The 287072-nt window shown below is 43.1% G+C and overlaps 8 protein-coding genes and 1 pseudogene across 11 annotated transcripts; 3 read left to right on the forward strand and 6 right to left on the reverse strand.

The window, feature by feature from the left end:
* Positions 1 to 12749: 12749 nt before the first annotated feature.
* On the reverse strand, positions 12750 to 128178 carry EDEM2 (ER degradation enhancing alpha-mannosidase like protein 2). 3 transcript variants are annotated; one of them, XM_090286303.1, is made up of 11 exons: positions 128090 to 128178; positions 78416 to 78545; positions 37092 to 37131; positions 33953 to 34058; positions 31839 to 31964; positions 25584 to 25795; positions 23246 to 23387; positions 21841 to 21965; positions 18497 to 18641; positions 15643 to 15764; positions 12750 to 13312 (listed from the first exon to the last, which is right to left on the reverse strand). In XM_090286303.1, exons 2-11 carry the CDS (start codon positions 78442 to 78444, stop codon positions 12815 to 12817), a joined length of 1545 nt encoding a protein of 514 aa, XP_090142429.1. In that variant the 5' UTR covers positions 78445 to 78545; positions 128090 to 128178; the 3' UTR covers positions 12750 to 12814. The 3 variants fall into 3 exon arrangements, with proteins under 3 accessions (XP_090142429.1, XP_090142427.1, XP_090142428.1); XM_090286301.1 differs by lacking the exons at positions 78416 to 78545; positions 128090 to 128178 and adding exons at positions 38987 to 39097; positions 39331 to 39531; XM_090286302.1 differs by lacking the exons at positions 31839 to 31964; positions 78416 to 78545; positions 128090 to 128178 and adding exons at positions 38987 to 39097; positions 39331 to 39531.
* PROCR (protein C receptor) lies at positions 56444 to 62335 on the forward strand. The gene is made up of 4 exons (XM_090285275.1): positions 56444 to 56674; positions 59076 to 59327; positions 59670 to 59960; positions 60199 to 62335. The coding sequence occupies exons 1-4, from the start codon at positions 56596 to 56598 to the stop codon at positions 60312 to 60314; spliced, it is 738 nt and encodes a 245-aa protein (XP_090141401.1). The 5' UTR covers positions 56444 to 56595; the 3' UTR covers positions 60315 to 62335.
* MMP24 (matrix metallopeptidase 24) lies at positions 109923 to 132539 on the forward strand. The gene is made up of 8 exons (XM_090286304.1): positions 109923 to 110101; positions 114208 to 114324; positions 116007 to 116311; positions 123293 to 123454; positions 125586 to 125800; positions 126162 to 126300; positions 127679 to 127945; positions 129823 to 132539. Exons 1-8 carry the CDS (start codon positions 109923 to 109925, stop codon positions 130158 to 130160), a joined length of 1722 nt encoding a protein of 573 aa, XP_090142430.1. The 3' UTR covers positions 130161 to 132539.
* Positions 131864 to 133538, reverse strand: MMP24OS (MMP24 opposite strand). The gene is made up of 2 exons (XM_090286305.1): positions 133450 to 133538; positions 131864 to 133369 (listed from the first exon to the last, which is right to left on the reverse strand). The coding sequence occupies exon 2, from the start codon at positions 133364 to 133366 to the stop codon at positions 133205 to 133207; it is 162 nt and encodes a 53-aa protein (XP_090142431.1). The 5' UTR covers positions 133367 to 133369; positions 133450 to 133538; the 3' UTR covers positions 131864 to 133204.
* Positions 133539 to 133993: 455 nt separating this feature from the next.
* Positions 133994 to 140380, reverse strand: EIF6 (eukaryotic translation initiation factor 6). Of its 2 annotated transcripts, none has more exons than XM_090286307.1 (7): positions 140317 to 140380; positions 139980 to 140091; positions 139770 to 139855; positions 138078 to 138253; positions 137437 to 137613; positions 137084 to 137265; positions 133994 to 134279 (listed from the first exon to the last, which is right to left on the reverse strand). In XM_090286307.1, exons 2-7 carry the CDS (start codon positions 140084 to 140086, stop codon positions 134270 to 134272), a joined length of 738 nt encoding a protein of 245 aa, XP_090142433.1. In that variant the 5' UTR covers positions 140087 to 140091; positions 140317 to 140380; the 3' UTR covers positions 133994 to 134269. The 2 variants fall into 2 exon arrangements, with proteins under 2 accessions (XP_090142433.1, XP_090142434.1); XM_090286308.1 differs by having other exon boundaries at positions 140288 to 140366.
* Positions 140381 to 141716: 1336 nt separating this feature from the next.
* Positions 141717 to 147855, reverse strand: SACK1C (scaffolding CK1 anchoring protein C). Its single transcript, XM_090286306.1, has 4 exons — positions 147295 to 147855; positions 145179 to 145346; positions 144837 to 144961; positions 141717 to 144322 (listed from the first exon to the last, which is right to left on the reverse strand). Exons 1-4 carry the CDS (start codon positions 147790 to 147792, stop codon positions 142891 to 142893), a joined length of 2223 nt encoding a protein of 740 aa, XP_090142432.1. The 5' UTR covers positions 147793 to 147855; the 3' UTR covers positions 141717 to 142890.
* Positions 147856 to 159452: 11597 nt separating this feature from the next.
* UQCC1 (ubiquinol-cytochrome c reductase complex assembly factor 1) lies at positions 159453 to 254767 on the reverse strand. The gene is made up of 10 exons (XM_090286309.1): positions 254684 to 254767; positions 243540 to 243644; positions 234270 to 234365; positions 233279 to 233386; positions 227459 to 227531; positions 221511 to 221568; positions 205032 to 205140; positions 169610 to 169687; positions 162833 to 162946; positions 159453 to 160047 (listed from the first exon to the last, which is right to left on the reverse strand). The coding sequence occupies exons 1-10, from the start codon at positions 254705 to 254707 to the stop codon at positions 159913 to 159915; spliced, it is 900 nt and encodes a 299-aa protein (XP_090142435.1). The 5' UTR covers positions 254708 to 254767; the 3' UTR covers positions 159453 to 159912.
* Positions 254768 to 265632: 10865 nt separating this feature from the next.
* Positions 265633 to 269823, reverse strand: GDF5 (growth differentiation factor 5). Its single transcript, XM_090285276.1, has 2 exons — positions 269067 to 269823; positions 265633 to 266964 (listed from the first exon to the last, which is right to left on the reverse strand). Exons 1-2 carry the CDS (start codon positions 269689 to 269691, stop codon positions 266090 to 266092), a joined length of 1500 nt encoding a protein of 499 aa, XP_090141402.1. The 5' UTR covers positions 269692 to 269823; the 3' UTR covers positions 265633 to 266089.
* An 8779-nt stretch (positions 269824 to 278602) lies between these two features.
* On the forward strand, positions 278603 to 278917 carry LOC150003482 (large ribosomal subunit protein eL36 pseudogene; annotated as a pseudogene).
* Positions 278918 to 287072: the final 8155 nt, after the last annotated feature.

Genomic DNA, 287072 nt, shown 5'->3' on the forward strand with positions numbered 1-287072 from the left:
CTTTTGATTTGGAGGTAGAAAAGTTCCTTTCAGTCATAAAATTCAGAAGTCACGAACAGGAAAAGATTGACAAGTTTGACCTCAACAACAACAAAACCTTCTGTATAAGACACTATAAACAACCATAAAAAAACAAGTGCTATTCTGGGAAAGAGTTAACAGGCAGAATTTTTGAAGAACTTATTGTGCCCTCTGCTTGAAGTTCTCATCCCCAGGAAGTTCTCTAAATGGCTTGCTTCCTTGTGTACTCCAGGGTTCTATTCAAGGAGAGACCTTCCCTGACCATCCATATAAAACAGCATCCCTTACACTCTCCAGCATATTACCTGCTTTGTTTGTTTTTACAGCACTGCTTCCACCAGACATATGGTTGTGTACTTTCTTGCCCTGAATGGAGTATAATTTTTGTCTGTTTTGTTCATTGATGAATTTATCTCCAGCAACTAGGATAATACTTGGCACATGATAGGTGATCAAATATGTGTTAACTGACTTGATGAATTAATAAACTGATGCGTAAACTCCTACAAAACTACAAGGAAAAGCCAAACAACTCAACAGAAAAACAAGTAGAAAGAAACAGGCAATTCACAGAAGAAAAATAAATGACCAGTAAAAATGTAGAAAGATACCCATCCTCAGTTTTACCAATAGTAGAATACTGATGGTAAGAACATAAATTGATATACCTTTCTGGAAAGTAACTTTTCAATTAATATGAATTAAGTCATAAAGAAATCCAAACTTTTTGACTCAGTAATTACTCCTTTAGAAATCTATCCTAATGATATTACTTGATATGATGATGATTTACATGCAAAAATGTTTATTGTATTATTTGTGGTAGCAAAACAAACAATGTAACCATAAAATAGGATCATTTTAAATAAATTCTAGTATTTCAATACTTGAGCCATCAAATATCATTATTTACAAAATAAAGTAATAATATTTCAAATAAAATTAAACACGCGTATCCTTCGATGTGCTTCTAGGAATTTATGTTTTAGCAATAGCTAAACAAGTATATCAAGACGTATTACTAAAATATTCAGTGATGTATTTATATATCAATATACTGAAAACAATCTAAATATCCATCAATAAGTGACTGGTTAAATGAACCATGGTTCCTCTATCTATACAGTAGAATACTATACAGTCACTAAAAGGAATAGGATACACACACACTCTGATATGGGAAGATATTCATGACACAATTAAGTGCAAAAAACTTATAGAAGACACCAAGATGTATCATATAATCTAATTTGTATAAAAACTATCTACTTATATAAGTTTATATTTACATTACAAAATCTAGAAGATTATGCACAAAATAGTTAAAAGCAATTACAATTTAAGAATGGAATTAGGAGGTGGGAGTAAAATGTTCATTTTCCTAACCCTTTTTAAAAATTGGTTTTAGAGAGAAGAGAAAGGGGGGCTGGCGAGATACAGACAGACAGATAGACATCTATTTGTTGTTCCACTTATTTATGCATTCATTGCTTGATTTTTGTATGTGCTCTGACAGGATCAAACCCACAACCTTGGCGTATGGGGACGACACTTAGCTACTTGGCCAGGGCCATTTTCCTAACTTTTACACTTTTACATATTTGCATTTTATTATGAGCATATGTAACTTTAACACTTTAAGTGTTTTAAAATTTAAATTATACAGTAGTCCCTCTCTATATCGCAGTTCACTTATCGTGGCCTCAGTGTATCGCGGGATTTTTAAAAATATTATATCTAATTATTTATCGCGGGTTTTTCGCTATATCACAGGATTTTTTTTATTATATTATTTTATTTTATTTATTTTTTATTTTGGTTTTTCAATTTCAGTTGTCCCCTTTTCCCCTAATTTCTCTCCCCCACCCAGCCCACCCCCTCTCCCGCAATCATATCCCTCCCCGTTGTCCATGTCCATGAGTCTTTTATACAATTTATTTGACTAAACCCTTCCCTTACTTATCTCCCTTCTTTCCCTCCCTCTCCCCTCCCCCCTATTGACTGCTATTCTGCTCTTTGTTCTATTTAGTTCCTTTGTTTGTGCTGTTCTTTAGTTTCTATATCACAGGATTTTGAGGTACTGTATACGTATGTTGTTAAAGTTACGTAGGTTTAAGAGTGTAGAATGTGTTTAAGAACATAAGTAGTGTTTTTAAAAGTGTGGAAAAGGTTAATAAGGGAGTGGGAATGGTTAATAAGGGACTGGGAACGGTTTATAAGTGTATGGGAAGGGTTTATAAAGCCTTAAAATATATATAAATACTAAAATAAATGTAAGGTTCCTACTTCGTGGATTTTCACCTATTGCAGGGGGTCTAGAACATAATACCTGCAATAAGTGAGGGAATACTGTATATCTATACCTGGACAGGAAAATGCTCACTATACATTTTTTGAAAAAAAAAAGTAAAGCAATTTATAAAGGAATAGTATATTATGATCCCATTAATGTATAATTAGACATTCTTACCCTGTGTGGTTATATGCACAGAATTACCTAAAAGAAAAGTCATCTAAAAATGTCAACTGTGGTTAACACAATGTAGATAGATTTCAGATGATTTTAACTTCATTAATATTTTTCATGGTTTTTTACACAGGCTCTGTATCATATTTAAACTCAGGAAAAAAAGTCTTTTCATGTTAGAATTTAAGAAAAAAGAAAAGGATACAAAACTGACCATTGGTGAGCTGTCTGGCCAGAAACCTGCCTTCTCTGGGCAATCACAGCCCCGGAATTCCAATCAGAGCTCACCTGAGGCTCTCATTCCTGTCACAGCGAAGAAAACAGATCCTCACAAATTTTATAGTTCATATGGCCCTCCACATTTTCTGTGACTCTCATGTTGGGACGTCTTCCCACCTCAGCTTTGACCCAACTAGAGAGATCGCTTTCCATTCCTAAATTAGTAAATTCCTCAGTCCAGCCTGACCCAGGTATTCCCTAAAGCTGACTATTCACTGAGTTAAAAATTATTACATCAAATGCAGTTATTAATGTCACTGTGTGACTAGCAAGTAAGGAGATATTTCCAGAAACCTTTAGGTAAAGGCACTCTTTCCACTTCATCTCCGTCCTGCTGACCTTTTGCATAGAAAGCAGATGAGTGTCTCTCACCACCAGAGGGCATAGTACCCCTCCCATAGAGGCCAGCTGATGTCAATGAGGGTCAGCAATAGGAAAAATGTAGCTCCTACACAGACTAATTTTTTTTCTCACAGTAATCCCAAATGACTTAATCAAACATAATGACATTAGAGTATATTACTTCTTACGAATGAGCTACTAAACTCATCTCAGTTGGGCAGATGGATTACCTGGTACAATTTTTTAAATCTTTTTTTTTTTTCTATCATAGAGAAACCATTTTAATCAAAGCTACTGGCACAGTTATATTCAGACCATAGAAACAACTGTCTCATGTAACCATGTATCATCTTGTGGTGTTATTTTCTAAATTACATTTTTCACATTACATTTCTAATGTACAACCTCTCCATGATTTGTTTCATGAATGTTTATTGAGCTTCATCTTATGTGGCAGGCACTGTTGCAGGTATTAAAGATATAGTGCTAAATAAAAGAAGCAAAAGTCTCTGCCCCCATGGAGCTTAAACTCCTGTTTAAGACCCAACTTCACTGAGCACTTAACATTGGCCAAACACTCTATTTGCCTGATCTTATTTTCTCTCAGCTTTTATGGAGAAAGTTTTCAAATCCACAGAAAGGCTGACTCTCACAACTTTACTCTGGCTCACAAACCTCTTTGGTATTGTTTTGTAACTAATTCTAGAAGTTTCTTTCCTTCCTAGGTAGATTGCATCTGATAGAAGGATAAAGCAGTTCAGAATTTCCCGTTAACGCAGATCTCGTTCAAAACATATTCAAAGTCTCATTTCCTTAAATTGTATGAAGTTGCAAAGGCTTGACCCTTTTTGGAATTCCTCTTTGGAAACAATCCACAAAGTGTCTTTTAAAAAGAAATAAAAATTGAAGTCACTGCCTCAGAGTCTACTAAAATTCTTTGGAACCTCCTCATAAGTGATAAATTTAAATTCTCCGGTAAACTCAAGTCCACAAATAACCCAAAGTCCTTCTAAGTAGAGCTTGATAAATAAGTGGATAATTAATAACAATTTTCTATTTTTTTTCTTTTTTACTTTTTATTTGAAATAATTTTAGATTTACAGAAGAGTTAAAAGGATAGTACAGACAGTTCCCTTATGCCCTTCACTCAACTTCCCCAAATATTAACATCTTATATAGCCATCATTTTTCTGTTTGTTTTTAAGCTGCAGTACAAAGAAAAGAAATCCCAGATTTCTTGTTGGGCTTCATTACTAGAAAGCAATCAATCAAATTAGACTCTATGAAAAAAGATAATAGACTTCAACCAGGAATTAAGGTCAAAAATCAAAAAGGGGAACATCATTTCAAGGAATTCTTAAGCATTAAGAAGACCCACAAGAGGATATAATGAGCAATTTTGTGCCTATACATTTGAAAACTTATATGGAATGAACATATTTCTAGGGGAATAAACCCACATCTAAACAGACATAAGAAGTTATAGAAAATTGGAATAATCCTGTATCTATTTAAAAAATAGAATCTGGGTGTTCTGTGAAGTAGCCCTCTGTCTCACTGGTTCACTAATAAACTCTATTTTACTTTAAACTCTAAAAATAAAAAAAAAAACTGAAACTGTAATTTAAAAACCTTCCCACAAAGAAAATTCCAGTCCTATATGGCTGTGAAATCTGCCTAACTTTTAAGGAAGTAATAATACCAACCATACACAATTTCTTCCAAAGACCAGAACAAGAGGTAACATTCCAGACTGACGTTACAAGGCCAGCATAACACTAATACCAACACAGGAAATTAGGTGCAACCAAAGTCTAATTTTACTCCACCACACACACACACACACACACACACACACACACACACACACACACACAGATGCAATATTGCCATGCGCAACAACAGGGATGGATCTTGAGAGTATTATGCTAAGTGAAATAAGTCAGATGGAAAAGGACAAGAACCATGATTTCACTTATATGTGGGATATAAAACAAAAAGCAACAAATGAACAAACAAACTCATGGCACAGACAACATAATAATGGTTACCAAAGGAAAAGGAAAGTAGAGGGAGGGTAAAGTGGGTAAAGGTGGGTCAAATATATGGTAACAGAAGGAGACTAGACTTCGGGTGATGAGCACACAATGAAACATACAGATAATGTATTATACAATTATACACCTGAAACTTATATAGTGTTATTAACCAATGTTATCACAAAAAAATTTTTTAAACTACTTTAATTTAATTTACGGTAATTTAAACTGCTTTCATTAAGAAGTTCTCATCACTCTGACTGGTGTGGCTCAGTTGGTTGGGTGTCATCCCACAAAGCGAAAAGTTGCTGGTTCAATTCCCAGTCACTTCCCAGTCATGGCACATGCCTGGGTTGCAGGTTTGGTCCCCAGTTGGGGGAGTGTGAGAGAGGCAACTGATTGATATTTCTCACTCCCTCCCCGTCTCTCTAAAAATAAATAAATGAAATCTTTTTTTTTTTTTAAGGGTCTCATAATTTAATGGAACCATGTTGGAAATATCTAGTACCCTTGTTCACAAACTCGAGCTCGTATCAGAATCACCAAGAAGCCCTGTTAAAACACATATTGCCGCCCCCACTCCCAGAGGTTCTAATTCAGAAGGCCTGGGGTGGGACCCAAGAGTTTGCATTTGTAACAAGTTCTGTGGAGATGCTGATGCTGCTGGTCCAGGGACCACACTTGAAAACCAGGAATCCAGTGGCATATATGGTATTTTGAGACCTTGTTTGCAGTAGCAGTAGTGTCATTTGGAATGCTTGGGCAGGCCTGAGATGTTGGAACATTTTCCCAAGAACTTTCTACTAATTCTCTAAGGCCGTTAAAAAAAGGTATCAGTTAAACATGTCAACATTGTTATTCAGAAAACAACTTTAAAAATATTTTCCAAATTAGATTGCTTTTCAGCTAGAAAATTACAATTTTCATTCTTGTATTCTCAAAACCTACTTTGGATGTTTCTTTAAAACTGTCAACTGATTTTGATATGAGAAACTGAGTGGTGTGGTCAGCTCTAATCTATGAAAAAGTTTTTTTCCGAAGGAACTGGCTATTTTGTTGGTCAAATTTCACTGTCTTTTTTTCCCAAAATATACATGAATTTCAGCAGATTCTCTTTGTTTTCCAAAGACTTACAGCATATAAGAGTGTGCCAAATAACATTGTTTTTAGATACTTCTGACATTTTTAAAATACCTTTGTTATATTTTCTTTTTTTAGGTTAATTTACATTGGTCAGAATTGCACCTGTCAATTCTGCAAATATTTTTTAAACTTTCGTTTATTTTTTAGAGACAGAGGAAGAGAGGAGAAAGAGGAAAGAAACATCAATCAGTTGCCTCTCTCATGCTCCCGACAGGTGACCCGGCCAGCAACCCAGGCATGTGCTCTGACCAGGAATCAAACTGGTGACCTTTAAGTTTGCCAGCCGGCGCTCAACCCACTGAGCCACACCAACCAGGGCAATTGTGCAAATATTTTAAATTCAGTTTTATGTGAGGAGGTTAACCAAACACATAAGAAGACCCTTCTTAAAATGGCCATATCAGACATAAAAGTTTACTTTTAACTTCTTTCTCTCAAGTTGGATCATAAAACCTATACCAGATTATAACAACATACTAAGCATTGCTTCTAAAGTGCTACAACAGATTCAAAGAGAACTCATAGACTCATGGACATGGACAACGGGGAGGGATATGATTGTGGGAGAGGGGGTGGGTTGGGTGGGGGAGAGAAATTGGGGGAAAAGGGGACAACTGTAATTGAAAAACCAAAATAAAAAAATTTAAAAAAAAAAAGAGAACTCATATTATTGCTAAAACACACTTATAGCAATTGATTCACCATGAAAAATTGTACATACCGAAATCAAGCCAGAAGAATAATTTTTTCTCAAGAGCCATGTGAGCAATTTTCTCTTTTGGCACACAATATGAAACACAACACAACAATAATAAGGCATTCTCATCGACAGCTCTATCATGTCTCAGATAATTTGCCTATCGCATTATATATATTTTTCTTTTCTGGAAAATATTCAAGGGACTGACTAACTCAGCATGTTATGTTTCCCATAACATGATCGGTTTTAAGCTTTCATTTGCAAACATATTATAAATAATACATTAGTATATGTCATTTTGCTGGTTTTGCACATTTGATAAAACCACATTTTAAAAAAGCTTCTTCTTACACTTCCCATTCTTTATAATGAGGCACAAATAAAGTCACTGCTGATTAATATCGATACTTTCCCCAATATCACTATTCACTCATCCCATATTTTTCACCTTCTCATTCTTGTTTTTTGTGGCATTAAAATAATCCATCTAAGGGCAATTTGAACTAATTCAATTAAAGAGCTACATCTGTCGTGCATTCAAAGTTCTCTTGATTATGCACTTTCTGAAAAATCACACTGCAAATTCCTGAGCAACTCAGTAGAAAATCACAACAATTGTGCCAATGATGAATAAAATTCTTCCACACTTTAGTTCACAACTAACTTCACATTGTGTTGATACAAAAGTAAACAATATGCAACTGAAAAAAATTAAACAATACTCGATTCTCCCATTATAGGATGGTCATATTGACGATCATATACCAAAAAGTTAAATTTGATGCCAGCATGCTAAATAAAACAATCTGCTTTTAGCCAATGTGTATGTTTTTCACACCCCCTCTGTTTCTTTCCTACAACATGATGCAATAAGCCTTGGTACTGTGCCAATGTCCTACACTCTTAATACTTTCTAATCCATTTTATTATTTAAAAAGTTAGTTGTGACACATTAAATTTATTTCTTGATCCACTACAGAGTCATAGCTAAATCTCAAAAACACTGCTCCAAAGCGCTAAACTGTTAATACAACCAGAAAGTTGGTTTTAAAATATATGTAAAGAGAACAGCTTACCTCTCCGCATGCAGAGTGTTTCCTCTGGTAAATTTATTTTCCAAGTATGGATTTAGACCACACTGTGCCCGCACACTGCTGCTGGTTCTTTTTCTTTTTTTCTTTTTTTGGCCTGTATTTTTTATTAAGATAAAATTCACATGCCATAAAATTCACCCTATTTAAGCATACAGTTCAGTGGTTTTTAGTATAGTCACGAAGTCGTGTAACCATCATCACTATGTGATTCTAGAACAGTTTCATCACACACCAAAAAAACCCAAAACATCAACTCCCCATTCTCCCGCCCCCTGGTCCCTGGCAACTACCAATTTACTTTCTGTCTCTATGAATTGGTCTATGCAGATGAGTTATATAAAAGGAATAATAAAATATGTGGTCTTCTGTGTCTTATTTCTTCCACTTAGCATGTATTTTCAAGGTTTATGTATGTTGTAGTATTTATCAGTATTTCATTGTTTCTTGTGGCTGAATAATATTTCATGATATGGATACACCACACTTTGTTACCTATTTGTCAGTTGATGGACATTTGGGAATTTTCCACCTGTGGCTATTATGAATAATGCTGCCATGAACATCAGTGCACAAGTTTTCATTTGCATATGTTTTTCTCATACACACACACACACACACCCCTAGGAGTGGAATTGGTGGGTCATATGATTATTCTATGTTTAACTTTTTGAGGAACTTCCAAAACTGTTTCCCAAGCCGGTTGCCTCGTTTTACATTCTCACCACCGATGAGTGAGGGTTCCAAATTCTTCACATCCTCAATAACAATTGTTTATCCATCTTTATGCAATGGACTGAAGGTTATTTTCTCTCCAAATTCATATACTGAAATACGCTAAGGTGATGGTATTAGGAAGTGGTTAGGTCATGAGGGCTCACCCTCATCAATGGGATTAGTGCCCTTACAAGAGGCCCAAAGCACGCACTTCCTCATCCCTTCTGACATGTGAGGTTACAGTGAAGTCTAGGAAACAGGTTCTCACCAGACACAGAACCTGCTGGCACCTTGATCTTGGACTTACCAGCCTCCAGAATTATAAGAAGTAAGATTCTGTTGTTTATAATACACTCAGTTTATGGTATTTTGTTATAGTAGCCCAAGCAGACTAAGACAACATCCTATTTGCACTTCCCTAATGACTAATAATATTGAACATTTTCCCATGTGCTTATTGGTCATCTGTATACTTCTTTGGAGAAAAGTCTATTTATCTCCTTTGCCCATGTTTTGATTGGGTTGTCGTTTTATTATTGAGTTGTAAGAGTTCTTTATATATTCTGGATGCATTGTCATGATGAAGCTGCCAATCACCAGTTGCCCATAGCTGTGGCTTTTGATTTGTAAATATTTTCTCCCATTCTGTAGGTTGTCTTTTCACTTTATGGAGGCACAGAAGTTTTTAATTTTGAGGAAGTCCAATCTGTCTGTTTTCCTTCATTTGCATGTGCTTTAGCTGTCATAGAAAAAGACATTGCCTAACCCAAGGTTACAAAGATTTATGCCTATGTTTTTATGATTTTAGTTCCTATTTAGATATTTGATTTATTGATTTCAATTTTTAATATGGTGTGAAATCAGGGTCCAAATCTTTCTTTTGCAGGCAGGCAGTTACCCAGCTGTCCAAGCGACATTTGTTTAAAATGTTCCCTATTAGATTGCCTTAGCAGCTTTTCCAAAAATCAGCTGACCATAAACATAACGGTTTATTTCTGGATTCTCAATTCAATTCCATTACTTTTTATGTCTAGTCTTATGCCAGTAGTGGAGTCTTGATTTTTGTAGCTCTGTAGTCAGTTTTGAAATCAGAACATGTGAATCCTCTAACTTTGTACTTTTTCAAGACTGTTTTGGTTTCTGGGTCCCTTGAATTTCCATATAAATTTTAGAATCAGCTTGTCAGTTTCTCTGAAAAAGGAAATTGGAATTTTGATAGAGATTCCATTGATTCTGTAGATCAATTTCAGTAGTAATGTCATCTTAACAATATTATGTCTTCTAATCCAAACAATATTTTATAGTTCTCAATGTACAAATCTTCTTAAACTTCTTTTGTTAAATTTACCGCTGAGCAAATTATTCTTTTTTTATGCTATTGCAAATGGAATTATTTTCTTAATTTCATTTCTGGATTGTTAATTGCAAATGTATAGAAAAAACTGATTTTTGTGTATTGATCTTATATCCTGCAGCCTTGCTGATCCAATGTTTTTCTCTTATTTTGGAGAAATACAAAGATAATGATTAAATTTTGAACTTCAAGTTAAGGATGTGTATGAGTCACAGTGGTCTGCAGGTATATAGTCAGGTACCCGACAGGAAACAGATGGCTCACTTAAATTAGGAAAATTAGAGGAGGGTTTAATAAAAAGACTAATTATAAAAGTGTGGGCAGAGTGCAGGAGAACCACAAAAGAGAAGTCAGTAACATGGAGCTAGTAATAACAGCACAGCCATTATCATCCCTGGAAAGGCTACCATTACCTGAAAAGAAAGCTTTTTGTAGAGAAAGCCACCCTAAAAGAAACAGTGATCTTCAATTGAGAGACTAACCAGCCTGAAGCAACCTTGCTGGAAAGGAGCCAGGGAAATAAATATGACCTCACTGTACTCCTTCTCTCCAATCTTCTTCTTGGATGCCTCATTGGCTGGACCCAGTTGGTAGCCAGAGAGCAAGTGAGCCCACTGATGCGGGAGTTCATACAGGACTATATAGCAAGCAGCAACAATTCACCCATTCGGAGCAAAGGGTGTAGACAGTACATCCAGGGGGCATATGGAAGGTATCCTACATACTAGGTTGTGCCGAAGTAACAAGCAAACTCCATCTGAATCACTCAAAGTACAAGTAAGGAAATAATAAAATAAAACCAAAAATGAGGAACAGAGAAAATAAACATAATCAACAGTATTAAGTCAAAGTTTGTTCATGCATGCACATTCCAGTCCACTCTCCCTGGCCACCAGGTTACATCGATGCCCTGCAAACAATGGCTGGACTTTTTCCGGACAGACCTGTTATATATATATAAATTCCTACTAAACAACACCAGGGAAACAAAATTATTAAATCACATAACATGGGAAACTCTAAAATACAACCCACTTTCTTCAACTAACAAATTGCAATGAAAGAGAGAATTCAAGAGAAAGAAAACGCAACTCACAATCTGGGAGAAAATATTTGCAAGGCATGGATAATAAAGGACTTTTATCCAAAATATATTTTTAAAAAAGCACTTAAAACTCAACAATAAAAAACAATTAAAAAACGGGCCAAAGACCTTACCAGACACCTAACTAAAGATACACAGAAGGCAAATAAGCACGTGAATAGTTTCCACATCATGTGTCACCAGGGAAATGCAAATTAAAACAAGATACCACCACAGCCTATTAAAATGGCCAAAATCCAAGTCAGTGACTACACTGAATGCTGACAAGACTACAGAGCAACAGACCTCCCCCCCCACCCCATTCACTGCTGGGAATACAAATCGGTGCAGCCGCTTTGGAAGACAGTGTGGTAGCTTCTTACAAAACTTAACATACTCTCATCATACTATCAAGCAGCCACACTCCTTGCTATTTACCCACAGGAGTTGAAAACCTGCACATAGATATTCTTAGCAGCTTTATTCAAATTGCCAGAACTTGGAAGCAACGAGGATGTCCTTCAGTAGGTGACTGGTTCAATAAACTGGTACATCCGGGCAATGTACTAAAAAGAAATGAGTTGGCAATCCATGAAGACACAGAGGAACTTCACGTGCATATTGCTAACTGAAAAGCCAGTCTGACAGGCTACATATTGTATGATGCTCTGGGAAAGGCAAAACTATAGAGACAGGAAGATCAGTGATTGCCAGGGATTGGGAGAAGGAAGGAATAAATAGGTAAAGCACAGAGAATTTTTAGGGCAGTGAAACTATTTTACATCTTTTTTATTTGAAACACATGAGATTTCCTTCTAAATGACCTAGTGTGGATATAAATAAGGTTGGCCATGAGCTGACTGCCTTTGAAGCTGGATTTGTTGAAGTTGGGTGATGAGTAGATAGGGGTTATTATCCTATTATCTCTACTTTTGTTTATTGTATATTTTCTATAATTAAAGATTTCATAACTTATTTCTACAGAGGCCTTCCCTAACCTCCCTACCTAAGGTAGATCACCTCTCTCCATGATTTTCTAGCACAGCATCATATTTTCTTCATAGCACTTAACAAATGGTATTTTATACATTTACTAATTTATTTCTCTCCACTAGAATTTAGTTTCTACGAGAATAAAAACTCTGCCTTGCTCACCACTGAACTGCAGGGCTGGGGCTGGCCCACAAAGGTGTTAGTAAATCTCTGCATCATGGAAGGATAGATGGATAAATGGGAGAACTAAAGGACAGAAGCACAGGCCAGGGCAAGAACTAATGAAGAAATACATTTATAACCACACCCTCCTCCCCAAGATACAAGAATAAGGGAACCTTGAAAGGATGGGAGATTCAATTATCAACCCCTGGAATCTTTGGAGCCAGCAGACTTCAGGTTTAGTTGTTTCTCCAACTGTATAAGAAAAATAAAACTACATTCACAATAGTTTTTAGCCATAAACCCTTTCTTTGTATGAAATCTCTGGAAACAAACCAATATGTTAAACGGAAAAGCTTGACCGTCCAAAGCAGATTTATTGTTACAGTCTAGTTTCAGAAACAACAAACGTCATCTGGTGGTTATGAGGAGTCTAGGAAAACCTGTCCCAGTAGTGCCAGCTTAGAGGTAAAGGGCTGACTAGGGCAGCTGAGAAGTGGGGTCTTCTGCTTGGCAGGCTTCTTCTCCCTCACCCCGGCCTGGTTTTCATGGGAGGAGAACGTTCCTGGCCCTGCTGGGGGCTCCCATGGCCCTGAGCTCATCGTTTTCTTAACTCTTGGCCTATTCCGTTTGAGAGAGAAGAATTCCCTCATCAAGTCCTCCACTTCCCACTGCTCGTCCTTCAGCCTCCGGCAACAGTGCAGGGCAGCAGGGTCGATGGGGTGCGCTTCTGTGTTGAAGATGTAGCCCCCAGCCCCCAGAATGCACTCCCCATAAGGAGTGATCACTGTGTCGAAGGTGGAGCCGTTGTTGTGAATGAAGTTGTTTGGGTCAAACAGAAGGTAGAGGTATTTCACAGTCTCAGCCAGGAAGAAAGACTCCATGCGGTTGTCGAGCTTGTGGTCTCGCAGATCTTTGATCTGCCACGGGGGAGAGGAGAGCAAGTCAGAAGAGCATCCCAGCGCAGCAGAAACGGTCAAGGGACCCCATTAGGAATTCCTGGTCTGCCACTTAGCTGCTGAGGGCCTCTGAGCAAATTATTACCACAACTTCCAACTGGGCTTCCTACTTCCGTTCTTACCCTCAAGGATATTTATATCAGAAGTCTTACCTGTCACTCTTCCACTGAAAACCCCCAGCTGACAACTCATTTCACGTAGATGAAAAATCTAACAGGTCCTTGGTAATCTGGCCCCACCCTCCCTAATCTTACCTCTTACTACACTGTCCCTTGCTCTTGCAGGTCCAGCCACAAGGACTGTCTGTTCTGCGAGCCAGCAAGCACATTCCTACCCCGGCTTCTTTCAGCCTGGGGTGCTCCTCCTTCAGACATCCTCATAGCTTGCTCTCTTACTTCCTTCTGGTCTCTGCTTAAATGCTGCCTCTTCAGAAAGGTCTTCCCTGGCCCTGGCTGGCCTGCGAACCAAAGGCTTGCCCGTTCGACTCCCAGTCAGAGCACATGCTTGGGTTGCAGGCCAGGTCCCCAGCTGGGGGCGTGCAAGAGGAAACCACAATTGATATCTCTCTCCTTCTCTTTCTCCTTCCCTTACCCTCCTTCTAAAAATAAATAAATAAAACCTTAAAAAAAAAAAAAAAAAAGAAAGAGAGAAAGAAAGATCTTCCGTGATCTCCCTACCTGACCTGACAATTCCTATCCCTTCTATTCTAACTTTCTGGGATTATAAACACAGATCTAATCATCCCCTTTAATGACATTGTAAAAATGTGGTATCACTTACTTAGCTAATCCTCCCTTGACGGACATTAGGGTGGCCACCAAGATTTTGCTATTGCAAACAACTAATTAGGAGCCTTATGAAGAAAAATTCATACTGAGTTTATGGTCACAGATGAATATTAGTTTTCTTGCTACAAACATTTAGTGTAGCTTCCCAGAATTAGCAATACATTTTTAAGCAAAACTAATTCTCAGTGGACATCTATTTCACACAAAAAAAAGTGACTAAAATACGAACTTAATGTACCAAGAATTATAATTCTCTTGACCTGTTTGACAAAGGCCAAGGAATCAGATGCCTGTTCGCATCCTTCACTTTGGATGACCTCCAAAGGCCTTCATTTCCATGAAAATAAATTGAGCATTCCTAAGAAGGCCCCAGTGGATTTACCCACTTTGGCTTTTTACACAAGACAACAGATTGGAAATGAAAACACCATTGCTTTATTTTTCCCCTACATATATATGCCTTTTCTTTAACTATATGTACTATGTTCTACTTATGGGATAATAATTATGTAAAATTATGAAAATGAAGGTTTGTTTGTTTTTAATCCTTTGCCCTAAATAAAAACTTCTGTAGGCTGTTTGGTGAGTTTTCTTCCAGATTATTTTCTTACACGTCTGGTTTTTAAATGTCTGTAAAGGCTATTACATCTTGCCTGCTTGGTTCTCTAAGGCTGTGGCATGGCTCTCTTGACCCTTTCCATCCATTCTCCACAGAGCAGCCACGGTGACCTTTTTAAAATAAAATCAGATTATGTCACTGCTGTGCTGCAAATCCTACCAAGGCTTCCCAATCCAAGGAGAACAAAGGCCAAGCTCTTCCACATGGCTTATACAAAGTCCTACGCCATCCAGGCCCTGCCTACCCCTGGGACTTTCCTCCCACTTTCCTCCTTGCTCACTCCACTCCAGCCTGGGGGCCTTCTGTCTCCTAGACATTCGTTCATGGGTTTTCCTACTAAAAGGTTAGCTCAGGGCTTGGTCTTTCTTCATCACAACAACCCTCAGCCTAGCACAGTGCCTGGCCATGAAAGACATTCAATAAATATCTGTGAGACTAGTAAGGCTGTTTCATTAAGGATCCCCAGGTTTGAACAGAAGGCTATGGACCTCTGAATTTCCCTTCTAGAACCCACTTTATAGGAATTTTCACAAAACTCACCCTTACATCACTGTGTGGTTGCCTCTCACTTGCGCCCCCCGAAACTCACCCTTACAAAGTAGCCCATTCCAACAGCTAAAGGATCTCTGAAGCAGGGAGAATGCCAAGAGCATGGAGCCAAGACCCTGGGAACTAATACTGGCTCCACTTCTACTACGTAACCTTTAGCAAGGCTCTTAGCTTCTGTTCTTCAGTCTCCCTTCTATAAAATAAAAGCATTATGTACATCTCTAAGGTCCTTTTTCAGTGCTAATATTCCAGAACTCCCAATGTTCTACCCTTAAAGAGGCCCTTCAGTAGCAGGGGAAACATTGCACAATTCTTGGAACTATGGAAACACTTACTGTTGCAAATCCACACTCTACTTTGCTGATTTTTTCAATGGACTCCACAGCATCTCTTCCAAGTTCTAAGAGGGTGGGATCCCCCGTGGCACGGTAAAGGTACATGGCACTCTCAATGAGTTCTGCAAAATCCAAAGCACACCCTTCTCACCCAGTGGCTGATCAGCGAAGGTCCAGGCCCACTTAGGTCAGTGAGAGACTCCTCCCCTTCATACCTTGTCTACAGGGCCCCCACTAGGAAGAAGGAACATGGGACAACTCACTCAATGCCGAGTTTCCAGAGCCAATAGACCCAAAGCTTAGTGGAGACCAGCATTAAAACTGACCATGGACTCCCACTCCAAGGAAGAAACAGGCAGCCAAACTCTGGGACAGGGGATGTGGCAGAAGTAGCTGCCTCTTTCCCCATACCTGTTCCTTCCTGCTTGCTTAGTAACAGAATCCCTAACTTTCACTGAGTACATGGCTGCCAACCATTCTCAGCAGCCAGGCAAGGGATGAGGGTCCCCAGCACCATAGAAAGCCATGTAAGACCAGAACATGAGAGAGAAATATTTCTATCTTAACCAAGATACTACTTTTTTTTTCTGCCACTCACAGCACAACCTACCTAAAACGTAAAAAGAAGAGTATGAGTGTGTCATTATAAGGCCCTTTCTCAGATGCGATGAAACAAAACATGAAGGCCAACGTATTCAAGAGCGAACCTTCAGTCTAGCGAAGATGCAGCCGTCAGTTCACCGCACCCAGGGCCAGGCAACGGTCTTGCCCTAGTCTACACCACCCTGGGAATCTGATGTTCAGACATGGGCCCCATCTGAAGATAAATATTGGTCAACAGGAGTTGGTCTAGATGAGAATATTTTGGAGAGAAGAAAACTGAGGAAAATGTGCTTATTGTTTTCAAATATCTGAAGAGCTATCATGGAAATGAAGGATTTGACTTCTAGGGTGGCCTCAGTGGGTGGAAGGTATCTACCACTCAACAGACTGTTCTATTTCTTCGCCTGTTGTTTCTCAGAGAGGAAAGAACTCTCCCCTCCTCGTACCAACCTCTCCTCCTGACTATTGCCCTTCCCTGTTTCCTCCGTGATCAGCACTTTTCTCTCTTTTGATTTATTACTGCCAACTCTATTTCTTGTTTCTGGAGAAAAGATGTCTGCCTTCTCTCCAGTTTTCTCCTCCCCTCCTTACCCCAAAGGCCTCTAGACAATTGCTGATCTTATCGTTCATATTCTGGGACACGTCCACTGGTAGGTGAATACGTTGTGTATGTTTAAGGAAAGAAAAGATAGTGCTGTTCTGAGAAGCCTCCCCTCTACCTCTAGCAGCCAGCTGGATCAGTGTACCCAGGGCCAGTCATGCATCTTCTCTTCCTCACACACAGGCCTACGTTTGCCAGTAACTGCTTTAATTTCCTGTATACTCATCTGGCCAACTCTCTAGAAGACTGTGACAGCCCAAAGTTGAGATTTGGACTTGGGGTGGAGGTGGGGGGTTAAGAGCCCTCAAAGGCCTTGCTAGGCTGTGTGTGTCAACACTGCTGACCAGATACATGTACCAGAGCATAAGGCACCAGCTAATCTAATTATAGAGTGGTACCTTATTTCCCATTCACTATTGTTTTGGGGTAGGAAGGGTGACTGGACTAAGGCATTGCTGAATTCCTGGATGTGGTATCTTACTTTCCACTAGTGCCTTCCTGATAGCCTATCCCGCAAAGGTAACGGGGTGCCTCTGTAAGTAGTGAGCTCCCTGCCACTGGTGGTAACCACACAAAGACTAGATAACCACTTGACACGGCCATTACAAGGGGATTCCAATTAAAAGACCTCTCAGGTTCCTTCTAACCCTGAAAACACACAAGCCTAAGTCTCACATTTAGTCCCAAACTCTGTCTTCATTTTATCTATTGGTAACACTGGAAATGATACCTTCTGAGTTTCCTCTTAAAAAAAGAAAAGAAAGAAGCCATGAGAATAAATGCATGAGAAATACCAGGAACAACAGCTTCTAAGAAGTCAAAAGTGACTGGTTTGCTCTTTCCAGTGCCTATTTTGCTTCCTCTTCTGTTCCTTCTCCACAACCCCTACAACAATCACTTGCATTGGAGAAGGAAGGAAATGGGGTAGGGGAGGGCAGAAGCCACTAGAAGGCCTGTCCCATAGCTAAAAGGCATCCAGGCGGGAAGGTGTGAAAAGTCTAAGACAATGGTAAGGTAACCTACTCGGGTCAGGGAGACCCTGTGTGCTGACTAAGCTTCCTTCCTCTGTTCCTCTTTCCCTTCCCCACCTCACAATGTTTCACTTTCCTGCAGTGAATCAGAGGATCAGGGCTGGAAAGGAACTTAAGACTTTTATCTAGTATGTAGTCCCTTCCTTCTCTGCATCTTGATTTCTGACCTGCAAGTAAGAAGGTGGATGTGACCAGATGATTCATTCCTAAAGCCCATTCCAAAGTTCTAACATTTCTTACTATAGAAGCATAATTTATCTGACCCGCTGACAGGAAATTTGCCTAAACTTCTGAAATCTTGATGGCAGGAACTCAAAAGGAGTCAACCTGGCTTCTTCCATCTCATTCACTTGCTCAGGTTGGAAACAGCATATTTATTTAGGGGACCTGAGTTCCAGTCCTACCTCCTTGGGCAAGCCGTTTCAACCTACTAGGCGTCAGTTTCCTTATGTGAAAAGATGAGGGTAAATAATCCCTAGCAGGAAAACCACCCAGAGCCACTGGAAGAATCAGACAGGAAAAGAAAAGGACTTGTGAACACTTGTGAAGCATGAAAACCTCTAAAGACGAGGATTTGGGGGCCAGAGAACCAAACCTGATGGCCGGAGATGCTGCTTACCTGGGCGAAGTGGGTAGCCCTCTCGCTTCTCCACTGTGTATCCCTGAGGAATGTTGTAGAATTCTGGGAGCCCCCCAAACTGCTTCCACACAGTGTAGTAGTTAAGGAAGGTCTTCATGGCATTGTCAATGTCCCCAATGAGGCTCTGCAGGAGAGAAATGGTTGTCAGGCAGGCAGCCACCAGGCATAAAATCCCATAACCTCAGGGAAAAGAAAAACAAAAGCTTTAGAGCCAAGAAGGCCTGCAATCAAACCCCAAGTGGCCATTTACTCACTGTGAGGCCTCAAACCAGATACTTACCTTCTCTGAGCATCATCTATAAGATGCGAAATGTACTTCATATATTGTTGTGAGGGACAGGGGTTGGATACAAAGTACCTGGCTGCCAGGATGTGCTCAGTTGATGCTGGCCACTAACAGTTTTTAAATAGGTAAACCAGCTGTCTGGTTCAAAATCTTAAGAACAGAAAAAAGGTCAACTCTACTAAGTCTCACTCCCTCCCTGCACCCCAGCATATAAACATTTTGTATTAGTTTGTAAACATAAGCAAATATGTATGGGTATATATTATTTCCCCCACACTAAATAGAACTGATTAAATATACTGTTCTGTGGTTCCCTTTATTCATTTAACAATATAGCTTGATTTTTTTCCATGTAAGTACATAAAGAGAGCTCCCTCCTCCGATTGCATAGCATTCCACTGTTTGCACCATAATTTAATTAGGTCCTTATGAATAGCTAGTTGGCTTAGTTCTAATCTTTTGCTATTTGCTTTATCAATGTTGCAATAAATAACCTTGTAATATGTCACCTCAAACATATGCAAAGTGTATCTGTAAGAAAAATATCCAGAATTAGGGTTGTTAGATGAGAGGATATATATATTTGTAATTTTACTAGCTGTTGTTAAGTAGCTATTAATACTAACATAAGCTCGCAGGAAAACAGTTGACCTTGACCTCTCCATTGGATGTCTCAGGAACAGAACCAACCTGACTTTTCCCAAGCAAAATTCCTGGCTCCCTCACTTCCCCACAGTTGTCTCCCTACTCTCATCTCTCTTCCCTCTAGTAAATGGCATTGGCACCTGCTGAATTACTCCGGCCAGAATCCTCGTGGCTGTCCTCGACTCCTCCCTTGTGCCCCACCCCATAGCTACCCCATCAGCACTTCCTGTCAAGTCCATCTCCAAAACATCAAGATTTTTCTCTCTTTACCTCTAGAGCCGCCACGTGGTCTGGTCGCCAGCACCTCACACTGGGATGAGCTCAAAGGCCTCCTCCCTTACCCCACCACCTGCCCTCTTGCCCCCTCCAGCCCCCTGTCCCCAAGGCAGCCAGAGTAACCATCTTACTACACACATCAGACCTCAGGGCTTCCCACAGGCTTAGTGTAGAGTCCAGACAACTCACCATGGCTCTTAAGCCCTGCACAATCTGGCTACTGCTGACTTTCCATCCATTGATCTTTTCCTTCCCTGGACTGCAGCCGCTCGCTTTTCTTTGTTTCCAATAAACATACAACTCTTTCCTGACTCAGGACCTTCACGAGCAATATTTCCTCTGAAAGTCATCCTCCACCCCCAATTCTTCAAGTATCATCTTTAATATCGTCACATCTGAGAGGTCTTCTTGTCTTAAGTCTGTCCCTATCCAATATTCTATTTTAGCCTCTAATTTGTTTCCTTCATCGCAATTTATTATTTTATGTATTTATCTGTTTAAGTTTTTTTTTGTGACTTTCCCCCTATAACTTCACGAGGGCAGCAGGGACTGGAACACAGAAGACATTTAAATATCTGTTGAGTAAGTGAATAAACAAATTTAACATCTCTAAGCCTCTTTTCTTCATTTATGAAACAACAGTTACCTCAACAGTATGTTGCAATGATTCCAAGTAAAGTGCCTGGCACATAAATCATTTCTTCATAAATATTTAATTTATCACGAACTACTTAAAAATAAGAAAGCCCAAAAATCTCATTAAGAAATATATTTCCAATAAAATTGCTTTTAGGTTTTATAATAATGTATCAAAAAATTGTAAGCTGTTAATGTTGTTTTAATCATTTATATATTAATAATAACTAAATCTGGAAGAAGACAGGTTGAATACTCAGAGCCTATGGTCACAGGAAATTTTATATTTTTAACTTCTATATACTCTATCCAGTTTGTTACAGAGATATATGATACGGTATTGGTAAATTTTTTTCAGCATAAAATATAATAATTAGGATAAAATTCTGTTGGGGGAGTAGAATGGAAATATGAGTTCAAGGAGTAAAGAGTATGTATGATATGCAACTATTCAGACACATAAGACTAAAAATATGCAAGGGGTGCTTTAGTGTTTAAGAATTCTTCTAGGGGGCATCAAAGCAATAAAATTTGAAGATCTTAGTTGAGCTGGACCAATATTTAATATTATTAATAAGTTCTCTCTGAGCCTGTTTCCCTATCTGTATAATAAAAAGGTTGGCTAAGAGTCCATAACGGGGGTCTAGTTAAATAGATTACAGTGTATCTATTCAATGGAATATATGCAGCTGTTAAAAAAAGGTAAAATTATATTGTATCAATAAAGAATAATTTCTAAGGTATAATCAGTGATAAAAGAATATGTATATGTTCCTATATATATAAAGAAAAAAGAGGGATATAAATATTCATATATTTATGCATACAGAGTTCTGGGAAGATATATAGAAAACTGATAATAGGGGCTGGACTGGGGAGAGGGTCTGAGGGTGGGGGCTCAAGACTGACTTTTCATGATATTCCCTTTTGTGCTTTTTAAATTTACCTCCACCTCCATGTTATTACCATTTCTTAAAGTTAAAAAAATACTAGTTTATAAAAATATTTCGGTACACCTAGGGGGTTGACTAATGGGCTCTAAGATCCCTCCCAGCTGCAAGTCTCAGGCCATGTAATGGAAAAACATAATGACAGCAGACAGAGCAGCCCCAGCTGCTTTCACGCCCTTTCTCGGGCCCACTCTCAAGAATGAGGAGATTTGACAGAAATGTCCAGCAGAGAAACAGCTGTTGCCAATGTCTGTTACTGCCCAGCCTGGAAAGACACTCTCCGCCTTATATTAACAGCCTTCCATAGCAAACTGGAAGCTAGGTTCCTGACACCTGCCAGCGCCTCTTGGAAAATTCAGTGAGGCAGAATCTTAAATCTGTCCAATTCACTCTGTCTCTCTTCCCTCCCCAAACCATCCCTCCAAAAAAAGTACTGAAGCACCTAAACTACCTGCTTTGACTTTTATTTCAGAATGAGCTTGCTTTGCCAGTCCCATAGGAAAATGACCACCCTCTCTGATCATTCCTACCTGAAGACCAGGCCAGTAGGCTTCCAAGGACTGGAAGACCGGCATGGACACAGTCCCCTTGTACATCTGCACCCACAGGTACCAATCATCGAAGCGGGTATAATTCCGGATGGCTTTGTTATATTCTGCAGTGGAGATGGGATAATGGACAGGTCGGTGATTAGGGAGACAACAGGCAGCCCTTGGCAACCGAAGCATGGACTTAAACTTTTGAGGAGCATACGATGGTCTAGCTTCAAAACAGACTAGGATACAATGAAGCAGAGAGGAAGGAGCATGGGGTCTGGAGTCAAACTTCCAGGCTCCAATTCTAGCTGCAGATTCACCACTTGCTAGCTGTGACCTTGGGTAAGTTTTTGCCTCTTAAAGCCTCAGGCTCACTATCTATATTGTAGGGAGAGCAATGTTATGTACCTCATAGGGTTGTTCAGTCATTATTCACCCAACAATAGTCACTGTGCACCTACTACAATGCCAGACACCCAGGGGTGGCAAACAAGACTAAGAAGGCTTACATTCTAGTGGGAACTTGAACTTATACCTCCCCTACACTAAATTCATGAGGGCCAGGACTTTGTTTTGTTGGTTGTAGAATCCCCAACACTAAGATAGTACATAATAAATATGCACAAGATTTATTGATTTATTGATATATATATTTATTCATTTATTGAATAAATGAAGCATCAAATACACATGCAAATAAATAAGACAATCTCACATAGTGTTGTGAGGAATAAAACAGTCTATGTTCAGTGCTTGGCACAGCACTAAACCTATCAATGGTACTCAATAAATATTTGCTGAACAAATGACTGATAGCTATAATAATAAGTTATTAGGTGTTCCACAATTTCTCAATATCATTATTACTAGTGTCTAAGGGCCTGGAGGGTAAAATGTTTTTATTCAATAGGCATTAATATGATGTACCTCATGCAAAACATTGTGGGAAATACAAAGATGAAGAAGGCATGGATGCTGTAACTGTGGATGAGAGCTGACAGCAAGAGAGAGGCTGAAGGCCCAAATTCTGAGAAAGGATTAAGCTACTTCTTGGGCAAGGTGGCATTTAAGCTGAGCCTTGAAGGTTAACTAGAATTTGGGCACATGAAGACAGGAAAATACAGTATTCCAGGTAAAGGAAACACATGTGCAATGGCCAGGAAATAAGAAATCCAGGGTTACACACAGAGAATGCAGCATGGTTCATTTGGTTCTTGTAAGTAGGCAACAAGAGGTGTAATGGGCATCAAGTGGGCAGTGTACGTCCATGGTGACTTTGAATGCAGACTCAGGTATTCAGAACTGATTCTCTAGGCACTTATGAGCAACTGAAAGTTTATAAGCAAGCCGCATGGCAACAGGAAAAATCATGGGGAAAGCCCCCATAGCCTGCCTTTACCTAGGAACATGGCCATGAGCTTCTTATCCTGAAGTAGGATGGCTCCTTTCACCAGGTACTCGAAGTAGGAGTCCACACCAGCCCCGATGCCCGCGTCCTGGGCCACCCACTTGCCAGTGAGCACGTCAATGTGGTTGCCGACCTAAGCGAGAGACAGGTAGTCCCAGCAGAAGGCTCAAAATGAAACAAGGATCTCCCTGCACCCCTTACTGCCTAGTGAGAGGCAAGGCAGGCACCCCAGTGCTTCTTGGGAGACATGCAGGCTATCGGGGTACAGGGTTGGGGGCCCAAGGCTGCATCATGGCCAGTCCTCCTGAATATCTGTACAGTGGAGATGCACATCATGCACATGGATGAGGACTTAATATCCACACTGTGCAAAAATGAAAAAACAAACAAACAATGATTTGGCGTATTTATCCCATCTAGAGTGAGTGTGACCCGGGAGATGAGAACTTGCTGTTCCCACAATCTGTCCCAGATTTCTCAGAACTCTGCATGTGATTCCAGTGTCTAAAGACACGAGACATACTTTACATATTTCCCTAAATCAACTCAGGGAGTACAACCAAGAAACTGATGGAGGGGTTGCTTGTAAGGAGAGGAACTGGGTAGCTGTGGACAGGAGTCAGAGGACCTTCACAGATGTCACTGGGTGCTTTTTTTGTATCCTTTGACTTGTGAACCATGTGACTCATAAAACCATTTTAAAATAAAATCTAAAACATTTAAATGAAGAGATATGTTGTCCATATAACTTAGATCCTGACAGAAGTTGATAACTTCATCTGTTACTCAAAGAAACTGCTAACTGTTCTGTGTTAGTCGGGGTTCTCCCAGGAGCAGATCCTCAGCAGGGAAGAGTGCAAGTCATTGATTTTGAAGACGAGTTCCTGGAAATACCAGCAGAGGAAGAAGAAAGAGAGGCAGGAAAGGGAAGCAGCCCAAAAGAGGTTTGCCATCAGACAAGTTACCAATATGGGAACTGGAGCGCAATTCCAAGGGGCAGCTCTTGGAGTCAATATAGAGCTCAGCCCCTGCACTATTTCACCCGAGGGACAGAGAACTGGGGAGATTATCCACAAATTCCTAGCTGTATCAGTCACTGATTGAGAATTGCTCCAGGGTTAGCATTAAGTCCTGGTACTTACAGTCGAAGGAAGAGAGCAGGATCTAGACACAAGAAAAAGCTGGGCTGGCAGGCAGAGAGACACAGATGATAGTGGTCAGAAGACAAGCCAGCATGCACGAAAATGGTAAGGGCTGAGAGGGTGTGGGCAGGGCAAGCACAGAGTCCGCTATGACTCCAGGGCTAGAGAAGAAATCACTAGTGCTGGACTTAATAACAGAGTTACTATAGGTCTCCAGAGGGGCACCTTCTTAAGGGATTTTCAAGGATTGCTCATAGGAGTTTCGCTTTTCAAGCTGACTTAGAACTAGACTTTGCATAAAATGTGCCTCCACCTGAATCACTTTCAACTAACAGTCTTTATAAGTCAATGACTCAGTCAAGGAGGTATTAATACATCATTACTGCTGAAGCAACTGAGCATCAGAGAGGTTGAATGACTTGCTCAGGGTCACAGTTTCGATGTAGCAAGGCCTCCTGGGCTCATACCAAGGTCTGACTAAATCCAATGCTATTTCCTGGATTATGGTTTTACTGGATTATCCAGTTTAGGAGTGAAACTGACCTTAGATATCAATTGGCCCAGATGTGTTAAGCTTCCATGGGTTAATAGGTATTAGAGAGGAAAGGAAGCTCTGGGGTCAAATAAGTTTGGGAAATGTTGAGTTAAGCAAAGTTGAATAAACTTATTTGTCATAGGATTTAACACCTTTAATCTGCTCATGTTCATTATGACTCAACCCCTCTGCCTCAAAAAGATACGATATATATAGTATTCCCTCAACTTAATTGACTGGGAATCATTTTTTCATGGAATAGCCATTCATCATCTCCTAGAGCTAGTGTTCTAAGAAACACAGATTTACAAACAAAAATAGACAGTGAAAATGAGGGCCAGGTGGGCTGACGATCTAAGGTCACCAAATGAGTCAGAGTCATGAAGCATATGACCTACGCCCTACCAGAGAAATTCAAGCAGTCAAAGCTTAACACAGTCCCTTTTCCCCACCAAAGGATGTTCTCTCGTGCTCTCTTCACCTCTGTGCCAAAACATGAAGTGGATGCGTGGTCTATTTTCAGTGTCATGAGCCTAAGTCCTGGACCACTCCCAAGGTCACTTTCAGTTGCCTTTGGCTCAGAGCCCTGAGCCTCATATCAGGAACCAAGGTGGCTGACTTGACTCAGACAGGAAGGGTGCAGCCAACTTACCAGCCCAATATCTGACCGGCTCTCCCAGAGATGCATCAGGGCCACTCTGGCCACGTCTTCGAACACAGGGTCACCAGTGAGGCTGCTCAGGGTGGAAAATTCCACAATGAAGGTCCCGATCCCTGCCGTACAGGTGACAGGGGTCTCTCCCGGGTTTACGCCATGAAGCAGATTCACCGTTCCATATGGCATGCCAGTGGGGGTCTGAAAGGCTGAACAACCACAAAATTATGACCTTATACAGGAGCAGGGAGGTAGAGATGGCTGGATACAGGCCCAAAGCCTGCTGCCTTGGGCAGCACTTCCCTCTTTATCTCCTGGGCGATCTCCTAGAGACTGCGCAAGAGAAGGAAATATGTCACTGGAGGGCCCTTAGTGGCCATGGAAGCCAGGTGCTGTCAAACACTGTTTCACAGGACCCTCGGGCTCTTGCCCATGATGAGGAGGAAAGCAGAGGGCTGCACTCTAGGTTGTCACATGCCACACATGCTCACTTTAGATACAGCAGCTCTACTTTTACCTCCTTTACACTTTGCCTTCAGAGGCCAGGCAGGCAATGTAGTGCAAAGCGGGCAGGGTTTAGCCCATGGGGAGTGATGGGGCTTATGGCAGCCTGAAGAGCAAGCCCCCTTAGAAGCCCTTCATATACTTTTTAATTTTTCTTTCAGTTTTATTGAGATATAATTGACATACAGCATTGTATAATTTTAAGGTATACAGCATAATAACTTGACTTATGTATATTGTGGAATAACTACCACAATACGTTTTGTTAACCTCCATCACCTCATAGAGATACAAAAAGAAAAAAAGGTTTTTTCTTTGTAATGAGAACTTTTAGGATCTACTCTCTTAGCAACTCACAAATACATCACAGCAGTGTTAACTACTGTCATCGTGTTATATCATATATTACATCCCCCATTCTTACTTATCTTATAACTGGAAGTTTGTGTCTTCTGAGTCCTCTCCTATACTTCTTTAAACACCATTTTGACCAAATGAAACATATCTGCAGATCTAAACCCAGGAGTCAGTTTGAGACCCCATCTTTAAGTAAAGAGTTTAGGAGTCAAGTTATTCTTATTTTTTTTAATGGACATAAACCACTAAACCGCTGAGGTGGTCCAACCCTCAATTTACAGAAAGGAAAAGTCATGCTTGTGAAGAAGTGACTCAAAGGTCACACGGAGAGAACCAAACAGAGCTGTAATGGGAATGCCTGCCATATACCCACCCCCTCTCCCTCTCCCTCTCCTCACAAGCCCAATGCTATGCCCACCCCACCCTAGTACTTTCTGATTCAAGGCAAGGAATGAGACAGGCAGCCAGAGGCACAGATTTCCTCTCCAGGCCAAAAGGTCAAACTACCCAGAGCAGCCTGTGCGTCACCAAACTGTGAGCAAAGTCATCAAAATGTCCAAGAACTATAAGGTTCAGCAGCTTTGCTGTAGACGAGGAACTTGCTATCTGGCAGGCATGAGTGACAAATGAGGAGGATGCAACTCACAACCAAGAAGGGCTCAAAGGAATATTTCAGAAAAGTCAGGCAGTGTTAAAAAGAGAGGGAATGAAAGAATTCTATTTCTCGACCTAAATGGTAGATACACTGGGGCTGGCTCCAATATGCCCTTTTCAATGTGGACATTTCTCAAGACAAAAAAAAAGAAGGAAGCAGCCAGGCAGAGTTTCCTCTAGGGATGAATTGCACTGGACATGATGTTTGTAAGGAGACACGTGGGCCGGGAGCCATGAGTGAGACCTGAGCCCAGCTCGCTCACTCTCTTCAGCTCTTCCCCAAGGTTGACAGGTGAGTACTGTGTGAAAAGGAGAAGTGAGAAGGCCAAGAGGCTGGTGGGGAGCACATCGTGATGTGTTTGGGTGTGAACAGCCCTCAGCTCCGCCACACCCTGAAGAGAACACAGTGTGCAGCTGATGCTGCCAAGGTCAGCTACTGCCCCACCAGACAAACACACTGAGGCTTGGCCTGCAGCCCTGCACACAGCTTAGCTAAAAACAAGCAGCTCTCATTTCAATGATATTTGAGGTTCTCTAAGCACTTTCTCCTTTCTGACCTAGTTTCATGCCTCCCCAAAACCCAATGTTACTAATGAATGGGTTAACAATGAGATTAAGGAAGAAATCAAAAGAGACCTTGAAATAATGAAAATGAGAACTCAACAACCCAAAATCTATGTAACACAGCAAAAGCAGTCTCAAGAGGGAAATTTATAGCATTACAGGCCTATCTCAAAAACCAAGAAAAATCTCAAATAAGTAATCTAACTTTATACTTAAAGGAACTTGAAAAAGAACAACAAACAAAGCCGGGAGTGAGGTAAAGAAAGGACATAAATGAAATAGAGTAAATAAAACAATACAGAAGATCAATGAAACCAAGAGCTGGTTCTTTAAAAAGATAAACAAGATTGACAAACCTTTAGTGAGACTCATCAAGAAAAAAAGAGACAGGGCCCAAATAAAATCAGAAACGAAAGAGCAGTAACAACTGACACCAAAGAAATATGAAGGACTGTAAGAAAATATTACCAACAACTATATGCCAAATTGAACAAGCTGGACAAAATGAATAAATTCCTAGAAATGTACAATCTTTCAAAACTGAATCAGGAAGAATCAGAGAATCTGAATAGACAGATTACAACTAATGAAATTGAAGCATTAATCAAAAACCTCCCAACAAATGAAAGTCCTGGACCAGATGGCTTCACAAGTAAATTTTATCAAACATTCAAAAAAGAACTAACACCTCTCCTTCTCAATCTATTCCAAAAAATTCAAGCGGAAGGAGGACTCCCAAGCTCATTTTACAAGGCCAGCATTATCCTAGTTCCAAAACCAGATAAAGACATTACAAAGAAAGAAAATTACAGGCCATAATCCCTGATGAACATAGATGTTAAAATCCTCAACAAAATATTAGCAAACTAGATCCAGCAATATATTAAAAAGATCATACATGATGATCAAGTGGGATTTATTCTGGGGATGCAAGGCTGGTACAATATCCACATATCAATAAGCATGATATAACACATAAACAAAATGAAGGATAAAAAACACATAATAAATATCGATAAATGTAGAAAAAGTATTTGATAAAATCCAGCACCGATTTATGATAAAAACTCTCAGCAAAGTGGGAACAGAGGGACCATACCCCAATGTAATAAAGGCCAAATATGACAAACTTACAACCAACATCATAATCAATGGACAAAAACTAAAAGTGTTTCACTTAAGATCAGAGAACAAGATAGGGATGTCTGCTTTCATCACTCTTATTCAACATAGTATTGGAAGTCCTAGTCACAGCAATCAGACAAGAAGAAATAAAAGGCATCAAAACTGGAAGGGAAAAAGTATTATTTGCAGGTGACTTGGTACTGTATAGAGAGAACCCTAAAGATTCCACCAAAAACTACTAGGACCGATAAATGACTTCAGTAAAGTAGCAGATACAAAATAAATATCCAGAAATCAGTTGCATTTTCATATACCAACAATGAACTATCAGAAAAGGAAACTAAAAAAAAATCTCATTTACAATTGCATCAAAAAAATACCTAGGAATAAATTTTAAAAGGCCTGTACTCAGAAAATTATAAAACACAGAAGAAAGAAACTGAAGAAGATACAAATAAGTGGAAGCATATACCATGTTCATGGATGGAAGAATTAACATCATTAAAATGTCCATACTACCCAAAGCAATCTATATATTCAATGCAATTCCTATCAAGATACCAATGGTGTATTTCACAGAACTAGAACAAATATTCCAAAAATTTATATGGAACCACAAAAGACCCTGAATAGCCACAGCAATCTTGAGAAAGAAGAACAAAGTTGGAGGAATCATGCTACCTGATATCAAATTATATACAAGGCTCAGTAATCAAAACAGCAATGGTACTGGCATAAAAACAGACATATAGATCAATGCAACAGAACAGAGAGCCCAGAAATCAACCCACACCTTTTTGGTCTATTAATATTTGACAAAGGAGGCAAGAACATACAATGGGCTAAAGACAGTCTATTCAATAAATGGTGTTGGAAAATGGACAGATCCATGCAGAAAAATGAAACTAGACCACCTTCTTACACCATATACAAGATTAACTCAAAATGGATTAAAGACTTCGACTTCCGGCCAAGATGGAGGCTTAGACGGACACGCTAGGTCTCCCTCTACAACTAGAGAGGAATACAACTACTTCAAAACAAAGGATAACTAGAAATTCCAGAAAATAAAACTACACGGAAGCCCAACATATGAAGTTATAAACCAGCGGTGCCATTTGGGCAGGTAAGAGTTAAAGAGGGCAGCGCTGTTTGCGGTGCACCTGGAGCAGCGGGGCTGCGAGGAATCCCGGCTGCGGTCAAGCCCCTGGCGGTGCGCGACCCCGGCGCTGGGGAGAGCGGCCGCCGCATCGCCTTGAACAGTGAGGCCCAGGGGGGCGGGAGGACAGATCCCAGTCTCCTAGCTGAATAACTGTGTGAATCCATCTTGGACCCCCGCCCCCAAAGAAAGCACCACAGGGCTGCGAAATAGGTCGCAGACAGGCGCCAGTCGCTGACTTGTGACGCGTACACAGGCACTGCCCCTTACAGCCGGCCCAAGAAAACAAAACGCATCTGTCAAAATGAGGCAGACAACTATAGAAATCCCGGTAGCACAGCTCACCAGGCAACAGATAGAGAACCTGACAGATGAACAGATAAGAAACCTGTCAGAGGCTCAGTTCTGGGCCATTGTTATCAGGTGGCTTACAGAATTCACAAAAGAGCAGGAAAAAGATAAGAAAGAAGCGAAAAACATTCATAACGAAAGGAACAAAACCACATACGAGACAGATGGTGAGGAAAAAAAATCCAGAGTTCATTTCAACAAACTGGAATATGGAGAAGGAACAAGTAGTCAACCAATGCAGAGAGAGGAAATGGGAAGCAACAATGAGAGGATCAGAAACCTCTGGGACAGCTATAAAAGGCCCAACATAAGAATCATTGGTTTGCCAGAGAGTGAGGAAGATGAACTAGAACTTGAAAAATTGAGTGAAAATATAATAAAGGAGAACTTCCCAGACTTGGGGAAGGGAATAGACTTGCAGGTCCAGGAAGCAAGGAGAGTTCCCAAGAGACTGGACCCAGGGAGAACCACTCCAAGACACATTATAATCAAAATGTCAAAAATCAAAGATAAAGAGAGAATCTTAAAAGCAGCAAGAGAGAAGAAAAGAATTATGTACAAAGGGGTCCCAATTAGACTATCAGCTGACTTCTCAAGAGAGACCCTACAGGCAAGAAGGGACTGGCAAGAAATATTCAAAGTAATGAAAATCCAAAACCTACAACCACGAATACTCTATCCAGCGAAATTGTCATTCAGAATAGAAGGACAGAGAAAGTGTTTCCAGGACAAAATAAAACTGAAAGAGTTCATTAGATCCAAACCACTGTTATATGAGATGTTAAAGGGACTGGTTTAAAAAACAGAAGCTAGGGAGATGAAACAAAGGCAAACTAAACAGGCAACGAGAGTGGAAAAGGAACTGTGGGTACGGGAAGCATATTGGGGGGAGGTCAACAGGGAGGGGGAGTGGGGAGAGGGAGGGAGATGATATAGGAATTGGGGATCATGGTAGGAGGGAATGGAATAGACGGAGAGAGGTTGGGAGGAACTGTATGCACAACTAATGGACATAATCTAAAAGGGGGGGACAACTGGAGGGAGGGGGGCCACCGGGTGGAGGGGAGCAGAGGGAAGGGAAATTGGCACAAATGTAATATTTTAATCAATAAAACACATTAAATCTGAAAAAAAAAAAAAGAAAGAGTGCTAGTTACAAATAAAAACATTTTTGTAAAACTGAAAAAAAAAATGGATTAAAGACTTAAATATTAAACTCAAAACCATAAAAATCCTAGAAGAAAACATACGCAGTAAAATCTCAGACATTTCTCGTAGAATTATTTTTTCTGATATATTTCTTTGGGCGAGGGAAACAAAAGAGAAACATAAGCTGGTCGGACTACATCAAACTAAAAAGTTTTTGCACAGCAAAGAAAACCATCAACAAAATGAAAAGACAACTCACTGAATGGGAGAAATGGTCACCAATGATACATCTGAGAAGGTTTTAATACCCAGCATCGCTACTCTCATCTCCAGCAAGGGACGTAGGACCTACCAGACTTCATCTCCCCCCGTGTCAGTGTAGGTGTTACCTGGGAGGAGTTTTCGCGCTGCCTCTTCGGCCAACCTCAGGAGAGGTCCAGAGCAGGGCCATCCGGCCTCCACTTCCACCCCAGCCTTCTTCGATAGCAGGTGAGCAGACAGCAGTCCTCCTACCACTACAGATGGCACAAAAAGCAAGTGTCAGAATCCCGAGGACCAGTCTTTCCCTTGCGCAAACTAAAACTAAACTAAAGAGGGGGCTGCCAAGATAAATAAAACAGATTATCTACAAAACATAATAATTAGATTGGCAGATTACTTGACAATGACAATGAAACCAGAAGACAATAGAAAAATTTCTTCAATGTGCTAACAGAAAATAACTATCAACCTAGAACCATATGCCCTACAAAAATATGACCCCCTAAAGGTCAAGCACAGTGAGACAGACATTTTTACACAAACAAAAGCTGAGAAAGTTTCCAAGAGCACACCTGCACTAAAGGGCATTCTAAAAGAAGTACTTCAAATAGAAGGAAAGGAGTAGCAGATGTAAGGTCTGAGACATAACAGAAAAGATGGTCAAAAAAGTGGTAAACGTATATGTAAATATAAACTTCAACTGTATAGAACAACAGTAATGCATGGAGGGCTTTGAACAAAGAACTAAAATACACAATTACAGCCTACAGGATATCCTCAGAGCCAGGTTTTGTACTATTCAGGAGGAGAATAAAGATTTTCATTAACTTTAGACTTTGTTATGTCTGTTAACTTTTCTAGGAAAACTACTTAAAAACTTAGATATTGTGCATAATATTTAAATTAGTAAAAGGAAAATAAAATGAGGAGGGAAATCAATCTAAAGAAGGCACAAAAAAGAAGACAGAGAACATAGATGATGGGGCAAATAGCACAAAATAATACCACAGAAATGAATGTAAATATATCAGTAATTATTGTAAATGTAAATGGATTAAATACTTCAGTTAAGAGATGATCAGAATGGATAAACAAAATATAATATGTAATTTTCAAAAGACATAGCTAATTGTAAAAAGACAGAAAGATTGAAAGTAAAAGGGTACAACAGATACAGGGCAAATGCCAAGCAAAAGAAAGCTGGTATAATTATATTCATATCCAAAACAAAGGTATAAGAACCTTATTTTCAGATGACAAATTGGGCTCAGAAGTTGTGTGATATAGCAGTGAGCATGGCCTCACACTCATGTCTGAGTCCTAAATCAGGATTTTATACCATGCTGTCCCCCTGCAACATCATCTTTTAAAAGATTTTATTTGTCACATTTCTGTAATATGTTTCATTGCAAAAAAAAAACATACAAAATAAAGATGAGCAAAATAAGGGGGAATAACATAACTCTGCCATCCAGAGGTGACAGCTGTTGAGCTACTGATGGTCCAGAGGTTCACTGAAAATGAGGGCTGTGTTAGCTTCAAAAAAAGTCACTCAAAACCTGCTAAAAGTACTGATTCTAGGACCCAACCCAGAGATCACAATTCATTGGTTTAAAGTGGAGTCAAAACAGTTGAACTTTTTAAAAGGTCTCAAGTGGTTCTGATGGACCATCAAGTTTGGGAACTTAGTACTCAAGACTTGCACTGTGTCATACAGCCATCATTAACTACATGTCACTATTGAAATTTAAATTCATTAAAATTAAATGAAATTACAGATTCAGTTCTTCAGCTGCAATAGACACATTTCAAATATCCAATAGCCACATGTGGCTTGGGGCTACTACACTGGACAATACAGCTATAAAACATTTCCTTCATTGCAGAAAGTTCTAATGGGTAGTGCTTCCTATACAATAAACTCCAAGAAGGCAAGGATTGTCTCTTTCTTATTCTTGGCTGTATGCCTAGCACCAAATATACGTCAAATATGTGAGTAATTCTGGCTTGTTCATTTCCAGTCTTTTCTCTGTCCCTTGCTCACGTCTGAAACTGATGAGGGATCCCGAGACTTTCCCACCCAACCCTTCAGGAGGGAAGAAGAGCTGTCAGTCACTGGTTTGGGCCAAGTGCCTTGGCAGGGTCAGCCCTTAAGATCCAATTTACCACCTCCTGGTTTACACAGAGGCAAAAACTCCACACTCTTTTCTTCCAAAGGCCATAGAAGGCAACTCTTACTTACCTCGGATGTTGGTTTCAAACACAGAGGCATTCACATCAATATCAAAGTCCAAGTTGTCCTGGAGCACTTCAACTACTCTTTGGAATTCTGAGACATTCCCCAAAATCTGGGAGGAAAGAGAGACATGGCAATGAGGCTGTCTCAGGCTTGAAGGCACTGAAAATGTTGGATTCAATCCTGTGCTGCTGCGGCCCTCACTTACTACACTTAAGGTCTGCAGTTTCTGTTCTAGGACTGGTGACAGGTGAAGGAAACACCGACAGCTAAAATTCCTAAAGATCTAATACCAAGGGACTGGTTAGGTAAATTCTTAGGGACCAATTCAAGAGTATTCATATACATGATATAAAACTATATAAAAACAATACAGACTGCAGACCACATTAAGGGATTCTTAGTTTGCTATTTGCAATAAATGTCTGTTGTTTTTAACAGACATTGTTGGCCCAACACTGATTCCCAGTCTTCTTTATCCTTGTAGCTTCCTACCATAGAGGCTGGAAATCCAGACATGTGCTGTCTTAGCCTTCTTTGCTGCTAGAGGTGATTGATTGTGCTACCCAGTCAATTCTGAGCCTTGAGAAGTCTACTGGGGGCACTTCTAGGAAAGCTTCTGTTTTCCTTAGAAAAAGGGACAGACACAGCTGGCATGGTTTTTACTATTCCTCTGTCTTTCTGCCTTGAAAACAGACTAGATTTCTGGAGCTGCGGCAGCCATCTTAGACCACAAAGTACTAAGCATGAGAATGAAAGCCAAAACACTAATGACAGAACAGAAAGACACAAAGAGCCTGGTCTCTGATGGTTGGCCCAATGTTAGAAATTACCTCCAAACTGTTATTAGGAAAAATGAAACCTTCTTTGTTTAAACCATCAGCCAAATGCAATCCTGATACCTTTTATTCTGATAAGACCACCCCAATTTTCCCTTAAGGAATCACCTTTCTTCCACAGTTACTCTTTATAGTTTGGGAAAGGCTGCCTCAATCCCCTCAGCTGCAAGAATAGGCACTTGACCCGAACCAGACAGTGTACTGTATCTTGGCCAAGTGATTGGTTCAAAGATAAACATGTGACCCAAGCGAGATCAATGGAACTTAGTTCCTGGAATCAATGCAAAAGGGCTGATTCTTTCCACACACAGGTTACTAAATGAGTGCAATGTAAATCTGGAGCTATACTGTTGGCTATCCCGCCAACATAAGGAGAGCCTGAGAACACAGCCAGTGAAGAAGGCAGAGATAAAGAGATGCAGAGATCCCTGAAGACACTGTTTTTATGTCTAGACCCATCTGCATCTGAGGCCAGCCTTTACCTGGACTTTTTAGATATCTGACTAAGTAAATTTCCTTCTGGTCTAAATCAGTTCGAATTGCTTCTCTGTCACTTGCAACCCACAGAATCCTTACTATCCCAGCATTCAAGGCCCTCTAGGACTTGAACCAATCTACCTTTCTGGCCATGTCTCTCACGGCTCATCTTCATCTAACCCATCTTCATCCATCAGTAACATGACCCGATGCCCCAGTTTCTTGCCGTCAGACATGCTGCTCCCTCTGCCAGAAATCACTCCCACCTGTGTCTTCCTAGTTCCAAATACAACCTATCCTTGGTTGTCTAAATATCACCTTCAGCAGGAAGCCTTTGATTTTTCCTGCTAAAATTAGCCTCTTCTTCCTTCAAAAGACTGCAGTAACTGCATACACACAATTCTTAGGGGATTGATGTCTTTCCACAATAAGAGAATCTTCGACTGGACAGAAGCCTCACTCATTCCTGCATTCCCCCAGAGTGCTGCACACATGGCTCATGAAGAAATTTTACTCAGGAAGTGTCTGTTGAATCATTACACGAGTCTTTCTCCATATTGAAGCTAGTGATCTGCTTAAAACAGAAATTTCATCATTTCCTGCCTTCTACTTAAGAAATTTCAGTGGCTTTCCATTTTTTCAAATTAAAGATCAAAATCCTTAACATGGTGAGCATCATCTGTTCCCCATGATCTCTCCAGCCCCATTTGCTTCTCCCTTTTCCTTCCCCACATCCCATTCATACTGGATTTCCTTTATTCACTCCACTTACCATACTCTCTCTTGCCATAAGGCCTTGCACATGCTGTTCCCTCTGCCTGAAACACTCTTTCCTCCCCCACTTCCCTAGTCAACACTTGCTTCCCCTTCAGATACCAACTTAAGTATCAGTTTGTTACCTTAGGGAAGTCCTCTGTGACCTCCTCAGTCTAGGTTAACTTCTTTTAGTTTTAACTACGGAAAGACCCATGTTCCTTTCCTACAGTGCACTTGCCTCAACTTATAATTACACACTCTTTGTCTCTCTCACTAAAATCATAAACTCCAAGAAATCAGGGACTGTGTCTATTTAAACTCACTACTGTAACGCCAGAGTGTAGCACTATGCTTGACATACAGTTTGCCTTCAATAAATATTTGACGAATGGATAAGTACTATAAATTAACATTAAGGATAAAAAAGCTAAATTATATCTATAAGGTGATCTCAATCATGTAAATACTATTAATATATAAAAATGAGAAGGGTTGACAGAGAACCAGAAATAGTGAAATAGGGGGAAGTGGTTATATCCTCTCTTGTGGCATCTTCAAGGATGACAGTTAAGGCCTGGAATCATACAGAGTTGAGTTCAGGTCTTAGCTGTGCCATTTCGTAGCTATGTACACTGGCCAAGTCATTTTACCTTTCTAAGCATCAGATGTCTCAATGGTTAAGACAGGATTGTTGGAAGGATTAAACAATGCCTGTAAAGTGCTTAGCACATACATGGCACACTAACTAACTACTGCTATTGTTTTTATCACTGAACTTGCCCATCAGAATGTAAGCCTCTGAAAATAAGGAGGCATCAGAGTCACTGGATCCCTCACTCAATGTAATTCTACAGACCTATCACAGTTCTGTTTTCGTAACATGTCCTCTACACACATTTGCTAAATAAATGAACCTGAATGAGTTTGGGATTCCTTGTTTTCCTCTATCTAGCTGGGCAACCAGACCCTGATGGTTCGGAATCATGAGATGAAAATAAAAGACCTAGGTGAAGAATTCATTTTTCACCAACAGTCAAGCTGCCAAGAGGAAAAGGAATAGATGAGACACTTACCAGCAAGGTGTCCAGAGCATCAATTAGAGTCAGAGAAAAACTGTAAAAGGATAGAAATCTCAGCTGCTTAGTAAGAAAATCAAACACCACACATTAAGACTGCCCCAGATCAGTACCCAAAAAACTAATACGTGAGGCACAGCGATACCTCTTCCTATCCCACTTCCAGTCACAACAAAGAAGCCATAGTGAAAATTGCCAGGAACTTCTGACCCATTTAATGCACCTGGAATAGTGGACTGATTAAGTTCAACTGTAGTTAAACACATCACCTGTATTCTCCTGCATTGTCCTCTGCCATAGGGAGGCAGTATGAGATTGCAACTAAGAGCACAGACTTTTCCCACATCTAGAAACTTATCTCAGAGTGCACAGAACTGTATGCTTGAGAATGCTCGTGGTAGTATTATTTAGAACAGTTAAGAAGCTAGAAATAACTCAGATATACACCAGTTGAGAAGTGATTAACTAAAATTGTAGTACATTCAAAGAACACAAAATTATGAGGTTTGTCAGACTTTCATCTTTTTTTTTAAAAAAAAAAAGTTCTATTGGCTAATGTTAAGATACTCAAACTATATCATTAAATGAAAAAGACAAGGTACAGAATAGGCAGTGTAGTATGTTTCTATTTGCATTTGCAAAAAGAGACATATAGACTGAAAGCAGATTAGCAGTTGTTTGGGGTGAGTGGTGGTGGAGGGATTAACTATAAAGGGGCACAAGCACACTTTTTAGAGTGTTCTGTATCTTCTTAACTGTGATATCAGGATATCAGACATGTTCTATATGTTGACTGTGATAATGGTTACTATACACTTAAAATGGGTGTATTTTATTATATGTAAGTAATGCTTTTAAAAAATTAATTTTAAAAGATATCTACATGATGGTATAAACTGAAACTATTTCTAGGAGACACAAGAAAGTTAACAGTAGTTCAAGTACTAGGGTACGGAAGATATTTGCTTCATTTATATGATCTTGTACTGCTTGAATTTGCCATTTGCTTGTATTACTTTTTTCAACTAAAACAAAAAACAAACAAAAACCAGCGCAAATTTTGTTGAATTTACTTGTCCAGTCCTTAGCATACTCATTTGTAAAACAGGGATAACAGCATTTAACTCCTAGGAGTGTTAAGAGAATTAAATGAGGCGATACAGGTAAAATGCTTAGCACAGTGTTTAATGGATGTCAGCTTCAATTAAATGCAATGATTTCTTCACTCAGCAAGGAACAAGACAGGGAATTTCATTTTTCATAGATTTTTATTCTAGTGTTAGAAAGACAAACTAGCAGAGAAATGAAAATGATAGTATCAGAGAGGCAGAAGTCCAAAGAAGAAAAAAACGAGTGATTTGTGAGACCTGCCTGAAAGGGGTGGGTAGTTAGGGAAGCTGATGCAGAGGTGACATTTTGGGCTGAGATCTCCAGAAAGTCAGTGATGTGAGAATAACGGGGGAAGTGGGTTTCAGTTTCACTAACAACATAGGCTCTGAAATTTCACGTTTAGGAGAATTCTATCCCCTCCTGGGCTTGTTTGTCCACTTACAAAATGAAGGGGTTGGGTCTTCTGACTTCCTGGGCCTTTCCATGATATCCTACAATTTCAGAGATCTGCCCAAGTCCCCACAGCTGTGCCTGTTACTCTCATGGCTGGAGTCTAAAGGTTCAGTCCACTGCTTGGGATCCAAATATCCAGGAGCCTGTGTGGATCCGGGTGGTGCTGGCCTGATCTGGTGGCGGGGGGCGGGGGTGCGCAGCCTCGCCCTGGCAAGGAGCTTTTCCCAATCCGGTAACTCACCCATGAAGCCATCAGCCCCAGAAGTCCCACCCGCCTAGGAGCGGACTGCCGGAACCCGGCCTGCCCCTTGCTCCTCCTCTCGCACTACCTGCCCCAGGTGTCGTGCCCGTCACAGGTGAGAGGTCGCAGCTCGTCGTAGGGAAATGCATTCTCCAGGTAGCTGTCGTAGGCGTGGTAGAACATGGCCTTGACTCGCTCCCTGGTGCGGGGTACGAGAAATAAGGCGGGGCGGGGGGCGGAAAATGAAATCAGGCAGGGGGAAGAACAAGAAGTGGGCGGAAGGTGGATATCACCCTCTGATTCTGTCAGGAACCCAGTGGCGGAGTCCGAGGAAGTGAGGGTAGGGGTCCTGGGGTGGAGGGAAAGGGAAAGGACAGGGTCTGCGCTTTCCATTCCCCAAATATGTAAGGACGGGAAGCCAGACCCCTTCACCTGTAGTGGGCAGGTTCGGGCGCGGTGCCTTCGGGGCCCGGCGCACCATGGTGCAGGGGCAGCAGCAAACACAGGAGGCCGAGCGCGACCAGCAGCCTGAAAGGCATAGAGCTCGTGTCCTGTCAGCACTGCCGCCGCTGCAGCAGCCACCACCAGCGGTTCATCCTGAAAGCCTCTTGGGCTCTTCCGGGAATCCGCGTCACTACGCCTGCGCGCTGATGAATCAGCCATTCACTTCCGAACTACAAGAACCAGAATGCAACTGGTGGCGAAACCCAAGCTAAGAGCGTCTTGGGATACATAGTCTAGAGTGGAGGTTCACGTGTCTTAAAGGCAGTGACTGTTAAAGCTGCTATAAGTAACTAATGTTTTACTAACAGCATTTATTGAGCACTTACTGTGTATTAAGACTGTATGGAGCACTTAAATACATTATCATTTTAAAAAACTACCTTAAGCATGAAGGCAGGGACCGGCAGGGACTCAGTATTCAGAGCTTCCCCATCACAATCCCCTGGACCATCTCAATGGCTGTAGTCCTGTAGAGTATCCTACCTGAGAATGAAGACCCTGGGGCACTAGAGCTTTGAGAAGGTTTGGAACACAGTTTTCCATTTTCCTTCTTGCAAGTTCCCAGAGTTCGGTCAGCATTTTAGACCACAGCAACATCCATGACTTTGGGCAGTGTGATGTACAATAAAATCAACCCTGGATTTGAAGTGAGAACTGGACTTCAATTTCCAACTTCAAATCCACTTAAAGCTTCTAAATATGACCCCGGAAATTGCCTCTTCTCCAAACTCAGCTTCCTCATCTATAAAATTGATGGGGGACTCAAATGAAGGGAAAAATTTAGTTTCAGGTAATAGCTAATAAACTTAATAATCAATGTATGTAAAAAGCTTTGTTTCAGGAACTGAAGATGGGACCCACCCTGACTTCAGGAGACCATAAGCAGTTCCACCTTTGTGCCTTACTTAGGAGGATTGCAAGCAATTAAGATGGCATCTGAGATATTGTACTCCAGGGTGAGAGGACCACTGGCCAGGACACAGATGGAAGAATGCTGCAGCTTTTATCTGATTAACTTTTTCCCTAAATTCCAAACCCCTTACCTACACTTTTCTTCTATAAAAAGGGTCTGTTCATAATGGAATGTAAGATGGTTTGTTAGGGTACAAACCCACTGTCTTCTCAGATCACTGACCATCTGAATAAAGTCGTCGTTGGCAGCCATCCGTCTCGAGAGACGATGGTGTAGCTTCTTAAGAGTCTATCTGCACCGCCGAGAATGGCTGTGCAGTCCGACTCGGGAGTGACACGGTATCTGTCTCCTCCTGTGTTGAATCGACATCTTGCGATGACGCTGGAGTGTCCTCTCCAGTGAAGCTGAAGCTACAGAGCCTGGGCAGGGTGATATGGAGGGTCTGCTGTTGCCCATGCAGCAGACCCCCCCTCTCTTCGCAGCTGAAGGGTCCAAGGGAAAGACGGAGTCAATACAGCTTGGCTTCAGGTGCGCCGCAGGAGCCGCAGGAGTTGCGGGTGTTGACTACAACGTCAAACCGCCTTAGGGACTCCGGCTCCGGATTTTCTGTCGGGGTTTACTCCCGTAGCCTTTCCCCTGAAGAGGTATGCCGCAAGGCAGCGGAGGTTTTTTGGAGTCAGAGTTTTCCTTCTCTGATGTGCCCTGACTAGAAGATCGAACCAGCGACACTTAGCTCGCAGGCCAACGCTCAATCCACTGAGCCAAACCAGCCAGGGCCATCTGAATAAAGTACCCATAAAAATTCAATCCCTTTCTCTGCTTAATGGGTCTGGTAGATGACAGATAGCATGAACAGCGGCTCTTCCAGTTTCAAAATGAGGGGGTTGAACAAATAGCCCTCTGAGATCCTTTAACTCTAGCTTTTCTATGATGCTGGTGAAGTAAGCAGTTAGGCAAGAGCAGAGTGGGAGCAGATAAGCCAGATGTAAAGGGTCACCAGGGCAGAGAGCCCTGGGTGCCTAACCACCGAAAAACTACAAGCCCTTGCATGACCACTCCCTTAAGCATTAACCCCTGGAAGAGACATCTAAGCCTCAGGTGAGTTTCTGCTCCTGGCCCAGAAAAGCAGCAAAACCAGAGGGAGGGACACTATGGCAGACATCCAGAACAGTTGCAGTGACCCCCTGGTGCCCACCAGTTACTGGAGACCATGGCCCTGAGGGACACAACAGGGAAAGCTGATGAATAGTCTATTGATACCCTCCCCTGAGACCTCCAGATAAAACCCCTCAGGCACAGGACCCTGTTTAGCTCTCTCTATGGAGCATTCTCTGCTTTTCCCCACCCCCTCCTTTTCCCAGGGCCCATTCTCATTCTCTCCCCCAGCCCCTTCTTCCCTTAAGGTGCATTTTCTTTGTTCTTTGTCTCTCTCTTTTAAGCTCCAAGGGCCTGTCTTTCACCTCTGTAACTTGTTACCTGAGCCCATTCCTTCTACAGCTCACTTCTACCTCTGTGTGACTTTCTAAATAAACTTTCTCATACAGTTTGAGTCTTGGCTCTGAATTCTTTCTTAGCCAGAACTCAAGTACCGAGGTTGCTGAACTGAGATTGCTAAACTAAGGTCTGACACCTGGTGCAATTTTGGGAATGCAGACAAATATGGTCTCCTTTGGTCAAGCATCCTTGAAAATATCCCTCAGACAAATATCCCGAAATGCCATCAGTTGATATGAGAATGAAAACCCTGAGTTAGCCCAGAGAGCATGAGGTAGTACAATGTAGAGGTTAAAAGTGTGGGTTTAGATTTGAGCAGACCTGAGTTGGAATACTAGCTCCATCACCCATTAGGAGTGTGGCCCCACCAGTTTTTCTTTTGAGCCTTATTTTACTCATCTGTAACATAGAAATAATACTATTGCCTACCTAATGGTATTATAAGGATTCAATGAGCTATTACATGTAAAGTGTTTGTCACAGTGCCTGGGAGAGGAGACACTCAAACAATATTAGGGTGTTTTGGAAATTCTTGTTGGAGGTGCCAGATGGATGGGAAACAGAGGCTTGGATAATAACACAGGGCCACTGTGCTACTGTAACAACTTACCACAAACTTGGTGGCTTAAAGCAACAGAAATTTATTCTCTCACAGTTTTGGAGGCCAAATCAGTCTAAAAATCAGTTTTTCTAGGCCAAATTCGAGATGTTGGCGGGGCCACACTCCCTGTGGAAGCTCTAGGGGAGAATCTGCTCCCTGCCTCTCCAGCACTCCTGGAGAAAGAATGTTGCTCTCATTCCTTGGCCTATGGCTGCATCATTCCAATCGCTGCCTCTGTCTTCACATCACCTCCTTCTCTGTGGGTGTGTCACACCTCCCTCTGCCCCTCTCTTAGGAGGACGCTTGTGATTGCATTTAGGGCCCACCTGGGTAATACAGAATAATTTCCCCTTTCAAGATTCTTAACTTACCACATCTGGAAAGACCCCTCTTCCCAACAGGATAACATTTACAGATGATAGAGATTACAACCTAGTTATCTTTAGGGGGCCATTTTTCAGCCTAGCATGGTTTCAGGTCTGGGTCTTTCCCTGCTGTGAAACTCGCCCAGGCCTAATGGTTCTCCCTCTAAGTCCTATAGCTCATCTTTCTATCTTTTTATTCAAAATCCTAGCATGGATAAGATGTTTGCAGAGAGACTGGTGCCAGGTTGCTTGATAATGAATGACGGTTCTCTTTTATGCACAAGATTGACATACTCATAATTTTTCTTTGTGTTCTTTTTCCAGCTTGATGAAAACATGCACTTTCCAAACTGTCACAGAACAAATACAACCACGACTTATATTTTCACAAGTTATGTGGTTCATTTCATAGTTACCTCATGAGAAAAAAGAATTGTTTTACCCTTTGGAAAATATTAACACTCTTTCTTCCTGACTTCACCTCTCACACTGTGTTTATGTTGGATTCCAGAAGGTTGCTGCCCACCAGAGAAGTGTCAAACTTGAGCATTTTTTTGTGAAGACACTCAACGTACATTGCTCAATGTCTCTGAACCATAATTTCCTGATTTGAGATGTGGAAATTGACAACAACATAAATTATTTCTGTGGATTAAATGGTACAGTAGTCAAAATTCTCAACACTGTGAATGGGACATATTAAGTTATTAATAAATATTCTCTTCCCTGCCCTTTTATTCCTCTTTTTTTAATGGGGGGGGGTGAATTTACTACTTCTATTTACTGAGCATCTGCCTCTAGTTATCCAAGGAGTTATAGGCAATAATTCTTGCCCTTAAGGGTTTGAAGCCATAGTGCTGAGCACACACATGACAAAGATTCCAAAGTAGTCAAGCCACAGTCCTTTCCTTTAAGTGCTTGGAATTTTGATAGGAAAGACATCTGTTGGTGAATACTTGGACTTACAGAGTGTTCAAGTATTCATGTGGGTCAATAGGGTTTGGAGGATGCACAGATCGTATCAATACCAAAGTCAGTATTTTTGGACTCTGTACCGAGTGGAACAAGCCTTGGATTAGTGGTCAGAAGCCCTGGGTGCTATTATTGGTCTAGCCACTGTCTCTGTGTGATTCTAGGCAAGTCACTTTCCTTTTGGAGATTCAGTTTCCATATCTGGAAAATAAGAACATGAGACTCTCTCTGCACAAGGAAAATATTAACAGATTCATACAGAGTTATTGCAAAAAGAAATTAAAAAACAGAATTCAACACACATGCACTGCAGAAAATTTCTCCCAGAAAATTATGAATACAGTGCTAGGACAACAACTTGAAATAAAATTTGACTATTTGTGAATTTAATAATAATATCAGTAATGTTAATAAGAAAAATGGCTAAAATGTACCAATATAGCAAGCATTTATATATAGCATTTACTATGTCCCAGGCACTATTCTTTTTTTTTTTAAGTATATTTTATTGATTATGTTGTTACAGTTGTCCCAACGTTTTTCCCTTTGCTTCCTTCCATGCAGTACCCCCCTTCCCTCCAGCAATCCTACCCCCTTAGTTCATGTTCATGGGTCATGCATATAAGTTCTTTGGCTTTATCCTTTCCTATATTATTCTTAACTTCCCCCTGTCTATTTTGTACCTACCAATTATGCTTCTTAATCCCTGAACCATTTCTCCATTTCTCTTCCTTCCCCCTCCCAGCTAATAACCCTCCAAATGATCCCCATACCTATGATTCTGTTCCTAGTCTGGCTGTTCGCTTACTTTGTTTTTGATTTTATTTTTTTAGGCTCTATTGTTGATAGTTGTGAGTTTGTTGTCACTTAATGTTCATAGTTTTGGTCCTCTTTTTCTTAAATAAGTCCCTTTAACACTTCATATAATAAGGGCTTGGTGATGATGAACTCCTTTAGCTTTATCTTGTTGGGAAGCACTTTATCTGCCCTTCCATTCTAAATGATAGCTTTGCTGGATAGAGTAATCTTGGTTGTAGGTCCTTGCTTTTCATCACTTTGAATACTTCTTGCCAGTCCCTTCTTGCCTGCAAAGTTTCTTTTGAGAAATCAGCTGATAGTCTTATAGGAGCCCCTTTGTAGGTAACTCTCTGCTTTTCTCTTGCTGCTTTTAAGATTCTCTCTTTATCTTTAACCTTTGGTATTTTAATTATGATGTGTCTTGGTGTGATCCTCTTTGATTCTAGCTTGTTTGGGACTCTCTGTGCTTCCTGAACTTGTACGTCTAGTTCCTTTATCAGATTTGGGAAGTTTTTCTTCATTATTTTTTCACATAAGTTTTCAATTTCTTGCTCTTCCTCTTCTCCTTCTGGTGCCCCTATGATTCAAATGTTGGCACATTTAAAGTTGTCCCAGAGATTCCTAAGCCTCTTCTCATTTTTTTCAATTCTTGTTTCCTCATTCTGTACTGGTTGACTGTTTTTTTCTTCCTTATTTTTTAAATCATTGATTTGAACCCCAGTTTCCTTCCCTTCACCATTGGTTTTGTGTGGATTTTCCTTCGTTTCATTTAGCATAGCCTTCACTTTTCCCTTATGTATTTGCTGTACTTAAGCATATCTGTCTAGTCTGTGAGCATCTTTATGACCAGTGTTTTGAACTCTGTGTCTATGAGGTTGTTTATCTCATTGTCGCTTAGTTCTCCCACTGGAACCTTGACCTTTTCCCTCTTTTGGGCCATACTTCTCTGTCTTCTCAACTTGACAGGCTCTTGTGTTTGCTTCTAAGTCTTAGGTAGAGCTGTCATACCTGTTACATTGTAAGGGATGAAGCCTTAAGTATTTATCATATGGGGTGACCAGGCATTGTTCTTAGTACTTTACATGCATCAACACCATTATCCTTATCACAAGCCTCTGAGACAGTATTATTATTATCACCATTTTACAGATTAAAAAAGTGAAGCACGGGTTTTAAAAACTGAAGATAGCTTTACTAACAACAAGCATCTCACACTAAATAAGTGGTAGAGGCAAGATTGGGACTCAGATGATCTATACTGCATTAATGATATTAATGACAAGTGCATAAATAAAAGGTGAGTACAGAAGAAAAAAGTGAAAAATTTGACTTCTGCAGTGTCCTCTAGCTTTAGCTTCATGGGTTTCTACATTCAACATCCCCTTCCTTTTTGCTGGAAAGTCAGAATAAAAAGTTGAATTCCCCAAAGATGGAAGCCAAGGCACTTTAATTTCCCTTTGACCGAGTATTCTTAACTACTTAAAAGAGGGAAGTATCTGGGAATTTCCTTTCTAGCATCTGGGGGTCATGTGGTTCATGTGGATTCTCCCAACTGCCAGAGCAGAGCTTGCATGCTACATACTTTGGGAATGCCAAGAAATAACTAGTTTATCCCTGGGAAACTTCCCATCTGTTGCTTTGTAGAAATGCTTGAGTTTCCCCTGACCACAGCAGATGTAAACATTTAGAGCAATGAAGGACTCCTTGTTCAGAGCCCAAGAACATGTATTATAAAGTAGACCTGTGGCTTCATCTGCCTAGAGAAACCTAGTCATCCTGGGTGTATTTAGGCAAAAGTATAGACTCAAGAAGTGACCACAGATGGCCTCACAGTCTGATCAGTTCCAGGCCCTGGGCCAGATAATACTCTTTGAGATCTCAAGCCCTGAAATGGGGCTCATCCCTTATGAGCAATTCAAAACAAAACAAAAAACCTATACTATATAATGGATGGAAGCACTGGCTAAAAGCTGGAAGCAATGCAAATGTTCATAAAAGACAGATGGATAAACAAAATATGATATAAATATTTAGCTTTGTAAAGAAAGAAAATCCTGAAATGTGCTACAAAATGGATAAACTTTGAGGACATTATGCTAATAAAATAGGTCAGTCACAAAAGAACAAATATTTTATGATACCACTTATATGAGGTACCTAGAGTAGTCAAATTCATAGAGATAGAAAGTAGAAGGCCAGTTGCTAGGGGCTAGGGATGGGGGGAATGGGTTATTGTTTAACAGGTACAGAGTTTCAGCTGTACAAGAGGAAAAGAGTTCTGGAAATTAGATGGTGGTCACGGTTTCACAATAAAGTAACCACTTAACAACACTAAACTGTATGCTCCAAATGGTTAAAATGGTAAATTTTATGTTATATGTATTTTACCATATTTTTTTAAATTATAAAATGGAAAAATAATAAATGGATAGTGGCCCAACAAATTTCTGATTTTTTCCATGGTGTCTACTTCACTGCTTTTTGGGGAAACATCCAGTTCTTCCAAAGAAAATATGTTTTTATAATGGGGAGAGGGTGCCTGCTTTGCTGATGCCCAGAGCAGGTACTTTCTCTGCCTATTTGATGACACAGAATTAGCCTGACACCACCCCAGGCTGAGGGAGGGCAGAGCACAGGGGACTTCTGCCTTGGCCTTCTGGCCTTGTAGGCCCCAAACTCTGCTGCTAGAGAGAAACAAAAAGCCTACTATAGTGAAGATCCTTTCAGCAAACATTTATGGAGAGCCTTATAATAATGATATTCAGAATCTATTAAATTAAACTTACTAATGTTCGTGAAAACATGTTACTAAAGTAAAAAGATGATTGTGTGACTTTTGGTTTCATGATAAAGCATTGAGCAAGAGTCATCTGACTCTGAAAAGAAATTTAACATTATTTACACAATTGATTAGGGCTCAGACATTTTACAATTCTGTAAAGTAATAAAGTATGACAACTTCCCTTGCTGCCTGATAGAGAAGATAATCCTAAAGGTTATGTTTTATTACCCTGTAGGACATTAATCCATTTATATATAATTTAGCAATCTCACTTCAATGTTTTTCTTTTCAGTTTTAATATCTTATTTTGAACTGCCTTTGTTATCCTGCTAGTCCCTTATTAATGTGTTAAATGAAACATTGATCCATGCTCCTGCCTATTTGTATGGGAATTATGTTTTCAACATGCTGATAATTATCCTTCACACTAAGTGTTAGACCCTGGGTTATGCAATACACATACCAAATATACTCCTTTGAGATAGTTTCCATTGTATCCCCATTCTCCAGATAAGAAAGCTGGAAAGATTAAATAATTTTCTATGGGCCAATTATGTGCCAGGCATTTTGCTAGTCAAAGTTTTTTCTCCTTCCATGGGCATATGTTTATTTGTTTATCCTTCCACTAAATGTTTATTGAGCACCTATGGTGTGCCAGGTACTCTGCTAGGCTGGTGATACAGAAATGTTAAGAAACATTCCCTTACTTATTACAAATTTTGTGTGGAGGACAGATACTTAAATAGACAATTATCATGAAAAGAAGTATGGGCTGAGATGAGGGGAAAGAGTAGACTGTATTGGAACAGAGGGGATAGCCAACCCAAATTTGTGAACATGAAATTGTGGAAGGCTTCCTGGAGTAGGTGATGCCTACATTAATAATTTTAGGTGGGCCAGAAAAGAGGTGAGAATCACCTCAAGATAAAGGTTCAGTTCCTTAGTGTAGCATGACGGCTTTTCAATGAATTCCTGCTTATCTCTTTACACAACTTTTCCTTCCCACCACTTATTCTATTTTGGCCATAGTTAAGTACTGTCAATTTCTCAAGCATGTTATATCTTTTCTCCTCTCATATATCCTTTTGCACCTTCTTCTCTCTCTGTCTGAAATAACTTTCCGCACATGTTCTGTCTTAACCCCATTTCTACCCTTCACTTGTCCTGCAGGACCAGCTTAGGCATTGTCTCCTCTGAGAAGTCTTCTCACCCCCAGGCTACGATATGTAATCATACTGTATTATCATTGTCGTTTACAAGTCTCTCCCCAATGCTTGATTGCCTGCTTCCTGAGAAGGGATCTTATCTGCTTCAGGTCCTAGGACACAGTCGGCAGCCATCTGTCTCGAGAGACGATGGTGTAGCTTCTTAAGAGTCTATCTGCACCGCCGAGAATGGCTGTGCAGTCCGACTCGGGAGTGACATGGTTTCTGTCTCCTCCCGTGTTGAATCGACATCTTGCGATGACGCTGAAGCTACAGAGCCTGGGCACAGTAAGTGCTCAATAAATACCCATTGAATGAAAGAATAAAGCAGCATGTGAGCAGCTTTAAAGGAAATAAAGGAAGAAGAAAGGATGGCTCTCAGAAGCTTTTAGATATAACCTGTGAGCAGTTCAGAATAACAGAAGCATAGAGTGTAGTGGCAATTGCTACGGACTGAGCTAAGAAAAAGAATATGTGCCCAGACAGAGCTGTACTAAGTGATTCACTTATATTACCTCGTTTCATTCTCAAAACAGCTCTGTGAGGCAGGGACCATTATTCTTTCTATTTTACTGATGGGCTCAGAGAGGCCAAGTGGCATGTCCTAGGTCCACAGCTGGCAAGTGGCAGAGCTGAAATGGGAACCCAAGCAGCTTTACCCTAGAGCCTATGGCCTTGGTCTATCCCACCTCTGCTCTGGGGCCTGGGAGGAGGGAGTGGGCTGAGAAGACAGCACAGGATGCCCTGAAGGAGTTTATTGTACAGAAGAGCAGACAAGGGGACAAACTGCGGCAATGGAGCTACAATGGAAGACAAAATTTTATTGGGTTGGTGAGGAGAGTGAGAAGTCACCTCTAGTTGGGGGTAACCTGAAAGGCTTTCAGAAGGAGGTGGTATCCAAGCAGGGCTTTAAAAGAGTAGGAAGGATTTGGAGACATCTAGAAAAAAACAGCAGAAGAATAAAACAACAGAAATAATAACTCATAACAAATGCATTTGGCACATTAACAAATTAAATATGGAAAATCATATAATTTTATTAGATAATGATAAAGGGTTTGAAAAACTCAAAACATTTGCTACAAAAGCAAACTACAGAAAATATAGTCAATAATATTTTAGTAACTATGCACGGTGTCATATGGGTACTAGACTTATTGGGATAATCACTTCATAAGGTATATAAATATCTAATCACTGTGTTGTACACCTGAAGCTAATATAATATTGTATGGCATCTGTAATTAGAAAATAAGTTATTTTTTAACTCAGCAAATAAGAATAAAAGTAATCTTCAGTAAAGTATATCCATTAAAAACAGAGAAAACATCATATTTAATGGTAAAAAATTGGCAGCTTTCATTTTTAAACCAGCAAAATGACAAGAATACTCTCTTATATTTTCTATCATATCTATTCAACATTGTACTAGAGGCTGTAGCCAGAACAATCAGTTAAAAAGAAACTGTATAAAAATTAGAAAGGAAGAAATAAAACTGTCACTATCTATTAGCAATATGACCATGCATATAGAAAATTCAAAAGAATCTATAAATATTTACTAGTATAAATAAGTTTATTAAGGCTTCTAGATAAAAAATAAAAGCAGAAATATTATCAGCATTTTCATATAGCAGCAGTAAGCAGTTAGCACATGAAATATATTTTAAATAATATTTTAAAATATGAAGGACTTAGGGAAAATCTAACAAAGGTTAGGCAAGATTTCTAAAGAGAAAGTTATAAAACTCTGACAGACACTAAAGAAGATGTAAATAAATGAAGAGCTATTGTCTATAATAAATTAGATGATTCAATATTGTGAAGATATCAGTTCTCCCCAAAGCATTAACACATTAAATGCAATACCAGCCAAAATCCCATCAACCTGATAAAATTATTCTAAAGTTTATGTGTAAAAGTTCAATATACAAAAATAGCCAAGATGCTCTTGAAGAACAAAGTTAAAAGACTTGATCTGCAAAATATGAAGATATATTATAAATCTATATTAATTGCAGTAACGTGGCATTGATTTAGGGAGGTAAAAACAAACAAACAAAATAGGCCATTGAAACAGAATTAACACATTTACTATAAATCAGAGATGTCACTGCAGATCACCAGGAAGGGCAGATTTTCCCTAGGTGGTACCGGGACAACTGGATAACTACATCAAAGAAAGTAATCATGACCTCTACTTCACACCATACACTTAAAGGTTAAAGACAAAACTATAACGCTTTTGACCATAAACAGGAGAATATCTTCATGATCCCAGGGTAGAGAAAGATTTCTTAAAGCTCAAAAGCATGAACTAGTGGAAAAGATTGATAAAACTGGGGACTTTTGTGTGGCTAAACACAAGATAAAGAAAGTGAAAAGATAGTATTTGTGTGCACTTTGTTCAGGAAACCAAGAGGAACAGATTTGGCTGAGAGTGGAATGCATAGCGAGATAAGGCTGGAAAGATCGGGAGAAACCAAGCTGGGAACACCAGGCTCCCCCCAACTTGCTGGGCAGGCAAGAGCTGAAATCATCATGACTTTATGAGGCTTCTTGTCATGTTTCCTAAGTTGGGGTGTATTGGTGTCTATAGGGGAAAATCTTGAGTGAGATCTGTATCTATTCCTTTGTCTCCCCTTCAGGAAATCATACTTATTCTCTACCCTCCATTCTTCCTGCTGCAGGGTCAGTTCTGTTTGCTGCCCCAAAGCCAAGCTCCTTCCTTATCTTTCCTGCACACCGAATACATACTGTGTTCTGGCACTTTGTATGAGTCACCTCATTTATCCTCATAGAATGGTCTAAGAGTTAAGAAGGCATATTTTGGAGTCCGACTCAGCTGGGTTTGAGGCCCAGCTCTGTCTTTCACTAGTTGGGTATCTTCCAGCAGGTCGGTTCACTGTTCTGTGCCTCTGTGTCCTCATCTATAACATGGGAATAATGGCTATTTTTTCATACTTCTCATAGAGCACTAGTAAGAATAAAACACATGTATTCTGATTACTTAATACAGTGCCTTGCACATTACAAGTTCTCAAATATGAGTTATTGTTATTCCACATCCTACTATGTTGTTATCTGAGTTGGGCCTGCTGGGTCAAACCACACATCCTCAGTAGCTAGCAGGGGAGGGAGAGAGGGCTGCTCTCTAAAGCCGGGCTGGGCTCAATGCCAGTCCCTGGCTCTGCCTGTCTCTTGGCAGGGCCTCTCCTCACTGGTGCTGAGCGGCACTGGCCCCACTCCGCTTCCTGTCTCCCTTATCCTCCTCCAGCATGTGCTCTCTGGAGTGGGAAATGCCAGCACTTGCTTCCTTCACTTCCTTGTGCTCAGTAAGACCCTCATTTATTAGCTCTCAGTCAAATCTCAGCTGCTGGCCCTGCGTCCACCCTGCTCTGTGGTTATCTGCCCGTCGGCCACCTGGGCCAGATGCAGCACAGGCTCTGGCTCCAACTACAGCATTTCTCTTTTCTTACCTACCCTGGGTGTAGAAGGAAAAAGGGGCACCCTTCAAACTGCCCCCTTGTGAGCTTTCCTACCCCTAATACTGTCTTCACTCTCCTTGTACCCATTCCCATACCCCTATCATTTACTTATTAGAGAGAGAAATAAAAACATCAATTTGTTGTTCCACTTATTATGCATTCATTGATTGGTTCTTGTATGTCCCCTTACTGGGGATCAAAACCACAACCTTGGGGTATCAAGTCAACATTCTCATCAATAGAGAAACCTGGCCTCTTTGAGTAAAATCCCTGTCCTGCACTTCCCTTGGGCAAGTTACTTAAGCTTGCTGGACTTTAATGATCTCATCTGTAACATGGAGAAAATGAGCCTTGTGCTGTCTGCCTCAGAGGAATTAATAAAGGTTTAGCATGAATTCTGGACATATTTTATATTATACATAACATAAATATTCAAGCACTTCAAATATATGTATTTTTAAAATGTATTAATGGATTGTGATTTCCCCCAAATTTTTGAGATACTATGTGGTGGTTAAAATTACAAACTTTGGTCTCAGACACACATGGGTTCAAATTATAGCATTTGCTGTGTAACCTTAGGTAAGTCGCTTACCTTCTCAGACCCTCAGTGTGTTTATTAGTAAAATGAAAATGTTAATGAAACCTATGTCTCAGGGCTGGCAAATGCATAAAATCAGATTATTTATGTAAAGAGCTTAACACTGTCCTGGCCCATGATAAACATTAGCTATAATAATAATTGTTGTCTTTGCTATTTGATTTTCAAGGTTCTGGGATGTGAGGCACCTTGGAATAACAGCTCAGATAATGACAAAGTGTGGTCCCTTCAGAGATCGCCTTCCCCTTAGGACATGGAATAACAATAACTCATACTGAGAACTTGCAATGTGCAAGGTTGCTGTTGCTACCTCTGTCCATGACAGATCTTGGCTAGTGGGAAAGACCCCTCTGTAACTAGCTCTGTGGATGGTGGTGTGGCCCCTCTTAACCCCAGTGACCCAAGCCCTACCTGCATAGATGGAAGACTCACAGTACTTAATTCCAAATTGGTTCAGCCATATACTTACTCACCCTCTGTCCCTAAGTACCCTTCAAGCACTCAGGGAAGAAAAAAGCTAAGGCAAAAAGATGCACAGACTCACTAGGAATCAGATAAAGCAAAGCAAAACCAAAATGAAGTGCCATTTTACACCCAACCATCTGAAAATGACAAGAACTGGCAAGGATCTGGAGCAAGAGAATGCTCATGCACTGCTGGGAATGTAAATTGGCCCAAACGTTTTGTAAAACAGTTTGAAATTAAAGATGCAGACACACCATGACTCAGCTATTCCACTCCCAAGTTTGCAACTACAAAGATTCTGCCACAAATGCACATGAAGACATGTACAAGAATGCTCATACTGGCACTGTCTGTAATAATGAAAAATGGGGGAGGGAAAAGCCTTTAATGTCTAACAACAGGAGAATGGATAAGTCATGGCATAGTTATAAAATGGCACATTATAAAGCAACGGAGATTAATGTATCTACACATAACGCCAGTATACATAGGATTATGTATACTTTGGTACCATTTAGAGAAGGCTCCAAATATGCAAAATACCATATATTGTTTAGAGAGACATATATTGTATATAAGTATATACAGTAGTCCTTATCTATATCACAGTTCATTTATTGCAGCCTTACTGTATCAGGGGATTTTAAAAAATATTATATTTAATTATTTATCGTGGATTTTTCACCATATCGTGGGATTTTGCAGTACCATATACATATGTTGTTAAAGTTACGTAGGTTTAAGAGTGTAGAATGTGTTTAAGAACATAAGTAGTGTTTATAAAAGTGTGGAAAAGGTTAATAAGGAAGTGGGAAAGGTTAATAGGGGACTGGGAATGGTTTATAAGTGTGGGGGAAGGATTTATAAAGCCTTAATATATATATATATATATAAATACTAAAATAAGTGTAAGGTTCCTACTTCTCAGATTTTCACCTATCGCAGGGAGTTCTAGAATGTAATACCTGTGATAAGTGAGGGAATACTGTACATGAAAAATAGAAAATTATGATTGGTGGCTACTTTGGTGGTAGGTGGCAGAGAGATGCAGCTGGCGAGGAGTAAACTGGGGGCTTCAGTATACTGATAACGTTTTATTTCTTATGCTGGGTCTGAGGACATAGATGTTTGTAATAAAATTCTTCAGGCATGAAATAATTCTTCAAATATGAAATATTCCATAATATTTTTTTAAAAGGCAAGGCTATAATTGGTACTGATTTAAGTCCTTCCACTTTTCATAAGTCCCAGTTCAGGAAAACAAGGCTCCCATTCTTCTAAGTAGACCATTTTGGTGAGCTGGAAACAGACTTTGATGTTGTTTCTAAGCTAGTTTGCAAAAACTAAGAGGTAAGCGTGGACACTCTTCCATGTATTCAGTTCAGAGAATGGGAGCCTGGTATGTGTCCAGGGTTTGCCCCAATTCCACTATGACATCAACTCTCCTTCCGAGAAACTGTATAAAATAAAGAGTTAAAATTCCCCCCAAGCCCTTTCTCTTATCTCATTCCCCAGAAGTAATTTCTGTTGACAGTATCCTTCCAGGTATTTTTCCTATGCATATACAAATACACCAGAGACTGTTATTTTTTAAATATGAAAATGGAATTATTGCCCTGGCTGGTGTGGCTCAGTGGATCGAGCACTGGTCTGTGAAGCAGTTTGATCTGCAGTCAGGGCAAAGGCCTAGGTTGCAGGCCAGGTTCCCAATTGGGGGCACATGAGAGGCAACCATACATTGATGTTTCTCTCCCCCTCTTTCTCCCTCCCTCCCATTTCTCTAAAAATAAATGAATAAAATCTTTTTTAAAAAAAGAAAAAAAGGAAGATGGAATTATACTATGTGTATTGTTCCACACTACCTTCATTCACTTATCATATCAATACATCAGCTCATAATGATCTTGCTACTCTCTTCTGCTATAGTTTATTTTACTTAAACTTTTATTTTTAATCCTACAAGAGATATGTGATCACATTCTAGATGCAGTTTTCAAACAATACAGATAGAGTGATAAAGCCCTTCACAAAATAGAGTGAAAAAGCTTTTCACAAGATTGCCATGCCTAACACATGTGCATGTGTACACACACACTTGCACACTCTTAGTCTCAGGCCCCTCCCTGGAGGTAAACCACTGCTATATTTGCTGTACATCCTTCCAGATTCATTTACTCCCATAAAGAAACAGGTTGTTTTAGTTTGTGTATGTGGCTGACACATATATTTCTAAACTGAACAAAATGTCCTGCAACTTACTCTTGGAAATTTATGCACACCATAACTATTTCAGTCATCCATTAGCTGAAATTTATTAAAATATTACCCACTATGTGCACTATCCTAGACACTATAACAAACAAGATGGGCAGCCTCTATACTCAGATAATTTACATTTTGGTAGGACATTCAGTCAAGAAACATGTAAATAAATAAGTAATATAATTTCAGGTAGTGCTAAGTAAGATGATGAAAATGGAGTGGGGATTGGGCAGGGGAGGTGTTATTTTAACTACTGCATGGTATTCCATAGTATGGATTATAATACTTTGGGTGAATAAGTTTCTGATTTTTCTACTTGCTTCCGGTAATAAAAAATACATTTCACATGCTATCCAAACCATCATAGAAACATACACACACAAAGCCGAAACACACATATACAACCGAACAAATAGTTCATGAAATAATGCTTAACTTTACCAAGGGTGATACACTAAAATTTTTACTCTGTTCTATTTCATTTTAATTGTTCTCATTGTCCACTAATAAGATTGTGACCTCAGTTTGAAAACTGCTTTAAGTAACCAATCCTTTACTGAGATTTAGATTGGTCATAATTCTCTTTTATTATAAATAAATGATACTGCAGTGAGATGCTCTATACTCATTTTGGGACTCTTTCTGAGCGCAAAATTCCGTGATTGTGTCATTACTATTCCCTTCAAACTCTTACAAAATGTAGCCAGCATGCAGGAAAACTGAATTCTAATCCCCGATCTGTGACCACTGTGACGCATAAGCTTTGGTCAAGTCCATGAACCTCTCTGGGCCTCGGTTTCCCCATTAGTAACCTGTTGGTCCCTATACCTGAGAGTCTGCTCTAGGTTGAAAACAGATGCCCTACCCCCTGACTCATGGAGGGCAGGAATTCTCTTGAAGCCCCTGCTCCCCCTTTTCCGCCGCTCCCAGTTCCTCTGAAGCGTCTCCGGGAAAAGGGAAAAGGGAAAAGGCAGGTCTGGGCAGGAGGCTGCGATGCAGGGCGGGGCGGGGGCGGGCAAGAGGGAGGCCGGCCCCCTAGTAGGAAATGAGACAGGGTAGGAATAACACTTTATAAGCCTCACGCCCTCTTCCTCCTCCCATCCCCTGGCCATCTTCCAGCCTCCTCTGCTTAGCCTCCTCCCTTCCCAGGCAGTCCTCACTTCTTGTCTCCCCAGGCGGCAGTCAGTGGAAGACCCCTGCCTGCCAGAGCCAGGAGCCCAGGTGGGGTCAAGAACCTCAGCCCCAGGATGTTGACAACATTGCCGCCACTGCTGCTTCTACTGCTCCTGCCTGACCGGGCCCTTTGTAGCCAGGAAGCCTCAGACGGTGAGCGGGGGGCACATCTCCTGCCCTGGGATGATGGTTCTAGAGACTTCAGCCTGGCTGGGTATGTGGGCAAGACCAGAGAGCTTATCCCATGGTGCCTGTGTCTGCAGCTGGCTGGATCTCTCTATAGGGCAGGCAGGGTCTAAAGCCAGGTGAGGAAGTACAGTTCAGCACATGGGAAGGGGGAGATGGAGGAGGTGGGGATGGGGGCAATGGTGGTGGACAGGACTGGAAAGATGGGAAAGGGACGGATATCAGTGGTGAGGAAGTTAGCCTCAGGGAGAGGGAGAGTGGAGGGTGTGACAAGGGGTGGGGTGAGTCTAGGGAAGAAGGGAAGATACCCAGAGATGAGATGAGAGGTGGAAGGAATGAGAAGACATGGAGAACTGAGGGAAAACTTGGGAAAAGACTGGGACTGAGATATGTGAAGCAGAAAAGGAGACTAGAGAAGGTGGAGGAAGACCAGGGGCAGTGAGTGAGGAGAAGCTGGGGGCAGGAGAAGCTGTGGTCAGTGGGAGAAGTCATAAGAGATCGGGCTGCCTGAAGTGGCTCCATTTAAGCACAGAAGGGGAGTTACTGCCCTTCTTTGTAATTGCACAGTGGCCCCCTTTCCCTTCTCCCATAATCTCTATAGCTTCAGTCTCCCCATCTGAAAGGGAGTGAATAATAACCAGTATTCAGTGAATGCTCCCTAAGGTTAATGCATGTATTGACTCATTTAACCCCCACAAAATCTCTACAAGGTATGCAATATTATTATCTCCATTTCACAGAGGAGGAGACTGGGGCACACAGCAGTTAAGAACCTGTCTAGGATTACCCTCACAGATGTACTCATTCACACCCGCAGACACAGAGCACTTCCCAAATGCAAATGTGGTCACGACGCGCACACGCACAGGTTTGCAAGCAAGCCCAGACTTATTCCCTCCTCACACATTCTCTAGGCACCAACTCTGTGCCAGGCTGTAGGCAGCAGAGATAACCAGAATGAGTCTACAGTCCAGAGGAGTCCACTGTAGACTGTGTTTGCAGACAGTTATGTGGAATTTGAGATCATTAAAAGAGGTCCACTGTGTCTGGGAGGGTAAAGAGGAGAGGTATCATGAAAACTCCAGGAGAAAACAACAAAACTGGGTCTTGGAGCATGAAGAGAAGTTTTCCAGGAGGCAGAGCAACCCTGACATGCTATTTACATATCAGTCAAAAGGCAGCCTGAGGGCCCTGGCTGGTGTGGCTCAGTGGATTGAGTGCTGGCCTGTGAAGTAAAAGGTCTCCGGTTCAATTCACAATTAGAGCATATGCCTGGGTTGTGGCAGGGTCCCCAGTTGGGAGCATGAGAAAGGCAACTGATTAATGTATCTCTTGCACATCAATGTTCCCCTCCCTCTCCATCTCCCTTCCTTCCCTTCTCTCTAAAATTAAATAAATAAAATATATATTTTTTAATAGTTAAAAAAAAAAGGCAGCATGAGGAACTCCAAGGAGTTAGATATATATAAGTACTGGCAAGAGTCTGAAGAAGGCAGCAGGGGCCTTGTCCCCAGTAGCCTCTAATGCTGTGCTAAAGACTGTGTACTTGATTCTGTGAACAGATACCGTATGGGGAGTCAGTCCAGCTGGGTGGCTAAGAGTCCTAGACTCCAACCACTTGCATTCAAACCTTGGCTCTGCTATACCATTTTAGCCTGTTTCCCATATGGACTGGGGTTAATAATAGTAGCTACTGCATTAAGTTAATGGGACGAAGGCAGAAATTACATAAAAATGTGTGTAAAGTACAGTGCCGAGGTAAGAAGCCCAATAATAATAATTATTATTATAATGATTAATTATTGATAGGGGAGTGTTTCACTGGAGGATTTTAAGCAGAAGAACACAATCTTATTTCTGGGTCAGGTGGAGGTGAGATTCAAAGGGGTGAAACTGAAAAATGAAGGCAGGGGCGTGAGGAAAGAAGGGACTACCCCAGCCCAGATGAGACAGCTGAGGCCTGAAGTAGGGCAGTGGCAGAGGAATCAGAATTGGGGTTTTTACTGTAGGTCAGGAATTGGAGGCCAACTGGAAATGGGGGGAGGAAGGGGTGAGAGAGAGAAAGCAGACTAGAGTGGCTCTTCCACAGATGGTCTGGATTCCCCTTGGAGCGAGTGGCTTCTCCTCTTCTGGCCTGTGTTCTCATTTGTCAAATGAAGACAACAATCTCTGTCCTACCCTCCTGGCAGGGTTACTGTGAGCATTAAATGAGAGGAAGGGTGGGAGGACACTTTATGCAGGGCTGAGAAGGAGGGCAGCAGGCCTCCAGGTGGGTGGATTATTATCTCCTGCTATGCGCTGACCCATCCCACTCCAGCCCATCCCACCCAGGCCAGCCAAGGCCCAACGGGCTGACTCCCACCCCCAGGCCCTCCGAATCTCCACATGCTCCAGATCTCCTACTTCCCAAAGCCCAGTCAAGTGGTGCACCAAGGCAACGCGTCACTGGGGGGGCTGCTGACACACGTGCTAGAAAGCCAGAACTCCAGCATCACGATCCGCCAGCTGCAACCCTTGCAGGAGCCCAAGAGCTGGACGCTCACAGAGAAAAGCGTGCGGGTCTACCTGCAAGAGTTCCAGAACCTGGTGCAGGTGGTGCACCTGGAGCGGACCTTGGATTGTGAGTGGCCCGCGCACGGGGGTGGGGCCTGGGTGGAGCGGGGCCTGTGGGAGGCTTGTGGGTGGGCGTGACACCATGGGCATGGTCTTGTGTGGGCTGGCAGCTCTCAGGAGCCCAGTGGTGCTCAGACACCAGCATTTGCTTATTGCTGAGTAGGAGCTGGAGGCTAGAGAGGAGTTGGTTTCCTAGCCTATACGTTTTCCATCAGGCCCTCTACCTGTTCTCGTGGCCTCCAGGTAGACCCACCATAAACCCTAAAAAGTTCACTTCCCCCTGGTGGACATCCCCCACACCTGGCACCCTCTCCACACAGCCCCTTGACTCTGAATCTCCTGTCCACAGTTCCTCTGACCATTCGCTGCTTCCTGGGCTGTGAGCTGCCTCCTGAGGGTTCTAGAGCCCATGCCTTCTTTGAAGTGGCTGTGAATGGGAGTTCTTTTGTGAGTTTCCAGCCAGAGAAGGCCATATGGGAGGCAGGGCCCCAGGCCAGGCCCAAGCCCAGCTCCCAGGTGGTCTCCTACACCCTGAAGCAGCTCAATGCCTACAATCGCACTCGGTACGAACTGCAGGATTTCCTGCAGAACACCTGTGTGCAGTATGTGAAGGAACACATCAACACGAAAACGTTGAAAGGTATGACGGGATTGGCAATGGGCCTGTGTGTTGGGTGGGTTCCAGTCAAATGGGTAGACCTGGATACCTTGAGAAACAGGAGGCCCAAGGCTTGGGGTTTGGGACTGAGTACATGCAGCTTAAGTTACTTGGTGAATTAGCCCCCTTCCTTTGGGAGCAGAAATCCCTTGGGTTTTGATTGAAACCATGGATTCCTTGGGGGTATGTTCTTCACACTAACTCTCTGCATCTTCTCCAGGGAGCCAAACAGGCCGCTCCTACACGTCGCTGGTCCTGGGTATCCTGGTGGGCAGTTTCATCATCATTGGTGTGTCTGTGGGCGTCTTCCTGTGCACAGGTGGACGGCGGTGTTAATTACTCTCCGGTCCCCTCTGGAAAAGGGCTGGACTGATGGGAGAAGATCTCAGCTCACTGAAAAACCAAACAGATTCCCCATCTGGGGCATTGTTTCCCAGAAGGTTTGGAGTGGCAGCTTTCTTCTCCCAGATCTGCCTACCAAAAGTTTGGGGGAGAAAAGGGGAGAAAGCTAGGTAGACAGAGTACTTGGTTTATCAAGTACTGAACTGGTCTGAGAAGTGAATGCTTCTATATCTTGTGGAAAACAAGTGATGGAGGTGTGGTAGTGGTGGTGGGTCTATGGCCCATCCTCCAAAGACAGACAGAGTCACATAAAGAAATAAAGCAAGTCATCCACAACCAAAATAAATAACATTCAATGCTTCCAGATGTGTCAGACATGGGAAGGGACAATGGCATGAAGGAGGTAGAAAGAAATAACCAGAGAAATGGCAGAAGTGAAAACTATAAGTAATACAGGAGCAAGGAGTTACCAGTTAATTAATAATAATAATAAATTCCTTTCTTATTTATAAGGCATTATTATTTCCTCTACTTTACAAAACTTTTAGAGAAGTAGCCTGTACCCTTTGCTTCTACTTCCTTATCTCCCAAGCACTTCAACCACTGCGGTCTCACACCTCCATAAACTGCTCTGATATCATCGGTGACCTCTAATGGTGAAAACTTCATCCTCCATGATATCTGCACATTTCACTTTGGGGGATAGAACTCTTATTACCCCAACTTCTGAGATATCATACTTCTAATTTTTAGAAACTGTTCAGTCCCTTTGCTGTGTCATTTTACTCCATTCATCTTGGAAGCTTTAGCTTCCTTAAAATTCCATTTTTGGGCCCCTTTTGTTCTCCTTTAAACTATACCTTTCTGGGTGACCTACTAACTTGCATGGCTTCAACTACCATCTATCTATGGTGATTGCCATGGGGAAGCAATATAATCTTGCCTTTGAGAGTATGTGTTTGGTCATGAAACAGACTGGAGTTTTACTTCTTTGAGCCAAGCGTTTTAACTTCTTCAAGTCTCAGTTTCTTCATAAACAAAAGGTATGATAAAATACACAAAAAGGATATTATACCTCTATGAGGCATTATGCATGTTAAGTAAGAACATATGTAATATATGTATACTTAATAAATACAGGATGGGGCAAAAGTAGGTGTATGGTTGTGAGTATGTGAAACACAGAGTTTGTTCTTGTATTATTATTTATTAATTATTATATTATTTTCCGTATGAACAACTGTAAACTTACTTTTGCCCCACCCTGTATAGCACTTGCTGTTGACCTCCAGGCACACCATATGCATTGATTCTTGAAAATAATCTCTATTTTAATATTTTTCAGACATTTTAGTCAACATGTTCAAAATAAACACCATATTTTTCTCCCCAAATCTGTTCTTTCTTTCTGTTGTTTCCTCTCAGTTAAACAGAATTACCATCAAATCATATCAATGTAAAGACCTCAGTGTTTACTTACTCCCTCCTCACCCCCCATCCACAAAATACAATATATGTAGACTCTACTCGGTCCTTGCCACTCCATTGCTTTTGTTCCAGATATCATAATTCATCTGTTTCTTTGCGGTAGGCATGGAGGTGTGCCACCAGTTCTCCCTTCAAGGAGAGACTTGCTGTTCAGCTACAGGGAGTAGAGCCTCTTGCTGCTTCAGTTCCTTCCGTGTCTGCCTCGCCTACAGAGAACAGTCCTGAACAAGGTTATGCTCCTCCTGGAGCCGTCAGCATCTGACGACTGAGTAAAGCAGAGTGTAAAAAGGTTCAGCCTTTCTGGCCTACTGCAGAACAATTCTGATCAGCAGTAGTCGCTCTGGAGCTCCTTGCCGGGTTGGTTGGCTGGGTCTATGTCAGAGCTACATTGCAGTTTGACTTTTCCCTCTATTCAATCCTGCTTCCTCCCCCTAGTTAATATCTTGTACCTCAGACTCTGTCTCAGCATCTGCTTCCCCCAAAAAACCCAATCTGTGACTGACAACTTTCCTCTGTCTTCAGATTGAGGAAATTTTTCAGTCTTTTGTTTGGATCATGGCAACAGCCTCCTCCTAAGTGTTTTCCTGGTCTTTAATTTCTCCAAGATCTGTTTTATCATCCACAGAAAAAATTTAAAAAATTTTTATGTTTCCCATACTTACTGAGCTAAATTCAGAATCTTCAAAATGTCATTTGAGAATTTGTACAATCTGGCTCCATCCTTATTTTCAAATTTTATTTCTTACCATTTCTTTTTGCCCAACTGTGCTTTACATGATCAATTTTAAAAGCATATTTTTAAACGACAGAAGTAATACCACAACAGCAGCAATAGAGACGTTTACAAAGAGAAAAGTGAAAGACCCCTGCTTTCTCCTTCGCCCTAAACCCTTACCTCAAAGTTATGCCAAGGTTCTTAGTTGCAAGCAACAGAAACCAGCTCTGCCAACGGAGGGGGGAATAAATATATTCAAAAGTTATCGAGTAATCCTCATAGTTGATGTAAAGGCCAGCTAATAAAAGCTCAGAAAATAGAGCCAGGGATCACAGCCAAAGTTACAACACAGGAATGGTCGAGGTAAGGATACTAGAGCTGGGGCCACTTCCTCCCTCACCACTAGGCTGCCCTCTTAAATGAATTCTACTCTGTCCCAGTGTCTTCACACTCTTTGTTCAAGATTCAAAGTCCTGGTGGGAGCATTCAAATGACCAAGCCTATGTCATGTTGCCTTTGCCTTTGCTGCAAGGGGGTGAGGTGGGGGAAACTTTAGGTACAATATCTTTGGCTTCTCTTATGGGATGTGGGACCCTGTCTGCCATTAAGATTCACACAGAGGAAGAGGTTTCAGATGTTGGAAAATGAAAAGCAAACCCTAAATGTTCCCTATGTCCCTTACCATCAGTTTGCTTACTCATTCAGTATATGCTTATCAGCCACTTTCATATATAAAGTTGTATACTGTGTACTTTGGAAGATACAGAATGATTAAGACATGATTTTTCTTGAGGAGATAATTGTTTGCTTGGGATGATAAAACTACACAAATAAGAATAATATAGGGCAGGATATCCTAATAACTGGAAGAGACATATAAATAAAAATGCTATTTTGTAATTTACTGTTGTATCTATCGTTTACATATTGTGTTACAGTTTTGAATCCTTTAACTTGCATTTATCATTCAGTACTTACTGAGATGTTGTAAGATAGGTATTCTCTGTACTTTAAATTAGGGAACATGCTTAGTGAGGATAGTAAACAAAGTTAAGTAAGTAAATAAAGTAAATGGCAGAGCCAGTATTCAAACCTGTGCCTTCGTGTTTTAGCACTTATGCTTTTTCTCATCTAGTAAAACTGAAGGAATCAGAGAAATTGGTGGTGGAGGGGGCGGAGGGGGGCAGGGATGATGTGGGATGTGTGGATGGGTAAGATATGAACAGGCAGAGATAGGAAACATAGACAGAACAGCTTAAATAATGGCATAGAGTTCAGAAAAGGAAGAATAACTCTTAGGAAGGATAACCAGCCCAGTGTGATTGAAGAATAGAAGAGTGGTGGAAAATGAGACTGGAAAAGTAGATTGGGTTTCATTGTATTGCATCTCTAAAACCCGGTAAAGGAACATGTTCTTTAGGTGGGAAAAAATGGCAATTATTGAAGGTTGGTGGACAGAAAACTGCAGAATTATTCTTTCCTGTTTCGTCAATGTGGCCATCATAGTAGTTCAGGCCCTCACCAATTCCAGCCTAGACTGCTAAAACCAGATGCTACTTGCTTTCATTCCCTCAAAAAGTTGCCATCAGAATGTTGTTTCTAAAACATTCCAGTCTTCTGCCCAGAATTCTTTAGTTCTTCCATTATTCACAGGATAAAATCTAATCTCCTCCTTAATAAGGAGTTAAGACCCTCCCCAACCCAGCACCAACCTCTATTTTCTCTAGCTTCCTCTTCAACCTCTCTTAGTCCATTTGGGTTGCTATAACAAAAATATCATAGAGTGGGTAGCTTAAACAACAAACATGTATTTCCTAGTTCTGGAGACTGGGAAGTTCAAGATCGAGGTACTGGCATATATGGTATATGCCTGCTTTTTAGTTCATAGGTATCCATCTCCTCAGTGTCCTCACCTGTTGGAGGCAGGGAGAGAGCTCTCTGGAGTCTCTTTTATGAGGGCAGGAATCCCATTCATGACTGTTCTATTTTCATGACCTAATCACCTTCCAATGTCCTCACTTCCAAATACCATCACATTGGAGATTAGCTTTCAACATGTGAATTTAGGTCGGTTTAGGGGCCCACAAACACTCAGTCTACAGTAATCTCCTCCTTTCTCAACCTACCTTCTAGAATGCCCAAATCATTCATTCTTGTTTTCCCAAATATACTCCATCCTTTCTGCTCATGCCATTTCATATTGCATTCTTTTCTCTCCCTGGTAAACTCCTATTCATCTTCTGAAACTGAGCTCAAATGTCATCTCTGCTATGAAGCCGTTCATGATGATCCTACACATAGCATTTGATAAAATTTAATACTTTGTCATGATAAACACTCAGCAAACTAGGAATAGCAGAGAACTTAGCCAACCTGATGAAGGTTATATATATTTTTTAAACCCACAACTAACAACTACTTTATGACAAAAGAATAAAACTTTCTCCCTAAAGTAAAAAACAAGAAAAAATTTTTTATTTTTCCTACTTCTATTCAACACTGTATTTGAGGTTCTAGCCTGAGCCATTAGGCAAGAAAAAGAAATAAAATGCGCCTGGATTCGAAAGGAAGACGTAGGAGTAGATCTATTCAGAAATGACATGATCTTATATCTTTAAAAAATTCTAAAGAATCCACAGAAAAAGACCAATCAACAAGTTTAGCAAGCCCAAGTCACTATCAATGAACAATTCAATAATGAAATTGAGAAGATAATTCCATTTACAACAGCATGTATACTGAAAACCATAAATCCCTATTAAAAGAAATTAAAGAAAGCCTAAATAAATGGGAAAACATCCAGTGTTCACTGATCTGAGATTATCTGTTAAGACAGCAATACTCCCCAAACTAATCTACAGATTCAATGAAATCTCTACGAAAATCCGATCTTTTTATTTTTTTGCAGAAATTGACATTGTAATCATAAACTTCATAGGAAGTGCAAGAGACCCAGAATAGCTCCCTTCAAAGAATTTGAATAAAAAATTTGAGGACTCACACTTGATTTCCAACCTACAGATCAATGGAATAGGACTGAGACTCCGGAAATAAAACCTTACATTTGTGGTCAATTGATTTTCTACAAGATATTAAGACAATTCAATGGAGAAGAAATAATCTTTTCAACAAATGGTGCTGGGACAACTGGATATCAGCATGCAAAGAATGAAATTTGAATCCCAACCTCACACTACCTACACAAATTAACTCAAAATGGATCAAAGTCTGAAATATAAGGTCTAAAGCCATAAAACTTTTAGAAGAAAACATAAGGGTAAATATTAGACTTCTATTAGTCAATGGTTCCTTAGCTATGATACAAAAAGCACAAGCAACAAAAGAAAAAAATAGATACAACAGAATTCACCAAAACAAAATACTTCTGTGCTTTGCAGGACATTATCAATAAAGTGAAAAGACACTCCACAGAATACAAGAAAATATTTGTGAAACGTATGTCTGATAAGAATCTAGGATCCAAAACATATAAAGAACTCTTACAACACAACAATGAAAAGACAAATAACCCAATTTTAAAATAGGTATTTTTCAAAAAAAGATATACCAGTAATCAATAAGCACATGAAAATATGTTCAACATTATTAGACATTAAGGAAGTGCAAATCAGAACTATAATGAGATGCCATTTCACACCATCAAGAAAGGCTATAATAAAAAAGGCAAACAAGAATAATTGTTCGCAAGGATGTGGAGAAAGTGTAACCTTCATATATTGCTGTTGGGCATGTAAAATGGTAAAGCCACTTTGTAAAATGTTTGATAGTTCCCCAAAAGTTAAACACAGCATTACCATATGACTCAGCAATTCTACTCCTGGTATATACTCAAGAGAATTAAAAATGTATATCTATACAAATACTTGTATATGAATGAATGTTCATCGCAGCATTATTCATAACAGCCAAAAGGTGAAAACAATCCAAATGTCTATCAATTGATGAATGGATGAGCAAAATATGGTATATTTGTACAACAGAATACTATATAGCCATAAAAATAAATGAAGTAGTGGTACATGCTACAACATGGATGAACCTTGAAAACATTATGATAAATGAAAGAAGCCAGTCACAAAAGAACCACATTTTGTATGATAGCATTTATATGACATGTTCAGAATAGGCAATTCACAAACAGAGAAAGTAGATTAATGGTGTCTAGTGCTGGGGAGCCGAGGATAGGGTGGTGACAGAGAGTGACTGAGAAAGGATATGGGGTTTCTTTAGGGGTGATGTAAATATTCTAAACAAATAGTGATGAATGCACAATTCTAAATATAGTTAAAAACACTAAATTGCATACTTTGGGTGAATTTTATGGTGTATGAATTAGATCTCAATAAAGATATTACAAAGTGGTGACAATAAAATTATCTTACATACGAAGAAAAGGAAGCAGCAGAGTTAGAGACTTCCAGCCAAGATGGAGGCCTAGGCAGACATGCTGCATCTCCCTCCACAACTAAAAAGGAATGCAACTACCTCAAAAGTAGAGACAACCAGACGTTCCAGAAAATCAAGCTGCATGGAAGTCCAACAAACAAAGATATAAAGAAGAAATACTCATCCAGACAGGTAGGAGGGGTGGAGCTGGGTTGGAGAGGACATGGTGTGGTGGTGGTGGCAGTTGCAGCAGCAGCTGGCCAGCAGAAAGCACAGTCCCATGTTTTTAAAAGTCGGGAGGGAACCTGGGGAGTGCTCCCAGCACCCGACCAGACCGCACAGCTCATGGTCCCAGTGCCAGGGAAAATAAAGCTTCATTGCTTCTGACTGTGCAAACCAGAGGGGGTTGGGGCGGAGGAAGAGACTGTCGGTCTCTCAGTAGAGTCTGCTTGTTTAAAGGGCGCCCACAGTCCTAGAACATCCATAGACCCACCCACTCTGGGAACTACGGCCAGGGCAACAGCTAGAGAGGTGCTAGTCCCATATGAAAGTGAAAGAAGTGCCTGGAAAAGGGGTGAGTGCTTAGCTAGCAGCATTGTTCCCTCTCAGACCCCTCCTTCACATACAGTGCTACAATGTGGTGAAATGGGTCCCCTGTACTGATGAATACCTAAGGCTCCGCCCCCTATAACATAACAGGTGTGACAGCTCTACCTAAGAGGCAAACTAACACAGGAGCCTGTCAAGATGAGGAGACAAAGAGGTATGGCCCAAAAGAGGGAACAGAACAAAGTTCCAGTGGGAGAACTAAGTGACAAGGAAATAGCCAACCTAACAGACATAGAGTTCAGAACACTGGTGATAAAGATGCTCACAAACTTGACAGATATGCTTAAGTACAGCAAACACATAAGGGAAGAAGTGAAGGCTATGCTAAATGAAATGAAGGAAAATCCACACAAAACCAATGGTGAAGGAAAGGAAACCACGGTTCAAATCAATGATTTGGAACATAAGGAAGAAAAAAAACAGTCAACCAGTACAGAATGAGGAAACAAGAATTGAAAAAAATGAGGAGAGGCTTAGAAACCTCTGGGGCAAATTTAAACATGTCCACATCCGAATCACAGGGGTGCCAGAAGGAGGAGAGGAAGAGAAAGAAAGTGAAAACTTGTGTGAAAAAATAATGAAGGAAACAGACATACAAGTCTAGGAAGCACAGAGAGTCCCAAACAAGCTAGAACCAAAGAGGACCACACCAAGACATGTCATAATTAAAATGCCAAAGGTTAAAGATAAAGAATCTTAAAAGCAGCAAGAGAAAAGCAGAGAGTTACCTACAAACGGGTTCCTATAAGACAATCAGCTGATTTCTCAAAAGAAACTTCACAGGCAAGAAGGGACTGGCGAGAAGTATTTGAAGTGATGAAAAGCAAGGACCTACAACCAAGACTACTCTATCCAGCAAAGCTATCATTTAGAATGGAAGAGCAGATAAAGTGCTTCCCACACAAGATAAAGCTAAAGGACTTCATCATCACCAAGCCCTTATTATATGAAATGTCAAAGGGACTTACTTTAAAAAAAGCTCAAAATTATGACATTAAAATGACAACAAACTCACAACTATCAACAACTGAATCTAAAAAATAAAAACAAAATCCAGAATAAAAGCAAACCAGAATAGGAACAGAATCATAGGTATGGGGATCATTTGGAGGGTTATCACCTGGGAGGGGGGAGGGGGAGAAATGGGGAAATGGTACAGGGATTAAGAAGCATAATTGGTAGGTACAAAATAGACAGGGGGAAGTTAAGAATAATATAGGAAAGGGTGAAGCCAAAGAACTTATATGCATGACCGTGGACATGAACTAAGGGGGGGGGGGGCGGGATTGCTGGAGGAAAGGGGCAGAGGGGAGCAAAGGGGAAAAAAATGGGACTACTGTAATAATATAATCAATAAAATGTACTTAAACAAAAAGAAAAAAGGAAACAATAGCTGCTGAAATCAATGGCCAGCAAAAAAAAATATTAACAATTATTTTTAAATAAAAAAAGCCTCTAGAGTTAGATTAGGGGAGATTAATTCTCTCTGTGCTCTCTCAATCTACAACCTGCCCGATATTTCTCTGAGTCCACAGGGAGAATAAGGAGGTAGAATTATAATAAAATGTTAGACCTGACCACTCTTGTACTGAAAGGGAAACTGAAGCTGGGAAAGACTTAAGTGGCTTGTCCCAGGTTCCACAGTTAGCTGGCACAAGAACTGAAACTAGAACTTGGTACTTCTGATTTTTGACCCTGAGCTCTTGCTGCGAGAGGGGGCAGGAGTCACAGGATGTAGAGGTAATGGGATTACTTGTAGTGATCCTCTGAAAGTTCATGTCCACATCCAAAAGGAGAGATAAAGAGACAAGAAAACAATGGGATGAGGAACTGACCTTTTAGGGAGGATGTGTGATTCTCATTTCCAGGAGGTTCTAACAGAATAACAAGTGAATAGAAGGTTCATCTGCCTATGCTTACACATGTGAATATTTGGTCATAGCTGTGTGACCTTGGATTAGTTGGTAGCCCTCTCTGAAAGGGAGTTTTTAATTTCTAAAAGATACTTTCCAGCTCTGATAACTAGGATTCTGAGTTCCAAAGTCCAGAGAGCTGGCATTTGGGCAACTGTAAGGGTCCCAGAAGTCCTACCCTTCTCTTGAAACTACTTCAGAATGTGGCTTCGGCCTGACCCCTGACAGCCAGACTACTGGAGGTCCAGTTGGAGTTTACACAAGGAATAAACAAATCTGGAATAAAATTAAACAAGTGACTCTCAGCATATTCTAAACACCTCCTTCTGGGCATCTTGGCTTACAGTAATCCCCTGCCGTGTAATTCAGTTTAACATTTATGTCTTGATTTTATGCCTCCTGCCAGGTGGTCTCAGGTTTAGGTTACTGTATCCCATTCTTCCAATTCAATCATGTGTTGCTGGGCCCTATTTGATGCAAAACACTGTGCTAACTGCTTTCAGGGATGCAGAAATGGATAAAACATGATCCCTGCCCAGGAGCTCATAGTCTAGGGGAAGACGCATGCAAAACAACCCACTGTTTTCTACCTCTACGTCTTGTCCCTCTGGAAGGGTTCAGAGACAATAGCACTCCTGAAGCTGCCATCTAGGATAACAATGCCTTCTTCTGAAATACCTCTTGAAGAACCTTCCCAAGGCTCTTCTTGAGAAGGTGTTACTCTTTTCTGAAGTATGTCCATGGTGTTTTGCTTTATTTATTTATTTTTTAATCATAAACTTGCTTATAAGCAGATAATGCACCATGAATATTCCACTCTAATAATGAAAACCTTTCAATGTTGGGGGTCATGTTTTCAAACGTTTTAAGGATCTTGTTGAGGTCTGCAAAAGCCTCTGCTGAACACTTCACTATGAGTTTTCTTGATTTGTCTTCTTCTTCTCCTTCTCCCCCTCCTCTTCCCCCTCCCCCTTCCCCTCCCCCTCCTCCTCTTCCTCCTTCTTCTTCTCCTGCACTTTCCTTTTCTCTTGCCTCTTCTTCAGCTATGGATTCCTGTTCCATTTCCATCATAAGTCAATTCCTCAGGTATCACATTAGCAGCACCTCAATGCCACCCTCCTCCATCCACAGCCAGGTTAAGCTGTTTGCCATGTCAATCAGAGCCTTTTTGATTTTTGCAACTTCCTCACTCTTGGACAATCCTTTGAAGTCATGGATGAACCTCTTGAGGGTCTTCTTCCAGATGCCATTCATACACTCCTTGGTGGTATCACCCCAAGCCCAAGCAAGGTTCTTGACACAGTTGTGGATGTTGTAATCCTTCCAGAACTGCATCAGTGTCTTCTCATTGTCTTCCTCAATTGCAGGGAAAAGGTCCTCCCTGGGAGCAGGCCTTAAAAGTTGCTTTATCTCCTTGGTCCATTGGTTGGATCCAAGAGATTGTACTTGGAGGGAGAAACACCACTTTAATATTGGGATGAAGATTATCAATAAAGGAGGATGTCTGGGAGCATTATCAACAATAAGCAAAAGCGTGAAAGGTCTGTCATTCTCCAAACAGTACTTCTCCATTTCTCTGGCTTAGCAATTCAGAGGACATCTTGGAAGAGGAGCTGTATCACCCATGACTTCTTATTGCTCCTGTAGTCTGTTGGCAGCCTGTGCTTGCTGACCTGCTTGAAGGCCCTGGGGTTCTCACTGTGCTAGATCCCAAAAGGTTTCAGTTCATAGCCTGCAACATTGCCTCAAAGCAAGACTGTTATCTGGTCCTTAAAAGCCTTGAAACCTGGCAATGACTTGGCCTCCTTATACATAAAAGTCCTCTCAGGCATCTGATTCCAGCATAGGGAGTTTTCATCCATACTGAACACTGGCAAGCAATTTTCCCCCACGATCAGCTTATCTAGAGTTTCCAAAAATTCCCTGGCTGCCTTCACAACAGCACTCACAGACTCTCCACTTATTATGTAATGAACAGCGAGTCTTGGATCAGTTAAACCACCCAGAGCTAGCAGTAAATTCAGCGTCAGGCCAGGCCTGTTTTTCTACATTGCGAACAGACTTCTTGCTTTGGCTGTGATCTTCACGGTGCTGAGGTTTCTTGTCTGATCTACCATCCAGGTCATTAAAAGTTTCTCCATGTCTGACACGGCCCTGCTCGGATTTTTGTTAGTCTCGTTGCCTTCAGTGAAGCAGACCCATTAAAAGCTTCCATCACTTTGTTCTTGTTCTTCAAGATCGTAGCTGTGGTGGAATGGGACATGCCTGACTGGTGAGCAACAACCATCACTGATTTTCCACTTTCATAGTCCTTAATCACTTGGGATTTTGTTTCTAGGTTAATCACTTGATGTGGTCTCTTACTGTCAACAGTAGCAGTGACTTTTGTATGCTTAGAGGCCGTGATGAACAAAACAACAGGAGGTTAAATCAAGCACAGGAGAAATGATGCAATCAAGAGACAGTAAACAAAAGATATATGAGGCTGCTGCCTGCATAGCACAGCACACTGTTTTATAGCAAACTGCTTTTCATCAGTAGAAAGCGTGCACTCTAAAATAATAAAATGTATAGTATAGTAAATACATAAACCAGCAACATAATTATTATCGTTATCAAGCATTATATACTGTACATAATTGTATGCAATATACATTTATAAGACTTGCAGTGCAGTAGGTTTGTTTGTACCAGTATCACCACAAATACATGAATAATGCATTGCCCTACCATGTTACAATGGCTATGAAGTCACAAGGCAATAGAACATTTTCAGCTCCATCATATTCTTATGGGACCACCACTGTGTATACTGTCCATCATTGACTGAAACACCACTACGCAGCATATGACTGTACTTTGATTTTTATCCTGAGTCAGATGGGAAGCCTTAGACGCTTTTGAGGAGAGGAGTGACATGATCTGACTTCTGTTGGAAGTGTGTCATTATGGATGACCTGGGGGAAATAGAGTTTAGGGGGTAAAGACAAATTCAAGGAGCCCCAAGAACACATATACTCCTGTTATTATAATAATATGGGTGAAAAATGATGGTGGTGTGAATCAGGATGTTAGCAGTGGAGATAGTGAAAGTAGTTGGACATTGGACATGTTATGAGCTGGAGCTGATAGAATTTGCTAACAGATCAGATGTGGGTATAAGGGAAATAGAAGAATAAAAAAATGACTTTAAGAAATACAAGTTAAAGCCACAATATGATGCTACTACTTACCCACTAGAACAGTTAAAAAGAAAAAGACAAGTTTAGGAAGTAAGGGAGGGAGGGAGGAAGGAAAAGACAATATTAGTGAGGATATAGAACAACTGGAACTTTAATACACTGCTGTTCATAATGCAAATGGGTACCATCAGTTTGGAAAGCTGATAGTATCTACTAAAATGGAATATATGTCTCCTAGGTGTAGATCTAATGGAAATGCTTACGTAAGTTCAGTGAAAAACATATATATGATTGGTCATAGCAGTATTCTCTGAAATAGCCCAAACACCCATCAAGAATAGAATGATTGAACAAATTATACCATATTTATATAGTAGAATATGCAGCAATGAGAATGGACAAATTATTATATACTTTAGTATGAATTTATCTCCCAAATATAACGTTGAGCAAAAGAAGCCAGACAAAAAAGTATATACTCTATGCTTCCATTTATATAAATGTCAAAGATACACAGAACTAACCTATGGTTATGAGAAGTCAGGATATTGGTTACCCTTGGGGAGCTGTGATTAGAAGGGGGACCTGGGGATTTCTGGGGTAATGGTCTGTTTCTTTATCTGGATGCTAACTATGTAAATGCCCTCACTTTGTGAACACTCATTGAGTTATACACTTACAAGTTGTGCACTTTTTCATATCAGTATTGGGTTTCCATAAATTCTACATTAAAAAGCAATGACTGAGGTTTTTGGTCTGGGTAACCGGAAGGTAAAGCTCTCATTTTTGAAAAGGGGAAGATATAGGAGAAGTAGGTTTGTGGGAAATATATCAGTTTTGTACATATTGAATTTGATACTTCCTAAGATGCTTATTAGTATTATATTGATACTTATTAGTATTTCTATCCAAGTAGAAATGCTGATAGGCAGTTGGTATACAAGTCCTAAGTTTAGGAAGAAGTCTAGGCTGGAGACCTAACTTTGGGAGCTTAGCATATAGGTAATATGTAAATCCATGAAGCTAGATCACCTAATACTTAGTGTAGATAGAGAAAATGTTTGCAGACTAAACCCTTGGATGCTCCAATATGTAAAGACTGGGGATTGGAGAGAAACCAGCAAAGAAAACTGAGAAGTAAACAGTAAGGTATAAAGAAAACTAAGATAGAGTGGCATCTCAGAAACCAAGTGAAAAAAAGGCTCTGAGGGGAAGTAAGCAACTGTAACAGATGCTCCTGGTAGCTGGAGTACGGAAAGGATTGAGAATTGATTCTTGATGGGTGTCATTGGTGACTCTGGTAAGAGCACTTTGGGTGGTGTGGGGGGACAAAGCCTAATTGGAGTGGGATTAAGAAAGAAAATGGGGAAACTTGGCCTGTCTTATAGGAGAGCAGAAAAGTAGGGTATAAAATAAAGTATTAATTAAGGGTATTAAGAAAAGTGTGCAACCCTGGCTGGTGTGGCTCAGTTAGTTGGAGTACCATCCTGTGAACTGAAAGGCTGAGGATTCGATTCCCAGTCAGGGCACACTCCTGGGTTGCAGGCTTGGTACCAGGTTGGGTTGCATACAAGAGGCAACTGATGGATCAATGTTTCTCTCTTGCATTGATGTTTGTCTCCCTCTCTTTCCCCCTCCCTTTACCGTTCTATACAATCAATAAGCATGTCCTCCAGTGAGAATAAAAAGAAAAGTGTGTAATTAAGTATTGAAAGGCATTACAGGGTTGAGAGGAGTTTTTTTAAAAAGAAGGTAAATAATACAGCATGTTTGTACACTCATAGTAATAATCAATAGGGAGGGAAATTCTGATGATGCAGAGGGGGAAAGGACAGTTGCTGCCGTAATGTTCTTGAGGACCCAGAGCCGACAGAATTTAAGGCACAAGTGATGAAACTGACTTAGCTGAGCGCATGGACAGTTCATTCATAATAACTGGAGGGGAGGCCAAGCATATTGGTGGAGATGCACATAGTTCAGTAGATGTGGAAAATGTCTTCTGATTGTTTGTGTTTTAGACTTAGAAAGTACAATTCCAGCTGCGAGTGAGAAAGACACAGTGCTGGTGGTCAGAAAAAAAGGTGGGAACTAGTCATCCTGGAGGTAGGGAGAGTGAAAGTGTGAGTCTCAGAATTAGACAATAGTTCTGTGGTAGCATTTGATACGTGCATCATATTTATCCAGTGAAACTATTACTTCCTGCATCTCATATACAATACTTTCTTTGCACCAGGACAATTGAACTTATTAATCAAAATATCCGATTTTTACTTCTGGTGCTGACAAGATGGAATAAACCCATTATAGCCTTTCTCTCTGATTGATTGCAATTTAAATCTCTGACCAAAACACAAAACAAAAACTACCTGAAGTCTCTGAAAAGTTAATAATAGCAGGCAGATTGGAGAGGGAAGTCAAAACTTGAAAAATGGCCACTCTGGCCATGGTGAATTTCCTGGTCATGTTTCCTTCCTTCCTTCCTTCCTTCCTTCCTTCCTTCCTTCCTTCCTTCCTTCCTTCCTTCCTTTCTTCCTTCCTCCTTCCCTCCCTTCCCTCCTCCCCCTGACCTTCCTCTCTCTGTGTATCTGTCTCTCTCTCTTCTTTTTTCCTTTGGCTTTCACCCAAGGATGGGTCAAGTCTGGGAACTGAGCAATAGGTGCAGACAGCAAGCATTAAGAAAACCGCATCTTTCTACCCAGACAATTGGGAAAAGCAATTTCTGTGATCTGGAGAGTGTGGGAAGAATCTCTATATTTTTCTCCCCCAGCCCTAACCCAAGGCCACCCCCAACTGTGGGACAGCACTGCTGTGGGGGGTGGGGGGTGCATTGTCAGCATAATCACCTAAAACCCTAAATAAAACCCATCTCTCTAGATAGAGGAACTGGAAAGGGGGGACATTGTTGTGTGGATGTTTTTAAATGTAGATTTTACTTTTACTCAGGTGTGATGAGGCCAACAGACCAGGAGATGATTATCATTAAAAAAGATGACCACTTGGGGACACAAGAAAGAACAATGAGGTCCATGGCAGGCAGAGAGGGCGCTGGAGGAGAGCCTTTATGTGGTTTTTGAGGGAGATAATGGGTAAGACTAGGGAATTGCCTAGTTAGAATTATATCAGAGGTTCTGGAAAGAGAGGGCCCTGAGGTGGTTAGGGATAGTGACCCCGAGGTGATAGGAAAGTAGGGACTCCAAATTGGTTAATTTGCACATGAAAGGCACACAGGAAAGAGAAGTTCTTTTCCGTCTCTAGGAATCACTAACCCTAGGACTGGAGTCCTCCTTAGTCAGTGAGACCTCAGATGCCAAAGCACCAAATATAGAAACTAGAAAACGTGGTTAATATAGTGGAGACTATGGATGAAATTCCCCTTCTTCCTTTCTTCTTTCTTGCTACTTCACTCCAGAGGTGGGCTGCGTCACAGAGTACTGTGTGACAACATGGGAGAGCCCCATCTTTCTAGAGAGAAGAATCAGAGAAAGGGGCTCCTGGGAGCCACAGATGTGGGAAAATTTTCGGGGGAGGGAGTGCTGTGTGTGAACTAACAAATCCTGGACCCCAACCCAAGTCGCAGGACACAACCACAGAAGCTTAGTAAGGGCTTTCAGAATTGAACTACAATATAAACCATCATCATCTGAGTCCCAGACTAACCCCTGAGTGGCACATGAGGGGGTGGACCCAGACGGCATCACAAAAACTTTGCAAATGAACCGAAGCTGGAACCACCACCCAGAGAAAGTGAGATGATTTGATTGCTAAATAAAAATAATCAACATCCAGAGGATTTTCACAGAACTCATTTAGAGTCCCATATTATAATATTCAGGATGGCCAGGATACAATCCAACATTACTTTACATACCAAGAATCAGGAAAATCTTTAAGGAAAAGGAAAATATACAGAAGCTAATCCTAAAATGACCCAGTAGTTGGAATTACCTGACAGAGACTTTAAAGCAGCTATTATAACCATCCTCCCTGAGGTAAAAGTAAACATCTATAAAATGAATGGAAAGGTAGAAGTTCTCAGTCGAGAAATAGAAATTGTACAACAGAACCAAATGAAAATTATGTAAGGTGAAAAAATAATTTACTAGAGGGGCTCATTAGTGGGACTGAGGTGACAGAGGGATGAATGAGTGAACTTGAAAACTGATCAATAGAAATGATCTGATATGGAGATCATAGGGAATAAAAAGATTTAAAAAATAAAAAGAGTTTTGGAACCTGTGGGACAATATTAAAGAAAGTGGAATTCATAGTTTAAAACCTTCCAAAGAAGAAAATTCCAGGCCCAGATGATTTCATTGGCAAAGTCCACCAACATTTAAGGAGGAAATAATACCAAGTTTATACCAACTCTTCCAGAAAAATAGAAATGGAGGGCCTTTTGCAACTCATTTTATGAGGTCAGCAGTATCCTGATACCAAAATGAAAAAAAGACATTACAAGGAAACTACAGATGAATATTTCACACACACATAAACCCAGAGATCTTCAATAAACTATTAATACATGGAATCCAGAAACATATAAAATGGATAATATGTCACTACCAAGTGGGGTTTATTCCAGATAATTAAATGATGGTACAACATTTAAAAAATCAATGAGTGTAATTCACCATATTGACAGACTGAAAAAGAAAAAAGTACATCTTGGGACCATGAAGAGAAAGCCAAGAGAACAGAAGATAAGGTCATTCAGGGCACTGACATCATTGAGCTGCTTAATTAATCAAACTGGAACCACTCTTGCTGCAGAGCATTTCATCGCATTAGCCAAGAAGATAAGATTTGAGCTAAGCTTTGAAGACACTGCGGGAGTGAGCCATGTGGATAGTCAGGGGAAGAGACTGCCAGGCAGAGGAGACAGCCAGGGACAAGCCCTTAGACTCCAGTTGACCCTGATGGATACCTAATAACCTTCAGAGTTAGATTGAAAGTTCCAGAGTCAAAGATTTCATGAAGTTAGTGGACCAAATTCACTAACTAGGATGGATCTGAAATACCATATTTTTCGCTCCATAAGACGCACTTTTTTCTCCCCCAAAAGTGGGGAGAAAATGTCTGTGCATCTTATGGAGCGAATATTGCATCACAGACTGTGACGTGTATTACCTGACCTGTCAGCGGGGGCGACAGCTGTTAGAAGAGGAAGCAGTGGGCCCACGAGAAACCCCGGGGCATGCTTAAATGTCCCACTTTACTGCTGAATCTCAGGGAGTCTGGTCAGTATGAAGATAGTGAAGAAAGTGATTGTGAGCTACTGAGCTTCATAAATTCTGACACTAGCGATGATGAGTTTTTAGGGTTCCCAGAAAACTATAAGAGTACTTGAACCTTAAAGTCTCTCCTCATTTGTTAATGACAGTAATGATGGTTCTTCTTTAAAAAAAAATGATTTGTTTGTTTGTTTGTTTTTAGAGAGAGGGGAAAGGAGAAAGAGAGGGAAAGAAACATCAACGTGTGGTTGCCTCTCACTTGCTCCCCCAACTGGGGACCTGACGTGCAACCTGGTCATGTGCCCTGACTGGGAATCGAACCAGCGACCCTTGGCTCTCAGGCCGACACTCAATCCACTGAGCCACAATGACGATTCTTAATGTTGCTGTTGACTGCTGTTCACTTTACATGGTTGAAATACTACTCTGTTATATTTTATTAAATATTTTAGTACACCATTTGGTTCAGTTTTTTTTCCCTTGTTTTCCTCCTCTAAACCTAGGTACGTCTTATGGTCAGATGCGTCTTATAGAGCGAAAAATATGGTACCTCCTTTTTGTTTTCTTGGAAACTGTCATATGTGGGCTGAAGAATCCAATAGCTGTTGATTTTATCTCTGGGCTCCTGTGATTGGAAACCACAGGAACAATGCAGTGGTTGTCTTCTAGCAACACCTGACCTATGAGAGATAGAGATAAAGCACAATAAGACATCTATTTTAAACATTAGCTTTTACTTTACATATATCCACACCACACATCTTAAGTGGTTTTTCTATCTTATGTTATTAATAACAACTAAGTCACAACATAACACAGAAAGCCTAGGTACACTCAAATATCAGTTTGAAATGTATTTGATAGTCTATATTTTTTAATTTATTTTCACCTATCTAATTGTTAAAAAATAATAACATTGTAGAAAATATGGGAAAAATAGAAAGGAAAGGGGGAAAACCAAATTTTATCAATAAATATTACTATTTAAATATATTTCCTTTTTGAATTTTCCTATAGTTATCATTAAAGTAATTAAAATCAAAGGGTATATTCTACTTTATTTATGTATCTTTGTGATAACTTCAGTATTATTACAAACTTTTTACAAATTATTTTAATGGCTGCATAATATACCATCATGTAACTCGGCCATAGATACTTAACCACTCTTCTGTTGTTAGAATCTATGTCTTTTTTTACTTTTTCACCATTGCAAATATGTATTGTGGTACATAAAGCTTTTTATCTACTGGTTAAAAAAATAAAGATGAAAAAACACATGATAATCTCAATGGCTGAAGGAATTGCATTAACAAAAATTCAACATCTATTCATATTAAAATCTCTCAACAAAATAGTAACAGAAGGAAATTCCCTGCCCCCAAAGGTAATCTATAAAAAGGGCATTATATTTAATGATGGAAGATAGAATGTTTTCTCCCTAAGATTGGGAACAAGGCAAGGGTGTTTACTCTTGTTGCTCCAATATCATCCAGAAAGTTGTAACTGAGGCAACCAAAGCAAAGGGGAGACATATGCAATGGAAAGGAAGAAGTAAAACTTCCTATTAGTAGCCAACATGATTGTCTATATAGAAAATTCTATTAAATCTACCCCCACCCCCCAAAAAAGATCCTCCTAGAATTAATTAGTAATGAATCTGGCAAAATCACAGGATACAAAGACATAATGAATAAATCAATTATATTTTGGTATACTGGCAGTAAGTAATTGATAAACAAAAATAAATAAATAATATCATTTACATTGCACCAAAATAATAAAGTACTCAGGAATAAATATAACAAAATATCAATAGATATTTATGCTGAACACTTTAAAGCTCCAATGAAGGAAATCAAAGAAGATCTAAATAAGTGAAATGATATAATTTGTTCACTGATTGGAAGGCTTAAATCTGTTAGGATGTCAGACTGACATATAGATTCAACACAAGCCCAATAAAAATCCCATCAGGATTTGTTGGTAGATACTCGTAAGTTGATTCTAAAATTTATACAAAAAGGCAAAGGAACTAGAAAGCTAAAACGACTTTGAAAACATAGAACATTATTGGAGAACTCACATTATCTGATTTCAAGACTTACTAGACCGCTACACTAATAAAGACAGTGTAGTATTGGCAAAAAGAAAGATGCATAGATCAATAAAACAGAGCAGAGAGTCCAGAAATGGACTGACACAAATACGGGCAATTGATTTTTTTTTACAAAAGGGTAATGGGGAAATGTTGTCTTGTCAACGAATGATGCTGGAGTAATTGGACATTCATATGCAAAAATGTTAACCTTGACCTAAACCTTAAATTTTTTATTTTAAAACTTTAGTTGGAATAGATCATAGACCTAAATATAAGTCTATGAAATGTTGAAAAGGAAGCCAAGGAGAGAAATCTTTGTCACCTTGGATTAAACAGAGTCCTTTAAATGCAACATTAAAGCAAATCTTATGGAAAGAAAAACTGATAAATTGGACTATGGGAATAGAGAACACATCAGTGTTGCCAGGGCTTAAGGACAGAGGAATTTTTTACTACAAAGGGGTAACACATGGAAATTCTGTATTTTGTTTGTGATGGTTACATGACTGTGCATTTGTCAAAACTCACAGAACTATATACCAAAAATGAATTTTGCTTAAGTAAATGACAATTAAGTTATATATATATATATATATATATATACACACACACACACACACACACACACACACACACACACACACACACAATATATATATCACTGCCCTCCCTCCCCTGCCCGCCACCTCTAGCCTCTAGTGCCCTATTGCTGTGTTGTGTGCTGCAGGCCTTTCTTTCCTTTTTCTCCCATCAAAGCACATCTGTCCTGCATCCTGGCCCTAAGATATAGCATATCTGTGTAGTTATATACATTTTTTAAAAGCTTTTCTTCTCATATTACTATCAGATCACATCTCATAGATTCAGTATTTGTACAATTAATTTTTTTGAGCCCAAGATTAGGACTGCTTTAATCTGCTAACTTTCCATTTCCTCTCATTCTGAAACCTAAAACTTCATCATTTGGAAGGTATGCTTTTTGAGTAAGTTATTCCTCCTGTTTCAAGAAGGCCAGCTCCTATTATTAGGAGTAGTAAAATAACACGCCATCTGCCATTAGCACTTTAGCAGGGATTCATTTATTGGGTTAACTAGCTGTCACTGTGGATGGCAGCGAGCAGGCCTCTGAGGGCCAGGATGCAGGACAGATGTGCTTTGATGGAAGAAAAAGGAAAGAAAGGCCTGCAGCACACAGCACAGCAGTCGGGCACTAGATGCTAGAGGTGGCGGGCGGGGAGGGAGGGCAGTGAACAGAGAGCAGAGATGGGAGGGCGCCAACAACACACTGCGCCAACCTCACAGCTTTGCCTCGGCTGGCGCTGGACTTTAGCCAGTCTCTTCCTTAAACTTCCATTTCCTCTCTTCTGAATCAGTCAAGTCTCTACTCACATCTGTTCCATGGTGTAACCAAGATCCTCTTTCTCTGACCCCATTTATTCAACAGATATTTATCATAACTGACTCGAATAAACACTCTCTCCTGTACATAAACCACCAAAACCCTTTTAAATCTGCTTATCTCTTTTCATCCAAGGGAAGGAGAATTAGCCCTAATTTCCAGAGATGGAAATAGAGGCTCAGAAATGTTAAGTGATTTACCCAAGGTCACCCTTTTAATTATGAGCCCTGGACTCTTTCCATTATCTATACTCTGCTGCCCCCTACTGTGCATTTAGCATTAGACAACACAGAGTTGCTACAATCTTAAGAGTGCTTACTTTTGTTAATTTAACAAATAATGATTGAGGTCCTACTACGTGCTGGAAACAAACACAGGTATGGTCTGTGCCCGTGGAGTTTATGATGTAGAGCAGGAAACTGAATTACACAAATAATCATAGAATTGCAATTTGCGTGAGTACTATGAAGTACAAAGTGCTATATGAAGGCATAGATTAGGAGTGTGTACCCAAGTCTGGAAGATTAGGGAAATCTTTCATGAAGTGGAATTCGTAGGAATGGATTACTTATTGGCTATGGAGGATGTTAAGGAGCTCTCCAGTATGAACTGGGCAAATGCAGTACTGTTACTAAGTTGGGGGAGCCTAGAGGAGAATGAGATTCTCAATGGAAAGATGTGAGCTTGGCTTCGCCTTTTGCAGTTTGGAAATCCTGTGAGACATTCAGGTGAAGATGTGGAGTGAGCAACTGGATTTAGGAGTTCGGGAGCAAGGCCTAGGCTAGAAACAGACATCTGGGAGTTGTTGGAATGCAGATGGCATTTGAAATTGTGGTAATGGATGAAATCTCTAAGTAAGACAAGATCAGAAAGAGAAGAGGGCTTACAACTGCCCTGAGAAACTCCTGAATTTAAAAGGTCAATTGGAAGAGATGGAATAGAAAAGGGAGGTTGGAATGAGAAGCCTCGAGGTAGGGAGGAAAATCAGGAGAGTGGGATAGTGTCAAAACCAAGGGAAGAGTGTTTCAAGAGGGAGACTGGTCAAGTGGGGTGGAAGTTCTGCAGAAATCAGGTGGAAGTTATGTATCTGGCTAGCCTGTGAAACAGAGGCTTAGAGGTTGAGAGGACTGGGCCAAGACCCCCTATGGAAACCTCCTAGAGGCCACCATGGTACGTTGTCTTGGGTTAGTGGCCTTCATACTTTTTCTCATATACCACCAAAAATAATTTTGATAAATGATGCCACTCCATCTATGATAAATTCTCAAAATTTGAAGGTTGGATCAAAGGTATGCTCATTTCAAGGTGGAGAGGCATTGCTAATTTGTGCTCCAAGGAGAGTATACCAATTTATGCCCCTTCCAACAGTACTTTCCTCGCGCCCTCTTTAACGCTGCGTAATATCCAAAGTTTTTTTTTTATATTTGCAGTCTTGTGAGAAAACAATAGTTCATTGTTTTAACTTGCCTTTCTTTAAATACAAATGAAGTTGGTCGGCAGCCGTCCGTCTCGAGAGACGATGGTGTAGCTTCTTAAGAGTCTATCTGCACTGCCGAGAATGGCTGTGCAGTCCGACTCGGGAGTGACACGGTATCTGTCTCCTCCCGTGTTGAATCGACATCTTGCGATGACGCTGGAGTGTCCTCTCCAGTGAAGCTGAAGCTACAGAGCCTGGGCAGGGTGATATGGAGGGTCTGCTGTTGCCCATGCAGCAGACCCCCCCTCTCTTCGCAGCTGAAGGGTCCAAGGGAAAGACAGAGTCAATACAGCTTGGCTTCAGGTGCGCCGCAGGAGTTGCCGGTGTTGACTACAACGTCAAACCGCCTTAGGGACTCCGGCTCCGGATTTTCTGTCGGGGTTTACTCCCTTAGCCTTTCCCCTGAAGAGGTATGCCGCAAGGCAGCAGAGGTTTTTTGGAGTCAGAGTTTTCCTTCTCTGATGTGCCCTGACTGGAAGATCGAACCAGCGACACTTAGCTCGCAGGCCGACGCTCAATCCACTGAGCCAAACCAGCCAGGGTAAATATATATATATATATATATATATATATATATATATATATATATATATATATATATATGTCCATTTATATTTCTGTTTACATGAAGCCCATTTGTCCTTTACCATTTTTGAACTGGGTGATATGTCCTTTTCTTACTGGTTTCTAAAGATTGTCTTACATTAAGAAAATTAATAAATATTTTACCTAATTTATTATAAAATTTACTTTATCTCTGGGTTTGTGTGTGTTTGTGCCTGTGTGTTTGCCAAGTAGATTAAGGCCTGAATTTTTTAAATTGCCCACCTAAAGTGAATAGGTTTTGCTTATATTTCAGTATACACCCTCTTTTCAGGGAATAGCCTTTAGACTGTTACACTAACTTTTTTAACAGTTCAACTTTATTTATTTATTGAGTAGATAATATAGCTGCACGGTTTTTAAAAGGTCAAAGGACATAAAGATGTATATAGTAAAAAAATCTCCCTCTCACCCTGTCCTCAAACCACATAACCATAGTTACCCTCCGGTAAGGCATTCACTGTATCAGTGCTGTGGGTACCCTTCCATTATTTTACCTGCAAACAAGGAAGTCTCTCTCTCTCTCTCTCTTCCCTCCCTCCCTCCTTCTCTCCCATATCATTATATAAATAGTAGCATACTATACCCAGTATTTTGCATCTTGCTTTTTTTCACTTAACATTATATTTTGGAAATAATTTTCTAACAGTTCATAAAGCACTTCCTCATTATTTTTAATGGGCTCATAGTGTCCCATTGTATGAACATAATTTTGAATATGATCTTAAGGGAAAATACCCTCAAATCATTTGAGGCTGGATCTCGAGACTGAAGCAGAGGATTGACCTGGGACTTTTCATCCTTAACAATTGGACCCTTTCCTTTCTCGTTGCCTTTACCCCCATTTTCCGCCAATTAAAACATCACACAATCTTCCATTGCTTATAACTTTTAAGCACATGTGCTGTATATTACATGTAAAACAATTACCTGTTGACATAGGTTCATCTCAAATACCACTCTCTTTTTGAAGCCTTCCTTGATCTCCCCAATTTTCCCCAGCCAGAGTGACTGCACTCCCCTGCAATTCTATAGGACATTGTAATGTGTCTGAGGATGTCACATTGAATATGTGCTCAAGTTTCGTCTTTTTTTTTTTTTTTTACCTGAAAACTGTCTCACTTGCCTCTTTGACCTGAAAACTGTCTCACTTGCCACACAGTGCCTTCAAGGGTGGCTGCTTAGTAATGTTTATAGAACTTTTAAGGTAATTAGTGAACAAAGGTACAAGGAGTTAAGGACATACACTTTAGTATCAGGCACTTGGATTTTATTCCTGGTTTTGCTATTTTCTATGTGTATTCAGCGAATCAATCATTTCCCCTCCCAACTTTTCCTTCGAATCCACTCCATAGGATCATTGTGAGGATGAGATGATACAACAGAAAAATTGCTCAGCACATACCACGCCCTCACTAAATGTTAATTGCTGCAATGAGGATTCAGAGGAAGGAAAGAAGTCAGTCAAAAGGACTTCTACGTCTCCCACCTACAATCCCTCTCAGATTTCAAATGAGAACCTTACTCTTTCCTATTCCTGTTTTTGGTTGTTTGGGGGGTATTTATTTATTTATTTGGTAAATTTGGCCGGCAAGCAGCAAGAGCTGACCGGTGCTGCAGATTTTTGTGACGACCAAATATTTCCTTCCTTTATAAGAAGTTCTCTGACCTGTGATTGAGCTCGGAAGTTAGTTTCTTCCTACCAGACATTAAGGGGGAAAGAAATGCAATGACATGTGTTAAAGCATGGTGAGGAAGACTTAACTCCCAGCACGGGGACTATTGCCATAGGCCTAGGGCCCACTGCAGTAGAATTCTGCAGTGGGCAAGAGGACTTGGTCTCACCTATGAATACACCATGGTCCAAGCAGGAACTTATAGTCAAGGAGCAGCAAGTCAAGAGTCAATGGATGGAAAATTACTAAGCAGAAACATCAGGGGTCGAGGACTCTGGCTAAAGAAACCTAACGGGATTCTTGTTGATGAAAGGCCAGGATGATCAGACATCACTTGGGGAATGATGAGAGATAAGGAACCCAATCAGATTATCAAGGTGATGATCAGATATCGAGGCGGGGGGGTTCTAATTAAAGTGGCTTAGCAGGGTTCAAAACTAGGTTTACAAGGAAGTGTGCAGATGGGCCTAGCTGGTCCAAGAGCCTGACTGAAGGTGGGTCAAACAAAGACTCTTTGCACCGAATGGAAGGCATAATGATATCTGCAATGAAGGAGCCCATGTGATGGGGGTTGTGGGGGTGGGGGGGTTCCACAGAAGCATAAAGAGCACACAGTGTCTTGAAACTTCAGGAGCTTTTACTTAGTTCAGTTCTCATCTTTTCTTGCCTCGTTGTAACAGCCTCTTAACCCGTCTCCTTCTAATATCAAGGACTGTTGTGAGGAAAGCATCTGGCACAGTGCTGAACAAAGGAACCAATCAATGCAAGTCCCCCTCGAATCTCCTCCATGCCGCTACCAGATTTATATGCCCAGAAGTCCTCTTCTTCCCTCTGCCTGTGGATGAATTACCCCCGCTCACAGGCAACCTCTCCACTCATGTACTTGCGTACTCAAGGACATCACTGCAGCATCAAGGTTTCCCTCTCTACTGGCTCCTTCCCAGTCAACATAGGTAAACAGTATTTTGCCCATCTTGAAATCAAACAAAAACAACCCTTTTTGGACTCTACTTCCTCCTCTAGCTGCCACACTTTCCCCTTTCCTTTGTAGCAAAACTCCTTTTAAAAGGTATATATACTCAACATTTTCAATTCCTCTCCTATTCTCTCTTGAACTTACTTCAATCAGATTTTTGTCCCCTACATGCCACCAAAACTGCTCTTCCTAAGATTGCCAATCCCTCCACATCATTTAATCAAGTTACTGTTTCTTAGTCATCATATTATTTGATTTCTAAGAAGCACTTAACAAAACTGATTACTCTTTGTTCCTTAAAATACTTTCTTCAGTTGGCTTCTGGGATTGCTTCCTCTCCTAGTTTTCTTCCTTTCGCCTGTTCCTTCTCAGTATCTTTTGTGAATTCCTCTTTATTTTTCCAACCTCTAAATATCAGAGTTGCCCCAGGATTGAGTCATCAGAACTTATTTTTCTCTCTGTACACTCATTTCCTACATAACTTCTCCTGGTCCCTTGGATTTTAAATATTATCTATATTCTGAAAACCTCCAAATTTGTATTGCAATCTAGACCTCGTTCCTGAACTCAGATCCACCTATGAAACAGCCTACTTGCCACATCCACTTGGGTGTTTAATAGACATCACCCACTTAGATTCAAAACCAGACTCTTAATATTTCTTTCAAACTTGTCCTTCCTATAGCCTTCTCTGCATCGGATAATAGCAACTCCGTTCTTCTACTTACTCAGGTCAAAACGTTTGGTGTAATTTGACTCTTCTCTTGTTCTCGTATTTTGTATCCAATCCATTGCCAAGTTTTGTCAACTCTACTTTCAAAATCTATTGAGAACCCAATTACATTTCAGTATCCTCACTTGGACCCTGTATCTGGTTTATAGCAATAGCCTCCCACCTGGAGTTTCTGCTTATGACCCCTCTACCTGTCCTCAGCACAGCAACCGAAGTGCTTTTCTTAGGGGTAAGTCAGAAGATGTCTCTTCTATTTTCGAAACATTCCCTTGGCTTTTTATGCCAGTTAGTTAAAAATCCTTTCCTTCCATAACCCTTATCTTCTAATACTCTCACCCTCCCTCCTCTCCAGCCACACTGGTCTCCATGTTGTTCCTCAAATTTACTGGGCACGCTCTTGCCTCAGAACTTTTTCACTTTCTGTTCTCTGTCTGAATTCATCTCTCCAAGATATCTGCTTGGTTCACTCCCTTATTCCTTCAGGCCTTCAGTGAAAATATTTCTATGTAATTATACGTTTCCCTAATTGACTAAAGGCAACAACTATAATTTAACCTTCTTTAAATCTCCAGCCCAGCCAGCACCCAAAATATATTTAATACATATTTGTCGAGTGAAGAAATAAGAGAGGAGGTGAAGGGCAGAGAGGTCTCCCGTTTCCTACACTGAGTTCTGGCACTGAAGTAATGCCTCTGGATAAGATTATCAACATCAAAGTCTTTCCTAACATTCACTCCATTAGATATGTAGTTTACAGAGTGAAAGTGAATCCCGGCCATTCATCATATGGTCCTTTTCATGAAGTGGAGAGAGCAAGGGTTGTGAGTTTTATTTTACAAATGAGGAAACTAAGGCTCAAAGAGATGAAATGACTGGCCCAAAGGTGCACTACAAAGTAGTACCAGCCAATACCTGAATCCAGGTATCTGACTCTAAGTCCAGTGCTTTTTTTCCATAAAGAAAAAAGGAAAGAGAAATATGAGCCTAAGATTTTATGTTGGGGTGTCACTCTGAAGCCTTCTAACCCTCCTCTTTGGCTACTTCACAATGGACTCTGGACCTCCCCAACTGAGAACTTATCTTAGGGATACATTTTATGAGCATCCATTTGCCTTACACCAACCTCTTCCTTTTTTATCATTAATTACATACAGCCACTTATACCCACTCTCCTTGGTAGCCAGCTCTTGGGCCACTTGAGACCTATGTTAGCAGTTCAATAAGCACTTTACATTCGGAGTCAGGAGATAAATAAGACAGATCATGTCTCCAAGAACCTTAGCCCAGCCTGTTCCCTTTCACTCCTCGAATGTACTATTTTCTCCCTCTGGAATATACCCTCTCCAAAATCTTCCAACTTCGGGCAGTTTGTTGCTCTTTCCTCAATGTTTCTAGAACACTTGTTTCCATTTCTGTCATAATTTATCACGACTTGCTTATGTGTCTATCTCTTGACTAGAATGTGAGCTGTTCAAGTCAATGGTGTGTATGCAGACTTCAATCTCTGTGATCTCCCTGACACCACCAACCCTCTGACTCTCCCTGAAATGCTCCTCCCCTTTCCCACCACGCTCCATAACCCTGGTTCCTCAGTCTTCTTGGCCATTTTTGTTGGCTCAACTTCCTTCAGGCTCTTAATCTATATGCATCTTAAGATGAGGCTTTTAGCTTATATGGCCCCTTTTCCACTCTATCCTTCCCATTTCAACTATCATGTTGATTGGAGGACTCCAAAATATTCATTCTCCACCCTCTTCTAACCTCATTTCTACATGCATCTCAGGTATCTTGTAGTCCCTTCCATCTCAGAAAGCCTAAAACAAACTCCTGTCACCTCCTTCAAGCCAGTTCCTCCTATGACAGCTTCATTTCTGTGAAGATACTACCACCCATCCTTCTGGAATTGCCATTACTCCCAACTCTTTTCTCTCTTCTTCTTTGCCCAATGTCTTAAATCTGTCTCTTCCCCTATTCTGGAAAAAAAAAAAATGGGGTTCTGAGGTCAGATTGCTCCAGCTCTGCCACTTGTGAATCCCGTGAATTTGGCAAACTTATTCAGAGCTTCTACTTCTTTATTCTAAATTAGGGGTAACAATAATAGTATATATTTCATAGGGTTTATCTATGAGGATTCCGTCGTCGGCAGCCGTCCGTCTTGAGAGACGATGGTGTAGCTTCTTAAGAGTCTATCTGCACCGCCGAGAATGGCTGTGCAGTCCGACTCGGGAGTGACACGGTATCTGTCTCCTCCCGTGTTGAATCGACATCTTGCGATGACGCTGGAGTGTCCTCTCCAGTGAAGCTGAAGCTACAGAGCCTGGGCAGGGTGATATGGAGGATCTGCTGTTGCCCATGCAGCAGACCCCCCCTCTCTTCGCAGCTGAAGGGTCCAAGGGAAAGACGGAGTCAATACAGCTTGGCTTCAGGTGCGCCGCAGGAGTTGCCGGTGTTGACTACAACGTCAAACCGCCTTAGGGACTCCGGCTCCGGATTTTCTGTCGGGGTTTATTAGCCTTTCCCCTGAAGAGGTATGCCGCAAGGCAGCGGAGGTTTTTTGGAGTCAGAGTTTTCCTTCTCCGATGTGTCCTGACTGGAAGATCGAACCAGCGACACTTAGCTCGCAGGCCGACGCTCAATCCACTGAGCCAAACCAGCCAGGGGGGTCTATGAGGATTAAATGACATATAACATAGTGAAAGGCTTAGCCCAGGGTCTTGTATATACTAGTCATTGAATAAATGTTAATTATTTTTGTTATCATTAGTTCCTTATACCTAGATTATTGCAGTAGTCTCCCAAATAACCTGTCTGTCTCCTGTGGTCATTGTTTTGTGCACTGGGAGGGGAACTAATGTGGAACATCCATAAATGCTAAGCACTTCATCTTTACAGCAACCTTATGAAGTCATATCAGCATCATTTTATAGAAATGGAATAGAGCCAAGAGTTTAACATAGGTCTGATTCTAAAGCATGCTCCCTTTCCACATTTCCAAATTACCAGGTAACCATAAAACACCATTTTCCACACATCCTCCTGCTCAAAACAAACAAACAAACAAACAAACAACCTTCAATCACCACTCCCATTTCCCTTCAGAAAAGAACCCAAATTCATTGTCCTGGGAATTAAGGTCTTGTACCAGTTTCATCACTTCCCAGAACTTTCCTGTAGGAACTCTGTGCTCCAGAGAAACTGATCCGCCCCAATCACATCCTGTCCACCTTCACCTTCCTACCTGACATGACCTCTCCACTCCCCTCTCTTAGTTAAATCCTGCCTTCCTTCAAGGCCTAGCTAGAGTCCCATTTGCTCCAAAAGCCTTCCCTGACTTCCCCACTCTCCAAGTCTCCCCTGACCCTGAGGTACCCGCCTGGATCCTTTTTGACACATGGTCTTTGAGACCCTGTGCTTCTTTGCACTTATGTTTTCCTCACCAAGCTGTAAACCTCTACACTTCAGGAAACCAGCCTCCTTTTCGTTTGTATCCCAAGTAGTCCAGAGTCCTACACATATAAAGTGCTCAATAATATGGGTGGTTTTGGATGACAGATGATTTTCCCAGCTGGGTGATGGCTCTCTCTCTCCAGGGGGTAAGGGAAGGAGCTTCACCTTAATTTCACCTAATGTCTCCCTGGTCTGCTCCCCTGAAACACTCCTCAGCTCTATTCTTCAGTTTCTCACCCTCCCTGACCAGGGAAGACCCTCAGACCCTTTCCAGGGCTGGCTATTTCTTTAGCTCATTTTCCTCCAACCCAGGGCAGCTTCTGAGTCCCCACCCCGAGGCCACCACCCTCAGACCCTTTCCCCCAGGCCGGTCCCCCTGGCCTCAGACCCTCCACCCCAGAGCCGTCACGTGGTTCTGCCTCTAGGATTATTTGTTTGGCCTCTTACCCCTCCCTCGGGTCTGCTCCCAGGAAAACCCCCTCCTCCAGTCCCACTCTTCGGACCCTGCCTCCAGAGCTGCTCTTTTGGGCTCTGTGAACCCCTCCCCAGCTCCGATCCTCGACCAGCGCCCAGGGCTGGTCCCGAACCGCCACCCCGCGGTCCGTCCAGGTGCTGCCCCCGCGCCCCTGGCAGCCCCCCCCCGGGGCGGGGCGCGCGGAGGCGGGGGCGCGCGGGCGGCTGAGGCGGCGGCGGCGGCGAAGACAGGCGGGCCGGGCGCGTATCCGCGGCGCCGTGACTCGGCGGCTCCGCAGCGGCTGCAGCGGGAGGACCCGGCCGGAGGCGCCGCCGCTGCCGCCATCGCCGCCGGGCGGCTGGGCCCCGCCGCGGGGATGCCAAGGAGCCGGGGCGCCCGCGCCGCGCCGGGGCCGCCGCCGCCGGGTCGGGCCCCCGGGAGGCTGCTGCTGCTGTTGCCCGTGCTCTGCTGCCTCCCGGGCGCCGCGCGGGCGGCGGCGGCGGCAGCGCGGGCCGAGGACCGGGCGGCGGCGGCGGCGGCGGCGCGGGCGGCCGAGGCGGAGGCTCCTTTCGTCGGGCAGGTGGGGCTGGAGCGCGGGGCCGGGGCGCGGGCGCGGGGCCTCCGGGCAGGGCGGAGGGGCAGCGCCGGGCCGGGCCGCGCCCGCCGCTGGGGAGTGGAGGTGGCGCTCGGGGGGCCCGCGCCTGGGTCCGGGCCGGGTCCCAGCGCTGGGGCTGAAAGGGCTGTGCCGAGGCCGCGGCCCCGGAGCCGCTTCAGCACCGCGGACAGGGGCGGCGGGCGAGGGCGCGGCGGGCGAGTCGGGAGTGTTGTGGTGGCGGTGGGGTGTGTGGCCTGCAGGACTGTGTGTGAGGGAAACCGTACAACGCCTCGGAGTAAATAGTAAGCGCAGCCAGTCTGCTGTGGGCTGGGAGAAGAACCCAAGAATGTTCAAGCTGGAGAAGAGGATGGGATAGGGGGTGGGGGGCGAGGGGACGGGGAAGGACTGGATCACTGCCTCCATATCCGAAGGGCTGTCACGTGGAAGGATAGACTTGCTGTGCGTGGTCGCACAGGGCAGAACTAGAGCCAACAGGGGTGGGGGTAGGCGTTGCAAAAAGGCAAATTTCGGCTCAATATAGGAAGAAGTTTGTAACAATCGGAGCTGCTCAACCAGCTTAGGAGGCGGTGAGCAGCTCATCACTGGCATGTGCAAGCAAAAGCTCCAGGAGGGGATTGGATGGATCTGTGCATAATACCCGCAGGGATACATGATAATAACAACAATAATGCCAGCTACCCTCTACTGAGCGCTCATTATGTGCCAGGCCTGGTGCTATGTTGTTTATGCATTAGTAGTATCTTATTTACTCCTCATAACTACGCTAGGAGATAGTTGTAATTATTATCCTCATTTTACATGCCCACCTGTCCTTCCTTTGATGGACACAGAGAACTTTAGTAACTTGCCCAGTGTCACATAGCTAGTGAGTGATGGAGTTGGGATTCTAACTTAGGCATGACATTATTCTATATCACAGGAGGGTGAGGTCAGTGGACTAGGTAATTACTTTGATCTACTCTAACCTAGAGGTCTGCAATTCTAGTAAGTGATGTTGGTTGAGACAGTGTTTTTGCTGAAGAAAATCCGAGTTATTGCCTTAGTAAATCCTAAGAGATGATGTGTGCTTGTTGAAGCAGGCAGTCTATTTGTTCAGAAGAATTTGCCAGAACCAGGATTGAGCATGAACTCAGGGGGTCATAAACTCTGAAATTTTGTTCAAAATTGTGTTTGGATGTGCGACTGTGTTTTTCTAGGATAGAATCCATAGCTTTCTTCAGATTCTCAAATAGGTACGTGATCCAAAAAAATTAGGGTAGGTAGAAAGTCTCTTTAGCCCCATTTGGTAGTTATCTTCCAAAGATCTTATTGCTGGCTGACTTTTAGTTAAAACTTCTTCTAGCCCGTTTTTGTTTTCATCTTTAGTATATCTCAACATAATGTGTTTTTATGAGTTTATACCCTATAAAAATCAGGATTCCTTCAGTCTTCCTGAGTGCACAGGGTAAAGTGGAAAGACCCTGAATTGGAATTTAGGAGGCCTGGGTTCTAATACAGCCTTGTCCCATGGTGATTTCTATGACCTTGGGCCATTTCCTTGCTTTCTCCAGGCGTGGATTTTACCATCTCGAATAGGAAGGGATAAGGCCAAATGATCTTTACTCTGAAACCTTTTTATTCCTATGATATTTCAAGCATTAAGAGGAGGCTATTTGCTTGAATATGTCAGGATTTGGATAGAATGTTATGTGTGTCCATTCCTTATCCTTCTTAGTTTTACAGGCTTTGATTGTTCCACCTCTCTTAGTCTTTGTCTTTGAACCCTTAAGTTTCCTCCTCATGACAGGCCATCCCTAGAATAGCCGTATTCATCCTCTGGGTCATTTTATTTGCTCTTTCCTAGATGTCCTTGAGCCCTAACTTTCAATACATATAAACCAGACCATTGTCCCCAGATGCGGGACCCTATGGTCTTGCACAAAGGAAGGATGATTTTCTCCTTGGTTTTCAGGTCCCCTCCTGCTTCTGCCTATCCCTTTGTCAGTCTTCCTGACCCCAAGATGTTAGGCCACTGTCTTTAGGAAACAAGCTAGCTCCCAGATCCCTTTCCTGGGTCAAAACTGATAGCCTGGAACACAACACCCTACATGTGGATTATTTTTATCGAAGTGCATTACCTTTCATTTCCCCACATTGACATTCATCTGCCTTTTTTGCATCCCACACAATACCTTCCCTTCAGCTCCCACCCTCTCCTTTAGCAAAGCGTTTCCCTACCTGAAAGGGCTCAATATGATCTGCAGTCCTGAAATTTTCACTTTGCTCTACTTCTTCTGGATCACTTATAAAAAATTTAAATCAAACAAGTCCCAGTATAGTCTCTAGGGGCCCCCTGCATTCTTAATCTCCTTTCATTTAGAGAAGTGACCCTTTATTTCCATCTTTTGTTTCCTATCTCTAAGTGAGTTATTAGGCCATGATAAAAACACCACCCTTCTTTCCATAATGACTCCATTTTCAGTGCCTAATATATTGTCCAAAACTTTCTGATAGATGAATTATATCCACTGCTTCTCTCAATATATTTGCACCTAATTATCCCTTTACTGAGTACTAGTAGATCACATGATTGAAACCTTATAGAAATATTGTTTTTTAGCCAGCAGATAATGCTGCTTACTCTTCTTTGTCTTTTGAAGCTTCTGGAATCTGACTCCACCCTACCTCTTCACTAGAAGGCTGTCCTTCCTACTGCTCTTCGGTATACACTCTTACTCCAGAAAGGTTTATCTCTCCTTTATCTTAAAGCAGTTACCCAGGTTTCTCTGGACATCTACATATGATGTTTATGTCTGTACCTCCACCAGTCATCTGTAACTTTTCCTTAAAGTTCCAGAACAAGTTCTGCTTCTCCAGGAAACTTTCCTTGATTTCTCTAGTCATTTATTTCTCTCTTCTCAGGGGAACACTTTCAGGCAGCCCCAGCCAGTTTACCATTTAAGTTTTTAAAATACTTAAACATTATTGGGGGCGGGGGGTTCTTTGGCAGGGCCTTCCCCAACCAAACTGCTTTTTGTTTTTAAATCTAACACAATCCCCAGCTCTCAATGCTCATTGTTAAATACTCAAGTATTCAATGATTCTACTCTTTATCCTTGATGCCAAAGAGTTATATGGATCTGAAATAGATGCTTACGGGCATGCAGATCTACAGGTCCTTTCTAAAACCCTTCTTAGGGATCAGACTTAGTGTCTACTTGACCTTTCATCAGTGGAAACAGGTTATTTCTTTTAGCAGTGGTTCCACAATTTCATCCTTGAGTTCTTTCAGAACCATTATGTAGGTTGTCATCTAGTGATAGTGACATACAATAAAGAGGAATTGAGAAAGAGGTGGCCATGACCTTAGAGACCACCAAGTAAGCACATAATAGCACTTAATAAATAGTTCTTGAATTGGTATTAGTGAATTGCCCAAATACACCAAGCCTGATAGTAGGTGATTCCGAACTAGAACGTTTCCCTGGTTTCCTGACTTCTTAGATGAAAGCACTTTCACTATCTTTGGCTTTGGGTTCCATATCTCAGGCCTTTCATTACCAAAAGACAAATCCAAAAAATATTTTTCATTCAATCTGTTTTTTCTTTTGCTTGCTTGAGTCTTTTTTTTGTATCTTGCACATTGGGGAGGATGGTTCCCACTGATTCTCTAATTGGCTTCCTGTGTTTGGTTTATTTAAAGCATCTCTTTCTCTTATTAGCTGGGTAGAAGACCCCACAAATAGTTTTTTTGTTTGTTTGTTTTATGTTTTTGTTTTTGGACATCCTAGTTTCCAATTTGATTCTGGGCAAGATCAGTACAGGTAGCAAGAGAGAAGCCAATCAAAACAGGCCACATAAGTAACAGTGTGATGCCTGGTCCAAGGGCATGATGGTTCCTGCCCTCTAGACCAGTTTGAGGGATCTGCTCTGGGCAGACAGAGAATGTTCTTTAGTTTGTATCTGCAGTCAAGGAAAGTTAGAGCACTGAATGAGTATAAGGGTAGGGTAGGCTTATTAAGAAACACTATCAGATTTGCAAGTCAGAATTTTACTTCAATGTGATCATAGCCTCCAGCATATCTTCATTGTTGTCTTTAAAAAATTTCCCACTCTTAGAAAGTTCTTCCTTTTACCTAACCTGAATATAGTTTCTGTATTTTTAATTTATTTTATCTTACCATTACTGAGGTTTTTCTTATTCTTATAGTGTGATTTGTACTTTCATGATCCTGGCAACAATGCCATGAGGTAGATGGGGAAGATATTGTCCTCATGTTATAGATGAGCAAACAGAGCCCTCTCTGGTGTGGCTCGGCGGATTGAGCGGATTGAGCGTTGGTCTGTGAGCCAAAAGGTCACAGATTTGATTCCCGGTCAGAGCACAATCCTGGGTTGCAGGCCAGGTACCCGACTGGGGGTGTGTGAGAGGCAACCGATTGATGTTTCTCCCCTTCTCTTTCTCACTTCCTTCGTCTCTCTCTAAATGATGATGATGATGATGATGATGATGATGATGATGATGATAAATAAAATCTTTATAAAAAAGAAAAGAGCAAATGGAGACTCAGAGAGGTGATGTGACTAGTCTATAGCATGTCCCAGGACCCATGTGTAACTACTAAACAGTAAAGAGAAGACCAGAACTAGATTTTCTGTCCTTGGTCTGAGTGCTTTCCCACTACACTAAATTGTCCTGTTCTGAGTCACTGTGATAGCCTATTAGTCAGTCCTTTCTGTTTTCATGTATGTCCCACTCCAGTCCTTGAAGAGGTAGTTCTAGAAGAAGTAAAGGTAAATTATAATTATATCAAAGATATTAATCTTAGGAAATGCTTAGCCTTATGACATGGTATAATTTGAACTCAAAATGAGAGGAATCAAATTCTTAATAGACTGCAGCCAATGTCTCCTCAGTACTTAGCATGTGCTTGGCACATTCTAGACACTTGATAAACATTTAAAAATTAATTTCATTGTCTGTGTCCCCCACCAACTTCTTTGAATAGTGCATGGTACATTAAAAAATCAGTACTTTTTCAGAAGAATAAATGAATGCATGCTAGAGGCATAAACAAGGTCTGGAGCAACACTAAAGAGGGAGGAGATGAGGTTCCCAGCTGAGTTGGGGAAGTCAGGGAATATTTTAGGCAGAAGGTTGATATTGAAGATAAGCCTTTGAGGGAAGAAAAGGATGGAGAATGGTGAGGGGGGCAGTCCAAACAGAAGGAAACCCTTGAACCAAGGCTCCTCGAAAGTGTATGACATGTTTAGTTAGCAGTAAAAAATTTGCTGTGCCTGGGGCATCAAGTTACTTGCTATTTCCAGTAAGGGTGCATGAGAAGACATGCTGGAAAAGGAGGCTGAGAGCAGATTGTGAAGTTGGCTTTTTTCCAAAGGCTGAGGGGAGTCATTAAAGGTTTCTGAGCACAGAAGTGACCTGTTCAGAGCCATGTTGAAGAGGCGGAGCACCTGGGGCCTGTTCTGAAGCTGTTCTGGGGTCTGGCCCCTGCCCAGGATGCCTTCAGCTTTCTTAGCACAACTTAGGTCTGTGCACCTGTTTTGGGGACTAGTGAGTGGATAAAAGCTGTGGAATGCCAGCTCGGGTCCCCTCCAGCTGAGAGATTTGGGAACAAATCATCTGCATTCTCTGGACTTCAGGACTGATTCCATTCAAGTCCTTTACTAGTTTTTCTTCATCATTACTCCATACATTCATTTTTAAAGCGTACTTTGAACTAGACTTTCATGCTATATAGGATAACATCAAAGCCATCTATATAAAAGATAGTATTTTAACAAAGTAGGCACAGAAAAAGACATTGTTATTAACAACTTTAGTTAACAACGATCATTTAAAAACTCAGTTCTATACCATAAACACTCATGTGCGCAGTTCTCTGTGCCCCCAAAACGCAGGGCCAGAAAGATGGGAGTCAGCCTCCACCTCTTCCTCTCCTTGCCTGCCTCAACAGAATCAATCACCAAGCCCCAGCCACCCCACCTCCTGAGTGGGTTTCCCTTGTGTCCACTGCCTTCACTCCACTGCCTCCCTCTTAGTCTCAACTCCCAGCATGTCTCATCTGGACTTCAGAAACTTCCCACCTGTCTCTAATCCTCCTTCAAACAGCAGCCACCATGACCTTTTAAAAATAAATCTACAAGGACTCAGTTATATCTGAAGCAAATATGGCAAAAGCTAAGATTTAACAAAGCTGCTTGGTGGTTATCCAGTGTTTGTTTTATTATTCGGTATGCTTTTGGATGCTTGAAATATTTAACTTAAAAAATTAAAAAACAAAAATATCAGATCCTGTTATTCTCACCCTCACCTTGCTCAAAATCACTTTTAGGATAAAGGCTAAACTATGATCGCTATGCTATGACTTCTTACTTTTAGTTCTTATGGAAACATGGCAAAGGCACACAAAAGTGGAATGCATATCATTACGAACCCCTCATAGCCAGCAGCCACCGGGCGGAGGCCCTGTGTCACTGCTCACCTCTCCAGCCACTTTTGTACCACCTTCTCAGCGCCTCTAGCTGCCCTGGCCTTCCTTCTCTTTTTCTAATACACAGGCTCCTGCCTAGCTCGGAAACTCAGTAAGATAGTCTTTTTTCTGGGACGCTCATCATTCCACCTTCACCTCTTTCACACATAGGTCTCAGCTGAGTTGTCACATCCTCAGGGAGGCCACCCCTGACGTCACAGCCACAGCGCCTGTCAGACACTGTCACAGCAGCTTCTCCTTTTCCTTTGTGCCACTCTCACAAGTAAACCTTCCATCTTTCCACGTCTGTCTGCCCCTCCGGGCCATAAGCTGTGTGAGGAAGAGTTCAGTGGGGGCGACAGGCACGTAAACCACTAGTTATAATGAAACACGGCAGATGCTGTTAGTGAGGGCTGCACATGATGGCACCGGGAGCACAGAGGAAGGCCATGGAACCCCGGAGAGCTCTCCCAGGTGAAGTGGCATTGGAGTTCCATTTTGTAGGATATTTAATATTTTATCAAGGAGAGGCTGGAATGCATGTGGGAAGAACATTCTAGGGGAGGGAATGAAACAGGTGCAGAGGATGGAACCTGCAGGGTGTGTTCTGGCAACACAAGAAGGTCTGTCTGTAGTTAGAGTGGCTAGTCCTTGGGATGAGCAGTAATGGAGTAAGTAGGTCATAAAGACAGAAGATAGGGCTGGAAAGGTGCATTGGCCTCAGATTGTGAAGCGTGTTGAGTGCCATGCTAAGGCACTTGGACTTTAAGACTGGTGGTGAGGAACCAGAAGGCCGGCTCCACACTGACTTCAATTAAGCTAAAATAATAGAAATTTATATAATTACTTAGAGGTTATCTAGTTTAGCCATCTACCTGTTACAGTTGAGGAACTAAGGCCTGACCATGGTCTTTATCTTCCCTTATCCCTTTTCTAATGCATCCTTAATCAAGCTCCAGGGGACACACTGGCAGGTCTGCCAGAAGGCACTGGAAAGGGGGAGGAAGACTGAGGCTCCTCACTTCTCAGCGAGTGAATGAGAGCATTGCCACACTCCTGGCCTTGGGATGAGGATGAGGCCTCCCCAGAACTGGAAGACTGACCCCAAACCCCAAATGTGCCACCTCCCTGGGCATGGTGGTTGTCTGGCTTGTGGTGGCCTCCTGGGAGTGGGCCAAGGACATTGTGCAGACCGCCAAGGGATTCCCGCCAGTGCACTTATTGCCCACTCAAGAGCTGGTGGCAGCCAAGAGGCAACACCGCGCCATTAAGGTGTTTGTCAAGAAACTAAGTTGGGAATTGTGGGTGACCCTGAGGGCCCTTTTTAGACTGGCTGTAAGCGAAAAGAAAAGAAAGAAAGGAAGACACAACTTTGGAGGCAAACCAGAGCTAGTGTGGAGGCTGTAGCATGACAGAGAGAATCCTCCCTAGGAGGCAGGGATGTTAGACTCCATTTTCAGTTCCTCTACCAACTTGCTCTGTGATTTTGGATAAGTCATTTCTCCCTCTCTGAGTTTTATTTTTCTCTTCTGCAAAACAAGCATGTTAAATTACATGCTCTTTAAGTATTGTTGACCAGTGCATTTTCTAGATGCCTTCAAGTTTGAAGTATTCAAAAATTAGTTATAACTCAGGTGGGCTCAGTGGCATGGCTGGGACCTCGGTTGTATGGGTACAGGAGGAAGCAAGGTTTCGGTGCAACAGGAATTGTAGCAAATGGACACAGTGAGAGGGCTGATCTCTCAGGAGTCACCAAAGGTGGTCAATCTATCACTGGAGAGTGCGGGAGCAAGAATACAGACAATAACATTGTGAGCATGCGTCCTATGTGCCAAGATCTGCTCAGTGCCTTACATGCCTCTCTTAGTTTCTTATTGCTGCTAAAATGAATTACCACAAATTTAGCAGCTTTACAAAAACACAGATGTATTAATCTTACAGCTCTGGAGGTTGGAAGGTCAAAATGGGACTTGTGGGACTTAAAATCAAGGTGTCAGCAGGTGCTTCTGGAGGCCCTGGAGAGAATTCAGACCATGTCTTTCCCAGCTTCTAGAAGCCATCCACATTCCCGGGTTTGCAGCCCCTTCCAGCAATGGCATCACTGACATCTGCTTCTATTTTTACATCTCCTTCTCTGACTCTGAGCCTCCTGCCTCCCTATTATAAGAACCCTGGTGATTACACTGAGCCCACCTGGATAACCTAAGATTATCCTTCCCCACAAAGGTCCTTAACTTAATCATATCTGTATATTCTCCTCTGCCATGTAAGGCAACAACATATTCATAGGTTTGGGGGATTAGGATGTAGACTTCTTTGAAGGACCATTAGTTTACCTACCACAACGCATCATCTCACTGAATCCTCCTAACAAGCCTTCTTCTATTGCCCTCTATTTAACGGACGAAGAAAGAGAGGTTAGGTCATCGTCCAAGGACACTCATCTGGAAAGAGCAAAGTTAGGCAATAGAAGTTCGGGACCAGAGTCTCAGTCTCTGGAAGAGACTGAGAATCAGGCAAGGAATCTGAGATGCTTGAGAAACAGAGTAGGATCATAGGAATCTCACCTTAGGACCTGAATACCAGGGCAGGAAACTGAGGCAAAAGCCCAGTTGTAAGTACTGAGCTAATGTGGCAGTGGATGGAGAAGGATGACCTTGGCCCACTCTTGATGCTAATATGCAACAACACAGTGGAATCTCAATGCTGGGCTACTGATGGGCCATTTGCTGAAGTTCAGACTAGTCAAGGAGACGGGCAGGCAAAGGACCAAGGATGAGAGCAGACCCACGGCACCAAGGGTGGGTGCTGGCTCTTTTCAATAGAAGGCTTTTCTAAGTGGGTAACATACTTCGTGCCTTAGTAAATTAGAGGTGATACGTTTCTTTCTTTCTCTTTTTTTTTTTTTTTTTTTTTTAATGTTCGCCCAAGGACATGCTTACTGATTTTTAGAGAGAGGGAAAGGAAGGGAGAAAGCAATGTGAGAGAAAAACACTGATTGGTTGCATCTTGTGCACACCCCAATCAGGGACCAAACCCACAACCTAGGCATGTGTCCCAACCAGGAATCGAAACCACAACCTTTCAGTTTACAGGAGGACACTCAACCAACTGAGCCACACCAGCCATGGCAAGGTGATACATTTCTTCATGGCACAGGGTCATCATTCCCAAAGGTCCTTACTGCAGTGGTTCTCAACTTCAGTAGGTAGCCGATTCACCTTAGGTACAGAGCCCCGGTGCCCAACCTCAGAGAGTCTGACTTAGTAGATCTAAGTTCAGGTTTGGAAATGTGCACTTTTAATAAGCTCCCCAGATGATGCAATGCTGACAACCCATGACGCACAGAACTACAAATGGAGGAACATACAGTTAGTGTTTGGGGCTACAGTACCATGAAGTGTTTAGAGCTGTTTGCCCTCTATCAGGAAAATAAGAGTCATTATTATTGTTATCTTTTACCAAGTACTTCATACCACATATGTTACTTAATCTTCACAACCACTCCATGAGGCACATGCTAATGACATGATGCATGTCAGGGAAGTGAGCAATACAGAGGTTGAATCATTTGCCTAAGGTTGTAGAACAAGTAAATGGAAGAATTAGGATTTAAACCCAGCACAGTTTGTCCCCAGAGTGTACATTCTGAACCCTGACCCTAAACCTCCTCTTCTCAAGCCGTCTTGCTCCTCGCTGCTGTCCACGCCCACATTGAGCCTGCTCATGGCCACCTGCCCAAACAGGAAAACCAGCTCTCACGCTGAGCCTCATCCTGGGAGGCTATCGACTGAATGCCTAGTGCTTTCCCTAAAAATGAATACTGTATAGGGTTGAAAGGACCCTTAGAGGCTATTCAAGGCAGTCCTTTATTGTAGCGGTTCTCAATTGGGGGCGATTTGCTCACTCAGGGGAACTTTCAGCAATGTCTGGAGACTTTTGGCATCTGGTGGGTAGAGGCCAAGGATGCTGCTAAACATCTGACAGTGCACAGGACAGCTCCCCACCATAATACAGAATGATCTGACCCAAAATACAGTAGCGCCAAAGTTGAGAAAACCTGTTCTATAGCAAGTTCTGCCCAGTGATCACTCACCTGGAACCCTTCAATTCATTTTCATTCAATAAATATGTATCTATGACAGGCCCTGGGCTAGGTGTGGGGATACAATGGTGAAGAAGACAGACTATGGACCCTGCCCTCATACACTGTAGAGTCAAGAAGAAGAGACTCGAAATTCAACACATGATTACAACACTGTGTGATAAGGAGGAAGGAATGGATGCCTGGTTTCAGATCTATCTGGGTTTGAATTCTGCCACTTATGAGCTTTGTGGCTCTGGGTGATTATGTAACCTCTCTGAACCTCAGTTATCTCATCTGCAATTCGGGGATCATAATTCCTACCTTGTGGGGCCGTCACAGTCTAGAGTGCTTAGCACAATGCCAGGTATACACAGTAGGTGTTCTAAGAATAGTAGCCACTATCGTTACTATAATTAAAATATTTCTGCTAAAAAGTTCTTTCTTATAGTGAGTCAAGATCTATGTCCTGTGATCTCCCATGCTCGTCTTGGTTTTGCAGTCTGTGCCAACCAGAATATAAATCTCCTTCACCCACAGCCAGTTGGCTTTTTGAAGACTGATGTCCCTTCTCCAGCCTACAAACCCCTCATCTTTCCTCACAGGACATAGTTGCTCACTTCCCTGGCCACTCTCCCTTAGTCATGCTCAAGTTTGTCATTGTGCCTTTACATTTGCAGCCTCTAGACCTGGACTTGGACCTCCTGTACATTGAGGCCAATGCCTTGTTCCTGTTACTCACATCATCATTCTGGATATGACCTTGGTTACCCAAACTCTTTGATCAAGTTCCTTTATTTTTTTCCCCTCCTTGTAGCCCATGCTTTGAAATTTGACACTTTCATGCCTGGTCCTTTTTAACAGACTTCACCTCTGGACTTTCTGATAACACCTTTTCCATTGCATTTCCAATCAAACACCTGATCTTGACCATCCTCCCACTTCTTCTCCAGACCTTAGAGTCTGGTTTGGGCTCATGCCCAACCAGGTGTGATACTCCTGCATGCCTCCAGTAGCTCACACAATTTCAACTGCTTCATCTCTCCCCTCCCCCCACACCATGGCCATGTCTGTTTTCCAAGAGCAAAAGGCAGCACCACCAGTTGATCTGCTTCTTGCTGTCCCTATTGCTACTTCTAATCTTACCACCACCTCTGCTGTCTGCCACTCACTCTCTTCCCTCTTCAGGCCACTTTTCTTTCTCCTTGTTATTCTCCGCTCTCTCCTTTGCCTACCACTAATCCTGAATGTCTCAGCTTTGGCTTCTCAGGAACCAAATCCCACCTTCTAGCCAGCAGACCAATCACACTGTACTGCACGTGATCTCTGCATCTTTGGTTCAGCCCAGCTATTTTGGTCCCTGCTCTGCACTCTGAGATTTTTCTCGCTTTCCTCTGGGTTTACACCTCTTGCAGCACTTAAAGAGTGACAGACATCTTAGAGTTGGTTAACTTAGCTGTAAAGGTCAGACTTCTGACGTGGCTGGTGATTGATTAATGGATCCAGATGTAAAGAGATGAAAGAGAGGTCATTTTTCCTTTAGTGGGGACTTTTCTTTTAGTGGATTTTATCTTCTTTTTTTTTTCAGATAGGACAATGGATCCTATTGTCTCATTAAGCAAAAAAGTCAAACCACAATAGATTGAATTTCAGCAAATGTTTTTTTCAGCCTCTAGTAGACAACAAGAATCGTGCTTGGTGCTTTCATATGTATTACTCATTGAACCTTCCCAAGATGAAATCCTTTCCTCCATACCCAGACAGTGCTCCCTAGATGAACTGTTCATTGGTTCATTCATTCATTCATTCATTCATTCATTCAATGACTTTTTATTGTGCCAGGCACTGGGCTAAGTACTACAGCAAATACAAAAATAAATAGGAGTCTCCGCTCCTCAGGAACTCAACCTACTGAGGAAAACATATCAACCAACAGGTGTGATAGGCTTTGGTAGTTGTGTTTAGGGTAGAGAAGTAAGGCACTGTGTGAGTAAATGGGGCCCACTAGCTCTGCCAGGGAGGGTTAAGGAAGGTTTACCAGAGGAGATGACATTTCAGCTAGACCTGAAGGATGAATTTGCTAACACACATAAAGAGAATGGGCTCTATAGCCAGCAGGAACAGCCTGGAAGTGTGAAAGGGCAGGGAATGTTTGGGAATTGGTATGACTGGAATGTAGAGGACTTGCTCCAACATCAGGGGCTTCTTCACAGAGCAGTCAGAGAATTGCCTGGGTCACAGATCAAGTGAGTGGCAGAGACACAGTTAAGCAGCAAAAGTTAGAATTGTCTGGTGACTAATCCATAGTCCTTGGCCTCCTACCGTCTCACACACATGCATGCACACACACGCACGCGCGCGTGCACCAGGTCCAGCCTCAATGCCCTGTTCCCTGGTTTAGAGCTGTCATTCCATCACTCCCTCCAGCTCTTGTTTTCCCTCTTAGGTGTCTGCCCCTGAGCTCTGAGGATTGTCCCCAGTGAACCGGGGGGGGGGGGGGGGGGGGGGGCAGAATCCAGAGAAGACTGATTTATTCCAATCTTTGGTCCTGACTCAGACATTTGCTTAGGACCTAAGTGCTTAAATCCTAACCCCTGTCACTGCTGAGAATGACGCTGTGACTTTCAAAATAGATCCTGATTGGCTCTGAGGTGCTCCTAGTTGTAGTATCCCAGAAAAGGAGCTGGGTAAGACAGGCTGCCCTTTACTGAGGAGGGGCTAGTTTAATTCCCTGAAGCCTTCAAAGACTGGAGAGGTTTTATGCTAACATCTCCCTGTTCCCTACTCCTACCATCAGCAGCAGGAGGGCAGGAAGGAAGAAGATTCTTCAATTCCATTCTAGTTTAGAGGTAGGTCCTCAAAAAATAGTCAGTTGGCTGACTGGTTTGTGAGTGGTATCTGTCCAAAAAGCCCCCGCCATTTCCCAAATGCCATAATTCATCTTAGTTGGGTTTTTTAGAGAGGAATTGGAGTTATTTTAGATTTGTACCGCACCTCTTTTTGGAAGGCTTGCAGCAGTTTACAGATTGAAACAATGTTTTTAAGAAAAACTTTTAAGGATGAAACATAACTTGGTGGTCAGAAAGAAAAAAGAAAAGTAATAGCTACTTCCAAGCATCGCCATGCTTAACACTTAAGCTATAAATCTGGCTGAAAGATTCCTGTCAGAAAGGCCAAAAGGAGAAACCATTGGGTTACACCATGTTCATTTTCTGAAACCAAAAACCATACAGCATCTCCTGCAGAGAAAAAATTTCTTGAAGCCACAGTCTGATAGAAAGTGATTGTGTTTGGTCCTACAGAAGTTGAGTGACAGGGTGACGAGTACACAGCTCAAGTCAGCTGTCATTTCTCCTTGTGCAGTGCCCCAGTGCTGTGTGAGAGGTCATGTCCATAGGTCACCTGATAGCAAGTAGGCTTGACCGTGATAATGTACTACCCTCCTTAGGACCCACAAGGACTGGCGCTTAGTCCAGAGAGAATGTGGGAGAGCAAGATGACTAGACTTCAAAATGCATATATAATCCAAAGAGATAACAAATACCTTTTGAGTGATTATGTCAGGTACATTTGTTCATTCCATCTTAATAACCATCCTGTAGAGGAGAGATTATTGTTTACATTTTACAGCTAAGGAAATGGAAGTTCCATATGCCCAGGGTCATACAGCTGGCCAGTGGTGAAGTCAGGATTTGATCTCAGGACTGCGTGTCTCTTTACAATTATACCACCCTGCTTACTGAACCCAACAATTCTTTCTTTTTTTATTTTTTTAAGATTTTTGCTTATTTATTTTTAGAGAAAGGAGGAGGGAGAAAGAGAGGGAGAAAAACACCTCTGTGAGAGAGAAACATCAATCGGTTGGTTGTCGCTTGCACATGCCCCAACTAGTGCCTGGCCTACAACCCCAGCATGTACCCTGACCTAGAATCAAACGAGTGACCTTTTGCTTTGCGGGACAACGTCCAACCAACTGAGTTACATGGGTCAGGGCACAACCCAACAATTCTTAATTAAAGTTTCCATAAAGAAAGAGAACATAATGTGGCATTCTGGTTGTGAGGCACGAAGGGGCCTAATGTTTTGATGACATAACTTAACCTGGAATGAGAAGTTGGAGCACCTAGATGAATGGATGGGGAACTTGTCAGTTGCTCTCTCATGTCCATTTCCAGATGCCTTACTTGAGTTTTTTGGCTGATCCTAGGTGTTGCGTGAATATTTGTGGAAAGAGATGCAGAGATAATTCCAGCAAGCAGGATGTGTGGCCAACAACAAACGGAGGGCTGTGGCTTGCTCAGGCCATCAGCAGTTGTTCCAGCCCTCTGTTCCTTTTATTCGGTTGCAGAAAAAAATTTTTAAAAGTAAAACTAAATAGAAACTAAAAAGGCTTACATGGTAACAAACATTCTTCCCACTAAAAGGAATAAACATTAACCTATAGGGCTACAGAACTAAAAGGCTTACGTGGTCCCACTAAGAGGGATAAACATTAACCTATAGAACTACAGAGCAAAGCGGTAAATCACAAAGGTCCAAGGGTCTGTTCCACATCCGATATAGTTGCTAAGGGAGAGGAAACACTAATTTTCAAGCTTCTTTGTTCTTAGAGACTTGTAAACTAGCCCCCAAGAATTGTGTGTGAGTAAGAGTCCAAGGGTCTGCACCACATCCGATGTTATCACTATGGGAAAGGATGCTTAGGTCTTCAGCCCTCTTTGTTCCCTGGATTCCATGCCTCAGCCACCAGGAGCCACGTGCAGTTGCTGACGTCGGCAAGACTCGTTTGCAAGTTCTTGCAAGCTGAGGTCACAGGACACCTGGGCAGGGGGGCCCGCTTGCAGGCCCCCCGGCAGAGGGCTTGTGACTTTCGCCTACATTAGGCCACAGTCAAGTCACAATTGATTCTCTGTAATTTGTCCACTTTGTGAGCAGATAATTATACAACGTCTGGCAAACATAAGTTTACAGTTGTGACTACACAAAATACAGAGTTTACTTTTGTATTATTTTCCATAGAACAACTGTAAACCTACATTTGCCACACCCTGTATATCATCTCTCTCCACTTCCTTCCTTTCGAACCCTCTCCACTCATCGCCTCACAACCCTCCCCTGAAGTTCTAGGCATTGTAAATACTGCTCAGAATCTGCCATGCTCCCCCACAGCTCCAGACAATTACACATGTATATCCATCGAGACTTAGCTCAGGTCCCATCTCCACCTGGAGGCCTCTCCCCCAGGTCTCCTTTCTCTGTCTCCACATTCCATGTGTCTTAAGTATCTCCCCTTATGTTCTCTCTTGGAGCTTTGTACACACCATATTTTTGGCGTTATATTTTCATGGTGGGTTTGTTTGGTGGTCTGTGAACTCCTTATTCATCTTTGCATCCCCAGAGCCTTACAGAGTGCCTAGCGTGTAGCAAGTGCCCAATAATGTTTGTTGAACAGACATAATGAACAGCTACTGTTTGTCAGGCACTTTGAGCCCTGGATATATGAGGTCTGTCTGGAAAAAGTCCAGCCATTGACAATATAATGAGAACAGTTTGCACAACATCGATGTACCCTGGCAGCCAAGGAGAGTGGACTAGAATGTGCATGTGTGAACAATGATGACTTCACTGTACTAGGCAGTGGGGGTGGTAGATGCCGTTGAGTGAGCATGTGTACTGTGTGGCTGTCACATTTAAAATGACTGAGCAAGAAGAGCAATGAATCTGCATCAGATTTTGTGCTAAGCTTGAACATACCTCCATGGAAACTATTGGGATGATGCAGAAGGCCACAGCTATGGGTGATGGGTGATGGGCAGCTTCATCATGACGATGTGCTCACTCGTGCATCACATCTTATGCAGAGTTTTTTGGCAAAACATCAAGTCACCCAGGTGACTCAGCCCCCTTACAGCCCTGATTTGGTGCCCTGTGACTTCTGGCTTTTCCCAAAACTAAAATCACCTTTGAAAGGGAAGACATTTCAGACCATTGATGAAATTCAGGAAAATATGACAGGGCAGCTGATGGCGACTGGGAGAATTATGTGAGGTCCCAAGGTGCCTACTTTGAAGGACACTGAGGCATCCTTGTCCTATGTACAATGCTTTTTGTATCTTCTTCAATAAATGTCTCTATTTTTATATTAAATGGTTGGATACCCTCTGGGAAGACCTCATACAGAGATGAGTAAAACACAGGCTCTTCCCTTGAGGAGCCCAGAGTCTGATACATAATGATTAGAGCCAAATATTATAAGATCTATATGTTCTATAATATTATAAAATCGATACGATCTATAATAGGAGATTTAGGGAGCACAGCAGAGGGGGAAAATCACTTAGTCTGGGGAGTGAGGGAAATCTTCCAGAAGTGTAATTTATGGCCTGAACCTTAAAACAATGAACCATTTTGCCAAACTAAACAGTACTATCAGGCTGATGGGGAAATGGGCAGAGGCATGTAAGAGATTCAATATTTGGGGAAGTACAAGAAGTATTGATATCCTGTGCCATGATTCATAATGCAAACATGTTTTAAACATAAAATATGAATGAGGTGAGGTTGTTACCCTGTTGTGGATATTTTAAGACTTTATTATTCTGAATACTTTGTTTTTAATCATCTGAAGAATTTTATCACAAGGCAGTGAAGATGTTATAGTGACCTTTGGTGAAATAAATAACTTAATTATAGTTTCTGGCTTGCCTCCTTCTAAAAATGGTTTGATTTGACTTGTAATAACAGACACACACATCCACAATAAGATTGTTCATACAGAAACAAGAAACAAAAACTGTGGATAGGAAGGGAATGATACAGTTTCCTACATTCTTTTTCCTTCCTAAGCTCACTTGGTGTTCAGGACAATCCTCTGTGGGTGAGCACAGGTTCCGTCTGGCTTAGAGATCAGCACGTAGGAGGCTCCTGTAAATGCTTATGGATTCAGTACATACATGGCTGTTTTCTTCACTTTCCAATTGATGCTTTGGTTTTTTCAGGTTTCCATCCTCTCATGCTTATCGGTGGAAATAATTGTTTTTACTTTGCTACCCTCCAGATTCATTGTTTGTTTGAGCTTCATCACCTAAGCTATTTTCAGATTCTCTTGTCCTTTTAAAGTTTTTCTCCTTTTTATTTTTAATGACTCCATGCGTAAAACTTAGAAAAAAGAAAAGAGCAAAAAGTAAAAATGAAGAAGTCCCCCATGATACTATAACAAAGGATATTTATTATTTTTTGACATCATTTAAGACTTTAAGAGAAGTTTTCAAGAATAGGACATTCACCTGATTCCCCAGCTGTTATCAGTTTACTACATCTATTTCCTCCTTTTATCTCTAATTTTTCCTGAGCCTATTAAAAATATATATAGTTGCAGACATCATACACCCTGTGTAATCCTAAATGTTTCAGTGTGAAATTCTTAAAAACAAGAAATTATCTTACAGAATCATACTATTATTTTTAATGTGTGCCCTTATAGGCTTTTCTATACATATATTTATGTATTGATATTTAATTAAATAATATATTGGTTTGTATTTTTTATGATGGCTTGCTTTTTTGGAGGGATTAGCAATAATGATCATATATAATCTCATGTCAATAAATATTTTACAGCATGATTCTTCATCAGACTCTGATTTTAGACACAGAGGTTTCTGGAAAGCACTTTGAATGGGGCACTCTATTTCAGACAATGAACTGTTCCTGTGCTCTTGCATGTCTAGTCATTTGTCAGTAGAAGCCATGGAATAAATGAGCAAAGAGTCAGGGTAGTAGAAAGCCCTGAATGCAAATTTCAGCTTTATTCTGTAGTCAGTAGAGACCCAGTGAAAGGTTTATAGCAGAAGAGTAAGCCAACAAGAGCTGTGTTTTCTGGAGATAAATCTGATGTGTGTGCAGGACGGAGTGAAGGAGGTAGAAAGCAGAACATGAGTCCATAAGTCCCTTGGGTAAAATGATCCACAGTATCTAAGGGCAGATCTCTGCCCAGGTAGAATGGAGCCTTCTGCAGCATAATGCATGCTTTTCCTTCACGTGTCTTTCAGAACTGGTTAAAGTCATATGGCTATCTGCTTCCCTATGACTCCCGGGCCTCTGCGTTGCACTCAGGGAAGGCCTTACAGTCAGCTGTCTCCACTATGCAGCAGTTTTACGGGATCCCAGTCACCGGTGTGTTGGATCAGACAACAATCGAGTAAGATTTGCATAGGACATTGTGTCTTTGAAATTTCCGGACTTACGTTTGGGTTCACATTCGTCATGGCCGCATGTATACATCATGCCCATCCCACCTTTCTACCTTTTACTCTGCACTGCCATCCTGGGAGGCAATACCCCAAGTTGTCCTTTCCTACTGAGCTGCTGTTGTGCTCTGCCACAAACTTGCTGTGTGACCTTGGACAAGTCACTTAACCCTCTGGGGCCTGTTTCCTTATCAGCACAGTGAAGGGTTTGGTTATAGAGGATCTGAAATTTCCTCTGACTTGCGGTTCTAAAACTTGTGGTTCTATGAGTCACCCCTCTGGCATTCCCTGAGATGTACACTTGATACAGAGAACCCTTGGATGACAGGTTGACAAGTCTCGTTCACTTTTTCCATTTACCAAAACTTTGCTGAGTGCCAATGTGGACCAGACACTGTGCTTGAGCCTATGGTCCCTGCCCTCCAGGGGCTCAGCATTTAGTAAAAAACACAGACATCTGGCTATATCAATCTAGGACTCAGAAGGAAACACTGAGTTTCAGAGAGACACTTAGGAAGTAGGAACAAATAAGCCACAAGGATAGTTGAGATCTCTCAGGGAGAACAGAGGAGGAGGAAGAGGAGAGTGCTGGGATGGAAGCCCTCAAAGCAAGCTGAGACTGAGCAGACTGAGAGGGCTGACAAGCCTGGGGGTGTGACGTCATGGCAGTGAAGGTGGGAATGGCCAGTGGGCTCCGCTGCAGCAGGGTGGCCAAACAGACTGAAAGGGTCTGCTGAGTTTAGAAGCAAAGAGGCCATTGTAAGCTCCAAGAAATGGTGGAGACAAAACTAGATCGCAGTGGGGAGGGGGAGAGGTGAGGAGCAGGGATGGCAATGAGTGTGGGGGAAACTTTCCAGAAGCTTAACAGTGAAAAGGAGGAGGAATAGATGGTAGTTAGAGAAGAATTAATTTTGTTCGTTTATGTTTGGAGAGATTGAGCATGCTTAAGTGTGTTTAAGAAATAGCCACGGAAGTTCTTAAAGCTGTTTAATGAAGTCCTGAGAAAGACATGGAGTGAGTTTCCTAAGGAGGTGATGAGGGGTGGGATCCTGAGCTCTGGTGGAGGGGAGAGCAGGGCCAGGTGAGGATGCGGGGAAGTTGTGGAGCCAGGATCAATCTGCCCCTTGGGTGAGTCACTCCTTGAGAGAATCAATCTCTCTGGCCTTCAGCTTTACAAAGGGGAGTGTTGAATTATGCCCCTCACATGCTAGATTCCATTATTCTGAGCATCTAAGCTTTTAAAATTTGGTGAGTGTGCGGTTCTATGACCCTAAAATTCTGTCCAAACATGTTCTATTCCTGGGATTCTCTTATTGTGAGATGGTGAAGTTCTGGCACCATGCACTAGGTCGCTCCTACGATGCTGGGAGTGCGGTGGATTCCTTGGCCCTGTGGCCTCATGAGCAGGCCGTTAGAGAGGGCCCAACCACCTTTCAAAGCAGAGGTTATTTTGAGGGCTTTGTGCAGGCCTGGTGGCAGTGCATCCTGGGGCAGAAGCACTGGTGTCTCTGCTGCGGCACCACCTGGCCTTGGGTTTCACTCTGTTCCAGAAAGCCCCAGGCCTGTTGGACAGGGTTCCGAGTGTGGCAGTTGGACATGAGAGGAGGAGGCAGAGGAAATGGTGATCTGAGGGAGAAGGAAGTATTTCCCACTTGCAGTTCTGCCTCGACCTCTTTGCAGGAAGGCTGGGAACATGGATTTGGAGGCACGGAAAAGAAGAAGGCACTCACACTTTAAACGAAGTCTCAGTGGGGAGGGTGTTGGAGTAGAATTTAGAGACCTTAGTTTGGGCTCCAGCTTTGTGACCTTGGGCAGTCCACTGCCTTCACTGGGCCTGTTTCCCCCTAGCCTTGCTGTTTCCAGGCCTTGTTCAGCCTTGCTGTTGCAGAGATGGTGGAGCCTGGTTCTAGTCCATCCTAGGGACTGTTAGGGAAGGGAAGCTATATTAGCAATTCAAAGTACTACTACTTTTGAGTGCCTACCTTGGAAAATGTCACACATTATTCATCCACTCATTCATTCATTCAACAAACAGTTCCTGTAGACCCACCTTGTGCTAAGCATGGAAATTAAATAGTTCCAGCCCCACCTCACTATTCACTCTATTTTGTAAGTTACTCAATTTATGTGTCTCTTTTCTCTCATCTATAAAGTGAAGAACAAATAATTTCTGGTTAACGCACAAAGTTGTTTTGAGAACCAGAAAAACAATTGTTTTAATGTGAACACTGTGAAAATTTTCAATGTTCATTCTAATGCATGGTATTGTTGTTGTGTTTTTTATTACTGATTTCTGAGTTCAGGACACTGTAGATGACATGAAGCACACAGACATAAGTAAGACCGGGTTAAGTCCTTTGGGGGGCTTTTAATACTTAGTTAAAACATTCTCCGTCTCTTCTCTATATTGCCAGTGGCAACTGTTTTCAACAATTGAAAATGAGGTCAGAATGTTTTCCCTTCCAACAACCCCAAGCTATAGTTTAGTCAGTCAGTCATTAGGCCAGCAGGGACTTAAAATTCAAGAAAGGCCTGGGCCCCAATCAGCCCTGATCTTTTAAATCTCCTACCCTGGCTTCTTTCTTATATCCCCCAATGATGTCCCAGGACTGCTGTGCCCTGATATAACAGTTACCAGGATTTACTTTAATTTCAGGCACTGGATTAGCTTCTGGGACACAGTGATGAATATGATACAGTTCTTGTCCTCACAGAATTTCCCATTAGAGGCAACAGACTAATAAATTTAAAAACACAATACAGTGTAGTAAGATACATTCCATGTCCTACAGTTGTTTAGCCACTTTTTTTTTTTTATCCTCACCCAAGGATGTGCTTATTGATGTTTAGAAAGAGGACAAGGGAACTAGAGAAAGAGGGAGAAAAACATCGATGTGAGAGAGGAACATTGATCGGTTGCCTCTTGCATGCGCCCCAATCCTGGACCAAACCTGCAACCCAGGCATGTGCTCTGGCCAGGAATTAAACCCACAATATTTTGGTTGACAGGACGATGCTCCAACCAACTGAACCACACTAGCCAGAGCAAGCCACTTTTTGAACACTTATAGCAAGAAGTAATTTGCTGTCTTCCAAGCTATGCCATTCTACTGTTGAGTAGTTCTCATTCAGTCATTCAGTCATTTATTCAACAAATCATTATTGAACATCTTCTCTGTCAGGCACTTGCCAGTACTGGGAATACATGCAAGGTTCCTGTCCTCATGAGGCTTAGAAGCTGGTGGGAGAGACAAAGAATCAAATATTTAATTTCCATGAATGATAAATGCTATGAAGAAAAGCAGAGTAAACAGTGGCAGGATGGGAGGAGGAGGCTATATTAGATAGGATGGGCAGGGAAGTCCTCTCTGAAGGGGTAACTTTTGAGTAGACACTTTAATGAACAAGCCATGTGAAGAAGAAGAGTGTTGCAAGCAGAGGGAACAGCAAATGCAAAGATCCTGCAGTGGGGAAAATCTTAGCATGTTCAAGGCACAGCAAGAAGGTCACTGTGGCTGGAGCGGAGTATATGAGGGGAAGGAGGGTAAAGGTGTGGTTAGACAGGTAGGCAGAGGCTAGATCATGTGGGCCAAGGTGAGAAGTTTTGACTTTTTTCTAGGTGTTTGGGGGAATCACTGGTAGGTTTTAAACCAGGGAGCAATGTAATATAATAACATTTACAGAGCATTTTCACATATATGCCCTCCTTTGAGGCTCATTACAACCTAAGAACAGCAACAACTTTAATTCTCATGGTGCAGATGAGGAAACGGAGGCTTATGCCAATTCAGTCGCTTGCCTGGGCTCTTATGCTTAGTGGTAGAGCTGGAACTATCAAGCCCATGTCTTCTGACTGCTGGTCTCTTATGCAGCAGTGTTTCCTCATATTCAGTTGTGAGTGAACGAATGAATGAGTCGATCGTGTTCCTGTTGGGGAACTCATCAGAGCCAGGGTTTCAATGACACACAATGTCATTCAGACTAGGGTTGGAGACTCTGTAGTGTCTTCCTAGAGTTCAGTGACCACAGTGTATGTATGTGTCTTCTCTCTGCCCAGATGGATGAAGAAACCCCGATGTGGTGTTCCTGATCACCCCCACTCAAGCCGTAGGCGGAGAAACAAGCGCTATGCCCTGACTGGGCAGAAGTGGAGGCAGAAACACATCACCTACAGGTGTGTTGACTTCTTCTCTTCCTCCCTGGTTTTGGCTCCACCCTCACTGTTTCTTCCTGGCCTGAGTTTTGGAGGCTTACACTGTAGGTGGCTCTGTGATCAGGGCAAGGGCCAGGTACTGAGAGCCTATGACTTTGCCCTCCTTGTGGCTTCCAGAGGATGCTCTATCTCCAACTTCAGGTTTCTTTGGTCCTTTGGGAGCTTCTTAGTTGTGTTCTGTTTGTATTCTAATCATTTTTAGTTACAGAAAGCGGAGCATGGATTGTTCAGTAACTTTCAGCTGTGATAGAGCTGTAGCTGAGCTCATTCTCCTATCACCGCTTGACAAACCCCACTCTCTCATCTGTATCCCCTTCCCGCCTAGTCTAATAGACCTCATGCAAGATCCCCAGCACAGATTTCCAGTTGTTTCTTAAGGAGGATGAAGGACCCGAATCACAACAGTGTCATTCATTGATTGTCTAGGGAAACCAAGGGTAGAGCAGGATCGGTCTCCAAGGCAGACCAGCAACCAAGAACAGGGATGCTGGGGCCCATCACAGCATACTCGGACACCAGAATTTGGAATGGGGCTGGACAAGAGCCAGGCATAGTGCAGGCTCAGGCGGGCTCTGCTTGGTACCTCTCAAGACTCTGATTCCATCTCAGATAGATCTCCTGGGTTCTGAGGTAGGATCTGTGATAGTGATCTTAGAGTGGAACTAAGGGCTCTCCTGCTGGTAAGTTTGTAGAGATGAGAACAGGATTTTTTTCAGAAGAATCTGGGTTAGAAACTGGATAGACTCTTAGAGTCTCCTGAAGAGGCAGAGTAGATCAAGAAAAAGAACTGGACTCTAACTCAACTTTGACCTTACCTTCTATCACCCAACCTCCCTGAGCCTCATTAGCCTTACCTATAGAATAGGTGAATAATCCTTGTTTGAGGTGTTCATGGGGCAGAGCCTCCAGAAGTAGTGATGCTCCACGTGGAGAACCATGCAATATGGATATAGTAACCTTAAATAACTGAATCTAGAACTGATTAAATGAGATGCTGCCCTATACCAGCTTTTAGGTAGACAAGCAGTAGTTGGTACCAAATGTTTTTTAAAAGAGATGTTGCACTTTAGCTCTCTACTGTTTAAATATTTTATAACTCTTTTAAAATTATTTATTTATTTATTTTTAGAGAGAGGAGAGGGAGGGAGAAAAAGAGGGAGAAAAACATGAGAAACATCAACTGGTTGCCTCTTGCATGCCCCCAACTGGGGACCTGGCCAGCAACCCAGGCATGTGCCCTGACCAGGAATTGAACCAGCGACCTTTCAGCCCATAAGCTAACACTTAACCCACTGAGCCACACAAAATATTTTATAACTTTATAAATGTACATATCGTATGTATTGGGAGAACATAAATTTTAAAAAATGCTAGTGACCAACTTATTTTTTTCTACAAATTGGAGTGAAATCCTATGTTCAACACAAACTTTGTCAAAGATAAAATACAAAATACTGATTAAAGCGAAGACACTTTGATTGAAGCAGGTGTTGGGACCCAGAGCCTTGCCTGTTGGGCCTCTCCTTCAGCCCCTAGGGCACATCAGCAGAATTCTAGGTGTCGAAAGTTGAAGATCATTGGGTCATATGGCTCCTGATATTCTGTTTAGCTCTGCTAGTCTCTGTTTCTCCCTCTCTCACCAGCATTCATAACTATACCCCAAAGGTGGGTGAGCTAGATACACGGAAAGCGATTCGCCAGGCTTTTGATGTGTGGCAGAAGGTGACCCCACTGACCTTCGAAGAGGTGCCATATCATGAGATCAAAAGTGACCGGAAAGAGGCAGACATCATGATCTTCTTCGCATCTGGTTTCCATGGTGACAGTTCCCCATTTGACGGGGAAGGAGGATTCCTGGCCCATGCCTACTTCCCTGGCCCTGGAATTGGAGGAGACACTCACTTTGACTCAGACGAGCCATGGACACTAGGAAATGCCAACCATGATGGTAAGACAGTGAGGGCATAGGGGTCAGTCTTGGGTTTCTCAGTAACCTCAAGGAAGAACCTGGAGGATTCTATAGATGAGTTTCTGGTTTCTATAGCCTCTTGTCCATGAACTAAGAACCTAAAGGGCAGGAGCTGTGGTTCCTGATGATACTCAACATGTGATCCGCCATAGCCAAGGCCATGGAGATGGGTCAGATCACTTAGTAAACGGTCTAACTGAGCTGAGTCAGGACGGAGGGATTAGGCCATGAATTGGAAGATAAAGTAATGAATCACAGGCTGGGGAAAAGATTTTAAAAAGCATTAAAACTGAAATTGGGGTCTGAAAGTGGTAGACTCTGGCCTAACTGATGACAGCTTCAAAGGCCATCTTATGGGATGCCGTGACTCATTCTCTCCCTTACATCAACCTCAGAGGTGAATAACTCTAGCATCCTTGGATAACTTGCTCTTTACCACTATGATTTAGTGAATATTTCATGGATCCAGAGTCAATACTGTGCAGTAACAGTAACAATATTCTTCAGGTTGCAGAAGAGTTCCTCATCCATATTTGCTCACAGAGCACATGTTTATTAAGTAGGCAAGTGTATATCATTTTAAGATGAAGAGTTTGGGGTTCAAGTGGCATAGCTGATAGATGGCAGTGCCAGAGCTCAAACCATAGTTCAACTACCTGGCTATGCCACTAGGGGCAAATAATTCACCCCCAATCTCTTCATTTGTAAAATGAGGGACTGGATTAGGTGATCTCTGAGGTCCCTCCCAACTGTAATGAAACATGATGCACAACCCAGGGGATCTGCACATTTTACAAAAAAGACATGGCCTCTATCCTCTGGAAGTCCAGAGTCAGGTTAGGGAGACAGATGTGTACATAAGTCACCCTGTCACAGGCAGACTGTACAGAAGGATGTAGCAGATACACCAAGAAAATACAATAGGAGTCTAGAGGAAAAGGGACAGAGGATCCTATTCTATTTTACATTATAATAGACAACTAGTATTTAATATTCTAAGGCCCATATCAACTGCTTTCTACATTGTATATATTATTACCTCCATTTTACATATATGTAAACTATATAGAGAAATGTTAAGTAACCTAGCCAAGGTCCCATCATTGGTGAATGATGAGATAAGGCTTTGAACCTGAGCCTTATGGTTCCAGAGCCTGTACTCTTAGCCACCATGCGAAGCTTCCATGGCTCTCAAACTGCAGGGCACACCAGAATCCCCTGGAAACCATTTTAGAGAATATAGCTTCCAGGCTCCAGGCCCCTAACCTTCTGTTATTCTGACTCTCTGGTTCTGGGGCTGGGCCTGGGAATCTGCATGCAGTCTACTAATGCCCAGGTGCTTCTCATGCACCTTGAAGTTCCATCACCTCAAGAAGCACTGTTTTCATCCCCAGAGTTTCCCTAACTTGTCTGATCTTAAGAATCAACCAGGGTTCTTGTAATAAACATGGATTCCCAAGGCCGTTCCCTTGGAGATTCTCATTCCCAAGCCTAGGCAGGTTTGGGAAACACTGGGCATTCTTTTTCCTTGGTGAAGCTCAGGCTGAGAGCAGACTTTAAGCCCATTTCCTTGAAGGCTGTTCCTGGTGTCTGTAGACAGGGGCGGCCTCCTTGAGAAAATTTCATATTTGCATGGATCGGGGATCATCAACTCTTGGCTTATCTTCGAAAGGGTGGTTCAGGAGGTGGTTTGGCCAAGGCTGTGCCTAGGCAAAGTTATAAAACTTCAGTTTTTCTTTGCCCCCTGCCCTCTTCAAATTTGTGTCCCCTCTCCTATCCAGCTCCATTTCCTTTGCCCCAGTGTCCCTTCCCTTCTGTTCTGGATATGTTTCCTGGCTTTCAAAACTCCTATTCTTTATCTCATTCTATTCTTGGATTAGTGTCAAGGAATAGCAGTCTGTGTTAACTGATAAGGTGTGAGGAGAAGAGAACGAACCTTTCTGAACCCCAGTTATAGGCCAGGCACTGTCCACTGATGAAACTTTAGTTATACCCCTGATATAGATAAAGGAAATCTTGCAAGGTTGTTTTCCAGGGAAGCAAGAGAGACACTCCTCTTCCTCTGCCCTCCCCTTCCCAGCTCTGGGGGTTTGCGCTTCCCACATCCATTCCTTGCTGTTGGAGACCTTGGACCCAGTCTCAGAAGCCTAAGCACTGCTGGTGGTGTGGGTGGGAAGGAGTTGCGACCTGCCCAGCACCCTCCTGACTGTCCCACCCATCCTGACGAATGACTGAAATTCTGATAGAAATTCCAGGATGGACAATGCTTTCTCTGGACAAGAGTCAGGACCCTTCTGTGCTCTGGAAAACTAAGCATGAACTATCCAGATTTAGTTCATAAACATGGCAATAGAGCCTTGGCTGGCAAACTGGAATGCACCTATTGCATTAGGACGGCATTTGGAAGGAAAGGAAAGGAACCAAGATTTATTGAGCACCTGAATATTATCTTAATTTCCACATAAACTCAGTGAGGGAGTGAGCAAAGACTCCTGGGAACTTTTTGTTTATTGGCTTTCTTATCTATTCTACATTTCCATTATGGAAAATTTCAAACCCACGAAAGTAGAGAGGATGACAAGATGAACCCCCCAGGCATAATTATCAACATTATGTCATTCTTATTTCATCAACCCTCTCCCCCACACTTTTATCTTTTTGGCTGATATGTTTTAAAGAAAATCCCAGGCATAATCGTTTTACCTGTGTATACTTTGGTATATATATACCTCTAGCAGATTATTTTTTACACAACCACAAAATCAATGTCAATCCCAACAAAATTAACAATAATTTCTTAAAATCAAATACCTAGTTCGTGTTCATTTTCCCAAATTACCTCAAAAATGTCTTTTATAGTTGTTTGCTTGCATCAGGATCCAAACAACATCCATACATCATACATGGCTGACATATCTCTTAAGGCCCTTTTAATGTAAAACAGTCACCTTGCTTCTCTTTCCCATACCACCCATATTTATTGAAGAAACTGGGTCACTTGTCCTGAGTATATTGATCTGGCTTGACTGATTCAGGTTCACTTTTAACTTGTCTCTCTTCCCCATATTTCCTGAACACTGATAATTAGATCAATAGGCCTGACCAGATTCGGGTTCACTTTTTTGGCAAGAATGCTTCATAGGTGGTGCTGGTCCTCCCTAATCCATCACACTGGGAAGCACATGTGACGCAGGTTGCCTCGCTTTTAGTGATGCTAAGGTTCACTGGTTGGCTCAGGTGTGTCAGCCTGATCCAACCATTATAAAATTTACCTGGGGAACTTTGCTTTTTTTTTTTTTAATTCCTCCTGGGGAACTTAAAAAAAAAAAAATTTACCTAAACCCTAATCCAAAACTCCTGAATCAGAAACTCCTCTACTTGTGTGTTTAAAAGGCTCTCGGGAGAACCTGGATTGTAAAGGTGATTCTGATTCTCCAGCTTATTGGAGTCTGAGTGAAAGGCAGTCTGGCCCACCACACCTTTCAGCTGGTTTTGGGGACTGCGTCCAGGTACTTTCTGTCCTCAATTCTTTCCAATGAGTCAAGTGGTGAAGTCAGCAGAATTCACTAAGCTCTGCTCGGGAGGGAGCCCAGCCCAGGGAAGGTGATAAGACAGGAAGAGTCATCCAGACCAGCCGTCACAGGGTAGAGCCCTTCTGCAGTTACGTCAGTGACTCTTCCCCACCTTGGGAGCTAGACTCAGCAGGGATCATAATCTCCATTTTGTAGATGAGGAAAGTAAAATTTCAAGTGGTTAAGAAATTCACACAGTTGGTAAGTGGCAGAGCCAGATATGAACCCAGGACTCTGAATTTTTAACCATCACCCCCAGTGATTCTGCTGCAGGTGGTCCAAGGACCAAACCTGGAAAAATACTGAACTTTTGGCACTGTCCTATCCTGGCTGCTGTCACCTGCACTCTCAATCACAAAGCTTTCCCTCAAAGAGCTCACAGTCCTAGAATGAATGAGTGTGTGCTAGAGGCTATAATGGAAGGTGGAAAGTGGTCAGTGCCATATAGTTCAGATAAACTGCTGGGAGAGTACAGAGGAGGAAGCACTCGCTGCCAGTGGGAGAAATCAAGGAGGGCTTCCTGGAAGACATGGCACTGAGCTGAACTTTGAGGGAATAAGGCTATTTCAGCTGGAGTGGACTGCATTGCCAAAAGGACAGAGGCAAAGGGAAATGCTATAACCTTTTGTGGGTTGGAGGAGTCAATCAGATGGGCCTCACCAAAGATGGAGGTGCTAAGAGAAGGAAATGAGGCAGAAATAAGGTATACTTGAATAGCCAAGTAGACTGTTGAGTACTTGCTAAGAGGCCCAAGGCTTTGAGCTTCCAGCCCTCACACATAGCTCAATGTGACCCAGCTAATTAATAGTGATAGTTATGTGCCAGGAGCTGGTATGAGTGCTTTACATACTTGGCCTCATTAATCTTCACATCAATTCTTATGAAGGCACCTACCTACTTCCTTCATTTTACAGGGCAAGAGATTTAAACTGGCCCACTGCTAGGACATAGAAACGCTGGGATTAATGGCAGTCTGACTCCCAGCAACTGAACTTCTGACCACAGGGATGTTCTCCCTCCCTCTGCTTTTCTACTCACAAGCTCCAGGGAGTGCTCTGGCCCCTGGTCCCTCTCCTTCCATCTCCTCAGAGCAGCACACATGTCACGGGTTTTTTGGGTTTCTGTGCAGTAAGACGCCAGCTCCCCAGCTCTTCTCTGCCTTTTGGTCCCTGGAACAAACCAACAACCTCTTTCCTTCAAGGACTTACTCCTATTCTCCACAGAGACCCAGGCACCAAGGCTCACAGAGTAACAGACACAGGCTAAGGACAAAGGTTTCGTCTGGCTAGGCACTTGGAGCCCTGCTCCCCAGTTTCCAGCTGAGGTCCTTGTGGATGCCCCCGAGAAAGAGCCTGGTCAGGAGACAGTGGCCCGAACAGCTTGTCCCAGGTGGAAGAACAGGCCAGGAGCGGAGCCAAGACTGGACCCCAGGAAGCGGAGCTGCCTTCCGCTGGCTCTAGCAGCCTCCTTTGTTTGGGATGGAGCTCAGAGATGAGCTCACCCTTCCCTGCTGCCAGAGGGACCAGGGCCTGAGGAAGGAACTGGGGGTGGCCTGGCCTCCTCGTGCCAACCTGCCCTTCCCCAGCAGAAGGCAGCCCCGGGCTCTTGGCCAGCCTTGCACTGATCCAGCCCCTGCCCCCTTGCTGCAAACACTGGTGGTGTCAGCAAAGCGGCATGCATGCATGCATCTGGGTCTGCCCTGTGGGGCTCTTCTCTTTTCCCAAGACTTTAGCCAGAAAGACTAGAGACAATCCTCAACCCCATCTGGAGTAGAGCAACTTTGCCAGTGACACTGGGGCCAGAGTGTACACTACAACTCCTGACAACCTACTGGGCTCCTGGCAGCCGCCCGTGCACTTCAGGGTGGCAGGAATGGGCTTTGACATGCCTTAAAGCTGGACAGTAAGAGGCAGGGCCCAAGGCCATTCAAATGTCAGAGGTCAAGGCAAGGAGGGGTCTGTAACTGGACAGACAGGAGTCAGGACTATTGATACAACAGCCTGCCCAACACCCAGCCCCTTGAATTTCTTTCAAAAAGCTGGCCCTCCAAAATCAGGCTTTGCCCTGTCCCAGGCCTGATTCAGAAGTTCAGGGGAGTTGCCTTTGAGAGGATCTGGTTGTTTGAACCCCACTGGCCTTGTGCTTCCCTTCTGATCCATGGGCTTATTCCAGGCACCAGCCTTCTCTGTCTTACGTATGGTAACAAGAGCTACCTGTGGTGCTATGCCCTCTATACATATTATCTTATCCAACCCCCACACAACCCTATAAGTAGGACGAGTTTCCCATTTACAAATGAGGAATGAGGCTCAAGGGGGTACTTGCTGGCCAACTTCCCACAGCTGGTCTGGGTAGAGCTGGAAATGAGCAAGGTCTGTCCCACTCTGAAGTGTGTGCTCATGACCACTATGCCATGCTGCTGCCTCAGCTTCATACTCGGGGTCCCATGCCCCACTTTCAGCACCTGGACCTTGTCATTTTTTACTAGAATTTGAACCCCTGGCTTGATCTTGACCATAGCCCAGTTCTTTTAGAACTGAGGTCTTGCCAGACTGAGAGCTGCCACATGTCCAGAGCCCCGCATGGCCCTGTGTCTCCTGAAGTGGACCTCCAGTCTGCCACCCAGGGACACCCCTCTGCTCGTCCCACTACCTCTGCCTGGGCTCAAGTCCTTTTCCTCTCTCACCTGGACCCTCGTACCGGTTTCCAAACTACCCCTCTGACCCCTCTGCCTCTGGTCTCATTGCCCTCTAAACCTTCCTCTAGCCCCAGCCAGAGTGATGTCATCCTGTCACCACCCCCACTCCTGCTTAAGCCCCCTGCTGGGCAAGAAGCCAGTCCAAGTTCCTCTGCATGGCATCACAGAGCCCCGCTTGCCAGCCTGGCTGACCTCATCTCTCTCCAGCCCTCCCTCGTGCTTGGTTCCAGAGCCAGATGGAATGAAACTGCTTGTCCCTGCATCTTGTTTATAGCTTTCCCTCTGCCAGGAATGCCATCCCCGCCCATCTTCCCCTCCTACCCCCTGAATCCATTCTCCTGACTGACTTCTTATCTTTCAAGACTCACCTTAAGCTTCTCCTTTATGAAAATTTCACGGAACATCTTCCTTCAGGTTTAAATGATTCCTCCCTTCTCAGTATCCTTACTTGACCCCTATAGACATCTACTAAAGCACTTGGAATGCTAGTTTCACTTATTTTGTTTTTCTCTCCCTAGCCTCCATTATATCGAGAGTTCTGGAAGGCAGGGATGTGTCTGATTTCTCTGTATATCCCAGTGTCCGGCACAGGGCCTAGCACAAAGTCTATGGGTGTTTGCTGACATAATGGATCAGCTGACTGATACTTAAGTGGGTGCCCTGGGCACCTCCCCACCCCCCTCTCCACAGGGAATGACCTGTTCCTGGTGGCCGTTCACGAGCTGGGCCACGCGCTGGGACTGGAGCACTCCAACGACCCCAGCGCCATCATGGCCCCTTTCTACCAGTACATGGAGACACACAACTTCAAGCTGCCTCAGGATGATCTCCAGGGCATCCAGAAGATCTACGGTGTGTGGCAGGGGAGAAGGGGCCACCACCTCTACCAAAGGGGTGGGCTGTGACTGCCTGCCTGTCATGGGGGGCGGGGCAGGGATGGGGGAATCACTGCTGTGTCTCTGACAGATGTCTAACCTTTGGAGACTTTTGATGTCATTGCCTAAACAGAGTGGGCAAGGCTACCTCCCCACCCTCCACCATCCCCCCATTACCCTCACCTTGGGAAACCTAGGGGAGGGTCTGAGCTGCTACTGGGAAGGACAACAGTGAGTAGATGCCCACTCACTCCCTCTTCTCTCCCCTACCCCATTCCCCTCTAAACACCTCCCTTTGGCCTCCTGTGCTTCACCTCTCAAGGGGTCCCACTTCTAGCCAGGAGATTCATGCATCTGTCCAAGTAATGGTGATACAAAGTGATGAGTATTATAACCAGAGCTTTTGTCTTAAACAAGAAAAAATAAGAAGCTAGGCTGATATCTTGATAAAACACAAGAAGCTGGCCACCATGCCTCCCTCCCATTCTCTAGTCAGGCTGGTATATGAAGTTCTTATTCGTGGCAAGTAGGTGGAGATGGAAGGCCAGTTCACTTGAGCAAATGTATGTCCACATAGCATAGCCCTGCATTCCACTGCCCCCAGGCTATGGAGCATAGAAGGGCTCCCTCTGGAGGTCCCGAGGCCCTCACAGAGGAGGTGGCCTCACCCAGAGCCCTGGAGCTTAGGCAGGCTATCCTAGTTAAAGCTGCAGAGGACTGGACAGAGGTAATGGTAAGTGGAAAGTATTTTGAAAATAGAATGGACAGGATTTGCTGATGGATCAGGCATGGGGTGAGGAGAGATTGGCAGCAAGGTTTCTGGGTTTTGTAATTATGAGGAAATAGGACTGACCAGTCTGTAGCTCAGACATTTGGGCTGGAATATTGATTTGGGAATCTTTGGTGTCCAATATAGTAACCACTAGCCACACGTGGCTATTGAAATTTAAGTTTATATTAATTGGACTTAAATAAGATTAAATTTTCAGTTCCTCTGTCACACTCATTTCAAGTGTTTGGTAGCCACACGTGGCTAGAGGCTACTGTATCAGGCAGGGCAGATACAGAACACTTCTATCACTACATCCTGTTGGATGGCTCTAGCATAGAGAGTCTTTGAAGCCATGAACCTGGATGAGATTACTTAGGGTGGTGATTCTCAACTTGGCTGCCCACTGGAATCACCTTGGGATTTCAATTTTTAAAAATACCAGTACAGGCCCTCATCCCAGAGATTTGCTTTTGACTGGTCTGGGGTGCCTTCTGAGCATACCCAGGTGGTCCTATTATGCAGCCCAAGTTGAGAAGCTCTGGCCTAAGGACCAAAATAGAGAGAAGAGGACTCAGGACTACCGAACCTTTAGGGTAGGGTGGATGAGGGAAGGCTGCTGGTGCAGGAGGGGCTGAGAAGGAACAAGCTCTGCCCCACCATGAGGTAGGAGGGAAACCAGGAGAGGGCAGGGTTCCAGAGAAGAAAGAAGAGAGTTTCAAGGGAAGTGTTTCTATGGTCTTGCAACTCAAAGTGTGGGCCTCAGACAACAACATGAGCATCACCTGAGAGCTTAAAGAAATCGCAGCCCACCCCCACCCCCCACCCCCCGCCAGGCCCTCTGAGTCATAATCTGCATTTTATCAAGATCCCTGGAGGATTCATGTGCATATCAAAGTCTGAGCCAAATAACCACTGGATTTGGCAACAGGGAGGCCACTGTTGACCTTGATGGAGCAGTGTCAGGGGTGACATGGCAGAAGCCATATGGAGCAGGTTAAAGAATGAAGGAGGAGTGAGGAAGCGGGGCCAGTGTTCGTGGAGGGAAGCAAGAAAGAGGGTGAGGACACTGAGCCTAAGAAGGGACATGTTCTCTCACAGCAGGAGAGAAGAAAGAGAAGATACCAGATTTGAGGGCAGACAGATGAGAGTCCCATTTAATGGTTATTTTTCACCTAGTTTCTCAAAGATTGGGGGAGTAAAAAATGGGGAGAACGGACAGGAGGCTAGAGTGTGACAGACTTGTTTGTCTCAGGGCTGCCTAGGTGATGACGAGACAAGGGCAGTGGGAGGCAGGGAATGGCTGGCCCTTTTCTAAGATGCCACCCCCCCTCTCCAGGACCCCCAGCCGAGCCCCTGGAGCCCACAAGGCCTCTCCCCACGCTCCCCGTTCGCAGGATCCATTCACCGTCTGAAAGGAAGCATGAGCGCCAGCCCAGGCCCCCTCGGCCACCCCTTGGAGACCGACCATCCACACCTGGAGCCAAACCCAACATTTGTGATGGCAACTTCAACACAGTGGCCCTCTTCCGGGGAGAGATGTTTGTGTTTAAGGTAGGGCCAGTCGACTGGCACCAGCCTGGGGGTGGCCCCGCTGACCTCAGTGACTCTCTGCTGCCCTCAGGTGGCTACTCTAGGCCCCGCATCTTCCCTTCCAGCTCCTCCACACCTCCGCCCTCCCATCAGACCTGTCTACCGCCTCACGGCCCCTCCCGCCGCAAGAGCCAACTGGAGGCTTATTTGAAGGGATTTAATGAGCATCCTGTCTTCCTCACAGGGCTTTGAAAGTTAGAAGCAGTAAATGAACAGGCATCACCTAGGGTTTCAAGGCTGCGCCCAGGGGATGGTATTGATTGTTGGGCTGAGCACTGGGTTGAGAGGCCATGCCTCTTCCTCTTCCTTCATTAACCCCCAGGATCGCTGGTTCTGGCGCTTGCGCAATAACCGGGTGCAGGAGGGTTACCCCATGCAGATTGAGCAGTTCTGGAAGGGCCTGCCTGCCCGCATAGACGCAGCCTATGAAAGAGCTGATGGAAGATTTGTCTTCTTCAAAGGTAACGTGGGGCTGGGATGGTTCCCTACCCTCGGTACCCCCTTTTTCCATCTTAAACCGGGAGAGATGGGTGGGAGCAGAAGCACTCCAGTGGTCCTTTGAGCCCTAACAGAGACACTGACATCTGACAGGGCAGATCCCTGCTGGCAGGCAATACACAATCTGGGGAAATCAAGTCAGGGAGTGATTGCCCAGGGTCTGTATAAGCCAGAGTTGCTGGGCGACAAGCCTTAGCCACATGCAATAGAGGGTTGTACAGGCCATTGAAGACCATCAGTGTTCCTTGGAAGGCCACTGTGTCACACAGTTCAGAGGCTGGAGAGGTCAGAGAAGGGGAGAGGCGGCTAACGTGTGCTGCATGCGCACCATGTGCCCACCCTGGGCTAGGTGGTTTAATTCAATTATCTTGACCTGGGCCAGGCCCCAGGAATGTAAAATACAGTCAGTGAGAAGCAAGGAAAGCATTCCAAGGCGGAAGGACCAGCATGAACCAAGGAAGAGTGCGGGAACATGCATGTGTTTGGAGCCCCACATCGGAGAGCTGTGAAAAGGGGCCTGAGTGGTAGTCTGGGGGAGAGGCCTGCGGAGCCTTGTTTGCCAGGCCAGAATTTAATATTGACCCATTAGGGCAACGCTGGAAACTCACTGTTTTCGAGCAGCAGAGAGCCAGAGAGCAGGTACAGAGGCAGGTAGTCCATTTCTGAGATGGTTGCTTGGAGCTGAGAGCACTGTCTGTAAGGCCCTAGCAGGGGGAGCAGTGAAGCTAGAGACACTGAGAAGATTAACAAGGCCTCAAGAGAGGGTCCAAGGTGATGGCAGCACTGGCTGGGGACTCTGGAGGCTGAAAAGGTGATGAGGGAGGGAGCCCCCTGTGGTGGAGATGAGGAACTCCAGGAAGTCAACTTGGAAATACCCAGAGACTGGTGGGCCCTCAGGGTACCTGTGTCTGGTGCTCAGGTCTGCTGGGAGAGTGACTGCGGGCTACAGCCTCAGCACTGGGTGTCACTGATCTGATGGAAGGTGGGGGGGGGGGGCAGGAAATGGAACACTAGCGTGTATGAGTATCCGAGGTCACCCAGAGAGGAGAAAGGAGCAAGTCCTATGAAAGGAAAGAGGGTGAGACGTGGAGACTGGGCAGCATGGAGTGAGTTGTCCAGGATCTGTGACTGGCTTATGGCTTCTTGCCCCCTAAGCTTTGCCTGGGCCAAAAGGCCTCAGTCTCCCACTGAGAGGATCACGCAGGCCTGGGGCTCTTTCTCCCTGACACTCTGGCTCTATTAATGACTTCAGTGCCAGCAGATGATGGGCAAGTGGCACTAGCCACAACCTCTGGCATTGAGTGACTGGGGAAGGCTGATCCTGGCTTCTCTTGGCCACAGGTGACAAGTACTGGGTGTTTAAGGAAGTGACGGTGGAGCCCGGGTACCCCCACAGCCTGGGGGAGCTGGGCAGCTGTCTGCCCCGAGAAGGCATTGACACGGCCCTGCGCTGGGAACCCGTGGGCAAGACCTACTTTTTCAAAGGCGAGCAGTACTGGCGCTACAGCGAAGAGCGGCGGGCCACAGACCCTGGCTACCCCAAGCCCATCACCGTGTGGAAAGGCATCCCACAGGCTCCCCAAGGGGCCTTCATCAGCAAAGAAGGATGTACGTAAGGGCCGGACTGGGTGGGAGAGGGTCTCAGCAAGGCCCATGGGCACCCTCTCAGGGTATCCAGGTTTGAAAAACACCACCTGGGAGCAAAGACAACTGCCTCAGATCCATCCACGTTCACATAGTAAATTCTCTTACCAGTTACTGAGTCAATTTCTCATCTTCAGGGATGATGTGCAGTTGAGATGTTTTCAGAGACTGACTTCATTCCTTCAGACAGCATTCCTCAGTGGTCCTCAGGTATACTGTAGGAGTTCCTCAAGTTATCAAATCTGAAAAGCAGTGATGGATACGGTGGTTCAGAGGTGCTTTTTCACAGGGCTTGAGGGCAGGAAGGTAGAGAGCGAAGCCTTTTTTATTTATGAGACATTTTCCAAGCTCCTCCTGGAGGCCAGACTAGGAGCTTCTCAAGGGGAGGGGCTGGGTCTTGCCAGGTGCAGAGTAGGTATCCACAAATGTTTGTTCAACACATCTCCACTGATATGAGCAAAAGCACAGCCTGGCTGGTTTCACATCCCATCTCCACGACTTAGTATGAGTTTAGGCAAATCTCTTGTTTTCTCAGTTTCCTCATCTATAAAATGGGAATAATAATAGTACCTACCTCATAGGGTTTTGTAAGGATTAAATAAGTTATATAGAGCACTTAGACCAATTCCTAGCACATGGCCCATGCCATGTTTTAGCTGCTATCATCATCATCATCTTGTTGGTGTGTTTTAGTTTATATGGAATGACAGATTCATTTACTCAACAACAGTTACGTAGAACCAGGTTGTGGGGAAAGGCTGAGGATGGAGCAGAGAACAAGGCTTATACTGCATCCTGGCTCCCAGGCTAGAGGCAGAAAAACAAGGTAGCTACAAATGTTATAAGGGAAAGGAATGCTGTGAGAGAGCAACTAGGAAGAGGGGGCCACGTTAGAGAAGGTCATAGGGAAGGACTCTCTGAGGAGACGTCACTAGTAAGAAAGCCAACAGCCATAGGGATGGAGCAGCAGCTATTTGGTGGCTCTCCTGTGTACTTAATGCTTTATACACATGGTCTTGCTTTCTGGGGAGCCTCAGAGACAGATGACATCAAGGACTTTGACCAATGAAAGTCTCAGCCAGGGTGGGGAGCTGGCCAATGAGAGTCTTCTGAATATTCTGTCTCTGGACTGGCTGGTGACTAAGGCTGTTGCTGGGAGCCCCGGGGTAGGTAGCCCCCTAGCCCTGCTACCTCCTTTCCTTCCAGCCCCTCCCCAGAAGGATCTCAGAGACACTGCAAACAGTGTTGCAAAGTGATGGGTACCAAGTCAAAAAAAAAATCCATGATAAATGTGAAGAGGTGGTGTCTGCTGTCAACAGAAGGAGCAGTCTTGCTCCCTGCCTCCCTTGGCTCAGGCAGGAGCTGGACTGAGGCCCTAAAGCCATGGAGACAGTGCTGTCCAAGCCCTAAATTGGGGGCTTGATCTGACCCACGTGAGGGTGCCTATGGGCACAGTGTGACAGAGCTGTGGCCCCAGGCTGAGAAAGGTCCCATCTGAGAGGCACAAATTGAATTTATCAATTCTACTTAAAGCCCCTCTGTGGCTGCTCCAGGTCCTGGGTGTCCCTCTCTGCAGCCAGACGAGTGATACTCCGTGACCCAGCCACACTATTTGCAGGGTGTGCCAAGCACTGCACTCCCTTACCTCAAGTGTGCCAACACATTGCTCCCATGACCTAATAAGCCCACTCCTCTTTTAGAGCTCCTCTGGGGCTCCCCCAGGGTAGGAGAGGTGCTCCTCCTCTAGGCGGCCACAGCACCTTACACCCTCTCACCCTGTCCCAGCGTAGGTGCAGGGAAATGTCTGGGAGCGGTGGTGACGCTGGGCTGTGTTTCTGCAGATTACACATATTTCTACAAGGGCCGGGACTACTGGAAGTTTGACAACCAGAAACTGAGTGTGGAGCCTGGCTACCCACGCAACATCCTGCGTGACTGGATGGGCTGCAACCAGAAGGAGGTTGAACGGCGCAAGGAGCGGCGGCTGCCCCAGGATGACGTGGACATCATGGTGACCATCAATGATGTGCCAGGTTCTGTGAACGCGGTGGCCGTGGTCATCCCCTGCATCCTGTCCCTCTGCATCCTGGTGCTGGTCTACACCATCTTCCAGTTCAAGAACAAGGCAGGCCCTCAGCCTGTCACCTACTATAAGCGGCCAGTTCAGGAGTGGGTGTGAGCAGCCCAGAGTCCTCTCTGTCCACTCATTCTGGCCAGCCAGGCCCTTCCTCACCAGGGCCTGAGGGGCGGCTCTGGCCACTGCCCTCTGGAGCCAGCAGGGCCCTAGGCCAGGGGTCATGTAGTTGAAGTGGCGGGTGCACTGGCCTAGGCTGAATGTGGGCCAGGGAGTGATGGCAGCTGTGCCCTTAAGTGGGTGTCTGGCACCCAGATGCCAGCCTTCTGTCCTGGGTAAACTGCTCCCTACTCAAGGGAAAGTCCAGGCCCCAAGCCAGGAGGAGGCCCTGTGGTCACTGCATCCTGTGGTATCCACAAGACACCACAGCTTGGTTCTTGGCTGGACTCAGCACCTTCTGTGGGAAGCCAGCACTAGTACTCTCAGTCCCATGTGGGAGAAGCCACCAGTCCTGGTCCCTCTTTGCCAACACCTGCTGGTCAGATGTGCCCCCACCCCTACCCCACTGTTCTCCAAGGCTACAGGACCCCTGCTGCCAACACAGTGGGTAACAAGATGGGTTTCCCCTGCTGGCATGCAGCAGATCCCTCAGGAAACCTGCTCCATACATCAGGGTCTCCTCTGAGACCCAGGATTTAGGGTCACATGCTGCAGGCAGGGCTGTGGCCCAGCTGGGTCTCACAAGGACCCAATGTCACATCTTGAATATTTAAATGTCCTGTCTCTACTGTTTAAAGTCCCATTCTGCAAAGGCTGCTTGAGGCTTTAGATGAATTAGAGGTGACTGTCTTGGTGATGAGGCCAGCATGGCGGGCCCTCCCCCATGTGATAAGGACCAAGGTGCTGCTAAGGCCACTCTACTGCCCATACACTCCAGGAGCTGGGCCCTGCTTGAGGCCAAAGCACTGGGACAGGAGCTGACCCCATTTTCTGGAGGCTGACCTGAGTGTGTGACCATCCTTCACTCCTGATTCTCCCCCCATTTCCCCAGTCTCCAGCCCCACTCCAGCCTGTAGCTTATGGCCAGGGGGTTCAGCCTGACTAGTTAAATGAGGCAGAAATATCTCCAGGCCAACATTCTTGTGGCCTTGGGGTAAGAGACTCAGGGCAGCCTTCTGAAGTACTCAGAGCCCACACCCCCCAGCTACACTGAGACTCACTCAATCTCTCAGCCCAGAACTAGTGTTCACATCACAAGCTTGGCCCTTGCTAACCCAGCTCACTAGGCCCACCTTCCTGCATTGCTCTTTAGAAAAGGGCACCCCTAATGGGTCATAGCCCCAATCCTAGGGGCCCACCCTACACTGTCTCCTAGGGCTCAGCTTGTCTCACTCCAACCCAGTGGAGGCAGCCCTGTTTGTCACTGAGAAGCCCTAGGCAAGACCAACGGGTTCAGTGATGCCCGCTGGCTCTCTGCCAAATCCAGGAGGTAGTGTCAGTCTTTAGGGTGCTGGCAGGACCTCAGTGCCACCCTGGCCCCCTGAGAATACACTGGCCTTGCCCCGATCTGTGGCCTCTGGCTGGTCTCTGGGTTGGCTTAACCTGTGGGAGACAGGGATTTCTGCTGCCCTGGGAAATGTCTCAAGCAAAATCTCTTGTCCCAGACGCACCTATTTGGGTCCACTGTGTTCCCTGTCATTATCTTTCTGTTTGTTTGGGTTTTTTTCTCATTTTGGCCAAGGGCGGGCTCCCTGGGGCGGGTGGGGAACAACTGCGGAGATATTAGTGATTCATAGGTTTGTACAGTGTTTTATACTTTGCAAAGCACTTTATTAGCTCACACCTGTCCACTCATATGAAACTAGTGTAGGCCCTGGGAGGCCAGAGGGTAATTCTCACCATGCCCCCAAATAAAGCACAGAGAGGTTGTTACATGCCCAGGCTATCCAGTGGGCTGGCTGGGCCTTGGGTCCCCACCTGTGGACCCTTCTAGGGTCCAATATGAGATCAGAAGTGTCTCTTTTATCCATCTTTTCCTGGCCTCCCTTCTCCCCTACCCAGTCCCTCTCCACTCCTCAGGTTGGTGCTCTCACTTCTTGAAAGCTCTAGGCTCCCCCAGGCTCCCCGTTGGCTCCTGATACTACCAAGGTCAGCTGAGAAAGAGCAGGAGATGGAGGCAGGCAGCCCAGGCTGCAGATGTGAGGGATGCAAGGCTAGGCCCAGAGAGGGTACAGCCTGGAGGCTTCCAGTCTCAGATTCTCCTGCCTCATCTTGTGGTCATCTGTTTGTCCACCACCCAAGAACAGAGCAGACAGGGAGAAAGTACCAGGGGCCCCAGAGCCCAGCTTCCCCTTGGCCTGGGGAACATCACAGCATTTCAATGTCAGTCACATTTTAAACTGATCAGCCTTTGTATAATGTTTTTTAAATCATTTCTAAATAAAACAAAAATACAGAGTATGTCGTTTCACTTGGATGTGGGAAAGAGGATCAGGTTCTGACAGACCTAAGAAACTTCTGGGAGAAGAGAAACACAGTACGTTCAGGTGTCCAGGAACTGCCCATTCATCTCATCTGCCAGCCCAGCAAACAGATGCCCCCTCCCTCCAAAAGGATGACCGAGAGGCCCAGTGTTACTGGAGTCCCAGGAATACAGCCTGATAATGCCTCACTGGGATCCAGGCTGGAGGAGCAACCTCCCCTGGGAGGAGTAGGGGAAGGGTCACTGCGGCAAGGTCTTTTCTGAAGTCCAAGCACAAAAGCAAGAGCCAGGTCTCAGCAATAAGGGACAGATGAGGTGAGGTGAGTTGCGATGAGTAGCCTCAGGGTCTTACCAAGAGCCCTGGCCTGGTCCCAGAAGTCAGTGACAGGGAAGGCTGACCCAGGACCCAGTCGTCTAGAGCTGTGGGGTCGGGCTAAGGTACAGGGTGGGAAGTGAACAAGTTCAGGGTGGCAGGAGGGACCAGAGGAGAGACGGTGCCCCGTGCCCCCGCGCCTCGCTACCTCCTCGACTCGCCGCCGTCCCCGGGAGCCGGTGGGTGGGGGCGCGGGGATGGGGGATAGGCTAAGAGAGGCCGTGGAGGCAGACGACAATGGCCGGACCACGCGAGGCGAACAGGACAGGCGGCGGCAACTTGGAGGACGGAGAGTCAGTACCAAGAGGTGCAGGCGATGAGGAAGCGCACGTCGTCCAGGGGCCCCCAGGGGCCGGGCTCCGGCCGAGGTCGCTCAAGGCCCTCGGGCGCCGCGGGTTGGGGCTGGGGCTGTGCCTGCTCCGCGGCGCCCTCGCCACCGCTCAGCTGAGCGCCCATGGTCTGCAGGAGTGGAAGCCCCGTCAGGTGTTGGGCCAGCCCTGCTCCCCCCACCCCGCCTCCGGCCCGACTCCGGCCCTCACCTCGCAGGAGTCGGGAGAATCCGAGCGCCGGCCTCCGCGTTCCGCCGGCCTGAGCAGCTGGGCTGGGCGGGGCTGGCGCCGTGACGTCGCCGCCCTGCGGCCGCCTAGCGTAGTGTTCCTGGTTCCGGGGGCGGGGCCCAGCAAATGACCCCACCCACCAGCAACCGGCCAAATCCGCCCCAACCTCCCAGGACCCACTCGGTACGCAGCTAGGACCAACAGGACGCCCAGTCAAGCTCTAAGGTAGGGTCCTGCTGAGGTTGATGAGGCTGTTCACTGCACCTGGCAGTCAGGCCATCCGTCCACACTGGGTCAAGGACCAGGCTGTCCTACGGCCAGGTGCCCCGGGGCCCTTACACCGGCCTCGGGGAGAATTGAAGCAGATCTTCATCCTTTGAGGCTGATGTTATGTGGAAAACATGAGAACTACACTTTGGGGTGGGAGACTGTGGAACTGGAGTGTATGTGTGAACCCGACGCCATCTTCCCCCTGGTACAATGGTGAGGACTGGTTGCAGGCTGAAGCCTCCAAACAAACAACACGTTCAGAATGGACAGAAGCAGATGCCTTTAATAGGGTGGCACAGGACAGCACAGCTCTCAGCCAGGAGCCATAGGGTCCGACAGCCAGAGCATGGCAGATTTTTGCAGTAACAATAGATTCAGGAGATGGGCACAGGTGAAGGGTTGGGCATCCAGCCACTCGATACCAGTGAGCTCTCTGTCACCCGTCTGCCAGCATCCAGGACAGACTGGATGGGACGTTGAGAAGGAGTCCAAGTTCAGGGACAGGAGCCCACAAAACTGCATGGAAGGTGATTCAGGTTAGGCTAAAGAGAGAAAGGAAGTAGTATCAGTAGGTGCTCCACAGAGCATGCCTGACCCTCCATTCTCAATGTGCTTGCCTCTACCGGTACCCAAGGCCCTTTATTCCAGCTTGGCCCTGAAGAGCCACACTCAAAGCCCCTTCCAGGTTCCACTGATACCATGAGATACAATCCAGTCTAGAACTCACAATGCTTAAAAAAAAAAAAAAAAAAGTAACCCCCTACTCAGGTGGGTCAACTCATTAATTTATTCCAAACTGTTAGTGGTCTTAAATTGGATCCTCAGAAGTCCAAATGAACTGACATGACTGATAGGAACAAGAGGGCTCAGACAGGGAAAGGGATGTGCCTAGGCCACAAATCCACCAGTGGCAGGGCTCAGGCTAGAACTTTCTTCCAGTAAGTGATAAATCATGTGCACATTTATAAAAATGAGGTACATACTTCCAATGGCTTGCTTAACACCTTCATTGTAAGTCTCACAGGCACCTCAAACTCCATGGGTCCAAAACCGAAGGAGACTAATGAGTTTCATCTCTTCTTTCCAATACCCATTTCTTTATTTTATCAAACTGCAATGCTGACCAGTGCTGCTGACTACATGACTTTGACAATTTCTAAAGTTGCACCATTAAATGCAACATTTGCTATAGTTTTTTAGTAAGTACCAATTATCAGGTTACAGAAATTTCTGTTCTTAGGTTGCTAAGAGGTAATTTTTCGTTGTTGTTCCTCAGTTAAATGATTATGGCGTAAGTACTGTCTTTTTTTAATGAGAGTCTACGTTCCAAAAGGGCAGGGAGGGTATATTTTATTCACCAAAGCACTATTGTATGGCACATAATAGATGCTCAAAAAAAAAGTTGTTGTACAAAGACAAAACCACTGGTACCATTTTCCTGTTCAGACTCTTTCCACTGCTCTCCAGTGCTGACAGCACGGTTGTCAGTGTGGTCTCCAAACTGCTCCATCAGAATCACACAGGGAAGCTTAATACAATAACCACATATAGCTGGGCCCCACTCCAGACTGAGGGAATCAGTAACTGAAGAATCTGTCAGCAAGCATCTAACATGAACCAAAAGTCAAAACCACAGGTCTACAGTCAAAACTTCCTGCCATGGGGAAGGAAGTTGGGGAGTTGGATGAAAAACGTGAAGGGATTAAAAAGTACAAATTGGCAGTTACAAAACAGTACTGCACAGGGAATATAGTTAATAATATTGTAATAACTATGGGTGGTGTCAGGTGGGTACTAGACTTATGGGGGGAACACTTCGTAAATTATATTAAGTGTCTCACCATTATGTTGTACACCTTTTCCCTTCACACACGCCACACTTCTCCATCTGTGTCTGTCTGAAGTGCTTCCGCTCTATGCATATTCAATTACCTACTCGTTCTTTTAAGCCCAGACTAAATGAACTGTCCTCTACCAAATCTTCCTGGATCCCAGAGTCTCACCAGAGCTTCCCAAGCTACACAAGGCACCTTTTATTTCTCCCTTGAAGGTAGCTAAGAGTTATGTATGGCCACTACAACTTTTCTCACCTGCTACACTGGGATCCTCTCAGAGGCAGAAGTAGCAATAAGCTGCCTGACTGCCCCACATGGAGCCTTGTCTATAGGGCTCAATGAACATTAGGCAAATGAATAAATAAATAAAAGAAGGAGAATGAAGGGAAATATTGCCCACCACCAGTAGGAAGTCTATTACTGGGCATTTGATGTACTTTGCAGTCTATCCTCATAAAGATGCCTGTGCTAGTTGGTTGTGGCATGCCTCGGGGAGGATCCTCAATAGAAAATGACAGCTCCTGCTGCTCTTCCGAAGGAAGAAGAGGTTCTAGAGCCTCATACACCCAAATCTCCAAGGTTAAGACCCAAGAACCCACTTTTAAAAAAACCCACAAGCCCTAGCTAGTGTGGCTCAGTTGGTTGGAGCATTGTGTCGTACACCAAAAGGCTGGGGGTTTGATTCCTGGTAAGGACACATGCCCGGGTTGTGGGTTCAACCCCTGGTTGGGGCATGTATGGGAGGCAGATAGTAAATATTTCTCACCCTCTTTCTCCCTCCCCCCGGTCCCCGCCTTCCTCTCTCTCTGAAATCAATAAACATTTTTAAAAAGATTTTATTTATTGATTTTAGAGACAGGGGAAGGGAGGGAGAAAGACAGGGAGAGAAACATCGATATGTGAGAGAAACATAGATTGATTGCCTCTCACACACCCCCAACTGGGGACCTGACCCCCAACCCAGTCATCTGCCCTGACTGGGAATTGAACCGGTGACCATTTGGTTCACAGGCTGGCACTCAATCCACTGAGCCATACCAGCCAGGGCTCAATAAACATATATTTTTTAAAACCCACAAAAATTCAGATGATTGTGATTTTGATGCAATCCCCATTCCCCAAGTCTGTTAGGCACCTGAAGTCTCCTCAGTTGCTAAGAGCAGCTTCCCTCCTTCGCTTGGTAAATAGCTCTGTCTCAGTCTGCTGGGTGGGCACACTGACACACAGACATGCTTTGGAAAGGATAGAAACTACAAACCAGATGATAAGTGATAAAATAAGAGAGACCAGAGGGAAGCTTTGCCCTGAGTGTTAATACACTAAAACAAGTCTTCGAAACAGGGATGAGCAAATAGTCAGGTAATGCTTGATAGCCGTACCCTGTGATAGCCTGGCATTCTACGGGTGTGCCCTCATACACAAGGAGAACCTACCACTATGGATACGGTATGGTTCCCATTACAGGTGGCATCTCCTTCCCCTACCCTCAGAAGGAAGAGAGACCCAGATACCTGTCAATGAGGGAATCCCGCATGCTGGTAGCAATTGTGCTAGGCTGGGATTCATTCAGCTTGAAGACACTCTCCACCACTGAAAGCTCTGTGCTGGTCGTGTCCAGGCCACAGAAGGCACACCAGTCATTCACCACCATCCCAGCAGCAATCACCTCACTGCCGCGGTTTACAGTGCCCGCCTGCCAAGTGATAGCTCAATATGGATCATGCCACCAACAACCAAAGTCTCTCCCACCCCTGATGAGGACTCTCCCCAAACCCTACTCCCTGACCTGCAGCCCCAATCCCAAAATGTGATGGGTAATAAACCTAAGAACCCAGGACAGAGGTCAGAGAACAAGAATGCTTACCACAAGGGGAACCTGAAGGAGAGAGGACAGCTCATCCTGGTCTTCAATTGAAGTCTTGGGATGTACCAGCCCTCCCTGATTGCTGAAGACACAGTAGCTTCCTACTAACACCTGGTCAGCCACTGTCTGTCTGAAGACTTCCACCTTGAGCACATCAGCCAGGATTTCTTCTGTCTCCTGTCAGTCAAAGGTACTGTACTCAGGGGCCAGGGTTTGCAGGTCAAAGAACCCAGAGCCCTTCATGCCCAGAACCATCCAGCACTTGACACCCTAAGCCGCTCACCTAGGAAAAGGAGAAGCTGGTCTCCCCACACCACCCTCTAAACCACACTCAAGAGTTAAACTGTCAGTCATCTCACACTCAAGAGTTAAACTGTCAGTCATCTCTCCTGGCCCTGTCTGTAGGACCTGATGGCTCAATCCACCTGATTCTGAAGAATTACTACCCTCCCCAGGTTCTCTCTGAAACTGATCACACCATGGAGTGCTTCTGTTATCACTATGTCCATGAGGGCCTGAAACGTGGGACCACAGGTATAAAGAGAAACTACAGAGATAACTCCTGCCTGATAGGCAAGAACAGTGGCTAACCACTTACTAGATTAGTCCTGTGACTCTTGGGCCAAGCAAAGCTGCCTTACCCTGTCCAGGTCTGGGTGGACCAAGGCCACATAGTCATTGCAGGTGGTGACATTGCCCAGGGCTGAGAGCCTCTCCTCTACCCGCCGAATCTGCACTGAGTCCGGGAGACTGTTTCGAATATGTTGCAGCTCCTGATCGGTGGTGTTGTTGGGCACCAGTAGACCATGTCTGTTCCCTGGAAAGATCCAAATTGGGCAGTGGAGCAAGGAAGGACTATGAATACACAAGATGCCTGCTGAGGCTTGAGGGCTAAGGATATAACCCAGTCCAATTAACTTTTCCAGGAAAGCTTTACGCTCAGACTCCAGCCCTCTAACCCACTGATCCATACAACACTAAGGGGGACCAGGAGTCTCACTGTGCAGAACAGAGAGAGCCCAGGAGTCTGTCCCAACCCACCCTACCCACTTTGACACCATCAACCAGGGGATCAGAACTAGCAGGAAGGGCTCTTGGCTTTACTTGTATATTTTGCTACCTAAAAAACAACACTACACACCTACCAGAATGATTATAAAGTTTTTAAAGAACATCAGTACCAAGTGTTGGCCAAAATATATGAAGCACCAGAAGGAGTGCAAATTGGCTAACCACTTCAGACAAGTATCTGGCATCATCTACTACGTTGAATAGTCACATAACCTGTGACCCAGCCACTTTCTCCTAGGTATTGTATATCCAACAGATACACATACATGTATTTAGAATAGATCAAACTGAAAACTACCCAAATGCTCGCTGTCAACAGAATGGATAAATCCATTGTGGTATACTTATCACATAGTGTACTATACACACAAGCGAGAAGGAACAAACTACAATTATGCTGTGACAACAATGACTAAACCTCTGCTTCCCTCTACATGGCACAATCCTGTGAACTTTTGAACTCTCTATTACTCCCATCATTAAAAAAAAAAGAAAGCCACCAACAGGCTACATTCTCCCATGTTACATCAGAACCTGCTTCAAGTCCTAAGGTCATGGTTAGGAATAAGAGTGTTTTGCCTTAATAAGAAAATGAGAGGCTAGTGTCATCAGAATTATGGTAAAACACAATAATAATAAAGAAACAAACTCCTATCTGACTCCAATGAGCCGAACTAAAAATAAGGGGTGGCAGTAAAGGAAGACAGATCCAGCTCAAAGAAAGAATGAATGGCCAGAGTCAACAGCGCTGAGAGGTAGGATAGGGATGCCACTCAGGGACTTAGGAGTTTAAGATTTAAATGACTAGAACAGGCTGACCCAGACTCTCAGCTTGTCATTTTTTTAAGGGCAGAAATCAGAAGCAACTTGCCCGGAGTCAGCAACAAGGGAGAGAGGACATTCTCATCTTGCATCACACTAGGTGTGGCACTTGGTGAGTCACTTAGGTTCTGTAGGTCTCAGCTTTCTCATCAAATTAGCCCATAATTCCTACCTGCCAGGGTCTTCGTGAAGAAGGAACGGACACAAGTATAAGAGTGAAAGCACTTAATGTTATTTGTTGTTACTATAATCCAGACGCCTTCGCCAGAGATTGTCCCTAACCTGCTTACACTCAGACGGTGTTAGGCCCTGGCCTCAGAGATTTTATAATGGATGAAAGCCTGGCAACCCCTGGGTCCCGGGGGTCCCCCCCACCAGGGGTACAATGAAAGGTGCCGGGAGGCTCCGCTCCCTTCCTCAGCCCCTTCCACCTGGCTTACCCACACACATACGCCCGATGATGCGGCAGCCGGCGATGGACGCGTGCACCACAGGGATAGTCTCGGCGAGCTCGCCCTCGAACACGCTGTTGGAACATGCTCTCGGTGGCACGGGACCTGAGCCCTCATACTGCGGTGTCCCCGACTCCCAGGACTCCTTCCCGCCACCCAGCCCCCCACGGCCAGCGGGCTCCGGGGCTCCCGCCACACCTGTAGAAGTTCTCTGACCCTCCGACGGCCACCAGGCAGTAGGTGTTGGTAAGTTTGGCAAAGCAGCCGATCTCACAGTTGTTCTCGAACGACGCTCGGACCGCCATGAGGTCTGGGGGCGGTGAGACCGGGAGTTCAAGGCAGTCGGATCCTCTCCCGGCCCCGGTCCTGGCTCCCCCACCTTGCCGCGACCCCACCCTTCTCGAGCCCTGCGACCTCCGGCCCCGCCCTCTGGGACCTGAGCCCAAACTCTCCCGCCCCGAATCCTCCGGCCGCCCCTCCTCATGACCCGGGGCGTCGCAGCTCACCTTTCCGATCTCCCTCCACACGTACTCACCAGGTAAACGCAAACTCGACCACGATCCAACAGGCCCTCCTCCGTCCCAAGTAGATTTCCGTTTCCGCCTCCGCCTTGGAGACTTCCGGGAGAGTCCGGCGCCCCCAGCCACGCAGGCGCCACTCTAGCTGCATCCTCTGAGAGGACTTTATGGTTGTAATCGGTCAGGTCGTGTTGCCACCTGGCCCCTCCCCCAACATGCTCACATTCATTCATTCATTCATTCGTCATTCATTCATTCAGGAACTTTTTAGGAGGTACCATGGACCGAGACTTGTGGCTGGTTGGATGTGAGGCATACGAGAGCGGAAGAGCTAGGGATGTTGCACAGATGAGTTGATGATGGAGGAATTTACTGAAGTAAAGCCTGAAGAAGAGGAGCAGGTGTGGAGAATGTGACATATCGAGTGTGAGGAGTGAGACAGATGTCCAGGCCGCATCTGGAGCCCAGAGAAGAGTGAAGCGCTGAGATTTGGAGCTGAAGCCTGGGGTGGATGAGGTCACCCATGGAGGTAAGAGCAGATGAGAAGCGAGACCAGGACAGAGGCTGGAGAAGGAGATGCGGCCAGAGAAGTAGAGGAAACCAGGCTGAAAATGGTAATTGGAGAGAGGCGAGGATGGATGAAGCAGGGTCTGAAGGAGGGTCCAGAGTGGGCAAGGGTGTGGGGGCTGACTGGCTTCCACTATGTGCTTCTTGCATTGCTTGATCCCTCACTCAGCAGCCACTTTCTGTACCTGGGATAGATGGTGCCAATCAAGGGACATGCAATTGTGGATGGGATATACTTGACCCACATTTTGCAGGATCTCCAAAAGCCACAAGAGCTCTCAGAATGTCACAGTGAAGGCAGAATGTCACCCTCTCCTCCCGTGCAGCCTCTGCCTGAGCTTCCACCCTAGAGTCTGGGACCTGAGCAAATCTAGGGTCTCAACAAATGGAGAAGGGATATGTCCCTGCTGGGAGCAAGACTAGAACTCAAAGCGGCTTCGGAGCACCTTGAACTTGGACCTGTTTTACTTAGTGATGAGGTCCACTTTGCTGTGACCCAGAGTCAGCTGTTTCTCATCCTCAAATGCGCCATTGCTACTGCCACTGCAATGGCCAACTGTGGGACACCCAGGGAGGTCATGCTCTGCCTGGCACCCTGCAATTGATAACACTTGGTGTTGAGGTCCAGCTTGCTGTGGTCCAGAGTCAGCCGCCTCTCATCCCCAGAGCCCACTCTAGGCTTGCGAGTATGACTTGGTCCTGGGAGACTATTTCCTCCCCTCAGCCCTCCTGTAGCCATCCACAGTCCTCCAGGAAGCCCTCCATCATTGCCCTAATGGTGCCCTTCCCCATCCCCAAGGCACAGTCCCATAACTCCGCCTCCCTTGGGATACACCAAGCTGCTGCTGGGTCATAACATGGTTGCTTTTATTGATTTGTAAAATCAGGCAGGTGGTGAGCTCAGGAAAAGGACCCACTACTTGTCAGAGCCTGTGCTTCTCGGAACACTCAACAAAATGTTCATCTCAGATCCACTCCCTCAGTCCCCTCCCTAGTATTGCTTCACCAGGAATTCCTTTAACCCTCTCTTCCATCTGTCCAAATCCTCCCCATCCTTCAAAACCTGGCTCAAACGTTGCCTCCTCTAAAAAATTTTCCTCGCCACTCCACCATCACCATAACTCTCTGCCCTTAATTCTCTACCATCCTCTGTCATTGGTGTGCTTTTGATTAGATATTAGCCTTGTCTTGCAGGCCAGTAGTTTAGGCACTTAATCCGGGGACTGTGTCTGATTCACTTGTCAGCTCTATGGCATGCCCAGCAGGGCTGAATACACAGCTTAGGTACAATACTGGTTGGTACATGCTCTCTGTGTGTGTGCGCGCATATTTATGATCTGTGGAGGCTGAGGGGTCTACAATGTGAATGAATGCATATATTTTGTGTAGCCATTCATTTAGCCAAATGACATTACTGTGTTTATGAGTCTGCAGCTTATGGATGTGAACCCTGTTAGTGTGCAGGAATTGGGGGCATCTCTGTGATGTGTGTATTTTGTGTGCTTGGGGACATATGAATTATTGATATTGTGTGTTGTGTCTATGCAAAAACACAATTGTAAGAGTCAGAGACGCAGGTTTGGGTCCCTACCCTGCCACTTACTTAGACCTGGTTCCAAGAGAATTATCAAACTCTCTGAGCCTCAGCTTCCACATTTATAAAATTGAGAAGGTAACACCTATGATCCTAGAATTTTTTACCTACTAGAGGTCTATCTTGTAGAATGTGAAGATGAAGGTTGAGAAGTAACCAGTGTGAAGTGCCCAGCACAGTGGCAAATGACATTAACTGGGGGTTCCATTCCCCCATGTTTGTGTGTCTGTGCATGTGTGTATGCACATGTGTGCATATGTGTGTGTGTGTAAGCAAGAATCCTGAGTTCAGGGTGTGTCTAACCTGGGCGTCTAGACACCCTCTCTTCCCTGTGCAGCCTCTGCCCCAGCTTCCACCCCAGAGTTTGGGACCTGAGGAAATCTAGAGTCTTAGCAGATAGAGGAGGGACATGTTTCTGCTGGGAGCAGGACTAGGACTCAAAGCGGCTTCGGAGCACCTTGAACTTGGACTTGTTGTACTTAGTGATGAGGTCCAGTTTGCTGTGGCCCAGGGTCATCCGTTTCTCATCCTCAAATGCGCCATTGCTACTGCCACTGCGATGGCCAAGTGTGGGGCCCCCAGGGAGGTCATGCTCAGGTCCCTTCCTGGAACCCTGCACTTGATGATACTTGGTGATGAGGTCCAGCTTGCTGTGGCCCAGAGTCAGCCGCCTCTCATCCCCAGAGCCCACTCCAGGCTTGCGAGCATGGCTTGGACCTGGGAGACTATTGGGCCCAGGCCCATCACCCCGGAATGGGCCAAACTTTGTGATGAGATCCAGCTGGCTGTGGCCCAGGGTCTGCCGTCGCTCATCTGGACCCTGTTTGCCAGCCCTGGCAGAGGAGTTGACTTCAGGGGGCACTCTGGAGCCCCCAGCCTTGGAGTACTGTACCAGGAGGTCCAATTGGCCATGGCTGTGGTTTGGAGACAGCCTCTTATCCTCTGGGGTCCCATTGCCAGGTCTGGGGGAACCTGACTCAGGGGCACTGCCAGCGCCCTGGACCCGGGGCAGGAGATCCAGCTGGTTGTATTTCTGGTTTAGGGAAAACCTCCTGTGCTCTCGGGCCTGTTCCCCAGGCCAAAGGGGGTCTGAGTTGGGGGCAACACCAGAATCGAGGCCTCCTGCCTCTCGGGCTCGGGGGAAGGGGATGAGGAGATCCAGTTGGCCAGGCCTCTGGTTCAAAGGCACCTTCTTCTCCTCCACGGTCTCCAGGCCTGTGCCGGGTACCCAGCGACCTCGTTGGGGGCTAGGCTCCTGGCTTCCTGGGAACCCATTCTCTGGGAGCCGGGACAGGGCTGGGACACCCCGGGAGAAGGGGAGGAAGGAGCGCGGGCGGGTAGGCAGAGGTGACCCCACTGCCGGGGTCAAGGGGCTGCTGCTATTGTGGTTGAGGGCAGGGGAGGACTGGGACCATGGGGAAGACCCCAGCTTGCCCAGGTTGGCCGTGTAGGGCCCTGGAGGGGAGCCATGGTTAGGATCCGACAGCTGGCGTTGTAGTGGGGGCTGGCCACTGGCCTTGCGACAAGCAGAGCCTGGGGATGAGGACCCCGTATTCGTGTCACTGCAGCCACCGCCTCCTGGTAGAGCGAGGTAGGAGGAGCGGCCCATGAGAGGGGAGCACTTGACGCTGCTGAGGCTGGTGCTAGAGGGCGACGAGGACATGGGGCTTGGGATGCTGGGCCCGAAGGCCAGGGCCACCGGAGGAGGACACGGTGCCTGGGGATCATCACCGCTGCAGAAGGCCTCCACGGGCCGTGACTCGGCATACAGACAGCGAAACTCCCGGTCAAAGTCCTCCACGATGTGGCCCCGCAGCTGCAGCACCATGCTGGTGTGGGCCTGGCTGCAGAGCCAGGTGAAGCTGGGGGCAGAGCATCAGGGAGAGTAGGCAAAGTGCAGGACCTCGGCCTAGGCAGGAGTTACAGCCAGACGAGGATACCACGACAACCCATCACCACGGGGCCCAGGTGAGGGGGCAGAGCTCTGACTCCAGAGTCTACATGAATCCTAGCCCAGCTTAATGGACTTGGACACTTGGTGTCGCACCTCAGGGCCTCACCTTCCCCATGTGTAAAATGGACCAGAGGTAAGATTCCCTGAAGTTCCTCCAGTTCCAAAGGTAAAATAGTTATTTTCTATGCCAATGGCATTAAAGTAATCCTTCCACAGAGCAAGTGCCTCCAGGACACAGCGGGGGTTGTCTCACTCCCCACACTGTCCGCTGAGCCCTGCATAGTGCCTGACATGGGCGGCTGCTCAGCCCACGTTGACAGAGATGGATAAGTGAAGGCAAGTCCAAAGCTGCCCTATCCCAGGTGCGCTCGCCGGCCAGTGACCCAGCCCCAGACCCCTCTCCCTCTGTCCCATTTGCTTACCTGTAGCTGCCTGCCACCACCTGTTCACAGTCGATGATGACAAACTTCTCCAGGGCCTGCCCCGTGAAGCGGCGGCCTGCCTTGCTGCAGTACGTGTCCCCACATGTGCTCCGCACACGCATGTTCTGAGCCAAAGAGGGATGAAGTTTGGGGAGTGACCTTAAGAGAATGGGACTCAAGCCATGTCTAAATCCCATGGGGTCTCTGATCTTAATCAGCTAAGGAAACCTGGCTAGTCCCCCACTCCCATTGAGCCCCAGTGCTCACTGACCACTCAGCTGACTCCTCTGTCTTCCCTAACTCCCCATCCCACCCCTGGTTAGTGCCCCTGCCCTCACTGACCGGCAGATGCCCCCCATTGAGGTCCATCTTGTAGCACATCTCCAGAAAGTGCCTTAGGTGCTCCTGAGCCAGGAGCAGGTAGACAGGGACACCACGCCGGCTAGAGGCCTCCATGAGGTCACATAGGAGCTCCATGTCGGTGAATACGTCCATCACCACAGCCACTACCTGGGGGAGGGAGGGGGAGCTCAGCCTTTTCTGGAGCAATGCCTGGGATCCCAGGAAAAGAGCGCTGGAATGAAAAGCAGGAGGCCAGACACTGCGAGAAAACCTGAAGGGAAAGTACTTTTAGCCATGACCTAGCCCAGCAGCTCTTAACTTAGACACGAGGAAGTTTCGCTATCTTAAACCCTGAGAAGTTAGACGAAAACTTTTGTGGGCATTTTTTTTTTTCTGAGGACAGAATATGTATCTGTCAACAGAGTCTCTGAGATGTCTGAGGATCAACTACACCATCTAAAGCTTTACTCCACATATGGGGAAACTAAGGTCCAGAGTGGGGAAGGTGCCAGAAGCAGAATCCAGACCCCAATTCCCAGTCTGGGTCCTCGCTAGCTCCAGCCCCAGCTCTGGCCCAGGGACTGTCTGTGTGAGGTTCCCTTCTCAAGGATCAGAGCTGCAAGCCAGGCTCTGGGGCCTTCAATGTTCTCTGCTAGACCTGCCTCAGTTTCCCTGTAAAGCTACAGAAGTCTGTGTAACATCTCATACCCATGGGCTCCCTCACTTCCACCCACACCAATTAGGACCAGGTTTTCTCCTCAGTTGAGGGGCTGCCCCAGGGAAACCCTGAAAAACCCCTGGCAACACCGAGCCCCCAACTCTCCCTTACTACCCTCCCCATTTCATGGTTCTGCTGTGAGAACCTCTTCTCCCAACCCACACGGAGAGACAGGAGGTGCAGATCAAAGCATTCCAGCTCGAGCCACACAGAACTGGGTTCAAACCTGCACTCTGCTACTTCCTAGTGATATGGCCTTGGGCGAGTTGCTTCACCTCTGGAAGCCTCTACTTCTTCATCTACTAAATGGAGGTGATGATAGCTATTGCACATCTCAGAGTAGCTCAATAAATATTCGTTTCCTTCTGCCTCCATAACAAATGAGGACACTGGGCATTGGGCAGCAGGGAAAGGAAGCCTCCCTGAGGTCACTCAAAGCCAAAAGCTTGGCTCCTTGCCCAGAGGTGGAGGGTCTAGATGAGGTGGGGGCTGTGAGGCGGGAAAACTCTGGAGGATGCCCTAGTCCATAGCACAGGCCTGACCAGGGGTAGGGGGAACAAGGAGAGGCAGGAAAGATCAAAGGGACTGGGGTGACCACAGCAGCCACCTCACTAATAACCCCACTCCCAGTGCAAATTAGGCCTGGCCCTCCTCTGCCCGGGGCAAAGGCAGGCCTGCCGGGGAGACTCTGAAGGTACCAATGGGATCCCAGCATCCTGGCTCCTGCTCTGTGCGACCAGCATCCTCCAGGCTGCTCCCGCAGACAAGCGCATTGAAGCTAACCTACCTCAAATCCTGCCTGGGGTCGGCTGCCTCAGGCAGCTGGAGAAGCAGTGCAGGGGAAGGGTGGATGGGGACATTCGTCAAGAGGCAGGGCTGTGCCCGAGTCAGGACCCCTTCCTCTCTCCCTGCGCCCCAAGCTCTGTTTCACCAAGTGACTGGACCTTACGGAGCATGCCCCAGCCCCTCTCTGGCCTCAGTTCCTCCTCTGTACAAAGCATGGCTCAGACATTCAGCCAGGTTGGAGCTCTTACTTTGGGGATCATAAACCTTTTTGAGACTCTGATGAAGGCCATACACCCTTTCCCAGGACGGAGGCAAGGAGGATCCCTCTCTGCAATATGCACTATTTTACATGCATTTTTAGGGTGTTTGTGGTGTCCCTGAGGGCCATCCCCTGGTCTGTGCTTATCCATATGTCCCTGAGTGCCAAGAGGTTACCAAGATAAACAAAATGCAGCTCACCCTCTAAGAGGAGCTTGTGGTCTGATAGAGGGCAGAAGTTCCACTCGCAGTACTGCACCTCAGCTGCGGTGCGTCTTTGGGCTCAGCCCTTCCCTCCCGGGGCCTTGGTTTTCCTCTCTGTGAGATGAATGTCTGAAGAGATGATGTCCTTACCTTGCGGGCCTGGCTGAAGAGGAACCGCAGAAGGTCTTTGATGTTCTTGGTCTTGTCCCGTTGAAAGTGGACCACCGCCTGCGTGGGGCTGAAGCCCGTGGCCTGTGGAACCTCAGGCCAGCCCAAGTCCAGGTCTGGGGGGTCTATGTCAGAGGCCATGGGAAAGTAAGTGCCCGAGGTGACTTCAGAGAGCAGGCTGAGGTGGTCAGAACTTGTGGCCTCCAGTCCCTGGGCCTCGCCAAGCTCAGGGCACCCACGCACATGGCTGGTTATATAGTCCACATCCAGGGTGCTCAGGAAGGGCAGTTCCCGCTCCTCGGAGATCACCCGCAGGTAGGCAGCCTCGCCCCGCTCCAGGAGGGCGTCGGCCGCCAGCCGGGCTGCCTCACTGTGCTGTAGCACCAGCGGTGAGCTCTCCCGCCACCAGGGCCGCTTCAGCTCCTCCACCCTGCCCCGCAGCGGCCCTGCCATGCCCTGGACTCCTAGGCCTCCAAACATGCTTATCCACCAGGCTGCTGTCACCCTCCAGCAGGCGCCATGGCCTGTATCCCAGGCTGGCTGCACCAGGAAGAAGATACCAGCAAACCTGTCTCCTGCTTGCCTGCCCTGTGTGTGGCAGGGCCCCCAATCCGTTGCCACTCTATGTCAGAGAGCTACGCTCCGCCCCATTGCCCCTGGCTTCTGGAACCTGTTGGGTCAGCCTCACCTGTCGGCCTGCTGTTGGGACTTGCCCTCCCAGGAAAACGTCAGTGGTAGGCCCTTAGCACACTCATGCCCCCACCCCCCACCCTGCCCTAGCACTGCCCGCCCCATCTCCACCAGGCTCCTAGCAAGGAAGTTTCCTTCAAACACTGACCTTCCAGAGGCCTCCTGGAGGTTGGATTATGTCCCTGCTTAGGGACACATGAACAGGGTGGATGAATGACTCAGGGCACCGAGATAAAGATGTGAACACACGAGAGCATGCAGGCTGACAGACATACACAGACTACAGATTGACATGTGCCAACCACACATTTTGATCATATGTAAACAGGCCCAAACACTAACTCAGAGACTGGCCATAGCCCCAAACATACCATGGTGGCTATACTGTTAAGCCTCAGCATACCTGCACACAGGCCCTGAAGAAGCGCCGAAAGGAGAGTCACACAGAACTGCCAACAGCATGACCTCTCTGTCCCCCATCTAGACCTTTCTTTGTTCCCATAAGGCCCTGCCACTCTCCACTTCCACAGTGGTGGCACTCAGTCACCTGTCCCCCCACCCCACCCCAGTCTGAGCCCATCTTGAAGGGTCTAGAGCAGTGGCTCTCACCTATAATTGCCACGAATAGCCAGGATGTGTTAACATGCAGATCCCTGGGCCCCAGCCACCTGAGATTCTGATACAGAAGGTCGGAATAGGCTTTCTGGAGCCTGCCTTTTCAACAAGTGACATGGTGCATCTGGGGTAGTGTGCTGAGGCCCACCCCTGGCAAATGCTGTTCCAGATTGGCTGCATTTCCAGCATCCTCGACTCTGGGGAAGCTCTTGGCCTGGTGGGAATCAGACCGCAACCTTCCGCCCCACCTCAGGAGCTGAGTATTAAATGGTTAGTGAGAAAGGTTGTTTCAGAGATTTGGGGCGGGGGGAGTGGGTGGTGGTACGGGAGACAAACTACAAAGTCAGAAGGCAAACAGGGCTGGCAGGTTTCTTATCTGCTCCTAAGGGCCAGAATCCCAGCATCCTCAGGAGCATGGGCATGGGTGGGAGGTTTCACTTGGGGGGAGGGAGGGGCAGAAGATGGCAGCTAGTTAGGGAGGCAGGCCAGGCAGAAGTGGTCACAACGCTGCAGTGCCAGCTTGAGGGACCACCTTTCTATGGAGGGATGAGGTCCAGTGAGGATGGCCAGGAGAGCCAACGCCTGTCTCGTTACCCTGTTTAGTACCGATTGCAGTTGGTTTATCTGGTCTGTGATTGAGTGCAGAGTACACGTTCTTTCATGTCCACAGTTTCACACAGGGCCCAATACATGCGCAGGGGGTGGGAGGTAGGGCCCCCCGCATCCAGCTGAGCCCTGGGATTCAAGATGAATGTGGCTGGGCTTTGTCTTTAAGGAGTCTAGAAGGGGGTGGGGGTGGGGAGGAAGACATAGGCCAAGATCTGAAGTGCTGGAACACCGTGTCCTATCTCAGAGGCGGGAGCAGAAATTGGAGCACCAGGACCTTGAAGGAGACCTTTCTCTGGGGGTGGGGAGGCTGTGAGGGGCAGGAGGTTGAGTAAGCAAGGCCAGACTGTAGGAAGGTAATGAGCTGTGGGGGTAGCCGAGGTGGCAGGGCCTTCATTAGGGCCTTATCCCCAGATGTGTTTAAGGGGAGAACCAGGGCCTTATCTGGGTGTAAGAAGTGCTCCTGGGAGGGGAGGCAGCCACATTTCTATGTTGCTGAATTCCTGTGTTTATCTCAGCATGCATACGTCTACCGATGGTATATATTTTCAGCTATTTTTAATTGTGGTAAAATACATGTAACACAGTTTACAGTGCAGTGGCATTAAGTCCATTCACCATCATCACCACCATCCATCCGCAGAATTCTTTTCTCCTTGTAAAACTGAAACCCTGTACCCACTAAACAATAAACCCCCATTGTCCCCTCTCCCCAGCCCCTGGTAAGCACCACTCTACTTTCAGTCTCTATGCATTTGACTACTCATGTAAGTGGAATTGTACAGAACTTGTCATTTTGTGTTGGTTTATTTCACTTAGCATCATGTCCTTGAGGTTCATCCATGTTGTAGCCTGTGTCTGAATTTCCTTCCTTTTAAAGTCTGAATAATATTCCATTGTGTACATATACCACATTGTTTATCCACTCACCCACTGATGGACACTGGGCTGTGTCTACCCTTTGACTATTGTGAATAAGGCTGCTTGAACATGGGTGCATACATTTGGTTCTGTAGTTTTGTACATTTCTATGTCCACATTTTATTATATTCCATTTTTGTAAGTAAAAAAATCACTGAATATTGGCAATTTTGTATGTTTCAACATACGTACCTATACCTATGCAGAACTGTACCTGGGCATGTATATGTACATGCACTTACTGTGATGTTTGTGTGTCTGCTTGGCAGTCGTTAACTATCTAGCTGCATGTCAGTGTATTCTTACTTACCTGCATGTGTATCTGTGTATACATGCTCACGTGTACATGTCTGGGTGTAGATCTATTTGTGTGCATGAGTGCCTGCCTGCGCAGTGGTGGTCTTTGACCCTAACTCCAGTACAAGGGAGCTCAACTAAGGGTGGGGAAGAGAAGACTGAGTCAAAGGGATCCCTGGCATCCTGTTAATGAAAGTGTGTAAATCCAATCACATCCCCAGGGCTGCAGGACTGGCAGCCCCTCCCTACGGGCTGAGTAGGTAAAGGGCAGCAGGAGGGTAAACAGACGGATCATGGCTATGGGCCTGGCCCAGGGGTGGGGGCCCAGGTTGATGGGAGCCATACAGATAGCTAAGCCCAGACCCCGGCTGCAGTGTGTTGGGCACAGGCCCCTTAATAACAGTTATTAAGAAGAAGAAAAAAAATCTTCCTGTCCAGAAGGTGTGTCAGGCGCCTGCCTGGCATCATTCTGCCATCCTGGGGGACATTTAGCCTTGTCTCTAACAAGCCAAGTGGCGCCCGGGCAGGTGACTGTCCTGTGGGGGTGGTGGGAGCAGAGGCTGGGCTGCAGACCTCCAGGTGCAGGCTGCTCTGATGCCAGCCCTGCCACACACCTTTAATGTGGCTCCTCTGGGTCAGGGGAGATAAGACTCCTGCAGAGAAGCAGCCAGGGCACGTAGGGAAGCCAGGGTGTGCCCAACTCCCCTGAATCAGGACAAAGAGACCTAAGATCTAGAGATACAGGGCCAAGTGGTAAGGATTCCCAGAGACTGGCTTGAGCTGAGTATTAGAGGATGAGAAGGATTTTAAGGTGTACGGAATGACAAGTGTTCCAGGCTGGAGGGCTACAGCATCGAGGGCATGACCGTGGAGGAAGGTGGGGGCAGTGGTAGAGGGGAAGGACCGCCACAAGGCTGCTGGGGCCGTTCTCTGAAGAGGGCCTTGCTGAAGTGCTGCCTCTTGTGGTAAACAGGACAGCACAGAGGTTGGCCCCAGGCCCGGAGTGGTGTTGTAGGAGAACATGGGAAGCAGTCCCCCGGGGGGAGAGTAGCCCAAAGCACCAGACTCCCAGAGACAATGTGGATGGGTTCACTGTCCTTGACATCACAGAGGCCTTTGGGAGGTCATGCTGGCTGTGGCACTTAATGAGTTGAACAATCACAACTCTGAGTCACAGTGGCTGAATCTGTAAAATGGGACCAATGCCACCTCCTTCACCAGGTCATTAGGAAGAATAAATGAGCTACTTTTTGTCAAGTGACTGAGTAGTAGCTCAGTGTGTGCTCATCCCAGAGCTTTCCTGGCTCTGAAAGGGCAGGGGTTCAGCTAAGGCCTGAAGACAAATGCAGCAGTGAGTGACCAGGAGCATCTCCTGGGCACATTCTGGCCCCATCTGGACCAAAGGCCGGCCCGTGGCTCCCAGCCATGTCCAGGAAGCATGGCTCTCAGATTTGGCCTCTCAGTCCACTTCACAGGAGGGAAGGTCCTCTCTCCACTTCACGTACACAGACGAGTACCTGCACCTTTCTTGGGCACTTGGGACCCCAAGGAATGAGAATGTTGGCATTCTATTTCAGAAAGGTGGCTGTGACTGGGTCTAGACTGTAGGCACTGTGACAGCAGGATCTCATCTTTTCCCTAACATCCTTCCCTCCACCCCTCTCCCCTTCACATTCAGTGGTCCCTGGTCCAGCCACCTCTCCTTCCCCTCCCCTCCCCTCCCCTCTCCCTGGGTCCACCCAATCCACCCTGCATGTATTTAATGTCTACATTAACCCAGCAGTGTGGTTCCAAAGGTGAGTAAGACTCAGTCTCTGCCCTGAAGGAACTCAGTTTAGTGGGGAGGGCAGACTCTTAATTATAAGCCACATATTAAGCAGAGGTATAAAACCAAGTGCTTGGGGTGCAGAGCTCATGACCGTTCTGGAACCTTAGAGGAACCAAGTCCTCAGCCCCCACCCCCGGTGAGGGTACAGCTATGGCAGGCTCTTTCCCAGATGGTGACCTGGAACTGAAGGAGCTGTTTTGGGCCACAGGGAGAGCGGGAAAGAGGGAAGGGGCAAGCCAGCACAGACCCATGGGTTCTCGTTCCTGACTGAAACCTTGAGGGAGCCGCTCAGCCCTCACCTCTGAAATCCCTCGTCCCCCATCTGTCCTCTGACTTCTGGTCTCAGAAATGGTTCCTTTCTCCCCTCCAAAGCCCAGCCCCGTTCTCAAGTCCTGGCTTCCACCTCCAGGAGGAAATGATAATAATAGCACCTAACATTCTGTCGGGGTTTACTCTGTCGGGCTGCCAGGAACAAAGTCCAGAAGACTGCCCGCCACTGTGCCAACACCTATTGGCTAAACCTGTGCAGAAGCATTCAGGAAGCCGCCGATATAGGCAACGCACGAGGAATGTATGAGGGTATCAAGAAGGCAACAGGCCCAATCCCCTCCAAGATCGCCCCCCTTAAGTCCAAGACAGGTGAGGTCATCACTGACCAGGAACAGCAAATGCGGCGGTGGACCGAGCACTACCTCGAGCTGTACGCGACGAGGAACACCGTAACAGACACTGCTCTTAACGCCATCCCAGACCTACCAGTCATGGAGGAGCTAGACACCCCACCTACTGCGGCAGAGCTCGGCAAAGCCATCGACTGCCTCGCTTGCGGGAAAGCACCAGGAAGCGACGGAATCCCTCCAGAAATCCTAAAGAGCGGGAAACCAGTCCTGCTACAGCCGCTCCACCATCTACTCTGTCGCTGCTGGAAGGAGGGTTACATCCCCCAGGATATGCGAGACGCCAACATTATCACCATGTACAAGAACAAAGGAGACCGCAGCGACTGCAACAACTACCGGGGCATCTCTCTCCTCAGCGTCGTCGGCAAAGTATTCGCCCGGGTCGCTCTTGCCCGCCTGCAGACCCTTGCTTCCCGCGTCTACCCAGAGTCCCAGTGTGGCTTCAGAGCTGGCCGATCAACAGTGGACATGATCTTCTCCCTACGCCAGCTGCAGGAGAAGTGTCACGAGCAGCATAAACCACTCTACCTCGCCTTTATTGACCTCACGAAGGCGTTTGATCTGGTCAGTCGAAGCGGACTCTTCAGCTTGCTACGGAAGATTGGCTGTCCACCACATCTGCTTGCTGTGGTCATGTCCTTTCACGACAACATGCACAGCACGGTGTCCTACAACGGCGCAACCTCTGAGGCCTTCCCAGTCAGCAGCGGAGTAAAGCAGGGCTGCGTCCTCGCGCCTACGCTGTTCGGAATCTTCTTCTCCATGCTCCTCCAATACGCCTTTAAGGACTGCAGCGAGGGTGTCTTCATTCACACCAGATCCGATGGCAAGCTCTACAACCTGGCCCGTCTACGAGCCAAGACCAAAGTCAAAGAGGTGCTCATCCGTGAGATGCTCTTCGCCGACGACGCAGCTTTGACATCACACTCCGAAGAGGGACTCCAGCAGCTAGTCACTTGCCTTTCCCACGCATGCAAGGAGTTCGGACTAGCCATCAGCCTGACGAAGACGAACGTTATGGCTCAAGGCACGGGGACTCCCCCATGCATCACCATCGACGGATACACCCTGGAGGTTGTCAACGACTTCACTTACCTCGGGTCCACCATCTCGAGCTCTCTGTCAGTCGACTTGGAGGTCAACCGGAGAATCGCCAGGGCAGCCACAGTTATGGCCAGACTGAACCGGCGAGCGTGGAACAATTCCAGCCTCACTGAGAAAACCAGACTGCGCATCTACCAAGCCTGCGTACTCAGCACTCTCCTCTATGGCAGCGAGACGTGGACCACCTACGCAAGGCACGAAAGGAAACTCAACAGCTTCCACATGAGGTGCCTGCGACGCGTCCTGCATGTCGCCTGGCAGGATAAGGTCCCCAACACCGAGGTGCTGAAGCGAGCCAATATGAGCAGTTTGCATGCAGTTCTTAGCGAGAGACGCCTCAGGTGGCTTGGCCATGTCAAAAGAATGGATGCAGGCCGTATCCCCAAAGACCTCCTCTACGGCGAGCTAGCAGAAGGCAAGAGGATGACAGGGCGCCCAAAACTGCGGTTCAAAGACATCTGCAAAAAGGACATGACACAATGCTCCATCAATCTCAACACATGGGAAGTTCAAGCAGACGACCGCCTAGCCTGGAGGCTTGCGGTCAGGCAAGGTACGTCACGCGCGGAGGCTGCGCGCAACGAGGAGGCGGCCCAGAAAAGATCGAGGCGGAAGCAGCGTCAACAGCAGCAACAACGGCCATCTGCCTTCACCTGTACCAAGTGCGGCAGGGATTGTCACTCCCGAATCGGACTGCACAGCCATTCTCGGCGGTGCAGGTAGACTCTCAGGAAGCTACGCCATCGTCTCTCCAGACGGACGGCTGCCGACGACGAGCACCTAACATTCATGGGAAGTTTCCTTCCACTAAGTAATTTACATTTCATCAGACTCCTCCCCACCCCACACCCATCTCCAGCGTTACCCTGTGCCGAGGCCTTTGTTTTCACCCTGCTCTCCTAACTCCAGTCCAAGTTTTCTCCATTTCTGCTCAGCTAGGCACCTCCCAAGACAGCACAGCTGCCGCCACACCCTGCCTCCTTAACCCTTTGTGATCTGTATTCTCTCAAAACTCCTGCTCCTGAAATAGTCTATGAAGCCCTCCCCCTCACCCCCTTACTCCTCGGCCCCCACATCCTGCAGCTCACAGCACCAAGAGCCTCTGCTTGGAGCTCCCGCCTCCCCTGGCCCCCACTCTGCATTCTCCCTCCGCTGCCAGCTCCTGCTCTTCCTAAGACCTGCCCCTGCGAATGCTTCCCCATGCCCCCCACCCCAGTCCCTGCTCTGCCCTCTGCATCTCACCCCTGGGAGCTCATCCAGCCTCAGGATTTCAGGTGTCCCTCCTATACCTGACAAAGATAGTCCTCCGCCTGCCCATCCTAATCGTCCCCCGAGGTCCACTCCTGCCCCAATTCCTTGCCCTCGCTGGGGACCTCTATTGTCTAAAGCAGCAATTGTCACCCTTTTTCATCTCATGGCACATGTAACTAATAACTAAAGTTCTGGGACACACCAAAAAATATATTTTTACCAACCTAACCAAAAAAACAGGTATAATTCTGATTCATTCACCTGGACGGCTCCTGTTGTGCTGGCTGTTGTCACTTTTCTTATTTGACAATCTAAGGGAAAAGAGGTCAGTGCTCGACTAGTCAGGTATTACATTTTTCTTAAAGATTGTATTTATTTATTTATTTTTAGAGAGAGGGAAAGGGAGGGGGAGAAAAAGAAACATCAATATGTGGTCATCTCTTGCACACCCCCAACCGGGGACCTGGCCCGCAACCCAGGCATGTGCCCTGACCGGGAATCGAACCAGCGACCCTTTGGTTCCCAGGCCGGCACTCAATCCACTGAACCACACCAGCCAAGGCAGTATTGCATGTTTTAAAAATTCGTGTGGCGCTCCATTGTGTGGTTGAAAATCGCTGGTCTGAAGTCTTCCACCAGACTGGCCCCTCTCTGCATATACAACCAAGGTGCACCAAATGCAATGGAGTCGGGCTCAGAAGACATGGAACGGCTCACCTTTGCTACAGGGTCACCTTGCACCAGTAAGTGGTTTCTTCTCAGTGGACCCTTTCCCCTGTTGCAGGATGGAGGCAACAGCCCCTGCCTGTCTTATCTCCTAGGGCACTGTAATTAGCACTAGGGAAGAAAACAGAACATAAAGAGGATTCTTCTTTTCAAGCTCCCCTCACCTGCCAGACAGCGCCATCTCCCAGCTCCCAGGTGAGGTCTATGATTTTAACAGCACTTACCTCACAGAACTGTCACTGAGGATTCAGTGAGAAAACAAGTGGAAATACCAAGCAGTGTCTGGCACAGAACAGAAATGCAAACTATATCAGATGAATTGTGGCCTGGGCTTTAATCTTAGCTTGAAGAAATAGCAATTTTTAAATAATTTTTTTAAACTCTAGACAAAATTAAATCTTAAGGGTTTATTCACTACATTGTTCAGTATTTCTCATGTTTAACCCCTGGAAGACATTCTTCTCTGAAGAAAAGGAAAACATTTGTTTCTTCTGATGAACAAGTGCACTTCCTTTTATGTGACAATGGGAACTACATAACTTTAAGGCTTTCCAGTTTCTGCCTTTGGCTGCCAGGAAGCTCACAGCAGATTTCCTCACTGACCTAGGAAGATGGAGGCTGGGAGATGGGGAGGGAGCAAGGGCCACGAGGGTGGAAGATGTGGGCTGGGGCACTCTTGGCCCCTTCTTACCCTGGATGACCCTACAGGCTGCTCTGAGCCTTAGTCCCCTCACTTGTGTCAAGGGGATAAGAATGATGAGGCCAATACCTATTTATAGGACTGCTGTGAGATAACGCATTAAAAACACTTCACAAATTACCTAAAAAGTCCTATGAAAGTTGGTTATTAGCAGCCCAGGTTTTCTAACATGATTATTTTCCTTATTGTGCCTACCAATATTTGCATCTTATCTTTTGAACTTTATTTTGTTTTGCAATTTTATTATAACTGTGGCTCTTAATTTGCTGTGATCCTTTCTGGAAGTATACAGAGTATACTTCCAGACTCCAAAAAACCTCCGCTGCCTTGCGGCATACCTCTTCAGGGGAAAGGCTAAGGGAGTAAACCCTGACAGAAAATCCGGAGCCGGAGTCCCTAAGGCGGTTTGACGTTGTAGTCAACACCGGCAACTCCTGCGGCGCACCTGAAACCAAGCTGTATTGAATCCGTCTTTCCCTTGGACCCTTCAGCTGCGAAGAGAGGGGGCGTCTGCTGCATGGGCAACAGCAGACCCTCCATATCACCCTGCCCAGGCTCTGTAGCTTCAGCTTCACTGGAGAGGACACTCCAGCGTCATCGCAAGATGTCGATTTAACACGGGAGGAGACAGATACCATGTCACTCCCAAGTCGGACTGCACAGCCATTCTCGGCGGTGCAGATAGACTCTTAAGAAGCTACACCATCGTCTCTCGAGACGGACGGCTGCCGACGACGACAGAGTACAAATAAATTACAAAAGTATTCCTAGACGTCAGTCTCCCTGAAGACAAGAAATCATGTCCCTCACTTCTTCTATATAATAACAATATGCAACAGAAAAACATTTAGCTATACACAGAGCACTTCAGCTGTTCCTACTGAACTGTTCAAACAAACTGAATTATAGGCCAGACTGAGAGAATGGTCCAGAAAGGGACTCTTTGAGGGGCTCGTAGTGACAATGATTGATGATTTAGTCATTCATTCCTTTCATTTATCAAAGCTTACACTGATGCCTCCTCCAAGGCAGGCACCCCGCTGGGGCACTGGAAAAGCAAAGGTGATGACTCCAAAACAGTCCCCACTTTGAAAGGGCTCCCAGTGCAGGACCGAGGGTGTGTTTGTAAAAAGTAGTTTCACCAGAGGACAACGCCTGGCACGGACAGGAGACGGGGTTATCTGACAACATGTGGGATTTCTCAGTAAAGGGAGGGAGGGAGAGAATCCAGATAGAGGAAACACACAGGATTAACCCAAGTGGTTCAGTCTGTTCAGGAAAGAAATGAGTTAGAGGCTCACAAAAGCAAGCCCACATCAAACTCAGAAGAGCCTTGCAGCCTCCGAGGAGTCTGGATTTTATCGTAAAGGGGGGTGGTCAGTGGAAGAGGCTGACGGACAGAAAGGGAGGCCTTCGGGACATCACAGACATGAGAGACTGATCTGGCCCTCTGAAACGCAGCATCATATACAAGTTACATGCGGTGTCTGATGATTCCTCATGAAGACAGGACTTGACTTCGAGGCCCAGACCACCTCCTGCTGCAGGTATTCATATAGAGCCTGTATGAACATAGGCCAACTGGGAAGTTGAGAAAGGGAGTCAAGTTCTGAACCAGGGCTGGACTGATGGACCTTTAAAGTTCCTTCCAAATCAGAGATTCCATGATTCTAAAGCAAGCCCGGTAGCTGGACTGGGGTCTGTGACTGAGGAGCTGCTGTGGGCAGCAAATGGGTTAAGGCTCAAATAACTTTTATATATGAATTAATGTGTAGAGTTGGGAGCCAAAATCTGTTCCATTAATTTTTCCATCCATTCCAGGAGCAGTTAGGTACACACAGTAAAGTTTATTTTGGTGCATGGTATACTTCACTCCATTAAAAATAAATTAATCAGCAAATTCCTGCCTGGCTCAGCTCTGGTTTATGTAAATAGTGCCCAGCTGTAATGAGTTACAAGGTGTTATTATCTCACATACACAGAGGAGGCTTCACTCTAGAGCTCCGCTCACAACAAAAGCATCTTAAATAAACTCAGAGAAGGCGGTTTGATTTGTAATGTTTTCATAGAAGTGGGATATACCTCACCCATATAGAGTTTCTTTATATGACTCATTTTATAGCAAGTTAAATGAAGGAAGTTTGATGGGGGGAAGGAGGGGCAGTATGGTTCCCCGCCCCCTTTTTTCAATGTAAAGAAAATCCCCCAAGAGATGACCCATACTCAGAGGGGAGGGGACCGGTCCTCAAGTGCTCAGATCAAGGTGGCTCTGAAGCACACACTGCAGAGGTTGGGAGGAGCACAGAAAGCTGGGCACGGGGCTGGGTCCTGCGATGGTACAACAAAGCCAGGAAGAATGCTCTCCTCTTTGCCCCAATATCTCATAAGCGGGGGAACCAAGAGAGTAGAGACAGCATGTTCCTCACCTGGTTCACTGGAGGGTAACAAAAGGACCCTCGCCTCCTTCTAAATGACTTGGGATATGATAAGCGCTTGGCCATCAGAGGCCTCTGGGGCCCCAGAGCACAGGGCCTGGCAGGCAGTGGCTTGGCCAGAACAGTGACATCTCCATGAACTGGAGGCAAAAGCAGTAGCAGAGACCCTCCTGACCCACTCTCCCTGCTCCTGTCTCTGAGCTAGAGGGTGCTCCGTGGCTTAGAGCAAACCGCAACCTCAGATTAGTTTCTAAAAGACTCTGGAATAAAGAAGAATCATGGGAAAGTTAATTCTATTTCTTTTAATGACCAACTCAACCCCACAGCACCAAGCCAGGGGACAGAGTTTGGTTACCCGTCTTGACTCAGCAGCACTGCAAACTGCCCCTAGGCCACAGTGGGCCCATGGGGCGGTGTCCCCTTTTAACATAGCCCATCTCCTCTGCAGCCTTTTGGTAAAGCTGTCAATCGCAAGGTTGCTGGAGGGCCCACGGCGAATGTGTGTGCTGGGGAGCTCTTGCCCAGGCCTTCTCTTGAGGGACAGGGCACCCCGGTAGAGCCTCTCCCACCAGATCAGATTCCTGGGCACACTAAGAGGAAAATCAACACAAATGGGGCAAGGTATTTGACAGATGCTGTTCATAGGTCAGTTCAGGCCACTTTCCTCAGGGTCCTGGGCCAAAGAGGCACCTCTCTCCTGGTGGTTCTTCAAGGCCAGCCAGCCAGCTGCTCTGAAGGACCAGTCCATCAAAGACCCTCGTCATTATAAACTGGGGAATGGGGCTTCAGGACGCTCTGAGGATTCTTCTCCACTAGAGGGCGCCAGCTCACCTCCCCTGTCAGAAGCAGATCCTCACCGTTCATGGAGTCCAGGTACTGAATCTGCAAGCGGGTGGACAGGAAACAGGAAAGGTTCAGGGCAGGATAGATGTGAGGTGGCATAGTGCAAAGTAGAGGAAGGGTGGGCATGAAGGAACTTCTGACCATCCCAGATCTCAGGCCAGGGGGGTCTCTGATCTCCCAGATTATTTTCACTTAAGGTCACTGGGAAGCTGGCTGGGAAGGCTTTACGGAATTCCCCATCATGCCTTCGAAAAGACACACACGCCCTGATGTTCTGGACTGAAATAACTTTCTAGGGAGGATGTATCAGGGAGACATGTCCTTAGGGCAGGGGTGTGTGTCTGTGTGTCTGTTCAGAGTAGCAGTGAATGGTACTCAAGGTGAGCCAATTAATTCCCATCTCTGAGATTTAAGCCCCCTTGTCTGAGAAAGGAGATAATGATGTGGACCTCACAGGACTTATGACAAGATGAAATGATAGACTGTACTTTTTTTAAAACTATGTATGACTCTACTGTCCACTACTAGGCTCTGACCCCATAGTTCGTTGGCCCTAATTCTGGTCAGTGGGCCCCAGCTTCATCCCTCTGGGATGGCTGGGGTGGGGGGCAGTTTATCCCCACCCAGCTCTGTGGAGAGGAGGCACCTGTGATGGAGAACAGGAGCGGCTGCAGGGGGCTATGGTCAGGCAAGAAGCAGGGGACCTAAGGAGTGGCTGAGTCTCAGAAGATAAGGCAGTCTCTGGGAGGATTCCCCAGGCTGCTGCTAACAAGGAAAGCAAAGAATGAGAAATGCTTTCAAGTGGCCAGGCAAAAACTAGGGTGAGAGCAGGCTTGGAGCAGGATTTATAAAGATGGGACTCCATTTAGGGATAAGAAGGCAATTTGGGGGGTAGGGGAGGGGCAGGAGTCCAGAGGCCTCATCGTAGGCCTTGGATCATCTCCCTCTTCCAAGAATTCCTCCATTTCTGTTGTTGGACCTCAGGCTGCTGACCTTTGAACCCCAGTCTCTCACATTACCTCAGGCCAAGATTTTACATGTCCTGCTGCCCCCAGGGCAAGGAGATCACAGCCCCTTACCATCCCCCAAATACACTCCTCTCTCCAATGACTCCAATTCTCTCCCTAAGGCCACCCTGTGCCCTCCTCCTGGGATGAACGTCTCAACAGAAGCTGTGAGGCTCTCAGGCCCATCTACCACACCAACTAGCTGCATGGTGCAGGACCGGAGTTGGCTCAGGCCCCAGCTTCCTGGTCTTCCCTGGTCCCCTCGGTCAGACTTAGTCTCTTCTTTCTTTGTTCCTACCTGTGTCACCTCACAGACTAACTTATTCCAGGGGCAGCCTTGTGCTTAATTGGCTTCCTCACCAAACCCAGAGCCACCTCCTTGAGGGCAGGACTAGGATTCATTAATCTCTGCTTTCTGAGCAGAGTGCCTGGCACAGTAGGTGCTCAAAATGGTGGGTGACAGAACTGGGTCCCCATCAAAGCTCCACGCTTCCCTAAGAGCCCCGTCACTGGGGCAATATGGGACTTCTTCTAGGAGCATTAGTGTAGCAGCCCCTTCCTTAGGACCCTCAGAGAGGTCCCGGCTGTGCCCTTGTCATGGCCCCTGGCATAAGCGCAGCATAGCAGAAGGAAAAGTTGGGCTGGTCTCTCAGAAAACATAGCATTTGCTTTGCCAATTGCTACTCCTGGCTGAGGGCGAGTCCAGTGAATAGTAGGAGTCTCAGAATTCTCTGTGGGTGGGGCCCTCTGGCCATAATGCCTTCTCTCTGGCTCTGGCAGATTTGAAGAACGGTCACACAGAAGTCCTGGTTTCAGGGGTTCTCTACCCTTTGGGTCTTAAAAGCCTCAGTATGTGGTTTTTCCAGCAATCAACAAAATGGTCCTACTGGCCACCTTCTCCCCCAGAGCTGGGGCCTGGCCTTTCGCTTTCTGGCTGTGGGAGGCTTGAAGGCCACGGACGCAGGTGAACAAGAGAATTACTATAGGGCGAGGCCCCTCCAGCTCCAGGGGCTAGGCCCAGGAAGCAAAGGTGTGACTCATGGGACAGCCTGAGCTGATGAGCTGTCTGCAGCAGCTGAGGCCTCTAGCTGCTACATGAATCACCAGTTGGGGTTCCAGGCCAGCTGCGCAGGCCTGCTCACTGGGAGACCCTGGGAAAGCCTCTATGTTCCTCTCCCCTGCTACTCAGCTCACTTATCTATAAAGGGTCTCCCATAAGTGTAAGACCAGGGGGCAGGGATCAAGGAGTAAATTCTCTATGTAGCTTTCCCCTAGAAGCTGGGGTGTCAGGGAGCCCTGGAGAGCCAGAGCACTGAGGAATGAAGTGGGGGGACCCTACTTGACTGCAAAGTAGGGAAGGATCTTGAGGGATGTCTACAGAATGCTGCCCAGAGCCCAGTCCTTCTAGAGATCAGGAGCAGAAAACATAAATCCTGGGGCTCAAAGTGGGTACAGAAGGGGCTACAGTGGGTGGCTGCACTGTACCCCATGCCCAGGCTTTACAGAGCTGTGTGTGCACAGCACTTGGCACACAGAAGATAATAAAACATGCAGTGAATGAATGACTAAAAGGTTCTAAAAGCAGGAGACTGCTCGGTGCCTTTGTTCCTCCTCCCATTCCCCAGCGCCTGGCCCAGCTCATGCTGGAGCAAGTGCTCTCCATCGGTGCCCCCTGCTGACATGATGCAGCCAGACTTCCCTCAGACTGGCCTCCGGGACCTCAGCTTCTCATGGTCCCCTGGCAGTCCAGCACTGACAGACCTCAGGATGGACCTGCTTTCCGTGAGACTCGGGAGGGAAGGGGAGCGGCTACTCACCTGTTTCCTCACATACTCCACCAACAGTTCAAGCTGCCGAGGGTCTTCACATTTCTGGTTGAAGAACGTCCTCCAGAGGGCAGCAGCCAGCCCGTGGTCATCTGAAAGGAGCCCCTGGGACACAGAGTACCAGAACTAATCTCCCAGGGAGTATGGAAGAGCCACGATACAAAAGCTGGGGATGCTGTGCATATGCTAGTAACAACAGAATCGGCTCAGAAGGACATTGTAGACACCATGGCAAACGCGGAAGCTACGTGGGTCCTCAGAGAGTATCTGGTCCAAACTCTTCATTTTCACACAGAGAAGGAACATAGAAACCAGAGGGCTGAGTGACTGGCTAAGGCTGATGCAGAGATGGAGCTCACGTTGGTCTGACAGCCCCACCCACCCAAGCCGCAGCTCCCTCTACTCAGCAGTGATTCCACTGCTGTCCACAGGATTGGGATCCAAATAACAAAAGGGTGTATTTTTCCCCAGGAACAGAGATGGGTGAGGACCACACCTTCTCTCCTGGTCCAAGGACATGTATCTGCAAGGCAGCCGGCCCTTAGGGGAAGGGAACTAAACACCTTGGCCTCAGTGTCACCCAGCTTGACACTGGCCATGGCTGGCCCAGCCCCTGTCTGAGTAGAGAAACGGGCTGTTCAGCAGGATTACCATGGGTCACAGAGGGACTGCTCAGAGCCTGTGTGTGTGTGCGCCTAACGTCGTCTCTCCTGGCACAGAGGAGACCTCTGTTGGGAAGTCCAAATATCACAGAGGCTAATCAGCAGCTGGGACGTGGACTGGGGCCACTTTCTAGCCTGGACCTCTAAGGGAAGAGAGGGAGGGTCTTGCTTCCTGAGGTAAGGGTGACTAAACGGAAAGGCCCTGAGAGGTTGCTCTGTCCAGGTGCCAAGGTAGTGTGTGGAACCAGACACAGTGCTGACCGGGAGTTAGAGAGCTGGATCAAGTCCTAGCTCTGCCACTGCCAAGCTCAGAGATGGCGGGCAATTCACTAAACCTGAGTCTCCAACTCCTCAACTATAAAACAGATGAAAGTACTTGCCCTTCTCATAGCATCTTTGAATTATAAACACAGATGTAAAGACATTTTGTCAAGTGTAATATGTCACATATAAAGATTAGGAGCTTTGTTTGGCAGGCAGCTGTGGATAACAGTTGAAACAACAGTGGGATCTGGGGGTCAGACCACTTGAGTTCAATCGACAGCTCTGTCATTTGATGGCTGTGTGGCCTTTGGAAAGCTACCAGCCCTTCCTGAGCCTCAGTTTCTCATTGGCTAAACAAGCCAGTGATACCTATCCCACAGAGTTGTTATAAGAATTAAGAGATCATGGCCATGATGCCCTGGCTGGTGTGGTTTAGTGGGTTGAGCGCTGGCCTGTGACCCGAAAGGCTGCCAGTTCAATTCCCGGTCAGGGCACATGCCTGAGTTGCAGGCCAGGTCCCTAGTTGGAGGCGTGTAAGAGGCAACTAATAGATGTGACTCTCCCTCTCTTTCTCCCTTCCTCTCTCTAAAAAAAAAAAGAGAGATCATGGTCATGAAAGACCCTATAAGTGGTAAATCATTACACAAAGACCCACGACCATTTATTTGACTTATGTTGTGGGCTGACCCACTGGAGCAGTATATGAGGTCTGGCTTCAGGTCTGCTGCCAGAAAAAGCCATGTCCAGTATGACAGTTTGGTAGAAAAATAGTCCACCTATTCCAAATGACCCTGCTAAACACCCCTAGAATTCCACCACTTAAGAGACTATCCTGGCACAATGGCTGCATCAGGAAAACCAGCTTCTTCCGGTAGATGGGGACAGGAGCCAAGGACAAGCTCAGGCACATCACCGTTTTCCAAGTCATTTGCTAACACAACAGCCTGCCTGTGTCTGAAGTGCCCTGGGCACATGCCGGAGTGCTGCTGGCAGCTACCCACCTGTGCTACATGGGAGGGAGGAGGAGTGCAAGCGGGTGTTATGAGGACTTGGAGAGTGAGCACAGACACAGGACAGCAAATGCCTGGGAGCCATGGCCTGCTGCCAACGGACAGCCTTGGCGTGGGTGAGATGGCTGGGAAGGGGCAAACCCATAATCAGTTCCTGAACTGTCAAAAGGAAAAGGATGTCTCAAGACTCAGATTAACGGTGATAACAGCTTGACTACTCCAGAGTTCCCTCTCACACCTGGTTCCTAATGACTATGGACGCCAAGAAGAGCAGATATTATTGTTCCCATTTGAAAGAAGAGCACACTGAGGCTTAGAGTTATCTAGCTAATTGGTGGTAGAACTAGGACCAGAATGCACTGGTGAGGTCAGGGGCCAGTGTCTGACTAGCTCTAGTTAGGATGCAATACCTGGCAGAGAGTGGAAGTACAATAAAAATGGTTAAATATCCCTGGCTGGTGTGGCTCAGTGGACTGAGTGCCAACCTGAGAACCAGAGGGTTGTTGGTTCAATTCCCAGTCAGGGCATATGCCTGGGTTGCGGGCCAGGTCCCTACATTCTGTTTCTCTCTCTTTCGCCCTCCCTCCCCCTCTTTAAAATAATAAATAAAATCTTTTAAAAAAATGGTTAAATAATCTACAAACCCAACTTCAGCCTTCGTTCCACCATTCTGCTAGTAAATCAGTGAAAACAAATGAGAGACTGCTCTGTGAGAGTGTAAATTTCAAACCAAGGAAGCAGGGAGAAAGGGTGCCTTGGGACCAAAATTGCATAGCAATTTTCCCACAATCTACTAGGGTACTTACTTGTTTTCCCTCCAACAGAAAAAAGAATCCTTCAGGAAATGAAAATACCTAGGTCTAGAGTGACTGAGAGGAAGCCAAAAGGGACTGTCCTGGAAGTAGAGGGCCCTGGTGATAATTAAGGGTTTAGAGTAGCAAAGACTCATTCAATGAAGACTGATTTGATACCACGATATGCTTAGCATGATGCTAGAAATACAATCTGAGCAATATGGTCGCAGCTCACAGGCAGCTTGCAATTTAGCTGAAGGGACAAAGCTAGTACACATCAAACAGTCTTAAATCCCGGGGAATGAACAAATGCTAACCTGCATAGGAAGACAGGCTCTGAGGTGTAAATACTCTGTTCATGGCTGGCTCCCCATTATTGAGTCTTAGCTTCTATGATAACTCCTCAGAGACCTTCCCCACAGTAAGTGCATTCCCCATTATTCTCGATCACTGTACTCTATTTGTAATCAGGTACTTATTTGTTTACTTGTTTACTGCTTATCTCCTCATCAGAAGGTAATGGGGAGATAGTAAATAAGTGGGAAAGAACCAGACCATGTTTGTTTTTTATTCACCAGTATATTCCCAGTGCATCACACATGGTAGGCACTAAATAAATACCTGTTAAATTAACAGATGGATGGATATTGAAATTCAGAGTAAAAGACAGAGACCTAGAGAGGCCAGGGAAAGCTTTGTGGAGAAGCGGGGCCTTTAGGAATGAAGACTATATGGAGAACTACAGGACATTCTAAGCAAGAGAGAATAATTTTAGTTTACTAAACACTTATAGAAGGGGTGCCTACAAGGTGCCAGGCTTTGCACCAGGCCCACAGGGCCAAAGCTGACAGTCTCAGCTACTGCCCCCTCCACCTGGCTGTCCAGAAGAGCCTCGATCAGGCACAGGATGGCTGTGGGGCAGTGAGGCAAATGGCCTCCCACTGGCCAGAAATGGGAGGTAAGTGTGGCTAGAACATGTTACAACAGGGATGGTTCACAAAAGGCCTGAAGTTCCTTTGAACCAAATGTAGTAGCAAACAGGAAGGTTCCAAAAGTGCCCAGGGTGGGGGCCCAATCCAAGCAAGAGTCTAGGAAAAGGGTGCATCAGTAAATACTGTCCAGCTGAAATTCCCGTGAGGACGGAAACGTTCGACAGCACGGTCCACTGTAGTCGCCACCACCCACACACAGTACTGAGCACCTGAAGTGTAGCTAGTGCAACTGAGGAACTAAATTTTTTATTTTATTTTAATGAACTTAAATCAAAATAGCTGCCTATGGCTAGTTGAACCTTATGACTCCCAGTGTGGTCTGCAGACAGCTGGTTAGCAATGCAGCATCTCAGGCCTCACCCCAGACCTAAGTCACCACCTGAATTTGACTTGCACATTAACACCTAAGAAAAACTGTTTTGGAATTGCACATTAAAATTACCTAGGGCACTTTTACAATTGTAGATGCCTACCCACACCAGTTAAGTCAGAACTTCTGGGGGACAGGGCCCAATATTGGTATTTCTAAAAAGTGTCTCAGGTGATTAGTATATTTCTCAAACTTTCCCACTCTTAAGTGTGACCTGGGGTACATGTTGAAATACCAGGCATCACTCCTACTGAACTGGAATCTTCAAAGAGGTGCTCAAGAATCATTATTTTTTTATTTTATTTATTTATTTTTTAGAGAGAGGGGAAGGGAGGGAGAAAGACAGGGACAGAAACATTGATCAGTTGCCTCTCATATGTGCCCTGACCGGGGATGGAACCTGCAACCCAGGCATGTGCCCTGACTGGGAATAATACCAGTGACATTTGCTTTGAGGAACGATGCCCAACCAACTGAGCCACACCAGTCAGGGCAAGAATCAAATTTAAAAAGCACCCCAGGTGCCCTGGCTGGGTGGCTCAGTTGGTTGGAGCATCACCCCTTATACCAAAAAGGTTGTGGGTTTGACCCCTGGTAGGGGTGTGTACAGGAGGCAACCAATCAATGCTTCTCTCTCACATAAATCTTCCTCTCTCCCTCCCTCCCTTCCTCTCTCTAAAATCAATAAAACATCCTCGGGTAAGGGTTAAAAAAACAAAAGCAAAAAAGCACTCCAGGTAACTCCTGTGACCAGGCATGATTGTAAGATGGCTCTTCCAGGATGGCCTGGGATGGGGGACAGAGAAGAGTTACAATTCAGAATTTCTTTAATAATATTGGTGAAAGGAATCAACTGAGCCACCTGCTACAAAGACTTCAAACAAATGCTAACAGAAAGAGAATTATATTTCTTCAATTCTAAGCTTCAGTCTTTTATACACTGTAAGGTCTCTGAAATCAGAATGTATCTCATTTAACAACTAATGTGTAGATACAATCAGTGTTTCTCAACTCCCACCCACTCCCAGAGAGTTCGCCTTAAAGTGATGCTGCGTGTGGTGTGCAGTCTAAATTGCTCTTATAATTGAGGCTATCTGGTGGACTGGAGGAATCAGGAAACCTCAATTTTAAGTCGTCCTATGACCCTAAGCAAGTCATTTAACATAATTTTTCTGTAAGCTTATCTCCTGGCTTTAATTATTATCTTTAGGCTGATAACACTTCGTCCAGCCTGAACTCTAGTCTCTTACTTTCAACCTTTTATGCATTTCCTCCCTTCCTCACTCTCTACCTGCCCCAAGCCAGGCACCATGCTAGCCAATAGAAATGCAAACACAGGAGACACTGCCACTACCCAGAAGAAACCCCTACCCAGCCAGGACTACAGGTAACACTAATGTAGCCCCAGCTGTGGAGTCCAGGGAGGGCACAATGAGCTGAGCCTGGGGAAGTTCTGGGACCATTTCCCAGAAGCAGTGATGCTTACATTAGAGCTGGAGGTAACCACAAAGTGAACATAAAAGCACATGGCTTATTCAAAAAGATGAGGTATGGTGAATCCTGGCAGTGTGCACACAGGTATTCATTATACCATTCTTTTAACTTTTCTGTGTGCTTGAAATTTCCATAACAACAGTTCGGGGGAAAAGATGAGCCAGATGCTACAACATGCATGAACCTTGAAGACATTATGCCAAGTGAAATAAGCCAGACACCAAAGGACAAAAACTATATGATTCCACTTACATGAGGTATTCAGAGCAGTCAGCAATACAGAGACAGAAAGCAGAATGGTGGTTTCCAGGGGGTGGGGGTGGGGTGCGGTGGGGTGGGGTGGGGAGAATGGGAGAATGGTGTTTTGTGGGTGCAGAGTTTCAGTTTGGGAAGATGGAAAAATCCTGGAGATGGACGGTGGTGACTGCTGCTCAGCAATGTGAATGTACTTAATGTGATGAAAATGTACACTTAAAAATGGTTAAAATAGTTACATTTTTATATTATGTATATTTTATAATAAAAAAAATGAGATAGAGCTAAATGTTCTGATGTGGAGGAATGCCCAAATATATTGTTCAGTGAAAAAAGCAAGTTGTAGAATAGTGTGTGTAGTGTGATTTCATTTGCATAAAGAAGATAAATACATGGTGCTTGTGTATGCCCAGATGACACCTGGAAGGACACCCAATTGACTTAACTGTTTTCCCCTGGGGCAGGGAAGTGGGCAGGACAGGAAAGGGGCCTTCTATTTTCCACTCCCAACATTTATGTATAGTTTTATGAATTTTTAAAATGAGTACGTACTGCTTTTATAATCAAAGAGGAAAAAGTGTGCCATTTGTCTGGCAGATGGTACTCCCTATGTGTGTTCGTCTTCCTCTCTCTGGGGGCATCTGGGGCTGAGAGGGACTGGTTTGCCTTAGTCGCCCCATCCAGCTCCCCCAGGCATGCGATCGGCACCAACTAGCCAAATGGTTTGCCCATATTATACAGAGCTCTTTCCCAAGCACAGGCAAACTGTGACCCATCCTTTCTAGTTGCCAACGAAGATGAGGAAATCAACACTTGAGCCATAATAACAGGTCATGACGGCCACTGAACCGTCCCTCAGAGGTTCTCGTCACAGGCCTTTGGTGGGGGAAGCCACTGTTCTGCCTGAGGCTTCGCAAATGATCTTACCTCATCATATCCCAAGATTGCTGCATAGAAATTATTTGTCATAACTATCAGGTTCTTCTTCAGGATATAGGGATTAACCTACAAGAAACAAAATCACAAAAACAAAAGTATGAAAGAAAGGAACAAACCAAAAAGTAGGATCTTTGGTTTTAGCTGTCATACACTCTTAGAACAAAGAGAGAGGGTCCCCTAATGGGTCACACTGCCGGTTCACCCCATTTCCCTGACCTGTCATGATTTCCCCCAGTCTGACGGCTTCTTTTAGGTTTTGATGCCAAATTACACAAAGCAATAGTGCAGTTTAATGAAGTGAGCCCGAAATATGTGTCAGGCTTTGTGCTAGATCCTATGAACACAAAGTAGAAGAATCAGCTTCTCGACTGGAAGAGCACAGTCTAGTGTGGGAAAACAGACATGTAAAAACTACAGTTGACCCTGGAACAACACGGGTTTGAGCTGTGTGGGTCCACTTATACATGGACCTTTTTCCCAATAAGAACCTGAACTGTTTTCCACCCACAGCTGGAAGTCTGTGGCTGAGGAGGGCCAACTGTTACGTATTGATCTATATCACCTTATATAGGGGACTTGAGCACCCACAGATCTGGTATCCCCAGGGGGTCCTGGAACCAATCCCCCATGGATACAGAGGGTCATTAAGTTTTGGGGAGTCAAAAGTTATACATGGATTTTCAACTGCACAGGGGTTCAGTGTCAGATAGTTAAGGCTCAGCTGTAATTATCCTGCAACATGTTATTTATGATGAGCCATAAGTGAATTTTGGTACAAATGATCTCTGCTTGGGGGACTGGAAAAGAGTTCTCTAGGAGGTAACATTTAAGTGGACCTCGGAGGAGGAGTTGTCTGACAGAAGAGAGGAAGGGGGAGAAGAGATGACATTCTAGACAGAGAACAATGTGTGCAAAGGTGCCAAGGCAGGTAGGAACATTCAGGGAGTGACAAGAGGAGTGAATGGTAAGACATGTTGGGTCCAGGTCAGGAATGTCTTCAGGATCATTAGAAAAAGCCTGTTGTGGTGAAAGGACAGAAGGAGGAAGTGACAGATGTGGGAACAGAAGGGAGAGAGGCAGGTTTCGGAGATGCTGGGGAGTAAGGGGGGACTCTGAGGCCATGGAGAGAAGCAAAGAATATGACGGGCGGAAGTGCTAGAATGGTTAATATTAAAAGACTATTTTAGAAATGCAATTCCAGTGAGACTGTTGAGACCCTGCTAGGAATCCTCTCAGAGAATGACCAGGAGAGCCTTCAGGGCCTAGAGTGAAGTTCACTGAAAGTCTTCAACAGGGTAAAACTCTGACCTCCAGACCTCTGGACGTATGCTCAAGAGCAGGATCCAGCCTTCATTCTTCTCTGGAATCCCACCAGTAAGCCCAGTGTAATACACAGGAAGGACTCATTAAATATTTAAGCTGACAGGTTTCAGAAACCGCCAAAAGTCATGTGGAACTTAATATGGAGAATAAGATTCGCTTAACAGCCCTGACCATGACCATGCTCACCATCAGTTACTGAGTACTGGTTAAGGGTCAGGTACTTTATGGACACCATCTCCTCTAATTGTCACCGGTACTCGGAGAGGTGGATGTGTTATAGTCATGTTTTTATAGACACGGAGAACTGAGGCTCAGACAGGTGAAGTGACTTGCCCTAGGTCCCACCACAAATTAGTGATAAAGCTGATTTCAAAGTCCATGTGCCTCCCATTCCATCATGTTTCTGCCTTCAGGAGGATAATGTTACTTTGGATCATAAATCAATCACTGAGTGATTTAATCTTGTGGTTTATAACTGGTCTCTGAAGAAGGGCAAAGAAGAACAGTGAAGGAATTAATCAAGAAATCTGGGTTCAAGTCATAATTCTGCTGTATACACAGGATGTGATCTTGGGTAAGTCAAGTACCTTTGAGTCTATTTCCTTGTCATTTAAATATCCTTGAAGAGCAAATGAATTAGCATGTATTCATTCACTAATTCAACAATGTATGCTGAAAGCTTTAGTAAATTACGAAGTGCTCTGTAAATTCAAGGAATTATGCGTAATACCTTTTGGTTTGTTTGCACAGAACTAAAATCAGCTCTAATACTTTATAGCCATGAATGATTTTCAAAAAGGAAACAAGAATTGTGCAGCTCAAGACTGGAAAATGTAGGATTGGATGCAGGCTGGTAGTACAATCCATGACCTTTCTACCCCACCTTCAACCCAGGCCAAATTAGCCATCCATCCTTTGTTTCCAGAGCTCTCTGTCCACACTTCTTCCCCTGGGTGCACAACATGGTTTCGAGTTGCTTATGTACCTGTCTCTCTCCCTGGTCTATGAGCTACTCAAAGGTCGTGAGGAACTCTGACTACCTCAGCACCCCCAATACCCAGTCCAGGGCCTGGCCCCGAGCAGGGTTTAAGACTGGCATGCTGATGACTAAATCCTTACAAGGGCCTGACTGCCTCGTACAGCATGTTCTATGAAGTGGTACCCATTTGTTTGTTTCCTTATTTTGCTGCTGAGTACCTTACATGTTTCTGAAATTTCAGAAACAAATACTGCCAAACTTCCTTCTACCACATCATCTTCTAGAAGGGACTATAGTAAAAGGAGTCAAGAAACCAGCCAGAGCTAGATTGAATTCCTTCTGTGATGTGCGGATGGGACTACAACCCAGACCTGCTGACACCTGTTTGAGAGCTCTCCCTGCTCCCATACTAGTTGTTTCCTTAATTGTGCAAGAAGAGCCAGAGCCATAAACGGACATCAGAGATGTCAAACATGAAAGAAGGAGCCTGGTTCATGTGCTGCATCCAACCAGTAGGCTTTGGAGCTGGAAGGGCCCTCAGAAATCACCTAGCTCAATGCCTTTGAGGAAATGGTAAACTGAGACCCAAAAAGGAGAAGACACTTGTCCAAGGTCACACCTCAAGTTAGTGTTATAAGACCTGATTTCTGGATGGATGCTTTTTCCTATTTCACCATCTGCAGGGCATTTCCAGAGATCAACACATTAACCTGCAAACCTCGGTTCTCGCTTTCCAGCAAGGTCTGTTTATATATAAACACACTTTCTCCTCTTGGGATGCACCTGCATTCTGGCTGGCTATTACCCAGCAAGTGGAATTCCTTATTAGCAAGGCTCTTCTGCCTCTATGTCCTATATCCTAACTCCAGTGACCCGTAAGCTGCCTCTCCCCTTCACCTCTAGCTGAGAAATGGCAAGCTGCCTCAGCTAGAAATGGTTTTCAGATATCATCACCCATGCTGGATTAGATCATGAAAAGGACCCTTCCTGGAAGAGGGTGGAAGCTCGATCAGTGCAGACACATGATATGCAGGCAACAGGTGAGAGTAAGTGAGAACAGCTTCCTAACTACTGGACTCAGCCCACTGGGCCCTTCAAGCCAGCCCAGCAGCCCAGGGGAGCTGGATATTCCCTCTGGTGAACCTCTGTTGGGATTTTATTCTCTCATGTAAGCTTCTGTTTGCTGGTGTGCAGCCTGTGTCCCCACTGCCAGATCGTTCTATATGGAGCACCCTGTCCATGCTACACAGATGGAGAAGCTCCTCCCAGATAGCACTGGGCCGTTTTCTTGTTAAATGCTTATCCTTTCCATAATGCTTTGCTTCTTCTTTTTTTCCTCCATAATGCTCTGCTTTCTATAAAAACCCATACATACAGCACCACCACAAGGAAAACGTTCCTTTTATATCAGTTACTCATATTTTCCCATTTATTTAAGCTATTAAAATTCATGCAGATATTTTATAAGCCATCAGGATTTGGTGACTGGTATTACTGAATGTTTAATAATAAACTAAACAGAAGAAATCAGAGGGTTAAATGATGACTGCAATTCCTGTAATGACTTAATTAAATTTTTATTGAGTACATAAACTATGATGTCATTTCTAGCCAACCACGGGTGTGCTTTCCCAGCATGTCACAGGGTGGGAGCGCTGAATAGGAGGCAAGGCTAAATGAGCAGCAAGTCTCAGCTGAAATGGGGAGGGGAGCAAGGCTCATGTAACACACTCAATAAATTATCCGTTCATTTTTAAACAAAGTCCATGAGTTATAATATATTTGCCATGCACTTTTTATGACATAATAAAAATGTTACCTTAAGGATTACTTAACACATACTACAAATGTTATAGCAGAGGCAGGCACAAGGGGCAAAGAAAACAAACATGAGCAGGCCAGAGACGGGTCCTGGAGTTTACGTCCTGGGGGAACAGCATAGTATATTAAAAAGGGAATGCAAAGAAGGAAGGGGGATGCAAGAGTTCAGGGTTACTAATCAGCAGATTAATGAATGAGACAACCAACAGGGAACACAAGTAAAGCAATAATGAATCTTCCAAGGCACATGTTTAATTAATGTAGTATTCTTGAGGAGGAATATTAGCTTTAAAGAGATGCCAGTTCATTTGAGGCCAATTCACTGCCCTCTTTCCCCTGTTTTGCTGTTAAAGACGTTCATGTGACTGATTAACAGAGAAACTTGATTATGTAGATGGGGGGACTGATGGAAGATCAAGTTTAAACTCCTCCATGAGCTCTGTGAGGTTCTTTGTGATCTGTTCTTGGTAGTTTTTCCTGCCTCACCTCCTCTTGCCACCCCCTTTTAGCTCATCCATCAGTTAAGAGTAAACTATGAGCAATTTCCACAAACATGTCATGTGCTCTTATAGCTCTTAAGCAAACTGCTGCTGGGAATCCTCCTTTTTTTACCCACTGGGGTGCTAACTCCTTATTCTCTATGACTCAGCTTACAAATTATATCTTCTATAAAGCCACCTCTCTCCCTAGTCTGCAGGTGCCACAGAAGACATTTGAGTCCAGAAACAGGCCCCATAATTCACTGTTTACCATGTGCCAAGCAATATGCTAAGGGCTTTATTTAACCCTCCCCAACAACGCTGTGAGATGGGTACTGTTACTATCCTCAGTTTAGAGAAAAGGAAGCAGGTTTAGGAAAGTTAAAGGTTACACAGCCAGGAAACAGTGGGTCAAGATTAGAATACACAGCAATCTGACACCATAAATGACACGGCTGCTTGTTCCTGTGCTCTACACTTCAGGCTGTCTGTAGAGGCAGGGCTAGTGAGTGTTAATATGGCCTTGGGTAAACACAACTCAAAGAATCCCGATTCCAATGGTAGGTAGACATGAGCCAGCAGACGGGTCGTCAGTGGCCAGACACATCTAGTATAGCTAAGTCTCACTTCTGGAAAAACTGCGGGCGAAACAGTGTAACGATGGTGTGGGAGGGGAGAATGGAAGAAGGTTGGTGTGAACAACACAAGAACTGATGAGAATGATGGTGATAATTAACTTTAAGGCTACTAGCTTGAGGCAAAGTTGCTAATAGCAGAATGAATGAATGATAAAGGGTGGCTAGGGTTGCTGACTGAAGCATAAGGAATATATCAAACTCATCAAAGGGTTAAAATGCAGTGCGAAGACTGCAGGTCAGGTTTAGTCATCTCTCTAGTAGCCAGGAATGCCATCAGCAATGCTTTTCATTATCAGCACCATGGGCCACCGTCATTGCATGGCAATAGGCTATGTGCACCGAACATCATCCGATCTAAATTTAATGGTAGAAGTTAGCTCAGTGTGCAATATTTGTGAGATACACAGAAACAGGTGAGAATAGACAGAAAAAGGACATGGAGAGGCCAAATACACATGTGTGTACATAAGTCAATTCACTTGCTTTATGACTGAGGGTTTTTTAGCAATGATCACAAAATACAACAAACAAAACTAGCTCTAAATGTATGTGTGTGCATGTGTGAATGTCAGAATGTGGGTATCAGAGATGCTACATGATCAGCAGACAAATGCAGAACCAACAGCCTTAATTTCTGAATGGTCACAAAGTATAGGAGTCCTTTCCTCAGCTTGGAAAATAGCAGTCAAGAGACAGCTGTCCTTAAAAATTGCAGTCATTTACCCACTTGACAAGGCATTCACACACATCTAAGTCTGTAATCACCTTGAAAAGAAGCTGATAAGGTACATTAAGGTCCTGGGAAGATCAAACTATCACACCAATTTAATTTTCTTCTATACTAGAACACACAGATAAAAGGAAGATAGCTATAATCTACTCTCATTTCTGATTGTATCCCGTATGACAAGTCTCATGCATACATACTCCATTTAGAGGGGTCAACTCAGGCTTGAAAGAGTTGCTGTTTTAACAATAGCACTGATGGCACAAAGCTTTAAAGGAAACATTTCTGAGGGCCTCCGCTAAAAATACGCACTGATAATAACTATGACAGTGGTAGTTATACAATGAGCATACACTGAATTTGATTTGATATGATGTATATGATCTTGTGGCTCACAATCACATCTTGTACTACAGGAACTCACAGACTAACTGCTATTTTTGTCTCAATTCTATAAACAAGCAAGGAAGGCAAAAATGTTAAGTGACTTACTCCAAAGTCACACCCTGCTTGCAACAGTGCTGGAACTTCTCGGACAGCCAGTCCGTAAATCTAGTGTCTTCTCTATACTGTCACACCTTTCTTCTTCTGCTGAGTCATATCAGAAATGGAAAGTCACACAAGCAAAAGGCTAAAATTACTCATTTCAATACTTTGGAAAACAAGAGTAAAAATCTGAATTGTTGGAAAATTATCCTAGAAACAATATGTGATTCAACAAGGTAAGTGCACAGTAGCATACCGAGATAGAGAGATAGATGGACAGATGATCAAAGGATGTAAAAGGGTTTGACTAGGTAGGCATAATAAACTCCCAGAGCTAATCCCTGATCATGAGCAAATAAATGAGAAATGTGAAAAGGTAATCATAATTAAACATATTAAAAGAAATGACATATACAAAGGTCAAAAAGTTGTTTTTCATCTATTATTGTAATAGTCAAGATCTTTGTTTTTGCTACCATACTTACAAATAAACATGGAAAACCAGAGAAATGTCAATGAAAGATGTCAGATAGGTATGGTTACATTGGGTTGGCACTGATCACAAACTAGGGCATTCAAGATTCTATGGACAACAGAAACACCCAGAGGCTCCTTCATGGGTCAGCCTGGTTGTATCCATCATCAGCCTCAATGGGATCAGTAGATCTTGAAGGTACTCTGATACTTACTTTCTCTGCATCCCTTCCTTAGGGCTGGAACCTACTCCCCAACTCTGTATGAGTTGGCAGGCTGCTGATCCTAGAATCCTGTACCCTCATCACAGAGGTGGGCACACAGTCCAAACTAACCTAATCAGACTCTCACTTCTGAGTAGAGACATCAAAAGATAAAAGGCATCTGAAGTTGGATTATCCCAAAGAGACTATATTAAGTTATGTCACCAATACTAGGATCCCAAAACTTCCTTGTATCTTTCCTATCTGAGGCCTATTGTTAAACTCTCCTTTCAATTCAGTGCCCTTATTACCCTATAATACATTCCCCTGTTTGCTTAACTTAGCAGAAACCAATCTGTTTTTTGCAATCAATGGGTATACTGTCATTCATCAATTCAATAAAACCTCTCCAAAATAATATAACATGAGTTAACATTTGTTGAATGCCTACCATGTGCCAGCAATTGTATTATTAAAAGCTTTATATGTGTTATCTCACAATAATCCTAAAAAGGGGGTGTTATTATGTCCCTTTATAGAAAAGGCATCACCTCATTTTCTGTGAAGCCATTCAAGTTCTCCAAAGCTTGCTGCTTTTGCCTTCACATGGTTTTTAATATTTCACAAGGAAGATTAATTGTAGTATTTTAATAATCTGTTTATAGGCTGCACCCCCTCTTTCCTACCGCATTAGACTATGAGCTCCTTGAGGGCAAAGATGGTACACTGCTCAGCATGTCTGCAGAATGAATCAATATAATATTTCCTATCATAATTACCTCTTATGTTATTGATACCCATGCACTTTTACAAATTTCAAGAAAGGTCCCTGGGTCCAAGGATTTGGGGAGATGTTGAGCAAGTTTGTGTACATACTGCTGTGGTCTTGATGGTTTTCAAACAACTCCAGTGGCGGAAGCCCAACTCCTGCCCTTTCAGTCTGTCCTCACGTGGCCTCTGAAACCCCACATGCCTCTCAAACCAATCTCTTCCATGAAATAAGTTTCAAGACCACCTTTTGTTCCATTACTACTCCCTGTAAGAGTTCTAGATTTGGAGTAAAAAGATTTATATACAGTTTGAAGTAAAAAGGAGAGCTACTGACTGAACAGAGAAAAAACTCTGAGATTACAAAGGTTAAGACCACTGAGTTTTTCTCAGTCATGGGTCTCTCCAACAAGATAAGAGGCAACTAACTCTGACGTGAATAGGTTAAACATTAACAGGCCTTTGATCCTTGCCTCCTCTATCACAAATGCTATGGAAGAATAATTAGGAAACTTTCTAAAAAGTGCCTTTCTACTCACATTTCTAAGTTTAAGAAAGAGCTTATGCCCTGCTAACAAGTCCCAGAGGAAGGAGTTTTAGTCAGGTGTTGGTTTTCTGTTGTTAAATATAAGATTTGGAAAGTGAAAAATAGTTTTATTTATCTTTGTTTACTAATGGCCAATAATAAAGGTAGAACCACTTAGCAAAACAGTTAACTTAAGTATAAGCAAAGGATAATGCCATTCTCACCGACTAGAATGGCTATATACATATATTTTTTTTAATTTATTTTTTATTGTTTTTCTATTACAGTTGTCCCATTTTTCCCCTGCTCCACCCATCTCCCTCCTCTCCCACAGTCCATCCCCATTTACTTATCCATGTTCATGGGTCATTCATATTAGTTCCTTGACTAGACCCTTCCCTTTCTTTCCCCCTTCCCTTTGGTCACTGTTAGTCTGTTCCCTGTTTACATGTCTCTGGTTCTATTTTGCTTGTTTGTTTGTTTTGTTCATTAGTTTCCTGTAGTAGGTGAGAACATACGATATTTATCTTTCACTCCTGGCTTATTTCACTTAGCATACCAGTCAGAATGGTCATCCTTAACAAGTCAACAAACAACAAGTGCTGGCGAGGATGTGGAGAAAAGGGAACGGTAGTGCATTTGCACTGTTGGTGGTAATGCAGACTACTGCAACCAGTATGGAAATCGTATGAAATTTCCTCAAAAAACTAAAAATATAACTGTCTTTTGATCCAGTGATTCCATTGCTAGGATTATACCCAAAGAATCCTGAAACACCGATTCAAAAGAACCTGTGCACCCCTATGTTCATAGCAGCGCTATTTACAATAGCCAAGTGATAGAAATGGCCTAAGTGCCCATCAGTGGATGAGTGGATCAAAAACCTGTGGTACATTTACACAATGGAGTACTATGCAGCAGAAAGAAGTCCTACCTTTTGCTACAGCATGGATGAAACTTGAGAAAATTATGCTAAGTGGCTATATGTGTATTTTTTTTAAGTAAAGGGAAATAAGTGTTGGTGAGGATGTAGAAAAAAATAGAACCCTCGTGCATTTCTGGGGAGAATGTAAAATGGTATAGCTGCTGTGGAAAAGTTTGGTTATTTCTCAAAAGGTTAAACACAGAACTACTCTGACCATTTCAGTAATTTCACCCCTAAGTATATATCTACAAGAATTGAAAGGTGACAGACTGGAACAGATATATGTACATCAATGTTTATAACAGCATTATTTACGAAAGACAAAAGGCGGAAACAACCAAAGTGTTCATCAAGAGATAAATGGATAAACAACATGTGTTATATACATAGAATGGAATATTATCCAGCCATAAAAAGGAATTTTTGATATATGCTACAACATAGATGGACCTTAAAAATATTATGCTTAGAGAAGTCAGTCAGGCACACAAGGACAGATACTGTAACCTCAATTATATGAGGTACCCAGGATAGGCAAATTCATAGAGACAAAGTAGAACAGAGGTTACTAGGGGCTGGGAAGAGTAGAAATGGGGGTGTTATTTAATGGGTATGAATTATTAGGAATGATAAAAAAGTTTTGGGGATAGACAGTGGTTATTGTTACATGACATTGTGAATGTATTTAATGCCACGAAACTGTCTACTTAAAATGGTAAAAATGATAAATATTATGTATATTTTACCACAATAAAAGAAAATTCCAAATACAAATGGTTCTTCTTCCACAAGCATTTCAATCTGTGACTTGAAGCCACTCTTATAATACTTATCCCATTCTGAGCAGTAGTATCACAAAGTAATTTATGTTCCTTGCTAGACTGACCATAAACGGTACAGAATTCTGCATTGCTTTTTACACGTTCAATAAGCATATATTGAGGGCCTACTATATGCTAGACATTGTGGTACACACTGGAGGTAAAAGATAAGTAATACACAACACCTGTCCTTGGGAAGTTAGTGACCTCATGTGAAAGACACACCACACACAAATGATTAAAACACTTAGTGCACTCTATGTAAAAAATGGCAATGCTGAGTCTGCGGCCTGAAAGGCTTCAGGGATGAGGCAATATTTATTATACTGGGTATTAAATGATAAACAGGAATTAGAACTTTTTAGATGGAAAGAATGGTGTATACAAAGGCACCAAGAGGTGAACAGTATAGCACTTTCGGAGGAACATTTGTAACAAAGAGATCATGATGGGAAGAAGCAAAGGTTGAGCTGGAAAGGTGGTTTGCTTTTGATTGTAAATGGACTTAAATACCACATGAAGGAAAGACAGTGAGTTCCAAGCACAGGGAAGTTTCATGGACATATTTATTTCCAAAAAGTAAAGCAGAGGCAGGAATACCAGAGGAGGCTGTTGCCATGGCTCAGGTGGGAGCTGGTGAAACTGAATTAACTTAAGTGGCCAGAGGAGTAACAGGAAGACATGTTTTCAAGAGAAATATCTATAGCAGGCCAACAGGATCAGATTATCAAGTGGACGTGGAGGAGAAAAGGTAAGGCCATGACCTGCACAGCATGAGACCTCACTGAATGTCAGCTGAAGAAAGAATGCAGCAGCAGTTACATGTAATCGTAAGCTGATGACTCTGTGGCCGTGACAGCGCTAAGCGTAGACAACCAGTCTTGGAGGGTTTTAGCAATCACTGTGCCCTCAATGTCTTCTATGATGCGGTAATGGAAAATCTTACTTGGACAAGATGTAATATGAGCAAGATGTGTATTTAGATTGAGCCCAGTAGGCGTCTCCAGCGGAGCAGGAATATAGTGCACCACAGCCTAGGAGTCTGAGCCCCTTTCCCAGTAATTTGCTCACTACGTGTCAGGGGACATCACTCCTCTGGGACCTCTCTATTCTACCTGCAGCCGTGAGACCTGACTACAGGCAGCAAGAAGACTAACTGGCACACCTTAGCTTTCCAGAGACACTTGCAAGCTCCCAACTGCACCCTGGATCTCATGACTACATTTATGAATGCAGAAAAGCTGTAGGCACAACTATGCTTTTCAAATTATTTTCTATTAAATTTAGGCAGACTGGGGACAGTGGAAAATTACAGGATGGGTGTTCCCCATCAACACCGGACAACTCAAATGCACAGATATACAGGCCAAACAACTGAAAACGGAAAATTAACAGGTTAGTTAGTGAGTTCTTTGCTAATGGAGCCTGGGCACTGTCACCTGTCCTGGGTGCTGAGGAGCTGAACAACCTAGAGGCAACACTGAGCTCACTGACCCCAGCCAGAGTCCTCTCCCACTCAGCGATTCCAAGATAGATAGCATTTTGCCTGGACAGCAACATTTCCTCAAAGAATCTGAAACCTAGCCCTTTCCTGATCTTGAGATTCCTACCCCTTTCATCAAATAGCCCTGCCTTCTCTCTCTCTGAAGTAAGGGAACAGAAGAGCTGGGTCACTCTCATGAACTGAAGCACACGTGTTAACTGGAGACTTTAGCTGGGCAGGGGAGGTCAGACCAAAGTCCACAGGCCCAAAGAGTAAAGTGGATATTTTCATTGTTCTCCATGGGTTATAAAATGCTTGTGTTTCACTGTAGTTTCTTTATTGCTTCCTGTTCAGAACCATACAATTTCCAAAATACTGACCCTGTGGTAATCTGAGAGTCTGTTTTCTGCAGCAGAGACAAAGACACAAAGGCTCAGAAAGGTCAGGGGGCTCTCACAATTACCACTTAAGCTCAGAGATGCTTGAGATATTGACAGAAATAAGGTCTTCTGATTCCTAGCCCAACATTCCTTTATTTTAAGGCTCAAACAGAATTGCCATTCAGTTAACAGCATACAGAGTCCTACAGAAGTATCCTGAGAATGAATGGCTGAGCCTGGATTTTGAGTAGGAGCAATAGGACCATTTTTGCTTCAGTAATAAGGAGGCCAAGAGTGAGAGGCAAGGAGTCACGTTCAGATACTCCCTGAAAGTGGAACAGATGCTTGGCCTCATGAGCTCTGAGTGTGGCCCATGTCAATAGACCATTCTTTTTGTCCTCTTTTCAGTAAAATGTTCTTAAAAGGGTAAGCATTTTATCTAAAGGAAAAAGAGAACCTCGATTAGAATGGTGTATCTGTTAGAGATGATCTCTCTAGTGATTTGTATTCAAGTCCCATTTGGACCTAAAAAATTTTCTGAAACCTAAGTAAATTCTGGACTCGAAGGCTCCACTTCCCCACTTCTGACTCCGAAAAGACAAATTTCTAAGTCTCAGTTTTTCCATGAAAGTCACACAAAACTGCCTTTCCTTTTTCTTTTTACATTATCATGTGAGACAAAAATGCTTAACAGTAAGTGATAAAATTAATGGCAGCAAACATCTATCTCGCCTTCAAGCACTGTCCAAAGAGTTGCTGTAAGATGAGGTGGGCACTATAGCTAACCCTCTTTTACAGAGAGGAAACTAAGAAACAGACTTTAAGGACCTTACCCGAGATCTCATGGCTGAAATGAATCTAAACCCCAAAAGTCTGGCTTCAGTGGCCAAGCACCCTCAATCACTGTGATGCTGCCTTGGGAAGGAGTTTATAAACGCAACCCAGTCCTCCACCTGTGACACAGGCCTGGCAGTCTCCGCCCCTCGCTTCAGCACCTCGGGGCTGCCTAGTCTCCTACACAATCGTGCCATCACTCTCAGCCCTGCCCTGGGCCAGTTTCTCTAGGAAGCCTGCAGAAAAAAACAAAGCAAAACAAACAAACAAACAAAAGCAGGTGAATTCATACTTTATTTCCTCATCTGTTTAGTTTGGAACTTAACCTAGGAGAGAGTCAACTTCATTTCTCTTCTTTGCATAAACTAGATTGTAATCCCTGTAAGATCACTTCTCTCTGGTGTACTCTCTACCAACAGCATTTAGAGATTAGCATTGGTAGAGGGACATAAACAATTCTTGAATAAATAAATGAAATGAGTTAAACCATCCTTAATACAGCCATACAAATGAATAATGCCACTAGGCCTGGAAGAAAAGAAGTTAAATAATGCCCCCATCATTCAACAAATGTACATTCAGAGCTAATCATGCACCAAGCACTGTTCTAGGGGCTGAGACTCCACCAGTAAAGAGAAGATATCCTAATGTCCTGGAGCTTACATTCTAGGAACCGGGGAAGGGACACAATAAGCAAAATAAAATGTACAGAATGTTAAATGATGATTGATTGCAATCGTCCTTATCCTGTCATTCAAGGTCCTTAGGATGCGAACTGCCCGCAGCTATGGAGTGCAGATGTGGGGATAGGTTGGAACCTGCTGCTGCCCAAAGCAGGCAGCACTGATGTGAAAGTAGCAGAAACTGCTCAGGGACAGAACCAAGGACATGTGATGGAAGATGTAAGTTTCAAGTGTGCAATTCTATAATACCTCCCCTATATACTGTATTGTGTGTTCACCATCCGAAGTTGAGTCTCCTTCTGTCAGCATTTATCCCCTGCTTACCCTCTTCTACCTGTCCACATCCCCCCTTCCCTCTGGTAGTCACCACACTGTGGTCTGTGTCCAGGGAGAAAGACGTCCCTCATTTCTAGCTAGGCCCCTTCAGTTCTAACCAACCCCACAGGGTCATTCACCCAGCATTTCAGGGAAACAACAGGGAAGACGGGTACTGTAACTGCCTCACCACTGGATCCAGAGGTGCAGCACATCCAGGGCATTTGCGATCATTGTCTGGCTCTACTGTAACCCAGATCTGACCCCTCAGCTTCCAGGGCTTAGCAGAGCCACTGTCCTCTGGTAGTGCGCCGTGAGGGGTTAAACCCACAGGAGAAAGGAGCAAATGGCCGCCTACTTTGTAGGAGGACACAGAGTGAGGGGCATCAACCCAAGAGCTCCTCACAGTGCTACTGCAATCACTCCTTTTTCTGAATGCATGATTTTACAGAAAGCCCTAATTAACATGCAAATGTTATGAGACCTTAAACCATTACCTTATTAGCAACCATTAACAATTTAGCATTAATTAGTTTATCAGGCAAGGGAGCAATAGAGAACTGACTAGAAAATGTGGTTAGGAGTAGACTGTGATTTCACTTACTCATTCAGTAACATCTGATGAAGGCCTATTACGTACTAAGAACTATGCTAGACACTGGAACTGACCTTAAGAGAAAAAGGTCAGAAAAGGTCTGTGAGACAGACAGACAAATGGAGGGTGTGTATGGTAACTCTAGGGAATGGCAAAGGTAATAGAATGATGTAATGAAAAAGAAACAATGAATCAGCAGTAAGTTTAGCCTCTGCTCTGCTACTAATTTGTCATATGAACAAGCTATTTTTCTTGTTAGGACTAAATGCCCTCAATTGGAAAGTGCTGAATTAGGATCATCATTGTGGCTGTCAAGCTTCTTGGAGACTGCAGGCCAACAAAGTGGCACAAAATATAGACACTGACTGCTTTGCAATTCTGATTAGCTAGGTCTAGCCCTGACTGGGACTTTCTGCCATCAGCCAGAGCAGTCTGGGCTTCATTACACAGTCCCAGGGGTCATCACCAAGCGGGATTCTGACATCCACCTCTACCCACTGCTTCAGACAACTCTAGCATGTTCCAAACTCCACATCTGACCCGAAAGCACTGTAGTCTCTCCTGGGCCTTTGAGCTGAGAACATTAGGGACTCAGTCAGTTATTACAGGGCATGAGGCAAGAGAGGCTTGGAGAACAAGTAGGAAGTCTGGTAAACTGCTATTCACTCTTGTAAATTCTACCATGGGTTGGAAAATTCTTATTTCATAGATTTTTTTTTCTAAGCTGGAAGGGCCCTTAGAAATAACCTGGTCCAGCCCTTCACCTGAGTCTGCTGGTTAACGGTGGAAACAAGTCATTAGAAGAGACCTCACTCTTCTAGATCCGAGACTAAGTAGTTTTTCATCTCTCCCATCCCCTCCTTCTCTAGATGAAGGCTCTTCCTTTTGCCGGTGACACAGTTTGGGACCTAAAGCACAATAAACGATAAATATTTTCTGTCTCTGAAAGAGAAGAGGTATGGCTTTAAACACATATACCCAAAATACCGAAGACAATAGTGTTCCCTTGATACCTGGACAATCTTAGCAACAGGGCATGGGACATGGATGAAGAGCAGTCGTACGAGAGACACTTGCAAGGCCACTGGGCACTTAATGGGAATTGTCTCCTACTTCCCCCATAACCAGGCACAAACCACAAGCCTGCTGATTCTTAACCCCAGCCGCTGAACTGCTCAAGGCCCAGAAAAGGGGCAACACACACAGTTTACACCTTTTATTATTCTGATAGAAATTTCTCTCCTGGGAGAAGAAAGGGGTCAAAAGTCCAAAATCAAAAATATATATCTTTATAAGTCAGAGCAAAGAAGCATTAAAGCAGTTATTAAAAAAAAAAAAAGAAAGAAACCTTGCTGAACAGAGCAGGGTAGGAGGTGTTAGAAAACTCACTCCAAGTAATTTATTCGCTGGGAACCACAAAGGGCTTTCCCAAGAACAGCAAAAACACCATTAATTTCCCCAGTACCCTCCTTTCAAAGGGCTCCAAACACTTCACACATATCGTTTTAAATTGTCCTCAAAGGCTCCAAAATAAGGGGTTACTATTTCCCCAGGTTCAGATGGAGAAACTAAAACATTCATGCCTGCCCTGCTCTGCCCAAGTCATCCTAACAGATTCAGCCAACACTGACTGAGTGTGTGCTATGCATATGACCCATGCCAGAGAGAACAGAAGATACAAAGATGAAAGATATAATCGCTGTCCTCCAAAAAGTAGGCATCCAGTGGGGCATGACAGATGTATACATAAATCCTTCAGCCTATGCCAGGTGCCATAGAAAAGATCCAAATACAGTGCCCATTTTATCAAGTGCCAAAAATGTGTTAAGCAATGTGCTAATAAGTCTTTACTAGCATCATATTGTTTAAGTCACACACTATGTGTGGCCTATCTCTCAGAGGAAGGAATGGAGACAATGAGCAGTAAAGAGACTAGCTCAGAATCTCAAGGCCAATTTTGGCAGAGCACAAACTAGAACCCATGTCTACCTGGCTCCAAATCCCATGTGATGGGAAATAAGTGCTGGCCTTTGGACATTTTAGTATGAAGTATCCACATCTTAGGTGCACAGAACATAGGGACTTTCACTAAATTTGGGGGGAATGGCCAGTTTCCCTGGCCCATAATTGCATATATATGTATTAATTTGGATTCTCCATCACAGGGACGGTTCTTGTGGGTCAAGAAGCCAAAGGTAATTGTCTTCCAAAGGGAACAGAGCTCTCTCTGGGTAAAGAAAGGCTGAATGATCCTGAGCAGTCCTTGTTCTGTACTTCTATGTATTATCTCATTAATGCAGGTGACTTTCCTATCAATGCAGAGGTTAGTTATTAGTTCATTCACTCATTCATTATTTATATTCTACCTACTCCTTAAAAAAGGTTCCAGTTGGCTTACAATAAAAGGCATGTGGTAAGGCCAAAACAGCAAAAATGTTAAATCACTCAGATCTGGACCTGTGACTTACTTTGTAGGCCAAGTCCTTTAACATTTCTGCCCCTCCGTTCTCCTCAGCTGCAAAATGGGGACACTCTCACCTCTATAGTAGGGCAATTTGTAAGGATTCAATGAGATGGTGTCTGAAAGATGTGTGGCAAAAGCGTTTGGCCCAGAGTATGCATCTCAACCAAAACAAAAGTAAAAGAAAAAAGTTAAGTAATAAAGTGTGTGTGAGAGAGAAAGAGGATAATGAATAACTATATCAAAAGATCTAAATAAGCCCTGGTTGGTGTGGCTCAGTGGACTGAGTGCCAGCCTGCAAACCAAAAGGTCGCCAGTTTGATTCCCAGTCAAGGCACATGCCTGCATTGTGTGCCAGGTCCCCAGTCAGGGGTGTGCGAGAAGCAACTGATTGATGTATCTCTCCCTCTTTCTCCCTCCCTCTAAAAATAGATAAAATCTTTTAAAAAAAAATCTAAATAAGAGAAGTGCTGTGCTTTCTGGCAGCCATGGCAACAGGGAAGCAGGATTGTTATACCATTCTCACTGTTAAATAAAGTGAAGCATATAAGTTCATTAGGACAGAGAAAGTTCTTAATTCTAAATGCAGAGAGGCTCATACATACACCAGGGAGTGGGACTGTGCACATGCACACACACACACATGCACATGCTTATACCATTTTTCTCTCGAACAGGAACAGGGAAAAGGCTCTCCAGAGCCCTGCTGCCCCTCTGACACCACACTACTGCTGTGCAATGAAGTACTTCAACAGTTAAAACATTTTTGTGCCAATATTTTAAGAGTGCAGAAGGTTCCAAATTACATGTAAAATAAACAATGCCAGACTGTGAAAACTCTTGGCTGCAACGTTCTCTGATGTTAACAAGAGTTTCTTTATTACTGTAACCTTTCAGAAGTGAATAAAAATTATTTCTCTGCCCTAGTTTTGCCCTCCAGTAAAAGGGAAGAGAACAGTGACCATGGAAAGAGCTATACAATGACCTCTCATGAAGGCTAGGAGGCTGGGAAGGGGGCAGTTTCAAACACAAAGCCTTCCATATATGTTTCCAGTCAAAGGTTAGAAATTTAGTTTCTGCTGGCTGATCATATGGTAAAATTTTACGTTCCTAATATTTTTATGTAACTAAAATGCTTAGGGGGATGAGAGGGCGTTTGCAAGAGCCCAAACTAAGCTGATGCTATGGAGAAAACCTGAATCTTGACCAAGGCTCTTTAGTTATTCGGTGAACCTCCTAACTCAGAAATTGAGTATGAAATCCCCTTAGGAAACAGGGAAGAAGATCTACAAGTGGCCAGCACTTAGACAAAATGTATTACTTTGCAGACCTTTGAGTCAATGAGTGTGAATCCTAGACACACAGAAGGTTCTCAGAATGGAGCTAGTATGGGTGAAGAGAGTCTGCTTTTACCCCTGCAGGAACAGCAGGCGGAAGGTCACCAAACGAAGGCAAACATGCTTTGTCCTCTCACACCACTCTGCCTTCACCCATGCTGTTTCTCTGCCAGGGATGCTCTTCTTGTCTAGCAAACACTTATCTGAAAAGATACAACCCAAATATCATCTACCCCAAGCTTTTCTCCTTTGGGCCTTCTTAGCAATTTTTAAATATCATAATCTCTAAATATTGTAATCACCTGTTTATATGTACCTTCTTCTACTAGATTTGGAAGTAGGGGACAGTATTTTCATCATCTTCGTGTTTCCAGTGCCTAGAAGCTAGGCACAGAGTAGCACCTGGAAGCTAGCAGGCCACAGTAAAATAGATGGATAGATGGGTAAAACCTTGTTTGTGTCTGGGAAAGGAAATAAGACAGAAAATGATGAACTGCTAAACAAACAGAACACAACCTCTGGGATTTAACACAAGGCTAGTTTTTCAGACTTTCACAGAGTTGTAGAATGTTAAGTCGGGAATTTAGAAATCATCTAGCTCTCCTCCCCAGAGAGGTGAAGTGATTTGACTTATTCAAGCTCACCCAGAGAACAGCTAGCCTGGCCAGAACTCCTTCCATTATACCATACCATCCCATACCATACCATACCATCCCATCCCTCCTCTTTACTGCTGAAAATTGCAGGTATAAATATTTGTTTGGCAACAAGATGAGAAATATGATTAAGACTACATTTTGTGAAAGTGATATTTTTTTATACCCATCTGAGCAATGGATATCATGCTAGGAATTCAAATAACTTGTTAAGATACAATAGAGTTGCTCAAAAAACTAAACATTGAGTCACCATATAACCCAGCAATTCCACTCCTAGGTATATACCCCCCAAAATAAAAACATATGTTCAGACAAAAACTTGCATGAGAATGTTCACAGCAGCATTATTCATAAAAGCCAAAAAATGAAAACAACCCAAATGTCTATCAACTGGTGAATGGATAACAAAATGTGGTCTAATCCATAAAAGACTATCTATAAAAAGTAATAAAGTACTGAAATATGCTACAATATGGATGAACCTTGAAAACAATATGCTAAGTGATAGGAATGAGACATAAAAGGCCACATATTACATAATTCCATTTATAGGAAATGCCCAGAATAGGTAAGTCCACACAGGTAGAAAGTGTAGTAGTAGTTGCCAGGGGCTGGTGGGAGGGGGGAATGGGGAGTGTATGCTAATGAGCATGAAGTTTCTTTTGGAGGTGATGAAAATATTTTGGAATTAGACAGTGGTGATGGTTGTATAACATTGCAAATTTACAAAAAAGCACATTTTAAACAATGAATTTTATGGTTTATGAATTATACCTCCATTTTTAAAATTGATTTTCCAGAGAGAGATCAATTTGTTGTTTCACTCATTTATGCATTCATTGGCTGATTCTTGTATGAGTCCTGACTGGGGATCGAACCTTCAACCTTGATGTATTAGGACAAAGCTCTAACCAACTGAACTAACCAGCCATGCCTGCCTCCACTTTTTAAAATGGAAAAAATAAAAATAAAATCTCTGCCTTCCAGGTGCTAACAATTTAACATAGTCAGGACCAACATACAGAGACACAAAAGAACTCATAGGTTCAGCATTATGTGACAAGTTATGTTATGCAAATTAGAGGAAGAAGGAAACAATACTTTAGTTAAAAATCTTAATGCTGATATTAGACCCACAGTTTTTAGTAATGATCTTTTCAGGCAATACAAAGCATTAATTAAGAGCACGGGCTCTAAGGGTCTGACAGGTTTAGATCCCAATCCAGGATACTGTATGTACTGTGTAAACCTCATTAAATTACCTGACTGTTAGGCTAAATAGTGGTCTCCCAAAAGATATTTGCTTACTAATTCCTGGAGTCTATGAATGTTACCTTATATGGCAGAGAAGGATTTTGCCACTGTTGAGTGGATTAAGGATCTTCAGACAGAGAGAGTATCATGGATTATCCAGGTAGGCCCTAAATGTAATCACAAGTACGTATTCTTATAAAACCACTTAGACCCAAACAGAAGAGGAGAAGGCAACATGACCACAGAGGCAGAAACTAGAGTGATGTGGCCACAAGCCAAGGAATGCCAGCAGCCACCAGAAACTGGAAGGAGCCAGCAATAGGTTCTTAACAAGACCCTCCAGAAGGAGCATGACCTTGCTAACATCTTGATTCCAGCTCAGGGAAACTGATTTCTGGCCTCAAAATCTATGAGAATAAATTTCTGTTGTTCCAAGCCACTGAGTTTGTGGTAAATTGTTACAGCAGCTGCAGGAAATTAATATACCAACTTCTCAGAGCCTTAGTTTCTTCATCTGTAAAATGAGGATGGAAATACTACCTATCTCACAGGTAAGATTGTTGCACAATGTAAAAATCAAACGGTGCTTGTAAAGTGCACCGCGAAGAGGGCATGCTCAATAAATGTTAGCTGTTACTATTGTGAGCTCTGTTTCTGTATTATGCTGAAATCCTCAACTTCCACATGTCACTAGCCTATGTCCACCCAAACCCTGCTCTTCTTAGCAGGCAGGGCTGGCAATCAGGAGACTTGAGTTCTTGTTCTACAGCTTGTTTCTAACATACACTTACTCAGCTCTCCCAGAGCCAGTTTTTCCATCAGTTAAAAATGAAGCTCAGACAAGAAAAGTGGTTCTCAAATAGAGATTGGTGGGTCCCACTCCCAGATTTTCTGATCAGCAGACCCAAGATGGGACCCCAGTTTTGACAGTCTACAGTCCTCCAGGAACATCTAATAGATGTAGCACTCAAATAATAAACACTGCTGAAACAGGCTGAAATAGCCTTAACACTAAGTTATTTTCCCAGGTAGAGAGTGGGGAATGAGAGTGTATGAGGTACATGGTAACTTTTGAACTAACCAGAATGAAAAATCTTAAGCAATGGTGGGAACAGGAAGAGGCTGTCCCCTTATCCAACATGCTGGCTCCATCTTAATTTATCTTAATCCCACCTTTCTGCCTTTTCACCACACCCCTCCCCCTCACGCCCTCCTCTAGAAACACATCTAGGTGTCTCCTGAATTCATTTATTGGCTTTGCCGTGCACAGCATAATACCGCCTTTGTTAGTCTCCCAGCCCAGCCTCTCCAAGCACGGTGTTCAGTCTCGGTGTTCCTCTACTCTTAAGAAAACATAAGCAAGGAGTCTCTGAAAAATAATTGTAAAATCAACTAAGGCAAATTCAGACGATGTGGAGACATTCAGACTCTAAATGTTGGAAAAAGAAACAAATTCAGAACATTGTTAGCATTCTCATCTGTCTTTTTCTTCCCCTTAATCTCTATGAGTTCTGTTGAGTAGGAAACCTCTGCCTTATTGCATTAGAAATTCTGAATAAAAGGGGCCTCAGGCTTGGGACTGCACTGAAGAAATGGAATGTCTCTAGATTCAAGAAAAGCTGTCCTCTTGGTCTTTGGAAGTCCTTGGTAATATGACAGGGGACAAGGAAGCTGCCATGAGGTTGATTTTGGGAAGATATCACTGTATGGCAAAGTGGACCCTAAACTGGGAATGGGCATAACCTTGTTTGGGTCCTCATTCTGCTGTTTTCTAGCTGTGTGACCTCAGGCAAACCAACTAAATTCTCTGGGACACCATTTCCTCACTACAGAAATGAGAGGGTGTGAACAGAGCTATGGTCTTAAACCTGAGATGAGCATCAGAGATCTTCTGGGGAGGTTTTTCAAACTGTATCCAACTGAGCCCCTTCAGATTGAGAACCATTTAATGAGAGAATCTCTGAGACACCCAGTCTAACATTCTAAGGTTCATCTATCTATAAAGTGGATTAAAAGTATAAATGACCAGAGAGCCAGGAAACCCATGAGGCAGGGCAGGGTGGGTGAGGTCAGTGAAACTGAATCCAGATGTGATATAAGAAGATCATTCATTAAGTCAGTATTTGGGAGACAGTACTGGCCAGACACTAATAACAGAAACAAGTACCACGTTCCCCCAACAAGCGGGTACTACGTTAGGCATTCTGCTTAAGACACCAGGGATCCTAAGATCCTTGTCATCTAATGGTCATGACCTACACAAACCCATTAATTACACTATGTCTTATCCAGGAAGTCTGTGCCAAGTACTGCATAAAGAGAGAGAAGGGAGTGGCCAAATATACTAACATTATTGGGGGTGTCGGGAACAGTTTCTTGGAGGAGGTACTATTCAGCTGTGTCATAACAGTGTCATGAGCAGAGGAGAGCGAGGTTGAGACCACTTCGGAGAGAGGGAACAGCATAAACAAAAGCCCAGAAGCATAAAAGAGTATGACATACTGTGTGTGACACCAGTGAAAATGTGGCATGAGTGAAACATGTGTTTGAGTGTATGTGTGCAAGTACCTGCACAGGAAAAATTTGTGTGTGGGTAGAGTTTGTTTGAAATTAGTTGAAAGGCAGGCTGGGGCCAGAATGTGAAGATTCTTTTCCTCCCAGTTTTTAGTTCTAAGAATTTCAAACTTTTTTTTTAAGATGTAAGAATAATATAACAAAACACTTGTATGATCTTTAGATGCACAATCACTATTCTGTGACATTTGCTTTATATCTATCTACAGTTGACCCTTAAACTATATAGATCTGAACTGTGCGCGTCCACTCATATGCATATTTTTTCAGTACTATAAATGTATCTTCCCTTCTGTAGGTTTTCTTAATAACATTTTCTTTTCTCTAGCTTACTTTATTGTAAGAACATAGTATGTAATACATATAACAAACAAAATATGTGCTAATTGACAGTTTATGTTATCAGTAAGGCTTCCGGTGAACAGTAGTTTAATTTTGGGGGAGTCGAAAGTTATATGTGGAATTTTGACTCAGTGCCCCTGAGCTGCTCAAGGGTCAACTTTGCATATATGTATACACCCTTTTTTCTTTTGCTAAATCTATAGTTGCAGACAACAAAACATTTCACCCATAAGTACTTCAGCATGTATCTTCTAAGAACAAGCACATTCATTCTCCTATATAACTACGAGGATGCTCCCATATGCCATTGCTAAGAAGTTTGAATTTTGTCCTGAAATGACGAGAGCACTCACAGATTTCTAGACAGAGGAGGGACATACTCAGATGTGGGATTCAGAAAGAAAACCTGTGGTTGTTATATGGTGAAAGGGTTCAATAGAGTGGGGAAAATCCAAGAACTAGTTAAGAGGCCGTGTGCAACAAGAGAGAGATGATGAGGATCAACATGAAGCAATGGAACAGGGGAGAGGGTAAAATCCAGAGATAGCTTGGGAAGAAGTTTTGACAGGCTAACTAGATGCAGAGGATGAGGCAGGAGTTGAGGATGACTCTAAGAACTCTAGCCTGGGGGACTGGACTGATGGTGATTACATGAGCAGTGAGACAGGACACAGGAAGAAGAGGTCCAAGGAGCTATTCTTCCCTTGCCTGCTGAATGAGACTCATTTAGGAGAAGCACTTAGTGACCTCTGAAAGGGAGGTGTGGAAAGTGGCTTTAGCTGTGCCCGATGCACACAGCTCTAAACAGTATTGTGGCTTTCGTATAAAAGATTATCAAATGGAACAGAGCACCCGGAGAGAACGGAGCTAGAGATGTGATGGGTTGGAGAGGTAAACAGTTCTGGCACTATGAGCTGAATTGGCAGTACTTGGCCTGAGGAACACTTAAGCAGGAGTATTACAGAGAGACAGGCCAGTGTCAGTGCCCCGAGGCAGCCAGGGCCTTGAAAAATGGAATTAGGTCACTGTCTTTCTCCTACAGAAATTCCAGGAGGTAAGCTGAAGATAACAAAAGGGGATCAAATTTGCTTATTGACTCATTCAGTCAAGAAGCATTTACTGAATGCCTATTATGTACAAAGCTCCATTTTTGGTACCGTAGGAATACAAATATGCGTTAGACCTCGGGAAACTCAATCTATAATTGAAGGTTAAAATGGCCATGAGAGGGACGAATAGCCATGTGCACAGACTGGAGATTCATGCTTCATTTAACTTCAAAAACAGAATGATTTATAAATACTCTTTCAGGGATACTCCCTGAAACAGTGAATCCAGTATGGCACTCAGAAGGAGAGGCACCTGGGCCATCTTCAGACTGGAGAGCTGGTTGCAAGCACCCGGGCATCCAATCAGTTGGAAAACCACCTAAAGCACAAACTACTCTGAACCCTCTTGCTAGGTCTTTAGCCCAAGGGCATGAACCCTGTGTAGGGAAAGGAATGCATCTCCCAGAGGCACATCTTCAGTTGGACACTGTTGAAATTCATTAGCCAACCCCCAAATGGGGTTGCTCTGCCTTCTAAGAATTTAGCCTTCTCTCCTCTAATAAACAAGTACCCACTCCAACAGCTTAGGATACTTTAAAAACATTCAAAAGAAGGACTGACATCTGAGAACAAACATGTTCTTACTTAAAGGGCTCGAGCCCAAGGGATTGTTCTGTATTTACACTCCACCATTTATACCCTTGACCACAAAAACTATGCTGCATGGCAGATGAACTTCAAAGTGGTTCTTATCTTTTAAAACAATACCTTTGGCAGTGAGTTTTAATTCTGACCTAGAGATGCAGAGTATAGTAAAATTTTTACTCCATGGTAAAACAGAGGAGTTTGGTTGAAGAGTTTTGTGGGAGGAGGGACATGTGAGTAGAATTACAGAAGCCTGGAAGGAAATTTCCATAAAGACCAAAGTACTTGTAATTCTTATTTTTACCACCCTTTACAGATTTAAAGCCTTTGTTAGTTTAGAAACACAAAATACTTTATGTATAAATTGGTTTTTTAAATCAAATAATTGCATGAGAAGATGGGAGAACATGGAAAAAGAAACAGAGAAAATGAGGGTAGAGAGAACAATATCTCATTTCTTTTTCTTCCAGTATTTAAGACTAGTAGAGCAAACAAATATCCTCCAAATAAGAAAGGATACCTCCCCACCCCACTTTTTCCAATACTTGTAGTAGGCTTTTATGAGATAGTTACTGGGCATGCATTCAGCCAAGGGCCAATGGCAGGTACTTTGGAGAATACAAAGAGGGATGAATGTGATTGGTCCTACCCCCCACCCCCATTCACCTGGAAGGCAGTCAACATACATGAATGACAATGATTCAAACAGAAACAGTGGGAACCAGAAGAAGAGTACATATAAATTATTACGGTACCTCCAGCCAAGGGAGACTGGGATTGGCTTCCAGTTGGGATGCAAGGTTGAGGAGTGTTAGGGTAATCTAGGTTTATGTTCCACAGGAGGAGAGACACAAGACAGGAAAAGCAAGACATTCAGCTTGGCTGGAGTGAAGTATGTGAAGTGAAGATGGAATGTGATGTTCAGTGAGTGCTTATTACGTTCCAGGCACATGTGCTAGAAGGTTTTACATATTTAAGGTTCAAGAAGAGCTAAGGGAAATGAGTTTGGAAAAGCAGTCTGGAGTGTGATCACAGAGAACCTTGCAAAGCAAAATGCTGGTACTGAAAAGCAAAGCAGAATTTTACAAAGGAGTCCAGTTCAGCCCAAAGCTCCTCCACCTCTTCCTAGGCCCTCTGCACTGTCCCATCACACAGCTCTGCTACAGAGAGCAGAAGACCCTGACGTGACAGTTCATCATTCTTCTGGAATGGTGCTAGCAAAAAAATCACCTGGAGTCCTGCTGAGGCAACTGGCCTGCCAGGGACCACTGATAAGGATAAACTTGCCTTTTCTTGACTACCGCCCACCCCACCCCTTCCCACCTTGTCTCCGGGGTTTGGAAAGCTTTTAAACCTGCTCATTGTAAGCCACAAGGTGGAGATGTCTGGCAGGACAGAGCTGAGAGGAAGTCGTTTAGCCAGCCTAAGGTTACCATTAACACTTTGAGCCACTGCCTTGAGCTAATTTTTATGTTTGTTTTTTAAGTTTGGTTGAAATGTCACAAATGGAAAAATTAAGTAAAGCGCCCTGTTAGCCACAAGACTGGACACACCTGGCTGCAAACCCAGCAAAAGAAACTTACTTCATTAGTAGGAGAGGCAGAAAGTAAAATTTACATCTGAAATCTGCCTGCACCAGGAGAAAGCTGAGGCCAAAGGGCTGTCTGTTTTTACAGCTGTGTCAAGTCTTAGTTCTCTACTCTTACCAACGCTCAGGAGTGAGGCAAGGACCCAAGGAAAAATGGTCTCCAACCTCTTCAGCTGCAAGGCAGCTCACAAAGGTTTTTAAGAACCAGTTAATGAAGTAAAACAAGACCAGATGAGGTGATATAATGAACTTTATTTCCACTGCTAATTTATATGTTTAAATCCCAAATAATGTTTTTTTTAAAAAGTCAGAACACTCTAAATTACTGATGTGATTTCTGTAACCTCACATTTAACACTCACTTTTTATACCAGCTTCACTGAAGATATATGAGTCTGTCTCATATCTCACAATAGCCGGGCTCCTAAAAAGCTGAGAAAGAGTAAATTTTTATGAAATTCTCCTACCAAATCAGACTGGAATTCTAATTTCTAAGGAGTTCTTGATTCAAATTTCTGATTCATCATTAATTTGCAAGTGGCTCTATTAGTTCTCAATCTTCCCCACACCAATCCACTCAGGTAAAGCACTGGCCTCTAAGAATTCTTTGGCACAAGAAAAATCACTGCTACATTGATCAGTCTTATAAATTCTACTTTTCATATGCGTTTTCTTAAAAATGTATATCTGGGATGCCAAATATACATATAGATATGCAAATTACCACCTTTAAATCACAGGTTTTCAAAGTTTGAAAAGAAACTTGAAAATCATGTAGCCCACCACGTTTTGGTTTTTGTTTTGTTTTTTTAATGAAAAACTGAAGCACAGAGGAGGAAAGACTTGCCAGCCAGGATCAGAACCAGGCCAGACTGGCTTCCTACTGCCTACTACTTTTCTCAAGACACATGTCCCGAACTGTCCTGTTTAAGTTTTACACACAGAGAAGACTGAAATTCCCTCTACATACACACACAGTCACATTCACAACTTAGAAGTGGGTAATATATTATTATTATTTGCCTGTATAAAGCTGTCTGCTTATACCATGAAATTGGAAAGGGGCAGGGGGATCAAGTCAATTATGACAGAAAAGCAATAATAGTAATTCCTCAGCTCTTCTAAATCTCCATTATTTTTAAATAGCCATCTTTCGTTTATAGTCTTTGTAACTAAACTAAAGCACAGCATTTCCCTTCATGAAGGTGAAGTTAAGAGTTTGTACTTGGGGAGTACTATGTATCATCTAAAGCCTTGCTATTCACCCTGACCGGGTGGCTCAGCTGGTTGGAGCATTGTCCCTGTACACCAAAAGGTTGTAGGTTCAATCCCTTGTCAGAGCACATATTTAGGTTGCAGGTTAGATCCCTGGTCAGGGTATGTAAGAGAAGGCAACTGATTGATGTTTGTTTCTCACACTGATGTTTCTCTCTCTCTCTCTAAAATTAATAAAACATAACCACGAGTGAGGAATAAAAATAATAATAAAATAAAACCTTGCTACTCAAAATGTGGTTGCCCCTTCCCTACCCTACTGGTAGCAATGGCATCACCAAGCTTTTTAGAAATGTAGTCTCTCTGGCCCTATTTCAAATCTACTGAATCAGAATTTATATTTTAACAAGATCCCAGGTGAATTGTAGGCATGTTAATGTTCAAGAAACACTTCTCTATAGGCAGCATGATATCTAGGACAATTCAGATAAGAAAAATGGCTGACTAAAAGGAAAGGGAAAAAAAGGAAGAAAGACTAATTCTTATAGGACTACACAGGTGTACACCTGAATCAGAGGCTAATAAATCAAGTATTATTTATTTGATAGATAAGTGGGCTTTAAAATAGAATTGCAGAGGCTGAAGTTCAATTTATTCATCCAATGTTAACTGTGTAAGCAAAAAACTGCAGAGAAGAAAACTTTATAAAACATATAATCAAGCAGAAGGGACATTATAAAGTAACACTAGGAGAAGGTTCAAAGTATGGAATATTGTGATGCAGATATATATGGAGATCCCAAAGGAAATTCATGGAGGCGGGGCAACTAAAAGATTCCTATGATCCAGACATCAGTAACCTATGGCTCATTAAGCTATTTGGGACAGGGGCAAACTGTAGCTCACATAGGTCTATTGGTCCAACTTCCAGCAGACATTTAGCCAACAGCGATAAGAAAAACAAGGTCAACTAATAGAAGAGTTACCATGTAACTGCATGGCAGTGAGCTAGGCTTTGGCTGGCAAGGAGGTATCACTGGTCATCATTAAATGGGGATGCTCTGAACCCTGGATGGTGTGTTCAGTGGGTTGGGCATTATCCTAAAAAGCTAAAGGTCGCCAGTTCAATTCCTGGTCAGGGCACATGTCTGGGTTGTGGGTTCAGTCCCCACTTGGGGCGTACGTTCTCTCAAACATTGTAGTCTCTCCCTCTCTTTTTCCCTCCCTTCTCCTCTCTCTAAAAAGAAATAAATAAAATCTTTAAATGGGGATGCTTTGAGACTGCCTGTACTACCTTATGTACAAAGATGGGTAGAAAGTACTTCAGAGCATGTGGAACACTCAGCTGGATGAATACCTCTAAGCTGCTGATCCCGCTCTGGGCAGCTAAGACAGCAGAAAGCAAGACAGTGAAGAAAAGGAACCAACCAAAGAGCACAATTACAAAGACAGAGAAATACGAACTCCAAATCAGATGATGAAGATGATGATGATGATAACAGCTAAAATTCTGATATATCATCTTCTTAGAATGAACAGAAATGACAATGGTCTGTTATCCCAGAGGAAGGCACATAAACGTCGATGAAACACTCTGTAGGCAAACCCATGTCCACTGTGCTTCCTATACATGCAGATCCTCTAAAGACATGAGAACTTAAAATATCTTCAACCTAGACTCTCAGTAGGCAACCATCATTTCTATAAGTTAGTCTCAAAGACTACAATTTTATACACATAGTAAGCACAGGAAACCATTAGGCAATAACATAGGAGTATGTGAAAATAATTACAATACGTAAAGATCACCCACTTAACTCCCATGCAGCATGGAAATGCTCCAAGACATTATTGAGTGAAAAAGAGAAAGTTGTATATATATACACAGAAGATAATATCATATAAAATAAAATATATACACACAAAACCAATATTACAAATTTTCTATGGATAACATAGGAAGAAGCATTAAAAGATATATACCAAAGTAAAACAGTAATTACTTCTTGAAAGCAAATAATTGGCCAGGATTGAGACTGATGATTAAAGGGATTTTAGTCTTATTTAAAACATTTTGACACCTCCGGTCAACATGGTGGTATAGGTAAACATGGTTCACCACCTCGCACAACCACACCAAAACTACAACTAAAATATAGAACCATCACTCAGAACTATGAGAAATCAAGTTGAATGGAAGTCCAACAACTACGTTATTAAAGAAACCACACCCAGCCCTGGCTGGTGTGACTCAGTGGATTGAGTGCCGGTTTGCAAACCAAAAGGCTGATAGTTTGATCCCCTGTCGGGGCGCATGCCTGGGTTGCCAGCCAGGTCCTTGGTTGGGGGCATGAGAGAGGCAATTGATTGATGTATCCCTCACACACTGATGTTTCTCTCTCTTCCACTCCCTTCCCCTTTCTCAAAAAATAAATAAATAAAATATTTTTAAAAAGAAAAAAAGAAACCACATCCATCCAGACTGATAGGAGGGGCAGAGAGGTGGAACGGGCTGGTCCCACACCCACATATGGTAGATAAAAATTTGGGAGGGAAGTCTCAGGAGTGAGGTGTCCCAGCCCAACATCAGGACCCCCAGCCCAGGGTACCAGTGCCATGAAGGTAAGTCCTCATAACTTCTGGCTGCAAAAAACAGCAGGGATTGTACTAAGTCAGTGGAAGAAAATGCTGGAGTCCCCAAGCAGTTCCTCTTAAAGAACCAACACATGGATTTACTCAGACTCACTCCCTCTGAGCTCCAGCACTGGGGTAGCAGCTTGAAAGGCATCAGTGTCATACAGAAAGAAACTTAAGTATCTGGCATCAAAGTGAGAGCTAGGGGACAGCTTTCTCCCAGAAGAAGGGTGGGCAGAGTCCATTGTCCCTTTTCTGAACCCTCCCCCAACAGAGCCACAGAGCCACAGAGCCAGCAGACTGGTGCCATATCTGAGACTCCATCAAACTGGCTAACACTATTTGTTCCACCCTGGAGACTCAGTCCTACCCAACTTATAGACCCACCCAAGCTGCTTTTCCATATAAATGGCTGATCTTGGCTCATGCTTCACAACTTCCTAAATCCTCTCAAACAAGCAACAGCCAGCCTCAGCAAACCCCAGCCTACATACCTCTTGCTGAGTGGCCCCTTGCCCAGCACTAGCAGCGGCCAGCCTAGATTCACAACTTGGCTTTGCCTGGGAATCTCCAAGCCCAGCACAAGTAGCAGCCATCTCAGACAGCTTTATAGCTCAGGCAGAACACAGGTGGGGGCTGACCTTGGCCTGCACCACTTGGGAAACCCCTGAGCCTGTGCACCCAGTGGACAGCTACAGACCACACTGGAGCACTACTACCTTGCCCCTGCACAGCTGATCCTCCCCGGAGGGCAGAGATTGATGGTCAGTGGTCACAGCCAGTCCTTGCAGCTGACTGGCCTGAGTAAATCCCTCTCATTGGTCTGCCAACAGCAATCAAAGCTCAATTACAAGAGAAGGGTGTACAAAGCCCACACAAAGGGCACACCTCGATTACCCAGTTTGGGTCTAGATAGGAGAGGCTGTGCCACTGGACCCGATAAGATACCTACTATATTAGGCCATGCTACCAAGACAGGGAGTCATAGCAGCTCTACCTAATACATAGAAACAAACACAGGGAGGCTGCCAAAATGAGGAGATAAAGAAACATGGCCCAAATAAAAGAACAGACCAAAACTCCAGAAAAAAAACTACACAAAATAGAGATAAGCAATATAAGAGATGCAGAGTTCCAAACACTGGTTATTAAGATGCTCAAGGAACTTAGTGAGGACCTCAACAGCGTAAAAAAGATCCAGTCAAAAATGAAGGATACACTAATTGAAATAAAGAACAATTTACAGGGGAACAACAGTAGAGTGGATGAAGCCAAGAATCAAATCAACAATAAGGGAGCAAAAAACAACCAATCAGAACAACAAGAAGGAAAAAGAATCCAAAAAAGCAAGGATAGAGTAAGCAACTTCTGGGACAACTTCAAGTGTTCCAAGATTCACATCATAGAGGTGACAGAAGGAGAAGAGAAAAAGCAAGAAATTGAAAATCTACTTGAAAAAATAATGAAACAAAACTTCCCTAATTTGGTGAAGGAAAAAGACACGCAAGTCCAGGAAACACAGAGAATCCCAAACAAGATGTATGCAAAGAGACCCACTCCAAGACACATCATAATTAAAATGCCAAAGGTTACAGATAAAGAAATAATCTCAAAAGCAGCAAGGGAAAAGCAATTACCTACAGGCGAGTTCCTATAAGACTGTTAGCTGATTTCTCAAAAGAAACTTTGCAGGCTAGTAGAGGTTGTTAAGACATATTCAAAGTCATGAAAAGCAGGGACCTACAGCCAAGACTGCTCTACCCAGCAAAGATATCCTTTAGAATCCAAGGGCAGATAAAGAGCTTCCCAGATAAGAGAAAACTAAAGGAGTTCATCAATACCATATGAAATGTTAAAGGGACTTATTTAAGAAAAAGAAGAACAAAACTATGAACAATAAAATAGCAATAAATAAATAAATAAATATATATACATCAACAATTCAATCTAAAAAACAAACTAAGCAAACAAGAAGAAAAGAGACAGAATCATGGATACAAAGAGCGTTTTGATGGTTGCCAGACTGAGGGTGGGGGATATGGGGGAATGGGTGAAGAGGTGACGGGATTAAGAAGTACAAATAGGTAGTTACAGAGCAGCCGTGGGGATGTAAAGTACAGTATAGGAAATGGAGTAGCCAAAGAATCTATATGCAGGGACGTGAACAATAATATGGGGATTGTCTGAGGGAGTGCGGGGTGCTGAGTGGAGGGGGGCAAAGGCGAAAAATTGGGACAACTGTAATAGCATAATCAATACAATATAATTTAAAAAACATTTTGAGTTTTGAAAACAATTGTAAAGTGAAAACATATTTAATATATATTAAGTAAAAAGAAAGCCAAGATTCAAAACACTGTGTATAGTGTAAACCCATTTGTTATGTTAAAAGAATACACAGTTATACATCTGTATTTGTATAGAAAACAACTAGAAAGATATACATTAATTCTTAACAGTAATTACTTCTGGGAAGTTTTGCTAGGGAAAAGACACTTTTTTTACATTAAATGCTTTTTACTGTTTGAAACCAGATTAACCCATTTCATGACCCTGTCTGATGATTCTGCTGTACTTTAGATGCTCCCAAGCTGGGAGGCAACAAAATGGGAAAAAACAAGGAACTACAATTTACTAAAACATAGTCTAGACACATAAAATACACAAAAGAAGACGGTATTATTTCTATAACCAACTGTATTCTAACGTTTTGGTTTCATTTTTCTATTGTCATCATATAAATACTATATATTCTCCTTTCTCAGCTTAATTATTAAATGTACTAATGTACATTTTCAGTAGATAACTTGCCAAAGTATTCTAGATTGCTAGTGATCAAGGAGCTTATTTTTTGTTTCTTGGGGACAGTGCATGCCCCTTACCATGGTCATGTCATCCAAACTAAACTAGAGGAGCACTGGTTAAAACACTGTATCAGTGTCAAAGCATAGCATCTTTAAACTGTATTATTATTGGATTTCCACCATTGACTAACCAAATCCATCCCTCCTATCACCATGATTTGGGTTCAATAACCTCATGTCCGTACACAGGATGTCCTCACACAGACAAACCTTGATAATGTGTGCAAACATATAAAGTGCCTGTAGCACGTCAGCCTCCATAGAGGCAGAAGTGACTCTAGCTGAATTACTACTTGGCATTAGTTGCATTTCACAGAAATCTAAAAGCAAGTCCATTCTATAAACTCAAAATGGATTGAAGACTTAAATGTAAGAATGAAAATTATAAAACTACTAGAAGAACACTTAGGCAATAAAATCCCTGACATTTCTCTTAGCAATATTTTTGCTAACAAATCTCCTCGGGCAAAAGAAACAAAAGAAAAATAAACAAATAGGACTACATCAAACTAAAGTTTTTGTACAACAAAACAAAAAGACAACCCACTGAATGCAGGAAGATATTCACCAATGATACATTCAATAAGGGGTTAATATCCAAACTTTAGAAAGAACTCATAAATTCAATAGCAAAAAAACAAACAATCCAATTAAAAAATGGGCAGAGGACCTAAATAGACACTTCTTCAAAGAAGACATACAGTAGGCCAATAGCTATAGCCAAAGATGCTCAACATCACTAATCATGTTATTCTATGAACATGTATGACTTTCATAATATATCTATACACTTTGTTTACCTCTCAATCTACAAAGAGAGCTTTGCTCTGTAATTAGAGAAATCAAATTAACCCATGCAAATTAAAACCACAATGAGATATTACCTCAAACCTCTCAGAAAGTCTATCATCAATAAATCAACAATCAACAAAGTGTTAGTGAGGATGTGGAGAAAAGTGAACTCTTTGCACTCTTGATGGGAATACAGACTGGTACAGCCACTACGGAAAACAGTATGGAGGTTCCTCGAAAAATTTAAAATGGAACTGCCATATGACCCAGTGATTCCACTTCCGGGTATATAACCAAAGGAACCCAAAACACTAATTCACTGCAGCATTATTTACAATAGCCAAGATATGGAAGTAACCCAAGTGCCCCAAATAGACAAATGGATAAAAAAGTTGTGGTAAATATATACAATGGAGTATCAGGTGGCCATAAAAAAGGGTGAAATCTTACTGTTCACGACAACATGGATAGACCAAGAGAGTATTGTGGTAAGTGAAATAAGTCAGATAGAGAAAGACAAATACCATATGACTTCACTGATATGTGCACTCTAAAGAACAAAATAAACAAAATAGAAATAAACTTAAAGATACAGAGAACAGACATAATGGTTGTCAGAGGGAAAGGGAGTTGAAGAGATGGGTAAAAAAGGTGAAGAAATTAAGACGTACAAATTGGTAGTTACAAAATAATCATAGATATGTCAGGTACAGCAGAGGGAATACAGTCAGTAATATTGTAATAAGTATGAGGGGGGACCCAAAAACTAGAATTTATTTATTAAAAGTTGTGTATTTATTCTTATATGTTTAAACTTCAGTCATCTTCAAAGTACTCTCCATTTGATGCAATACACCTATCGAGACTTTTTTTCACAGCTCAGAACAGTTTTTGAATTCATGATTTTGATGCCTTTTAGTGCTTCTGCTGTTTTTTTGTTTCACCTCTTCCACACTAGCAAAAAATTTCCCTTTGAGGGCTTTTTTTCATCCAAGAAAACAAACAAAAAAAGTCACTCGGGGAAAGACTGGGTAAATAGGGAGGGTAGGGCACAGGGGACATGTCATTTTTGGTCAAAAACTGCTGAACACTTGGCGAGCTGTGGACAGGTACACTGGTAAATCACCCATCATGAAATAGGCAAACACGTTTGAAATAGCCTTCAAAAAATTCACTGAAGCCAAACGCAGCCTCTCACAAAACCAGCTGGTACTCTCATACAGATGGGTCCTAGAACTCTCACCTCGTAGGGGAAGCCTGCACTACAAAGGGCCCACCCTCCAGAAGATAATTCCATCTTGGGGGGTTCCCCCTCATATGTATGTTGCCAAGTAGGCACTTGAAATATCGGGGACCACTTATAAAGTATATAATTGTCTACCACTGTGCTGTACACCTGAAACTAATACAAAATAATATTAAATATAAACTATAATTGAAAAATAAAATAAAAGCAAGGTCATTCTAAAAGAGATGAAACTTCAACTCAGTCCCGCACTGGAGCTTCCAGGACCAGATCTGATAGCACGCACTTACCCCCATGACTCTGCCACGCTGCTCAACATCCTCCCACATAAAATGAACTATGACACGACACATGTATTTCCCAGTCCGGCCTTCCTGCTTCATTCGGACTAGACACATCCTGCGTGGGAAGAAGACATAGAGTCACTGGCTGTTTGCATTTTTCACATCACACATTTTCATTAAAGGTCAGCTCATCTGACCTTCACAATAAATAAATTAGAAGTGATTTAAAAAAATAATAATTTGTCTATTTATTTATTTTTAGAGAGAGGGGAAAGGAGGAAGAGGGAGAGAAACATCACTGTGTGGTTGCCTCCCACTCGCACCCTCAACTGGGGACCTGACGTGCAACCTAGTCATGTGCCCTGACTGGGAATCAAACCAGCGACACTTGGTTCGCAGGCTGATGCTCAATTCACTGAGCCACACCGGCCAGGGTTAGAAGTGATTTTTAAAGAACTTTTACTGAGGTGCCCTGACCAGTATGGCTCAGTTGGTTGGGGGGCACCCTGCAAAGTGAAAGGTTACCAGTTCAATTCCCAGTCAGGGCCCATGCCTGGGTGGCAGGTTCAGTCACTAGTCAGAATGCGAGCCAGAGGCAACTGATCGATATTTCTCTCTCACATCAATGTTTCTCTCCCTTTCTTTCTCTCTCTCTTACCCTTTCTCTAAAAATAAATAAAATCTTTAAAATAAAAAAAAATAAAAAAAGACTTTTACTGAGGTATAACAGAGATACCATAAAGTACATAAATCTTAAGTCTACAACTTAATGAATTTTTACATATTATATACACCCATGTAAGCACCATGCAGATTAAGATATAAACTACTTATAGCAACTCTGAAAGCTCCCTCACACATGGAAGGAACAACTTTTAGTTATAGAAGATAAATACCATAAGTCTGAATCCTTCATTTTACTGATGAATTGTACAGAAGGCAAATAGTTTGCCCAACCACAGAGTAGTCTGTAAAGGTGGGTAAATTACTGTGCAGTCCAATATGGGAGCCACTAGCTACATGTGGCTACATGAGCACTTTAAATAGGGCTAATTCAGATTGAGATGTGGTATAAGTTTAAGACTTCAAAACTCAATTCAAGAAAAAGAATATAAATGTCCCAAAATATTTACATTGCTTATATGTTGAAATGGTATTTCAGATATATTGCATTAAATAAAACCTATTATTAAAATTAAGTTCATTTTTTTCTTTTTACTATTTTAAGGGAGCTACTAGAAACTTTTAAATTAAATATGTGGCTTACATTTTATTTCTGTTGGACAGCACTTGTCCAGAATATAAATTACAGAAAGTATTATGATTTCATCTGTATAATTATCAAATTATTTCCCTCATTAGAATGTAGTCTCCATTGAAAGCAAAGATCAAGTCTGGTTTTTTATCATCATTGTATTTTCAGGGCTTAAGTATAATAGACACTTGATATGTATTTGCTAAATAAATAAATGAATAAATCAGGACCAAGTTTAGGGCTCTTTCCCCTATACCACATTGCCTTTAATCAGTCCAGAGGGCTCTTTCTGCTTAAGACCTTACATAAGACTATAAGAATTATATTTTATTAATTAATAAATGTAATAGTATACTTAATGATATATAAGAATATAAACAGGGTCATCAACTTTCCAAGCTAGTTCCTAATCTCATTCTCATGACCATACTTAGATTTCTATGATCTCTTATTAGTTACTAAGCTACATCAGCACTACTCACCTATTGGACAATCTCTGCAATAATTATGGAATATTCAGACTACACTGACAATTCTATCTCCATAAATAAGCAATCCTGCCCATTAAAATCTACTAGCAATAGCATGGTATAATGGAATGATTCCAGTCTTGCCTGCCTCAACATTGCTTCTAGTAACTAAGATGGAGAAAAGAAAACATACTTATCAAATTTGCAGATGACAAGAAGCTGGGCAAGAAGACAAATATGCTGGATGACCCAACCATGAACCGAAAATACTTCAACAGGCTGTTTTAATGGGCTGAATCTAACAGCATGAATTTGAACAGGAAAAAATCTAAGGTCCTGTACTTCAGCCTAAAAGAACAACTACAGAGGTACAGGAGAGGTGAGTTATGCCTACCTATGTATGAAAAAGTTTTACAGGCTTAAGTAACACTATATGTTTTAAGAGAGTCAAGAGGGGATGAGGTTGTCCCCAAATTAATGTGACTTTAGATACAGTAACAGAAATATAATTTATCTTCAATGTGTAAAGTAAGATTTCCTACTCAGCACAGATAAGACTCTACTTGAAATACTGTCCATAGTTTTGAACATAATGCTTTTTTAAGAGACAAAAGGAAGAGATGAAAGGTCGTAGATAGCTAATCTGGAGAAAAACAGGAGCGTTGCCTTAAATATTGTAGAAGAGTGATTACACTGTTCAAGAATTAGAATCAGAACCAATGGGAGGGCCACAGAAAGAGAAAGAATTACTCAGCATTGAATTTTGAAAGCAAAACTTCCTAAAAGGAGTTTCTGAATACTCAAATGATGGAATGGATAACCTCAAAAACTAGAGAATTGCCAATTTCTGAAGGGCAAATAAATGTGCGGTGGGAACTCGGCTATCTGACAACCTGATCTCTAAGTTCCTTCCAACCTTGGGATCTGCTGATGCTGTGATTCTAAATTTATAGCCTCTGAACCTAGTTTGTGCCTAAGAAATAACACTTTGTGACAATAAAAACAGGTCATGGAAAAAGATTTGGCCACATTTTTATGATATAGGGCATATTCCAAGGCAAAAACAAACTGGGGAAAGTTCAACAGTTCTTTTCATAAGATTTTTCTTAAAAGTTAATCAAATCACTCATGTCAGCCTCTCACCTAAAAAGAGCTGTGTGTTTTGATGCTTAAGTGTCGTCAGAGGCCAATTCATCAACAGCAACAGTGAGGTAATGGAATTCTTCATTTATTTGAAAATTCTGTAGTTTGTTAATACACCTGCCCTCTGAGGTTTAAAAGGCACAGATTTTCTCAGGCCATTAACTTACTAACTATGTCAACATGGGGTGAAGTCTTTTTGTTTCAGAGCTGTTTGTTCTACAGCCCTTATAGATAAGTCGGTTCAAGTGGTGATCAGGGTCAAAAAGGTAAAGCAAATTGAAGACACTTTTCAAGATGCTGACTGATAATTCACTCCATGAACATAAACTGTGTTCCTAATGTGTGAGGGAATATTAATGGTTGGATGGTGTGAGGAATAACTGAATGATGGCTAAAAAAAAAAGCCCAGCTTCCAAGGAGCAGTTAGTTTCCCAAGGGAGACCAAATCTGCCGTATATACAAATAGCCCTAAAAGAGAATGCGGTTAAGTATCCCAAGAGAAGTACAATCAGATGTTACCCTAACAATTACTATATAAATTAGTGCAAATCTGTTATCTCTCTCATCTTAAAAAATGGAGTTTGAGAGGATTTCTTTTGGCTGAGTGGGAACAGAGAAAGTTTTATGGAAAATGAAACATATCTGGGGCATGGAAAGATGAGCCAAAGGTGGACAGGTAGAGACAAAAAATAAAGAGAATTTCCAGCAGGTGAACATTATGAGCAGGGCAATGGAAGAGCTCAACACATGTAAGGAAACAATGATTTTGTGGGAGGGCAGGTATAGGAAACACAAAAATATGCTAGTGAGGTCATAAAAGGCTTTGAAACACTATGCTAAAAAGAAGTCTGGACTTGACTCAGTAGACAATGGAGAGCTATAATAAACGACATTCACACCTTGGCATTGATAGCAGATGAGTCTCTGAGAAGTTAACTCTTTCCTCCCAGCCTCTACCCTGGAATCACACATTAACATCACCAGAGCTGGAAAATGACAAATTTAGTGAGTATTTACTATAATAGAACTATGGTATTAAGAATAGTTTGATCCAAAAGTATAAGGTAAAGTGTGCACCTGCCTTTTAAGAGCTATACAACCAGCCCTGACTAGACCTGCATGGCTGAGTTGGTTGGGTGTCATCCCACAAACTGAAAGGTTACAGGTTCGATTCCTGGTTAGGACACATGCTTGGGTTTCAGGCCAGGTCCCCAGCTGGGACATGTACAAGAGGCAGCTGATCAATGTTTCTCTCCCTCTCTTTCTCCTTCCCTTCCCCTCTCTCCAAAAGTAAATAAGTAATATCTTTAAAAAAAAAAGAGCTATGCAACCAGCAAGGTTTGTTATGCAACCAGTAAAGTTTGGTTATAAACTGTACCTATTGTTGCCAATTCTAAGTTTAGAAAATATGGATTCAAGCCTGCTAAATGAAAGAAGGGCAAATTCTAATTACTCCTAAAACATTGTATCTAATTAGTTCAACAGACACTTATTTGATGCAAAACATTTTTAAATAAATCACATATAACTAAAGTTATAAAATCAAAACAAAGAATCAGCCTTCTCATCAACAGGGAGTATAATGAAGATTCCCATAAGTTCAACTGGGGAAATCAGATTCCGATCCACAGGGCTGTCCATTCGCCAGCACCATATTCGGCTAACTACAAGCTCAACTAATGTTTACCCTGATATTGTGAATCAAGTTCTCTAGGTAGTTAAGGACAGAAAGTAGTCCTGTTGGGAAGAACTTTAGTGTTTTCTTCAAGGAAAAAAGCACAGCAGAAGACAGGGCCCACATCTTAGACAGTCAGCTGCCTGGAATGTCCAGACCAAGCAGCCAAAGGTCAATTTTTAGGCCACTTGACCTTGTGGCCTAGACATTCAGTCTACTCCTTTCTTTCTTTATTAACTCTTCTGAATAGGTAATACTTGCCCACGGTAATAAAAACTAAGTCTGCTTCCTACCCACATCCCCTAGCTGCCCTGTTCCTCTCCCTAAGGCAACCTTAGTTAGTCTCTTAGAAATCTTTCTATATATAATCCACAAACTTATATGAATATGTTCTTTTTACATAAATGGTAGCCTTCTTTTTCCCCAATGGTAGCATTCTACACACATTTTTCTTACATTGAGAATATACTTAATCTGCTACAAAAAAATGTAGGTGAAGAAACTTCAACTCCAACTCTGTGTTTCAACCACAAATATCACAGTCACCCCAGTGAAAGCATTTTTTAAGATGAGAGAGATAACAGATTTGCACTAATTTATATAGTAATTGTTAGGGTAACATCTGATCTAGGCTGAATTCAGCTTATCTGGCAATATTTTCTATTTTAAAAATGACTAAGAAATAGGAAAAAATCCTTAATAGCAAAAATAAACAAGTGCTATAATTAACAGCTAACACAACCATGTGTCAGGCACTGTGCTGTGATTTAGAAGCATTATTTCATTTAATCCTTATAACAACTCTGTTAGGCTGGTATTCTTCCTGTCCCCATCTTACAGATAGGAAACTGAGACTGAAGAGAAATAACTTGCCCAGAGTTACAAGCCTAGTAGTGTCAAAGGAGAGCTGAACCCTGATAATATGATCCGAGAATCGTATTGTTTTTCTACCTTCTTTAATGATTAGAAGAAACCCTCCAAAACCCACTTACTCTATTTTTCATTTAATCCTCATAAGGGCAGTAATTTAAGTTTCAAAACTAGCATCACATTAGAAATAGCATATCGGAAGAGAAAAGGCTGGTTAACTTGAGACAAGCATAACTAACAACAACAAAAAGTAACTCCTGGCAGCCTAACAGGAAAGAAAGAAACTAAAAATTTATTTAAAACAGACTCCAAAACTAGTACAGCCACTGAGTTTCAACAGGGAGGGAAAACCTACCCAGTGCAACTCAAAGAAGACAGCCTGCCAAAATCAGTAAAAGTTATCAGGATCTCCTGAATCATCCAGAAAACGCTCAAGTATCCTAGAAAATGAAGAGAAAATGAGTGCAACAAATTCAAAATGATAAACAGAATGAACAAACAAAAAGATCTGATAATCCTGGTACCCACTGCAAAACAAAGCTAACACTTGTCACAGATTCTGACCAAACAACAGTCATGCTTGAGTCCTGAAGTAGACTGTTCCACAATGACTGAGAATACTAGGTTTAAATAACAGAAGAGAATAAGCTCTACTTCAATTCGCATCATGGATGCATTCCTCTTAACAAATTAAATGTTGAGAAGTCAAATTACATTTTGCTACTGATTCCATTTCATAATTTCATAGCTGTTCTGGGAAGAATAGAAAAGGAGGGAGGGTGGACTTTCACGTTAAAGCATAATGAAAATTGCCCTTAAGAATGTAAAATAAACTTTTAAAAAAGACAATCTTTTGCTCAGTTTTGCTGTGAACCTAAAACTACTCTAAAAAATATAGTCTATTTATAAAAATCTTTTAAAAAAGAGACAACCTAGATTAGGACAACAAAAGTATTTTTAAATGAAAACTGATTACCTAAAAGAAGTATATAAAAATAGCAAAAGGCTGGGCCTGGCCGGGTGGCTTAGTTGGTTGGAGCCTTGTCCCATGTACCAAAAGGTTGCAGGTTCAATTCCCGGTCAGGGCACATACCTAGGTTGTAAGTTCAAACCCTGGTCAGGGCACATACAGCAGGCAACCAATCCATGTCTGTCTGTCTCTCTCTCTCTCTCTCTCTCTCTCTCTCTCCCCTCCTCTCTCTCTAGAATCAATGAACATATCCTCAGGTGAGGAATAATAATAATTGGCTGAATGTTTAAAAAAAAGAAAGACAATATAGTAATAAAAATTCTTGCATTAAATAATTAATCATTCGGACTTCTGGCCAAGATGGAGGCTTAGACGGACGCGCTAGGTATCCCTCTACAACTAGAGAGGAATACAACTACTTCAAAACAAAGGATAACTAGAAATTCCAGAAAATAAAACTACACGGAAGCCCAACATATGAAGTTATAAACCAGCAGCGCTCTTTGGGCAGGTAGGACGAGAGAAAGGGGGCGGAGCTGTTTGCGGTCGCACCTGGGACAGCGGAGGGGAGAACAACCCCGGCTGCAGTCGAACCCCCGGCAGCTCGCAACCCCAACGCTGGGGAAAGCAGCCACCACATCGCCTTGAACAGTGAGGCCCAGGGGGGCGGGAGGACGGATCCCGGTCTCCTAGCGGAATAACTGTGTGAATCCATCTTGGACCCCCGCCCCCAAAGAAAGCGCCACAGGGCTGCGAAATAGGTCGCGGACAGGCGCCGGTCGCTGGATTGTGACGCGTACACAGGCACTGCCCCCTATAGCCGGCCCAAGAAAACAAAACGCATCTGTCAAAATGAGGCAGACAACTATAGAAATCCCGGTGGCACAGCTCACCAGGCAACAGATGGAGAACCTGACAGATGAACAGATAAGAAACCTGTCAGATGATCAGTTCTGGGCCATTGTTATCAGGTGGCTTACAGAATTCACAAAAGATCTGGAAAAAGATGAGAAAGAAGCGAAAAACACTCATAACGAAAGGAACAAAACCACATACGAGACAGATGGTGAGGAAATAAAATCCAGAGTTCATTTCAACAAACCGGAATATGGAGAAGGAACAAGCAGTCAACCAATGCAGCGAGAGGAAATGGGAAGCAACGATGAGAGGATCAGAAACCTCTGGGACAGCTATAAAAGGCCCAACGTAAGAATCATTGGTTTGCCAGAGAGCGAGGAAGATGAACTAGAACTTGAAAAATTGAGTGAAAATATAATAAAGGAGAACTTCCCAGACTTGGGGAGGGAAATGGACTTGCAGGTCCAGGGGGCACAGAGAGTTCCAAAAAAACTGGACCCAGGGAGAACCACTCCAAGACACATTATAATCAAAATGTCGAGGATTAAAGATAAGGAGAGAATCTTAAAAGCAGCAAGAGAGAAGAAAAGAATTATGTACAAAGGGGTCCCAATTAGACTATCAGCTGACTTCTCAAGGGAGACCCTGCAGGCAAGAAGGGACTGGCAAGAAATATTCAAAGTAATGAAAATCCAAAACCTACAACCACGAATACTCTATCCAGCGAAATTGTCGTTCAGAGTAGAGGGACAGAGAAAGTGTTTCCAGGACAAAATAAAACTGAAAGAGTTCGTTAGATCCAAACCACTGTTGTATGAGATGTTAAAGGGACTGATTTAGAAAAAGGAGGATCAAGACAATGAAATCTAAAATGAAAACTGCATCACAAGAAACAACAGAAGCTAGGGAATTGAAACAAAGGCAAACTAAACAGGCAACGAGACTGGAAAGAGAGCTATGGGTACGGGGAACATGTTGGGGGGAGGTCAACAGGGAGGGGGAATGGGGAGAGGGAGGGAGATGATATAGGCATTAAGGATCATGGTAGGAGGGAATGGAATAGACAGAGAGAGGTTGAGAAGAACTGTATGCACAACTAATGGACATGATCTAAAAGGGGGGGACAACTGGAGGGAGGGGGGCCACCGGGTGGAGGGGAGCAGAGGGAAGGGAAATTGGCACAAATGTAATATTATAATCAATAAAACACATTAAAAAAAAATTCCTCAAAGATAAAATAGGAGATTTTAAAATGTAACTTTATATTGAAATAAAATTGCCATTGAAAAACCAAAAATAAATAAATAAATAAATAAATAAATAAATAATCATTCACTTATAGAGTATTTACTAAGCACCTACTCTGAGTACAGACTTAATCTTTGCATGAACTATTATTCTCTGTTTGGAGCTATTCCAGTTTCCAGTTACCCTCCTAAGTTTGATAATGTTCTTAAACCTACAATTTATTATTGAGGTTTTAAGTTTCACTGTACTATGCTTGTCCCTCAGTGCTTCCAGTGGCTCATGAACAATACTGATTTCTTTTACATATAAGGAAAGCAAATAATCCAACTAACAAAGTAAAGAAAAAAAGGAGTGTTCAAGCCCTAGTCTAATTGCTCTCTAATATCTCTAAAAGGCAAGCGTAGAGATGGGAAAAGGGAAGAAATACTCATTGACTAAGAAACTCAAAATAGAAAGGGTTAAGATATAAATTCTGCCTTATGGCAGATAATAATGATCACTACCATTTATTAAGTCCTCTCACATGAGACTTGTCACTGGAACATACTTTTGCATTCACTATGTCTTTCACTCTTCCTAACCACCTTAGTATAGCCGTCTCGTTTCACAGAAGACAAAACTGATGTTCTGAGGAGGTTAAGTCACAAGGTTGTATAGCAGTGACAAGGAGCTAGACTGGAGCCCGAGTTTCTCCCAAGCCACAGTGTCTCCCAGCACAGTGTCAGCGCTGGCTGTCTCCCCATTCTGTGAAAGCACAGCTCCGAGAGCCTCTTCCTGCTGGATCAGACAGGAGAAAGACAGCACTGCCCACAGAGTTCAAAGGAACAAGCCTTTCCTAGTCATGCTCTCCTCCTCTGCCTAAATCTGGGAGAAAAGAATTCTTGTTATTCCTCATGCTGACCTCCTGCCACGTACTGGCAGCTCTGAGCATCCTGTCTCGCTCTGTTTGGGCCTTCTGACAATGCCAGTTGGGTTTTGGCCTTGTTTCTCCCTCACGGTACTTTATAAGCTACTCAGAATGGATCTGATTTTGAATTAAATGAAGACTAGTGGGCACTTGGGCAGGTTTGTCAGGCTGGCCACTAGGAAGGAATCCCAAAGGGGACTTTCACGTAGCTTGTTTCCTGTACTGTGCCACCGCCTGAGGCCAAGAAAGCAGAGCCTACATGGCCACACTCAAGCCTCAGCAGTGTGCTAATGAATAAGTTTATTTATTTGTGAGCTGGCACGCTGAACCTTTCCCGGGGCTGTGTACATGGCTATCTCCACCTGGTTTCCTAAACTCCCTCCCCACGAAGCCTAACCTTTGTGTGGGGAGCATGGGGGCCACAGGACAGTCTGTGAGCAAACAGACAAGTAGGGCGATGGCACTTCCGGAAGCCATCTCACCTGACACTGAGCCTCCTCCAAGAGTTACACCTGGCCTGAGGTCTGCCTGTCAAATCCACTATAAAGAACAAGTTCCTGGGTAGCAGGTACCAGTGTTTATAGGTTATGCAGTTAGTAAACTGATACTGCATAGGCCTTTGGTTTGGGCAAAAAGCTACATATGTGGGTGTTGGAACAGGGCGACTGGCTGGGGGAGGGAGAAAAGGGATGTGCGCATGGCCAGTGCTCACCATATATAGCAGGCCTGGAGCTGCTGGAATCCGGCATGAGCCCGAAAGCCCTACAGCTACATAAACTGCAGTGGTGGTTTTAAAGAGCCCCCTTGCAAAGGCCGGGAGTGTCGGCCAGGGCAGTTCTCTGGTTGGACGAAGACAGGAACCAGTCTGTTTTGTAACTCCCTCCCACCTCCACACTTCACTTCTCTTCTTTCCCAAAGGCTTCTTCCCGGAGGTTTATAAGAACATTTCAATGTTACCCCATCTTAAAATAAAAAATAACAAAATGCGCCCCCCCATTTCTCCCTCTAGTGATCATCCTCTCACCTTCTCACTTACAACACCTTAAAAAATAGTTAACTATTACTTCTTTCCCTCTTAATAATTCCTTAAGACCCTATGTCCTCTAGTTCTAGCCCCCAGAGGTCAATGTAACTGCTTTCCTCGACCATGCCCAGGAAGCCTCCTTCCACCCATGCTCCCTTAAGGTCTGTATGTCTGCTGAATGCACTTATTACCCTGTACTATTTTCCGGTTTACTTGTTGCCTCACCCAGGACACAGTAAGTGCCAAGAAACACAGTTTTATATAGTTGATGGGTCAGTGCTATGCCTTGCATTTTCAGAGGAAGAAACCCCCATTGCCCCCACGACCACCAAAAGACACTCTGGCAGGAAGTCAGGTGTTGCAGAAGCAGTTCATAGTTAGCTTTGGAATTGTGTCTTAGATCCTCTACTACAAACAGGACTATGACAAATCCCTTAAAACTGGCCAAATTGTCTCTCCATTTTTAAAATGGGGCGGGGGGTGGCGGGGGAGACTAGCTCAGTGGTTTTTAAATTGTGTTCTGAGTTTCCATGGGGCTACGTAAGGGGCCCTTACCAGCGGGCATGTTGTGAAGACCTGAAGTGAGCAGATCATTCCCACTTCTTCAACTTCAGTGGCAATTCTTTTACCTACGAGTATTCATACATCGTAGCTGAGCATAAAATTTCATTAAAAGAAAAACAAACAAACAAAATTCTGCTGATAAAAATAAAAACTTGAAAATCACTAGGTACTTCTGCTTGAAATGCTTTTTCATCTACTCCTTGACTTCCTAACTTCTATACATCATTCGGATATCAGTTTAAAGGTCATCTCTTCAGTGAAGCCCTCCCTGACTGATCCGCATTCCCAACTAAATTATGTACCCCTCTACTCCCACAGAGCCCTATCATTACCTCTTGGAGCACCTATCCCAGTTGTATTTTATTAATGATTTGTTTACTGTCTTTCTTCCAAACCCTAAGCCCTATAAGGGCAGGGAACAAATTTGCTGCACACAGTAGGTTCAATTACAGGAGAAACGCTATAATTTTATAGATATATGTTTTAGAATAATCAGGTGTTTAATGAAGTAATAATATTAATTAATACTAATTATTAATACTATTAGTTAATATTAAATATTATTACATTAATAAGTAATTGTGTAGTTATTCTGGTATTTTTTAATTACCAATAAGGAAAACAGCTTAATACTTTGAGCCAGCCACACCCACACTTAAACTTCCTCTCTGCTATGATGTACTAACTAGGTTTTTGGCCAAGTTCTTTGACTTCTCTAAGTTTCTGATCCTTCATATGTAAAGCAGAAACAAAGTAGTTGTAAGAACGTGTGAGATAATATACATACATAAATAAAAGGTAATATCTATAAAGGACCTAGTAGTTATTATAATCCACAACTTTAAAATATTTTTTAAAAATATAAACTGCATTTGACTCCCTCTCCGCTCTCATCTCCCTCATAGGCATAGTCTAATTTTATTTGTTCCACTGCATTTTATAAAATTAATTTGTGCAGTTAGAAGGTACTAGTGTTCCATGACAAATCTATTAACATTTATAATGCCAACATAAATTCCAAAAGCAAGAGCTTTGCCACTCTCACCTATCAGTCAACAGGTATGGCCAGGACCCTTCCAACTGCCACAGGAGCCAAGTCAGATCAGAGGCCATCAATTATTTTATAAACATTTATTGATAAAAGCTAAGAGTAAGAGATAGGACTAAGGAGAAGAAATAGCTCATTCTCATCTTTCTTAAAAGGTAATAAGCCCTGACTGGTGTGGCTCAGTGGGTTGGGCATCGTCCCCAAAACCAAAAGATCGCCAGTTCGATTCCCAGTCAGGGCACATGCCTGGGTTGCAGGTCAGGTCCCTAGCTGGGGCCTTGTGAGAGGCAACCAATCGATGTTTCTCTCCCTCTCTTTCTCCCTCCCTTCCCCTCTCTTTACAAATAAATAAAATCTTTTTTTAAAAAGTAATAAAAATAATTCTTGCTCTCAATAATTTCATCATCCACAAGGAAGACTGATGCATATACGATAAAATATTAAAATGTTACATGATGAGTGCTATAACAGAGGTATCCAAAATACTAAGGGAACACAAAAGGGGACTAACTGCCTTCAGAGGGAAGGAAAGGCTTCAAAGAGCAGATGGTATCTGAGTTGCATAATGAATGAAAAATAGGAGTTGTCAGATGGAGAGGAAGAAGGTCTTCCAGGCAGAAGAAAATTCTGCGCAGAGGACTTGATATTTCTATTACATAGTTTTTCTTTTTCTTGCAGAAGAAAGAGTAGTGGTGGTATTGGTATCTAGAATGGCACCAGATGAGATTAGTAAAGGAGCAGCATATTTGGTGGGATATAATGTCATGCTAAGAAACATACGTTATCCTGAAAACAACGGAGAATATTAAGGATTTTGTGTGTGTGTGTGTGTGTGTGTGTGTACGTACTAATCCAATTTGCACTGAGAAACATTAATTAATTATTAGTGTTAATTGGCACAAGGAGAGGGAAGTTGCAGGCCAAAGACCAGTTTTTAGGTGCTATTTATTGCTTATAACCCAGTAAATTAATTTAATGGGTGACATCTAGAACTTTTGTTTAAAATGAATTCAAATGGAATAGAAAATATCAAAGATTATCTGACACTGTAAGGATAAGTTTTACCAAAGTACTATATCAGACATATGTGTGTGTTCTGGTTCACAATGTAAGATGCATTTGTTACTATGGATCACAGTTAGGAGAACACTTGGAGTTGGTGACTGGTGACTAACCAGATGAAGGGAGTGAGGGGAAAGTCAAGCACGACCCCCAGGTTTCTGGTGTGGGCACCCGAATAGATCGTAACACCATGGATGAAGACTTGGGACAGAGGAGGAGATCAGCTTTTCCCATGTCCTCGTGGGGATGCTGAATAGTCCAGACAGCAGTCTCTCAGCTCTTTTTCAGCAGCTACAGTCAATACTAATATTGTTCAGCAAAGACAAAGAACACACAGTCATTGCAGCTGCAAGTCCACATGAATACACAACTGATAAGGGCCCTCTGGAGGGATCCCAGTCCTACCTCCCAACACAGAGAAAAAGTTGGGAACTTGAGAAAGCGGACAGGATAGGGGAAAGATAACACCTCCTCCAGGGAACTAACAGGATGTGAGAAATCCTGCCCCTATTCTAACAGTCACTCTTGGGAACCCAAGCAAACTTTCTGGGAAGTCCACTGCCAGGGTATTGTTTGTTAGGTGGTTTGGGGGGAAATTCTTGCTACTTTAACAACTGCTTTCTAAGCCTTACCACCTCCCCACCCCACACTACCACCTACAGGAGGCATTTCAATCCCTATACATCTCTAGCAAGTGCAGAGTCCAGGCGTTTTGAATTTGGCTATCCCTTGGTTACCCTCCTTGGAGCATCAGGCCAACAGAAAAGGGTTAGAGGAACACAGCTTCTCCCCAGACTTGGGACAGATCCATTACTCTTCCTAACACCCCTGGCCCTTAGAAGATGGAGTTCCCCACGTCTTCTTGGAGGATCACAGCACAACTGGGTCTCAAACTACCTTTCTGGTGACCCTTCCCAATCCATTCCTCCAGAAACCTGCCCAGACCCTTCAGACAGCTGGCTGCCCTTAACTGCTCCATGTTTTGTTTTTCACACACTCCCCCAATTCGTTCATTGTGGGAAAATATATAAAACATAAATTTTACCATTTTAGCCACTTTAAGTGTACAATTTAGTGGCATCAATTACATCCACAATGTTATGCAACAATCATCACTATCTATTTTTAAAACTTATCATCACACCAAACAATCCCTTAACCATTAAGCAATAACTCCCCTTCCCTGCCTGCTCTCAGCCCATGATAACCTCTCATCTACTTTCTGTCTCTCGGAATTTGCCTACTTTAGGTACATCATGTAAGTGGAATGATACAGTATTTGTCTTTTTGTGTCTAATTTATTTCCCTTTCTATGTGCTTGTCTATGATCTGTGTATTGCTTCTGCTATTTCTTCAACCTAAAATGCCTCCTTTTCTCTGACAGAAATGCTCCTCACCCTTCCCGGTACATTTCAAATGTGACCTCTACCACAGACACTTTATCCAATGCTCCCCCCACCCACCACCACCAAACAGGGATTCAGTCACACCTCTTTGTGCTTTCATAGTATCTGCTGGTGCCTCTGGGCACATCACTTTGTTCACTGTCATCCATTACAGGCTATTGTAGTTTACATCTGTTTTCCACTAGACTAAGTTTCTTAAAGGTGCACACCATGTCAAATCCTTCTCTCCAATGCCCCAAAATCCTTCACGCACAGTAGGTTCTCAATCAGAGTTTGCAGATTCAAACTGAAAAGCTACTGACTCATTCCACCAAAGCCTGTAGATCATGAGGACTAAGGGGGGCAGGGTGGAGAGGAGATCAAGGGTAGACTTGAAGCAGAAAGCCTCTCTCCTCCCACTTAACTGGTGGTGGTACCCCCCACTCCTCTGAGAAATTAAACTGACCTCAGCAAGGAAGACTCGGCAGACACGTTTGGAAATGGCGGTCAACTTGAAAGAACTGCAAGTAGTTTCAAGGTTCTCCCAGCTGCTATTAGTCAGGTATTGACCTTGGGATGTGGTCACAGGGATTATGTATTTTATTTTGCCATCCACTCCCTCTAACACTCTGATACCTTTAACTATATGGGCAATAAAGAGTCTTTCATACAGCCTCTGAATATTATCTTTGAGCTCCTCTGGGAGCAGCCTAGCCTTGCAACCCTCCCACCTTTCCAGTGAGTAATGCTCCAGTGCCACCTCTCAGTCCTCCCCTCTGAAAAAAGTAGTTTTTCTCTCAGTACATCCAGCTTCCCTCCCTGAAGCTTTTCCTAACCTTCGCCACTCAGACAGGGGTAATTTGCCTTTTCAGCTGTCTGACTAAAAGACATAGCACATTTCAAAGAAACAGGTAGAGCTAGTCAATGTTTTGATAGTTGTAGCTTCCCCTGTGATCCCACAAGCACGACTTAATCAAATTTATTATAGAGCTTAGCCATTCTGATTTATAACTGATCATTTTACATGTCTTATCTCCCTCACTAGACTGTGAGCTTCTTAGAACTGTTGCTAATTTCCAGCGCACTGCCTAGGACATAGTGTGCACTCAATAAACTACCAGCTTCGAAAAAAAAAACTGCTACCTTAGGTCCCTTCACCAATCTCAGTGACTGAGTTCAGAAGAAGAAATATTTCAGAGGTGATCAAAACCAAAGTCTTTATATAGTAGTCAGTCCTGTGATGCAAAGCTCAGCTGAAGGCAGTCTTAAACAAGGGTCCTTTTGACAGGGCAACCATTCCCCAAGTTCCTTAGGTACTCGGTATGGTCAAAGTAGTAAACTTAGTTCTCCAGAATTTACTTTCCCCAGGCCTGGCAGTTCAATAAATACATTCCCCAGCCCCCACTTCAATGTCTCTCCTATATCCTTCTGACCTTTAATACTGTGTAACATTAGATGAAAAATTAATTTTTTTTGGCTACTTATTTTGCAGTTGAAGAAAAATATACTGTTTAAGGTGTTAAATATTTTTACACGCAACAAACCTGGCATGAATCTAACCTGTATGCACATTTTAGAGGTACAGGCGTAAATGTCAGTGCTATAATTTGTTAAAGGTTTCTGATGACCAGCAACGAAAATGACCACGGATTCTCACAATTCAAACCACTCTTACGTAAATGTGAACTTTCCTAAAACAGCCAAGGGAGAGAACTTTCCATCCAAGCTCATAGAGTCTCTTAGAGATACTGATAGCATTGTTCACTGGGTTAGGTGTTCCTTGAGAAAATCCTACAAATATTAACTTCTTTCTGGGACTATGCTTTGACCTTTAATAAAAATGTGCTTCAAGACACCGCTTATTAAAATGAAAGGAACAGTTTTTAATGCCTGAACAACTTCCATTTCATATAATCAGCACTGTTGAAGGCTATACATTTCAAGCTAGCAATTAAAAAAACACAAAAACAAAACCTTTGGTAACTTCATTTAAATTGTTCACTTACCAGACATGAAGAAGAGTTACAAGAAACCATGAATTGAATGTATCAGGCATCTGACACCCTAGAAAATAACAAAAAAGTATAAATAAGTACGGGTTTAGAGAAGAAATACTGACTCTTTTAAATATTGGTAGAAATTTGTTCAACTAAAATATATGGCAGTTATAGTAGTTTCTGATTATACCAGGGAAACCACAAGGTTAAGATCACAAGTAGAAACAGTACTGACTACCATCAGTCAGCCTGTTAGTTCCAGCCTTGTTACCACCTTGCTGTGCAGCCTTGGGCAAATCAATTCTCTTCCCTGAGCCTCACTTCTCTCACTTTACATAATGTGACCTAGGTGATCTCTTTGGCTCCTTCCAACTTCCATGTAATTCTGGTATTTTTCCCTTCCTGATCTCAAATTCTTCTGGAAAACTATGCAGACACCACCTTGCCTACTCCACTGAAGGACAGGCTTTCTTCACTTGTACCCCGCTGACAAAGTCCAAGTTCTTCTAGTCTCCTTTTTCTGTCTTCTTTCTGGAGGGTGACCCAGTGTGTTACTGATTCACCCAAGATAAATAACCAGATGAAAGAAGTGGAGCTCTAAGGAACTGCAGCTGAAGGCAGACCATTTCTAACAAAAGGCTGTTTATCACCTCCAGGAATGACAAAACTGGGCAGGACTCCTCCTTGGTTTAAGATACCAAAAATCCATCCGTGCTCAAGCATACAAGTCTCTCAGATCTCTAAGAAATGCCTCTGACTGGATGAGGGGTCCCCCACTGAATATATTCTCCTTATGACAGAGAGAAAAGGTGAAGCAAGAGGATAAAGAAAAAAGAGAATCAGTGGGTAGAATCTGTCCTTTAGAACAATGACTCAAGAAATAAGTGGTATCTTCTGCTTTTCAGGAAACAATGAAGTACACAACATACTAAATGATAACAACTAGGGGCCATTAGGAGAGAAAACACAGAGCAAGACCCCTGTGAAGTATGCTAACACACCAATATTAATAAAGAGCTACAATTCACTGTGGTCTTACTTTACGACAAACATTATAACAGGCGCTTTCACCATTGGCTCAATGAGTCCTCCCAATAATCCTATGAAGTGGGTATTGATATTATCCCCATTTGACAGGTGAGGAACTGACACTTAGGAGGGAACAGGACAATTGCCCAGAGCCATGGCTATGAAATGAGACACACTGGATAAATCAGATCTACTTGATTCCAGGCACTGTGGTCTTAATTGTCAACTGCCTCTCTAATATCAGAAACTAACGTTCACTAAGGGCCCATACTACATGCCAGGTCCACTGCTGGTCATATCAGTACATCATCTCACGTAATCCTCACTTTAACCCTGAAGGGAGGCATTAAAATTCTCATTACAGGGATGAGGAAAAGGCTAAAAAACTTGTGGGCAGCCACAATATTAACAAGCTAGTGGCTGGGCTCGGGTATAAGTCCAGGTCTGTCACAAAATGACACCAAAATATTCTGGTGAGCTTACTGGGAGGTGCCCAGCAGCTGTCAAGTGGACTTCCTCTTGGAGCCCAGCAGGAGGGAGGTGAAGGCTGGCCTGGCTGGCCATACAGCTATTAAGACACATGCCATCTGAGAGTGGGCCAACTACCCTCCACCTAGAACAAGAATAGCCATGAGAAACTCTCAAGCCCGGATCTGAAGTTGGGTCTTTTTTGGATGCTAGAACAAAACATTAAAAAGAAAAGTTTTCTTGGAAGTCTGTCTTTCAATCTGGAAAATGAAATTTGGCTGCCTCTAAAGGACAATCTGTTCAATTGCTACTCTACATCAAAGCTTCACAGCAGCCTCCAGGAGCCTTTCCAGTTTTCTCAGAGAGGGAATCGGTTCTTAGGCTGGAAAGCACAGACAGACGGACAGGCCAGCAACTGGACCTGGGTCACAGTTTTCCCTTCTGGGTATCGGCTCAGGACTGAGGATGGGAAAAGAGCTGGCATATGATTGACTCCCTGTATTCACTGGGGTCAAAACAGAAACCCACAAGGTAAAGCCCTAAAAAACAAGATTAGTGAATGTTTGACTGTGAGCAACATAAAAACACAGCAGATTCTTTAGCTCAATGAAATGAGTTTAAACACTTCAAAGTTAAAACCTGCTGGAGAGTCTTTCGCCATAATCATAACTCTTGCTCCAATAAACACCCAGTGCATTATTTTTTGAGATGAGGTATTTTCTTTCTCAACACTGACTTAGGTAAAATGAAATAATTATAGGGCAGCAGTATTAGCATAGCTCTTTGTTTAATGCAGGCTCTGGGGTCAAACTGCCTGATTCAAAACCATGACGACCTCTCACTCCCTACATGACTCTGAATAAAGTTACTTAGTCTCGCAGTGCCTCAGTTTTCTTCTCTGTAAAAATGGAGAGAACAAGAGAACCTACCTTATAAAATTTTTGTGAGGATTAAATAAGGCCTGTAAAATGTTTGGCAAAATGGTTAATATTTAATAGGTACTCAATAAATATTCACTATTGTTATTTTTCAGTGAGTTATTTAAACACTAGGGGTTAAATTATCTTTGAAAAAACTCACTAATTATTTAAGACTGTGTCAATAAAATGATGAACTCCAATCATTGACTCATTCCTTAAGGAACCTCCTCTCAAACGTTATGTGTTAAGGCCTACCTACAAAGGAATGTGTAGACAGCAGTATCGAATTAAACACAAACTGTACTGCCTGGCCACCTCTGATCCAAAGTGCTCTTCAAAACAGAACTGATCTCCAAAAGACCAGTTAGCAAAGCTCACAGAGGATGTGCTCATTTATGCACAACAATGGGCTGCTAAGGTACCTCACCAGCCAGAATCTCTGGATCAAGATCTTTGAACACTTTGGCTCTGCGATGGCAGTCTACTTTGGCATTTTATGGGGGCCTGTCCAAGAGGCGGATACATATGTTGCTCACTCGTAAGGACACTGCAGGCAAACAATTCAGCCTTACACATTCTTCATGAAATAGCACTGGCCTCACTTTTATTGGAGTGGGGATGAGGCTGATAAGCTACCTGAGGCTCTCTAGTCTTTTAAAAAATTACTAAACTCTCAGGACTCTAAAAGTCAAGCACTGAAATACCAAAACCCAAGGGATCAATGGCCACTTGAAAGATGTAATATAAATATATAAGTAAGTAAATATATATATATTCTCCTCTTTTACTCCAAATCTGGCCTACTCTTTAGACTCTAATATGAAAAAAATAAAAGTCACTCTTATTATTTTATAGCTAGATATTCTTTATCCACTTTCAAATGGTTCTTTTCAGATTGGTTCCCCTTTTTTATTCACTAGCCACAGTTTGGAACCACTTTGGTTTGATTTTAAACATTTATTTTATCTTTGATCTTAAAAAGAGGGGAAGGAAGGTAGAAAGAGAGGGTGAGAAACATCAATGTGAGAAAGAAACATTGATCGGTTGTCTTCTGTATGTGTCCCAGAGGACTGAACCTGCAACCCAGGCATGTGACCCAACCAACTGAGCCATACCGACTGGAGCTTGGTTTGATCTTAAAATGTAATCTACTCACAAATGATAGATGGACCACAATGGAGCATAATACAAATGAACATTCTATGGTTCTAAAAGGCAATTATCAAATTGAGTCTTAGAAAACCTGAAGTAAGTAAGTGTGGTATCACAGAAAACTGTTCTGCCTCCCTAGTTAACTACTTCATAGGTAAAGCTAGGGCAAAGTTTGCTGAGAAGCACACACTTGAATATATATAAACATCAGTTTACTGTACTAATAGAACACCTCATAGGGAGTTCTCATTTAAGTATGATAAAATACAAAAATATTTAAATGAATTACAATTTCTAATATGCATTACATTCACTTACAAACCATATGTTATAGTGGGAAAATTCCTGGATTTTAAACCAGATGACATAGGGTCAAAGTTGGACCAAGAAACTTTGGGCAAGTCACTTAGCCTCTTTAAGTTTCAACTGTTTCTGGAAATAAAACAAAAATAAAAATAAAAATATAAGCTCCCCTACCTCACAAGGTTTTTAACTTCTAATGAAAAAATATAAAAGTATACCATGTAATTTAGAATTATTAGTATGTATGGTAATAATTTTTATAAGTAGTTTATAACAGATTATAAACTGAAACTTAAATGTTTCATTATTTAATATATTAACCCAAGAATCTTCAATAATGAGGACTGGCTAAGACAAAGATAACTAGTAAACATCACTTCAAGATAATTATAATAAGTTTCTGAGTTATTTATTAAATCAAATATTAAATAGATGTCTGAGGATGAGGTTTTAATACCTGATGAAAAATACTTAAGCACATGGATTCAAGAAACTACTTTAAAAAATCCAGCTTCTGGTATTAATAGTTTCTTCATCAGATAGAGAAAAATTTTTTTCCTTTCACCATAATTTTTCCTAAAATGAGAAACTGCTCAAGAGTAAAACGAAACAGAAAAGTTTTCTTTCTTTACTATGAATAAATAAGAAATGGATGGTGGATACTAAATTAGAACGACAACTTAGTTTGATATGTTTAGTTTCTAAAATAATATCAGTCTGCTGAAATAGTGAAAACAAACAACCCTTACATTTGGTTTTTTAAAACACTAGAATAGTTATTAAATAATCAAAACTGCATCTAGCTTTCTTTATTGTTGCTAACATAACTATAGACAAATATTTTCTGTCTGTGAAAAAAACCAAGTATAGGTGTTTGTTGCCTTGAGGATAATGGCTGTTCGCATAGACATGCCTAACACACATTTCCTTCCAAAATTTGTAAAACTAGAAATGGCTTAGACTGGCTCAATGACTTTACAAGTACCTGCTTTAATTAACTTTGTTCATAACTACAACAGTTTATAACATCAGAATAAATACTCTATACAATCAATCTCTAACAGTGGTCTAAGCCAGTAATACTCATTTGGAAAGCATTTTGTCAATGGGATATAAATAATAAAATTATATGTGCCTTTTGACCTAATAGTCCTTCAACAGAAAAAAGAAAAATCATGAGGCACATTCCAGTATTGACTAAAACAATTAAACACTAGAACTAGTCCTGGCCGAGTAGCTCAGTTGGTTTGAGGGTTGTCATGGTGCTCCAAGGTTGTAGGGTCAATCTCTGGTCAGGGCACACACAAGAATCAAACAATGAATGAATAAATAAGCAAAACAACAAATCAATGTTTCTCTCTTTCTGTCTCTCTCAAATCAATCAATAAAAAAAAATATTTTTTAACTAGAAATAAAAGACAACTGATTGACAAAAAGTTCACATCAAAATGGTAAGTGAAACATCTAGAATATAAGAGGTATGTTTACAATGAGTACATATTGTTATGTAAAAAAGATGCATGTGTAAAAAAGCGGGATGTTAATGTCAAAGTACTAGACCAGGATTTTCAATCAGTGTGCCGCAAGAAGCACACTGGTATGTCGCAAGAATTTTTAAAACATTCAATACCAGACCATTCAGTCAGGTGCACTGACCTCTTTTCCCTTAGATTGTGAAATTAAAACATGACAACAGACAACACAGTCACCCAATGTGAATGAATCGAAATTATACCTATTTTTTTTATCAGATCAGCAAAAAATATATTTTTTTGGTGTGTGTGCCACAGAATTTTAGTAGTCTAGTAATCAGTTTATGAGATGAAAAATGGTTGAAAAATCACTGTACTAGACAGATTTTTAGGGTTTTTTTCCAAATTTGTTAAAATGTTTTATTTATGGGGCTCCTCTGGTCTTTATTTATGCTATTAAAAGAGAAAAATTAGCAGCTTTTATTACACATGTTGTGAAGGAAAAATGATTTCACTAGTGACTTTAAAAAAAATCTATCCTATTAAGAAACAACCATAAAAATAAAAAGTAAATTCATTTTCCCTTCCAGAACTATCAAAAACAGTAACTTACTTAGAAAGAATTCCTCGAAGTCAGTTTTCTTCACACAGCTACTATACATGCGTAGTGCCGCAATCTTAATCTTCTAGACAAAGAAAACAAAACCAAACTCAAGACACGACCAAGTGGATGTTCTATTGCCATTAGACCCAGGTCAGAGAACCTCAACTAGAAGGAAGGGTCCAAACCTGTCTCTAGGCAATTTAATAGCTAAACAAACACAAGATATTTCTTTCTACTCTTAAAGCTAGTAATTCATACAGACTTCACACAAGTTTCACATTTCAGGATTTTAGCATGAAAATGTCAAAAAGGTTTTTCCAATATTTAAATAACATCTCTCCTTTAATTCAAGCCCATTTCACCACATGCAAGCCTCTGAACCTGTTCCACACCAGCCACACTCATTCTTTTTAATCTGAAACCCCTTATTATTAAAAAATCACCCATTCTTCTGACCACAATCAATCAAACAAACAAGCAAAAACCTTAATCCTTCAACCTTTTCTCAGAGGCACAGCTATCTATTCTGTGAGTCTTTTTTTCTCTTGGAGGAGAGGTCATTTTTTTCTATATTTCTCTAGTTTTATAGTTAGCTGATTAACAGAAGATTGTGTTTATAAATAAGAGTTTCTAATGAATGTAAAATACAGTAGAAGGGCTGACCTTTTACTATTTTCCAAAGCACTAAGAATTTTCTTAGGATCTTGATCTGAGCGGTAGTTTTAATTAATTCACTGAGCTGTAAACTCAAGATTTGTATATTTTACTATATGTACATTATACCTTAATGAAAATATATCTAAAAATAAAAAGTAAGTTCTTTTAAGAGTTGAACTGTAGATCTACAGACCAACTCAGTACTAACTAAATAGGATTTCTAAGGACTTTCAAAATAGTTCCTTAAAGATACAATAAACTAGCACATCAACAAAAGGCTTGTAGAAGTTTATTTATTCTTAAAACACCAGAGGAAATTACAAACTCAAATATGCACAGACTGAGAATGAAATAGCAACCAAAAACAAAAACAATCTAGAATTTTAGTAGAGGTGTATTACTAAGGTTCAAAGTCACCACAGATATATCATATCCAATACTATATAATCTTCATATTTCTCTATACTCCCTAGAGTGAAGACAACAGACTTCCATGGGCAGAAATGACCATAATAAATTAAGAAAGGATTAAGTATCTGATTGTAATTAAGATTTTTTTATTTGCCAGTTTGAGGCCTGTCATTATTTCAAGGCTTTTAGTATAAAGCTCATATAGGGAAAAATGGAACAGAACATGTTAACAAGCGGAAATCAGACATACCTCTATAAGGAGTAAATCAGATATACCTATATAAGGAGTAAATCAGTATTGGGAGTTCATGATTAAACAAAACCCATGGTACACTAGAAAAACAGCAAATTAAACCTAAAAGCAAGCATAAAGAAAGGTATAATAAAGACTAGGAGCAGAAATCGATAAACTTGAAAACAGAAAAATAATACAGAAAATCAAAGAAGCCAAAGCTGGTTCTTGAAATATCAGTAAGACTGGTAAATCTTGACTCAGACTGATGAAGGAAAAAAACAAGAAAAAGAGAAGATACAAATTACCAACATCAGAAATCAGAGGGAACATCACAAATCCTAAAGATTTACTAATAGGATAATAAGAGAATATTAGGAAAAAGTTTAGTTCAATACATTTGATCACCTAGATGAAATGGACAAATTCCTTAAAAGATACAAACTACAAAAACTCATTCGAATAAAAATAAATAAATAAGTAGTCTTATATTAAAGAAATTGGATTTGTGGTAAAAATCTTCCCCTAAAGAAAACTCAAGACTCAACGGCATTACTACAGGATTCTATCAAACAACTAGAGAAATGATACCAAATCTACACACTCTTCCAGAAAACAAGAGGAAAGAACACTTCCCAGATCATTCTATGAGACCAATATTACTCTGATATCAAAAGCGAAACTACAGAACCAGAGCCTTCATGAATATAGAATCAAAAATTCTTAACAAGATATCAACAAATAGAAACATCAATATTTAAAAAGAACAATATATCATGATCAAGTGGGATTTAACCCAGGAATGCAAAGTTGATTCAACTTTGCAAATGAATCAGTGTAATTCACCATATCAGTAGGCTAAAATACAAACCCATTTAACTTCATTAACACCTTCAGGTTCTTGGAAGTATCTGACACAGAACATATTATGGAAAGCAATGATCCATACCATCACCAAACTAATGATATCCTAATGATATCATTATCCTAAAACTTTGGCCTTGACAGGCCTATTCCTATCCTTGAGACAGGGAGTTTAGGACACCTATTAGCTAGCTCTTTGCTTCATTTATTGAATATCTAACTCAATCCTGGCTTTGATTTGGATGCTGGGAATAGAGCAGCAAACAAAACAGCCAAAAACTCCTGCTTTTGCCCTGGCCAGTATGGCTCAATTGTTGGAGCGTTGTCCAGTACAAAAAAAGGCTGGAGGTTCAATTCAGGGTCAGGGCACATACCTAGATTGCAGGTTCAATCCCTAGTTGAGGCATGCATATGGAAGGCATCACATCAATGTTTTCTCCCTCTCTCTCTCCCTTCATATCTTTAAAAAAAAAAAAAAACACTCTTGCTTTCATAGAGCTTATAGTCTATTCAATTATAGACATATTTACAATTTCAAGTAAAATTCCCAATGGCTATTTCTTGATTTTTTTTTTAACTCTGCAGTTCCCTTCAGACTGATATATATAGAGTCCTCTAGGTTCATAATTAATCACTATGCCTAAGGAAAAAGGCAGACTTGTGTCCAAGGCCCAAATCTTTCCTTGAGAAGGAAGTTTCCCCTCACAACATGTTCATGAAGAAAGCATTCATTACAAATAATGAAGACTTCACCAGATTGGCCAGGTATTTATACAGGGCTCATGCTGTGGCAATCAGGAGCATTTTATAGTTCCTTACTTTTCCTACAGCGAAGCCAAGCCTTTATACTTGGGTGAACCATTTTCCTGGACAAATCTCTAAAGCAAGTCCCTAATACCATCACATAGGGACTGGAAATAGCAACTTAGGGAAAGCACCTCTTCAAGATTCACATGTTAATGCAAGTTAAGGAGGCAGGAGAACTAAATTTCCACGCAGTCAATATGTACAATTTATTCTGGTCCTCAGATGACTTGGTGTTTATTTCAGTCTAACTTTGGAAGATTTCATCAATCTACCTGACTAAAACAGAAACACTTAAGAAAGCTTTAGGAAATTAAAATCAGCTCTCCCACTAACATGCATTTTGTCCCATCTTACAACATGAAAAAGAAATCTAGTAAAAGGCTTACACCAAGGGAAAGGATTTTGAAGACATTTGAAGGTTCTATTCTCTACTGGAATTCTTTCTATAGCATTCCTAATCCAGTCAACTACCTGGGCCCCTCTTCAGATAAGTCCAATGACCTTGTGAGGCTACCTATCCCACCAGAGGACAATTCTTGTTAGATTTTTGTTTACTGAACTTCAGTCTGCTTCATTTAACATTCATTAAACATCATCTGCTCACTGCAATGCATCAGATTAAGTCTCTTCATTTTCTTTATATTTGCCCCTCAAATACCTGAGAAGAACCATCATGTCTTCCCTCTTCCTGGCTAAGCATCCTTATTTCCTCCAACCATTATTCATTCGACACAGTTCCCAAAGCCTTCACAAGGCTCAGTGCCTGTTTCTGAATGCATTATAGTTTGTCAGTTGTCCTTCAGAAATGAAATAATTTTTCTAGTTAAATGCTCATCTGGAAACTGCCTATTCTATGACACGTGGCTGAATCTGGTAAATGTTGTCTTTGTCTTACTTGATACGGCTACATAAAGATAATGAAAAAGAATGATTGTTTCAGGATAGTCAAATAGGTAAGGAAAAGGTACATTTAAATTCCTAAATATGAATCCAGAAGAAAAATGAAACTCCAAATAAAAACATTACAGAAAAAAATGGAGGAAAAAAGGTTGATACTGCTGATGTGGACAGACAAACAGGCATTTTACTCTCTGATCAAAGGCATGGAAAAACCCAAAACTCAAAGAGTCTTACCAGTGCAATCCAAAACAAGTATTCAGCCACAGATTTCAGAGTCAGCATTTGCTGAAAAGGGCTCACAATCTTTCAAAAGGGAAAGTTATACCTGCATTTTCCCACTTAACTTATACTAGAATGTCATACTTTGATGTTTTGATATCACAAATTAAAAAACGGTTAAAGCAAGTAGACACTGCCACATCACAAAAGATTTTTAAAAGGCAAATATTAGAAACTTAGTTGAGATCACAAGGGAATCAAGAAAAATCAGAGGCAAACTTAAGCTAAAGAGGTAAAGCAATTTTCTGGTGGTTTAGTAATCCTCCAAATGGTAGCTAACTTTCACTCTGGAATTATATAAAAAGCACACTAGACAAAGAATATAGTAGCAAGCAAGTGAAACTCAATCCTCAAGAAATGAATAAAACAGTCACTTTTTTCTTCTCTTTCTTTCTGCTCTCATTTCCTTTTTAACTAATTTCTGATTTTCAAACAAAACACATTTTAAGTTTTTCAGTCCAAATGCCATAATCACAACCATTTCTTTTAATAGGGGAAAAGATTCTGGTTAACACCATTATCAAATACACCAATGATTATCAATTGTCAAAGAATTAACATGTAGAAAAGATAATTGTCATGAATGTAACTAATATTTCTTCGATGATTAAGGAGGAACTCCATAACTTTAGGGTCTCAAGAATATCATTATTACCTTGTATGTGTGTTATTTTCTATACTTTTCAAAAGTCCCTTATAAATAAAATGCCTGTGGAACCACTGTTCACTTTTCAGAATTTATGTAAAAGGAAGATTATAGAGAGAGGCATATATTTGGTACTAGTGAGAAGTGTTAGGAAGAGAACCAGACATTATAAGAAGAAACTAAAAGTAAAAGTCTAATAAAATTGAAATTCTAATTTGAATCCAACTTGTTAAAATGGTGTAAATGGCATTATTTGGTACTTTGGGCAAAACTATGATTTTATCTAGAAAATAAGTTTATCCAACATTCTAACAATTTCAAAAGGCCCTTCTATCATAATGGTAGGAAAAAATTGGTTATACTAGAATATGACTGGAATGAGAAAAACCAAACGGCAAATGTTTTATTACTTAAATTGGTTAGAGGTATTGTTTTAAAAATCTAGGGGCAGTATGCACCTAATGCAGAGATGACATTCATTAGTTTATAGCAACTACTATATATCAGATAACATATTAGGCCAAGACTTGACTAGGAATGACACAGCTAGCACATATGCCTCCATAATAAGAATTATAATAAATCAAAGACATAGTTAATTTAAAAGATGGTTATTAGTAAAATTTTAAAGAAAGTCATTATAATGATCTAGTGAAAATCACTTACAGATATGGACAAAGTAATGCTTCCTTAAGAACACCTTTCATCAAAACATCTGGCCCATCTATTTCCTTAGAACTCATCTATATGACATATCATGTAGCAAGAACCTGGAAAGCCCAGTCTTACTGGCTTGCCTGCTGCTGAGATACTTCTAAGGAATCTAGTAGAGGGAACGGAGGGAATATTTCAGTCCCTCATGCTGTACAAATCTGACTCTGAAAAGGGGCAAGGGGACTACAACACATTCTGAAGCTCTAAAAATAATATATGAATTTCATGAAAGCAAAGCAAACGTTTTAAAAAATCTTCTATAAGGAGTAGAAAGCACAAAGCCCAAAAAGAAAAATGAGAAGAACTTAAAAGCCTTTACCCATTTACTGTATTTCAAAGGTCCTGTGAATCCCATGGCTTCTATTATTTTCGTGAAGGCGCCAACCTTTTCCTCAACAGGCTGTGTGAAATCCTTGGTACTAGAAAGCTATTTAACCAAAAAGAGAACCCAAATTAGTGGCAAAAAAAAATTGTTTTATAAAGAATGCTTTTGTTTCTCATTAGGTCTAAGAGCATTTTTATTGCTTAGGGTTTTTTTTTCAACTAGAATTTTTAATTCTCATTTTTCTGGTCATCTCATCACTCAGTGCAAACATATCAGGTCCTCTAAATTTTAAAACAAGACATACCCACCTCACTGACTATATGCATATGAATCCATGTCTAGGAAATGATCAATTCAGGGTATTAGAATAAAAGTTCTACAGAAAAGAGTACTTCTAAAAGGAAATCTTGACCCCCCCTCCCCCCATTTCCCAAAGAACAATCCTTAAGAAAAGGAATGTTCTATGTCTATTGACATAATAGGAAATGGAAAGAAAAATAATGTTTGAAAAGCACTGGATAAATGTTCTTAGACTCTTGTATTTTCTTAGTATAACAAATTTGATTAATGTCTATATAAGATATTGACCCTAGAAGTTTGCAAATAACCTCCAAGGAAAACCTGTTCTAATGCTAAGCCTCTCCAGGCAGGGTTTATAACCAATAAGAAACTCTCCAAAAAGTTAAATATTACTTTATTTTTAACATGTAAAAAATTCATACAGACTTATTTCTCTATAGCTTTTTCCAGGGCAGAGAGTACAATGGAAGAAGCAAAGAACATGGGCTTGGGAGCCTTTGCAAGTATTCAGTTGGTCTGTCACTTACCATCCTTGTGACCTTGGACAAACCACTTCACTTTCCTGGGCCTCACCTTCTGCATTGGATAGAATTCCCTGCCTCATACAGCTAACGATTTTGCTGAGATTCCAAGGACACCTGTGTGAAAGCACTCTATACACATAGAAAACAGTAATAATTCTCACCTTATTTGTGGTGTGATACTTCCTACTCAGCTGTATGTCTATTCCAGGAATCTGTTCTGATCCACCACATGCTAGGGCCTGGCTCAGCTGGGGCCACTTGGGGATTTAAAAAAAAAAACACACACAGATGTAAGCAACACAGAGCATTCACTTACAGGGTTAATCTAAGCAGAGATGCTTCAAAGTAAAGTCTATAGAATCTTTCCAACCTTGCTTAACCCAGTTCCTGGTGATCTGGTCACCAAAAGGATTCAAGCTTGGCACCTAGAATGTTGTCGGGTATATGGTAGCTGCTCAATAAATATCTGTTGAATAGTTGAATAAATAAAAGGATTTGGCCCTGGAAACCTGAAACTAAATAAATCTGGGTTAACTCTAAGAACCAGAATTTCAATAAATACCTACTTAAATGTTGGCAACAGTGCAGTACACAGAGAGAAAAAACCAAAGACTTTCACGTCAGTCAATTTGAAGCTTAAAACCTGTTTTTGCCACTTAAAAGCTAGATGGCCACGGGGAAGTACTGCAACTCAGCTGTAATGAGGGCTGAAGGCAATAACACAGTAGTAACCCCCTTATCTATGGTTTCATTTCCAGTGGTTTCAGCTACCTGCAGTGAATGCAGTCCAAAAACATTAAATGGAAAATTCCAGAAGTAAGCAATTCATAAGTTTTAAATCGCACGTCATTCTGAGTCGAGTGATGAAATCTCATGCCTTCCCACTGCATCCCATCTGGGACATGAATCATCCCTTTGCCCAGTGTACCCACACTGTATACGCTATCTGACCATTAGTCACTTAGTAGATACACTGGTCATCAGATTGCCTCTCGCAGTGTCACAGTGCTTGTGTTCAGGTAGCCCTTATTTTACTTAAGAATGGCCCTAAAGCACAAGAGCAGTGATGCTGGCAACTAGGATATGCCAACGAGAAGTCCTAATGTGCTTCTTCCTTAAGTGAAAAGGTGACTAGAGTATAATAAGATACTTTGAGAGAGACCACATTCACATAATTTTTATTACAGTATATTGGTATAGTTGTTCTATTATTAGTTATTGTTGTTAATCTCTTACTATGCTTATTTTATGTATTAAACTTTATTAGAGGTATGTATGTATAGGAAAAAACATAATATATATAGGGCTTGGTACCATCTGCAGTTTCAGGCATCCACTGGGGGTGTTTGGAACATATTCCTCGTGGATAAAGGGGGACGACTGTATATGTAAAATGCCTTTTACAAAACAGATACTCAATAAATAACAGAAGCTTCCATCACCATCATCATTATCATCATCATTGTTCAGATCAGAATTGCCTTCCTTTTATGTTCACCCATTGCATTTGAAAGTATTTTGGCAATATAATAGCAAAATTATTTATAATTATTATGTGCCAGGTACTATGCTAAGCACCTTATACGTATACCTTATTCAATCCTCACCATACCCCTATTAGGTTGGTATTATTATAATCAAGACCAATAAAAATAGTTTTGAAAACAAATTCCTAAGGGAAAAAAACTACATGCGGAAGGAGGTGGTTAATTAAAGTAAGGTACTCAATGGAAAATCTGGTAACCACTGAGATTTTTTAATAGACTTTATTTTTTAAAGCAGTTTTAGGTTCACAGCAAAAATGAGCAAGAATTACAGAGAACTCCCACACATATATCCACCCCCTAACACACACACCACACACACCACATCACCTGCTATCAATATCCCCCACCAGTGGTGCATTTGTTACACTCAACGAACCTACACAGACACATCATTATCACTCCAAATCCGTCATTTACATTAGAGGTTATTACTTTTAGCAACATGAAAAAAAAATGTATAAAATTATAGGTAAAAATATGAATGCATATGGACAAGCCTGGAAAGGAAAACACTGATATCAAGTTATTTTGTTAAATTAGTAGAACTATGGATGAGTCCAAGAATCTAGTTCCCAAGCTTTCAATAATATTATGTTATCTTTACAATAGAGAGGGGTGGGGAGGGGATAGGAGGATTACTCCTTCAATTCTGGCTTATTCCAAGAGGAAATGAGACACGTAGAATGAAAATAATTTTTTATTAATTCTAATGATGAAAAAATGGAATTTCTAATTGTGGAGAGTTACTAGTTACTTTTCTTCCAAACAAGGATATTAAAAGATTAGTCAGGACTCTTCTGGTCAGTCCCAAGGACACTTAATGCTTTTATTCATAGGTATCAAGCAGGCTTTGTAAACACAGACTAAACACAGAACACCTCCCATTACACCACATACCTCAATGTAATAATCCATCGAAAACACAAAACACTTAGATGGGTTCAAAAAACGCAGCCAATAGCAGTTTTAGCTTTGGGGAGAGTTCTCTTCTATTAAATTACATAATTCTTCTCTTTGCCCATAGCTCCAGGAGTAACCAATGGATTCCTTCTATGACTATTTCACCACCTGCTGTATTTCTGCCCCACCATTATTCCTGAGTTAACATTTCCCACACACTGAGTTACTGAACTGCATAGGTAACTGGTACCAAGGACAACACCTAGCTTCCCCACACCTAACCACTATAAGCACACACATTTACTTTTTTGTACCCCTGTGCCCCCCCCAAAGATTCCCTTGACTTTTAAAGACATCACTTTTTCCTTTGTTTAAATTTTTAAAATATCAATAATTTCTGTAAAAGAGAAAAATACCCTGAAATACTAAATGTCACCTTTTTCAAAGAGGCCTTCTCTGATCATTTTATCTAAAATAGTCTTTATCGCATAGCAGTAATAACCTGTTCATTTTATTCCCAGTACTTGTTACAATGTACAATTATATATTTATTTATGCACTTGCTTATTTTCTATCACCACTACCTAAAAGATCCATGAGATCCAAGTACAGTACATGGTACACGGGAAACACTCAAATACTTGTTGTATAAATAAATGAAAACACCTCTATGGTTATGTCTTACTATTTCCTTCCTGCCCTTGCATGTTTCATTCATCCAACCCCTATAAAATGCCCAGGATATGTCAGCCCTTATACCAGGATTTAGGATACAAATAGAATCCCTATCATCAAAAAGCTCATAATCTTGTGGAGAAGAGAAAGAAGACTCACTACACAAGAAAAAGAACCAAATACCACATTTTAAAGGTCACCTACCACACACACAATAAAAGGCTGGCAAGGATACAGGGCAACTAGAACTCTCATAGACTGCTGGTGGGAGTGTAAAATAGTACAATCACTTTGGAAAATTACTTGGCAGTATCTACTGAAAGTGTAAATACGCATATCCCATATGACTCAGTGATTCCATTTCAAATTATATACCTCAAAAAAAATGTGTATATATGTTCACCAAAAAACATGTACAAGAGTGTTCATTGCAGCACTATTAACAAAAGCCCAAAATGGAAACAATACTAGAATCCATCAATAGAAGAATGGATAAGTTGTGGTATAATCATATAAGATACTTTATCGCAATGGAAATGAATAAACTATGACTACTCAAAGCAACATAGATGGATTTCTAAAACAAAGTTGAACAAAAGAGGACACACACAAGAAAGTATATACTGTAGATATAAAAGGCAAAACTACTCTGTGGTTAGAGGTGGTGACCAGAAAGGAGATCAAGGAGGCTTCTGGGGCTCTATTCCTTGATCTGAATGCCGATTATGCTCACTTTGTAATAATTCATTGAGCTATACATTTATAATTTATTCCTTTTTCTGTATTTTTATTACATATAAATAAAATGTACAAAAATGCTCAAAGATGTGGGACAGGCAATGTGAACAACAGAAACTTGGAGATGGTAAAAAATGGCCTAGAACCATCAGAAAAGCGAGCAGGTGAGAGAAGATGAGTGAGAAGGCAGAGGCGAGGATGCACGGTGTAATGGAAAGAGAAGAACACTGGGTCAGAAGACTGGGCTGAAGCACTCGCTCTTCCTATCTCATAAATTTGTTTGGAGAACTAAATAACATAATGCATGTTAAAGAGATGTGTAAACTGTAATGCATAATAGAAATGTAAAGACCTGCTCCAGACAACTCCAATGATAAACTCTTTTTCAGGCAGCCCCTTGTTAAAAGAAATATAAGATTTTTGCCCTTATATTTTGCTTCCAAAAAGGTTCTAAAAATGAAGAGACCAGCAAGAAAGGAATGAAGGAAGGATGGGAGGGAGGGAGGGAGGAAGAGAAAAAGGGGAAAAGGAAAAGGAAAGAAGGGGAGGACTCAAGCGATTCTTGAATACCCTGGGTGTGTCTGGTTCTTTTAGCAAAACTATAAGCTCCACCGTGGCACAGTCTATCTTAAACTTCTTTTACTTTCTGACCCAATGCTCAACACCACTCTGGGCATGGAGTCCACACTCAATAAAAACTAGGTGGATTGTTTTTTATGTTTTTCTTTTTTCTTTTTCTTTTTTAAGTAGAAGGACAACCTGGAGAAGGTCCAGAAAAGAACCACAGGAATGATCAAAGAGATGAATGAAAGGTCTTAGTGGAAAGGTTAAAATGAATTGAGGCTGTTTAGTTTGGAGGAAAAGCAACTGAAGAACTAAGAAGTAACTTAGAATAACAACACTTCAGCTGGAAGAAATCTCAGAGATCTAAGTCCAACCTTTTCATTTCACAGGTGAGGAAACTAAGACCCAGCAACTTGCTTAAGATAATTTTAGAACAAACTTTTTTTTCAAGTTTCAACTTACAGAGTGAGGAGAAAATTAACCCCAGTAGCATGAACATAAATAGCAGCAAAAACACTAATAACTTATTGAATATTTCCTATATATGCAGCACCTAGAGGCTTAGTGTTTTACTTATGTGTATCTCATAACAACCTTGCGAAATAGATACTATTTCTTTCCCCATTTTAGAAATGAGGGCACTAAGGCTTAAAGAAGTTCATTAAGAGGTAGAACATACTTTCAAAACCTTAAGTAGAATTTAATAACACAGGCTCATGCACACTTAGCAACCATTCTCTGAGAAAAGAAACCAGGGCTCCTTGGAGAAATTGTTGAAGCTCCAGCTAGAGCAAAGAAGATACAACATCAACCTGAAATATCTTGTGGTGCCAGTAAATAAGGAAGTATTCAAAAATGATGAAGGCTCCCTGGCCAGTGTGCCTTGGTTGGGCATCATCCTGCAAACTGAAAAGTCACCGGTTTGATTTCTGATCAGGATACATGCCTGGGTTGCAGGTTCAGGCCCCAATCCAGGCACCTATGGAAGGCAGCCCATCGATGTTTCTCTCTCACATTGATGTTTCTCCCCCTCTCTTTCTCCCCACTTCCTCTCTTTCTATAACCAAATTTATTTATTTATTCATTCATTCATTCATTCATTCATTTATTTTAAAGATGAAGGCATATAGAAAGGAACTTGAAAGAGTTCCCAAAAGCCAAAGCTGGGACAAATTGATCAACAAAATAAATAATGAGAATAATGAATTATAACTCATAGAAGAAAATAAATATCCATGAGCTCCTGATATAAATAAAAAATTGAATAACTAAACGGGGAAGAGTGACAGATCTTTTTTACAGTAGAATTCAAAGTAATAAATGTAGTAGTCATCGTCGTCGTCGTCGGCAGCCGTCCGTCTCGAGAGACGATGGTGTAGCTTCTTAAGAGTCTATCTGCACCGCCGAGAATGGTTGTGCAGTCCGACTCGGGAGTGACACAGTATCTGTCTCCTCCTGTGTTGAATCGACATCTTACGATGACGCTGGAGTGTCCTCTCCAGTGAAGCTGAAGCTACAGAGCCTGGGCAGGGTGATATGGAGGGTCTGCTGTTGCCCATGCAGCAGACCCCCCCCTCTCTTCGCAGCTGAAGGGTCCAAGGGAAAGACGGAGTCAATACAGCTTGGCTTCAGGTGCGCCGCAGGAGTTGCCGGTGTTGACTACAACGCCGAACCGCCTTAGGAACTCCGGCTCCGGATTTTCTGTCGGGGTTTACTCCCTTAGCCTTTCCCCTGAAGAGGTATGCCACAAGGCAGCGGAGGTTTTTTGGAGTCAGAGTTTTCCTTCTCTGATGTGCCCTGACTGGAAGATCGAACCAGCGACATTAAGCAAATATCACAGTAATGATTGCTGCAGTCATGAACCAAAACAGAATTATCACATGATACAGCAATCCCACTTTTGCGTATATATCCAAAATAATTTAAAACAGGATCCTGAAGAAATATTTGCACACGTACATGTACTGCAGCATTATTCACAATAGCCAAGATGTGGAAACCACCCCAATGCCCATCAACAGATGAATGGGTAAAGAAAATGTGGTACATACATATAATGGAATATTATGCAGCCTTAAAAAAAAGAAGGAAACCCTGTTACATGGTATAACATGGATGACCTTGACATTATGCTAAGTGAAATAAGTGACAAAAGAGCATAGTGAATAATTCCACTCATATGTAGTAAGTGAAGAAGTCAAAATCATAGAAACAGAAAGTAAAAAGGTGGTTGCTAATGGCGAAAGGTGGGGATCTAGTGTTGAATGTGTATAGAGTTTCAGTTTTGCAAAATGAAAAAGTTCTTAAGATCTGTTGTATAACAATGTGAATGTACTCTACACTATGGTTAAGGTGGTAAATTTAATGTTCTGTTCTTTTAACCACATTTTAATATTAATAAGTTAATATTATATATCATTTTTTAAAAAAAGAACCATCAATGAATGGATGCTAAAAGTAGTAAGCAAGAGTATAATCAGAAACAGAATATTTGCATAGTCTCAAACTTATATTCTCACACGATACTAATTAAAAATGGGAAAATGCCCTGGCTGGTGTGATTCAGTGGACTGGGCACTGGCCTGTGAACCAAAGTGTCGCCAGTTTGATTCCCAGTCAGGGCGCATACCTCGGTTGTGGGCTGGGTCCCTGGTTGGGAGCATGCGAGAGGCAATCAACCAATGTTTCTCTTGCATATCACTGTTTCTCTCCTCTTTCTCCCTCCCTTTCCCTGTCTCTAAAAAATAAATACATACATAAAATAAAATAAATTTTAAAAATGGAAACATGCTAACTCTATAGCAGGGGAACCTGACAGACACCAATTTAACAATGAAGTGATTAACACTGCTAGTAATAAGATACATGGCATCAAGTATCCTCTGATACGATGCACAGAGAAAGGAACATCACTTGCCAAAAATATATAACCTCAATCTAATTATAAGAAAATACTAGACAAACCCAAATTGAGAGGCTACAAAAGGACATTAGGAGGAAAAACTAGTAATACTGGGAAAAGGTGTGTTGATTAGTTAATAGCATTATATCAATGTTGATTTCCTGGTTTCAATAACTGCACTATTGTTATTTAGGATGCTAACATTTGAGGAAGCTAGATGAAGGGCATATACTATTTTTACAACTTTCCTATAAGTTTAAATTTTTTAAAAGCGAGCTTATCATAGTATGGCAGAACTTCAAGAGACTATTTAGAAAAGACAAAGATGAGAGTACAATGTCCCTAGCTTTTTAAAAATAATGTGGTTATAGCATTTGACACTGCCTTAGAGATCACCTGTTACTACCACTCATCCAACGAAGGATTCTTTTCTTTTTAATCTTCACCAGAGAACTTTTTTCATTGTTTTTAGAGAGAGCAGAAGGGAGAGAAAGAAACATTGATGTAAGAGAGAAGCATCGATATGCTCTCAGAATGGGAATCAGTGCCCAGACTGAGGATTGTACTCATCCAGACTGGGGCTCTCACACACCCACATCTGGACCGGGAATTGAACCTGCAACCTTTCGGTTATGGGACAACGCTCCAACCAACTGAGCCACACCAGCCAGGGCCCAACGAAGGATTCTTTTATGTCATGACCTTAACATACAGTCTTCAACCATTGCTTCAATTAGGTTCAGCAAGAGTAAATCTACTATGTCAGAATGCAGCCCACACATTCCAGTACACCGCAATTCTAATTAACACAGATTTTCCTCATTCAGAGCCAAATTTGCCTCCCTGTTAGACATGTACCTGAGAATGTCATTCTAAGGCAGAGGTTTCCAACCAGGGGTTCTCAAAGATGAGAATATATTGGGTTGGCCTAAAAAATTTGTTTGGTTTTTTCCATCAGATGGCTCTAGTAGCGCTTAGTTGTCTTCAACTTCATTTGAAACAATTTTGTTAGATTGTATTGTGACAGCCGTCATACCAGCATGCATTTTAAAAATAACTTAGCAAAATTGGTAAATTTTTGTGTAGCCATTTTAATATTGAAGATAGAAGAAAATAAGTAACATTTTCAGCATATTATGCTTTATTAGTTCAAGAATGGTAAAAATGCAAAACAAGATCTGTGCAGTGTATGGAGAAGGTGCTGTGACCGATCGAACATGTGAAAAGTGGTTTGCGAAGTTTCGCGCAGATTTCTCACTGGACAATGCCATATGGTTGGGTAGACCAGTTGAAGCTGATAGTGATCAAATCAAGATATTAATTGAGAACAATCAATGATAACTACATTAAAGTCTATAATGGCAAAAAAATTTGGAAACAATTTAAATATCAAAGACTAAGTAAATAAAATAACATGTAGCCATTAAAAATATAATTATGAAATCTATCTAACAACATGAATAATATATCTGCTTTAATAAGTGAAAGGTACCAGAACATAAAATTCTGTGGATATTTAAGGCACCTAAGCAAAAAATTAGCACATGCACACACACACACACACTAGAAAAAAAAACAGCAGATGTTTTCAGGTTTGAGGTCACGAGTCATTTTCATTTCCTTTATTGCTAAATTATTGTACAGTTAACAAAAGCCAGGAGAAAAAACTTGCAAGGAGGGTCCATAGTACATTACAATAAATCATGTGTCAATGGTAAATTAAGGCCTCAAATAATTCTTTGGATTTTATGTTCATAAAAAGAAAATAATGAAAGAAATATTTCTTCTCCCAAATAAAAGTGTCTATGAAAAGAAAACTGAAGAAATGTTAACTCTGAGATGAGTATCTGGAAACACTCCCAACAGTAAAAATCATCAGACTGTAGCATGGTATCCTAGGCTAAGTTCCACTGCTGGAGTATTTAGAAGCAACGCCCCAGACACCATGCTGTAGGAATGAGTCCTGAGCTGCCACCACAGACACCCAGAAGTGGTCTCATGAGGTTTTTCCATCACACAATTTTGGTGAGCTGATCTATAAATACATGACATTTGCACATATACACTAAGGTTTTCATACCAACCAAAGGAATAACAAACCTTACCTGGGAAGTGCGAGACAGAGGTCTGCCCCACTGTCCCTGTACAGGAGACAAAGGTACCAACTGGCTGCATACTGGAACCCACTGGGAGATGGTAATCTGGTTCCTCTAAAGAAAGAAAAAAAGTAGTCCATCAAGAATCTGTATCACAGTCCACATGTAGAAAGCAAAGTGCATATATAAGTTTAGAAATCCTGGCCGAACAGGGCACATGAAAGGAGAACATCCAACACAGGACCAGGACCAGGCCTCCCCGTGGTTATCATTTCAAGGATAAGATGTACCTTACCTCTTCATGATCCATGGACTAAAAGAACTCTAACAATAGCCAACTCAAGCAGGGGACGTAGGCTCCCTCTCAGGAGAGGAAAAAAATAAGCAGACTTCAGGCACTTTACAATACAAGTATCATTTAAACTAGAGTTTGCAATGCCTTTTCAAACTGATTTATCTGTTATTCATAGAATTGTTTTATAGTAAACAGTGCTGGGATTACGATCATCCCCCAAACAATAAAGAAACTAGGGCTGAAATCAAGATAAAAGAGAGATCACATGGCTGAGCTAAGGCTGTGATTCAATTTTTCCTTCTGGCATTACTGACCTCGAAAGGTCTCTGGGCCAAAGTGAAAGGCTAGGCTGGAGAAAGGAGGAGCTCCATCTTGCTAAATGAGAAACCTGCTTTATTTTATGAACCTGAAATACACTCCACTGTATAAATGGTGTCCATGTACACAGCACTGGAAACCTCTGCTGTAGTAACTGACTCTAGGGGAACCAAGGATTTCTTTCACTTGACCTGTTTACCTGGTTACCACAATGAGGACTGGATACACAAATTATTTGAAAACAATTTGCCAAGCATAAATTACAATACAGGAGTCAAAGATCTGGATTTTAGTTTAAACTCGGCTACTCTAATATGACCTTTACACGTAATTTAAACTCTATGAGGCTTAGTTTCCTCACAGCAATTATTAGTAATACAGTAGTACCTTGGTACTCGTCATTCTGGAACTCGTGCGGAGTGTCAAAACCGACCGGTACCTAAAGATGAAGCATTTTCTCTTGCGGGACGGCATTCTTAGCAAGTGCAACGAGTCCCGAACCAATGCCGGGTGCTGAAACACTTTTTCCTCATCAAGATGCCACGAGTACATGGTTTGATGAGTTCTGAAGCTGACGAGTACCGAGGTATGACTGTGCCAGGCACTTTTCTAGGTACTTATATGAACTAATTTAAACCTCACAATCACCACCCAATGACCTAGGTATGTTGTTATCAGCCCATTTATATAGATAAAGAAACTGAGGTATGGATAAGTAACTTCCCAAGGTCACACAGTTAATAAATGGCAGGATTAGGATTTGAACTCAGGCAGCAAAACTCCAGGATTTAATTTATGGAAAGAAAGGGTTAAGGGAATATCTCCAAAGTTCCTTCTAGCTCTAACACTCTATGACATAGTCTTGAGCCAATTAAACCACAGCACAGGATGGTGGAAAGAGCCATGTACTTGAAATCAAAAGGCACTGATTTGATTCTTGGCTCCACCGTTAGTAAGTTACAGGCCTTTGTTGATTCTTCTATAAAATAAAGAAAAATTTCTGCTTCTCAGGATTTTAAGAAAAATCAACAAATGTACCTTGCAGTACATCCAACTCAATAAATATTAAGTTGAATCTGAAGCTCCACTTCCTTATGAGTGGGCAGGAAGGGGCAGGAGTGAGGTTGGAATTTTAAACCTAGAGATGCTTTCTAAAGTGTCTCATAGTCCTAAAACTGTGCTGTTTCTAATAGGCCACTCATAGCACTTTGTTTCAAATACAAAATAAAGATTAAAAATATTTGACGTCAGCTGAGGTTTGATCTGTTGAGATGGTTTTTAAAGGAGAGACAATTACTGGGTTTTGTTAACTAATGCTGACAGATTTAACAGAATCATTCAATGTCAGATGTTTCTTTCCTAAAAATGTAAATATGGGATAAGATGAAACTTCTGCAGATTTAGGCCCAAGAGGGGGTGGGAGGCAGAGAAGTAAGAGAAAATTACAAGTAGGAACAATGAAAACTTTTGGAAGATTTTCTGAAAAATTTCATCATATTTTTTTCCAACGTCAACAAATTTTTTCTCTGTAATTTTGGCTCTACTTGGTCTTATGCCAATATGTTAAATCAGTTCTTATTCGAAGAAAGGAGCAATCAGCTCTGTTCTTTCCGTCTCCAATCCTACAACAACAATTCTTGTCCAAACCCTTAATTGAAACTGCTGGGGTAGAGCAGAAAGGGTGTTTAACTCCCAAGCCTGTCATGAAATAGCTCTGTGACCCTGAACTAGTTACTCAGTTCTCTCGGCCTCCATTTTCCCTTATGTAAAGTGAGAATAATAAAAGCTACCTCACAGGAGTGCTCCAAGGATCATTTGTAAAAGCACTTTGATAACAGTAAAACACACACACAAAAGCATCATTATTATTATGAACAACTGTTACTGAATTATATAAGTACCCCAGCAAACAGCTGTAGCAGCAAGAACCATTTCCTTAAAATATTCTTTTGAACTTGGGATTCCCTTTCTCAAAAGCTTTCAAGTAGCTCCATGTACCTCTTAGTGAAAATCACATACCCGATCTTTCCCAAGTGGACCCCTCCAGACTCATACTTATATATCCTGCCTTGACTTCTTCACTCAGCAGTTCCAAACCTGACTCAAATTCTCTGGTTTGAGAATCACTACTCCACTCCCACAAGCTAATCTCCTTGTAGTCAGTTCCTCTGGGACTCCCTGCTTCACCCAAACCATGAGCTCACTTGCTTCAAGGAGTCTCCCTAGACTCCAAGTTCTGGTTCTGTTGACTCTATTCAGTTCTTTTTCCTTTCCTCCTCTTAAAACACTTCATTTAATAAATATAAATCTGTGGAAGTACTTCTCTCCCCCTTTTAGGTACTAATACATCTATAGCCATTCCCAGTTAAAATTATTGCTCTAATTTAGGATAATATATACACCATTGCTAAGTGAGAGTTTTATTGTCTTTTTGCCTCACCAAGACTTCAAAACCAAAATTTTAAAGACAGGTTTCATGTTATTTCCTATGCATATTGTAAAATGCACATGATTTTATTTATATTCCAAATCATTCTGACAGCCCAGCTCTTATTTTTACTATACTTTAATCAGTCCACTAACCAATCCGTTTCTGCATGTAGTTTTTAAGATACATAGTATTTTCCTTGGCTCACTCATGAGCTGGAAAAGGCTTTACAGGTAGTCAATTCTCCTGTTCCCTACAGTTATATTTTAAAAAGTGACCACAAGTAGAGTTAGCAAATACTGAACCATTGCTCCTAGGGGAAATGCAGGTTTAGGTTCCTGCAAGCCTCCATTTACAACATTTTCATCAGCCAATCAATACATAGCCTTGTTTTGTTTCCATTTAAACATGTTATTTAATATATATTATTGATTCATTAACATTGAACTCACAGCCAACAGCAAGCACTATAACTCACCCCTGAACAAAATTTATCTAACATACAAATTTTCTCCATAATAAATATCACAGCCTTTCTGCACTTTGCATCACTAGACAGCACTGACCACTACACTTGGGGGCCATTTTAAACAGGGAAATCACCAATAAAAACACAAAAACACAATAAATAAATAAATACCCATGGCACTAAATAGACCATGAAAAGGATATTTGTTTACAGTCTAAGAGTTGAAACAAGAAATAGAGTGTGGCCTTGTTTGACCTCAGCAAGAAACATGCATGTTGTTGCTCAAATTCTTCACCCCTCTGCACATGTCCACAAATGACTGCAAAAGCTCCATGAGTATTGATTTTGGACTACAAATAAAATTTAGCAAGCACTGCTCTGGCTGGCATGGCTCAATTGGTTGGGCATCGTCCCGCAAACTGAAAGGTTGCCAATTCAATTCTTGGTCAGGGCACATGCCTGGGTTGCGGGTTTCATGTTCCATCCCAGGCTGGGAACTTGCAGAAGGCAACCAATTGATGTTTCTCTTCCTCTCTCTCCCTCCCTTCCCCTCTCTCTAAAAATAAGTAAATAAAATCTTTTAGAAAATGATTAAGTTAGACTTCATCAAAATTAAAAACTTTTCTGCATCAAGGCATACTATCAACAAAGTGAAAAGGCAACCTATGGAATGGGAGAAGATATTTGCAAATCATAGATCTGATATGGGATTGATATCCAGAATATATAAAGAACTCCTACAACTCAACAATTTAAAAAATTGTGGATTAAAAAATGGGCAAAGAACTTAAAGAGATATTTCTCTGAAGATATACAAAAGGCCAACAGGCATATAAAATATGCACAGCATCATTAATCATTAGAGAAATACAAATCAAAACTATAATGAGATATCACCTCACACCCATTGAGATGGCCACTAGGAAAAAAAATTAACAAGTATTGGTAAAGATATGGAAAAATTGGAACTCTGTGCTTTGCTGGTAGGAATGTAAAATTTTTCAGCTGCTGTGGAGAATGGAACGGTAATTCCTCAAAAAATTAAACATACACTCCAATAATTCCATTTCCTAGTTTATACCCTAAAGAAATAAAAACAGGGACTCGAACAGGTATGTGTACAATCTTATGTCCCATGTCGCACTATTTCACAATAGTCAAAAGGCAGAGTACCCCCAGTGTCTACTGACAGATGAATGAATAAACTGTGATGTATAACATATATATAATGGGATATTATTCAGCTTTAAAGAGGAAAGACATTCTGACACATGCTACAACTGGATAAACCTTGACAACATACGCTAAGTGACATAAGCCAGTCACAAAAAGGCAAATACATAGAGATCCCACTTATATGAGTTACCTAGAGTAGTCAAAATCTTAAAAGACAAAAAGTAGAACACTGGTTGCCCCAGGCTGAGTAGAGGGAGGCATGGGGATTTAGAGTTTCAGTTTTGTGAGATGGAAGAAGTTCTGTGGAAGATGGTGGTAACAGTAGCACAATAATGCATGTATGTAATACTACTGAACTATATACTTTAAAATGGTTAAAATGGGCCCTGGTCAGTGTGGCTCAGTTGGTTGGAACATTGCCCCATAAACTGAAAGGTCGGGGGTTTGATTCCCGGTCAGGGAACATGCCTAGGTTGCGGTTCCGTCCCCAGTCAGGTGCCTACAAGAGGCAACCTATCAATGTTTCTCTCTCACATTGTTGTTTCTCTCCCTCCCTTTCCCTCTCTCTAAAATCAATGAGTATGTCCTAGGTTGAGGATAAAAAAATAAAATAAAAAATGGTTAAAATGGTAAATTTTATGTTATGTGCATTTTACTATAAAATGTTTAAAGTACAGAGTGGCTTTCTACAATTTTTAGTCGTCGTCGTCGGCAGCCGTCCGTCTCGAGAGACGATGGTGTAGCTTCTTAAGAGTCTATCTGCACCGCCGAGAATGGCTGTGCAGTCCGACTCGGGAGTGACACGGTATCTGTCTCCTCCCGTGTTGAATCGACATCTTGCGATGACGCTGAAGCTACAGAGCCTGGGCAGGGTGATATGGAGGGTCTGCTGTTGCCCATGCAGCAGACCCCCCCTCTCTTCGCAGCTGAAGGGTCCAAGTGAAAGACGGAGTCAATACAGCTTGGCTTCAGGTGCGCCGCAGGAGTTGCCGGTGTTGACTACAACGTCAAACCGCCTTAGGGACTCCGGCTCCGGATTTTCTGTCGGGGTTTACTCCCTTAGCCTTTCCCCTGAAGAGGTATGCCGCAAGGCAGCGGAGGTTTTTTGGAGTCAGAGTTTTCCTTCTCTACAATTTTTAGTACTGTCAAAGAAAAGTAAAAATTGTCACCAATGCCCAGGACAGCCCATAAACTATAAGCAAGTCCCATTGCACTGCTCAAATGTCCAGTTCCTCTCCTGGACCTACTCAGCAATGGTAGTGTTTTAGTTTCCTCTTCCTTCCCAAACCCATCATTGGAGAGGGAAAAATATTGCCAATATGTCTGAAAGAAGAAAAAAGTAAAGGAAGATGAATGAGAATGTTTCAGGAATACTACCTGCCTGTGGTTCAATTTTCGTATCAGTAAAATGGGAAAAATAATAGTGCTTACCTTTCAAAGGGCTTTTGTAAAGATTACATTCATATATGTAAAGTATTTAAGAGTGCTTAGCACATGGTAAGTACCGTGTAAATGGTAGCTGTCAATATTATTGCCCAGGAAATCTCAACAACATCTTGCTGCAACTACAACCTTTATCTCAGTGCTCTCTCTCTCCCTTTCTCCTTCCCTCCCTCCCCTGAACACCAACTCTCCAGCTACCAAAACAAAAACAAAAACCCAAAAAACAAACAAACAAAATAAAACAGAAAACCTCCAGCTGGATATTCTCAATGGACACTGCTATTAACTTGGTCATCACAGGCTGACCTGGGACTCACTGTTAAGACCCCTCCTTCTGCCCTGGCCGGGTGGCTTGATTAGTTGGAGCATCATCCCACACACCAAAAGGTTGTGGGTTCAATTCCAGTCAGGGTGCATACCTAGGCTGCAGGACCCCAGTCCGGGTGCATACGGTAAGTGGCAGATTGATGTTTCTCTCTCACACTGATGTCTCTCTATCTCTGTCTCTCTCTCTCAAGTCAATGAACATATCCTCAGGTGAGAATTTTTTTAAAAACTATTCCTCCTTCTCCCTCATCCTCAAGATCTAACCTCTCACCAAGCTCTACAGACTCTATTTCCTCCTGAAACCACCCCTTCCTCTTTAACCACACTGCTCCTCCGCTCTTAGCACAGGCTTTTACCTGTACTTCTTCCAGGATTACTTAAGTAGCTTCTTACTGGCCTTGGGGTCTCTAATCTCAGCTCTCTCTGATCCATCCACACCTGCTACAGGGATCTATTAAAACAAAAATCTAATAGTGGGTGTGTGAGTGTTCACTATGTTGACTTTTCAAAACTTTTTTATACTTTCAAAATAAAATTTTTAAATTTCAATTAAAAAATTAGAGAAGAAACAAGTGTTTTGTGGATAGTGGTGGTTGCAGGAGGAGAGAGCAACAGAAGAGAATTGCAAAAGGGCAGAAAGCAGTCTGGGGAAGTGATGGATGTGTTCATTATTTTTATTGTGGTGATGGCTTTTCAGATGTATACTGGTGTCAAAACATATCATATTGTACAATTAAATAAGTACAGTTTATTGTATGTCACTTATTCCTCAATTTAAAAATTTTACACCAGAATAAACTCAAAATGGATAAAAGACTTAAATATAAGTCACGACACCACAAACATCCTAGAAGAAAACATAGGCAGTAAAATTCCAGATATCACATGCAGCAATATATTTGCCAATATACCTCCTAGGGCAAGGGGAATAAAGGAAACAAATGGGACTACATCGAATTAAAAAGCTTCTGCATGGCTAAAGAAACCATCATCGAAATGAAAAGGGAACCGACTGTATGGGAAAATGTAACTGTCAATGATATCTTAGACAAGGGTTTGAGCTCCATAATATATAAAGAACTTATATGATTCAACACCAGGAAATCATACATTACAATTAAAAAATGGGCAAAGGACCTAATACACAGTTCTCCAAGGAGGACACACAGAGGGCCCATAGGCACATGAAAAAATGCTCAACATCACTAGTCATCAGAGAGATGCAAATTAGAACCACAGTGAGATACCCCCTTACACCTGTCAGAATGGCCATCATCAACAAATCAACAAACAACAAGTGCTGGCGAGGACGCAGAGAAAAGGGAACCCTAGTGCACCACTGGTGGGAATGCAGACTGGTGCAGCCACTGTGGAAAACAGTATGGAAATTCCTCAAAAAACTAAAAATGGAACTGCCTTTTGATCCAGGGATTCCACTGCTGGGATTATACCTAAAGAATCCTGACACCCCAATTCAGAAGAACTTTTCAATAGCCAAATGTTGGAAACAGCCTAAGTGCCCATCAGTAGATGAGTGGATCAAAAAACTGTGGTACATTTACACAACGGAGTACTATGCAGCAGAAAGAAAAAAGGAATTCCTACCCTCCAGGACAGCATGGATGGAACTGGAGAATACTATGCTAAGCCAGGCAGTGAAAGACAAATACCATATGATCTCACCTGTAAGAGGAATCTAATGAACAAAATAAACTAACAGGCAAACTAGAACCAGAGACATGGAAACAAGGAACAGACCGACACTGACCAGAAAGAAGGAGGGAGGGGATAAGAGTGGAAAGAAGGGGAAGGGACTAGTCAAGGAACATGTATGAATGACCCAGGGACATGAACAACAAAGTGGGGAATTACTGGGGGGCAGGAGGGTACTGGGCAGAGGAGGGCAAAGGGGGAAAACTGGGACAACTGTAATAAAATAACAATAAAGTATTTTTTAATTGAAAAAATATTAAACGAGGAAGAAAAAACAGTAAATGCACTCCAAAAAACTTTAATAATAAATCTTCCCATGTCCTGGCTGAATAGCTCAGTTGGTTAGAGCATCATTTTGCTACCCCAAGGTTGTGGGCTTGATCCCCAGTTAGGGCACATGCAGGAATCAAGCAATGAATGCATAAATAACTGGAACAAGTCTCTCTCTCTCTCTCTCTCTCTCTCTCTCTCTCTTCCTTCCTCTCTCCCTCTTCTCCCTCTCTCTAAAGATCAATGAATTTAAATTTTTTTAAATAACTCTTCCCTTGCTTAAAATACTTCAATGGCTCCCCTCTGCCTCAAGATAAACCTCCAGCTCCTAAACATGATACAGAAACCCTGCCTTCTCTCCTGTCATTTCCTCATAAGCACCCCCCAAATCCAGCCACATAAATGTTTAGTTACTGGGCTGTCTAGAATTCTTAGCATAAGCTAATGCTTCTCTTCTATGCCCTTTCACCCATTCTCTAACTAATGCTCTCATTTAGTTCAGGCACCTTTCCCTGATGGATGCTTGCCCTCAGAGTAAGTGCCTCTCTACTCTGATTCCATAGCATTTGGTACAGACTTCTATTACAGTATTTCAAGTATTATATTAGTTTTTGTCCTCCTATTGGATTATAAACCTGAGACTAAGGTCTATGTTTTCCATCCTCAGTTCTTAAAATGTAGTAAACGTTCAAACAGTTGCTGAACTAAAAGGGAAGAAAAACATTTAAACATCACTAGTATCAGCTGATTCTCTGGTTAACCCTATCAAATTTACTGTTAAGAAAATCTGAGGCTCAAAACAGACGGCAATTCCTATGGGCCCTTTTGGGCGACTGGGAGTCTCCACCTTTTCCCCCTTCCTTCTTCCCCCTTCCCCTTACTCCAATGGCCCCCTCAAAGTGGACCAGCAGTTTCCCTCTTATCTCTAATGCTTTTCCCTTCCTTCCCTCAATAAACCTGGTGTAAAGGCAAGAAAAAAAAAGAAAAAAAGAAAATCTGAGGCTCAGAGAAGTTAGGTGACTTGCTCAAGGTCACACCCACAGTAAGTAATGAAGCTAAGCTTTCAACCTAGGCCCTTCAGACTCCTAAATGTGCACTTCCCTCTATTTATGAGTTCCTCACAGTGCCTAACCCAAATGCCTCTTCAGAGTAGGTGATCAATAAATATCTGCTACCTTCATGTTTACTGACACTTTCAAGTTGTCCTAAGGAAGCTTCCATTGCTTTGTCAGACATTACATTATAACAAATGTTAATAAGACTCCAAAGAATCACAGTATAAAGTGAAAGTGACTTTCCTTATCTAAACTTGCTTTTTACCTAAAAAGACAAGTAGAAAGGGACAAATAGTGCAAGGGATGACTAATAGAATCCATCCAGAGAGGCAGATTCCATGGATGCTACCACCTAAAAAGAAATGAACCTAAAACAATCCACAGGCTCAGAAGCAAGAATATTTAAGATAGCTGGGGCATCCACTAACTTCCAAAACAAATCAAGGTGTTCATTTCAGGTATACAGCCCAATAAACTTTTCGTCTCTTCCCCCAATTACCCACCTGAAAAACTAAATAACTTAGGACATCCTACTTGCCATTTCCTCAGCAGTCCTCAGATCTGAATCAATTTCTGCTCCTGTGTCAACAATTACTCCATCAAGTGAATCTTTCTGTAGGTTATAAAAACTATTCTTCAAACAAATATTTACTGAGCAGCAATCGCGGGTACTGCACTTAGCTAGACTTAACAAGAAATACAAGGAGTAAAACTGCAGTCCTTGTAAGCGGTATATAAAAAGATTAGAAACACGTGTGTAAAATAACAACTCACAAGATAGCCACAGGCAGTAACAGAAAGTGTCTGCTATGCAAAAATCCATGTTCTTGACATGGGTTGAAAGACTTGCTAAAAGTATACTCTCATCCCACCATGGTTAGCAACTAAGCTCTGTACCCTTCTAACTTTTCTACTGCCACTTTATTTCTTCTTTACCTCCTAGAGGTTACAATATGCTAGAGGTCGCGACTGAATCACAAGAGGTGCAGTACAGCTTCCCATAAAGGTGCTAAGAGGTGGAGTAGTCCTTCCTTCCCTTCCTCCCTTCTTCATTCATTCACCCAACCAGCAAATATTTATTGAACACTTATGGTATGCCAGACACTGTACTAGGCAAAGTGAAAACGAGAGATATGACCCCGGTTCTCATGCAGCTTTCAACTTAATAATCTATAGTGGTTAAGAATTGAGTCACTGATCTCTGAAACAAATTCAGGAAACCTCAGAATCCAAAAGGACCGCAGATTTTCCACATATGGCGCCCGAGGTCTGAAAGTGACTTGCCCAACCTCACACTGTATTTCAGTGACATAACAGGGACTAGATAGAACCTAGGTCTCCCGAAATTCCCATCAGTGCCCCCACGTGTTGCCTCTCCCTGAGGGGAAGGTGTCACAGGTGTTGACTAAGGAAAATCAAACTTCATCGAATTCAGGTCGGATGTTACTCTCCCTCTCCTCCAATGAGGGGGCAGCCACGGCCAAAATGGGTAAAGGGAGGTGGGAAGCTGCCTCAGTTTCCCGGCAGAGAGGCTGCCGCGCGGCCTCGCTGCCGCACAGGCTCCACTCCTGCACTTCTCTCCAGTTTCTCCCACCCCGTCCTCTCCGACTCCAACCCCGGGCCCGGAGGACGACAGTACAAAATTACTCCTTCACTCACAAGGACTCGCACCAGCAACGCCATGTTCCTCAACAACCATTTCCGGGTGAAAGGTGGGCTTCCGGAGTCCCCGCCGCCGCCACCCCTTCCCTAGGTCATCTGTTCGCTAGCGGGTGCCCGGCAACGGCAGCGCAGGCGCACAAAGGCCTCTGCACGGACTAGCGCGCTCCCCGGGGCGCTAGGCGGCGGGGGCTGTTACTGCCCGCGACGCGCCTCCATCCCTAGCTCATCTCCCCGTCTCTCGCTCGTCTGCACCTGACACGTTCTCTCTGCAACACCGGCCTTCCTCGATCTCTGGCTTCGGGGTTTTCATAGCTGTCTCCTTAACCCCCAACTCACGCAGCCTCACTACTCAGCGCCTCCTTGTCAGAGCCCCTCCTTCCCCCATGAAGGCCCCCACCCCCAGCCCTTCTCAAGGAGGTTAAAAAGAACAGGTTTTGGGGAGCGCCCTGAAAAGAGTCTGGGAAGGGGTAATAGAGGACCACAGTACAGAGCTGAGCCCTGAAAGTCAAGGGAAGGCGACAGTCAACGTGCTGACCTGAGGCGTGAAGAGGAAGGAACTTTTTGGATTTCTGGTTGTGTGGTTGTTTTAATGGAAACATCTTTGAGTACTGGTAGATGATTGTAGAGCTGAAGATGCAGAAGAAAGAATCAAGGGTGCAAGGAGGTGGGCGAGAATAACCTTGGCTAGAGGACCTCTTCCATTGTATCCCAAGAATAGTAGAGGAGGGAAGGTGTCTGCTCCTGGGATTGGTTGGGAGCAGAGGGACAGGACGTTGAAGGACTTGCTCCTTTTCATTCAGTCAACAAAGACCTATTGCATGTTCACTTAAGTGCTGGACACAGGACAGGTGTGGATACTGGCTTCATGGAGCCCATAGCCAGTGAAAATATAAAATAATTTAAAATTGTGTTAAGTGCTATGAAGGAAACAACTGAACTAGAGAATAACGTGGTAAACTAAATTTAGAGAGAGTAGCCAGGTAAAGCCTCTCTGAGGAGGTGACGTATATATTGCAATCCAAAGGATGAGAAGGAGCTGGCCATGGGAAGTGACTTTGAACACGCTAGTCTATCAGCAAATAATGGGAGCGTAAGAGAGGGAAAGAACATTGCAGACAAGAGTCCTGAGATGGAAGAGAACAAGGGTTGTTATAAGAATCCGAAGACGACCAGGGTGCTATTGGAATTTTCGTTTTCGTTTTCGGCAGCCGTCCGTCTCGAGAGACGATGGTGTAGCTTCTTAAGAGTCTATCTGCACCGCCGAGAATGGCTGTGCAGTCCGACTCGGGAGTGACACGGTATCTGTCTCCTCCCGTGTTGAATCGACATCTTGCGATGACACTGGAGTGTCCTCTCCAGTGAAGCTGAAGCTACAGAGCCTGGGCCGGGTGATATGGAGGGTCTGCTGTTGCCCATGCAGCAGACCCCCCCTCTCTTCGCAGCTGAAGGGTCCAAGGGAAAGACGGAGTCAATACAGCTTGGCTTCAGGTGCACCGCAGGAGTTGCCGGTGTTGACTACAACGTCAAACCACCTTAGGGACTCCGGCTCCGGATTTTCTGTCGGGGTTTACTCCCTTAGCCTTTCCCCTGAAGAGGTATGCCGCAAGGCAGCGGAGGTTTTTTGGAGTCAGAGTTTTCCTTCTCTGATGTGCCCTGACTGGAAGATCGAACCAGCGACACTTAGCTCGCAGGCCGACGCTCAATCCACTGAGCCAAACCAGCCAGGGTGGCTATTGGAATTAATCTTAATTAATTGAAATAGGTCATTGAGAGAGATAGGCAGACTGATATGCAAGGACTTCTAGATGAAGTCTAGATTTTATTCTTAGTATGAAACAAGTAGAGAATATTAAGCAGGGGAGTACTGACTGGTTCATGTTTAAGAAGCTAACTTGGACTACTATATGTACAACAGAATGAATCAGAAAGAGTTCAATGTGAAAATGAAAGACCTATTAGTAGGCTAATGGTCTTTGAATACATGATTTTAGTATACAAATTTAGTTTTGTTTTTATGCAGAATATAACTGTTTCCCTCAATAATCTTTCATATGAAGGATTTTATAAGCTGAAATGAAGATGCCTTCTGCACTCAAACAGGTAGCTTCCCTATGCAGTATTGAAAAACAATGGTGTGGTGCTCCCACACATGAGTTAGGACAAATAGCATCACATATTAAAAAGGGATAAGAGAAACACCCTTTATTCATCAGACTCGAGAAGCAAATGTGATACAAAAAACTATGCAAATTTAAGACCAAGCAAATAATTCACACAAGAGGTGATGAATTGAGATGTTGGAGACAAGAAAGAAGATTGAAAAGATACTATATTAAAGATGTTTAATTTCCTTTCTGATGACTTCTATTTTCTCTGTGAACTAGCAGAACGAGTTTTTTCTACTTAGGAAGAAAGTATGAAATTGTAGTTTAGAAGAGTAGATATAGCTTAAAGTTTAGTAGAGAATGAAAGAAAAGGAGGCCAGTGAAACATGGAGGATCTAGCTGAAATTGATGACTCTTCACTTTTTAAATGTTCAGTTATTAATTAATTGTAAATGGAAGAGTGATGCATGATGACACTTTCTTTTAAAAAAATTAGCATGTTACAGATAAAGCTAAACTGCCTTTTACAACCACCTTGAATGCCAATACCTCCCAATCTCTCTAAAGTTGAATTTCCTTCCAGATCTTTCTTAATGCTTTCATATACATATCCACATTCACTTAGAAAATACATCATTCTGGCTGGTATGGTCCCCCCCCTCCTTTTTTTTTACTTAATTGAAAACATACATTTTATTTTGCTGCTTTCTTTTTATTACTCAACAGCTTCTTTTTAAAATTCTATATATGTTGCTCCATATAGATCCAGTTCATTTCCTTTTAATAGCTGTTCTATCATATGATAGAGTTGACAGGTAGTTTCCCTTTTGTTATTCTCGTAACCAATGTTTTCTATTTTTTTTATTTATTGATTTTGAGAGAAAGACATCAATTGTTTGTTTCACCTATTCATGCATTCATTGGTTGATTCCTGCATGTACCCTGACCAGGGATCAAACCCACAACCTTGGTGGATCAGGGCAACACTCTAACCAAATGTGTTACCCAGGCAGGACCATAACCATCGTTTTCTTAAATATTCTTGTACACTTAAGAACAAACATTTTAGAGGAACCAATCTATTTCTATGTGATTTCAAAATCACTTGCTAACTTAGGATTTATAGAGGAGAGAGCTGGTAATCGAACTAAATAAAGGCTTAAGGTCTCTCAAGTTCATGAAATGAATGTCATCAGCACAAAGAAGGTATGATATTGTCAAGAAAGAGGTTTGAGTGATAGGTCAGAAAATCTGTATAGTGAAGGATATAAAGAGAGGAAGAGACTGTTAGGAATGAAGGGGCTTTAAATGAGTAAAAGAAAATGTAATGATCAAAAACTGAGTGAGAGCTTAAAGGATAAGAAAAGGTGGTCAGACAGTGAGATTTTTTAATTAAAGGTTTCAGGGTTAGAACTGTTCTGAATGATGACAAAGTACAAGAAGAACGTGGCCAAAGTGAAGCAGGAGTAAAAATATCTGGAGTGGAGGCTTTCAAAGAATTGAGAGCTCACAATTTAGAATTCATCATTTACACAGACATTTAGTCAGATGGCTAGGTTTGCAATGAAGAGGCCTGACATCAAAGTCTGTGATAAACAGAGTGTCCATGAAGTTGGAAGTGGCACGGCCACATAGCATGAACCTTAAAGGAGCAGCAGGTGGAGGGGTAATGGCTTGAAAGCGGTATTGGAAAACGAATGAAGACTCTGTCAGCTTAACACACACAGGATATAAATTAATGACAAACAACTTCCCAAAAGAGAATGGTTAAAGTGGAAGTAATACTCAAAAAAGGAAAGCCAGGTTTCAGTTAAGACAGAACATAGAAGGAACTTCCTGAGAACAGGCTGAGGATATAGACAAGTTTATCTGGCATGGCACCCATGGATATTGTGGGTTTCATGTGGCCTCCCTAACAGTGCTCTTCCCCTGCTCCTCAGCCCTATCTCCCCAGTGCTGCTCAGCTTCTCTCCACCGCCAGGGCTCATCAGCTCCTTGTCCCCTCAATACTCAGCCTGAAGGTTCAGCAATTCCCACTGTTCTCTCAAAGCTCCCTCTCCCTCCCTACATTTCAGCTTTCTCTTTACACTGTCGCTAACTTTCTGAATTTTTATACTTCCTTATAGGCACCATATTGAAATTAAGCCATTTGTTAAAATATATATATATATTTATTTGTTGAGCATTTACCATGATCCAGGCTCAGATCTAGATGCTGAAGATACAGTAGAAAATAAAGCTCCTGCTCCCGTGGAGTTTATATTCTAGTAAAGGAAGACAAACAATAGACAAATAAATATTATCTAATGTCAACTATTCATAAATGCTAAGCAGGATAAGAATAAAGAGAGAGAGGGTGAGGTACTATTTTAAATAAGATGATCAAGCAAGGAGACCTCGCTGAATCTGATCAAAAGTGTGAATGCAATGAGAAAGTGACCCATGTCAATATCTCAGAAAAGAGCATGCTTGGTAGATAGGACAAGTACCAAGGCCCCAACGTGGGAGAATGCTTGGTCTTTCCAAGGAAGAACAAGAAGGTTATTATGGCTGGAGTCAAATGAATAAGAAAAAGTCTGGTACAAGATGAAGTTGACAAGGTGGCCCTAAGAGGCCAGATCCTGGAGGACCTTGTTGGCCATAATAAAGACTTCGCATTCTATTCTAAGTGTGTGATAATATATGTATAGAAAAATCACTGGAAGGGTACACAAGAAACAGTAATGGTGGTTATGGTTGTTGATTCTGAGGAAGAGGATTGGAGGACCAACAGGTTAGGTATGGGAGGTAGACATACTTTTTACTATATATCCTTTTGTCTTATTTGAAATTTGTACTATATCTATAGAATTAACTTTAAAATGGAAATAAAAACATCATGTCACTCTCAAAATATAATTCTGAAAATTTACTCATTGGTTTTATGGAAAATACAAAGAAGTAGAACTTGGTCCTTGCCTTCAAGGATATTACAGTCATGGGTGTATATACAATTTCATAATTTTTAAAAAAAATTCAAAAGAATCAAGTTGGATTCCTATCTCACACCATATGGTAAATTAACTCCAATGGAACATAGGCCTAAATGTAAGAGCTAAACTATAAAACTTTAAAAAAAAAACACAAGAGAATATTGCCATGAACTTGTGTTAGACAAAACCTTCTTAGATACAATAGCAAAAGCACATAAAACAAAAGAAAAATAGATAAATTAGACTACATAAACATGTAAACTTTTGTGTTGTAAAAGATACCATCAAGAAAGTGAAAAGATGTGGAATAAGCGAAAATATTTACCAATCATATACCTGATAAGAGACTTGTCTCAAGGCTATATAAAGAATTCTACATTTCAAAATAAACACCCAATTAAAATGGGCAAAGAATTTGATTAGCCATTTCTCCAAAGAAGATATAAAAACGGCCATCAAGTTAATAAAAAGATGATAAACATCATTAGTCATTAGGTAAACACATACATGTGCACACAAACACACACACAATGAGATGCCACTTTACATACCCTCTAGATGGCTATAATCAAGCAGACATATAATACAAAGTGCTGGCAAGGATGTGAAAAACCTGGATCCCTCATACATTACTGATGGGAATGTAGAATGGTACAGTTGCTTTGGAAAACAGTCTGACTTTTTCTCAAAATAATAAACATAGAATTACCATACAACCCAGTGACTCCATTCCTATGTATACATTCAAGATACACTTAAACATGTTTACACAGAAATTTGTATATGAATGTTCATCACATCTAAAAATGGGAAACAAATGTCCATTGACTGATAAATGACTAAATAAAATGTGGTTATTATACAGCAATAAAAAGTTTTAAATAAAATGGATTATTATATAGCAATAAAAAGGAATAAGCTGATACATACTACAACATGAATGACCCCCCAAAACATTATGCTAAGTGAAAGTCAATCACAGGAGGCTACATTTTGTATAAGTATGATTGCATTTTCATGAAGTGTCCAGCCACCCACTCTCGTGGCCTATTTCTGGATCTCATTACCAGAATTGTTTTAATTCTGAAAATTTAAATTTATGCCATTCTGTGTTCTCACCATCCTATTATTTCAACTTTTATTCATTACTCCTACTACACCTGTCATTCTACCTTGTTGAGACCTCCAGGCTTTTCAGTTCTTCTCTTTGTAGTCTCTAAAACCTCTCTTTTCTTTACTGCTCCTCCTATCTAGCTCAGACCACATAGTCTATTTTTTTAATGGTTCTCTTGCCAATATTAACTCCTTTCCTCAAACATCTTTTTATCCCGCTCACCTGGAAAGACCCCAACCCTATAACTGTCCATTTAGTATATGCCTACATCTAGATTATTGAGAACTATTGGAGAAAATCATGCAAGGGACTTATTGGTTACCCCCCAAATATGGTTCCCATCCTCTATGATGCTCATCTCTGCCCCCCTTCTCCAGTACTACTATTTATAACTGCATTAGATTCCTAGGGCTGCCATAACAAAACACACACACACACACACACACAGAGACACACCAGGTGGCTTCAAACCATGGAAGTATATTGTTTCTCAGTTCTGGAGGTTAGAAGTCCAAAATCACGATGTTGGCAGGACCATGCTTTATCTGAAGGCTCTAGAGGAGGATCTTTTCTTGCCTCTTTCTGGCTTCTGGAAGTTGCCAGCAATCCTTATGTTTCTTGCTTTACAGGTGTATCACTCCAATGTCTGCCTCTGTCATCACATGGCCTTCTTCCTCTGTGCCTGTCTGTGTTTCTTGTCCTCTTACAAGGACTTCAGTCATATTGGATTGGGCCTACCCTAATGCCTTATCTTAACTTGATTACATCTGCAAAACCCCTTTTTCCAAATAAGGTTGTATTCATAAGTATGTGGGTTAGGACTTTAACATACCTGCATAAGGGATCCAGTTCAACCCATAACAGGAACCTTTTCCATGTTCCTCATACCTTGACTCTGACCCCTTCCTACAGTCTCTGTACAGATGGCCTCACCTTCTACTTCACAGAGAAAATAGAAATGATAAGCCATCAGAAGGAAACTCAACCTCCTACCACTAAACCAAGTACTTGCTTTCATCATGTGCATGAGTCCTTTCTTCTCTTTATCCTCTCATGAAAGAGAGGCTGCTTTTCCTATTTAAAGCTAACCTCTAAAGAGTTTTTCGAAGTTGAGGTCCAAAGCTGACCTTATTATCTTCCTCTCAAAATCTATTTCTCCTTCCGTGTTCTCTTTTTTGTTGTTGTTGTTGTTGAATAGCACACTGTTTACCCAGTTGCACAAGCAAAAAAACCACAGGATTCACCCTTGACTTTGCTTCTCCCTTACTCTCTCCACTGCAACACTCCCCAAGTCCTGCTTAACAGAGCAGAAACACAGTTTCCTTGGGCTTAGACACTGCTTGCCTATAATGAAGCCCACACTTGTATTCACATTAAGGCATCCACATTATATTCAATTGACTTCATAGCCACCTACAACACTCTTTCCCATAGGGAGTTGTGAAATCACATTTTTTTTTTCACATTCTGTAATTGTACTGTTGGTTTCATGCATTCATGTGTGTAATTTGATTTTTTCCCCTCTGTTTTATTTAATCTCCTTTGATTCAGCCTACCCTAGACTTATCAACCTAGCATCCTTTGGGATCTTTATTTTTCTCTTTTAGTCATGCATGAAGCTTGAGGACATGATCATTGCAAGATAAGTGGTTTCATGTAAAGTGCTAAGCATAGTACTTGGCACATAATAAGCCCTCAATAAGTGTTAACAATTGAGGTTGTTGTCACTGCTTCAGCATGCAGCACCGAGTCTGGACCAGAGTATATGCTCAATAAATATTTATTGATTAATGAATGAATGAATCAATCAATCAAAGACTGATGGAATGAATGAATATCCCCTCTCCTGAATCTCAAGCCCAGTAAATTTAATATTATTATCCCTCTTCTACAGATAAGAAAACTGAGGCTCAGAGAAGTTAAGTAACTTGCCCAGTCACTCAGCTGGAAAGTGATGGAACCAAGACGGGACCTAGGTTTGTCTCACTTTCAAGCGTATGTGACTAATCCTTCCCTACTCTGCTTTCTCACATCTATATTCAGATTGGATATGAGAACTGGTTGTGGAGTCAGAGTGAAGTCTGGGAGGCTTCCCAGGGCTGTGTGTTCCAAGCCCTACAAAGGCTGATTCTCCTGCTTACGGCCTTGAAACACAGGATTGTGGAAGAGACCAAGAGATGGGCATCTTAGCACTGCCCACCTCTTGCCTCCACCCCTCACCAAGGGCCTCCTGCTTTCTCTGCCCTAAGCTATCTGCTTAGCAATTTCTCCCTAGGAACCAAGAACTGTGTGTCCCTGAGGGGATACTTTTAAGACCTGGGAGTCTAGCTCCAGGTGAGTAATTCAACTGCATGCCAGGATTGGGGTCAGTGGGGTCTGCGGCCCAGAAAAGAAGCAGAAATGGTACAAAGAACGCTGAGACCAATGGGAGACCTACAGTTACCTCTCTGGCTGTCAGTTTCCTTTTCTATAAAAATGGGGGGTAATATTCCTAGCCCTGCCTGCTTCATGGGACTGTGTGAGGCCACATTAATGATAATAGCTAACATTATTGAGTTCCACCTCTGTGCCAGGTACTGTATTGATTGTCTTTCATATCCTCACAGTTAGCCCTATGAAATAGGTATACTGTTTATCCCTCCATTTTTTACTAATGAAGAAACCAGGATTCATGGAATTAAGTTACTTGCCCAAGCACTCTAAGTGACACATCTGAAATTTGAAACTGGGCTGCCTTTTGAGCCATCAGTGCTGCAAGACCACAACTGGGAGAGTGTTTTGAACTATAAGGATTGATATAAGCCTTGTACCCTTTCTGTACAAGAATATACTGTACAACTATGCAGCTTGTTATGACAGAGCCTGGAGGAGGGTGCCTGGTGGAGATAATTCTCCAAGGTGCTGGCTGAATAGATCAAATGGTTAGGATGGAAGGGCGGTTTCTACTCACCCCACAATCATCTGACGGATTTCCATAGTCTGATGGGGGGCGGGAGGAGGGGACTGGGGTTGGTACACAGGCTGAGTGGATCTTTTGTGAAAGAGAGACAGACGTAGGGCAGGTTGAAGTGGGAGAGGAAGCTCCTTGGGTATCGAGCAGAGCCACAACACCCAGGCCTTTCGCAGGAAGAGCACTGTGGCTGAGGTGTCATGAAACTTTCTGATGGGGCGAAGGCAGGGAGCAGCTCCAGTTTTGTCAGACTTTCCAAGAAACTAGGGACACACAGCCCAGAAAACAAGTGTGAGTAGGAGCCAGCCCCACCTGTGACCCCTTGGTCCTCTGCCTCTCTGCCCTTGGGGTCCCAGCCACCCAGTTTCTACTCTACTCACCATGTATCCACAGCTCGCTGCCTGGCCTCCCTGGCACCTCCCTTCCAGGCTCACTCTCCTCTCACACACACCAGTACTCTGTCTGCCATGGCAGCTTCTTTGTTTACTTCCAGATTTGCAGGCCTGCCACCAGCCAAATACAACGCAGCCCAGCCAGAGAGGGAGACGCTCCAGGCTCAGCCTGCCCCCTGCACAGGGTTCTTGCTTTAGGTCCTGACAACCCAGGTTTCAGGTCTAGAGGGAAAGGACACAAGGTCTGCCCATAGCTGGGCAGGAATCCCCACTGTTGAAACAGCTTTGGCTAGGAGCCCTGGGAATCAAAGACTCAGCTGGAGAGAGGAGGGGAAAATGTTGAGGCCCCCTGGGTGGGAAGCAGAGGCCTAGACTCCCTTCTCCTGGTCCTCCCTCTCTTCAGCCAGACAGATCTTGGTCCTGAGCCCTTAGAATGAGGGCTCAGGTGCCCAAGTTTCCCTACCAGAGGGCTGTGCTCCCCTCCTAAGAGTTCACGTCTCATGCTTCCCCCGAAGATTCTAGTGGGGAAAGGGAAGTGAACATTTAGTCTGGGCAAAGCCCCAAGTAAGAAACATTGTCAGGATGTGTCTGGCATCAGACTGTCTGGGGTTAGTGGGAAGGTTATTTATCTAATATATAATTTTCTGTTTATATCATGTATAATGTAAAGGGGAGGGGCTCCAGCTCTGTTTCTGAAGATAGGGGTGAGAAGGTAGGAAGGAGGTGATGGGTGAGCATTAAGTAGTGAAGGTGATGCAGGAGGGGAGCAGGGCCATAGACAAGATCATGTGAGGAACTGTGGTCAGTGGCAAAAAAGAGATGCCTCACTAGGGGAGGAAGAGATCGCTGACAGCCCAGGTTCCCCAGTGAGAGGTAGAGGACCCTTTAAATGGCAGTCAGTTCATTTTGAGTATGTGGTGGGCGTGGCGGTGGGGGTTGCAGAAGATACTAGTAAATGAAGTGGGATGATTTTAGAGGAAATGAAATCCTCAATTTCCCTCCCATTTAGGGATCCATTTCAGAGACAACCAGCTTGACTAAGAAGTGCCAAAAAGAAAACCTAACTCTGTTGGCAGGCCCCAATGGAGCAGATGGAGCTCCAGACCACTGGGCTTTTGGAAGGAACGGGAATGGGGTTAGAGGTAGCACTGGCCCCGCTTCAGTTTCCAGGACTGGGAGCAGGGACTGGGCCCTGGACACCAGGTTTATACATGAGGTAACCCACCTCCCCTCCCTGGGTCAGTCATTCTTTGAGGGGATTCACTGTGTCCCCTAGAGTAAACAAGAAATTTGCCACAGTTTTAGGCACAGTTTTGCTTTTTATCTCATCAATGTACATTTTAATCTAACAGTCTAACAGCCCACATTCCTCACCCCTGCCCAAGCCCTCTCCCCCTCTTTCCCACCCCTGCCCAATCAGCATCTCATCTACCCCAGGGGCAGAAAGTCACCAGGCACCGTGGTGATTCAGGGAGGATGTGGCACCCGTGGCTGTCCCAAAAGGAGCCCTCCCTGGAGAGTCCAGAGTTCAAGGAGGCCCAGGAAAGGAGAGGTCATGGGCTGAGTCTCATTGGAAACCCAGGTCTGCTGGGTCTCGGTCCCATTCAGAGTCTGTCTCCCTGGGCCTGTCCCTGCCAGTCAGAGCAGCAGAAGGGCAGAAATCCTCAGACAGAGGGACTTGTGTAGAGAAAAGAACCTTTAGCCCTTGTTCCACTCAGTGAGCAAGGCTGTTGGAATCCCCATTCAGACAGGATGTGTAGATGCTCCCGGCTGCAGCTTCCTGACCCCTCTGTGATCCCACAAACGCAAGGAGCGGCCCTTGTGAACAGCATCTGGGGGATGTGCCGCCAGGAAGACAGGGCCAGTGCTGCTACCTGCAGCCACAAGACTCCACGACCATGTCCTCATACTGCTTATAGACCACGTTGTTGGCAGAGTCAATGAAGAGAATGCTGATGGGACTCAGCCTTGTGGGCACACAGCAGGTAGGTGGCGTGGACTCCGGGTCCATGGAGTTCATCAGGGTCTGGATGACCGCATGGTTCGTGGGCTCCAGGTGAGAGCGCAAGGGGAACTCACATAGTCCCTCACAGTGGAAGGCCTCATACTCAAGGGGTGCAATGATCCAGTCATCCCAGCCCATGTCCTTGAAATTGACATGCAGTGCCTTTCGACTGCAGCGGGCCTTGGGATTCTTGCTGGGCCGCTTGCCCTGGCGTGTGGCGAGTGGAGCCCTCCGTTTTCGCCGTTGGCTGAACAGGTACTCATACACAGTCTTATCATCCTGGCCAGAGCGGGCCTTAATCTCATTAAAGAACAGGTCCCGCTTCTTGGTGCGGCCAAACACCAGGAAGAGAGCCTTCTCGTGAACCTGACGGGCAGTCCGGTCAAAGCCCAGGCCGCGGAGGTCCACAGCCCGGCCCCGTTCCCAGGCCTCCAGCTCCAGGCACAGCTGGGCCGAGTTCTTAAAGTTTCGGAAGAGCTTCCAGATGTCAAACACCTCCCAGCCAGATCCGTCCAGGCCTGGCACGGAGCGCACATCCAGCAGGGCTGCCGGCTGCCGGCCGCTGGGGCAGCTGGACAGCTTCAGCTGGGCAGCCCGCCCGCTACTGGGGGCCACTGGCTTGGCTGTGTCCGAGGGCTTCTTCCGCAAGATCCGCAGCTCGGCCCCTAGCAGCCCATCCTTCTCCAGGGCACTAATGTCGAACACGTATCTCTGCTTCCTGACCACAGGGCCTCGGTCATCTAGAGAGAACACCCAGAAGTCATTCCCTGCAACTTCATCAAGAAAGCCAGTCACCTCGAGGCCTCAGGGGAGGGCCACAGCTCTCTACCCCTCCAGAGAGCTTTCTTTAACCTCTTCCCCACTTTGAGAAAGGCCAATATCCAAACCACTGAGAGCCTTGTTCAGAATAAGCCTACCAAGTAAGGTTGTTTACCTGCAGATGTGGCTGGGGGTGACTTGAGTGATTCTGGGTGTTTGTGTCAATCACTATTCATATCAGAGATCCATCTGCTTTAGAACTCCCTTCTACCTATCTCTTTCCTATCTGTTATGATATCTCATTGCTGAAGGAGGAGGGGGTTGGTCATTAAAATTACTCCTGTTTTCCCAGAGGGGAAACCTGAGGCTCAGAGGAGTTAGGATGACTCGCTCCATGTCACCCAGCTAAGAAAAAGCAGAGTTGAAACTTTTTATACCCAATCTGAAGCTGCCGCCACTATACCTTAAAGAAAATCTTAGTGTTCTCTTTTTATAGATGAGGCCCAGAGAGGGTGTGTGACTTGACTACAGTCACACAGTAAGTTAATGACAAAGTTGCTCTGCCATCCAATTTCCCTGCTTCCCAATCTAATGATTTTGTTGTGTATGTATCTTACCTGCTGGCTGTATAAGAGTGTGTGTGTGTGTGTGTGTGTGTGTGTATAATTGGGTTCATATGTAAGAAAGTGGTATAAATAAGTGACATCACGTGTATGCATGGCTGGGCTTGTGTCAACATGTAAAGTATATGTGGTATGTGTATAAGAAGATTCCATGCATATATATATATGTAAGAAGGTATGTGTGCACATATGTACATGTGTGTGATTCAGCATGTATATACAAATACAAAGTGGTGTGTTTGTGTAAGAAGCTCAGTAGTATGTCCAATACACATGCCCTCTTTCCTAAATACCAATTTGCCATTGGGAAGCATTCATATGTTGCTCTAAAAGGTGACTAATTAGGCCTTTAAACTCCCCATCTCCCCCTCTCCGAGCTCCCTTAGTGCTGGGGGGCACAAGGACTTATTTTATGAGCCCCCAAGGGGTCACAGCTTTCCCTGACTGGGCAGGCAGCCAGGCCACCTCCCCCACCTGAGCCAGACCTTCTGCCTCTGTGCCTCCCCCACCTTCTGTCATTCCCCCACAGGCCGCTCTAATGAGGAGCCTCTCCCACTCTCTGACCCCTCCCCCACCCTCCCAGCCAAGGTCCTAAGGCTCACAGAACCAGAGCATATGAGCTGCAATCCACCCTAGCAATCACACTTACAGAGAAACTGAGGCCCTGGTAGGGAAGAGACTTGCTGAGGTCACACAGCAAGTTGAGAGGAAAAGCCAAGATAGTAAAGCGAGGTGGGTAGAGGGAGAAATAAGTGGAGCAGTTATTCTCCTGGGTTAATAACAATGATCTGTGTTTAGGATAGGAATAAAGTTTTGTATTTGAAGGGCTCTCATAAATCACCCGGTCCAACCCCCATATAGCTGCACAGACAGGGAAACTGACCCTGAAGGGAGAAGGAGCTTTCCCAAGGTCACATTATTCAACCCTAAGTGTGCTGTCCACTCCCAGACCCCATATATCCAAATGTCATTCTGTGACTCCAAGATGCCTCATTTACTGTTTTCACCTATCCTGCCTCCTCTGCTCCCTAACTTGAGGGTAAAGTTGCAGAATGATGTGTGGCTAGAGATTAATTTCTCTCTCCGCCATCTGAGAAAACCTACAAACCCCTGGAGCCTAGAAAGTTTGGCCAATCCACATAGGAACAGAGCATGGCCTGGTGATCAAAAGCCGTGGAGCCTGGTCCCCAACTCTGCCACCACCTGGCAGGTCTTGTCTCCTCTCTGGGCTTTAGTCATCCTCTCTGCACCTTGCAAGAACTGGACTTGGTGACCCCAGGTGCCTCCAATCTGATATGCCAGCACCCTGGGACCTGGTATGTGTGATAGTCCCAGATACCACCCCAGGCCAGACACACACACAGTCTCCCACCAGTGCAGTGTCAGGGCTCAGAAAGGCCCCTCCATGCATGCAGATGCCCCTCCCTCAGAGCCATGCCCCTGCCACCCCGCCCCCTCACCTTGCCCTTTGTCAATAAAGCTGGTGATGGTGTTGGCCAGGCCAGCCTCCAACTTCACGCTGCTGTTTCCTCCCTTCCTGTCAGCATCGGACAGCGTCCTGTACAGCGAGAGCATGTACTCGTGGGGCGTGATGGGGGGCGGGCGGAACGGCTCCTTGGGCTCTCGAGGGGCCCCAGGCTCCCTGGCCTTCTTCAGCAGGAAGGGGCTGGGGACAACTCCTGCTTTTGGGGGTGCCTTGCCCCCAGGAAGCTGTCCTTTGGGGGTCACAGTCCGCGTTGAAGCCTGCCTTGTCTGGGGAGGGTGTCCTGGTTTGGGTTCAGGGCCACCCGATCTGGGGGGCAGCTTTTTGGGTTCATCCTTCTTGGGCTGTGTCAGGCCTCCTGCCTGCCCAGTGCCCCCCTTTGCCCTGGCATTGGGGGCTCCCCCACCATAGCTGTGACCCCCTGGCCTGAATACGTTCCGGGCCAGAGGGGGCCTCTCTTTGGCTTCTGCTTTGGCCAATCCTGGCCTGGTTCCCTGGGGTCTCTGGCCCAAGTCAGGGGCCCCCAACACAGTGCAGATAAATTCCAGGTCCAGCCAAGCCAGGTGCCAAAGCAAGAAAGTGAGGGGTTTGGAGAGTCTCATCCTCTGGCCAGCCGCTGAATGACACCAAAGAGAACGGCGGCAGCAGCGAAGGTGCCTCTGGTTTGGCAGGAAAAACCATGAAAGGAGTGGACCCTCAAAAGCAGCGGCAGCAGCAGTAGCAGCAGAAGGAAAGGCTTTCTCCTCAGACTGAGACTCTTTAAGTCTGCCGGGTGTGTGTTTGTATCCAGTCCCATAGTGGAAATGCTCTCGTATCCAGACGTGCACCGTCTCCAGTCAGCAGCTGAAAATAACTCGTTCTTGAAAGGAGAAAGCCGACCGCCCCCTTTCTCCTGCACAACTGACTGAGGGCTTGAAGGAGGCTTGTATAAGGCTGAGGGATTTTTCCAAGAAGGAAGAATGGCGTAATGCTGCCTGTGTGCTCCAGTTTTTTTTTTTTTTAAGTTTTGAATCCTTTCCAGTGAAAATACTTCACACACACACACACACACACACGCGCGCGCCTGCAGGTGCTCAGAAAAATCTTTTACAAACCTGAACTCAGGAATTGGAAACGGAATTTCAACCCAAACCAATTTAATTACTCTCTGATGTCATGCTGTCTAAACTTATTTAAGTGCGATATATTTATGTGAAAAAAATCACCGCTGCCCTTTTGAGGCCATGGCTCACGGGGGCTCTTGGCACAGAGCTCTGAAGCGTGACTCTAGGCTTAGGGGGCCCCTCGGTCCATGGAGCAGACTCAGGGGTCTTCACCTCCACCTCATAGGGCAGCCCACCCCACCCTCCTGAGGAGAGATGCTGAGGAATGAGCTCAAGATCTTAAGCCCCAGAAGCATGGGGAGTGTGGGTTTTCAGCTAACTCCTTGGGGTGTTTTTAAAGCAGTTTCAACCCCTGCGTCTAGTCTGGGGCCTGATTTGTTGTTGGGGGGGCAGCACAGATGGCAGCATTTACCCACAGTTTCTTTTATTTTAATAAACTTGTGGTGACCCAGAGACAGAAAAATAATCAGTACCCACTACACCCCTCCCCCAAACGCCATTGACTAAACTCAGATGGTTTCTTCAGGGCACTGCCACCCCAGAGCCCACTCCTTGGAGGTACGTTCGGGGTGTATCTCACTACCACCCCAAGAAAGACAGACTCCGAATTTTGCTGGAAAGGACTGGATGAGTTCAGAGGCGTCAGATCCAGGCTGGGGCAGCAGCGGCCCCTGCAGGAGACTGAAAAAATGACTTCCCACATCAGGCTTCTGACAGCTCTAGGAGGCTAAATTCCTGCTGGACTCATGGGGGAAAGCTGTTCCCTTCACGTGGAATACGCTCCTTTCACTCCCACAACTGGAGGAAGTCCTCTTTACCCTGAGAGCTTCATCCTGAAAATTCACCTTCTCTGGGAAGCCTTCCCTGATCCCCAGACAGAGCCAGTTACCTCTTCTTGTACATTTTGTTACACTTGTCACACTGTAAGAGGTATGGCAGACCGTAGAAACAAAAGTCAGGCAGGCTTCCTTCTTAATCTGAGATTCTTTGAGCCTGCCTAATAAAGATCTGTTTGTACTCCAAGGTCACCAGATTGGTTTTCCAGCACAAGCTGGCACACACAGTAGAAGCTCAGGAAGTGTTTGATGAATGAAAGAAGATGAAGTTCACAACTGGGGGTATCCAGGTGCCTGGCCAGTCCTTTCATGGTGATGCTCCCAGATTCTTACCGATCTCCAGAGCACAGCAGTATAATTTGGCCAGTGCAAGCTTCATTCAGTAATCCTAGGTCAGAAACCCAGTAGAGCTCCACCTCCCCATTTCAAAGGACCAATGCCCCGCCAGGCACTCCTTGGGGAAGCTTTGAGGAAGACCTGAATTTATCACTCTCTCTCCAATTGCCCAGATTCACAACACTTGGCTTCCCTTTTGACTTGTTCCCAATAGGCAGTCATCTCTGGCGCTCCTCCCACCTCTCTATCCCCACTGCCTCACTGTCTCCGTGCTGCTCACCGCCCGTCCTACTAGAATTCCCATACAACCAGCTTCCACACCTTTAGGATATCTCTGTTCCGGCCCTTCCTCTCTCTAAAACATATCCAATGAAAAGGGACAATTCATGTGCCCTCTCCTCCGGGAAGCCTTCCCTCACCCACCAGAAAATACACACTTCTGAATTGCCACCACACATTTTCTGTGCCCCTTTCCACATTGGTAGCTCAAAGATTATCCAGCTCTGCCCCTGCCCCTGGCCTCAAACACAGTTTATTTCTTCCACTCCGTGTACTTTTTTCAAGTTTTTTTTTTAATCATAACTTAATTCCTTATAACTGTAATAATTTACTTACATATCTGTCTCCCTCATTAGATTATGACTAGACTGTACTATATTTATCTTTCAATTATTCCCAGTGCTGGGCAAAGGGCCCAGCACATAGCAAGCTCTCAGTATGCATTGTATGGATGAATAAATCTCTAACTGGCCTTATATATGAAAGCCATCATTTTCTGCTTTAAGATGTAGTTATTTGTGGACATATGCCTTCCCTGCAGGACTCTGAGTTTCTCAAAGGAAGGGATTCTGTCTTACCACCTACTAAGCACTTTGTAAGGTCGACTGAGTGAATAAATGAAGAGATGAATGAACCAAACAACCAATATACCCTTCACATGGTTTGATAAAGAGCAAGAGCTCTGGGGACAAACAGACCTGGTTTTGAATCTCGGTTCTGCTATATGGTTTAGTGCATTGTGTGATCTTCGGAAACCTTAAACCTCTCTGAAATTCTGAACGGGGATCATGACAGTACCTACTCACAGGGTTTTTATGGGGGCTCAGTGAAATGAATCATAAAAAGTGATTAGCCTAGCACCTGGAAAACGTTAATAACAGCTACTATTTACTGAGCACGTACTCTAGTAAACTAGACTTGGGCCTTGACATCCCATTGCATTTTTATCTTATTTATCTTCACAACCACCCTAAAATGAAGGTATTGTTAGTCCTACATTTTGCAGATAAAGAAACTGAAGTTCAGAAAGGTTAAATTACTTTTTGAGCTTAATTCCTGCTCTGACACATTTTTTACCAAAGAATCCCAACCTGGCCTCTAGAAACACAAGAAGAAGTAAAAAAGGGGGGGGCGCAATTATGGTGTTCTTGGCTTTTTGTCAAGGTCTCCTCCAATGAGCAGGGACTTTGGGACATGGAGGACTCAGATCAGGGGCTATTGTTTAAGGACCAGGGGACCCCAGAGTGGGGTGGGAGCAGGGAAAGGGGACTCGGAGCTTACTTAGAAGGCCCTCTCCAGGGAGGAGCCCAGGAGACCGGCCTGGCTCTCACTATAAAGGTGACTAATCACTTCGGTCCCCTCTGGTAATTGCAACCAGATGCTGCTGCTGGCAGCGCTTCAGTCCCAACATGTTTAATTACTGGGACGCAGAGTCCCTAAGTCCCCCATGTCCCCTTACCTCCCCCTCTCTTGTCAGCAATATTAATGTCAAACTCGAGGTAGAGGATGGGAGTCTTGGGAAGCCACCGGCATGGAAATAATCTTTGCAATCTTTTCTACCATGCAGAGCTTTTAACTCTCGTACATGTTTACTCATCCATTATCTCATTGGCACGTCACAAAACATTCCCTTAAAGCTGGCAGGTCAGAGTATTATTATCCCCATTTCATAGATGAGCAAACAGTAAACTGAACAATAATAGTAATCTTTTGTTTTCCAGCACTTAGCAATTTTCAAAGTGGTTTTACATTCATTATACCATCAGAACCTCCTGAGATCTCTTAGAGTCAGCCCAGCATAGCACAGTGACTAAGAGCATAGGCTCCAGGATCAGACAACTCAGTTTGTGTCCTGGCTCTGACATTAACCAACTGGGTGGCCTTGGATATTCATTCATTTATGTACTTAATTATCCAGCAACTATATATTAGGTGCCTGACATAAGGTAGGTCTTGGGCCTGAGCACTGGATATCTAGCAGTAGACAAGACAACCAAGTCTATGCTCACATGCTGGTGAAAGAGACAAACAAGCAAACAGATGTAGAGTTTCAGAGAATTCTAAGTGCTGTGAAGAAAAATTAAGGGTCAAAGGGCCCTGGCTGGTGTGGTTCAGTGGATTGAGTGCTGGCCTGTGAACCAAAGGGTAGCTGGTTCAATTCCTAGTCAGGGTACATGCATGGGTTGTAAACCAGGTACCCAATTGGGGGTGCACGAGAGGCAACCACACATTGATGTTTCTTTCCCTCTCTCTCCCTCCCTTTCTCTCTCTCAAAAAGTAAATAAATAAAATCTAAAAAAAAAAGATCTCTTTGAGATGATGACATTTGAGCAGAGATGCAGGTATAGTGAGGGAATGAGCTATGCAAGGGTCTGGGGGGGTGGTAATCATTCCAGGTGGAGGAAACAACAAATGCAAAGGCCCTGAGGCAGGAATGTGATTGGCATATCTGAGGACCCATGAGAAGTTAGTGCATCTGAAGCGGAGTGAGTGAGGGGAAGAGTGATAGATGTGGTCACACTGTACCAGAACCATGTTAAATATGGCCTATCACACCAGAGAAAGGAAGTTGGATTTTATTTTTAGTGCAATGAGAAACACAAGGAAGGGTGTTAAATTAGAGAGTTATCTGATTTGTAACATAATGATTAAGAGCTGGGTTACCTGCCTTCAAATTCACCAGCCATGTAATTTCAGGCTAATTATTTAATCTCTCCATGCCTCAGTTTCCTCATGTATAAAATGAGGATAATAATAATATTCCTGTTTTACAGAGTTGTTATGAGTTGATTTGTTGTTATTCAGGTACTCAGAACAGTGACTACATGCATAGTAAACACTACATGAATGTTGGCTATTATTTACATTTTTTTAAAAATCACTTACCTCTAAAATGAGAATAAAAAAATCTGCTTCACAGACTGGTTATAAGAACTAAATGTATTTACATGAGTAGAGCTTCTTTCTTTCTTTCTTTTTTCCTTTCTTCCTTTCTTTCTTTCAGCATATAGTAGGTACTCTATAAATCATAGTTTAAAAATAAAAGATTCAGTTGTTAATATTGTCCCTGTTTCACAAATGAGGAAATTGAGTCTCAAAGCAGTTAAGTGACTGGCACAAGTTTTATTTTTATTTTTATTTTTTTAGCTAGAAGTGACAGAGGTAGGAATCAACCCAGACAGCTGACTCTGAAATCAATGTCCTCCCCACAGAGAGGGAGAACAGCCTTCTTTCTTGCTATCACCGTATATTAGGGATTGGCTGGGAGGAAAGCCCAGAATCCCTGACCCTCTATCTATGTTTCTCCTAATCTGAGGGGCCTGAGTTGCCTTTGATCCAGGGAACCCAATCCTCCTCCAGCCATCTTTCCAGTTTGTGGTGTTTAAATTCTCCAGCAGTTGCCACCGCTCTCATCCAGTGAACTCTCAATGGCTCCCCCAGCTGAGCTCCTTGGCAACTGCAACTTGTCCAAGCATGGGCCTTCTGTCCTAGGTCAATACATCCCACTTGCCACAGAAAACCAATCTGGAAACTGTGTGTGGGGGTATGTGTGTCTCTGTTGTGGGTATGGAGTGTGAACAAAGTAACCATACATTTCTCACTTTTATTCTTTATTTAAAATATTTTTATTTTTCAAATGATTTTAAAACTTTAATAGTAGATAGAAAAGTAATGCAAATTCATGACTATAAGGTTTCAAACAGTACAAAATAAAACATAGGAAGTCCCCATTTCACCCAGACTACAGTTCTTCCGTTCCTTCCCAGAAGCAACCACTCTTATCAGTCTCCTGGATAAGTTTCTAGGCAAAATAAGCTTTTTAAAAAGCTTTTTAGCCTTGGCTGGTATGGCTCAGTGGATTGAGTGCCAGCCTGCAAACCAAAGGGTCGCTGGTTTGATTCTCAGTCAGGGCACATGCCTGAGTTGTGGGCCAGGTCCCCATTTGGGGGTGCATGTGAGAGGCAACCATACATTGATGTTTCTCTCCCTCTCTTTCTTCCTCCTGTCTCCTCTCTCTAAAATAAATAAATAAAATCTTTAAAAAAATTTTTTTAAATTTAAGTATGTGTACTAAATATATTTTAATTCCAAAATTACATCATGCTTATTGTAAAAAATTTAAACAATAACAAAGTTCATTAAATTAAAACAAAAAGTTCCCTCCTCAGTGCTCCCCAATCTGTCTCCCTAGAGGTAACTATGCTTAATAGTTAGGGACCTGGGAACCCTATTGTCATGCTTGAGCTCAGAAATCTTAGATTCCTGCTGGACTCCTTCCACTCCTCTCTCCCTTCATCTAATTTTGCCTCCCATTCTGCACATAAGATCCTTGTAGGTAAGTAAGTATTATAATTTCCATTGTATAGCTGTGGAATTTGAGGCTCAGAGAGGGAAGGTGGTTGCTCAAGGACACAGGCAAATCCAGGAGTCCAAACCCAGGTGAGTGGGTCCACCTCCAAGCCTAATGTTCTCTCCACCATGTTCTTCCATCTGGTTTCTGTCCAGAATCTTAGAGTTCAGTTGCTGTGTCACATGAGGCAGCAGATGGTCTCAGGTTAGAATATAATTTTTGAGGAAGGAGAGGACCTGGTCCTGTGGGAACTGTCACTGAACATCCTTTACTGCTCAAACCCTGAACCATGATGCAAAGATACCACCTACTTCAAGCAATGTCAAGCTTGGGTGAGCTGGTTGCTTAGAGCTTGACTTGGTCAATGGGAAGGGGCTGGGACTGGAATGAGACCTCTCCGCTGAGGCAGGTTCAGGATGGGGGGGAGGGGGCGGTGATGTCTGGCTGACAAAGGGGACTGTATTATTACCCAGTTATCCAATCCAAGGGGATTCATACAACCCAGTGAAGGAGCAGAATCTTCCACGCTGCTTTCAGGGGCTTTTCCATACAAATGGCCTGTCGTGGCTCATGTTGTAAACTTTCTTAAGTTCTCTCAAAGGGTCACAAACACCAGACAAACAGCATCTGGCATTGACATGTCATGTGCCTCTAGGCACTATTGGCAGCCCAACTCCGTTTATAGCTTGGCCTCTCTCAGGCACCTCCAAGCTTAGCACCAGTAGCAGCCGTATGCAGATTGCTTTGTAGCTCATGCTGGGTGGCCCTGAGGCCAGGCACAGGCAGCAGCTGACATTGTCCTGCATCCCTAGGAGGCCCCAGAGCCAGCACACCCTATGACCAGCTTCAGATCACACCACCATGAGTGATATACTCAAGGGGTAGAATTGGTGAGCACCAGAGTGCTGCTGAAGTGAGTTTTGCTCCATGGGGTTGGCCCCTACACAGCAGCTCCTCCACTGTAGTCATGCCAGTCCTCATAGCCAATTGGTGTGGGGGTCAATCCTTCTCACTAATGTGCCAATAGCAATCAAGGCTCAACTGCAACAGGAGGGTGCACACAGCCTGCATGGGGGGCACACGGGAGCACCGAGCTTAGGTTATCAGGGAGGCTGTACCACTGGGCCCAGCAGGACACATACTACATAAGACCACCCTATCAAGACTGGGAGACATAGCAGATCTACCTAATACATAGAAACAAACACAGAGAGGCATCCAAAATGGAGAGAAAAAAAAGAAAAAAAGTGTCCCAAATGAAAGAACAGGAGGAATCTCCAGAAAAAGAACTAAGTGAAAAGGAGGCAAGCAAACTACCAGATACAGAGTTCAAAACAATGGTGATAAAAATGCTCAATAAATTTAGTGAAAATATCAACAGCATAAAAAATGACATAGAGTACTTGCTGGAGTGGCCCAGTGTATTGAGCGAAGTGTCACCAGTTCGATTCCCAGTCAGGACACACGTCTGGATTGTGGGCCAGGTCCCTGGTTGGGGGCATGCAAGAGGCAACCAATAGATGTATCGCTCACACATCAATGTTTCTCTCCCTCTCTTACTTCGTCTCTAAAAATAAATAAATAAAATATTTTTAAATGACATATAAACCATAAAAAAAAAGCAGTCAGAAATGAAAACTACAAAACTGAATTAAGACTACATTAGCAGGTGTCGGCCTGTGAGCCAAGTGTTGCTGGTTCGATTCCCAGTCAGGGCACATGACTAGGTTTCATGTCAGGTCCCCAGTTGGGGCCACGAGTGAGAGGCAACCACACAGTGATGTTTCTCTCCCTTCCTTTCTCCTTTCCCCTCTCTCTAAAAATAAAATAAATAAATAAACAAACAATTAAATAAATTAATTTTTAAAAATACACTAGAAGGAACCAACACAGATTAGATGAAACAGATGATTGAATTGGTACTTTGGAAGACAAAGTAGCAGAAGACATGCAATCAGAGCAGCAAAAAGAAAAAAGAATTTTTTAAAATGAGGACTGTTTAAGGGAACTCAGGGACAACATCAAGAACAATATCCACATCATAGGGATACTAAAAGGAGAAGAGACAGAGAAAGGGATTGAGAATCTATTTGAAGAAATATTGACTGAAAACTTTCCTAACCTGGTGAAGGAAAAAGACACACAAGTCCAGGAAGTGTAAAGAATCCTAAACAAGATGAACCCAAAGAGGCCCAGACCAAGACACATCATAATTAAAAGGACAAAGGTTAAAGACAAAGAAAGGATCTTAAAAGCAACAATAATAAGACAGTTAGTAACTCACAAGGGTAACTAGTCCATAAGACTGTCAGATTATTTCTCAACAGAAATTTGCAGGCCAGAAGGGACTGGCACAAAATATTCAAAGTGATGAAAAGCAAGGCTGTACAACCAAGATTGCTCTATCCAGCAAAGCTATCATTTAGAATCAAAGGACAGATAAAGAGCTTCCTGGACAATAAAAAGCTAAAGGAGTTCATCACCACCAAACCAGTATCACAAGAAATGTTAAAAGGTCTTCTTTAAGAAGAAAAAAGATGAAAAATAAAACAGCAAAAAATACATATCTAGGCCTTTCCGCCGTGGCAGCCATTGGAGAGGAGCAGTCATGGTTCTCCGCTACCCCATGGCCATGGGCCTCAACAAGGGCCACAAGGTGACAAAGAATGTAAGAAAGCCAAGGCACAGCCACTGCCGTGGGCATCTCACCAAGCACACCAAGTTCGTGCGGGACATGATCGGAGAGGTGTGTGGCTTTGCCCCCTAGGAACGGTGTGCCATGGAGCTGCTCAAGGTCTCTAACGACAAGAGAGTCCTGAAATTCACCAAGAAAAGGGTGGGGACACACATCCGTGCCAAGAGGAAGAGAGAAGAGCTGAGCAATGTCCTTGCAGCCATGAGGAAGGCAGCAGCCAAGGACTGAGCCCCATCCACTCTTGTGTAATAAAAACCTGTTCAGAAAAAGAAAAAAGAAAAATACATATCTATCAACAATTACTTTGAATGCAAATGGATTAAATGCTCCAATCAAAAGACATAGGGTGGCTGAATGGATAAGAAAATAAGGCCCTTATATATGTTGTCTACAAGAGACTCATTTCAGATAGAAAGAAACACAGACTAAAAGTAAAGGGATGGAAAAAGATATTTCATTAAGATGGAAAAAAAAAATGCTGGGGTAGCAATACTTAATACCAGAGGAAGAAAAAAACTTTAAAACAAAGCATATAACAAGAGACAAAGAAGGACACAGAAATTCCACTTCTGGATATTTATCAGAAGAAACACAAAACACTAAATTAAAAAGACATATACACCGATATCGCTGTATTCACCATTGTTGTATTATTTACAATAGCCATGGTATGGCAGCAACCTAAGTCCATTAATAGATGAATGGATAAAGAAGTGGTACATTAATACAACGAAATATGACTTAGCCATAAAAAAGAATGAAATCTTGCGACCTGCAACAACATGGATGGACCTAGAGGATATTGTACTGAGTGAAACAAGTTGGACAGAGAAAAACAAATGCCACATGATTTCACTTATATGTGGAATATAAAAAACAAATAAATGAACAAGTAGAATGAAAACAGACTCATAGATACAGAGAACATTTTGAAGGTTGCCAAGTGGGAGGGGATTTGGGGGGATGGGTGGAAAAGGTTGAAGGGATTAAGAAGTACAAATTGGTAGTTACAGAATAGACATGGGGATGTAAAGTATACCATAGGGAATATAGTAATAACTATGTATGGTGTCAGATGAGTACTTGTTTTATTGGGGTGATAACTTTGTAATTTATATAAATGTCTAATCACTGGGTTGTATACCTGAAACTAATGTAATATTGTACATCAACTGTAATGGAAACATTTAAAAATTAGTTTAAAAAAAAGAAGAGTACCCAGAGGAAAATTCCTGACATTCCCCAAACATACCATGCTCTAGCACACCATATACTTGCACACTCTTAACATGTCCTTTCTGGTTTTGTCTGCTCAGCAGATTTATCCTTCACCATCAGCCTCTATGAAGCCAGACACTCCCTCTTTATAGAATTTACTACAATGTGTGTGTGTAATATTTGTTTACTCATCTGCCTCCCATGTGAGTCTATGAACTGAGGCACTAGGCAGGTTCCATGTGTTATTGTTCTTTATATCTCTCCCAGTGTTCAACTCAGGATTTGGCACATGGTAGGTATTCAATCAATATCTGTTTCATGATAAATGAATGGACTCAGATGGAGAGCAGCAAGTTGTTCCCAATCTACTACAATAGATTGTATCCTTTTGGTGCCCCTAGCTTTGCTTCAGACTGTTAGCTTGCAGTAAGAAAGAGGGGAATAGTTGGGGGTTTTCCCCTTAATTTTTCCCCTCAGCCCACTTTAGTCCCTCAGGGTGTTGACATGGAGAGGAATGTGGAGAAAGGAGTGGGAAAGGTCTTCTTTGAAGTAGTATTGTAGTTGGCTTTGTGCTTTCTGGGTCTGGAAGATGTTTATAGCTGTTCCTGTGCATCATCAGAGCATCATGGGGTGCTTTTAGAGTCTGTGCTGAGCTCCTTTCCCTTAGTAAAGACATCCCTATTACTGATGGCCACTTTTCTTCTTCCTTTTGGGGTCCCTTAACCCAACTAGGAGGCCCTACTGAAGAGGACCCAGGGTGGACGTATGCAGGCTCTCTTTCTCTCAGTCCACATCTGGTCTACAGAAAACATTTGCTGACATAGCAGCAATCTCCTGGGTTCTGCCATCAAAGCAGTTGGCACGTTTGTCTCCTGTTGCTAGATTTCCCAGACAGGAGGTAGATCTAATCACTATGCGCCCCAGCTGCAATGGGGACTGACTTGGTACCTCAAACAATTGTGGAAGCTCCTTCCCCCAATCACTCTAACTTTCCCAAAAAGGATGGGAACTCACAACCAGAAATATCTCCACATAAAGCCTCTATCCTCCACTCTCTTGACTCTATAAATAGGGATTTAAGTACTTTGAAACAGATTGGAAGAATTAACATCATTAAAAAGTCCATACATCCAAAGCAATTTATAGATTCAATGCAATCTCTATTAAAATGCCAATAACATTATGTCACAGACCTAGAACAAATACTTCAAAAATTTATATGGAACAAAAAATGACCCAGAACAGCCTCAGCAATCTTGAGAAAGAAGAACAAAGTAGGAGGAATCACAATACTGATATCAAACTATATTACAAGACCACTGTAATCAAAACAGTCTGGTACTAGCATAAGAACAGACATATAGACCAATGAAACAGAATAGAGAGCCCAGAAATAAACTCAGGTCTCTATGGTCAATTAATATTTGACAAAGGGGGCAGGAGCACAAAATGGAGTAAAACTGGACTCTTCAACAAGTGGTGTTGGGAGAACTGGACAGGGACATGCAAAAAAAATGAAACTAGACTACCAACTTATACAATACACCAGAATAAACTGAAGATGAATAAAAGACTTAAATGTAAGCTGTGACACCATAAAAGTCCTAGACAAAAACATAGGCAGTAAAATTCAGATATCCCACATGGCAATATTTTCAGTGACAAATATTTTCACTTATCTCCTAAGGCAAGGGAGATAAAGGAAAAATAAACCAATGGGACTACATCAAACTACAGCAAAAAGTTTCTCCTCAGCTAAAGAAAACATCAGCAAAGTGAAAAGGAAACGACTGTATGGGAAAACATAATTGCCAATGATACCTCAGACAAGAGTTTAATCTCCAAAATATATAAAGAACTTATTTGGCTCAAAACCAGGAAGGCAGACAATCCAATTAAAAAATGGGCAAAGGACCTGAGCAGACACTTCTCCAAGGAAGACATACAGAGGACCCATAGGCATATATGAAAGGATGCTCAACATTACTAGCCATCATAGAAAGGGAAATTAAAACCACAGTGAGGACTTCCAGCCATGATGGCAGCCTAGACAGACATGCTGCATCTCCCTCCACAACTAAGAAGGAATACAGCTACCTCAAAACTAGAGACAACCAGGAGTTCCAGAAAACCGAGCTGCATGGAAGTCCAACAAATGAAGATATAAAGAAGAAATACTCATCCAGACAGGTAGGAGGGGCAGAGCTGGGGCAAAGAGGACACGGTGTGGTGGCGGGACAGCAGCAGTGGTGGTGGCGGCGGCAGTGGCGGCGGCGGCGGCGGTGGCAGGCTGGCGGAAAGTGCAGTCACACATTTTGAAAAGTCAGGAGGGACACCTGGGAAGAGCTCCCAGCATCAGACCAGACCCCAACGCTCACAGTCCCAGCGCTGGGGAAGGTAAAGCCTCACTGATTCTGGCTGTGCAGGCCAGTGGGGGTTAGGGCAGAGGGGGAGGCTGCTGGTCTCTCAGCAGAGTCCGCTTGTTTGCAGGGCCCCCACAGTCCTGGAGCATCTGCAGACCCTCCCACTCTTGGAACAATGGCCAGGGCAATGGCTGGAGAGGCGCCGGTCCCATGCAGAAGTGGCAGAGGTACCTGGAGGAGGGGCGACTCCTGAGCGGGTGGTATTGTTCCCTCCCAGACCCCTCCCCACATACAGTGCCACAACGTGGTAAAACAGTTCACCCTCTACTGACAAACACCTAAGGCTCCGCCCCTTACAACATAACAGGATCAATGCCTCTACCTAAGACACAGAGGCAAGCAAACACAGGAGCCTGTCAAGATGAGGAGACAGAGAAGTATGACCCCAAAGAGGGAACGGATCAAGGTTCCAGTGGGAGAACTAAGCGAAGAGGAGTCAGCCAACCTAACAAATGAGGAGATAGCCAATCTAACAGGTGCAGAGTTCAAAACACTGGTGATAAAGATGCTCACAGACTTGACAGATATCCTTAAGTATGGCAAACACATAAGGGAAAAAGTAAAAGCTATGCTAAATGAAGGAAAATCCACACAAAACCAGTGATGAAGGGAAGAAAACTGGGATTCAAATCAATGATTTGGAACATAAGGAAGGAAAAAACAGTCAACCAGTACAGAATGAGGAAACAAGAATTGAAAAAAATGAGGAGAGGCTTAGGAACTTCTGGGACAATTTTAAACGTGCAAACATCCAAACCATAGGGGTGCCAGAAGGAGAAGAGGAAGAGCAAGAAATGGAAAACTTATGTGAAAAAATAATGAAGGAAAACTCCCCAAATTTGGTGAAGGAAATAGACATACAAATCCAGGAAGCACAGAGAGTTCCAAACAAGCTGGATCCAAAAAGGACCACACCAATACACCTCATAATTAATATGCCAAAGGTTCAAGATAAAGAGAGAATCTTAAAAGCAGAAAGAGAAAAGAAGAGAGCTATTTACAAAGGGGTGCCTATAAGACTACCAACTGATTTCTCAAAAGAAACTTTGCAGGCAAGAAGTACTCAAGGTGGTGAAAAGCAAGGATCTACAACCAAGATTACTCTATCCAGCAAAGCTATCACTTAGAATGGAGGGGCCGATAAAGTGCTTCCCAGACAAGGTTAAGCTTAAGGAACTCATCATCACCAAACTATTATTATATGAAATGTCAAAGGGACTTCCTTAAGAAAAAGAAGATCAAAACTATGAACATTAAAATGAAAACAACTCACAACTATCAACAACTGAATCTAAAAAATAAAAACAAAACCCAACTAAGCAAACCAGAATAGGAACAGAATCATAGGTATAAGGATAATTTGGGGGGTTATCAGCTGGGTGGAGGAAGGGGAAGAAATGGGGAAATGGTGCAGGGATAAAGAAGCATAATTGGTTGGTACAAAATAGACAGGGGGAAGTTATGAATAATATAGGAAAGGGTGAAGCCAAAGAACTTATATGCATGACCCATGGACATGAACTAAGGGGGGTGGGATTGCTGGAGGGAATGGGGGATAACTGGGCAGAGGGGGGCAAAGGGGAAAAAACTGCGATACTGTAATAACATAATCAATAAAAATAAAATAAAATAAAACCACAGTGAGATACCACTTCACACCTGTCAGAATGGCCATCACCAACAAATCAACAAACAACAAGTGCTGGCAAGGACTCAGAGAAAAGGGAACCCTAGTGCACTGTTGGTGGGAATGCAGACTGGTGCAGCCACTGTGGAAAACAATATGGAATTTCCTCAAAAAACTAAAAATGGAACTGCCTTTTGATCCAGGGACTCCACTGCTGGGGTTATATCTAAAGAATCCTGAAACACCAATTCAGAAAAACTTATGCACCCCTATGTTCATAGCTGCATTATTTACAATAGCTAAGTGCTGAAAACAACCTAAGTGCCCATGAGTGGATGAGTGGATCAAAAAACGGTGGTACATCTACACAATGGAATACTATGCAGCAGAAAAAAGGAAAGAACTACTACTTTTTTTGACAGCATGGATGGAACTGGAGAGTATTATGCTTAGTGAAATAAGCCAGGTGGTGAAAGACAAATACCATATGATCTCACCTAGTACAGGAACCTAACAAACAAAATAAACAAATGAGCAAAGTAGAACCAGAGGCATGGAAACAAGGAACAGACTGACAGTGACCAGAGGGGAGGGGTGAGGAGGAGAATGGGGAAAGAAGGGGAAGGGGCTAGTCAAAGAACTGGTATAAATGACCCATGGACATGGACAACAGGGTGCGGACTGACTGTGGGAGAGGGATGGAGTGGGTGGGGCAGGGGAGAGCAATGGGGGGTAAAAAATGGGACAACTGTAATAGAACAATAAAAAAAGAAATGTAAAAATATAAAGGAAGAGAAAGTGAAAAAAATAACTTTAAAATATTTTAGGCTGTTAGAAAAATACACATATATGATACTCTAGCACCTCACTTTGAAATTTCACACATATAATTTTAAAAGAAAGAAAATCAGTCAGTTCGAGCAGCCTCTTGACATAGGGCAGAGGAAATACCTATAAATAATGAGCTGGACTGGGGTGCATGATCCATATTACAGCCCTGGGAGAGATAAAGTTTGTGCCCAGAGATGGAATTTAGGACGTAAAGGAAAAAACCCGTTTCACCCTCATTTGTTGTCTCTCCCTCCTATCTAGCCTTCTTTGAGGCCTTCTCCTCACTCTGGTTCAGCAGACAGGTTTGAACATGGCCAGACTTTAATAGTGTCTGGATTAAATCTTTTACCATAGGTCTCTTGGGTCCCAAGAAATTCGAGTGATGTGTATAAACACCTGTTTGTCCCAATTGTTCCTGGTACTTTGTAGGACATTTGAAGGCCGATGTACTCTCAGAGCCTAGAGAACCTTTCAGGGAAAATTTTCCCGCTTTCAAACATCAGCTAACTCCACTTTCTGCTCTGGCACAGACCAAATACCCAGTTGTACTACTTTATTGTGTTTTAATACAACTTCTAACTTGCTGTTAGTAAATTGTATGATCCAATACTAGTACAAAATACATGTTCAATAAATGTTTGCAGGGTGAATAAATAAATGAATAAGAGAATGAATGAATCCACTTTTACAAAGATCAAAGATTACTCTCTTTCTACTCTATTTACCCTTTATTCATATGTTTTGGTAGTCCCAAGCCTCTGTTTACTCCTCGTGGTCTTGCAATGTATTGTGTAGTTTACTAATGGACTTTATGTCATTAACCTTTGTAACACTGAGGCTGACTTGATCATTCATTCAATGAAACAAATCAGACACAGTCTCCTATCCTCATGAAATTTATATTTCACAGGGGAAGAAAGATAATAGGTAAAAAAAAAAAAAAAAACGTGGAAAGTACTATGAAAGAAACAGTACTGTGATAGAAAATGATAGGGTATTATTTCAGATAGCATGATCAGGAAGACCTAAATGAGGAAGTACATTTAAGGGTGAGACCTGAAGAGGGAGAGAAGGTATCAACTAAGCAAGAGTTGGGGGGATGGGGTGGTCTAGATAGAGGGCAAAATATGTGCAAAGGCCCTGAGGCAGAAAAGAAGTTGGTGTGTGTGTAACTTTCAGGTTGTTTTCATTTCTCTCCATTCCATATATTGTTGTAGCGAACATTACACAGTACCTGTTGCATGAGTATTTTCCTGAGGTGGATTCTTGGCATCTTTTTATCTGTCCAGTGTCTCAGATGTTTCTTTTTCCCCTCTTGCCTTTCAGAATCAGTGTCCTCCCTTCCTCCCTTTAGCCCCCATTTGCTTTATCTTTTTCTCAAAGTAACTATTAAGAACATTTTTGTTGTTGTTGTTCTTACAGGAGAAAAAATATAATACAAATCTTATCAAAGTGGTCTCTTTGGCTATGAATTGCCCGTTTCACTCCTGCTATCTGTTCATCCATCCATTTACTCAGCACATCCATAGCATTTACTGAGCACGTGTTTTGTACCAAAGCTTATGCTGGGTGCTAGATATGCACAGTCTTATGTAGAGCTTCTCAAAATGTGTTCCCACTGCATACTAGTGTATTTGCTGAAATGCATATTCCTGGGCTCCATCCCTGGTTTACTGCCTCTCTAGGGGTAGAACCTGAGCGTCTGCATTTTAAGAAGTTCCCCAGTTTGGGGGGGAGAGGGCATTGTATTTTCTAAATCCCAACTAAAAATTTACAACCTCTGAGTGGAAGGTAAATGGAATTTACAACTCTTAACGTGCATTATTACTAAGTTATGCACAAAACGCTATGGGAATAACGCCAGGGCCATATAATTCTCTATAGGAAGTCAGATTTACGCAGATAATTATACAAACTGCAGTTTTCAAGACAGATGTCGGGCATTCAGGCAAAGAAAACACCCTGAGCCAGACACGTGGGCGAAAACAGTGCTGTGTATTCAAACGACACAAACTAGCTGTGAGTGTCGTGTTGCCTGAGGCTGCTTGGAGGTGCAGCTCTGAAAGTGACAAAACCCTAAAACTGGTTTCCCTGCAGGTATTAACGCTATCCTGGAGCGGGTCCTCTTTTATTCTTCATGCAGTTGTTAGCAGGACGCTGGTTTGTGGGTGGAGCAGTGCGCAGGCGCACCTAGAACAAGGTGACCAAACACACGCGCAGTGTGTAATCCTGAAGCCAAAAGTGGAATGATTAAGGGCAAGTTTTCTTCTTGTTACCTCAACTC

Source organism: Furipterus horrens, unplaced genomic scaffold (assembly GCF_987537825.1).
Source record: "Furipterus horrens unplaced genomic scaffold, mFurHor1.1.pri manual_scaffold_8, whole genome shotgun sequence".
NCBI lineage: Eukaryota > Metazoa > Chordata > Mammalia > Chiroptera > Furipteridae > Furipterus > Furipterus horrens.

Coding starts and splice junctions, on each gene's coding strand:
- GDF5 (XM_090285276.1), bottom strand. CDS start 269,691: ATGAGACTCTCCAAACCCCTCACTTTCTTGCTTTGGCACCTGGCTTGG. Junction 266,965..269,066: donor CTTTATTGACAAAGGGCAAG/GTGAGGGGGCGG, acceptor TGTTCTCTCTAG/ATGACCGAGGCCCTGTGGTC.
- UQCC1 (XM_090286309.1), bottom strand. CDS start 254,707: ATGGCGTTGCTGGTGCGAGTCCTT. Junction 227,532..233,278: donor CTTTGAAATACAGTAAATGG/GTAAAGGCTTTT, acceptor TTCTTTGTCTAG/AAGATTAAGATTGCGGCACT. Junction 205,141..221,510: donor GTAACTCTTCTTCATGTCTG/GTAAGTGAACAA, acceptor CTTCCCACGCAG/GATGTGTCTAGTCCGAATGA.
- MMP24OS (XM_090286305.1), bottom strand. CDS start 133,366: ATGGGCGCTCAGCTGAGCGGTGGCGAGGGCGCCGCGGAGCAGGCACAG.
- MMP24 (XM_090286304.1), top strand. CDS start 109,923: ATGCATGCTTTTCCTTCACGTGTCTTTCAGAACTGGTTAAAGTCATAT. Junction 114,325..116,006: donor CAGAAACACATCACCTACAG/GTGTGTTGACTT, acceptor CTCTCTCACCAG/CATTCATAACTATACCCCAA. Junction 123,455..125,585: donor GGGCATCCAGAAGATCTACG/GTGTGTGGCAGG, acceptor CCCCCTCTCCAG/GACCCCCAGCCGAGCCCCTG.
- EDEM2 (XM_090286301.1), bottom strand. CDS start 39,437: ATGCCTTTCAGGCTGCTGGTCGCGCTCGGCCTCCTGTGTTTGCTGCTG. Junction 21,966..23,245: donor GCTCATGGCCATGTTCCTAG/GTAAAGGCAGGC, acceptor TCTCCACTGCAG/AATATAACAAAGCCATCCGG. Junction 13,313..15,642: donor TAGAGTGTGGATTTGCAACA/GTAAGTGTTTCC, acceptor CCCCCGTGGCAG/ATCAAAGATCTGCGAGACCA.
- SACK1C (XM_090286306.1), bottom strand. CDS start 147,792: ATGTTTGGAGGCCTAGGAGTCCAGGGCATGGCAGGGCCGCTGCGGGGC. Junction 145,347..147,294: donor TCTTCAGCCAGGCCCGCAAG/GTAAGGACATCA, acceptor TCCCTCCCCCAG/GTAGTGGCTGTGGTGATGGA. Junction 144,962..145,178: donor TCAATGGGGGGCATCTGCCG/GTCAGTGAGGGC, acceptor TCTTTGGCTCAG/AACATGCGTGTGCGGAGCAC.
- PROCR (XM_090285275.1), top strand. CDS start 56,596: ATGTTGACAACATTGCCGCCACTGCTGCTTCTACTGCTCCTGCCTGAC. Junction 56,675..59,075: donor TAGCCAGGAAGCCTCAGACG/GTGAGCGGGGGG, acceptor TCCCACCCCCAG/GCCCTCCGAATCTCCACATG. Junction 59,328..59,669: donor CCTGGAGCGGACCTTGGATT/GTGAGTGGCCCG, acceptor TCCTGTCCACAG/TTCCTCTGACCATTCGCTGC.
- EIF6 (XM_090286307.1), bottom strand. CDS start 140,086: ATGGCGGTCCGAGCGTCGTTCGAGAACAACTGTGAGATCGGCTGCTTT. Junction 138,254..139,769: donor CATCGGGCGTATGTGTGTGG/GTAAGCCAGGTG, acceptor GGATCTTTCCAG/GGAACAGACATGGTCTACTG. Junction 137,266..137,436: donor TCCTTCAGGTTCCCCTTGTG/GTAAGCATTCTT, acceptor ATCACTTGGCAG/GCGGGCACTGTAAACCGCGG.